Here is a 288,358-nt window from a genome sequence, read left to right on the forward strand (position 1 = left end):
AAGATGTGGGTTCGAATCCCACGTAGGCTCATTTGTGTAATGTGGATGCAAGAGTTTGTATGAGTACGTAGAATTAAATTGTAACAAAGTTTCCATAGTCATTAATCATTTCAAGCTAATTTTTCTCTTGTATAACTTAGTGCTAATTTGTTTCCCTTTTTTTTCTTACTATTAAGTAGATCATATGTAAAGAAAATTTTAGAACATAGGTAGAAAAAATTTAGAGTATAAGAATCTGTCATTAAAAAAAAAAAAAAAAAAGGTATAAAAAAAATTTAGAGCTTAGAAAGAAAATTTAGAACATAGAAAATTTTTTAGAACATAAGTAGAAAAAATTTAGAACATAAACAGAAAAAAAAATTAGAACATTTCATAGCAAAATTTAGAACATAAGCTAACAAAAATTTAGAAAATAAGAAAAATAATTTAGAACATAAGTTGAAAAAATAATTCATAACTTAGGAAAAAATTTAGAATATAAGCTGAAAATATAATTTTACATTAGTTTGTAAAAAAACATAAGCCAATTTTTAGTTTGTAAAATATAGCAATAGTTAAATTTATATTTTACCTATCGAGTTATTATAGTTTATTTTTAAGATAATTTTGTTTCCTCTTATTTTTTGTTAGATAGATATTTTTAGAGATAACCTATGTAGGAATCGAACCTACATCTTCTATGCATTTTGCATAGTGCTCTACCTTTGAGCTAATAGGTTTTAACATACGGACTCAAGTAAACATATGCTCTAAAATCTTCTACTTATGTTCTAAATTTTGCCTTATGTTCTAAACCTATATGTTCTAAAATTTTCCCCTATTTTCTAAATTTTTTTTGCCTATGTTCTAAACCTATATGTTCTAAAATTTTCCCTTATGTTCTAAATTTTTTCTACCCATGTTCTAAACCTATACGTTCTAAATTTTTTCTACCTATGTTCTAAATTTTTTCTACCCATGTTCTAAACCTATACGTTCTAAATTTTTTCTACCTATGTTCTAAATTTTTTCTACCCATGTTCTATACCTACATGTTCTAAAAATTTTCTACCTATGTTCTAAACCTATATGTTCTAAATTTTATTCTATGTTCTAATTTTTTTTTTCTTAACTTTTACTTGTTCTTTTCCTTGTGGTTGATATAAATCAATGTATCATATCTTATTATTCAGTCAATTGTTTTATGTATGCAGCACAACTCCACAAATTAGGCAACTCAAATAGCCCCAACAACTAGCTACTTGTTTTGCACTTAACACACCCATTTAACACTCTACAACCCTCCTATATAGCATCTGCACTCGCTGCTCAAAGTGCAGCCACATCAGAGCAAACTTCTTACAGCCTCATACACATTCCAAAATAACCCAATTCGATCAATAGCCACAACATCTACACTATACGTATAGCTCATGAATACACTCGACCCTTACTTAACCAAACTCCCTTGCAAGCCCCTACATATACACAACACAACTATGACTCCTCAATCACACAACAATCCTTGCACAATCCAAATAGAACAACCTGAACCACCCACATGTACAACACATTTCCACCCTCATTATACCGACTGTGCTACAACAAAAACTTCACAAACAAATTTAGAACATAAGCATAATACACCTAAATTTAGAACATAAGTGTAAATGAATCTTTAAAACATAATACATATAAAGATAGAACATAAGCATAATACATACTACTCAAAGTAATGATTTAAAAGCCAATGGTCAAGATTATGTCATTACTAATAATTTAAATTCGTCAAAATTCTTAGCTTCCACATTAGCAGATTCTAATATGTACTCCACTTATACAAAATTATAGTAGTAGGTTTATTAGTTCTAGAAACTTCATCATTTTCTTCTTCACACCTTGAATTCGAAATACAAAAAAAAAAAAAAAAATTGTAAATAAATGCCCTAAAATAAGCAGAAATATATATGAAATTTGTCGAAATTAATAGATTATTACTTACCTTTGCATATGGGAACTTATTTTTGTAGGATTGTGTTGTTCTTCGCCAATTATCATTCGTAATTCACTTTGAATCATTTATTTCAAAATCTAGGGTTTTATTTTTGCGAAAAATCAACTAAAATTGTTCGATGCAGATTTGTTTATCCATTATCATGAATAATATTCATGAAATTGTGCGAAAAAGTGAATAAAGTCGCAGAAATCAAATGGCAAAAATCGCATAAATCAAATCACATACAAAAATTGCAAAAATACAATCGAAAAATCGCAAATTCTACTTGAACATCATGCGAATGTCATCAAATTTGAACAAAATTGAAAAAAAAAAATACCTGATTTGAAAATTCTTCAAAAATTCTATGGAGATTTTTGAGAGTTTGAGGAGAGAGAAATTCATGAACATGAAGAGAGAGAAAGTAAGGGTTGCTTTTTATTTTTTTATTTTTACTGTAGGAAGATAAATTTTGATTTTTAATTTGTTTTAATAGTGACCGCTAATCTCAATCTAATCCTACGATTGACATTGGTTCTTATATAAGGTTGGGTTCTTATATAGAGGTTGGTTCTTACCACATATATATATATATATATATATATATATATATATATATATATATATATATATATATATATATATATATATATATATATATATATATATATATATATATATATATATATATATGTGGTTGTTGATTGCTGTATTTTTCGTTATGGTAAAGTATGTAGAATTGATATTTTTTTTGACAAATTTGGTTTGTAGTATCCAACATTTATGCTGTCTAAATAAACCTATGAAACAAAATTCGAAAGAAGAGGAATGAGTTATTTTTTATAATTAAAACATTATTAGTTGTCGATTATTACAAGGCTGATGGTGCCCTACCATAATACCATTGCTAAAGTCCTAGCTCTGGCGCTGCTAGTTGTCTTGACTCGTGAATAGTAGATTGAGAAAATGAATATGAGGGACCGTATTTAAGAATAAGATCATTTATAGGGAGAAGATAAGAGATTTTCACCCCTAAGTATCACAATTGGGAGCATTTGACTTTGTGACCTTAAAGCTATAAGGTATGTTGTTATGATTGTACTTATAAAGTATTTTCTTCACCCATTGCACAAGTCTTGTTTGGTAATTAGTTTATCTATGTGACTTTGTCTAAAATTATACTATTTGTTGGACTTTATTTAACCTAATTTTGTGTAGATAACCTAAAATTGGTTGAAATAAACGTCTTATGTGTAAAATACGCATTAAATCTATACAAATATACAAAAGTAATCCCAAAATAATTCTTAGATTACACGTGTCAACACCATATTAAAAATTTTCCCCCCAAAACTTTTTTTTTGTCATTTTTTTCATAAGAAAATAAATAATAATTTTATCAAGATTAAAGATAAGATAGAAAATTTAAATTTTAACATACGTAATCCAGTTTTTAATTTGATTGAATAATAAAAAGAAAAAAGTCTATTACGCATTGATAATTCCAGTTACTGACGACTAAATAAATCATTTCATGTTATGCATAAATATTGTATAATCCAACCATGTATTAATTGAAAAACCTGAGCTGGGCATTAACTAGTTAGATCTATTTCTAACAAAAATTTTGCCATAAAAGGTTTTTCATTAAAAAAAGGAAAAATTGCCCGAAAAATTCCACCTTTGGAGCATCCACCCAAAATAATCCCACCTCTGAGTTATTTTTAAATAATCCGACCTTTATACCCAATTCGCTCAAAATGGTCTCAAGTGACTTGCAATCGGTTGAGTAGGTAATTTTTTTTTATTAAGTTTAATTTACACGTGTCACCACGTGATTGTTTAAAAAAATAAGTTTTAATTTTGTTTTTAGAAATGATAATTAGTAATTAACTATTTTTCATTTTTTTCTAAAAAAAAAAAAAAAAAAAACCTAAAATTCAAACCAAACCCTAGCCCCACCGCAACCCAACCATCTCCCCACCCCTACCACCGCTCAGACGAGGTCCAGAGTAGCCATCCCCACCGTGACCCCAACTCCTCGACGCCGTTCGCAGTCGATCTCTCCGGCGACTACCTCTCCTCGGAAAAGGTCCAAGATATTGGTGAGATTGTAAAATCCTCAATCCCTTGGTTAAAAAATCCATTTCCCCTGTAAAAAATGGAAGTGTCGGTCTCCACCCTAATGCGAGCCATCGCCGCCTAATCCCGCACCAAGGTTACGGGTATTACCATTAACGAATACCAGATTACACGAGCAGATGGAGCCGAAATTGAGGCGTGGGGAAGGGGAGGTAGCCGGAAAAAGGACCGCGGAAGGGGAGGGGGCTGGGATCGGGACGAAAAAGGGTGCGTGGGATGGTTTTGTGGCTCGACGGAGCTTCACCTGGTTTTCTAAAAGCTGCCTAGGTTTTCGTGAGGGAGGGGGTTGTTGGTTATGGGGAGGGGGAAGGATGTCCGACGTTGTTGCCGACGCTGTGATTGGGGCAGGGGGTTGTCCTCAGGCGGCAGCTGTTGGGTGGTTTTTTAATTTTTGTTTAAAAAAATCTAACTTTTGTAAAAAAAAATTATTTTATTTTATTTTTATTTTTGTTCCAATCACAGGCCGCCACTTGTCATGTAACTTGTTATAATAGGTTTCATGATCGGTTGGAACCATTTTAAACGGATTGGGTATAAAGGTCGGATTATTTAAAAATAACTCAAAGGTGAGATTATTTTGGGCAAATGCCCCAAAGATAAGATTATTCTGAGCAATTTTTCTAAAAGAAATTTCTTTTACTATAAATCGACATAGAAATTCCCACAGTAACCACATTAAAAATCAAAATTTTCTTCGTATTTATCAAATGACAAAAGAGTAAATAAAATAATAAACCTACAAATATGCCTAATGACATTTTCTTAAAACCGATTTTTGAGACATTCCTCACTCTTGAATATCCCGCATTCTACAATAACAATCTTCTCTCTACAATTCCATAAACTCATCATCTATCAGTACCAATTCCCCTTCGATTTTTGCGCCAATTTTCTCTCACTTAGGGTTTATCCCCAAATTCCCTCCCCAAATCATGGAAACCAGAGACGAAGTAGTGGAAATCGAGAGCTTGGAGAAGGGATTACTATCTTCAGAAGCTACTAAAAATGGCGATTTTACAGTAGAAGAAGACGATTCAACGGTGATTTACACGGCGTCGTTTGATGAAATGGAGGAGAATTTCGTTAAGTATCAAACAGCTCAATGGGTGTTGTATTCTCTGGTGTTGATATTAGCTTGGGGAATTGGGTTATTGATGTTGTTGTATGTTCCTGTTCGAAGATTTATTTTGCGCAAAGATATTCGGTCTCGGAAACTTTATGTCACCCCTGATGCTATTGTTTATAAAGTAAGTCGCTTAATTTGTTATCTTACTTGTGTTTTTCGGGAAATTGAGAGTCGCAAAGGTGTTGATGAAATTCGATTAATTTTACGAGTTAATTAAGATTTTATCCATGATGCTATTGTAACATTTTGTTGTAAGTAAGTCACTTCATTTGCCTTATTTCTTATTTTTTCGGGATGTTGAGAGTCCTCAAGGGTAGATTAGGTTTTACGAGTTAAGCTAGGTGGCATTGTCTTCTATTCAGGGGCGGATCTAGGGGGGGTTCAAGGGGGTTCATTGAACCCACAGATTTTTCGGAAAAAAATTATAAGTTTTAATTTTTTTTTTAAAAAAAAAAAAAGAAAAAAAGGGTTAAAACTAATTTATGTGAGATAAATAATCAAATGTTAAAGCCTGGCACATTGGTAAGGGAGTGATTGTTAGAGCATTGAATCTCCTCCTTAGGTCTTGGGTTCGATTCCTACTGCCCTCATTTTATGTTTTTATTTTTTTTTTGATATTTTTTTCCGAGTTCTTCTGTTCTTTATGAGTTTGTGAGACCTCTTATTCCTCTACTCCTCTTAATTCTTAAATCTTTATTTAATGGTTAATCTCATTTTATGTTTTTTATCTTTCTTTTTTGTAATTTTTTCCGAGTTTTTCCGTTCTTCGTGAGTTTGTGAGACCTCTTATTCCTCTACTCCTCTTAATTCTTAAATCTTTATTTAATGGTTGATTTTATTAAAATTAGTGATAATTAGTTAATTACATACTGATTTTTTTAATTGGTTTTGATATATTGTTGAATACTTGAATTGTTGACAAATTGAATTGTAGAAACTTAGAATTTAAAATTTTTACTTGGTCTTTTAATTGATAATTAGAAGAAGTTTACATTGTTAAATTTGTGTTTATTGGGGGCTTGAGATTTTTTATTTTAATTTTTATGTGTAATATTGATTTTTTGCAATAGAAATATAGATTTATAGAAGTAGTAATGTATTAGCACGCTTTAATTTCAAACTATGAAAACTCGAAAAATGCTTTTGTAGGTGTTTTTTTTTTTTTTTTTGTAAAATCCATCCATTTGTAATTAAAAAAAAATGAACTTATGTATTGAATATTTAGTTAATATATGATCATCATTTTTTAAAAAATTCCGAACCCACAGTTCGGAATTCCTGGATACGCCACTGCTTCTATTAACGCTAGTTTTGGTCCCGTGCAATGCGCGGATTTATAAAGTATAATTTATTATTAATAACAATCTAATATATATATATATATATATATATATATATATATATATATATATATATATATATATATATATATATATATATATATATATATATATATATATATATATATATATATATATATATATATATATATATATATATATATATATATATATATATATATATATAAATATAAAGGAGAGTTTTTCCCAGAGATTTTAGAGAGCCATATAGGATTTTGTTATTTAAAAAAAAAATGGAGCGCCACATATTTATGTGTGCCACGTAGGATGAAATAAAAACAATAAAATGAAAAATTAAAATTATCATACTAATCTAATGATTTATCTAAGTATTTCAAATAAAATATGTTAATCCTTTAAAAATTTATTACTTCTATCCTACCATTATCTTTTTACGGTTCAAAGAACTATACAAAAAAAAAAAATATAATTACAAAAAATCATAATATATGATTATTGTTATCCCAAATATCCAAAATCACGTAAAAAATGTAATATGTATAAAAACAAAAAATAAATAAAAAAAATTATTCATATAGATAATAACTAAAAAAAATGATAAAATTTTAAATTAACAAGATAAATTACCATGGCATATTCATGTGATTGGTGTCGTTAATAAAAACAACATTGATATGGATAACAATTAAAAAGGATTTTATAAAGAATGATAAGATTTATGTAGAGAAGATATGATGTATTGTATTTCCTTATAAATAGACCTTAATTTAATTCACAATACATAGAAAAATATTAATTGTTTCTTTTCATAGTCGGAGATCCCAAGATTCATGGCTACACAAAGTGAAATTTATAATACCTTCGAGGATACAATATTTATAATACCTTCAAGGATGCAATGGTAAATAAAGATACAACTAAGGTTGGAGATGGAAAAAAATTAATCTTGTCACCGTCATTGATCGGAGGCACAAGAAATATGTACCAGAATTACAAAGAAACGATATACTCTACACAGAGAATTCTATTTGAAGCACACATTGGTGTTTTTTTTTTTTTTGTTAATATAATAATAATAATAATAAAATAAATGTCAAAACAAATCTAAAATAATATTAAAAATAAAGCCGTGCAACGCATGGGCTTCACACCTAGTAGTCAATTGAAATAGAGTTAATTAACTTAAATAACTTATATAACATTTTTTTTAAATTTAAATTTATTAATGTCTATCCTTTAAATTCTTATCTGTTACAAAATATATATAAGTAAAATTTATTAAAAGAATGTTAATTTTTTTAATAGAATTTTTTTAAAAAATAAGCATTTTGGAGGGAAAATTTTCATAAAATTATGCCAAGTGTCCCCTTTGATGATTACTTTAGTATATAGTATAGATTTTACCCTGATGCTATTGTTTTTAAAGTATTTTACTTTATCGGGGCGTTTGGCAACCAGGAAAGGAATAACGAGGATAAGAAAGTAGGATAAGGATAGAGAATTAATAGGTGGGATAAAGATAAAAATTATGTTATCCATTGTTTTTTTAAAATTTGGGAATTAAATTGGGATAAGTAGTAAAATTACATAACTATCCTTACTAACATTTCTCCTCTCCCCTCTTCCTTTCCTTTCATTAAGGGTAAAACTGTCTTTTATATTTCAAAATTAATCCCTACACCTTATATCTGTCCCTAGGGCTATTCAATTTCAGATATCCGATCCGATCCGATCGGAGAAATTGCGATCCGAAATTTTCCGATATTCGAATTTTCGGATCGGATAGTCGGGTTTTCGGATCGGGTAGTTAAAATTGTCGGACAAAATCCGATCCGTATGCGATTCGAAAATCCGAAATTTTTTTCGGATATCCGATCCGAAATATCTAAAACCTTAAAAATCGGATCGGATATCTGAAATTTCGGATCGGATTATCGGATCGGATATTTTTGAACACCCCTACGTGCCCCCCTTGTTACAAAAATTGAGGGATAACTCTATTTTTTATCCCTATCCTTTTCATATGGGATAGAACAATTCCCATTAAACAAATAAGGGATTATAGGATACAAGAGATTATTAATCCCTACCCCACCTACAATCCTTACAAACAAACACCCTCTATTTGTTTTATAGCTTATGTTTTTCCGGATATTGGGAGTCGCATAGGGTAGTGATGTTACTGATGTAGATGAAATTCGATTAGATGTACGAGTTAAGCTAGTTGACACTACTTTTGATTTAGACTTCAAATAATTGTTTGAGAAACATTGTTAATGTGTAACAATGCTGTTTAATCACTTCATTTGTAGGATAGTGCATTGAGGTAAGAACTTGTACGCAATTTTGTTTGTTGGGAGAATTAGAGATTATTGCAAGTTCATGGATTCAATTATGTGATACTTAGATGCGGAACTGTACTTATCACTCATGCTATTTTGAAGAATTTGTTGCTTGGTGAGAGTTAAAACTTAAGCGGAGCCGCTAGAGTAGCTTAAGGGTTGGTTTGGTTTACTAGTTTTGGGGACTTAGAATGATTGTTGTGTGGGTGTAGGTGTGTTTCTTCCTCCAGTTTATATGTAAAATTGGTTAATCATAGAATGACAATTAAGACCGAGAAACTAGTATATTTGAGTTTTATAATTAGGATTTTTAGATTATTTTCTTTCTCGATATTATTTAGGCTATCAAAAATTCCTCTCTATATGATGTTGGAGTGAAGTTTATGGGTTCACATCAAGCACGTAGTATGTCTTTTTTAGAAGGCTTTTGGAAAGCCAAGTGGCTACTTATTGAGTTCATATACAGCCTTCCTTGGTCGAAAGGAATGAATTCAACGGAAGCTCGTTGTTCAATACAAGTACATCAAAATGATGTTGCTGAAAAAAAAAAAAACAGATTTTTTTTTTTTATTGAGATGGCAATTAAGATAGGCAGGGGTAAGGGCCTTCCAGGTATCTTGTGGTTGTAGGCTGATATCACCCTGCTATAAGATTAGTTTGCTAGAAGGCACTAATAGAGCATGTAGTAAGAAGAATTTGGTAATCTTCTTGAAGTATTTGGCAGTGTTGTAGATGTGTATTTGAACTAGAAGCAAGGAGAGATTTGATGAGATAGTAGAGAAATCTTAATTGCTGGTTACAATTAGGGCTGACAAAAGCTAACACAACCCGAACCCGACCCGAAAATAGCTGGTTTGGGTTGACCCTAAAACTTAAATGGGTCGACACGAACCCGACCTGAAAATTAAATGGGTTAGGTTAAGGTTGAAAATCTCAACCCGAAAATGACCCATATAACTCGAAAATATTTTCGTAAAAAAAAAAAAAAAAAAAAAATTAAAACGGATTGCATATTTACATTTACCGATTCACTCTTCACTCTTTAGCCCAAGCCCAAACCAAGCCACCTTCTGTTTTTCTCTCTCATATTTCTCATCTTTCTTTCTCATCATTCTGATTTCTGAAAAATTCAAACAATCAATAAATTTTTTTTTTTTTCCTTTTCTCCTTCAAGAGTCCACGTGGTCCTATCCTAAATTACTACTAAATTGTCCGGTCACATCAAATACTAAATTGTCTATACGAACCCAAAAAAGTCAGGTCACAACAAATACTAAATTGACTAATTTTGTTGTGACTTGACAATTTAGTAATAATTTAGGAGAGGACCATGTGGATTCTTGAAGGAGAAAAGGAAAAAAAAAAAAAAACCGTATTGATTGTTTGAATTTTTCAGAAATCAGAATGATGAGAAAGAAAGATGAGAAATATGAGAGAGAAGAACAGCGGCTTAGGGAAAAAGAAGAAATGAGGATTTTAGAGTTTTAGGCTTTAAAAGGTGGCTTGTTTTGTGCTTGGGCCGAAGAGTGAATCAGTAAATGTATATATGCAATCCGTCTTTAATTTTTATTTTTAACGAGAATATTTTCGAGTTACATGGGTCATTTTTGGGTTGAGATTTTCAACCTTAACTAACCTATTTAATTTTCAGGTCGGGTTCGTGTCCTCTTATTTAAGTTTTCGCGATAAAAATCTTAACCCAAACCCGCTATTTTCAAGTCGGGTTCGAGTCAGGTTTTCGGGTTGTGTCCTGCTGACTGTTGTGTGTTTGTAATGTGCTGTTTGGAAAAAATCAGGTTTTTCAAGTCTATTTCAGGTTAAAGAAACTTGATTTAAAAAAACCTGAAAATATCATATTTAGTTTAGGATTTTTAACTCGAAAAAGTTTAATGGATCACGTCGGGTTAGGACACGAATTTAGGTTACCTGAAAAAGATATTGCAATCAGAATTGCTGACCCGAATTTAGATGACCCGAACACGAAACCGACCTGTCCTGATGTGTTTGCCAGCCCTAGTTACAATTAGGACTTTTGGAGTCTTATATCATGCTCAAATTGCTAAATTTGTTGATGAAAAGAATATTGTGTCTTGGGCCGTCATTTGAATCACTATTGTGTGCGCGTGTGTATTTTTTCCTTCTATTTATACAAGTATAACACTCTCTTTGTCCTCAATTATTGTTCACTTAGGCTTTTGCATGCATATATATATATATATATATATATATAGATAGATAGATAGATAGATAGAGAGAGAGAGAGAGAGAGAGAGAGAGAGAGAGAGAGATTAAACGGATTGGTAAGGTAAAGATTCCATTTAAGGTAACGGGATTATTGGAAGGAGGGAGTATTTAACACTTATTGTATTTGTTGATGTCTATGAAATACCAATAATCTTGAAACCTGTATCTTCCTAAAAATTTATTTTTCAATTATTTACACTTAGTTTGGCACTACCTTCATGATTTTCTGGTTTCGGTGGGGTCTTGTATTCATGTTTATTATAGGTAGCTTTGTATTTTTTGTCTAATTGCAATATAATAATCTCTTATTGCTCCAACTTCTTTTTTTTTTTTTTTTTTTTTTTTTGTCATTCTATGTTTTGGCATGGCTTAAAGTAAACCGGGCATCTAGGCTTAAAGTTTGTGAGAAGTATGTTAGCAGTAGAGTGCTGAATTCAAAAATAAATGGAAAATTCTCTTTGGTGAACTCCAACTTTTTAATTTTCTAAGTGATAAATTTTTTAAAATTTTATTATCAATGGTAAACCTACATTTTTTATACTAAGTCAACTATAACATTAATGATAAAATTTAACTAGATATTTAACCATAGTTAGTTAGTTTTTTTTTTTTTTTTTTCTTTTTAAGGAAATTTTGACTTTTACCACAAAAAAAAAAAAAATCAAAATTTTTTTTTTGCACCAAAATTTCTAAAATTTTTATTTTACCACAAAAAAATTCAAAAAATTGTTTTTTACCACCTAACGTCGTGCGCAAAACATGTTCTTCATAGGTTTCGGGGGGCATTTTGGGCTTCGGGTCCAATTTGAGGTCAGAATTGACAAAAAAAATGATCGGGAATGCCTCATTTTGTGTGTTTCACGCAAATCGAGGTATTTTTTTGTCAATTTTGACTTCAAATTGGTTCCAAAGGCCCAAAATGCCCCTCAAAAACCCTGAAAGACCATGTGTTTGACATGAAAATCGAAGAATTTAAAAAATTCTGTTAGGTTATTGACGACTGGTGATAAAAAACAATTTTTAATTTTTTATTTGGTGGTAAAATAAAAGTTTTAGAAGTTTTGGTGGTAAAAAACAATTTTTTGATTTTTTTCTTGGTGGTAAAAGTCAAAAAATCCTTTATTTTAGAAATATTTTTTATAAAACCCAAAAAAAAAAAAAAAAAAAACCTAGCTACCAGCACCACTGCCGGCGGCCAACCCCCAGCCGGCAACATCTGCCTCTCCACTTCCAGCCGGTGATGCCTAACCTCCCTCACATGAGGTCGACGATGCCCCGCACCTCCTCTCTTTCCCATTTCCCCCACCTCCTCCCCGCCAAGCCGTAATCACACCCCAAACCATCACGAAAACCAGCACCCGTCCCCACGAACCCCCTCCTCTGTGAGCCAACCACGGAAACCCTAAAACCCGCCCAAAACCACTAGAAAACCAAAACCCGTTTGGGTTTGATTTCGAAACCTTAAACGGGTTTGGGTATTTCCTGGTGTTTTGCGGTGGTTTTAAGGGATTCCGGGTCGGCGAATTAGGGAAGAGGGTTGACGGGGAGGTTTGCTGGTTTTCGGGGTGGTTTGGAGTGGGGGTGTGGTCGGTAGTAGGCAGTGAGGGAAATGGGAGGTGGTGGGGGTTCGAAATTGGGAGAAAGAGAGGAAGTGGGGGATCGAAGGCCGGCGCACCGGCAAAGGTGGAGTTGGGTGCCGGCATTGGTGGGGGAGGGGTGGCTGGTGGCCGCCGGCAAGGGAGGGGCTGCTAGTGGCTAAGTTGGGTGGGGGAGGGTTTTTTTTTTTGAAAAATATTTTTATAATAATTTAATTATTAAAAAAATAAAAAACTAACTATAGTTAAGGATTTTTATTAAAATAACACTTATCAATGGTAATTAATAATTTAGGTTCACCATTGATAATAAAATTTTAAACATTTTACCACTTAGACAATTAAAAAGTTGGAGTTCATCAGAGAGAATTTTCCAAAACAAATCTCTCCTATTGTATTTGCAGTGAAGAGTCGGATTAGAAATTTATAATCAGTTTAACCATAGCTATCAGTTGGATATATTTCATTTTTAGTGCAGGTCACATTTCACTTTCTAAAGACCATGTTGATATATTTCATTCTTAGTGCAGGTCACAAGGCCAGTAGCGTTCCCTTGTTTTGGTGTTTTACAAAAGGAAAAATATGTGTTGTTGCCCTCAGTAGCAGATATTGTAATTGAGCAAGGTACAAGTAGTTCTAATATAGTTTGATCTTTGATTATATTGATGGCAGTCATGGCACTACTCACCCTCTCTATTAGATATGCAGTTGTCGTTTTTTCTTCTTTATGTGAAGATGAGGTGTTCTTAATTTGTGTTTTATATGACACATTTTAATTTCAGGCCGTTTCAAAATATTAGATTAAGAAAAGGGAGGTGTCTAAACTCTGAAGTGTATGCTGAATTTTTACTTGCAAGGATGACTCATTCTACTAAGCTTGAGAGATTGGACGAGAGGGGCAAGGGGCATTTATTGATTCAAGGCATACCTGCTCTGTATTATATGTATTGGGAAAAGGTTATTGAGATCATTTTGATGTACCAGTTTTTGGGTGAATTAGTGCCACTGTGCCAGTAAAATCCTACTCAAGTTGAATGAAGTATGAACAAGCTTTTTAATTAATTTGTGGTTGGCAGCATGATCCAAGATTTATTTCCTGTTGTCAACCAAGTTCCTCTTCTTCCATGGCCCCTGCATGTGCTATATGCTCCTGTAAGCCAATTTTGTTTATCCCTCTATCCGAGCCCTCTTTGGTCTCCCTTTTCTTATTCTAAGATTTCTATGAATCAATTTCTCTGCTTTCCTTATTGGCGCATCTTCTGGTTTTCACCTCATATGTCCAAATCAACGTTGTCAGTTCTCCCTTATTTTATCATCAATGTATGCAATTTCAACTTTCCCCATACCATCTTCTTTCCTAATTCTGTCCCTTAAGGTTTTCCCATACATCCGTCCATCCCAACATACACTGATACACGTCTCTGCTAATAATCCAATTCATATGATCCTTCATAGATGCCCACCATTCTAACCATTTAGCGTCGCTGGTCTAATAGTCATCCCATAGAAAGAAATTTCCCTTTATCCTCTAAGGTATACTATAGTCATACAGTAGCCATCCTTTAAAATAAGCTTGTATGACTAATATTTGGGTTAATTATTGTTAACCGTGGGTCAGCTTAAAAAAATCATATTGGTTTGCTCGATTAGTGTGACAGGCCCCTTTTCTTCTTCTTCTTCTTCCCTTTTTTGTTTTTTGTTTCTTTTTCTTTTTGTCTGTAATTCTGCATTTATAAAGTCTTGTCTCATCTAAAATTTTTCTTGTTGCTATCAGGGTATTTGCAGTCCTTTTTTGGTGTTCACTCTGTTCGAATTGAAAATGCTGGTGTGAGAAGACCGCCTAGCGATGATCTTCAGATTCAAGGTATAACAAATCCAAGTGCCTTCCGTAAGGTAAATATTTTTCCAATTAAGATTGCACTTGGTAACAAGAAGCTCGATGATTTGATTTCCCTGTAGTCTAATTAATATCTCTTTTCCAGGCTGTTCTTACGCACCTCTCAATTGTGAGGACTGAGGCTTCCTCTACACAAGTACCTGTAATTGAAGGTCCTCAAACTTGTATAGGTGGCCATCCACAAGTTGTTGGGGTATGCCAAATTATGTCTGAATTATGCTTGCTGGCTAAATGTCCGGTGTTCCATTGTTGTACCCAAAGATAGCATAATTATTATAATGAACTTTTAGGCCTGCTTTAGATGAAGTTATAATCTTTGAGTAAACTTGCCTCCTAAAATTTCCTAATGTAGGAGTGTCTTGTCAAGAAAATTAGTTATTAAGCTAATAGAATTACCATATTCAATTACTAAGTGCTGTTGTTTAGGTTGCTCTCACCATGGCCTGATTTAGCTTTGGCAAGGGTTGGCATGACCTCAAAGCTTTACATGTGGGAAAAGAGAGTTGAAGGGGAATGGTTGGGGGGTGAAGACTGAGGGAGAAGGCCAATTTCATACACTGCCCTATGCTATCCTCTTCCCAACTCAAAAAGTTTTCACGTTCTACCTCTTATTGAATTTGGTTTGAACAATTTAAGCCACCATTTCCAAAATTTAATTTCAAATCAATGAATTTATCCTAAGAAATACTTTACTAATTTGGCCTGTAATGCTTGCACTAAACATTTTGGCATGTTGTATTGACTGTATCCACACAACATCAGTTGATTACAAGACGGATCTATTCTAAACCACCTTTTGGCCACCTATTAACTAGCTGAAGGAAATACTTTCCAAGACGTAGTGTACCGTGACAAAATTCTATCTGACATTTGGATTGCCCATTCACGAGAAATTAGTCTGAGAATTTTGGATTTCTGGTCTTGCAGTTGTAAAAGGGGGCAGGTGTTGCTATCATGATAACCTCAAGACAAGCTTGCTACATAAAATGATAGAAACTTCTTCCGTATTTATTTTTAGTACTATTAATATTTGTGTTTTTATTTAAACTAGGGGAAGGTCAAATTAAGTGAAGCTTTTGTCTCTTATTGCTTAAGTTGGTACTTCAAGTGCTAGATTGTTCCAAACCCTAGCTTAATAATTGTCCATCTATCCAAAGTCTGTGGTGTAATGTTTCACTTTTCTAGTTTCTTTTGATTAGCTATGCCTATCCCTTGGGGATGAAGGGGTTCACCACTTCAGATTGAGGTTTGAAATAATATGTTCTTTTTTGTTTATTAGTTTTAGTGTTATGTGTCAATGTCTCTCTTCTAAACTCATTCATGAATGTGTCCTTGTATATTTAAGTTAATAATTTTCCTCACCAAATTTTTTGATCCATAATCGAGCTTGGTACCAAATCCAAGTTTAAGTATCACATAAGCACATAATCAAGCCCAACCATGGGATAACTGGCTCCACCAAAGGGGTTCTTTGTTTGTTTGCTAGAAAAGTTTTTGGTCTAGACTTCACCTTTGTTTACACAATTAGGTTATACAGCAATAGATAGATAAATAGGAGGTGGTTGATCTTCTAGCTATTTCTGTTTTCTTTCTTCCTTCAGGGGATTTTTTTTATCTTTTTTTTCTTTCTTATGCAAAGATCAGTATTTTTATCCCGTGGGAAAACAAATGAGTGGGAAATTAGAGAAGCTCTTCCCTTCATAATGTTCCCTGCCTAGCTACTTAATCTTCAAACCTTATCAACTCAGATAATTGTTAATTTTTATTTTAAATTTAGCTGCAAATGTTACCATCAAAATGGTTTTGAGCTGTTCAAGTGTTGAGCTGCTTCCCTCTTTTTATAGTCCCCCTAGTGTTCAAAATAAAAATTTCTGTATCTGGAACCTGGTTGCAGATGTCTCCTTCACAATCTAAACATGATGCCATTCCTCCTAATGAGCTGGGACTTCTACAAAAACTAGAGGAGGTTGGGACTTCTATCAAGGTAGGATATGCGAGGTCATTTTATGTTTCTGAGTTCTACCTGTTGGCATGGTTTTAATTGGGTTTTTCTGTTTGTTGTTTGGTCAAGAGAGTTCAAAATTTTATCGAGCTGCAGTATTCTCAAGCAGAAACTTCAGATTGAGGTAAGACGACTTAAATCGGAAACTAGATCTGAGTACTACTATGTTCTTGAACTGAAGTAAGTTTTTTCGTTTTCAGAGATCCTTGGCATGCTTGTCTTCCATATTAAATTTCAAGTTATCATTACTGGAAATTTACTACCTACTTGCTGAGGAATGGTTTCTGATTTCTTCTTCATAACTTGGGAGCAACTTGCGTACAGAATAGGGTGTAAATACAACCTTTCTCTCGATTCTACATTGATTCCTTTTCCACCTTTTTTTTTTTTTTTTTTTTTTTTTTTTTTTTTTTTATAATTTGGAAGGGGGGGTGTGAAGGGTAAAGGTGAAGAAAGGCAACAGTGTGATCACCCTGCTGATTATTTTATCTGTTTATTCTACTAATTGACTATACCTAATTCTCTAGAATATTCTAAAATGATATGAACATTCTTCTTGCAAGAAACAAAGAGAGATATTTTCAAGGTTCCTTTTTTGCTAACTTGGTAATACAGATTCTTCTTCACAAAAAAAAAAAAAAAAAAAAAAAAAAAAAAAAAAAAAAAACTATTGGTAAATATATTTAGTTTTAATTCTAGTGCTTATTTTTTCCAGTTATAGGAAGTTCGAAGATTATATGCTTTTGTAATAGCGTTTCTGAATATATATAGTTTTGATTTTAGTGCTTAATATAACCAGTTATAGGAAAGCTTGAAGATTATCTATACTTTTGTAAGGGCATTTCTGTAAACTAGGAAAAAAATACTTTGAAGAGAACCTGTGATGCTCGGACTCACCAGGTAACCTTATGGCTTATGATGACATAACAGGACCCATCTATGGACGTTGTATATGGTTCTGAATCGGGGGATAGAACTCATTGTCCGTCCCCTATTGAAGAATGAAATTATACTTCTTTCTTTGCAATAACAAAGCAGCCTCATCAGTCATCCATCTCTTTGCCACAGGCATCAGTACTGGCACAGTGCCCCAACCTTTTCAAATTTAATTAGAGTTTACATTTGAAAGTCCTAGTTTAATAAGTAAGAACAAATAAAAGCTTTACGGATTTTGATCCTTGCTAGTGGCTAAAGGAGGAAATCTATATTTCTTGCTGACAAATTAAAAGGACCTTGACAGATGAGAAGCAGATTGAAGATGTTAACACGAAAGAAATAGAACAGGGGCTATGTTGTGTATGTTGTAATTCGCCAAAGAAGCCAAGAGAGGAGAGGTTAAATAATCAAAGTATTACAGAGTGGTTCATCATTAGGATTTCGACCCTTGTTGCTATAATGTATTTGCTACTTCATTCTCTCCCAATCCGTGGTCTATCTTTACCTGCTCCAATCTGGTTCTTGATTCCCTGAAACTGGATTTAATTGTTAGCCGTGTCATTGTTTTTGGTAGAATTGCTTCCAAGAAAATTAGCCACTTTCAAACAATCAGTACAGCTCTGCTCTTTAGGCTGAGTTGGTAGTCTTGGTATTGATCTTCCTTTGAAAACTAAATGTTTAATTGTCAGAACTCTATCTCTGAAGCCACCTGAATACCTGTGATATAAGTAATGTGTGAAAGGCCTGATGCTCGGAGTCATCTGCAATACCTGAGTATGCTGAAGCCTCTAGGAAGCATGGTTGGTGCAGATCACGAGCAGAAGCCATCAGTGGAACATTATTACATTGTGTTGGCAACATACATCGTATGATTATTCCAGATCATTGGAGCAAACTAATTGTCAAGGGTGATAGGTTACGAAGCAAGGTAACAGGCCACTTCTCATATGAAGTACAGAGTGTGTTATATAATATGCATCAGAATTGCGTTGGATGCTTGTATAACATCACCTTTGTTTTGAATAACAAGTACCACTATGGCTACGTCTCTTACATTTTTCTAATGTGTAATGTTTACATGTTTATTTCTTTGTTTGGACATAGTTTGAAAGGAGTTGCATTGGAATCTTGCTTAAGCACTGTACATTAACATATGGAGCCTGTAACATGGGTATTCGAACATATAAAGGCATAAAGCTGCAAGGGGTCAGCCTAGGCCTTTGATCACATATGCTAGAAGGAAGCCCAAGAAGAATTCCCCAGCAACTTGATGCTGAGTTGGAAGAATTCTGTTATGAGTTTGTTATGGGGTTTAAGGTAATGTGGTAATTTTGGGAAATAAGTTTGTTATTCCTCAAGAAAACCTACCCTTAAAAACTTTTTTTCCCTCTAGGGTTCTCTCTTGGGAGGGTTTCTTCTAGCTTTTGCTAGTCTTTTTCTTCTTCTCGAAGTTTTTTTTGCTTTAGTTCCTCTCTCCTGTTTCTGTAGCCTTGATTCTGGTGGTGACAATGAGTTCGATCGATGATTTGAACATGCTTCGTGACCTAAACAAGGAGAAAGAAGAGATCGATTGGACGGAGGATGGGGGAGGAGACGAGGAAGCGCAAATCGAATTGGCTATCGTGGGAAAAATCCATACACCCCGCAATGTCAATGCGAATGCGCTTATAAACACAATGAAGAGAGTATGGAACCCTAAGCATGGTTTCGAGGCGAACATTATCGGGGAAAAAACTTTCTTCTTCCAATTTCATCATTGGAAGGATAAACAATTTGTTATGGAGTCTCAACCATGGCATTTCGACCATCATGTATTAATTTTTGATGATGTGAAAGGTAATTCGAAACCCTCAGAAATCCCTCTGCATCTTGTGCCTTTTTGGATTCGTGTGTATGATCTTCCTTTTAAAGGACGAAATAATGAGGACAATGCTAGAAGAATAGGTGATAAAATTGGATCATTCTTGAGTATGGACAAAACTGATGCGATAGGAATTAACAAATCGCTGCATATTCGTGTTAATGTGGATGTTAATAAACCTCTTATGAAGATGGTTGAACTAAGAACTGGTAGCGGTGTGATTGAGGTTCCTATAAAATATGAGAAACTTCCTGTTTTCTGTTATGTATGTGGTCTTCTAGGCCAGGGTGAGAAAGACTGTGATGATAACGTAATTGCAAGGAGGTTTAATGAAAAACTTAAGAGTTTCTACTCCTTGGAAAGCTGCTAAGAGTGATGTTGAAAATGATGATGGTGACCTCAGCAATGCAGTGAGGAGACTTTTCATAACAAAAAAGACTTTTCAAGAAGGGGCAGAATGTGAGAAGCAGAAGTCAACTAATAATGCGTTCTTGAACATTGAGAATGTTCCAAGGGTGGAGAGTGGTGTGACAGACAAGGATGATAATGTGATCTATTTGACTGCCTTAGAGGATGACAGAGTAGTGAAGAAGGGGTTAGGGGATGAATTTGCAGTGAGTAAGACAAGCAGCCTGGGTTTAATGAAGATGGGAGTGATATTTTTAATGGAAAGGGGTGTCATGAGGATCAAATATCATGCGCACCTGATAATGCAAGAGGTAAAGGTGGTAAGAGACAATGGAAGAGAAAGTATAGGGAAGGAGGGGGAGAGAATTCAGGGGGAAAAGCCCTGAGTGAGAGTGGAAAGAGGGGAAGGGAGGAAGAGGGGGAGGAAGAGCAGGAGCAGCACATAAGTAAGAAAATAATTTATACAACTTTTGTGAGTGGTGTGGGGCCAATGGCGGAGGTTGGTACTGACCAACCCCGCCGTACCCAATGAATATATTAGCTTGGAACTGCCGGGGAATGGGCAATCCTCGGTCAGTTCGTGAACTCCGGAAGCGGAGTCGTAAGCATTGCCCGGGTTTAGTTTTTTTATCTGAGACAATGATGGCAGCTGGAGAGATGGAGAATCTGAAGGGTACTCTTGGATTCCACGGTGCGTTTGGTGTGTCTAGCAGGGGGAATTCTGGTGGTCTTTGTATTTATTGGCGGGAAGAGGTTGACTTTAGATTAATTTCTTTCTCTAACCACCATATCTGTGGTGATGTTTGGAGTGAGGGGAGAGCAAGCTGGCGCTTTGCAGGGGTCTATGGCTGGCCAAAAACCGAAGAAAAGCACCATACTTGGAGGCTAATCAAGCAGCTTTGTGACACGTCTTTACCGATTCTTTTTGGAGGAGACTTTAATGAGATTTTGTCTTATGATGAGAGGGAGGGAAGGGCGGAGGGAGTGAGAAGAGAAATAGAAAATTTTAGAGAAGTGATGGACGATTGTAGGCTGCGGGATTTAGGCTTCTCTGGTGACTGGTATACTTGGGAAAGAGGAAGAACTCCAGCAACCCGTGTGAGAGAACGCCTTGATAGGTTTCTTGGGTCTGCATTATGGTGCACTATCTTTCGAGAAGCGAGGGTGGAACATCAACTGAGGTTCAAGTCAGATCACTCTCCGATTCTCCTGTATTGCCACCCCGGCAAAAAAGAAAATTAAAAAGAAAAAGAAGGAGTATAAATTCGAAACTTGCTGGCTTCTTGAGCAGGGGTGTGAAGAGGAGGTGAGGGCTGCTTGGGATGGTGCGGAAAGGGGGAATTTGCTGGCAAAAATTGCTCTTGTTAGCAGGCATCTTGAGAAGTAGGGAGGTGATCGGTGTAATGATGTGAGAAAGCAGGTGGCGAATGCAGAGTTTGCTTTAAAAGAAGTTCAGAGCCGCCCAAGCACCATTGAGAATTGTGAAGAAAGTGCGAGACTTGAGAAGCTTCTTGATGAGTTGAATGATAAAAGTGAGGCTTACTGGCACTTAAGATCGAGGGTCGCTGAAGTTAGAGATGGTGACAGAAATACTTCGTACTTCCATCACAAAGCGTCGCAGCGGTAGAGGAAAAATACAATCAAGGGGATGCGTGATGATTATGGAGTTTGGCATGATGATGATGATGATTTCTTGGGCATTATAAGTGGGTATTTTAGTGGAATTTTCTCATCTAAAAACCCCACGCCTCATGACATTGATCCAGTGCTCAATGGTGTACACAAGGCTGTGACTGCCGACATGAATACTGCTTTGACACGCCCCTACACAAAGGATGAAGTCCATGTAGCTCTAAAGCATATGCATCCGAGCAAAGCTCCTGGGCCAGATGGAATGCATGCCGTCTTTTATCAACGATTCTGGCATATTGTTGGGGATGAGGTAGCTAGCTTTGTTTGTGGTGTTTTGAATGGTAATGCTCTCCCTTCCCATATTAACAGAACTAATATTGCCTTAATCCCAAAGATTAGAGATCTCCAAGTTCCGGCTGATTTTCGTCCCATTAGTTTGTGCAATGTGATCTATAAACTCATCTCTAAGTGCTTGGTGTTGAGATTGAAAGATGTTCTTTGTGATATCATTTCGGAAAATCAAAGTGCTTTCGTGCCGGGGAGACTTATTACTGATAATGCTTTGGTTGCTATGGAATTGTTTCACTCTATGAAGACCCGGAGTAAGGGGCGTAAGGGTTTCATGGCCATGAAACTTGATATGAGCAAAGCCTATGACAGAGTGGAGTGGGCTTCCTAAGGCAACTCTTGTTAAAAATGGGGTTCGATGGTCGTTGGGTGAATATGGTGATGTCTTTGGTGACCTCGGTGAACTATTCTTTTATTATTAATGGTGAGGTAGGGGGCTTCGTTGTCCCTTCCCGGGGCCTACGACAGGGTGATCCCCTTTCCCCGTACCTCTTCATTATTGTTGCTGACGCTTTCTCCCACATGATTCAGAATAAAGTGAGGGAGGGTAAGTTACATGGTGCGAAGGCTAGTAGGAACGGGCCGGGGGTGTCTCATCTTCTTTTTGCAGATGATAGTCTCCTTTTTACAAGGGAAAATCGAATGGAGTGCTCAATCATCGTTGATATACTCAACCAGTATGAAGCGGCTTCGGGGCAAAAAAATCAATTATGATAAATCGGAGGTGTCCTTTAGTGGAGGAGTTCGGGAAGAGCAAAGAGTAGAGATTTTGAGTATCCTTAATATGAGACATGTGGACCATCATGAAAAATATCTAGGGATTCCTAATATTTTGGGGAGATCGAAGAAAGTAGTGTTTGAAGCCCTTCTTGACAGGATTTGGAAGAAGCTGCAAGGTTGGAAAGAAAAGCTACTCTCTCAGGCCGGGAAGGAAATTTTGTTGAAAGCGGTTATTCAAGCCATACCAACATACTTGATGGGGGTTTACAAATTTCCGGCTGAAATTATTCATAAAATCCATTCGGCAATGGCTAAGTTTTGGTGGGGTAATAGTGAAGCGAAGAGAAGAATTCATTGGAAGAGTTGGGATTCTCTATGCACTCTTAAATGCCTTGGCGGGATGGGTTTTCGTGATTTATCGATTTTCAATGATGCACTTATTGGGAGACAAGCTTGGAGATTAGCTACGAACACAAATTGCTTGTTGAGCCGGGTAATGAAGGCAAAGTACTATTCTAATTGTGATTTCCTAGAGTCATATTTGGGGAGTGGGGGCAGTTTCTCATGGCGTAGTATATGGGGATCCAAAGCCCTTGTGAAGGAGGGGTTGTTGTGGAGGGTGGGGAATGGTGAGAGTATCAACATTTGGACAGATTCGTGGCTAGCTGATGATGACAGCAGATTTGCTACAAGCGTTCAATCTGATACTATTTCCAAGGTCAGTCATTTGATTAATTTTGAGACCATGGAATGGGATTTGGAAGTGGTGAGAGCTAACTTCAACGAACGAGATTTCAGATGCATTTTATCCATACCGTTGAAGGAGACAGAGTTAACAGACAAAATGTCCTGGGCTTTCTCGAAGAACGGGGATTATTCTGTAAAATCTGCTTATTTGATTGGCAAAGGCTGCAATTTTGATCAATTCCACAGTGCTTGGGTGGACATTTGGAAAATGAATGTGAGGCCAAAAGCTAGGAACTTCTTGTGGCGTTTTTGCATAGAAACACTTCCTGTAAGGAGCTTGCTGCACTATAGACATTTGACAGAAATTGTTACATGCCCCTGGTGTGAAAAGGAGACAGAAACCTGGAAGCATGCCTTCTTCGAGTGTGACAAAGTGCAAAGCCTATGGACTGATCTGAGCTGCGAAGAATTGAGGAATATGAACAGCATGGATTCAGCTTGCAATCTAATTGAGAGCTGGAGAGATGTTCAGACATAAAAGAAGATTTGTGGGGTTTACTTGATGTGGGGTATTTGGCAGGACCGTAATCTGAAGATTTTTCAATGAAAATCTACCCCCAATTCAGTTCTTATTGCTCGGGTTCAGAGGTGGGTGGAGGAGAATGAGAATTACAAAAATGCAATTTACACCTCCCCTGCTGCTGCTTCTTCGAATTTGAGCCCTAAGACATGGGTGCCCCCGCCAAAAGGATGGACTAAGATCAATGCTGATGCTTCCTTGTCCGAAGAAGGATGGGTGGGGATTGGAGTGGTGGCTCGTGATTTCAGAGGTAAAGTGTTATTCTCTGCGTGTAGAAGATGGAAAGCTTGGTGGCAGATTGAAGTGGCTGAAGCTAAGGCAATTGTGTGGGCATTGAAACTGGGGAAGCAATTTCATTGTGAGAAGATCATTGTGGAGTCTGACTGTCAAGTGGTCACTAATCGTCTGAGCAAAGGAGTTTCCCACCTAACTGATTTGGATGCTGTACTCTGTGATGCGATGAAGTTCAGCACTGCTTTCGAGAGGGTCTGCTGGTCTCATGTGCTGCGAGGAGGGAACGAGGTGGCGCACAATCTAGCTAGATTTATCCCTTACAATGTAGAGCAGATTTGGGAGTATAATGTTCCTTAAGTCTCCCCTTTTGTACTCATGGACTCTCTCATTAATGAATAATAGTTCTTTGCTCTTCAAAAAAAAAAAAAAAAGTTTGTTATTCCTCTTAGCTGTAGAAGATGCTAGCAACTGATTATATATAGGAGTTTTGTAATAGAAGAAAGGAGGCGGAATATTGATTAAGATTGAGTTTGTTGGAGAGATTCCTTCCTCTCAAAAGAAGGAGAGTTGTATTGCATAATTTCACTGATTATCAATACATCATATCAATTAGCTACTTACATTTTCTGTGCTTGTGTGTGTGTGTGCCCTGTTTTCTGATCTGAGTCCCAGCAACTTGGTATCAGAGCAACCTCGATCCTCATCGGAGTGTAGGATGGCTCGCCTTACCCATGCTCAGCGCCTGGACTTGCTGGAACAGGAGATTGCTGGTGTTCCGGGTCGAGTTGCTGAAGAGATCGCATCAGCTTTGGCTTCATTTAAGGCTGATCTCACGAGTCAGTTTGCTGCTAGTTCGGAGAAGAATCGATCGGAGATTCGTTCGGAGAATCGAGGACCTGGTGTGAATGGACCTCCTTATCAGTGGGATAATCCATTCGCCGGAGCGCCACCGCAGCTGGGGGTTGGAGCTGGTGGTGTTCAAGGTTGTCAGTCGAACTGGAAGTTGAGGAAGCTGGATCTACCGATTTTTGATGGAACTAACCCCGATAGCTGGATTCTCAGGGCTGAGCGATTCTTCCACTTTTATCGGCTCAGCGAGGAAGATCGCCTAGAGGCGGCGGTGGTGGCTTTGGACGGCGATGCCCTGCTTTGGTATCAATGGGAGCATCGTCGCCACCCGCTACTGACTTGGGATTCTCTGAAGAAATTGCTCCTCCGCCAATTTCGCACCACCGCAACGGGAACGCTGCATGAGCAGTGGTTGGCTCACCAGCAAACCGGCACGGTGGCGGACTATCGGAGACGATTCATCAAATTATTAGCTCCACTCGAAGGTGTTCCAGAAGATATTGCTAAGGGGAAATATATAAACGGGTTGGAGGAAAGGATCCGCGTGGAGGTCCGGATCCTGGATCCGGTTACTTTGGATCAAGCCATGGATCTGTCAATGCGGGTTGAAGAGAAGATCCGGGTCAACCCGAAACCCAGATATGGTGGGAATCTTCCCACGTGGAAAACACCCTCCCCTATCCAACGTTCTTATCCTAACTCCTCTACCCAAAACACGAACCCACACCTAAACACGAACCCGAGCCCAAACACAAGCCCTAACCTAAGTTCGTCCACCCAGACCCACTCTAACCGCCTCACCTACCACCACAATAACACCGGAGGAATAAGGAGGTTGTCGGAGAAGGAGGTGCAGCACAAACGCGAACAAGGACTTTGTTTCCGATGTGATGAGAAGTGGAATTTGAATCATCGGTGCCGTCGCCGGGAACTTAGCGTTCTCCTGACTGTTGAGGAAGACGAGGATGATGGTGGCGCGTCAGGTGAACTTGCTATGGTGGAATTCACAGCTCCCTCATTCCCTATTTCCCCTGTTTCCCCTACTAGTCCTGTTCTTCCCGCAACTCCGATCTACCCCGCAACCCCTGCTTCTTCTCTCTCTCTTGACCCGCAACCAGGGGTCTCTCTCTGTTCCGTTATGGGCATAACTAGCCCTAAGACGATGCGATTAGTGGGCACCATCAACGAGGGCAAGGTGGTTGTGATGGTTGACCCAGGAGCTACGCACAACTTCATATCAACCACGGCAGCAACTCACTTGAAAATACCCATCTCCGATTCAAAGCAATTTGGGGTGACTTTGGGAACCGGAGAAACAGTTCAGGGAGAAGGAATAAGTAGAGGGGTATTATTGCAGTTACAGGGAATTTCCATTGTTGAGGATTTTCTCATCCTACCTCTTAGCAACTCGGATGTGATTTTAGGCATCCAATGGCTTGAGAAATTGGGCACAATTGCCTCAAATTGGAAGCACCAGACTCTTAAATTTCAAGTTGGGGGAGAAATGGTGACCCTCAAGGGAGAACCACATTTGTCTAGGACTTGCATTTCCCTAAAGGCCATGGTTAAGACCTTGCAAAGGGAAGGACATGGCATTTTGGTAGAGTTCAATCAGATGGATGGGCAGCAGGAGAGTGACACTTATGTTCCTGCCCCTCTCCGACCTCTCACTGACCAATTCCAGCAGGTGTTTCACATGCCTGAAGGGCTGCCTCCCACCAGAGACATTGAGCATGCCATAATCTTAAAGAATGGGACTGACCCCATTAGTGTTCGGCCGTATAGATATCCTCAGTACCAGAAGGATGAGATTGAGAAGTTGGTACAGGACATGCTCAAAGCTGGAATTATTCAACCTTCCTCTAGTGCCTACTCTAGCCCGGTTCTTCTCGTTAAAAAGAAAGACGGCTCGTGGAGGTTCTGTGTCGATTATAGAGCCTTAAATAAAGAGACAGTTCCCGATAAATTTCCCATCCCGGTGATCGATGAATTACTTGATGAACTCAATGGTGCTCGTGTGTTCACGAAGTTGGATCTCAAATCGGGATATCACCAAATTCGAGTTAAAACGGAGGATGTGCCCAAGACTGCCTTTCGCACTCATGAGGGACATTACGAATTTCTCGTAATGCCCTTTGGCCTCACCAATGCCCCTGCCACCTTTCAGTCTCTTATGAACGAGGTGTTAGACCTTTTCTCCGGAAGTTCGTGTTGGTTTTCTTTGACGATATACTCGTCTATAGTCAGTCCATGGATGAGCATTATCATCATTTGCAGCAGGTTCTGCAAACTTTGGCCTCACATCATCTCTATGCAAGTATGAAGAAATGTGAGATTGGGAAAGAAAAGGTGGTGTATCTTGGCCATGTCATTTCAGCAGGGGGTGTGGAGGTTGATGCCTCGAAAATTCATGCTATGGTGAATTGGCCTGTACCCTTGAATCTTAAAGACTTGCGTGGGTTCTTAGGCCTTACAGGCTATTACAGAAAGTTTATCCAGGGGTATGCTGAAATTGCCAGGCCCTTAACTGACCAGTTGCGCAAAGATTGTTGGGGGTGGACTGCTGAAGCTTCTCATGCATTTGAAGCTCTGAAATTAGCTATGACCAGAGCTCCTATTCTGGCCATGCCTAATTTTTCTTTGCTCTTTGTTATTGAAACTGATGCCTCAGGCTTCGGGTTGGGGGCAGTTTTGTTGCAAGGAATTCATCCAATAGCATATTACAGCAAGGTCTTGGGAGTTCATGCTAGAGCAAAGCCTATTTATGAAAAAGAGCTCATGGCAATTGTGTTTGCTATAGAGAAGTGGAGACATTAGTTGTTAGGAAGGCAATTCATAGTGCGCACTGACCAAAAGAGTTTGAGGTTCTTATTGGAACAAAGAGAAGTGGGGCATGCTTATCAAAAGTGGGTGAGCAAGCTTCTTGGTTATACTTTTGATATTCACTACAAGCCGGGCCCTACCAATCGGGTAGCCGATGCTCTATCAAGGCAACACCAACCAGAGGTGGAGTGTACCAACCTGGTGGCAGCTTGTGGGGTGAGTTGGGAGTATGTTAAGTCCTTCATTGACAAGGATTTGAGGCTGCTAAAACTGACTACTCAGTTACAAAAGGGAGGTTCTGCTCCAAAATGGTTTTCTGTTGAAAATGGGGTGCTTAGATACAAGGGAAGGATAGTAATTCCTGCCAATTCTGAGCTTTCAGCAAGGTTACTCAGAGAGTACCATGATTCACCAGTTGGAGGGCATGCTGGTGACTTGAAAACTTATCAGCGTTTGGCAGCCGAGTGGTATTGGTCAGGCATGAGGAGAGATGTTGCAAGTTATGTCAAACAATGCCATGTTTGTCAGCAAAGCAAGACCACGACTCTCTCTCCCTTAGGATTGCTTCAACCCTTGCCTATTCCGGACAAGGTGTGGGAAGACATATCCATGGACTTTGTGGAAGGTTTACCTAAGTCGGGAGGTTGGGATTCAATCTTAGTGGTGGTTGATCGCCTCACAAAATACGGCCACTTCATTCCATTAAAGCACCCTTTCACAGCTCAAGGAGTGGCTCATTGCTTCGTGAAGGAGGTTGTTAGACTCCATAGTGTCCCTTCTTCCATTGTCTCAGATCAAGACAAGGTGTTCTTGAGTGTTTTCTGGTCGGAGCTGTTCAAACTTCAGGGTACTCAGTTGCGTAGAAGCACTTCCTACCACCCCGAGACAGATGGGCAGACTGAGGTTCTTAACAAGGGAGTTGAGTCTTACCTACGTTGCTTTGTTAATGGTAAGCCTAAGTGCTGGGCATCTTGGCTGCCTTGGGCAAAATATTGGTATAATACAGCTTATCATACAGCCACACATTGCACTCCATTCAAGGCACTATATGGGAGGGACCCACCTCAGCTAGTGCGCTTCACCCCAGGGAGTACTTCTGTTTCTTCTGTTGAAGACCAGCTGCTGGAGAGAGATGCAATACTGGATGAACTGCAGTTTCACTTGGTTCAAGCTCAGTGCTACATGAAGCAGTATGAAGACAAGAGTAGAAGAGAGGGAGAATTTCAGGTGGGAGATATGGTGTATTTGAAATTACAGCCATATAGACAGCAATCTTTGGCAAAGAGGAGGAATGAGAAGCTATCTCCTAGGTTCTATGGGCCATTTACAGTGCTACAAAGGGTAGGGAAGGTGGCTTACAGGTTGCAGCTGCCTGACTCTGCCAGAATTCACCCCGTTTTTCACATTTCCCAGCTGAAAAGAGCTATTGGAACTGGATACTTCCCTTCACAGCTCCCATCTCAGCTTACTTCAGATTTGGTTCTTGATGTAGAACCTGAGGCAGTGCTGGGTGTGAGGACTTCTCAGCAAGCTACAGAAGTTTTAATCAAGTAGAAGGGATTGCAGGAGTTTGAGTCCACTTGGAAGCACTTTTCTGAGATTGATGCAAGGTTCCCCTCTTTCCACCTTGAGGACAAGGTGCAAGTTTGGGAAGGGGGTATTGCAAGGGGTCAGCCTAGGCCTTTGATCACATATGCTAGAAGGAAGCCCAAGAAGAATTCCCCAGCAACTTGATGCTGAGTTGGAAGAATTCTGTTATGAGTTTGTTATGAGGTTTAGGGTAATGTGGTAATTTTGGGAAATAAGTTTGTTATTCCTCTTAGCTGTAGAAGATGCTAGCAACTGATTATATATAGAAGTTTTGTAAGAGAAGAAAGGAGGCGGAATATTGATTAAGATTGAGTTTGTTGGAGAGATTCCTTCCTCTCAAAAGAAGGAGAGTTGTATTGCATAATTTCACTGATTATCAATACATCATATCAATTAGCTACTTACATTTTCTGTGCTTGTGTGTGTGTGTGCCCTGTTTTCTGATCTGAGTCCCAGCAAAAGCCAATATGGATGTTTAGCGAGCTTGCCTTGTTCTAGTGGTTAGAAATTGCCCCTTGTGATCTTGAGGTCATGACCCGTAAAATTAAGCTGCTGGGTGGGATACTCTTACCCTCCCCCAATCCTAACAGGCTGAAGACACATTTGATGATAGGGTCTGTCCCTGGCCTAGGCCTGATTTCACTACCAAGCAAAAAGTTAGTCACCTCTCTGCTTTGCAAGATTCCAATGCAAAATTCCCCCTCAGCTCCCTCTGTTGTTGTTGTAGGAGTTTATAGGTACTACGCAGCGGAAATAACATATATGAATCATATTCAATAGAGTACCTAATCCAAGGATCGCATGCATAACACACAAGACACATAATCATACCTTTGAAGCGTGAATTCCACGAAGCTATTCGACAGGCAAATCAGGGAGAGAATAGAGCCCCAAGTGTTGCTCCTCTACTTAGTCCACGAGATTCGAACGAGCCGTCCACCAATACTAGATTGGTCGAGTGATTGAGGAAAACCGCGATCACCACCTTTTCGGACAACCGACCACCGCACGAACCACCACCACCACGAGACACCACCGCGCCTAGGAGGAGGAGAAAGCCGTGAGAGAGGGAGTATGAGAGGGGGTTGGTTTCGTGTTTGCTAATTAGGGTTTGATCTAAATGATCAGTTAATTCCTTACTTGCAAACCTAGGCACCTAGTCTATTTATAATCTCATTATAATCAGACTAGGGCACGAAGCCCAATAGCCTCTCAAAGCCCCATATGGCCGGCCACCTAGAGTGATGAGGCCCATGATGGGCCTCGTCCTCTAATGCTCGATCTAGCCCCTTTGTGTGACCTTATAGGATCCGTCCAATTGGGCTTTGGCCTATTTTACTAGTTCAAAGATCGTTAGTACCTCTAGCTATGGCAAAACGACGACCCAAATGTCCGGACTTAATTATCTCCATAATTTGATCCAATTATATATCTAGTAATTGCACACGACGAAGACATAACTCCTTCAATCTCCCACTTGTCTAAGACAAGGGTGCAATATTCAAATTCCTTAAGTCAATGTATATGTCGATTTGATAATATGATTGCATCACATGTCGAGATCATATTAATCTACAAATCGTTTCTTGAAATCTGAGTTAGAATTACAAAACCAAATGATTACTGAGTAATGCATTTGAACGCGGCCACGTATTTTCTGAATTCTCCCTCTTCAAGCGGCCATGACACATTTCCTAATTTAATAGGTAGACTCTATCCAATCTTGTGGCAACCAAAGCTCCCACTCAACTCATGAAGTAACCGGGAAACATCCTTTATAATCTCCAGTTACGGCCAGACGTTTGAATGCACAATTAAAACATTCATTGAATGAGATCAATGTTCCACTCATGTCAAAGGAATCCACTAATATATACGGAAGCTCTATACTTGAACTTCAAAGTAGGTCAATAGTTCGATCATGCATCATTCATGCATATCCAAGTGATTAACCGAGCATCACTATGCCCCTATAGCCCATGAAACTGCGTTATCCAATCAATCTTACATGCTAGTCCATTTATTGAAATCATTTATGTCCATTTTAATGATTTCGAACTAGGAACTTAAATAATATATAAATTTTGTTCACCTGTGGGGTTTCATTCAAAAGGTCATCAACCTAGTGAGCCCATCAATTCATAATTATTTTGGACATTTTATTTAATTTCAAACCATAACTAAATAAGAGAAATAACAATTTCTATTTTAAACATAATTCTGCAAATTGATGTATTTTCTTATGTAATATGTTTTCACAAACATACACAACTTAAATTTACATAATTTGCTTCAATCCAAGACTTTAATATGACTTTCATACCTTTGTCTATGGAAGGGGTTTGGTGATTTCTCACTCATGATAAAACTTTGCAGAACGTGACCTTCCGCTGGTCAATGATCTCATAACTGAGGCGATATCTCATATCCATTTGTTTGGATTTGTGATGTGACACTGGCTCCTTTGTTCTTGCGCAAAGGTGACCCTTTAGTCATATGACTATCCGACTATAGCTTAATACACATATTCTGACATTGAGCATGCAATAGTGCTCTGCTTTGAACTCTTCAAGCTCACTGTACTTCTCCATATTGACAAAATTGTGCGTCTAGATCAAAATCTAGAGTCATCTTGCCTGTTTGGAAAGAACTTGCATTCGTAAAACTTTTGACAACTTGTTTATTTTTAACACCATAAACTAGAAAAATTCCTTTAGTGCTTCTCAAGTACTCAAGGATTTGTTCTTGGTAACTCTCCGTATGCTTATTCTGTATTTGCTTGAAACTTGCTACACATGCACAAGTCATATGTAACAACTTGTTTTGTACATTTCATGGCACATGTAATGGACCTTTTGCAAAAGCATAAGGTATATTACCTTTACAACTCAACTCTACTAGCCTTTAAAGGCATAGAGTTTCACTGAGTGTAAAACCATGAAGCATGGAGAAAATCCTCTCTTAGAGTCTTGCATCTTGAACTTGTCAAGAGTCTTATCAACATAAGTCTCTTGATTAGGTCCAGTCATCCTTCAAGATTCACTTGGTGGATTTTGATTCCAATATGTACTCAACATCTCCTAAGTCTCCCATATAGAAACAATCTTTCTAACCATTGCTTGACTTATTCAAGCATTGATATATCATTTCATATGAACTGTATGTCAACTACATACTAGACTAAGAAGACCAATTGCTCCCACTAAACTTCTTGTCTCTACAAGATTCCTTTTCATTCTTCCAAGGTAATCAAACTGTTTGATTTCCTAATGAATATTCCAACTCCTTAATGCTTACTTCAATCCATAAATGAATTTCTGAAGTTTGCAAAACTTTCTAGGAATTTCTGGAATTCAAAATCTTAAGTTGTATCATATACATCCCATCCATCAAGAACATTTCATGAAGGTGATTTTGATTTCCATAACTAGAAATAATCCGAATAGGCTTACATGACTAATAGGTTTGACCCTATTTGTAAGACTATCATGGACTAGCACATCTTTTCAGACATGAAGTCCATTCTGGATTTCTTGGCTTTAAGCCATTTCCTGAGTTGGCACTTGTCCAAAGCTTGCTTATAGGTATGGATTCCAACCATTCCAATAGAAAAATTTTAGAATCCACCTTATAATAGAATTGCAACAAACTGTTTGTTTCGATCCTAAGTAACCTACAATAGGTATGAGCGACAATAGAATTATTCTCTTCAACTCTTTGAAGCCTTTCATTCTAGTAGGACGATAGAAGTCTCGCTACTTGAATTAGCTTGCTTCGACACATGTTTTATCAAATTAGCTGATTTCATGCGCATTCGTCTCTAATGTAGTGTTATCTACATCCCTTTGTTGCTCGTCTCGAATCTCATCGAGATCTAACTTTACTCCCACTTGGCTTTGTAGGAAGACATTTCTTTCTATATAAAGACACTATCGCGAGCAACAAACATTTTGTTTTTACGCGATTGTAGGAATAATACCTCTGATTTAGGGTTTATTATGTCATCTTTGTAAACATTTTACATAAATTTCATATTCCCTCAATCCTGTTTAGAAAAGATTACTTTGGAACATTTCCATCCTTTCTACTGCTTTGGTGAAGTTTTTGTTTAGTATATTTGCAATGCATACCCTCAATCCTCAAGTTGTTGTTCCAATGCATATCCTCAAACGATATTTGTAAATCATCAAATCTTGGATCGAACCATGGCAAGCAAAGTTTGATTCCTGCTTTATACATACATGTTAATTTAATGTTCCTGGATTGTGAACTAATTCAACAATTCCTTTAGATGATCATTTGTTTCGAGTTAAATATTTGTTACAACAATCATATTGTGGTGCTAAATTGTTTATCTCAAACTTGATTTTACATTTCATTTTGGAATTTTGAACATTTCAATGATTCCAACTTTTATTTCATTAAGTAATTATCGACATATTTACTTAAATCGTTAATAAAAGCAATGAAATAGTTAAATCTCTTGCTAATTTTGAATTTATGGTACACTCACATCATATGTTTGTGTTCCAAAAGGTCATTTTAGCTCTTTTACCCTTGGTCATTTTATCAAGCATGACTTCTAATTCTCAAGTGATTCATAATCATATAAGAGTAAGAGTCCATCCATAACTTTGGATGTGCAAATGGTTTATGTGACCTAACCTTACTTATTATAAGTAAGTTTACTTTGAATCATCTAATTTTACTTTTGTGATCTACTTATATCAATGTCATAAAACCAAAATTAACTCATATCTAGCAAAATGAAAACAATTTATTACCTTGGTCATGGATCAACATTTGTCCAAGCCAAGTAAAAACAAATCAGTATTCAAAACAAGAAACTGAAATATTGTCTCATCAAAACTGGAAATAGTTCTAAATGTCATGATAAACTAATCAGAAAATAAAACTATGAAGCTATCTCTGGCCACTTAAATACTCCTAGTGCACCTTCAAGCTCCATCTCCATGCTAGATTCACTTGTTTGCAGTTCCTGCGCAACATCATAATGTTAAGCTCTGCAACTTGGTATCACATACCTTAGTGAAAGTTAAAATGTTTATAACATGATACCTGAGGTTGATGCTCCATTCTTCTTCTTGAGGAAATCAAGGTATTTCTGGCAATTGCGTTTCCAATGCCCCTTCTTCTTGCAGTAAAAGCATTCACTCTCACTTGCAACTTTGGGTTTTGGATTCGCCTTAGGCTTTTCAGGAGCCTTGGCAACTTGCTTGCCTTTGCTCTTGGCACTAGCCTTTTGCCCCTTCTTCTTGAACCCCTTTCCCTTTTGAATCATAAGAACTTCTTTCTTAGGTTCCTTAGGGATTTGTTTCTCAGCACTAACCAGCATTGCATGCAATTGATTCATAATCTTTGCATTCGCAGTCATGTTAAAGTTCATGATAAACTGGTTGAAACTTTCTGGAAGTGAGTGGAGAATGATGTCTGTTGCCAAATCATCACTAATTGGGTACCCCAGTTTCTCCATACTTTGAATTAGGCCGATCATTTTGAAAACATGATCATGAACTGTGGCACCCTTCTCCATCCTACAATCCAGAATCTCACGATGAAGCTCATACCTTTCAACTCTAGCTTGTTTCTTAAACAAAGCTTTGAGCTCTTCCATGATTGAGTAGGCATCCTGGTCCTCAAAACGCTTTTGAAGACTAGGTTCCATGGTAGCAATCATTAAGCAAGTGATAGGCATAGCTTTGTCATGAGCTTCCTTGTGCCTCTTAACATCTGCCGCAGTTGGATTTTCTGGCAGAGGTCCTGGTAATGGGGTATCAATGACATCCTCCTTACCTTCAGATTTCAGAACAAGCCTTAGCATTCTTTCCCAGTTGGAAAAGTTTTCCCCTGTCAACCTATCCTTCTCAAGGAATGGTCGTAAATTGTAAACGTTGTTGTCATTGTTATTACGGCTACCCATCAAGGCAAAGTTTAAAATTATGTTTAATAAAATTAAAGTACCATAAAACATTCATTTGGTAACTTTAAAACACTTTATTCAATAATTAAATGATCCCAATTGAATTTTAAGTGATTCCAAGATCCTTTATTTGTGCAATAATTGACCGGACTGAGGCCCTGCCATCAACCATTACATTTTCAAGGTGAGTAAACTCTTTACTGATTACAACTCTTGTAATTCTTGGTTGAATAATTAACCATCACATGTTTAATTATTACCCTTAGCTTCAAGGTTCTAAACTGATCTTTAGGTAACCTTGTTGAATATAACCAATTAAAAGTGTAGAACGTGATCTACCCCCACTTCCCCAAGATATATTATGACGCTCTGCTGAGGCCGACCCATCACAAACGATCAAGGTTTTCGTCGGGTTTTTAATTGAAAAAGCTGCATCAATATTACTGGGATCTAGATTTATTATGTTGTGATTATTTAGTGAACTCTAGCGCATCATCAATCAACATAAATAAACCTAAACATGCATAATCTACTAATGCAATAAAATATGACATAGTATGGCCCCTTAGTCCTAAGAAAACTAGAAATGAACAATACTCCCACTTGAATCATCATGGATCTTCATCCACCTTGCTCCTTTGGGCCTTCACTTCATGGGCTTCTTTTGGGCTAACACCATTTAAATAACTATTCTATTTACATTAAATAAAAGTTATGAAAATACTCAACGGTACGCAGACCGTATTTAGACTACAAAAATACATCACGATACGCAGATCGTATTTAAGAATCTATGGGCCATACTAGTCTATATATATAGCAATATAATATCATATATTAGAAAAGTGCCATATAATAATTCACTCAACATGCTTGTCTAAACTACAACATCGAATGTTCATAATAAAGTCAACGCATTTCCTAAAATATCTTATATTTTAATCATAATTAGATAATATCATATATTATTCATGACGGTTCATAAAATATCATATATTTAATTTAGTCATGAGATAGAATCAAATCATATTTTAATCTAGAAAGATAAATCATATTTAATCTTCCATGATTATCCTAACTAATTTAGGAGATTCTATCCTAATTACTAGCCAATCAAATAATTTTAAAATCAATTACATCCTAATCTAATTATGGGATAATCACATTATTTAAATCAATTATTATCCTTTTGGAATATGCTCAGAATATCCTAGTCAATTTTATCCTTAATTAACCACTTTAATTTAGGATAATTATCAAAATAACAAACTAAATATGGATAATATCAAATATAACAACTTTTGAATATTTGATTTTATCCTAAAATAAAAGATTTTATCAAATAAAACCAACTTTATCTTTTAAAATAAAAGATCATATTTTGAAAATATTTGAACTTATCCAAAATAAAACCAATTTTATCCCAAAATAATTCGTAATTATCCTGAAATAAATTTTTAAAACAGAATTATTTTTTTTTTTTGAAAAACCGCAACCACCAACGCCGGCCACCGTGGTTGGCTAGCCGAAGCTAGCCACGGTGGCTGGCTGCCGTGACAGCAGCCACTGCCGCAAGGGCAGCAGCGTGGCAGCTGCTACTGCTGGGGTGCAGGCCACCGTGCGTGGCCAGCCAAGGCTAGCCACGGTGGCTGGCTGCCTTGCAGCAGCCACTGCCGCGCAAGGCAGCAGCACCCCAAGCTGGCAGCCGTGCAACGGTTGCACGCTGCTGCCCACAGCCACCCTAGACCGCCGCCCTCCCTTCCCCTCCCTCTTGGACGCCACCTGGTCGGCAGCCGCCGTGGCTGCGCCACCCAGCCGCGGTTGGCGGCCAAAATAAAATAATTTTTTTTTATTTTCAATTTAATTAAAATAACATTTATCCTAATTGAATTAAATTAGTCCATAAGATTTAAAATTAAATCATATTCAATTTTAAAATTAGGGTTCATCATAAAATTAATCCCAATTTAATTCTAACTTTTAAAATTAAATCTATGATCATACATAAAACATTTTTATGCATGAATCAAACCAATTAAAATTATGAAACATAAAACAATTCGAATTAAAACAAAATCAAGCACAAAAATCATATTTTAGAGCTATAAATTTCGAAATTATTCGAAAATTAGGGTTAGGGTGTTCGAAAAATTCGAACATGTTAGGGCATAAATCGGTCCTCTTCATGGCTATTTGAGCATAATTAAATCGCATTTAATCTATTCCAAAAGTTTAATCACATTAATTATAATAATCGAACCATAATTAAATTAATTTCTCCCTCTTAATTGATTATAAAATTAACGTGGACATCAAATAATCGTATTATTATGATCTAGCGCGTTAATGCAAGAGGCTAACTGATACCACTGTAGGAGTTTATAGGTACTACGCAGCGGAAATAACATATATGAATCATATTCAATAGAGTACCTAATCCAAGGATCGCATGCATAACACACAAGACACATAATCATACCTTTGAAGCGTGAATTCCACGAAGCTATTCGACAGGCAAATCAGGGAGAGAATAGAGCCCCAAGTGTTGCTCCTCTACTTAGTCCACGAGATTCGAACGAGCCGTCCACCAATACTAGATTGGTCGAGTGATTGAGGAAAACCGCGATCACCACCTTTTCGGACAACCGACCACCGCACGAACCACCATCACCACGAGACACCACCGCGCCTAGGAGGAGGAGAGAGCCGTGAGAGAGGGAGTATGAGAGGGGGTTGGTTTCGTGTTTGCTAATTAGGGTTTGATCTAAATGATCAGTTAATTCCTTACTTGCAAACCTAGGCACCTAGTCTATTTATAATCTCATTATAATCAGACTAGGGCACGAAGCCCAATAGCCTCTCAAAGCCCCATATGGCCGGCCACCTAGAGTGATGAGGCCCATGATGGGGGCCTCGTCCTCTAATGCTCGATCTAGCCCCTTTGTGTGACCTTATAGGATCCGTCCAATTGGGCTTTGGCCTATTTTACTAGTCCAAAGATCGTTAGTACCTCTAGCTATGGCAAAACGATGACCCAAATGTCCGGACTTAATTATCTCCATAATTTGATCCAACTATATATCTAGTAATTGCACACGACGAAGACATAACTCCTTCAGTTGTTGCTATGGTGCTGCCACTTTCTCCTGCCGCCACTGCTCATGGCTCATCATTGCCACCACCCTTCCTCCATTTCATCTACCTTCCGAACCCTCCCTATCACCACCCCTTTTGCAGTGTCGCTGTCTTAGATATGAAATAATTGTTAAATAACATGTTCAAAGTATTAAACCTTTGCTAAGTAAGAGGAAGCATGCATTAAATATTTCTGTTTTGCGTCATTTTTTTATTTTAGTGTACGTAACTTTGAGGATTGCTACATCCATAAAGTTAACATTGATGGACATACACATGTACAGTGCATGTCTTAGATCACCTCTTATACAAATATACACTAGTACGGAGTATTCATTTTTAACGGCCAAACTTTTTCATGATAAATGATTACTGTCACAATGTGGCTTGTGAGAGCTTTTAGAAAAAGTTTGTGCAAATCTAGCCTTGAATATCCTAGGATGTAATAATAAAAATTTGTACATATTAATGAGGGTATATATGTAAATACAATTTTTAAAGGGTAAATTTGACATCACATTATTCATAAGAGTAATCTTATACAGTACTTTTTATAAAGTAGGGATACCAACTTCTTCCATTTCTAAATACATGTAATAATTTGTTTCGCAAATGAAATACTCATTCTATCCTTAAAATAAAAGTGTTATTTATCTTTTGCACACGCTTTTAGGATGGTGAATAAAAAAAAGATTACGGAGTTTCTTAGACTTTTCTTTGAGTTTTTTTTCAAGTATATTTTAATTTACCAGCAGTTGTGGATTAATTGACTTAAGTCCAAACAAACCCTCAAATCATTTTGGGACCAAGTCTTTGTTGTTGTTGTTTACTAGGGGTGAAATTAGTAAATTTTAAAATCGAACAGAACCACAAATCAAACCAATTATGGGTTCGTTTGGCATCGCTGTGGTTTTCAGTTTTTTGGTTTTTTGTTTTTCAAAATAATGTCATATATGTCATATAATGAATAAAAAATTAGTTAAACTTGTTAAAGTCGTGATAATTTTGAAAACTGACAACAAAAAAGTGAAAACTCCTTTTTTTTGTTTCCTGTTTTTGGTTTTTGTTTTCAAAAAAACAAAAAATAATGTCAAACACGCTCTTAATAATGCGGTTTGGTTTTTTAGTTGATATGATCTGGTGTGGTTGAGAAATAAAAAAAATTGGTTTCGGTTTTAGGATTTGAAAACTAAAAGCTTAACCAAAATATAGGCCCATATCTAAACTATAACCCTATCTAATTTTCAACTCTACTATATAAGGCCAAAAACAAGTTATGTTGAGTCATGCTCCAAAAAAGTTACAAATTAAAGCTAAAAAAAAAAAAAATTTACGGTATTGTTTGGTTTTTGTTTTGAAAACTGAATAAAAAACGGTGTGGTTTGGTTTGGACAGAATAATAATATAGTTCGGCGTGGTTTGAAAAATTTCAAACCGAATTAATATGATTTGGTTTGAATTTGGACTATAAACTATACCGCAAACCAAACTTATAAGTGAAGCCCAAAATCAGGGTGTATTGAACATTTTTTAACATTGATGGACCATTCACACCTTAACTAAATTAATTACTTTCTTCAAACAAACAAACAAAACAAAAAAAAAATTAATTGAGCCTGTCAATGTGATTATGATAAATTTACAAGTCACCTTAATTGATAACAGCAACAGTATGGTATGGATTCTGTTAGGCTAGACAGGTGCGTGAGATGTTACATAAATCAAACGACTCAAGAGGAGAATGGCTATATGATTGTTTTGCGTGATATTGGAGAAAATAATACAAGTATGGATTTTGTGAAAGTAGTCTTTTGACAAAAATCCACATCTAAATGGACATAAATTCATAATCAATATGTGACTATGACCTTATAATAAAATCAACACAAGTGACTTTTAATTAATTAAGTTCTCCTTCATTTAAAAACATCACACATCCTCTTAATTAATACAAGTACTTTTTGACAATAACATATCATTAGTGCGTTCATGACTCGATGAATCTTAATATGCCTCTTATTCATCCTTACCTTTTTGTTTATATGCACTTTGAAGCTCAAATTAGTAACCTATCTTTATCAAAAACTCCGTACTTCATTTAAATGACTACTAGTAACTTAATTCACACAATATTAAAGACATTCATAATTATCAACTAAGTTATGATCGCTATATGTATATTTTAACTGTGTTCTTTATATACGAGTACATATTAGATGATCTACATAATAAATTTAGTCAAAATTAGTGAAAAAAAAAACTAAATTCCTGATGTCAACCACATTTATGAGCAGCCCTAAATAACAATCTTGTATACAAAAAAGGTGGAGAGACTCAACTACAATCAGCTTCATGCATGCTAACTCAGCAACAAAACAACAAACTTACAACCACCTTCCATTTACCAAGGCTTCATTCACAACCACATGTTTTTATGTAAGTGTACGAATATTACAATTAAACACATAGCTAATCAAACTCTAAGACTAAGGGCATGTTCTCATTGATTGAAATGGACTGAACTGAACTGAACTGAACTTATTAGAGCTGAACTGAACTGAACTGAAGTGAACTGAATATTTTATGAGAAAAGGAAATTATGAGCTGAACTGAATTTATTAAAGCTGAACTGAACTGAATATAATCTAATGAGAACAGGACCTAAAATGATGCAAATACATAACGAAAAGAATTATACTCTGTCTCAAATTATTTGCATCATTCTTATAATATACTGTCTCAAATCACATAGCTTGTAATCTTTCCTTTATATAAAGGTCATAAATCCTCAATTTTTCATTATCTTCTTGCTCAATGTGAGATCAATTTACTACTTTCACTAAACTATGAGCGTGTTTCCTGGTACCTTTTAATGGCTTGATTTATTTAAACCAGTACTTAGTAAAAAAAATAAAAAATAAAAAAAAATAAAAAAAAGTGGGGTTACTTCATTAATTTAAAAAAAAAAAAACAATTAAAGTGTCTAAAATCATTTGCTAGTTAAAATGTTGCGGTAAAGTTGAGATCAAAGGGAGTTGACTTTAGTAAACTAGATCAATTAATAATAAGAGAATTAAAGTTATACTGCAATTGTTTTTACTCTGTAATTCACAAAATACTCTTTATTACTTCTTTGTTTTAGGTGCTAAACAGGTGCTAAACTTTCCCTAATACATAATTTTAGAAAGTTAGTTTGAAATAGTAGAGTTATCTATTACTATAGCAATTCACAATTTTAATAAGTTACGTTATCATAACCAAGCAAAGTTTAAGTTATTTGGTAAGATTCTTAACTTAAATCGGCTTAAAGGTGTAGGAGTTTCAAATTTTACCAAGTCAAGATACTTGAAGTTGGGGATCCCCTTATATCCCCCCCTACTTTCAAATATCTGGCCCCAAATACTTGATCAAATGGATTACGAGGTATGATCAAAATCATTCTCTTTTTAGTTAAAAAAAATGTTACTAGAATTATTGCTACTCCTAAGTCAATTTTTTCTTTTAATCAACTTTTCCTCCATACACCCTAGTTCAAGAACCACCTTAATTGAAAAATATGTTCCAAACAAAGGAAAACCTTATCCAATAGCTGTTACAGTAAGAATTAGGTCAAAAAGGTTAAGGAATCAATGATTCAATGACATAACACATACTAACAACGTAGAAAATTTGAGACCTTAACATATAATTAACCTAGCATGTCCTGTTTCGGCAACAGATCGTCACTCCAGATGATGTTTTGCTTCTTGCTTCTCAGTGGGATGTGCGGGGACGGCAAGCTCAGGATTTTCGCATTCGCTCTTTTGCTTTGGGTCTTGATCCTAACCCGGCTGGTTCGGGTTTCGTTGCCACTCTTTGTGGGGGTCCTACTTCTACTTTTGATGTTTGTATGATTTGTGATGGGTCTTGGCCTTCTTCGGATAACTCAGCCGGCGCAGGTTGGATTTTTCGCGATTGTGATTCTCCTTCAGTCCGTGGGGGCGGAGCCCGTGCTTCTCTCTCATCTTCAGCTTTACATTCTGAGTTACAGACTTGTTTCTAGGGATTGCGCAATGCCTATTCTAGAGGTTTTCGGCGGATCCTTATTTACTCTGACTGTGAGTTTCTGTGTCTTATTTTGGCCCAAAAACAATGGGACGAGATTTCTTTATGCTGGTTACTTCAAGAAATCTGGGCTCTTCTGCCTACTATCGAGGCTTGCAAAATTTGAAAGGTTCCAAGGAAATGGGTGTCCCTTGCGCATTGGTTGGCTAGAAAGGCTCGTGCTCAAGAGTGTCTTTTTTGGTCTTTTTAAGTTGTTTTTTTTTTTTCTTTCTTTTTTTGTTCTCACTGTCAAAAAAAAAAAAAAAAAATAGCATGTCCTCAATTTTATGGCTGTGCATAATCTTGATAAAATTACAACACCACCCTTCCTGTGCAAACCTTCAATTAAATGTTATGCTTCAAGAAATAAGAGGCCTTTAAATACTACGGAGTAATAACCAATTATATATATTTAACTTATTGTCATTTATTTTAAGATTTTTTGACAATTATCACCTACAATTGTTATTGTTTTAGGAATTACCACCTACAATTTTTATTTTTTTTTAAAAAAAACTTACCACCAACATTTTTCCAAAAAAAACTAAAATTTCCCACCATTTTGACCTACCACTCAAAGATGACGTCATCCTTGTTATTTCCTTCCGTTTTCTTTCTTCTTCACTCAATTCTCACTTCCCTCTTCTCCCACTTCCATCTAAATTGAGGCATAGCTTGGAATCGAAATGCTAGGAACCCTAATTTTTGAAATTCAAAGCAAAAACAATGAATTTTAAAACCCTATATTTTTATTTTAGCAACTTGATTTTAGTATTTGTGCAAAATTAAAAAGGAGATGAAGAAAAAAGACTGAGTATCGAAAGAGGAAGGAAGGAAAATGAGGGGAAGATCGTTTGTGGGCCCCACCATGACTTCATCTTTCAAAATGGTGGAAAGTTTTATCATTTTCATAAAATGTAGGTGGTAAGTTCAATTTTTTTTTTTTTTTAAAAAAAAAAAAATTGTAGATGGTAATTCCTAAAATAGCAACAATCGTAGGTGGTAATTGTCAAAAAATCCTTTATTTTATGAAAAATAAATTCAATTAAGTTCATACTACTGATGGGCGTTAGAACGGTCGTACACTCCACACTCAATCAAACACATTTATAAACAAACATCCTACAAACCAAGCACAATGATAAGTAAGAGTTCAGTCCACAAGGAACGGGATATGGTTGCTAAGGATCTTAACACTTAAGTTAATTCGAAGTCTTTAGTAATATGGAATTCGTCAAGTAGACAAACAAACTATATTTCTAATTCAATTGATTAAAGACACTAAGGAGTGGGATTCACTCAACCATGGCAATTAGGCAAATAGGGAGTAAAATAGACAAGAGATAGCAAAGACTATATGTAAGATCAACCTCATGCAATTAGGAAACAACTCACACTACTAAACTTAGATTCCTCTTAGTTTAGCAAAAGAAGATACATAATCAAATTGCAATGAGTAATGACATACTCAATTCACATTCTCATGTCAAACTAGGCATGTCATGCTATCAAGCTCCTAAATCAAGGGTAGCTAATCCTATCAAGAAAAACTAACAAGCAATCTCATACAATCAATTTAATTGCAATTCAAACATCAATACTCCTTCGAAATTTACATAACTAACCAAAAGGTTGAGCTTCACCCAACCCCTAGCAAAGAAGACTACTCACAACTCATCTTAGGTGACATGCAAACAAGGGTTAGGGTTCTAACTACTTCAATAATTGGGAAGAAGTAATTTACTAATGAATAAACTATCATCCAACAACAAATTATCAAGAACTAAAGAGATTCAAGTGACATGCAAATACAAAATAAAATCAAAAATTAAATAGATGAAGGTGGAAGAAATTACTAATTGAAGCTTCAAATGTTTATCTTGAGAATAATCCTTGAAACTCACTACTACAATGATTGAATTGATGAAAACTAAACTAGATTACCAAAGTTAAATGTTTCAAACTAAGAGGAACTACTAAAACCTATGCTACTGTTGTCTCTCTCTCAAATGAACTAAAGGGGAAGTATTTATACTCCCCGAATTACATAGGTTAATCCGTCAAAATAAGACGGATTTCCAACGAGGAGCGCCCGCTCCTGAGCCAGGAGCGCTCGCTTCGAAAAGCTGCGCGCCTGCTCCGGCTTGCCTTAGAAAAAGTCAAAATTCAAATAATCGGGGAGGAGCGCCCGCTCCAAAGGCTCGGCACACCCTCTCCAAAGGCTCGGCACGCCCGCTCCCCTATTCTTCAGCATATGGCAGATTCTTCTTGCTAGAAGAGGAGCGCCCGCTCCTCCCTGCTGCAGAGTTGTGGCTGAAAGTACTGGAGTAGCTAGGAGCACCTGCTCTAGCTAGGGAGCACGCCCGCTCCTCACAGGATGGGTTGTTGGGCAGAATGTCATGATTTTGGTGGAGCGCACGCTCCAAGAGAGGTGCACGCCCGCGGGCTCTCCTTTCTTTGATTTCAAGCCTTGAACATCATTCCACGCTTTGAATGCTTATCAAATTGAGTCATAACACCTGCAAAACATGGACAAACATAAACAAAGAGGGGGCAAGGCCGAGACACAACTTTTATATACAAAACGGGTTAGAAAGAGGGAAAAGGATAGCAAACCGAGTTAAAATCACCACAATAAGTGGTCAAATAAACCACTTATCAACTACATACTTCATATATAATAAGCTTAGATTACTCAATTTCATTTAACAACTAAATAGGTTCACATCTCTTCTCCTCCCTCTTCTTTTCTCTCTCAGAGTCTAGTCTCCATCAGTGAATTTTAGTCTTCTAGATATTTTGTCAAAAGAATAAATATACTTTGTATGCGATAATTGCATACAACTAAATTAGAGATAATTGCACCTAAAATTGATCTAAACCAAAACAAAGTAGTGCATCTTTCATAAAGGCTAATACGTTCAGATGAAACAAGTTTAGGGCTAATTAGGTAAGATAAGTGAAATACAAGTGTAAAGAACACAATATTGTATGTTTACTACTCCGTATTGTTTAGAGGGAACTAAATGGAAATCTATCCCATTTATAGAATTATTATACTTGTCAAATAAATATAAACGGCCTTATAAGAGAAATATTTTGATAAAAGAGAGATGTACACAAGTACACATCACTCATCAAAAAAAAAAAAAAAAAAAAAAAATTAGAAACGATTTCCACTTGTGTGATCTTCAATTTGAATAAATGAATGTTCCAACAATCTCCTAAATGCATTGAAGAATTTCTCACTCACAAAAAAAACCCCAAAGTGTTGCACTCAATGATTGTTAAGCAAGATCATACATTATATACATAGCTAGTACAAGTAGGCAAATACTAAACAAGATTTAAGTCGAAATTATTGTTGGAAAAAGTTGACGACCAACATAAGAACACAACAAATCTATGAAAAGATGACTCATATGAGTAAATGGTCAAGATTAGGTTAATTCTAACCTATTGATTTAATGTATAGTGGATCAAAAAGGAATAATCGAATTTATCATATGCTTCCTAGTTCCTACTAAAGTGCCTTTGAGTTAGTTCTCCGCACGTTTAATGTTTGCACACATTAGGGTGTGTTTATTTCATATTATTTTATTTAAATTTTAATTTATATTGGAAAAAATAAGTTTGAATAAAATAAAATAAATTCTAAAAAAAATAAAAATAAAATAAGTATAGAAATTTTATAAATAAAGTATAATTAATTTGAATCAAATAAAATAATTTCTAATAAATAAAACAAGTTTTGATAAGTTCAAAAAAAAAAAAAGTTTAAAAAATTAAAATTTGAAACAAAATCAGATGAATCAAATAAAGTCTAAGTAAAACGTACTCCCTCCGTGTTTTAATAAGTGTTATAGTTTGACCAAACATGCATGTCGAGACACGACTTTGACCATTAATTTATCTAATTATATGTTAGTAAAATCATAGGAAATTAAAATTGATATTATGAAAGTATACGTTATAACAAAACCAATACAATAACATTTGTTTTTTTTATATATATTAGTAAATTAATCAAGTCAAAACCATTATGTGAATAGTGAAAAAACTCGAATTGTACCACTTATTAAAACACGGAGGGAGTAGAGAGGATATAATTGGGATATATGTGGACCTATAAAGGAAAGTGACAGTAAATAAATAGAGTATTTCCAATTTATAGCAATTGAAAGATAGACATAGACAAATAGAGTATTTACAATTTACTATGTATATATGCATGTTTGTAGTTGTTGGGTTTGGGGGATGGGTTTTTACTTCAATCCTTTTCATTTTGAAGATGATGTGATGCTTTGGCTTGCTTCATTTTCATTGTCGTTTTGAAACCCTTTGTCTTCATCGAGTTATCGATGTTGTTCTTGTAACTTCGTTTCCTTGGTGGTCTCGGTTGATTCCGCTAGTGGAGGTGTACTCTTATTGTTTCTAAGGGGGTGTTTGGTATACTATTTTTATAGGGCTAGAAACGGAATCGTGTTACCGTTTCCATTAGAACATGTTTGGTTAATGAGTTAAGTAACAGAAACCGTTTCTTTCCTCTAACCCATTCCACCACTTTATTTCCAGTATAAAACATGGGGAAACAAATCCCGTTTCTCTCCTCTAACTCAAATAGACAACTTTACCTCTTCTCTCTCCTCTCTCCTCTCAGGCTCTCATACGACAGATCTACAAAAAAAAAATCCCAACTTTGATCGATCGAAGCTACAGATTTCGCTCAAGTTGAGTTTTTGATCTATTTGTTGATTGCTATTTTCCATCGATGGTGTTAATTTCTAGGGTTTTCTGTCCTGATTTTTCTGTTTTATTTGAGTTTTACTTTTCTCAATTGAATCTCCTATTTTTTGCTCCATGACATTATTGCTAATATGATGCTTGAATCTTGATGCTTCCAACGTTTATCCAATGTCCGGGTATTCTCTTTTAATAATGAACAAAATTCTGTAATCAGTCTTGTAACATTATAGTATATAGTTTAATGATATTGTTTTATATGATTGTAACTGAAAAGCAAATCGCTTACAGTATACTAATCTCTACATGTTTGATCTTTCCTAGATTTAGAATTCATTTTTGGGTGCTCATAACCTGTTTGATAAAAAAACCTAGCTGAAATGTTAACTACATGATCAGAACCAGAAATGCTTGATTCTATCCACTTATCGAATTCGACTAATTTTTTTTACTCCCTTATACTCTCTAATTAATGAAGGGATAGCATAAGACGAAGGGAAGATACAGAACCTAGCAAGAAGAAACAATTTTATATCCTATCTTTAAGTTGATCAAGAAGATTTGGCTAAAATGATCCAGAAGATCAATAAGTAGAAAACTGTTGTTGCTCATATACTACGCTCATTGTTGCTTTTTTTTTCCAAGTTATCTATGTCAAATAAGAGGAAACGGATTGGTTGTAATTGTTTACGTTTCCTTAAGAATACCAAACAATTAGTAAAGGTAACACAATATATTACCCTTTCCTCCCCTAATTTGTTTCCAATCCGTTGCCTTCACTAATTTGATACCAAACGCCCCCTAAGAGTGTCAAAGCTTTCTTAAAAGGAGAAATTGACCACAGTAACACCACTTATAGATGGAGTGCATAGAATGACACCACCTTTTCGTTAGATACCCTATATCACCACCTATTGTCTTAGGTGCGTACAATGACATTATTGACACTGGAGGCCGTAGATTATTCCACCGGAAAGTAAAATTTTGCTTATTTTATTATTATTTTTTATATTTCTCTCTTTTTATTATTTAAATTCATTTTTAAAAAAATTTATACCCACGTAACTTTGGTCATTCCTAATCAATCAATATATATATTAAAACTCATGGCAAGGATTGTAATCTTGCCATGTGTTGCCAATCTTGCCACGTGTAGCCATGTCACCTATATTAATTACTAATATTTTTCACAAAAATTTATTATTTGTTAGCATCAATATTTGAACTTACAAGCCATAACCTTTATATTCATTAAAATTGAACTTTGATCACCACTCTAATGACACATCTTATATGATAATAAAGTTGTATTAAAAAGAGTTATTTATGTTCATAAATTCTAGAATTATAATTGTGAACTTATATGTGGATATTTTAACAATAATATGATTACAAATTTATTTTCGTTTCTTTTAGTTACTCAACCATAACTTATATAGGAGTTAATTAAAATATGTAATCCAAAAATGCAAAACAATTTTACAGGTTTTTTCTTTTTACCACAAAATATATTTACTCAAATGAATTTATTATGAAACCTGATTAATAAAAAAAAAACCCTTTAACAAATGATATTAAATAATGAATTTTGATGTTCAATAAAACAAACTGATACAATTTAACATTTAGGGCCTGTTCATATTTACTTAATTTTAGTTCAGTTCAGTTCAGTTCAGTTCAGCTCCAATCAGTTCAGTTCAGTTCAGCTTCAATCAGTTCAGTTCAGTTCAGTTAAGCTCTTAATTTCCCTCTCTCATAAAATATTCATTTCAGCTCAATTCAGTTCAGTTCAGCTCCAATCAGTTCAGTTCAGTTCAGCTTAGTTCAGTAAATGTGAACAGACCCTTAGACTACTACGTATTAAATAATGAATTTTGATGTTCAATTATAATTACAAAATTAAACAAATGATATTATTTTTATAAAAGCACCAATATATTTCACTTTATTTTGTTATAACTTTTAATATACAAACAATGACCCGGGGCATCGCCCGGGCCAAAAACTAGTTTATTTCATTATACCCCACCTAACCTCAAACTCCCGATTTAACTTTTTCACCTCCACTATTTGGGGTGAAGTCTGTATATTTTGTGTATTTGACTAGTGAAGTTATTATTTTGTCTTAAATTTTTATATTTTGAGTGCTAAGCTCACTATTAGAGTTTTAGCTACTTTTGGTATCAAGTTTATGTGTTTATATTAACTTGGATATTTTTGACAATAGTGGATTATTGAGTGATTGTACTTGCTTTTGAAGTTGGTTCTAAGTCTAACTCTTCCCGTTGCAACAACTGCAAGTGTAGAAAAGAGTGTTTACTGGAATGGTACAAGTGAAATATAAATTGCGTAATAGTATGAGAGATCAAATGTTGAATGATTGCTTGGTTACTTTTTATAAATGTTGACATGAATAATATAATAGATCGATATCAAAACATGAAAACTCGTAGGGAGCAATTGTAATTTGTTTTATTTGGTTGTAATATGGATATTTAATACTTTTGGAATGTATTTTTTTTAAAAAAAAATTATTAGCTTTTTGAATATTCATGCATTAATTATTAATTGGTATACGATCAATGGTTGACGGTGACCCAACAATCCTAAAATCCTGGATCCGCAACTGCCGTTGTTAACGTAGATCAAAGCAAGAACTTCGCCCAAATTTCCATGCTATAAAGGTGGGGTATGAATATAAAGTATATTGACATAAAGTATAATTTTCATTTTAACATCCTTTGTTGCATTTTTATACTTTATTGTCATTTTGGCCAATTTTTCCTTCTTAAAAAGCTTTGTTTCTATTAATGGCTTCCTCGAGAAGCCTTGTATTCTCTTATGCATTTTCTTTTTTATTTTTTGTACTTTTCTTTTTATTTAATACATAATTCCGGTTATTAGTCTTTTTGTCTTTTTGTCTTTTTTTTATGTCACTTGTCATATTCTTATTTGTCCATAATTTTTAGAAACCTTTATGTTTCAAAATTTCTTTCTTTTTTATGAGGGGGTATGATAATTTTCTATCATCTATCTATAATCTATCTATCTATAACTAATACTAAAGTAGCAACCGCTTACATCATCCTTTCCTAAAATTAGACACATGTCAGATTGTCATTAAAAAATTTTCCTCCAAAACAATAAATGATGTCATCATGATTTTTTTATTTGATTTAATTAAAATTCTGATAAGCTATTTTATTATTAGTATAAGTTTTCGAAAATAATCTATCCATCTAATAATAATAATTTAATTTTTCTTCCCCGCGTAGCCCTTTTATTATTCTATTTTTATATGAACTCTAAATTTTATTTTTAATATCTGATGCATTATTTATTTCGGGAATTTTTTTTTTGTTTTTAATTTTGGTATGAAAACTTAAACAAATTTTTTAAAAATTTATTTGTTCTAATCGCGCATCGCACGAGACTAATCTAGTTTTTATTATTTGTTCGTTCTATCATTTAATTTATAAATTATTTGTTTTGTTTTCTCATTTAATTTTTTCATGAAGGGTTGCATTAGTTTTTTATTTTATCAAACTCCCATTTTCATTAACTATTCAAATCATAACACATTTTTACTTTAATTTATAATATTAAATCAATTTTCTTTGAAACAATAAATATATAATTTATTAGTTTAACTTATTAATAAAATAAAAAAGAATATCTTAAATTTCAATATGTATTTTAGCAAATCTAATATATCATATAACTAATATCTATAATCTATAAATAATATTAAAGTAATTACCACTGATATCACCATTGTACATGTGTCACCTTCTTATAAAATTTTTTCCCTCCTAAACTATTTGTGACATCATTCTCTTTTTTTTTTCTTTTTTTTTTCCTTTTCAAAATAAAGCTAATATTTGAAAATTATTGATTAATTATACATTTTTCTAAAAGCTTTTATGACCAAAATAACTAATTACACAATTAATTAGTGATAGTATAGTTTGGATTATTTTCCCCTCTTTGTTAATTCTTCAAATTTTCTATAATGAATCAAAAACGAATGCTAACATTTTAAAATTTTTATTATAACTATGAAGTTAATTTGAAAATATTTTTTAGCTTAATTAATCTAACTAAAGGGATCGATCACAATTTATTTTATTTTGCTTAAAATATTTATATTACACTCATACAAGTAAGTTTTTAATCATTTAAACCATGCATCGCACGGAATTAACCTAGTATAAAGCTAAATTTAATGGAAAATAGAATAATCAACTAATTTTTTTATGCTTCAAAGTCTATCTAAATATATCCAACATGACACGACACTTGGCGAAAAGTTGGAACGCCAAGTGTCACTGTCTCGTAGCCTGGCTAAATGTTTAGCTTTATACTAGGTTAATCCCATGCGATGCATGGTTTAAATAATTAAAAGCTTACTTGTATGTGTATAATATAAATATTATAAGCAAAATAAAATAAATCATGATCGATCCCTTTAGTTAGACTAATTAAGCTAAAAAATATTCTAATTAACTTCATAGTTATAATAAAAATTTTAAAATGTTGGCATTCATTTTTGATTCATTATAGAAAATTTGAAGAATTAATAAAGAGGGAAAAATAATCCAAACTATACTATCACTAATTAATTGTGTAATTAGCTATTTTAGTCATAAAAGCTTTTAGAAAAATGTATAATTAATCAATAATTTTCAAATATTAGCTTTATTTTGAAAAGGAAAAAAAAAATAAAAAAAAAAAAAAGAGAATGATGTCACAAATAGTTTAGGAGGGAAAAAATTTTATAAGAAGGTGACACATGTACAATGGTGATATCAGCGATAAAAACTTTAGTTCAATCAAATTTGGATAAAATTGTTAGTTTAAAGTTTTATTTTCGATAAAATAAAAATATTTCACAAGTACAAATTGAATTATGATTTTATTCAAAAAAATATTAGATTATAACTCTCAAAAATTATTATATATATTTATTTTTTTATATCATAATATTGTTTGGAGATTTTTTATATCACAATATTATTTGGAGCAAAGGAAGTAATTCAAAACGTACAACATCTATTTATAATATTTCTTATGGATTAATATAATATACTTCACAATATATTACTTTGTATGATTTTATAACTGTATGTAGACCGGTCAATCGATTACGGGTCAAGAAGTGTTCAACCCCAGCCCAAAGTTTTGGGTTCGAGTCAACACAACGGACTTGATAAAATTTTTTTACTTAATTTATTTTTTTGCTTATTTTTTATAAATTTCTAATATTTCATGCTTACTTTGCTTTTTTTTATTTTTTATTTTTTTTTATTTTATGTATTTCATCAACCATTTTCACCAATATTATTATTAGTCATTTACATATGCTTACTACATAGTTTAAATCGTCACAAAAATACATCAATTCCTAACTAACTTTGTATAAGTGATATATTTTAAAATTTGACATATATTTTAAAATTTATCTTAAAATTCAATAAACAACACGAATATCGCACACGGCACAAAACTAGTATATATATAATGGGGAATTTTTTCTCAAGTTCTTAAAGAGCCACGTAGGATTTAATTTTTTTAGCGCGCCAAGTAGGATTATAAATTTTAGTGGTAGCCAATTAAATACGAGATTATTAATTTCTTTTATAATTAAATAATTCAAATTCCACGTAAGCAAAATTGACGAATGGGGTTTTAAAGTTTAAATTAATTAAATATAAAATATTATCTTTAAAAATTAGAGATTTTATCTAAATATATAACAAATTTTAGCACATAAATTAAAAAAAATTGTTTTTAAATATAAAATCAAACAAACAGTGTATCGCACGGGCTTTCATCTGGTATTATATATATAAATATTACTCATATGATTTGATATAAAGTTCAAAATGTACATTGAATGGGATTGGGTAAATACTAGTTCCTTATGATAAGAAAACCATTGTACCTTTCTTCTTGTAATAAAAAAAATAATAATAATGTAAACAAGCAATTTCGTGTAGGTAGGAAAAGGGTAAAAATGTAAAAGCTCATTACTACGGTAAAGAGAAGCTACCCCAGCATAGAAGAATAGTTGAAAATTGAAGCATAACCAACTCAAGGAATGAGTGGGTACTGTAAAGGAATTTTAAAGATTGATAAACACTATTAGACCCTGTTCACTTTCACTTATTTTTACTGAACTGCAATTAAGTTTGCTAAATTGAAATAGTTTGTGCTGAATTTAAATTATTTTAACTAAATTGAAATTAATTAAACTGAACTGAAATTATTTCTGCTGAATATAAATTATTTTTACTGATCATTTATTATATTTCTTCTTTTAAGTTATTGTTTTTTAATAAATAGAAATTATTTTTACTAAAATGAACTTATTTTTACTGAATAGAAATTATTCTTACTGAATACTATTTTTATATGAGGAAGTGAAGTGGGCCTTACACCGATTTACGTGTGATTTTGTTATTTTCTAAAATTATTTCATTTTAGAAAGTTTATTAATACTTATGTATGTAGCTCTTCATCATTGCTTTTTTTTTTAAAAAAAAACAAAACAAAATAAGTGCAATATATAGCCTATTACGCTTGTCAATGGATAACTTTGAATAGTAGTATTTTACAATTCACATTAGTATGGAGTGAAAAGTATAACTATAATATTTTGAAAGTATATACCAAGACAATTTTAACAAGTCTCCACATGACTATATTTTCCTTACTTAAAACCCACAAATGATGGTCAAAGGGTGTTAAAGTATATAGGGAATCCTGAGTTTACTCTAATCATTTGTCCTTATAGCTCTATATAAAAAAAAAGGTTTAAGTTTTTTTTTTTTTTTGCTTTTTTTTTTTTTTTGAAACAAGGTTTAAGTTTAAATTGCACTTTAAAAAAAATATCGAGGAAGACTTTTATTGTACAAATTAAAAAAAAAAAGGGCTTTAAATAATCTTAACTATTGTCCATGTGTGCAAAATAATACTTCGTACGACATAAGGAATATGCTTATGGCATCACCATTTATTCAATTATTTGTGTAAAATAGCAAGTTGGGGCCAAAATATGAATCTTAGGGTATATTCCGTTCAAATTTTTTATTTTAATAATTTACATTAAAAAAATGATGCGGTAGTTTGTGTGCGTCATTATATTTTTTTTAGCGGCAAAAATTGTTCGATTACGGTTTTTGAGGTTGAAATTGGGAAGAAAAAAACCAAAAACCCTCTGGTTTGCGTGCAAGGAATTGTCTTAGCTTGAATGTTTCGTGTTGGAATCGCAAAAATCGCTCGTTTAAGGTTTTGGGGCTTGTCTCATACGTTACAAACTTGCGGTTGAAATTGGCAAAAAAAATTGAAGCGCCTTGGTTTGTGTGCATACAAACACAGGCGTTTTTGGTCGTTTTAACTACTTTCGACCGCAAATTAAATTTATTTTTTTAGGGCTTCAATGACCCCCAAAACCATAATCGAGCAATTTTTGCAGTTCGAAAATGAAGCACGACCAAAGCATTTCTTTGCATGCAAACTGAGAGGTGTACATTTTTTTTTTGGGTGTTAATTTCGACTTTAAACTTAATCCTTAAATGCTAAAATGACTCCTAAAACCTAAACTGAACAATTTTCAAGGTTTTAAAATGAAGCACGCAAACCAAAGTGTTTCTTTGTGCGCAAATTGAGGCGTTTTATTTGGCCATTTTCTTGCCAGTTCTGACCTTATATTTTACTCTTAAGCATCAAAATAACAACCAAAACTTTAACCGATCAATTTTAGATGCTTGGAAACGAAGCACGTAAATCGAAGCATTTTCTAGCATGCAAAAAGAAACTTTTTTAATGTAATTTGTACAGAAAAAATAGATTTAAATTGAAATTTACTTTACGATTTCCTTTCCAATACCAACGTACTATTTTGGACAAATACTTGAATATGTGGTGAGGCTGAGAGCAAATACCTTAGGTCGTATTATTTTGCACAAATACTTGGATATGTGGTGAGACTCAAAGCAAATACCTTAGGTTGTGAAATTGATATTAATATGTAATGCGTATATTGTAATATCATTTTTTTTTTACTTCTTACTATTGTATATTTTCATACATCAATGGTCAAACTCGTGTATTGATACATATGTGCGCTTGATCAAAATTTGTCAATTATTCTGCAACGAATGGAACATATGATAATTTGAAGTGGCTGAATAAGTTTATTCAGATAAGCTCATTAAATCAAACAAGTCATGATAAGAGTTTTTTTTTTATCTAACTCTTCATTTTTTAATATAGGGTTACAATTAGACTTTTGATCTAATATAACCTTACACATTTCTTCTTGACATGAACCTAAATCAATACAGCCTCTTGTTTTACAATTTGTTGTACTAGAAATTAGAGGTGTCAAAACTTGACTTGACTAACCTGATTCGAAACCGACACAAAAAAAATTCTATTTTCGATTCACAGGACATTGTAAATTTGTAACTTAACATGACTCAAGTTTGAAGTTAGACCCGACTTGATAACCCAACCTCACTTAACCTGACCCGGACATTTGAATTGACACATCTACTAGAATTATCATGCAAGGTAAATTACGATTAGTGCTTTTTTTTACGAAATATCTTTGAGTTATCACTTAATTCACTACATACCATCAAAAATTTAAAATTCATCATATATACATTAGTTTCACGAATATGTCACCTAATGTCCTTAATGACTAAGGGCCTGTTCAGTTCAGTTTAATTTCAGTTCAGTTCAGTTTATTTCATTTCCTAATTTCCTTCTCTCATAAAATATTTAATTCATTTCAACTCTAGTCAGTTCAGTTCAGTAAAAGTGAACATGCCCTAACTTCGTTAATTTTGTTTGTCATTAAGGCATAGCATGTCAACCTCTAATTGGTTCTTATTCAAATTGATTTTAGCTAATCTATCTATAACTAATACTAAAGAAGCAACCGCTGACATCATTCATTTATCCATATTGTACACGTGTCAGCTTCTCCTTTAATTTTTTCCCACCAAAACTTTTTTTTTTCTCTTTTACATTTTTTTATGGAAAAAACTAAATATTGACTACAAAATAATTTAATACATTATACTATACAAATAACTCTTCACAATTTTTTGTTTGAACAGTTTCACAATTTTTTTTAATAAACCTTTTGACAACCATTTATCCAATGGAATATTAATTTATGTTTTATTTAATAGAATATTGTTTTATATAGCTCTTTTTTTCACTATATCTGTACATCGCACGGGAGCTAATCTAATTTAAATATATTTTACTCCAAATTTCCTTGGAAAATAGTCAATTATGAGTACATACACTTAAGTAAAACTATTAATCCGTAAAAAATTTCATTGGTCAATTTATCGAAATAATAATTAAAAAAATGAAAAAAAAACCGAGGATTGCCATTTGGCATTTGCCAAGAATCAGAAACTAAGTGAGAGAGCATTGTTAATATCGTAATATAAAATCATCATATCATAATCTATCAAAATTTCTGGTACACAGATCCTTTTGCTATATTATAATTTTATTTTTATATTATAAAGTTTGTAATAATATAACAACAAAAATAATATAAACAATAAAATTGTCAGATATTTAGGGTTCTCACAAATCACAGGACACTTGGCTCCTCTTGTTCTTTTCTGGGTTTCTTCATTTTCTTCTCTCTCCAATTGCTCTCTCCAGAAAAACATAACCATTTTAATTCCACCCAAAAAAAAAAAAACATTTATTTTAATATCGATCAAATTCAAATACCCTCAAAAATTAAAATAAAAGGGTAAAAAAATAAATAAATTTTTTAGAGTGTGATTTTTTCAACTTCCATTATCTTCCGCAGATTGAATCTAGTCACAACCACCCTTTTTCTCTCTCTTCAATGCTCTCATTTATTTCTCAAAAACCCCACAATTTTTAGCTTTCTGGGTATTTCTTTAATTTCGATAATCACAATTTTTATTTCTCAAAAAAAATTAATTTCCACTACTAAGTAAGAGAGAGAAAAAAAAAGAAAAAAAAGTTTCATTTTTAGTTTTTATGGCGGCGTACACGGTGGGGACACCACTGTGCACGTGGCTGGTGGCGGCGTGCATGTCCGTTGGTTGCGGCGGTGGTGGTGGAAGAGATGTTGGCGCATCTTCTCTCTCCTCAAGAAGTCGCAAGAAAAGAGCAATGGAGTTTAAATGCAATGCTAAGATGTTAAAGGCATTTGAACCTTGTGATGAATATTATAATAATGGTAGTTTTTATAATCTTGGTAATAATAATGGTGATTTTCGTGGGTTTTCTTCGATTTTTGGATCCAATTTTGGGTGTATGAATAGAAGGCAAAGGCGGAGTAATCGAGCTCTACATTCAGGTATATCAATGGAGTTTATTGGGAATTTTTTTGATTATTTTTTGAAGTAATTTTAATGGGTTTTATTGGATTTGAGTTTATATTGATATTTCCAATGTGGGTATTTTTATTTTTGATTTTTTTATTTGAATGATTTTGATCATATTTGATAATTTATGATTTTGTTGATGATCTTATTTGTTGTGACTTGTTTATGCAATCATAGGGTTTTTCATTAGATTCTTGAATAATTGAAGATCAAGTATCTGTGTTTGTTGAGTGTGTAGGGGCGTGTTATACGAGGCAATATTATAATTGACATCAAGGATGACATGTTTTTGTCCCTTGTAAAAATTAGTGAAGTGTGACTATGTCAAACCTGTTCATGCAATTTGTGTGAGGGAGTTTTGTACTTTTGGATGATGTTGCTGTTATCTGTTAGTATGGAGTGAGAATCTTATTGTGCATGAGATGGGATAAATGTATCTACTCTGCTTCCTTTTTGCCTGGCATTTTGCCGTCTTTTGACGAATTTGAGGATGGTTGGTAGGAGCAACTGATGTTTGCTAGGTTTCGGAGAGACGATTTCGATTAATTTACAGTATCTGTTTAGCAAGTGTGAAGGCTCATTCAAGTCATTCATCTTTGGTTTTAGTTTCTCAGACGTGACAACTACCTAGGGAGGATTGTTGCTTCTATGAAAGTTGCATAGTTTTTGACGTACGTTTCTAGAATTGGTAAGCTGGCCTAGTTGCTTGGCCTTGGATTTAATTTATTCTTCTTTTATGAGTGTTTATCCTTAGAGGATGTCATTTGATGTGGGTGTATTTAATTGATTTTATGAGGATTTTTTTCTTGAATTCTTTAGCAAGAATTGGCTTTGGATCATGATATTGATGAGCATTTATCTATTATGGGATATTTTAATTTCAGAATAGAACTATAGAAGTATTTATCTGTCTAAATGCACAGCCTCTATAGTGAATTGCATCTAGCTGATCCTCACTACATCTCAGCATCCTCCCTACCCCTCAAATATCTACCCGTCCACCCACACCCAATAGTAAGAGCCTTGTCGAGTGAGTTCATTTATAATTTAAATATATGACTTTCACTTGAGCTTGGTTGTTTTATACCATTGAAAATCAAGCTGAATTGAGTAGCTTCTTTGAAGCTTGAGAAGAGGGGTAAAACTGAAATGTGAGTGATTGAAAGTATGACCAATAAATTGCCCCTTGCAATACTCCTGATTAACAGAATGATATTGTATAAGTCTGTTGCATGTGTTTGACTTATAGGGTTTTACTTCCCACATTTCTAAATATATGATGTGTTCACTCTTTGATGTCCAGCTTTGAACGTGAATATCTTGAAAAATGACGGAAACATATAAATAAATAATGTATGTATGCTTTCACATGTGGAAATAGATGCATTGCATATAATGATTACCATATAATTTTAGAGTATTTTTTAGTCGAAGTTCAATTTTAAAATGCAAGAAGATTTTATTTTTTAGAAATAGAAAGAACAGCTGTCATCCTAAGTCTCAGTACCCTGAGTAGTCAGAGCTGATTGCAAATGAACTTGAGCTGAGTGCAAGTGAACTTGAGCTGTGGCTTAGAGAGGCCTGCAATTCAAATAAATGCTAGCTCAAGCCCTTGGTGGGTCTTGGAGATACTTATAGTACTACCTTTGTCCCAAAATGGTGTGCTTGTTTTCTTAATCTGGCGTCCCAAAATGAGTGTCTGTTTGATCATTACTTACTTTTTACCTTTCCTATACAAATACACGTATATCTAAAAAATCATTACTTTTTTATCTTTGCCATACAATATTCTTTATTTTTTTTTAAAAAAAAAAATTTAATTTAATTTATCAATCATTCCTATACTGTATTCTTTACATTTTATCTTTTCCATTTCTATTCTGGGCTTTTAACCCAACCCAAGCCGAAGAAACTTATTCCATACTCCTTTCATTCTCCTTAATTACCGTGAAATTTTAGAAATGGGCACATCATTTAGGGATGGAGTTGGTATTATTTAGTCACAATAGTATCTATGCTATGATGAAGGAGCACGCAGAAATAAATTTAAAATACTAAAAAGACCTTTCTTTACCAGGAGATGCATTTCTATATTGAGCGGTGTGATTGGGCTCATGGGCCTTGTTTTTTGAAATCTACTGTATAGGATGTGAATTGGTTGTTTATCATTTTTAGGTTTTAAAGGCTTCCCAATATACAATATAACAGTAGTTATATATTCTGTGATGTTATCTGATTGAATAATCGTGTAACTTTGCTAAGTTTCTCTAGCTGTTTGATCTTCCTGGTACTTGGCTCAATATTATGAAAAAGGAGCAAAATTCTTATTACTTGTCTATTAATAGTCTTTTTTCTGTGTTTCAGGAAGAGCCATGGCTGTGGCAGTTGAGCCTTCAATGGAAGTTACAACTAATAAGAAGCCTGTTACAAAACAGAGGCGAGTAGTTGTGACAGGGATGGGAGTGGTTTCCCCGTTAGGACATGAAATAGATATCTTCTACAATAACTTGCTCGAGGGTGTCAGCGGCATAAGTGAGATAGAGACTTTTGATTGTGCCAGTTTTCCTACAGTATGTCTACCACCTTCCTTCACATTGCATGTTTGAATTCTTCCACTAAAAACTTGTACCGACAATTTATTTTATATTATTATATTTATTTATTTATTTTATTTTGTAGAGAATTGCTGGAGAAATCAAGTCTTTTTCTACTGAAGGTTGGGTTGCACCTAAGCTTTCGAAGAGAATGGACAAGTTCATGCTCTATATGCTTACTGCTGGAAAGAAAGCCTTGGTGGATGCTGGACTTACAGAGGAAATCATGAATGATATAAACAAAACAAAATGTGGTGTTCTGATTGGTTCTGCAATGGGTGGCATGAAGGTACAATATTTTTTTAAGCATGTAATCATTCACCATGAGAGTGATTAATATTGGGCTCAGGGCCCCCCAGAAACTTACTTGTTCTAAACCTACAATGTCTTGAGCCTCTGTTGAGGGCTTGAGGCGAGTGGTTAACCTCTAAGCCTGTCACTGCTCCTTAACGAGGTTAATGCTGCTGTCTAAAGCTGGAAGCTAGTTTTCCTTGAATGTTCATTAGGGAATGGAAGAAAACATTCAGTTGAGCTTGTGTCACCATGTTATTTACACGAGGGCTATATTCACATTACCTACCTAATGTTCTAATGCGATAGAGATTGTTTCTAATGCTGTCATGCCACTGTTGCTTAATACTTCCTTGACATTGTGCTGTGTTTGAACTTGAGCAGGTTTTTAATGATGCAATAGAAGCTCTCCGTATTTCATACAAGAAGATGAATCCGTTTTGTGTGCCATTTGCAACAACAAATATGGGATCTGCCATGTTGGCAATGGACTTGGTCAGTTGCTCTTTACAGCTATTGAAAAAAACATGTTCTGACTCTGTAATGTTCTCTTGATAATTGTTGATTGTTATCTTAAACCACAGGGGTGGATGGGCCCAAATTATTCAATCTCTACTGCTTGTGCAACTAGCAACTTTTGTATACTTAGTGCAGCAAACCATATTATTAGAGGGGAAGCTGTAAGTATTCCTGTATACTGACTTTTTGGAATCTAGTTTCTGTTTATTTTCATACATTCATATTGAACTTTTCCTGATAATTAATTGAGAGAATGTAGGATTTGATGCTCTGTGGTGGCTCAGATGCAGCAATAATACCAATTGGTATGTGTGTGTTGACTTTTATGATCTTTCATTAGTTTTGTCTGATTCATTTTGTATACTTCCCTATCTATATAATTTTAAATTTTCCAATAGGCTTGGGAGGATTTGTAGCTTGCAAAGCACTTTCACAGAGGAACAGTGATCCTACCAAAGCATCGCGCCCTTGGGATATGGTATGTTCTTTTTCTTTTGTCCTTGGCTGATCGTGTGTAATTGGATCAGATTGTTCTTGCTGAATAAACTTGCAACCTTGGAATTTGTGGCCTACACTGTAATTTTTTTTTTTTTTTCTTTCTTTCTTCATGTGTGCAAGACCCAGTCTAAAAGATAAATGCTGGTATATTAGTGCATACAGAAGGATGTTTAACTTTACCTTAATTGGATTTTGTGTCTTCAGAATCGTGATGGGTTTGTTATGGGGGAAGGCGCTGGTGTTTTGCTTCTGGAAGAATTAGAACATGCTCTGGTATAGTAGCTCTTGACAATTGCTTGATGAATTTTAATCACTCGGGATAAATTGTTTTTGCATGCTGACAGGATTGCATTCTTATTTTGCAGGCAAGAGGTGCTGAAATCTATGCAGAATTTTTGGGTGGTAGTTTCACTTGTGATGCCTATCATGTGACTGAGCCTCACCCAGAAGGTAACTTATGCAAGGGTTTAGGTTGTGGTTTTCTTTGATTTACAATGGACAGAAACTACCAATCAAGCACACTATGTTCTGTTTTCATCTGTAATTGTCTGCTTTTATCATCACTCTTCAGTACTTGGATTTCTTGGGTGCTTGACTATTCCACCTCATCCACTTTTGCCTGTGGCTGATTTCATTTGGAAAGTGGAAAGCAGAGGCTTCTTTTAAGAGGAGAGGTTTCATGTGAATGCTAACTTTTTGTAGTAAGACTACATTATAAATTGCATCAGTATTTGGTTGCTTTTTCACGCCAATGATTATCACGATCATACACCTTCCTTCATTGTTAGGCGGGTTAACATTTTAAGATGACAATTTCCAGGTTTTTTGGGTTTGCCCCTTTCCACTGCAGAGTTTTTGCTTGTGTGATTTATGGGGGTTTGTGTGAGCCAATTAGCCATTTTGGTATAAATAAATATTCTTCTTGCCAGTTTGACGACAAAAAAGGTGTCATTTTGGTATTAAAAAATAATGAAAAAATTGCTGATGTTTTGGCCTTTTTCTCGCTGGGCTGTATTTTATTGAGAGAGGTCAATTTATTTTAATCTTGTTTTTGCGACTATTTTTATTTTATCTCACAACTACAGTTGAGTAATTTATTTATTACTCCCCCCGTTCCCAAATGATGGTTACGTGTGGTGATTTTACGTGGTTATTAAAAAAAAGAAGATAATGTAAAGCAATAATTAGATGTCACATATATCAAGTATTAAGGCATTAAATTAACGTTGGATAAAGGGTATATTTGCTTTGGGAGTAGGTAAGTAAGAATAGTTACTTTGGGAGTAGGTAAATATTTTGGTGAATTGGAATAGTTGCTTTGGAAGTATGTATATATATGAGGGAAAATGTGTAAAAGAATCTATATTGGAAATAGAAAGAGTTGGAATGTATCTAACAAAGGGGAACACCAGATGGCAAATGTATTTAGAAGTGGAAGGAGTAGTTAGCTATTGGTTGGTGGTTAAGTTTTGTCTCATCTTCCACTCTGGTATACTGAGGTATAGATAGTCTTAGAATCTAAGTCCAAATTGGAGGAAACATACCTTGTTTTATTTTTTTTCAGTGGGTTGATTTCCTGTTGAAGCTTTTAAAGAAGTAACATAAAAGTTAATTGCTTGAAATGGGTTATTTTAAACATAAAAGCTTTCAAAGATCTTTAATAGGAAATCAACCCCCCCGCTAAACACACACACACACACACACTGACACACACACACACACACACACTGACACACACACACACACAAAAGTTAATGTAAAATTGTTTGAAATGGAGGTAAGAGGTAAGAATGTTTAATAGAAATTAAGAAAAGTTGCAGAAATAATGTAAAAAAATAAGTGTACATCACTTGACCGAAAAAAGTGGTAATAATTTTTTTTTTTTTTTTTTTTTTTTTTTTTATAATAAAAAAAGGCAAAAAAAATCTTATCTAGCTTTTTATGGGCTACAGTGCTTGGAGGTTTTACAGTTTTAGGTGCTACTTTATTTTGGAGATTCAAAGGGACTGGGTTTCTTTGTAAATTTTGTTACTTTGACCTTCAAGGACATCAAGTCCTTTTTTTACTCCTCTTAAACTTCATGTCCTGTTTATACTCTCTTTCCTATCAAACCAAAAATAAATAAATAAATAACTATAAATAAGTGTAATTGGAGGCTCCACAATTTGTATGAGGGACTTGATATCCTTAATGATGTTGCATTATGGTTTCCGCAAACATCCTCATTTGAAAAAGTAGTTATTTAAAAAGCTGATATTTCTTACCTTCTCACTTGCTCTATTAGTTATGACACAAACTTTGTATGACTTCTGCCTGTTCATGGTGCTTTATGTTGCTTTTGATGGCCCCCTACTTTCTCCTGCATTTTCAATGTATTTTTTTAGCTGGAGATTGAGAGTTGATGTGCTTATTTTACCCTTTTTTTTTATTATATATATATTTTTTATTTCTGTACAAAGGGGTTGGAGTTACGCTTTGCATTGAGAAAGCCTTAGCTGAAGCTGGTCTTGCCAAGGAAGATATCAATTATATAAATGCACATGCTACATCAACTCCAAATGGTGATCTTAAGGAATACCAAGCCTTGGTTCGCTGTTTTGGTGATAATCCTGAGGTACATTAATTTTTTATTTCCTCTTTTGCAGTGATTAATTATTTATTAAGCTTTAATAAGCTTTTTTTCCCATACACAGGTGAGAATAAACTCTTCAAAGTCCATGACTGGCCACCTACTTGGAGCAGCTGGTGGTATTGAAGCTGTTGCAACTGTACAGGTATTGTTGGACTTATCCTAGGAAGTCCCACTTCCCACAAAATGGAGGAAGTTGCTTTCCTAAATCCTCCTAGATAAGTGGAACTGAGAAGTTCTACTTCTCTTGTGGCGGCCATGTTTATGCAAACAACATTTTTCACTTCCTAGGAAAACCTTCTTCCTTGGAAATTTTACCTCTTACATTCAACCAGACGGCCATTTGATAGAAAGGAATAATGTTGTTTGGTTGAATATGGGAAATAGATTTTCCCATAGAAAGTTTGACTTCAATTTTTGTGGGAAGTGGAACTACATAAGTTTGACTTCCCATGTTTATCAACCAAACAAGCACCCTTCCTAAGATGTTTTATCTCTTATGATTTTTATATCAACCAAACAAGCACCCCTTTTTCTTTTTTATATTTTTTTTTTATGGGGTATTAGCATCATCTGTATTTTGCCTGGTCTTCTAACAGAAAATAGTTTACCAGTATCCACGTTATAGTTTCTCAAAGTAGAAAAATATATTTTAGATTTGGTTTCCTTGGTTGTATTGATGAAGAGTGTCACTGTTTTTCTAGAGGTGCTTTGTAGTGATTACAAACAAATGATTTTCGAAACTCAATTGCTTGGTCATATTAACTCATACCTTCATGTTCCTCTTTTACAATCATTTAACACATATCTCCTTATCTTTTGGTCACCCAACCAAGTGATTGGAAAAAAGTCTTCCATTTGAACCTATCTGGCTAAGTGCTTTTTAACTAATGCATATGTGTGCTGTAACAGGCAATACGGACAGGATGGCTACATCCAAATGTCAACCTTGAAAATCCAGATGAAGGCGTGGTATTTTTTTATTATTTTTTTAATCGCTGCTATATCTTTGAAATTCAGTGACTTGTATTTTGTCTTATAAGCTGTTGCCTGCATTTTTCTTTAAATTCTGCATTTTTTTAATCACCAAGCTAAAAAACGAGTTGTGCTAGAATGTGATGGCTGTGATGTATGAATAATGATTTGTCTGTAATAAATACTTATTTATCTTCATTGTTGCTTTAATGATCTCTTGTGCCAATTCAACTGCACTTGACTACTTGAGCATACCCAGACTGAATTTATCTGTTCTGCCATTAATGTTGTTTTTTAGACTTGATGAGTATTGGTTGGTATGAGGTGTAAATTTGTTACTATGCTTTGTACCATTGTATCATTTAACTTGAAGGTGCTCGAACCAGGACCCTAAGTTGCTCGTTGGCCCAGAGAAAGAAAGAATGGACGTCAAAGCAGCTTTGTCCAATTCGTTTGGGTTTGGTGGACAGAATTCTTCAATCGTATTTGCTCCTTACAAGTAGATCATTTTTGCTACCGTAGCCACACTTAATAATGGTGCTGATTATATCAGGTTTGCTGCTTCTCTAAGTGCATTATAACTGTATATAGAACCGTAGGTTTTTTTGGGTTAGAAACTTCTGTCTAAAAATGTGGAGAGATAGACATGTGAATCTAGTTTGGTTTGCAACTGAAAGCTTTGGAAACATGTGAATTGGATGGCATTAGTTCTTCTAAATTAATCGCTGTTTATAGGATGTACATGAAAACTTTATGTTATTCCACATACTGTCATAAAATCGATGTGCAATCTTAATTAACTTAATGCAGTTAAAGAAATCATGTTGATATATTCCCAAGTGTATTTGATGAGTGATGTGTGCATTTTTACGAATATTGCATTCATGCTGGAAAATATTTATTTCATTCTATCGGAAATGCACTTAGTTTACAATCCTGAAGAGATTCAAGAGGTTTCCAATTTGTACGTGAAGACGTTTAATATCTGAAAAATATGTTCATGCTTCTCTACAGGGGTGCGAATTGATGGTTTGCTACACCTTGATAAAAAAAATGCAGATTGCTAATATCTAACCTTGCATTCCTAGAAGGCATATAGATGGCAGAAGTGCGTAATGTGATGCTTTTACATAAAGGCATGCTCAATATGAGGGAAAGTTAATGCAGCCTGCTGGCGACAAGAGAACTTGCTTCTGGAGCAGATTTGTTGTCACTCTTACTATATTTGGCACTTCATACCGCTCCACAAGATATGAATATCCGCTACTTAAAACTGCTGTTGGTTTGTTGGTGTACAAGTGTAATAGAATGGGTTTTGATATTCATAGCGAGTTTTAGAATAGAATTTACATTCCAGTTAGTTACTGATGAATGTTGAGACTTTTCTGTCATTGATGCTCAACACTCATGTGCGCTCTCTCAATCTTTACTTGACGGGAAGGTGTTGGAGAGGTGCTGCACTTATTTGATGCATCTGCTGTTGGGTAGATTTAGATTCAATAGTGGTGTCAAATAGTGTATTTTTTTTTTTTTTTTTTATCTTCTGAATTGATAACTGAAACAAAGGTGTAGGCCATTTATTGATGCTATATCTACAACTTCTACAAGCAAGTTAAACATTGATACACTATTTGTTGATACTTGTAATTTGAGTTGTTAAGCCACATTGAACACTCCTGCTACCATGAACTACAAAGTGAGGTTTTAATCATTCCTTTCACCTGATTTTCTGTATCAAAAGTTTTAAAAGCGAATTCTAGCTGTTCGTATGTATAATAGCAGTGATCAGGAACATCTAATCTTCGTTTGCAAATAATAAAATAGAAAAAATATTTTTTAAAAAATAATAATAACACCTTAACCTACAAAAAAATAAAGTTCAAATTTTTTTTGCTCATCTGATTTCTAAATCCAGATCAAAGGTGATAACTTCAATGTTAATATACTTTAAATGGAGTTGTTTTGATGGGTTCAAGGGTAGAACCGATGGCTGGTTAACTATAGGATCATTATTTCTTATTGGTAGCTTAGTCTTTCGGGTTGGGAGTTTAGGCTGCATTTAAAGTTTGAAGTTTATTGTACGATTTGAATCCGTCTATATCTAAAGTTAGGATTTTATTGTGCTCTTTTGTCTTATTAATTCCTGATTAGGCATGATTGAGATGGTATGCACCTTGCCTTTTCTAATTTGTCTGAAAAAACAAAAAGTCAAATTGCTTAGCATGTACGTTTGAAGTATATAGCAGTGCAGAAATTTAACTTAATGAAGAAATCGAAAGTTTCATACTCCCTCCGTCCTTTTATTATATGCCTACATTCCTTTATTGGGTTATCAAAATTAAGTATTTTTTTTTTTTTGTACTTTGACATCAATTCCCAATACTTTCTCTCTCCTAATTCTCAACCACTTTTTTCTTTCTCTCTATCTCTCTCTAACCCCACATGCATATTTGTCCTCTCAATTATTAATTTTAAGGAATCTTTAACTTTCTTAATTCCCATATAATATGGGAAATAGGCATATAATAAAAGGATGGAGGGAGTATTGTATTTTTACAAGGCATTTTAAAAAGGTAATGACGTAATGTCACTTAACGGATTGCATGCTTTACAGCTGAATTAGTAGTAACTTGGATCACAAAATACAGTAGCACAATCAGTGCAGTGCATTTGTGCTCCCATGAAAACATTAAACTTTGCCCACGATTTCAATAATTAATTAATTATACTGCAAAAACTATAAAAATAAACTAAAATTAAGGAATAAATTCATTCATTAATCAATTTATGATGCATCATTACAAAAACAAATTATGAATTTACATGACGTCAAAATTAGACGCACTTCATTGAAGACTCGTAACATATGTGTAAAGGGAGAAAAATAAAATAAAATTAGTTCTTTTCAATATTCCTATTTTTTCTATATATAACACGAAAAATTATCAAAATTCACTTACAGAACATTGAGCATTCTACGCTATCTTTCATTTCTTATGAGCCTTTTTTACCTTGCTCTTCATGGAAAGTGCACTTGCAACACTCCTCCCTTCGAGCTTTTTCGTCAACTTAACAACACTACGCATACCCCTTCTAGCAGCAGCCCGGTGCTCAGGTCTACGGCTGAGCATCTTAAGGTCCAGTGGCCAGTATGCATACGGCTCAAATTTGCCCTTCTTTTTCACATCTCCACGAGCCTTCTTACTAGCATACTCATTTCCAGTATAGGCCCATCCTGACTCAGATGTTTTTCTGCGCTTCTGGTCAGCCTTCTTTGATTTAGAAGAAACATAACTTCGAACATCAGTTTTATCTTCATAATTATCATCATAAGATTTCTCACTCTTGGGTTTTCCTTCCTCATGAATTATTAGTCGTCCATCCTCATCAAACTCGGGCTCATCTTCTGAATCGAGCTTCCTTTTCAGATTTCTACCAGAACGAAGAGCTAGCCTTGTTTTACGCTGGTCCAAAAGATCAAGTGGTTCATCTTCTAGGTCATGCGAGTCTTCTAATAAGCTCCTTCCAGACCTCGTTTTCCTTGACCTAAGGAGAAATTTATTAAACTAAGGTACAATAGTTCATAAAAAGAATCTCTCTTAAGTTACAAATTATTTAAATACTTTACAGATCCTTCCATTTTATTGGACCTGAAAAAATCAAGAGAAACCCCAGTCCTCCATCCTCAGAGGTGGCAAACAGGTTGCAGTCATGTGCTCATGTCTGGCTATATTCGAGTCTATTGAATATTAGGTATTATAGAATAAATCAATTTTGGCTGGGTCTTTCCAAGTCTGGTATATTCGAGTCTATTGAATACTTCTATTAGGTATTATAGAACAAATCAATTATTTGGCTGGGTTTTTCTAAGTCAGGTAATTAGAGTATTGTTGTTTGTCAGGTCAGTGGACCCAAATGAAAGAGAAACCAATTCAGTGCAGGCCAATAGAAAAAGTAATAAACAGTGCATACTTCAGTACCTCAAACATAAAAGATGAATAGACTAATAAAATGCAAAATACCTTGATGAAGGCGCTTTTGATTTTAACTTGGAAGATAATCTGCTCCGTCGACCAACAGATGTCCCAGCATCCATATCATCCCCATCACTGAATTCTTCATCAAAGTCAGAAAATATCTTTGTGTGACCCCATCCACTTTGCCTGCAAAGTGCAGTCACACTCGTTAATCACAAGACAAGTTGGTATAGACCAACAGCGTCTAATAAAAAGTTGAGCAATCATTACAATTCATATTAAAGGAAAGAATGGTTAAGTTGTCAACTATAACCATCATGCAATAACATCTACTCTATATACTCGTATCACTCTAGCTAGTATCATGTTAGACATGGATATGTCTCAGTATCAAATTCAGCCATATATAATTTCCATACTTTTGGCCCAAAATGAAGTGTGAATTACTGAATTGTCCATACACAATAACATCTGCTATTATTTGTTATTCAAGTAAGATCTCGTGTTACAGTGTTAGACATGAGTATCTGTCAAAGTAAAATATTCAGCCATTTTCAAATTTCCATGTTTTTGGTGAAAGTGTTTGGGATGTGACATAGGTGCCTATGTTGCACAGAAATGGATACGGGGACAAAAACGGGTACGGGGATAGGATACGGCAAAATCAAAATCTCAAAAAACGGGTATGGCATAGATACGGCAATTTTTTTTAGCAAAATGTAGATAAATCCATAAAATGTTTCAAAAAAAAAAAAAAAAATCTATACAACACAAAGTAAAAGAAAAACAAAACAAAACACAAAGTCACCAACAACCTACAGCCTGCTACAGGTGTAAATTTAAAACTAAAAAAAAGAGGAAAAAAAAAAAAAAAAACAAAACAAAACTGATTAACAAAATTAATCACATAACCACTAAAAGAAAAAATTAAACTAAAAACAAAAAGAAAAGGGTTTTACAGCTCAAGAATCGGAAAGTGAGAAGTAAAAAATAAAAACGCAAGAACAGTAGAAGTACAAGTAGTAGGTAGAACTTATAGCTAAATGGGAAGCTTCGCCGGTCTCCGGTGTCAGAGTGGGTCGCAGGTGGTCTCTGGTCACTGGTGTCGGCTGAATCTGCTTCCTTCTACCCTCCTCCAATTTTAGGGTTCAGTTTAATCGTGAATCAGGTAAGTTTAAAGGGTTTTTTTTTTAATGGGCTGGGCTTGATTTGGGTTGGGGACGTCAAAATCTTGACCAAACGTCCCCAAAACTACCATCAGCCGTATCCAAAAAGCCATGCCATGCCCAAAACTAAGGGGACACCTTTGGGGACGTATTTGAGCTGTACCCCTACTGTACCCGTCCCCGATACGTCCCCGGTACAGGAAACAGCCAAAGACTGCCCGTGCATCCTTGAATACTTGAGGTGAAATGAAGCATTTTCCACATAACTTCTAATAATTTGCTTCGTGCTAGAGTTATGTTTACACGTGCATTTTCCAGAGAAGGATAAAAATATAGCAATTGAAAATTCCCAAATGTTGACAAGACATGTCAGAGTAAATTTCAACCCGTAAGCATGCAAACAATATGAAGAAAACAAAGGTGGAAATACTTAAACCTGGAAGTAGTTGCTTTTGACAGGTAGGAACTTGTCTCAGAATTGGCTGTCAACTTCCTTTCTTTCCGCTCTTTTATCTGGAGAGAACCAACAAGTAAGCAATCACAAACAAAAGAACTAACGTCAGATAATACAAAGCAACTAAAAGAAAAGATTAAAAATTATATTCAACTTCGCACCTTGCGGATATTAGTAAGAAGTTTCATATGATCTTCTGGCATTACAGCCTTAATAGCATCAAGGCCACATTTCTTGACAAGCATCTCCAACAAGTGTTTAACCTAGCAATAGACGTGAAACCAAACTTATGAAGAGATGTTGATATAAGCTACTACAGTAATTCCTTTGATTTTGCAAGATCAATGTCAATACAATTCTCATCTGAAATATAAATGCTTTAGAAATAAGAAATTCCATTGAAACAGAAAAAAATGAAGAAATACAGTACATAGACTGAAAGCCCAGCTAGATCTTCACTCCTCAAGGGACCCAAGGGTACAGTTCTTAGATACACAATTTCAGCGAGGGTGAAGGGGAGGGCAGGTGGCATATTTTGGTAGCTTACGTGTACATATGAAGATGAAACTAGAGGAAAAGAGCTGGAAAGGATACTAACAGCCCTATCTATCATAAATTCGAATGTACAGATCCAATATTTGACCCAATTACACTACCAATTTAACACAGCCAGGGTTAAGAGAAAGAAGGATAAGTTCAGTGTCTTTTCTGGTCAAACCCAAGGACATATACCAAAAATGAATGCAAAAGGAAAAAGAAAACAGAGTAATAGTGCCAAGAACACGAGTACATGACCCACATGCGCTAAAAAAGGGTAAAAGGAAATAAAAATCTCATAACAACAGTAGGCCACAAACCTTAGCTTTGAAATGCTTCATGGAGTCATCCTGACGTACTAAAATACCATCAACCATGCCTTTCAAGAAAATTTGCAGGATCTCAGATGGTGATTTTGCAACCAAAACCTTAAGTAGACCCAAATTAGCCTGAAGCAACACAATCATTCAACATAAATATCCCTACGAATAATTTTTATTTTATTTTATTTTGTTATTTTTTTAAAAAAAAATATAAAAAAAATAAATAAAAAAACACCAATGGTCAAACAGTTTAAATGGTCAATTAAGCAGGACATACTTTAATGATCTCTTTGTCCTCCCTCTCAAGAAGTATAAGTGAGGAGGAAAACAGATTGCATGCACTAGAAAGACAATCGGAAAATTCATAAGCCAAGCGAGCCAACCCTTTCACAGTCGCACTGATCATATGCGAACAGTCGCTGGCAAGGCCTACAGCTACCTGTTCAAATGAAAGAGCCCTAAAATCATTTCCAAGTTAAATAGGAAAACAAGTCTATTTTTTAGTCAGATATATGTCAAAGCCTAACCTCTTTTTTTATGAAAAAATGTAACTTTCCTTTACCACAACTCTCCCTTTTTCACGATATAGGGAGTATGAGATACTAACTACTTGACTTTCCCTAGAAACTTCTGCCCCACATGTTTTTTAAAAAAATTATTTTGATATACCTTCCAAAAATATCAAAATATTACCCACGAAAATTACACACACAGTATTCACACATTAAACCCTTCTCTATTTGATAGTACAATATTATACTCTTATTGATAATTTCATCAAAGATAAGCGAAGAGAAGTCAGGCTGAAATCCATGGTGTTTTCTTTGTTGTTGTCATTGAGATCTATGCAAAAGCACTGCAGGTGGAGAGCGTGTTTAGGGTTGAAGGATTTGAAGAAAGTAGAATATTTTGAAGAGGATAAATAAAATGGCAGTGGTAGATATTGAAGGGGGAAAGGGGGGTTTTACTGAGAGTTAAGGATTGATTAGATCAATTGAGACTTTTTTTCTACTTTTGCTGCATTGTTATTATCTTGATTTCATTTATTTATTTATTTTTGTTATTTGTTTTAAAGTTAAATCACGATTTTTTTTGTTTTAAAAAATAAAAATAATAATTAAAAAAAAAAGAATCAAGCCAAGCCCCATCGGTTCCGCGACCGGTTCAATATATTTAACCAGATTAGACCGTTTCCGAGACTGGTTCAAAATTTTTGGACCCGATCCTGACCGGTTACCCCAAGTAAATACTTCCATAGAGGGGATCATAAGATGAAACTAGCCATATTATGAGTATAAAACAAAACAAACAGAATGAGGTACTCCAAAAAATGATAAAAGTAGCAATGAAACTACATACGCTCTCAAAGACTTGGAGTAAGTTCTTCTTTTTCCCTCCCTTCTCCTCATCACAAGCATGACCAATTTGGACTAGAATATCATAAGCCCGATTTCTGGTTTTCTTATTAACCTGCAAATAATTTAAAATTGGCATTCAACCTATGAATTCTACTGAAGAAAATTACTGAACAAAAGTGAAAAGATACTAGGAAGAAATGCCATCAGGAAAAAGTAAAAATTATACTCCCTCTGTATTTTTTTAAGTGGAGTGTTTCTCATGTGCACGCATGCCAATGAAAAAATTTAATCAAAAATATCTATAATGATCAATAACTAAATAATAATAATAAGGAAAATTTGTCTAGAAGGGACATATATGTTCATTATTTTGTCTGGAAGGACCTTATATATTTAAAGTGGTCTAAAAGGACCTCATAAGTTGATTTTGTTGTTTGGGGGGACCTTCAGGTCGGAATCCGGGAATAATTTACTTTTTTCTCCGATGTTGACCTCTTATGTGACCTTAAAAAATGACCCCTTTTCTTAGTTTCCATGATTTCCCTCGGATTCCCTTATTTTGATTTGTGCTATTTGGGGATTAGAAGAGAGAGAAAAGGAATTGGAGGGAAATCGTGGAAAAAAAGAAACGGAGTCATTTTTTAAGGTCACGTGAGAGGTCAACGTCGAAGAAAAAAGTCAATTATTGCTGGATTCCGACCTCAAAGTCCCCCTAAACAACAAAATAAATTTATAAGATCCTTTTAAACCACTTTAAACATATAAGGTTCTTCTAGACAAAATAGTGAACAAATATGTCCCTTCCAAACAAACTTTCCTATTAATAATCTATTCATTGAGATGATTCCAACCACAAGACTATTTTTTCTTATGTATAAATGACTAACATTAGTCAAAGTAGATTAGGTGAACCATGCAAAAAGTCAAAATGTTTCACTTAAAAAATACGTTGGAAGTATATATGCAGTCCACCAAAGCCAATAATCAATGCAATTAAAATTGGCATTCAACCTATGAATTCTATTCAGAAATTGACAGAACAAGTGCAAAGATACTAGGAAGATATGCCATCAGGAAAAAGAAAAAAACAACTAATCCGTATATTAAAAAAAAAAAATGAGAAAGGTTTTGTGGGACGGATGGAAATTATTATAGTACATATAAAAAAATAAAAAATCAGAAAGGAGTAAAGACCATGAAAAAAAAAATTGTAATTCCAAAAATGCAATTTCAAAAAAAAATACCTCTTTCAGCGCTAGTACAATTTCAACAATGAAAGGACTGATTTTATCCCATCCTGCTTCATCCTATTGAATAAAAAAATAAAAAAAGATAAATTATTTGATTAATATAATTACCCCATCCATCTCCAAAGTTTCTTCACATGTGGGTTCAGCATGGAAAATAACTGGTAAAATTTAAGTACCAGAAGTGATTAGAAAGGGGAAAAATATGTAAAGTGAAAGTAGTGATAAGGAAAGAGAAAAAGGATTTATGTGATGGGGAGAATACATATTAAGTATTATGGGATTGTCATCTTCAACCCAAATTATAGTATTATAGAATTTGGACAGCTGATCAAGGAAAATGTGAAGTAAATCGAGGATGGAGGGAATACATATAGCTAGCATGTAGAGTTTAAGGAAAACAAATCAAACCTTGATCACATGGACAATAACAGAATACAAACAGTCAAGCCTATGATGTTTGGCTGAGAAATGGCATTTAGACCGCACTTCACTCATCAACTTGAGAATTTCTTCAATCTTCCTTGAAATAAACCCATCCGAATTCTACCAGCAAACCTAAGTCAAATGAACAGTTAAAAAACTGACAAGAAAAAGATCTTTATATCGCGCAAAAGAATTTAACTTTCATTCTAAACCATTACAAACTCTGCTTACTTCAACCGTAACAATAGTAAATAGAAGTAGAAATAAATTATATCCCTATTAATCAAAAACAAATGCTAAAAAGCATCATCTACCTCCTAGCCAATGATAAACCCACTTCAAAACGCTTATTATTGGGCATTTCTCATTTTTTAAAGCATAAATCCTCAATGTTGCTGTGGCGCATTAAATAAATTAAAATCTGTAAAGAGGTTAAATTCACCTTGAAAATCACTGAAAGAACCTTGTACGCCTTCTTTTGGATCAAGCCATCAACATCCTGCAGCTCATTATATCAAAGATGCATCAGACATACCTCACAACCAAAGCTCAAAGAAAACTACAGTGAATATAATGAGATAATCATATATATTGGTGAATCACAAACCTCCAGTGATGGAATTATGGCAGAATACATGATATCAGTATCCTGAGGACCCAAACCAGGCAAAAGTGAAACAGCCAGATCAAAATGCTGAGCTCTGCCAATATAAAAAGAAGAAATGAGGAATTATCCTTATAAACATAGAACAAACCGTGAAGATAACACATTGGTAGGAGCAAACATGGGAATTCACCTTTTGGCTTCAACACAAAAGACATATGACTAACAGAAAAGACAAGTAACACACCTCTTGCAAGAAAATGAATTATCACCAGATGAAAAGTCAATCTCCATTGAATCTCTTTTATTATCATCATCAGTGACCTTCAAAAGTTGTTTCATTACTTTCCTAAGTAATTTTGACACAGTATCTTCACCCGCTATTGATGCAAATTCACCTATTGTAGACTAGAATCAAACCAGAGCTGATGTAAGTTTTGAGAAGCATAAAAAAAATTATAAGCAAACAAATTAAAGAGCAACGCATCTTGCATAAATCATTTGGTATACCAAGACTGGACTATAGTTTGTACCACAAATTAACTATTACTGGTCTAAGAAAGAAATTCTAACTTCAAGAAGAGGATTCTAGGTTCCAATTACTTCAAAAGAAGGCATCACTATCCTTAGAAAACATATGAACCCATGAGGAGAATAACAGCAGTATAAACCAGATTAATATGTTTTTCTTTACAAGTTAAAAATATAATAAGTGAACTATCACTCATCAGTTTAGCCAACGGACGAGTCAAGTGAAGCAGCCAGCAACCCATAGGGTCATAGCAGACAGTTAATTTGACAAGGAAAGTCAGAAAAAATTAATCCAATACCCCATAATTTCCCACAATCCAACATTTATACCAACTTTTATTAGATTTATCCCCATACTGATGCAAACATCTAGAATCTGTATTCTAAGTTTGCTTACAACATTAAAGTTATCACTGTTTTAACAAAACACTGAAATGCAAGTCAGTATACCTCAATATTAAAAATGTGTTCGCCCTGTTCGGGACACAATTTAATGGGAAAATAGAAAAGTAAACCTATGGAAATCTGTGCAATTACAACCAGAAGGAATACATGGAAATCCTCAATGTTAACTTGTTTGGTTTGTTATTATGGAAAACTGTGGAAAATAAAGTATCCTTCAGCTATGGTATTGATTTGCTTAGTTTTCTATAGTTATTCCAACACTTTTGAACGAAAAACCATTCAAATGGGCAACTAAAAGATTTTCCCACATTGGCTTAGATTTACACCTCCATACCTTCCCACAACCAAACAATGTGTAACTAAGAAATTCTCAGAAACATACACATTCACTCAGATTTCCTCCTTAAAGCTTGATCCCCTAAAACACTGGCATGGAGTCAGTCATTGAGGCATAATGAATTTTTCAAGCAGGGAAGGGGAATGGAGAGGAGAGAGACAAATAAACCCTAAGGGAGACAGAAAATGTCTTCAAGTATCTCAAATCCACAAAAAAAAGGGATCAAATGAAATTCTAGTAGATGCTTTACATACATAAAGGTTCAACAACTCTTTTACTGAACATCACAGAAGCACATTCACTAGTAAGTGAGGCAGGACACCCTCTTAATACAGTTCCAAAGCATAACAATTTTCGCTACATTATTTAGCAGACAATATATAAAAAGGCATGCCTACGCGCTAGGGGTCAAACACCTTTTTTCTCTAGGCGAAGTCAATGAAGCTCACCTAGGCACACCACCTTTTTTTTGCCACCGAATATTTTATTTCTATCAAGTGCGCTTCAACTCAATGGGATACAAAAAGGCACAACATGATCCCTATCGTCTCAGTGCACATTTGAGTTATTTTTATAGATTGTTAAGGTAATCCAGGGCATTGACTAGGGGTAGTGGAATCTGAAATAAGAGGTGGTGATTGTAGGTGGAGGAAGTGATGGGAAATTACACTCATTTTGGGAAAGATACAAAGGTATTAAGCCTGGGGCTCACTGTGCTCACAAAGCCCATCATACCTAATCATGGCTGAGCATTGAATTATAATTGAAACAAAAACAGTCAATCTATTGAAACAAAATCAATCAATCTATGTAGACCAACAACTTGACAGTACAGAACTTTTTTTGTCTAGATATCCTGACAATGCAAAAATAAAAAAATAAATAAACTGGAGCAACAAAAAATAAATCATAAACATATACCTGCAACATTCAACAGGGTTGATATTGAATAAAAAAAATAACAATCGACATGAGTAATGACAAACAAAAATGAAGTCACTCTACCTGAATATGCAAGCAGACACGGCTAACACTATATAACAGATAGAAACTTAAAACTGTAGCATAAAAAAGAACATAGAAATGTACCAGCAAGCTTCCACCAGGATCATTTGTGGAGTTTAGGAAAGCATTGAATAAAACTAACAAGAAATTACGAGCAGAAGATCTTAGCACTCCCAAATTAGCAGAAGCCACCTCTTGATTGTAAAAACCAATAGCTCTCTCAGTGGGAGCATTTAGTTTATCGCTGGGCACATAATTGTTTCCTTCTAGAATACACTTATTCTGTTGAATGAGGATTTGCAAACTGGAGCAAATAATTCCTTGAAGATCAGGCTCTTTATACAAAGCATTGCATAAAACTTCCTCGAGAAGTTTGAAGCTTTCAGCAATGTCCAAAGGGTAATTACAAAATGAGGGCAATAAGGTCCACACTTGGTATACAATCCTGTCTGCATATCTTGATGCCTGGACTTGCCCCTCTAACTTAAGCTGGTAAAGTACTTTCGTTTATCAATGATACTAGAAAAAACGTATACAATATTATGAAAATTATGTAGAGTATTTATGAAGGCCAAGTAGCAAGACTAAAAGTACCTTTTTGGATTTATGCTTGAGGTTTTCAACCGTACCCAGCAATGACTCGACATAGAACCTCAAACGTGCACCAACTGTATACTGTTTTAGAATTGGAAAAAGCCAACCATTGATATCAGACAGAGTGTCAGCTTCCAAATTCAGAGGCAAAATGCGTAAAAAGACTTCAGGTCCCACTGCCCCAAGTGCTGATCCAATGCAATCTTGCAGCTGTACATGAGAACAAGCATCACAAGTCAAAGAGGTAGATTGAAGGTAAGAAAACATTAAATAGAAGGGGAATGGGAAAGGAAAGAGGAAAGTATTTCTATGACACAGTTTCCATAAAGCATTAGTTGCATGTGTCATATATCAATCATTAGAATCTGAAAAAGGATATATAGTTTGAGTAATTGTGCACACTACAGCACAAACTATCAAACCGTATACTACAATTTGTTGGGAAAACCAGGCATTCTTGGGAGAGATGGCAGAGGTAAACCCAGGCATTTTTGGGGTCAAAGAATTTCTTACCCAGTTGAATTTCAGTTCGAACCACATCCAAGACAAGACTGGTAACAATCAAATCATGAAAGTTCAAAAAAGCTCTTCTTTGCATGAGGAACTTTTCTTGATAAGAGGGGAACCGCTCACATAGAAAGAAAAAAAAAAAAAGCAATCACTTTCTAAGTATGTGGTGAAGTCAGCAGGCCTTACTAGGACACTTAGCAGATAAAACTGGATTTTAATAATAAGAATATAAGATATGATAGCAAATGCTTTGGGTGAGAACCATTGATAGCTTGCAAACTAGTGAAGTATGTAACAACATTTGCCTGAGATTTCATGACGATACAAAAATTTTCTCAGCTTTCTATTCTGATCAATGAGGATATTGTGAACAACGATGATCCTGACTGTAAATATATGACATCCCTCTTTATACCTTGTTTAAAGGAAAGCTTCAGCAGAACAGAATACAATATGAAAGTGACTAAAATGGAATCACCAACTTTCATGGCGATTGAGCTATAAGTGAAAAGGCAACCTGTTTCCTCTCCGGGAAATCCTCCTCGCTTTCCTTTTCAATGCTTGCCAAGCTCTCCAGGCTGCCTCTTAAGAGGACAGAAGAGAAAGTACCTAAAAACAGTAACCCAAAAATAAATACACCCTACATGAGATAGAATGTAGGTAAAGAAAGCAGCTTCTGAAAGTCTGAAATAAGCACATCTTTATGATTACCTAGTTTGTCAAACATCAAAGAGACAATCTGGAAGGCCATGTCCCACTCGCTACGATATCTGTTGTCGAGCAAACTTCCAATAGTAGCACAAATTTTCTCATAGTAGACGGTGAAGACTTTCTGTTGTTGAAGTCTAAATTACTGTTTGCTCGGTCAACACCTTTCTTTATTAGGTCTTCATCAACACAAGCTTGTATCAGATTCTTTAATGACTCAGTCGCAGCAAATTTAGCTTCCTCGAACCCAGATCCAAAAATATCTGCCAAGTAGGCCAGTAGAATGCCAAGAAACAGAATGGTAAAATATCACTGAAATAATTTTGCTTGTCATTCAGAAATATGGAAAAGGGAGAAAAAACAACCTTGCAAAGCATTTAGTACAAGTGGAAGCTTATCAACGCAGATCTGCCTGTTGAGATTGTAAACTTTCCTCATTCCGACATCCAACAGACGAGCAGTAAAATTCATGCCATCAGCTGACGTTTCATCCACTGGAACTGAAGTAGCCAAAGTGCTTAGAAGGTCCACCAAATCTTCGGGTTTAACCTCCACACTAGGGTCAAGGCAAAGGACATTCAAACTATCTGTTATACGCCTTGTGACAAGGGGCTTACGCACTCCCAATAGGGTTTTGTAGTACTTCAGGATGGATGTTTTGTATTTCATTGAAATATAAGGCAGACTATCTTTAAGAGCCTCAAGGACATGCAAAATCTCCTGGGCTATCTCAGCAGGGGCACCTTTTGACGCTCCAGCAAGAAGCACCAATTTCTGAAACATGCTAGTGACTCCTTCACTTGCAGGTGCCAACAGTGGACATCTGTGGAAGCTTTGTAATACATCTCGAATACAAATATGCGATTGCTTCCTCACCTTTACAGTACAAAGAAATAATTTTATCAAAAAGAAAAGAAAAAAAAGAGCGTGCATCTACATATTCTACGGACTGACATGAATACACCAATAGTAGCCGAGCATGGTCATGACATAGGATGATTCTCTCTACCTGACACTAAAGAGAAAAATTATGCTGATCTAAACCCCAGGCCATGTGCCACTAGGCCAAGGCCAAAGTAAGAGTGTAAGATTATGTGTCACGTGTAAGAAAATTTACTGATTGTACAAGATATTTGGCCGTTAAAAAGAAAGTCATATACTCATATTATGATTTATGACACACACTGACACACATACTACCTTTAAGATTTAATTTTCAAGCTTCCTAAAAGAAAAAGGCTATTTGGTTACACTATACTAAATCCTATGCAAATTTTAAGCTCCTCAACATCAAGACATTGGCAGCGATTGCAGCAATCCAGTTATTAAAACCTTCACCTCACCCCCAAACTAATTTTCGGATACGACAAAGACACTGCTGCACTGCACAGAGATTGCAGCAATCCAGTCTAACTTTCTCCTCCATACAATGGTAATTTATTTACATATTTTTTTTGTTCCGAGACAGTAAACAGTAATGAGCAATCAAACGAACGACCAGCTCAATAAATTTAGCAATGCCGGAAATTTAACATCAGTACAAGCACATGATTAATAAGCTCATCAAGCAAACCACACGCACTAACTAAACATAATTGAGAGCTTAAACATTATAAAAGCGGTATCTTTCAACACCATTTGATGTCAAAATTCCTCATTCAACAGAACATATAAAAACTAATTAATTGATCAAAATTAACAACACATAAATTCGCAAATTTGGTACCTTACTATCCGAATGAGTGACGAAACCAAGAAGAAATCCATAATACTGACTAACATCAGACCAATTTAAGAAATCCCTAATAACCAGCAACCCAGAAACACAGCTCAACCCAGCCACAACACCATCAGTCGACAAACAAGTACCGCCTCGTAAAACCCTAATCAACAAATCCAACAACACCACCTTCCTCTTCCTAAGACTCCCAACAGGAATCCTCGGCATAATCAAACTCATCAAAGTAACAAGTGCCTCAACATTGTGGTCGGGTGACGTGGAGGAAGAATGAGAGGAGACACAAAGTCGATCAAGGGAAGAAACAATGGAGCCAAAGTAAGCAGCAGGTAAGAGAGGAACGTTGGTGTCTTTGAGACCTTGCGACATTGTTCCGATAACATTGCAGAGATTGAGGTGTTGTTCGTTGGTGGATTTACCGAATTGAGAGATGATTGAGGTGCAGAAATCTTCATTTTGTTCTTCAATTGGGTCGAATTCTTCAAGGTCTAAACCTTCAATTTCCATATCCATGGCGGATGAACTTGGGGAAGAAGACGGTGTTAAACCCTGGAATTGATGGGAGATTATGAAATGCTAAGGTTTTGGTAGAGGCGATCATTTGTGGGCTTCGCCGGGGAGTGGCCCAGGTTTACGCTTATTTTTTGTCCAACGGCCTATATGTAGCATTTTTGAACCCTTTCATGCGGGCTTGATACTTTGTTCACGCAAATTTTTGGCTGAAGTTGCGCTCATAGCGATGGCTGAGGCGCGCCCAGGAATAAACATTTAGATAAAAATGAATATTTACTAGAAAAAAATGAACATTTATTTCTGAACATTGCATTATATAAAATGAACATTTATAATATAAGAGTAAAAAAATGAGAAATTGTACATTTAATATTATATAAGTAAACATTTCTTTTTAACCAAAGAACCTAAACATTATATTACATCATGGAAGAAACCATAGGAGTTTAAGTAGTGACCCGAAAAAGTCTGTCATGTTGCTAGTGAATTAAAATTAGCAAACATGAAGACCACCTGAAGGAACTAAACTAGAGCAAACAAGCTACAGAGGAATTAAGCTAATAGTAAACAAAGGAAAGTATTGGAAATAAATAAATTAGTGCTTAAAGGTGGGCCTAGGTGAGACCCATGAAGAGTAGCATCATCATCATCAGTTTGCAGCAGCGTTGCAGCAAGGGTGTGAGTTAATTCTTGAGTGTAAACATGAGTTAGATCTGGAGGAGAGAAGAAGTAAAGTAAAAGGCAGATTCAACATCTTCTTGCATTCAACCAATTTTGGCAAGGGCGTGAGCGAACTGAATATTTCAATTGTAGATAAAAATGAACAAAATGCTAATGTCTAACACTATTAATGCTAATGATCATTGAACATCCTTTTATTATAAAAATGAACATTTTATACAATTGGACAAACATAAAAATTTGTATTAATTAATACAATTGATCAAACATAAAAATTTGTATTAGTTAAAACATAAAATAAACATTTATTTTTTATAAGAATGAATATCATAAGGCATGAAAATGAACATTTATTTTATACAAATGAACATCATACTGCATGAAAATGAACATTTGATTATTCAGAAATACAAAATCATTGTAAAATATGTTCAGTATGAAAATGTTCATTTTTATTACACTAAATGTTAAATTTTGGCGTCGACCTCATCTAGTGCTGGCTGAGGTCGACCTTAGCCATTAACTACTACTTTGTCCATGTCCACTAATTAAACAGGTGAGGCTTGTCCGTGGGCTAACGGGTCTTAAATTTTTGTTTTATTTTTTATAACACTAATTAATCTTTTAATTATTTACCGGTGCTAAATTTATTTTGGTAGAGTTGTCTTAAAAAATTTTGTTCACAAATGATAATAGAAATTAAAAAAAAAGAAGGTTGAAATTATGACATATGTTATAAATATATGAAAGAAAAAACTTATTTAATAAGTGTTAATGATAAAATATAAAATTAAAATAAATAAGTGTAACTAATAAAAGCTTATAGTTCAATATAATCTCTTTGTATTTATTTTTTTAAAATACACAAAGTATGTCATAATTAACTAACTAAATAAATTATTATTATAATTATTATTTTAATAAACGGGTCTGGCGGGGCTAGCCCATGATACATATTTTCTTGTCCATACCCGTCCACTTATATTAACGGGTCGGGCCTAGCCCACTTAATATCCAATATTTTTCAAAAAGGTTGTCCAAGCCCGCCCTTTTTGCGGGTTAGGTTGGGCGGGCTTAACGGGCCATCCCGCCCATGAACAACTCTAGGTTTTAGGTGGCTGTGGTAGGGGCGTATCTAGGGGTAGTGGGGTACACATATACAGTTGTCCCCATTTCCAAAAAAAAATTAAATAAATAAACTGTTAAAAAAAGAGACCGGTTGTCATAGATTATCGACTCTTAGAGCTCTCCAATGGTTCAATTGTAAGGAGTTGCTTGCAATATAAATAAAGTTTCTAGCTACATGCTTACCATTGGAGAACAAAAAATTGAGCAACATTCAAGCTATTGTAGCACAAACAAGCTACATGCTTGATTAAAAAAGAGATAAATAAACTCCACTCATATTATAACATGTGTACAATTATTTATTTATTTATTTAAATTTTTTTTTTTTCAAACTACAACATGTTGTAGCTTATCATTGGAAAACTTTGTTGCTAAAAAGTGTTGTAGCTTAAAAATTGATGTGGAAAAGCAAGTTACAATGGCATTGTAGCTTGCCATTGGAGATGCTCTTAGGTTATTCCTTAATACTCCTCCTTGTGTTATTTGGTACTCCCTCTGTCTCTATTTTTTTGCCTATTTGACTATGCACAGCCTTTAATACGTGTTTTAAAATGTTTATATCTTTATTTTCATACACGTAAAAATTTTAAAAACGTAATATTAATAAAGTATACAGTACAATGAGACGATTCTAACAAGACCACTCAACACTATATAATCTTTTATAAATTAATGGTAATTTATGGTCAAAGTTTTCAAAGTTTGACCTAAGAAATGGCAATAGGGCTAAAATAAAGGGACGAAGAGAGTAACAAAGGAGCATGATGTACATAAACCTGTTGCTATAATGAAAGTGTCTCTTAGGTGCTTCCATGGTAACTGACCTAGCTGAGTTGGATGCTTATACAATTGAATTTAAAGAGACCAGTTTCTATAGATAATCGGTATCTTAGAGTTTTTTTTATTTTATTTTATTTTTAAAATAAGTTTCTTTTTCTTGGATTTTTTCATTGGAAACTAGTAAGTAACCCGGGCATTACCCTGAGTTGCTACTGTTGTACACGTGTAATCGATAAATTTTTGTGAAATCTTTTCAAAATTGTAGTTGTCATGGTCAAACCAAAATTGAGTTATTTTTTGAATATTTTTTTTAATTGAACCTTGTGGTTTGCACTTATATAGATTTTTTTTTTTTTTTATTTTAATTCTCTCTTTATGTTTTAATAAGTGTTACACTTTGACCAGCACATAGTTTTAGACAACTTAATTGACTTAAATAAAATAAGAGGTAAGTGGGGAAGTTGGAGTATTAAAAAACTGTAAAAGAAAGATAATGGGTTTAATAATTTATTGAAAAGTAATGAATTTAAAGGGAGAGAAATAATTAAAAAAAAAAAAAGTAGTAGTGGATTTAGGTGGGAACCATGAGATGAAAGAGATATAATATTTAAATTTAATTTTTTGCTATAAAAGGAAATTTAACACTTATTAAAACACGATGTAACACTTATTAAAACACAAAAGGAGTAACAAAGTTGATGATTGGGTTAAATAGTCATCTTTCTTATAAGAGTTTGAGGGTTCGAACCTCATTATCCTTATGGCGTCATAAAATGTTGAAAAGATCGTGGCGCAACAAAAAAAAGGGATTACGTGACAATCAACGTTCTTAGGAACGCGTTTTAATATATTAAAAATATAGATGCCAAACTTCTTAGTGTTTCATCCTCATAATTCGTCTCCAATACTCTCTCTAATTCGTCTTGGTCTAACTCCCACCACGGCACCACTTAATGAATGCCTCATTTGTGCTTTTCGAGTGAATTTAAAAATATGGTAATTCACTAAAATTGCAAGTCAATTCCCCCTAATGTAAGACTTTTTTGATTCCTCTCACCGTTGAGGAAATCCTTTTTTTTCTCAAAATCATTTAATGTACACTTGACAATCAACCATGCATCCTTTCTAACTACCGTTGGTAGAAAACAATACATAGGTAATCAGAAAGAGTATACTCATCATATATATGATGCTTTTACAACCAATCAAAGCATACATTATATTGATACACAAACTCCTGTATTGATACACAAACTCTTTTTACTCTTACTTTAATGCCTCTTTTCGCCCGTTTTTAAATATTTGACACTCTACTAAAATAAAACCAGACCATCAATATATGGAGTATTTTTTTTTCTTCAACTTATATGACCCACTTATTTACCTTTTTAAATATACAAAGTAAAATTTAACTTACCCCACTTCTCATCCTTACTATGCCCCTCTATTTAATTTACAACTTACACAGTCCACTTCCTTTTAACATCATTCAATATAATCAGCTCATTATACATTCATACCTTTTCTTAAACTTTATAACATGACATCGAAAGCTTCTCAGGTGTTGCAATACATAAAGAGGGAGTAACTAATTTTAACCATGGAGTACGAGTACATGCAAAAGAACATTAAGGTTAATTCTTTCTAGAGATTTAGGAGTTAAAGTGGAGCAATTAGAAAAGTAATGAAGTTAATAATCTAAAAATGTAAAATAAAATAGAGAGGAGGTAAATAACCAATAATAGTTAGAAGCAATTGAATGAAGAGTACATAACTGAAAGAATGGGAAAAAAAATGGAACAAATTTAGGAGTAATACAACTCCATTGTCATTAGGAATTCTTACAACTCAACAAGACAACATTCAAGTGAAATTAAACCAAAACAAAATGTGTAAATTAAATCATTGATTAATATATATGTACAATTACAAATGCTAGAGTAATAATTAAAAAAAGTACTAATAGCATTACTCCCTCCGTCCCTAAATTACATTCCTCTTTCTCTCTATTATGTGAGGAATAAATGCTAGAAACAAGAATGTAATTTAGGGACGGAGGGAGTACTTTAGTAGGAAGAATTATTTGAATTGGTTAAAAGTTAATCAATGATTAACCTACCAACATTATAATCCTTCAACTTCACGTTAGCACCAATGTCGTAACTCGAACCATAGGACGACTCTACGAGAGATCGATAGCCTAAACTACCCACCTCTAATACACGTTAAAAAAATATTTAACAGTTTCGGGCTAGTAAAAGCCCGGCAGCTTATTAAAAACTATTAGAGGTGGATAATTTACACGATGATGAATAGACTCGTTTTCGACAACTCCTAGGAGAAGCACAACCAATTTCCCCCTCCTCACCCCACAATCTTACCACACTACCATCAATTACTTTCCTATTTTGGTAACTATACCACCCTAAATCACCTCCTCTCATCTCGACCGTCAATTCGGATGACGAACCCCATCGTTTAATCATCACCCATTTATTCTTCCCCTCATCAACTTCATCATCATCGTCGTTATAATCTCCACCGTCGTCATTTTTACCCTCATCATTTTCTCTCTCCTCGTAAAAAACAGTAAAAAACTTTTTACTGTTTCCCCTCGTCAACACCTCCTCTTCTTCTTCTTCTTCTTCTTCTTCAGTTTCTCTCTCCTTTTCCTCGACACCGCCTTTTCTTACAAACGGCGTCGTTTTGGGAACCGTAGGAGCTGGTTCTAAAATGTGGGACGACGTCGTTTTGATGGATGAGTTGCGAAGGCGCCAGAAGCTAACAGCGGCGGTGACAACGGCGAGCCATGCCCAGATATTGTTAACTATGGCGGATAATAGAGGGCCAAGATTTACTGGGATGAAGGCTAATGACTCTAACGGTGAATCAAGGCCGTTCATTTTTTGTTTTAATTTAATTTGTTGTCGTGAAAAAATAAATTGATTAGATGGACAATGTGGTGGTTATGGTAGGAAGGAAGAGTGTGTTGAGGGAGGAGAGAGAGAGAGAAAGGGTGTATTTAAAGGGAGGGGAAAAATTGGAGAGAGAAAATAATATGCTGAGAATCGAAGGATCAAAGATGCCAAAATGCCGTTTATTTTTTATTTTTTTTGGATGAAATTATTGAAATATTCATTTTTGTACCAAGGGAAAGGGATATTATTTCACCACTCGTGCGAAAGTAGTGGCCTATAACACAACGGCTTATATGCGGGATAGATTCTGTTATAAATTCGGGTGTATCTCATTTTAATGCTAGTAATATTTGTAATTTGTATTTTTACAATCTTGATTAAAAAATATAGTAGGTAGATATACTCTGTACTCCTTCTATCCTAAAATTAAGTGTTTATTACGGAGTATTATTTTATTTTTTTTACACGTTAACAGAATTTATAAATAAGTTGATACTATAAAACTAAACAATGGGTTGTGCTACGATATTTTGGATTATTATGGATTATTTTATTGATATAATAATGAGAATTTATGGTCAAAGTTTTTAAAATTTGACCATAAAATATAAGTACATGTAATTTTGGGACTAATGTAATTGTTTTTAGCTATCAATAAGTGAATATTACTAGTGAAGATAGGTAATTAAATTATGCAAGTTTTACAATAGCAGTTAATTGATGGTTATATGTGAATATATATTTGGTTTAAACTAAAGATGTAAAGAATAATGTATCAACTACTACGTTTATCTATCACAACTTAACAAGAATAATAGTACTATTTTAACTTTTACTAACAAAAACTACTTGCACCATTAATCACTATCAACCACTACCTTGTTAAACACTATTTTTTTTACAATTAAGTTGTGTCTTGATCTGGTTAAACCACTAAAAATTAATTAAAAGTTATTGCCAAACACGATCTTCATATACTTGAATTTTCAACTATCGATGCATTTCAATTGAAAAATTTTAATTGGTAGTCTCAGAATGGCACTCGGATGCACAATAGAAATCACAGTAGGGTCCGATTATTTAATCTATTGGCTGATTTTTTAAGGATATCTAGCATTAGTTGGATCACTTGGATGTATGATGTTTGTATTTTTGTCTGAATAGGGCTAAAATTGGCTGGCCAATAGAATTAAGAGTCAAAGAAATTTTGGGATTATGTTATTTGTTGAGACTGATACTTGTAACTGACCAATCAGAAAGGAAGGATGGGCGGAATTTGTGGCTCATGAGATCACCTGGAAATGAGGCTGCTACTCTTTTTAGTGAGAATTAGGAGAGGATATTCCCCTTTGCTACTTATATTTGTACCTTTTTCTACTGTCTTCAATTAACAACTTGCATACAACTGGCCCAAAATAATTAAATATATATATATGTATATGTATCAAATGGTTTAAATTATAGCGATCTCTATATGTATAGAATCGTAAAGATAATGATGTAAGCGGGAATAAATTAGATTTTTTTTTCAATTTTCATTTTTAGTAGAAGAATCGCAATATAAGAGGTTATAAATAAATAAAGAATGAGTTAGACTTTTGTATGGTATATATAAAGAGCCTCAAATGTATATAATGATGTGGGCAAAATGAGTTAGATATTTGACATATATGCTTGGAGTTTTGTGTGTTATAGTTCAAACTAAAGAATATCACAAACTTAGTATATTTTTAAGGTTAGCCTTTTACCTTATTAAGAAGTAGGTATGCAAACAATAACTATCTTTTTTTTTTGGACGGGCAACAATAGCTATCTAACAAGACGTATACGGATAAACTTATAACTTTCTCTTCAATTTATGTGAAAAATGAATTGTATTGATTAAAAAGAATAGAGTATACCAATTTTTGTAAAATAGGAATAATCGGTTCAATCACACTAATTATGATTTGTTGCAATAAGTGTCGCATACAATTTTAAATTGGTGCATTCCACATCACAAATTACAATGTTAGGTGCAAAACAAGACATAAATGATGTTGAAGTAGGGCCTGTTCTCTTCCGTTGAAATTCAGTTCAGTTCAGTTCAGTTCAGCTCAGCTCAGTTCAGTTCAGTTCAGTTCAACTCTTATGTCTAATGATATTGCTAATGCTCTTATGTCTAATGATATTGCTAATGATATAAAGCCAAATTTCATTCTTTTAAGCTCTTATTACAACGACGCAACAAATAATAATAATAATAATAATTATTATTATTATTATTATTATTATTATCAATAAATAATAATAATAATCATGAATAAATAATAATAATAATAATAATAATAATAATAATAACAATAATACTAATAATAATAATCAATAATTAATAATAATAATAATAATAATAACAATAATTAATATTAATAATAATAATAATAATATCGATACAATTCATTGTTCAAATGGTTCTATTTTTTTGATACACATTTCTATTGTTAATCTTATTGAGAAAATTAGAGTACTACACAACTTAAACTAATTTTCATAGTCAGTTAGTTCTTCGTCTTCTTCTTGTCCACCAAGCTCCTCCATTACCTCGGCATTCCTCTGAACTGACTCCCATATCTGATCAGTTATTTCTTGTCGGACAATATCCATAGCTGCTTTTCTGCTACATGTAAGTGTTTTGTGTTCTTTTGTCATAATACTATTTTATTTTAAAATTAAATAGTATATGTGTTTAAAATATTTAGAGGTTTCAAGTTTTTAATATATTTTCCATAAATTTATAACTATATTATAAATTTTATAATTATGTCATATGAAATAGTACATTTGTATATACACATAGGTATAGTAATATATAATCAAAGACCACTAATCCGTAGTTAAAAATCACTAATTAATAAGTTCAGTTCAGTTCAGTTCAGTTCAGTTCAGCTCAGTTCAGTTCAGTTCAGTTCAGTTCAGTTGATTTCAGTCAATCAGAACAGGCCCGTACTCTAATTACTCCATATTAATTTGTGTTGTCAAGTGTACCCACTGAAAATTATGCTACAGTTTGTACCAAACCCATAATTAGTGTCATTAAGGCCAATAACAACAATTCTCATGGATTTATGTCCTATTATACGGAGTATGAACCTTTTCTTCTATACTTTCTCCATTATTTTTATAATTGCAACAGTTTGACTTTTACACTATTTAAATACTCTACTTTGACACGTTTATAATCTTTATATATTCACAATTATAAATATTAATGATTGAAATAATATATTAGTAAGCATGAAAAAAGAAGTGTTGCAAGTATAAAAAAACAGAGTATATAACATAGCGACCTTATCAAAAAACACTATTTTGAAATTAGTTTACTACTACTCCGTGTTATATTGTACGAGTATTATTAATATGTGTTTAGGTTTATTGACTATGATGGAGGTGTTTAATGAATGAAGGCAATTCCTTTAGTTTGCGCCTCTAAATTAGTTGTCAATCAAAGGCTTCAATAGTTCAATTCATTGTCACATACACTAATATAATGTCCACTTATTATTCTGATCGTATATAGAATAAAGTTATATGTTCGGATATTGTACGTTTGTATTTCCACCTTTTTAGTACAGTAGTAAGTTTGCGACAATTCCAACCAACACACCAACACTATTACAGTACTAGCTTGATTTCGTGCCAATTGCTAACCTGTTTTAGTAGCTAGTAGAGTAGTAGGTGTTAAATGGCAGGCTAGGTCGATCGCGAGCATTACCAGATCAATAATCATCTGACATAATGGAGTTTCTAAGCTCGTGTGATCAATTATTTATATAATCTTTTATCAATGTAAGACACTCACATGATATGTGTTGTTTAAGGAGAAACTCACATATTTCCTTTTATATGTCAGGATATTTTTTTTATTTTTTATTTTAGTTTTTTAATGACTGACATTAGTTACATGAATTGTAAATGGTTTCGAAACTTCTCCTCACATTTGTTGTTTGGAGTTGTATCACAATTATTGTGGCTTGTATGTGATATTTCACAGGGAGTAGTTCTTAAGGATTTTATCTAAGTAAGGTTATCTTCTCAAGTATGAAAATACTTTGAATTAAAAAATAAATAAATAAATAAAAATAAAAATGGTGTAAACATACTAATGTTGCCCAGCTCTTAGCAAGTTGACAATTGCGAAACTCACTCCTATTGTTCTATAAGGTGTCCATGAGGCCGATGAGGGAGTGGCCAAGAATCATCCTCCATTCCTTACCGCTAAAGATGGGCACGGGCCGTGCCGGTACGATTTCGACATGGCACGGCGGCCCACCTGTGGGCCGTGCCATGAACAAAAATTTAGGAATCGGCACGGGCACAGCATGAGGCACGGTGGCCGGCCCGGCACGTGGCATGTGGCACGTGGAAAGGCCGAGCACGGCCCGGCACGACACTTGTAATTTTTTTTTTATTATATGTATTGTTGTTTTTTTTGCTAAATTAATAGAATTATTTATATAAACTTAAACATAATTAGATAAATAATTTATATAACTTTAATTAAAATAAAGTTGTTCAAAATAAAATATATTAACATTAACATAAATTAATAACATTATTTATATAAAATTAAGTTGTACTAATATATATATATCGTTTTTTATTTACATTTATTAAATATTAAAAAAAAAAAAGTGGCACAGTCTGCCCTGCGGCCCGGCACGGCACGGCCCGCCAGGCACGTGGGTCGTGCCGTGCCATGGGCTGGGGTGTGCCAAATTTAGGCACGGCACGGCACAGCCCGCCGCGGAGCCGGCACGGCATGCCCACCACCGCGGCACGACACGACCCGTTGCCCATCTTTACTACCGCGGTTCATATCTCGATCTTGACTCAATTAAAATGTAACTTTAGATAAATAAGCCACATATTCAACTACGCAATCCAAAGAGTATTTTTCTTCTGGTTTCAGGAGATCTTAGGATCGATTCTCATCCCGCCCTTATGGCTCTTTAAACAAAAAAAAAAAAAAAAAAAAAAAAAAAAAAAAAAAAATTCAGTAACATACTTCATCCGTTTTTTTAATTGATATCATTTGACCTTTACATTATTCACACACTTTACTTTGACTATTCTATTACATTATATTTTATGTGGCAACCTTGTATCAACATTATGAAAATAAAGGATTGCGACATCCCATAACTATATGGTCGAAGAAGGCAAACCCAAACATCAATCAAAATTAAACTTTATGACCCATGCCCTTAATCCAAATGGACTCTATTACGTGCATCCCTTGGACACCCTTATATCAGTTATATGTGGTATGTTAAAACTCTTAAATCGTATTCACCAATTATTCAATTAAGTACCTAAAATATACGGACATCCACGTAATATTTCATCGAAAAGCCGCCCACCCCCTTTGAAAAACCAAATTAACGCACTCCATACATGACAATATGCGGACAAATAATCGGATCAAAATCAAATAATAGGTTGGTATTGAATATTGATTGATCTTGAGAGATGGTGACTTCAACAGAAATAGTGAAAAAGCTCAATTTACAAGCTCATGTTGAAGGTGGATTCTTCCATGAAAATTTCAGAGATCATTCTGTTTCTCTCTCCAAATCCCAACTACCCCCACAGTGTAATTTCTTTCTCTATTTTTTCCCTTCAATAATCTGTTATTTGATGATCTTGTTCTATTATATTGAAGATTATCTTCTGGGTATTTGATTATTACTTTTGTATTTGATTTATATATTGTTTGATTGATAAAATAGTGGAGCAACAATTAATCAATTCATAAAACAATCAAATGATCATTTTTGAATCTTTTTACAGCTCAAAGATCTATTGGGAGTTAGTTTTGATTTTGGGCAGATAAGGAAATTAACCTCTAGTATGATCAAAGAGTGAGAGTTGGGATTGATTTTCCCTTGATTAACGCTGAAAAAGCATAAGTTAAAACCCGATATGATTAATCGCACACACATGAATTGTATGTACAAACAAGGCTACATGTTTTTGAAACTATAGGGAGATTTTAAAAAACTAATAAAAAAACACCCTGCATCAGCTTACTTAATTTGGTGATCTTAGAATTTTTCGCCAAATCGATTTTAGGCTGTAATTTTACTAGACAAATGATGGGTTTGATGTTATAAGTGGAACCAGTGTTTTATGAAATATGCACTGATACTTTTGAAATGCTGGTTTACTGCAGACAAGGTTGATCGCCCTGTAAGTACAGCAATCTATTTCTTGCTTCCTTCCGGTAGTGTGTCGAAACTCCACCGGATTCCATGTGCAGAAACCTGGCACTTCTATTTGGGAGAGCCTTTAACGGTAAAAGCTCATTATCTGTAGATTATGTGATTATTAATTAATTCACTGTGTGCTTTCTGTAATCTCTACTGATTTCATGACTTCTTTCTTCCAGTTGTTTGGTTTTGAATAATACTTCGGAAAAGTAGGGTGGGGGTTAAGTTGCAAGAATTATATGTTCGACATTGAATGTCATAGCTCATAAGGCTGTGGCAAATCTAACATTTCTTCACCCTGTGGGCTCGTAGTCGTACATGCTAACTGTAAACCCATTTTAACCTGAACATTTGACATTGCAGATACTGGAGCTTAATGAGAACGATGGAAGTATCAAGTTAACTTGTCTTGGTCCAGATTTGATGGATAATCAGCAACCCCAGTACACTGTGCCCCCTAATGTCTGGTTTGGTTCCTTCCCAACAAAGGATATCAGTGTTTCTCCAGATGGTGTGGCAACCAAAGCTGCCCCCAGGGACAATGAGAACCACTACTCCCTTGTCGGATGTACTTGTGCACCTGCTTTCCAGTTCCAGGACTTCGAGTTGGCAAAGCGAAGTGAGCTCATTTCATATTTTCCGAAATATGAGTCGCTTATTTCTCTCCTTACTTCTGCTGACTGAATTTTCTCATTACTTGTTAGTGATCGGTTTTATAAGCTACTCCTAAGAAGTTGTCCCCCGCCCTATATACTATCTTTAGGTTTTGTATGCTGTCTTGTGTTGGAATTGGTTAATAAACCCTCTATCAGACATTTAGAGCTTGGTAGATTCATCAAGAATTCTCTTTGTGAGGAAAGTTTCCTAATGTTTTCTTTTTTCTGACCTTTATTAATAAAGCTTGGTTAACTTTTGCAAAAACTTGTATCTTCAGCATTCAAAGCATTAAAATTCATAAAAGGCTTTGCTTAATTGAGTCACTGAAAATATGATTGAAACAGGAACATAAACTGATGAAAAGACAACTGCAAATTAAAAGCACAATCTACAGTATCTTTGTTGTTACAATAAACAGGTTAGTAGCGGAGCCATAACAAAAAACATGGCTATACATCAATAACCAAAAATTGTAACAGCATTGAGTTGTAATTGAGGTACAGGAAATAAAGCCGCACAATCACAATTCAGACAGTAATCAGTTATGGATCGAGCGACAAATCATTGTACTAACCATGTCCAGGTGCAACTGAGCACATAGTATCTGTAAACTGATCAATGTGATCATTCTTTTCTGATGAGTCCAAAATAACCTCAACGAAAAGAAAAAAAGAAGGGGTACAGGTCTAGAGGCCAAAGAAAGCTAAGAAGAAAAGAGAAAGGAGAGACAGGTTATGGGGTCGAAGTGAGCATCCCATTTAATTAATCTACCTTTAAAGGATGTCCGCTTTAATATTTGCGGAGGAAGGGGAACTTGAGTTAAGAATGGTAGATAACGAAGTCTATAGGAGGCATGGAGCTCAGCGTTCAATCAAAATCTAAAAACTCCATCTGCTTTCTTATCATTCCTTTCAGATCACTAGCTTCTTTTTCTGCCTTTCGAGCCTACAAAACCAAACATAGATCAGCATCCACATTACACTACCAGTATTTTGAAAAAGGAAAGCATTTTGGAGTACTAGACAACTTCTCAACCAAAGGAGGGAAAAAGTGTAACAATTTTTTTTTTTTCCCTACCTGTTTAATTTCTGCTTCTGAGACACATGTCATATGTGGCGGAAGCTCTTCCTCACCTACAGCCTAACCATCAACAGAAAAATATTAAGCCAACTCCATAATCTCCTTAATATGTCTATGACAGGATTAAAATCTTGGGCAGTGAGACAACCCCATTCCTAAATGGCCTTGTCCACAACTTGTTATCCTACTGGCCTGGTCTTGAACACTGATCAAATTCTATATAGCCGCAAAAGAATTTATTTGAAGATGGATATAAAAATTACCAGTTCTCCAATCAATACTACATTCTCTCCCCTGACAATATACAAACCCAACGGGATGTCACAGTAAAGATCACCAACAATCACTCTATCACAGGCACTTTCAAGAACTACATTTGCTGCAGGAAGAAAGGGGGATGGTTAAGCAGAGAGGAGCAATGAAGTAAGGACAACAAATAAACAATACTATAGAAGTAGTACCAAACTGATCAAAGGACCTTAATATCCCTAGGAGCTTTCTACCATCCCTCAACAAGACAAGAAGTTTTCCTGCACAAGATATACATGTTTAGCAAGTTGAAAAATTAAAACAAGGAATAATCTTAGTTAAATTCAGGTCAGGTTGTGTTTCAAAACCAGAAGAGAAGTAAACTTATCAGATATACAGATTACAAAGTACTTAAAACATTATGGTCAGCCCAGGGAAGTGGGGAGAGGGGGGGGGGGGGGGGGGGGCGAATGTTTGAATAGGTAAAAAAAAAAAAAAAGAAAAAAAGCAGCAAAGGCCTTTTGGAGAGAGTTCAATAATAAGATATCTACTTCACATAACATTGCATTACGTGCATATAGGCAAATGCCGTACACTGGATAAAATACTCACTACTCTAGCCTCAAGAGTCAAGACAGAGGCCTATATATGCAGAAAGACAAGAAATTCAAACAAGAACAAAAAGTTCATACTAGTACAGCAACAATGGGATGAAAGAATCCAGTATAGTTGCAAAATTGAATCACAGACTGCTATATTAACTAAAAGGAAGTATCATATATATTACATGCATACAGACAAATGCCGTACACTGGATAGAAAACTCTTCACTACCTCTAGCCTCAAAGAGGCAAGACAGAGGCTTATTCATGCAGAAAAACAAGTAGTTCAAACAAGAACAAAAGTTCAACTAGTACAACAGCAATGGGATGGATGATAGGTATACATTGCTAAAAATCCAAGATAGCTGCAAGATTCATTCACAGAATGCTATATTTACAATGTGTTTGGATAGAGAAAGGAGAAGAAAAAAGAGGGGGGTCGAGGGGAAAGGGTGGGAAGGGAAGAATGATGAGTTTTCCTTCCAAATCTCTCCATTGTCAAAGAGATCAATTTCTTACAATTTATTCCCTTCATTTCTTTCCCCTCAAATTCCCTTCCTCCCTCATTTGTTATCCAAATGAAAGATTAACCATTCCTCCATTTGCTTTCCCTTCCATTTTCTTAAATCCAAACAAAGTATTAGAGTACAATCACATGCTCGCTTTCATATACATATTAACATGCTTGAGATCTAACATGCAAACAAAGCCAAAAACAGCAACTCAGTTAGTTGACAGTCTTGACACAAAGTACCAGCGAAATGCTAAGAATCACACTTGACATAAATTCTAGGATCACAAGTCCACAGCAATATAGGTAGAGTATTTAGTACTGTATCAGACACTACAACAGTCTTTTGTTCAAATTGAATGCAGCATACAAGAATAGTGATCTTCACAATTACAGCGAATTCATGATCGCAAAATCAAAAATTTCCATTTTCAATGAAAAATCCATAAAAATATAGAATTCAATAGTAATCTAAATCAACACTACATCATAAATTCAAAAAAACCCCAGAAATTCCCTTAAACTTGTTATCAATAAAACAGTAAAATTAGCACAATTGAGCCTCAAATTAATCACAATTAACGCATCCCATCAAGCGAAACGATGTCAAAAGAGTATAAATCAGGAAAGAAATTAAAAAAACACAGAATTCATAGTACAAGAAACAGAATCAAACAGAGAGAAAGAAAGAGGATCATTACTATCAAGATAAGTAGCAAGTGAAGTAGAAAGAAAAAGATCTTCAGGACCAGCCCAAGACATTGAATTGAATTTCAATTCTTCAATCTCTTGAAAATTCTAATAGAATTTCACAAATTTACACCAAGAAATTCTTAATTCAACCCAATTTTTCAATTGCACTGGGAAAAGGAATCCCCTTTTACTATCTCCAGTCAATTGAATTAATCTCCCAAACACCCAAAATTAAAAAACTAGGGTTAGGGTTTATCTGATGATTTTGGAAATTGGGTATTTTACAAATTGGGGTCTAACAACAATCGACTAAAATCTAGATTGGTTGTTAATGCAGAACCCCTTTCGTGATGAGGAGTGTTTGACCCTTTAAGTATTATTGACTCTTTGTAAAGAGCATTCACTAATGTTTGACCTTGAGTGTAGAAGTCAACAATTCAACATTAATCCTATTTTCGTTTTAGAAAATTTGACACGGTAAAATTTGACATTTTTTTCGTTGTACTAGTTTGACCATTAATATTTAAGGAGAATGAATTAATTTCTTTTGATTTTTTTACTTGACTTATGATTTTTACGTTTATTATGCATTAGTGATTAATTTGTGCACCCGGGGTGTACCATGCGCATGGTGCACCCGGTAAAAATAAAAAAGGTAGAAAGAACATACAAGTGTTTGAAAAATAACATACCTGTATTTGACAAAAGAATATGTTTGTATTTGACAAAGAACATGTCATTACAATGAACCTAAAGCCTTTACAAAAGAACACGATAAAATTTCATCAAATTAGCCATTGAAAAAGAAACCCTTTTGTAGTTTTGTTCATTCATTCTCGCCATATTTACTTAGGTGGTTGAGGCCAATTCTTCAACCCCACCTCCTCCTCCTCCTCCTCCTCCTCCTTCTTCTTCTTCTTAATCTTCTCTTGATCATGTTCAGAAAGCTCAGACTTTGATTTGTGCTTTTAATCTTCTTTCGATCTTCCTTCCGACCTTCACCTCAGCTACGATGGTAATGTTGATGAGGTTGTTTCGCCTTCCGGTGATGCTTAATTGGGTGATTCTTCCCCTAAATCGAATTAAGTGAGGATTTTTTTATTTATTGTTTTGGATTTTTAATGGGTTTTGTTTGAATTTTAATTTGTGGTGAATTTGGGTGTTTGTTGGGATTTTTTTTTTCTTGCTAATTTGATTGTTTAAGTGATTGTTCTTTTGATTCTTTTGTTTTTCTTTGATGGGTTTTGTTCAATTTGTGATTTTGAGTTGAATTTAACATTTTTTTATGTACATACATTAAAGAACATACGGTATAATGTAAAGAACATTTTGATCAAACTCAAAGAATATATTATGCTCGTGTTCTTTATAAAAGTCTATACTGTTCTTTTTCTGCCCATGTTCTTTAAAATATGCATAATGTTCTTTTCGGGTGCACCATAAAAATTTCAATCATGCATAACACTATTAATCGATAATATCTTTAATTATGCATTTATTAAAATTATGTTTTTCTCTAAGTATGGGCGTGTCCGATAAAATGTAGCTATATGTGTAGTTCTTAACTGTCAATTAGTTGTTAAATGAGAAAATAAATAATTAAGTATGAGTATTTGTTAAAGTAGTTGTTAACTGTCAACTAGCCGAACATGGCCCATATAAATAGTGTAAATTGTCAAAATGTGACAATTATTCGCAAACAAATTGAATTAAAGGAAGCAATATGTAGTACAATTTTCCTAATATATATATATATATATATATATATATATATATATATATAACAACAAAATTGCACATATATATATAGGCTTATAATAAAACTAACAAAATTGAAATTTAGCCACTAAGGCCTTGTTTTTTTCACCTTAAAAAAAAAATAATATTCAGTAAAAGTATTTTTTTTTTAAATAAAAATCATTTCAATTCATTAAAAATAATTTTTTTTATTAGAAAAAATCAGTAATTGTAAGAAGAAATATAATAGAGAATCAGTAAAAAAAATAATTTTAGTTATGTAAAATAAATTTGAGAAGCTATTGCGTGTGGATGCCCGCATGCAAATTTCCATGCGTCTGGCTTGGCTAATATGTTTTACTTGTTGGCTTATATATTTCATGTGTTGGCTTATATGTTTTATTTGTTGGCTGATATAATTTTTGTTCTGGCTAATATATTCTTTTCGTTGGCTGATATATTTTTTAAAAATTTTTTATAGGTTCCTTTTGTTGGTTGATATCAGACATCATTTGACTTAGTGTTTTTTTAGTTGGCTGATATATTTATTTTGTTGGCTAATATGTATATTTTAATTGTTGGCTTATATGTTTATTTTGTTGGCTTACTTATTGCTTTTGTTTGCTGATTTCATCCTTTTGCTTGCTGATACTCTTCATTTGTTGGCTGATATGTCCTTTCTGTTGGTTGATAAGTACCTTTTATTGGCTTATATACTCCTCTTATTAGCTTATACATATCTCTTGTTGGCTGATAAATACATTTTGTTGGATGATACATTTTATTAGTATCTGAAATTTCCTAATGTTGACCTGATATTATACATCAATTGATTGATACGTTTCTTGTATTAGCTGATGTACAAAGTATATACAAGGACAAGTATATACAATTGGCTGATATGTGTTTCTTTCACTCTCTCCTCTTTCCCTTCTTCATCTTCCTCTCATCCTCTGTTTCTTTCTCACTCTTGTTAGCAGCTTCTCAAACAAGATTCACGCCATCCCTCACTTTCTCTCCTTCTCCTTGGTTCCTTATTTCCCTTTTCTCCTCAAATCATTCAAGCCACTGACCCTTGCCACCGATTTTGCCGCCGTTGTTCACCGAAACCACGCCACCGCACCCACGAACCACCAAACCCACCAGCCACAATTCACCACCGAACCCACCAACCACCACATCACCAGCCGCAAATCATCAAAGCCTCCATTTGTAATTTGCTTCAAATCTAGGGTTTTAATCGTCATCGTCATCCCCTGCCGTCATCGTCGTCGTCATCCCCTCCCATCATCGTCATCGTCATATTCGTCTTCATTGTCGTCTTCAGGGTCTTCGGACGCACAGATACTTGGCTGTGGGTGCCCGCACCCAATAGTTTGTGAATAAATTTTAATTTAGCAAAATTAATTTAAGTTCAGTAAATATAATTTTTGTTAAGCAAATTTTTTTAATTTATGTGGTGTTTGGGTGTAGAAATTAAAGGAGGGAGAAGTTATGATTTGGTGGGGTTGTGTAGGTATTATGGCGTGGGTGGTGTGGTGATGGATAGAACGAAGGTGTTGGTCTTGGTGGTTATGGTAGGATGCATACTGAAGTGGTGGTGGGTGAATGGTTGCTAGGTATGAAAATATTATATAAAAATATCCATTAAATTGATCCATTCGCTTTAAAACCCCTACTAAAACTAAGAAATAATGGCCTGCCTGCTAAAGGGGCGGAAACTTGATTTAAATGGTTGAGAACAATCGACAGAACAAATTGAACATGGACCGGATGGAATGGTGCATGGGTGGATAGATGTGAGTGAAGCTTCACCCAATCCGAACCTAATCCATTAATGACATCAATTGCTACTGGTGACGACTATGGTGGGGTTTCTGACCGTGGTAGCCTAGCTGGTACGATGTTGCATTGTCAATGGCAGGGTTTCTAACCATGGTGGTATGGTGGTTTCAATGGCAGGGAATCTGACCATAGTGGTACATGCAGTGGTGGTGGGGTGAGGTGAGAAAAATAAAAAAGGAGATGGAAGGGAAGGTACAAATGATATTATCATTAGCAATCTTACATAAAATGACGGTTTGTGTTACTATGTAGAGAATTAATCATAGCTCTCCACAATTTATTTTTAACATTAAATTTTAATTCCATACGTATTATACTCAAGTCTATACGAGTAATATGAGACATTTTTATTGACAAAAATATGATATCCTTTTCAACTTGCATGATCCATAAGCCAATGAATGGAGAAGGTTAGCTTACTCATAACTTTAAAGTGAATTTAGTCTTCATCAACGTAGCTGAATAAGTTCAACCTCAATTAATGTGAAAAAATTAAGATCAATTGATATAACCTCAGTTAGTGTGAATGATTGAATGTTGTGCCAGTCTTTAGGACTTTTTGTTCAAATTTGACTATGGTCAATTTTGTGTTACACAGTAATTATTATTTTTTAATCAAAATGATTCAACCTAACTATTTAGAATTAGTCACTACTCAATCATTACACTACGTACTAGTTATTATTACCTTGAGAGGTTCAACTCATTCAAGTTTAGAAATACAATTGTTTGCATTATTTTGCAATACTCAATTTCTCATGTAATATTTGATAAGAATAGATCGAGTTTAATAATAATTCATATACACGAATACTCCTTATTTGCTCTTGAACAACCCCGTCCTCCAAAAAAACGAAAAGAAAAAGAACCTTCTTGTACATATATATATATCAATCCCATGGTCAAAATAGTGATGCTTCATAATCCAAGATAAAATGACCAAATTTCATCTCTGCATATGAATGAAAGAACCAAAAGATGTTGCATTTTCTTTTGGTATAAGGTCTCTTCGAATAGAATCAATTGATTAGAGTGATTCGTTGAAAACGTAAGAATGCCTTTCATAATATGAATCGGTTAAATTTCTAGAACAATAACTGCAACAAAGAGAAAAATCCAGTCATGGTCACATACTGTAATCATTTGCTTTTGTTCATCATAAATATAAGGTAAATTAAAGCAAGGAAGTATAAAGTAAAATACCTATTTTGTCCATATATATTCAAATAAACAGAAAATTTATAAATTGAATTTCAATTTGTGCATTTAAAATTATTGTGACTATATATGAGTGGTGTATCATTCATCTTTTGCAAAAAGTTTGAAGCATTTAAAGTTGTAATGTACTGGTCAAGTAACCCTTTAATCGATATAAAGGTGATATTAATTGGCTAAAACACCCCTGTTAACTTGTGATAAGGATTTTAAAAAGCCAAAAATATACAGAGTAATAAAATATAGGAAAATTTGATTCTAATAATCCAACCTTTTACCGGTCTTATTCTATTAATCCAACCTTTCAATTATAGCTGATTAATCCCACCTTTACACCCCATTCTATTTTATCAGGCCCAACAAGTCATCCACCTTCTATAATAGGTTGCCAGTCCACATGTCGTGCTATGATTGGTCTAAAATAATTTTAAAATTTTTTTTTTTTATCACATTCATTTCCTCTTTCCTGTTTTCTCTCTCATTCCTTTCCCTCAACCTTACCCTCTTCCCTGCCCCTCAACTCCATGAAAGCCAACATACTCTCAACCACCCAAACCACCACTACAGCCCGTCCAAACCACAGCAGCCACTTTGCTACCTTTCGGATTTTAAGGGTTTCGGTGGGTGGGGTTTCGGGTTTCAAGGGAAGGAGCTATGGAATTTTATTTCTAGTGCTGCTAGACAGAGCAACACTCCTAGCGCTCTTGTCCAGAGCGAAGAGAAGGCGAAAAAGCGTTTCCATCGAGAATTGAATGGAGTTTTCCCGTATTTCCACCAGAGAATCTAAGATTTCAATCGGTGGGATTTCGGGTTTCAGTGGGTCTTGAGTGTTGGCCGGAAAGAAAAGGGAAGGGGGACTAGTAGGCCGGAAAAGGGAGGTTAGGGGGAAGGGGAGAGAGTGGCCGGAATATTTGTTGGGTTTTCGAAGGAAGGGTTGGCCGGAACAGCAGATCAAGAGGGGAATTTGGCCAGAAAAGGAAGTTAAGGGGGCGGGAAAGGAACTGGCCGGAATTGGTTGGGTTGCTGGGTAATTTAGGCTGCCGGAATCCATGGGCGACTTGAGGGAAGGTGGGTCATTGGTGGTTGCTGAATTTTATTTTTAATTTTTTAAAATTCTTTTTGTTTTGTTAAAAATTGAAAAAAAAAAAAAATATTACCTAAAGAACAGGTAACTGGTCAGGTTGGCCTAATAGAATAAGATGACCCCTAAAGGTGGGATTAATCAAGAATAATCAAAAGGTGGGATTAATAGAATAAGACCGGTGAAAGGTTGGATTATTAGAATCAAATTTTCCTAAAATATATTTCAGAGCTTTATATATTTAATGCATTTTCTAAATTAGCATTAATTTGAAAATATGACAAAGTTCCTCATAAATTAATGTAGCTAATATTCAATTTAACTTAATTATATTTCAATTTTTAGGATTCTTACGGCCTGCATATGTCGTTTTTCTAATTTCTGTATTAGGACTTAGGCCTTATTCACTTCATCTTATTTTTGGTGAACTGAAATTCTTTTTACTGAACTGAAATTATTTTTGCTGGATTATAATTATTTTATGGCAAAAGCTAATGAGCGCCCCCGGGGCGTTAGATAAGAGAATTAAAGTGCAAATATTAGAGTAAAATTAACATTAATTACACCGAACGATGCGTGATTTTGTCATGCATTCCTAACTTAATACCATTTCAACCAATATAATTACTCCTTATCTAACGCCCCGGGGTGCCCGTTAGCAAGTTACTGATTTTTACTGAACTGAAATTATTTTTGTTGAAAGAAACTTATTTTTACTGAACTAAAATTATTTTTTATTGAAATAAAATTATTTTTACGAAACATTATTTATTTAAGGTGAAGTGAACAAGGCCTTACATCATTGAGAGAAAAAAAGATAGTAGAAGCCTTTTTTATTATCTTAATCATATGTAAAATCTTACTAGATACATAAATGTAATTATACGGAGTATTTAGCAACACTTACATTCTGTATCACTTTTGTCCCACTTGATTCTGTTCTCTCTTTCGATGTCAAGTTCATCTTCTTCATCGTCATCATAGTTGCTACTTTCTGTTTGTAAATTCCCCAAATACCTCTTTTTTGACATATTTGGACAAGAGCTTTGAGGATATATCTTCTTTCGAAGCATTGCTCTCAAGATCTACAAGATTCAACGAACAATCATTATTCATAAATCCCTAGTCACATAAATGTATTTTACTTTTATAAAATAGTTTAAACTGACAAGTAATAATACATTGATATTTTTTAACTGACAGATTATAGAACAAATAATAAAAGTGTTGGTACGTTAGTTAAGTAGCCAAATAACATAGAAAGAAGGGATCAGAATACGTTGAATGTATGATTACCTTACTAATTCTCGACTTAGGGACCGTAAGAGTTGGATCCTTTAGACTACGTGTTGGACCCATCCCTCCAACACCACAAATGAACGCCTTCTTAAGGAGGAATGTCAATGACTTTTTACCAATAAGTTTACTACCATTGTTATCCAAGTACACATCTTTGGCTTTATTGTTGTTAGACACGACCATTGTATCATCATGTTCATAGTCCGGTTTGTCTTCGTCCTCATCATCATCCTCTTCTCCGTCGTCCTCTTTTCTATTAGCATCTAAACTCGATAAACAATTGAGATCATTTGAGGACATTAACGCGTTCAACTCCTTTTGAAGCTCTTTAACCTCTTCCAATGTGAAGTCAAGTATAGGGTTTTGAGATGGAGGAGAATTCTCTTTAACATTATCATCTTTTGATGATTTATTAAAAAGTGTACCAATTGATAGAAATCCTTGAGGCCAATCACTAAACTCCTCTTTTTGAGCTCCTAATTGTGGAGTTTGATCTATAGGAAATGGAACAATATAATTGGTTAGTGAAGTATTTTTTTTCCCAAAAACATGGCAAAAGATCTAACTATATACTACTGAAAAGTACATGTAATTAAACAAGGATTAGGACATGTAATTAAATCTAGGACCACCTTAACTATCTACATTGTCCAACACTACTGTACCCTGGGAAAAAAATAGGAAAAAAAAAAAAATAAAATAATAAAGTGGATATGTTTGTACAAAAATCTTGTAAATTTCTTATATCAAATATACATGTCAGCGATACAACTCTCTCAGAATCCCTGAAATATGATGGGGTTTAATAGATTAAATTATAAGACAAGCTTTGATCAAAAGCTAAAAATTGATTACTCGTAACTTGATCCACATAAGATACATATATATATATATATATATATATATATATATATATATATATATAACAGTTACACTAGATATATCCAGGGGTGGAGGAACTCACTTTTGTTAGATGCATGAACCTTTGTATTACTAGTATTGTTGCTTTGTGATCTTCCATTGAACTTGCCATGCATCCAGCCGAAAAGCTACATAAACAAGTAAAACAACACAAACAAAAATACTGATTTATAAGAATAAAATCTAAACACAAAGTAGAAAATTAATCTAAGATTCCAAAATTTGGTACATGCATTTAAATTTATAAATATTTTAACAACATACCTTCATTATTATTAGGACAAATGAGATTCTTGAATTGAAGCAAAAAGAAATAGAGTTGAAAGTGGACTTACAAAAAAAAGTGTTTGAAAATAAATATAGAGTTTTGTTAAGCCAATGTGAGCTAAATAAGTAGGACAACATTATATAGAAGTGAGCTTTCATGGGAAAATTCCATAGCCAAATCACTAGTTGCTAATTTGGTTCAAGTTCCCATGTCATGCATTTTGTCGCTTTCCAGCTTTCTCTAAACTCTTTCTTCAATTAATTATCTTAATATCATAATATTTTTATTTTTTTTAAAGAAATATCTTAAATTAATTTAGAGTAATGTTATATGTAGCACTAAGGGTTATATATAAGCATTAAATATTCTCTTGGAAATTGTATAAAATTATGAATTCATGACAAAAACACGATAAATCAGTGTAATTAGTGTGTAAATTTTTTTGATTTCTTAACTTTTTACGATAATAAAGTGTAAATTTAATACTTATGTAGCCCTAAAGGTTATATATAACATTTTCCATTAATTTAACTATTTCCATCTCAATTGTCTAAAAATACAAGAAAATTACAAGTATTTGATCACCTCAATCAGTCAATCGTCTACATGATCATTATGGTATTTCATTTGCCAATTATTATAAGTTTTTAATTACCACCATTTTTACAACATTGGATTGGTTGTATTGTGATAAGTCCGGCCCCTTGTATTCTATAACCACTTATAAACTTGTCAACATATAACATAATATATTATTCTATCTGTATCTAAAAGTTCATCTTAATTTTTAATTGTCAATCAAATCACCACTAAACTAATATACGTAACTTGAGATATAATTAAGGAGTAAAAGTTAGTAAAGTTTGGGATATGATCCCTTAGCTTAACATTTACCATCTTCTTTGATTTTATTTCTAGCTCTATTCTCCTATACCCAAAAACCCTAATTCCTATTATTACTAATATTCTCAGTCATAATTAATTGATAATCATAATTTTGGATCTTGAAATAGGATGCTAGCATCTTAAAATGAACGAGTGGCAAAATTATTAAATATATGTCATATCCTTAATTAGTTAATTATGAGGGATTGAGTCAATGTTCATTAGCAAGTTTATTTCAAACCCTTTGTCACATGTATACATTTAAGCATTAATAGTTTAATCTCTCCCATTTTACATTATATTTTGGCTATATATTAAGGGTATGTTTAATTTACCTAATTTTCACTTATCTTATCTTGTCTAATTTGAACTTACCTAAACTTATATGAACTTATTAAAACTTAATTTAGTTGTAATTTGAACTTGATAGCCCTTATCAAAACTTATTTTATTTTTCCTCAACTAGACTTATATGAACTTAGTTGAGCTTATTAGACCCGAAATACTGAAACAAGCTAAGTGAAAATAATATAAGGTGAACAAAACATGCCCTTCATATTCTATTAACTAGTCCTTGCTCTATAACTGCCAAAGCTAATGCATGCAATCCTTACCATGAGGAAAAATCAATCTTACATTTCCAATAAAGAAAAATCTTTGACAATAAATTAAATATAGAACTAAATTATTAAATTACCTTACTATTTGAACCCATGCATTCACAATCCACTTTGCATAGACAATAAACATAAACTAGCTACTAAGCATTTACTTCCACAGAGTTTCTTGCTTTTTCCGATCCAAAACTTCAACTTTTTGTTCAAAAAACAATATCTTGCTCATAGTATGAAGACAAACAGAAAGAGTTTGCAAGCTAAGGAGAATATTTTTGAGGGAATTTGATTTATTTTGATGAACAAGATGAGGTAACCCTAATGTTTATGGTATGGACAGAAATAAAGGAAGTGGGGGTGTGTACTATTTCACAGCTCATGGGACTTCTAATTTGGGGGGTGCATGCCCCATGCTCAATTATCATGAAAACAACCCTAAGTTGTCCACCAAAAATGTCCCACATTACCAAACAATAATTGTGTGCTACGCCTTGCTTTCTATGCATTTTCCTACTCCATCATTTATATGATCTTGTCTATGATGAAGACAAGAATATAATGTTCATACATATAATAATATACTACTGTGATCAATTATATCCAAGGGTCCAGGAAACTTTAATTATATAAATTTGTGAATAGCTAGTAGAGTGAGATGTCAATTCATCTTACGTGTGTTATTATCGACTTTATTTTACTGATGATAGCCTTGTTTGATAAATGATTTTTAAAAGTGTAATTGGATGAGGACACTTTAATGTGATCAAATAACGAAAATTTATGTTTGATTACGATTCTCAACTGGGTGGTGATTTGTGTGTGATAGTTATGGATTAGAAGGTCGTTTGTTTTTTTTTTTTATTTGTGTAGAACATAGACAACAAACTACATAGATGATAACTAAAATTATTTTTTTTGGGCTGCCCATAACCTTGGAAAAGAAGTCGAGTTGAGCGTGGAATATAGTCCCAAAAAAGCTATCTAAACCGTCCTTTTACGGGCCGGACCGGACTAGATTTGATCAGGTCTAGTTTTAATTAGATGATAAAAAATGAATAAAGGTGAACATGACTTAAAAAATAAGATGAAAACGAACCATGAGTAAAATTCACAAAAAAACGAAGGAATTATTTGTTACTCCGTACATTAATTATAACTAGGTTAGATCCCGTGCCATGCACGCTAATCTACAATTATATGTAGTTATATATTATTGATTGATAAGTATTATAATCATATATTAGTCGAGCAATAATAAAAGTATGTGATAGGTTGATTTGTATTTGCATGAGCTTCTAATACACAACTAAAACAAAAGTAGGCAAAAAAATCCAAGCAATCCTTTTTCTTGTTGAAAAACAGGTTATAAATTATTTTAAGAATATATTTTTGGGTTTGTAGTTGCCAAAACTTTTTTAAAAAGATTTGTGAAATCTTTTTTATATTAGTTATAATAGATACTACATTAATATGGAATATGTATACAAAAATAAATTATTTTTATAAATGATTTGTTTCCTTAATAAGTATTTTTTTAATATAAAAAAAAAAGAAAAATAACTAAGAACACACCGGAAGATGACACGTGTCATTGCTGGTGTGTATTTTAGTATATTGTACTAGCTTAAAGCTTGTGCCATGCACGGTAAGTCTAATTTTTGTAAGAAAATTAATTATATCCAACAAATAAAATTTGATAAAATATACAAATCAAATACATATAAATTATAATGTCATAATCTATATTAATAGGCAAAGTGAAAAATTATTTAAAAATGGATTTTTTAGGCTGCCCAAACCCGAGAATTTTTCAGGCGAGAAATTGGTTTGATCATATCTAGTGGTCATATTAGTAAATACTTAGTAATAAATGCATTTTTAATAAACATCAATCAAACAACAAACTAAAATCTTCTTTTTCAAAAAAAGAAAAAAAAAATCTTCACTAAAACTATTAGCAAAAGTGCAAATATTCACAAAATTACAAATAATATATCCCCTTTTTATATCTAAAAAATCATTTGTCAAACACAACTTTTATAGCTATGCACCTATACTATACTTTATAAATCCTTAATTTGTGATAATATGTACGTATAGTAGTAAAATTTCAAAAACAAAATAGTAATTAACTTAAATATGTAGTTATATTAAATTGAAGTTGAAATTGAAATAAAATATTAGGTAGCTAAAGTATTTTAAAAAAAAATAAGTGATGTTTTAAAGTAATTTCTATAACATATTATATGAATCAATTTATTATTACTTTTTTGACAAAATCTAATAATACTCCATTTAAAAGATAATTAAAAAGGAGTTGAAATAATTATTTAGGTAAATGTATATAGAATAATTATGAACCCCAAATAAAAAATAATATATATTTGTCATAAAGATAATATAAAAGATTTGAAATGATATTATCATAGAAACAAATATTAATTAACAAAAAAAAAAAAAGGTTAAAAAAGGAAGGGGAGTTTTGGAGGGAAAAAACAGCACCAGGATGTGACATGTGTCACTCCTGGTGTCTGTTTTAGTATTAAGTTATTGATTATTGATAAATATAGATTATTGATTGAGAAGTATTATAATCATAAATTAGTCGAGGAATAATAAAATAAAGTATGTGATACGTTGATTTTTGCAATTATTAATTGTAGCTTCTAATACACAACTAAAACAAAATTAGGCAAAATTAATATTTTTTCTTATTGTAAAACTGGTCACAAATTATTTTGAGAATATGAATTTTAATTTATAGCTGTCTAATTTTTTTTTTTTTCATAAAGAACTGTGAACTCTTTTTATTTTAAATATAATAATTAATACGTGTCAATATGTAATAAAAAATAATATTATTTTTGTAAATGATTTGTTTCCTTAATTAATAGTTTTTTTTTCTTGTCAGAAAAAGAAAATATAACTGATGACACACCAGGAATGACACGTGTCATTACTGGTGTGTCTTTTAGTATATACTATTATTACTATTATGGATGATTATTGATTATTGATTTTCTCTTTATCCCTATTTCTCTTTGACAACTTCATGGATCGGATTTTCCCATCAATTGATCTAGCTTGTGATTGCTACATTAGAAGTACTTTATTTCTTCTCTATTATTTAATTAACTTTTAATTAAATTCTTACACAAAAATCTCCTAAGAGGGCATATGGTTCACGTAATGGTATGAGTTTGGAATCACAAATGACACTAAGTTGGTATAGCGCGTGGAACTTGGTTTTTAATACCTACCCAGTGTTTGGTTATTGTTCGAGAATGAATTTTTTTTCTTTTATTTGGAACCTAGAGGTTTGGTATGAGTAGGGATGTCAATGGATCGGAGATGGATCGGCAATGCTTTATCCGCCTCCATCCACCAAAGATCCATCCATCACCCAATCCATCTATCACCTAATTTACCTTTATCCACATGCGATCCATCCATCATGGATAAATCGGGTGATACTTAGGGTGAAATAATATATATTATACAATTTTGCACTTTCATGATAAAAATAAAGATTTTTTATTTTTTTAAAAAAGTGATTTTTTATATTAAATACCCTTAAGTACCTTTCAAAGTTGGTTCCCACCAAAAAAACTAAAATTTAAAGCTAAGGGCTTGTTTGACATGTTTTCTATTTTCAGTTTTCTACTATTTTAAAAAAATAAAAAAAGAAAAAGGTGTTTTTACTTTTTTATTGTCAATTTTTATAATTATCATAATTTTTTTAAAATAAGTTTGACTATTTTTTTTATTCATTTTATGACATATATCATATGAATATATGATTTTGAAAACAGAAAACCACAATTATGTCATATAGGTCTATGTATTGTACACCTGATTTTACATTCCATCTACTTCTCTTAATTTCAATGCAAAATACTGTAAGAAACAGACACATGATTTTGAGACGAATATAATAGTATTCCATCCGTCTCTAAATTACATTCTTACTTCTACTATTTATTACTCACATAATAGAGAGAAGTAGGAATGTAACTTAGGGACAGAAGGAGTAAATTTTTAATATTTTTGTAATATAAAATTAAAATTTAAATTTAAAATGGAAATAATAATTTCCTTAATAAGTGAAAATAATTAGAGGAATTGGTGTAAAATCACATGGTGTTCAACTGTTCATACTGTAGTCTAGACAAAGAAGGCCAAGAAACAGTCTAACCATACGATTGGAGGATTAAAAAATTAATAAATGACATCATCAAATCCAGGTGTCAAACGACAGTACTGTTGATGGATTCTTAATATGATATCAAATCAACACGTGTGTCCAAGATTTATCTTGCCGTACAATATGTTAGGTTGTCCGTCTATTCAATACAAATTTAGAAACAACTAGCCTACTTTCTTCCCTAATTTTCTTCATTTTATTTTCTATTTTTAACATTTTTCATTTTTTAAATTTTTTTTACTGTACAGTATACAGTGTTATTCAGGTTTTTTACCACATTGATTCATGGGATTAGGGTGTGTCTTTACGCAAATGTTTCACTTTATGCTGATACAATTGGTCAATTGACTAATAACATTAGTTTCACAATTCCAAAATCCAAAAGAATTTTTAAAAAAAATTAAATGATTAATAGCATTGATCCACTTAAAAATATGTTTCAATTGTACTTTTGAAATTATACTTAACAATTTTTTTTACTGTTGCTAATGATTCCACTAAGATTTGACTAATGTTTAAACTATGATATGCACATGATTTTAAGGATCTTTTTAACAAAATATGCATGACTATGAATAATAAGTTGTTAGGTAATTGTGACCCAAATTCTATAACTCTAAGGACCTGTTTATATTTACTGAACTGATCTAAACTGAACTGAATTGAACTGAACTGATTGGAGTTGAACTGAACTGAACCGAACTAAACTGGACTGAATAGAGTTGAAATGAATATTTTATGAGAGAAGAAAATTAGGAGTTGAACTGAACTGAGCTGAGCTGAACTAAACTGAATTGAAATTAAGATGAAGTGAATAGGCCCTAACTAATTACATCTCAAGCTTGCTAGAAAACGCTACCATGTTGAGAACTGGCAGAAATTTGTGGAAGAATCTAGACTGTTAATGAGATTCTAGATTTATGTGACAATTTAAAGAGCAAATATGTAGAAGTTTCGATACACTGCATTCACCTATGTACATCATCTATAAATATAAATGTTGGACATTTAAAGAAACTATCTCTAATATTTATTTATATAGGGTAACTTTTATTTATTATGGGGTAACTTTTAATTATATTTAAGAACAACTTTATAATGGATGTACAATTTTTATTGTCTCCCTAATTTTTTAAATGTTTGTACTGTACGTGATAGTTGAGTGATTTGATCTTGTAAGTATGTTGTCATTTGAACGGCTACTCTGTCTATAGAATACAATTCCATATTAAAACTAAGTTAAACCCTAGGGTTATGATGCTTGGTGCCATTGATAAGCTTAGACTTGGACTTGGGAGTCACAAATTTACAATCCAATTAATCCCATTATATTACCATTATATTCTTTTATTATTATTATTTTAAAAAGGATCTATTAATTTTATTTGACAAACAAATAATTGCAAAGTTAATATTTTCAATTTTGATTAAACATTATCCAAGGAGGCTCATGATCAAATGTTACATATATTGACCAACTTAACCAAAAATTTAAACTAATGGTTGAAGCCCAAAGTTTTGTTTTATATAATTTGTTACGATATCTCATTATCGATCGAGATCCATTGACATTGAATATTAGTGCTGTCTCAAACATTTTTGGAGTCCGGAGCAAAAATTTAAATAGGGGCCCCGACCCTAAATTACAAAGTGTAATTTATACTTAATTCAGCAACAAAATATTTTGCCCCTTATTATTATATTGGATTAATAATTTGAATTATTTTTTTCACCACCGTGTATTAACTAAAACTTTGACGGGCATCACAAAATTTGAAACGAGAGAGAAGAGGGTAATAATATACTTCTTCTATTTCATAATAATCGCAACAATAACACATATGTCAATGCACAAATTTGACTATTAATATTATTAAGAGAGTTAAGCATAAGAGAAACACTTCACTTTTTGATTTTTTCATCTTTAAGGACCTCCCACTTTTTATTTCACCTTTGAGGACTTGTGGTTAACTTTCCGATAATTTAACTCAACTTTAACTCACCGGAGTAAATAAAATAAATAAAAAAAAACTTAGGTCCTTACTTAATTTATGTCAACATTATTTTATCAATTCTTTTTTTTTGTTTTTTTTTTAATGGATTTTATCAATTCTTTATACATCATGAAGTGCAAACATATATCATAATTAATTCATTATCATGCATAAATGTTAGTTCATCAATCAGAAGTATTTCTTTCTCATTCTCTTGGGCAGTTGCTCCACCGACGGATAATTGAATTTTTTTTTCCCTAATTTTTTGGTTGATCGGTTTTTTATGGTGTATTATTTGATAAGGTTGATGATAGTTTTGTTTTTTATGGGTTGGATTTGATTGTTTTTGGGCTTATGTGGTTTCGGATTTAATGAAAGTTTTATTTTACTAGTTCTGTTTCTTATTATTTGTAATAAAGGGTTATTATGTTTGAGATATGTATAATAATTCATTTTTTGTAAATAATAAGAAAGTGAAGTAATATTTTTTTTCATTTTTTTTTTCTCATTTTATTTTTGGACAAAGAGACTTGATGGAAGTTTGGTAATTTGTGACATCTAATTCGGGTTAGTACTGGATTTTGATTTGATGAATCTAGTTCAAAGTTGATTAATTAAATGATATGTTGTATTATTAAATTAGTAAATTAATAGAAATGGTTTCAATGGAGGAAGAGGAATTGTTCACACTTAAACTACTTAATTAAAAGTGAAAAAAAAAATATAAAAAAAATGAGAGGTCCTTAAAGGTGAAAAAAAATGGAATGTTAGGTCCTAGAGTTTTGTTAACTTATTAGTGATGTCAGAACTTTATGCTTAACTCACCTTGAGTTAACTTAACTCCATTTTGGCCGAAAATCAAAACTTAGGTCCTCAAAGGTGAAAACAAAAGTGGGAGGTCCTTAAAGGTGAAAAAATCGAAAAGCAAAGTCCTTCCATTATATTTAACTCATTATTAAGAAGTATAAAATGTTAATATATATATATACTTCCTCCGTTTCTTTTTAGTTGACACGTTTAATTAGTCATGTTTAATTGCCAATGATCAAATTCAACCGTTAATATCTTTAATTACTAATTTCCAAAAATTATAAAAGTTTATATTTTGAAAATACATATCGTAACGTATCTAACAAGACTCCACATGACTATATTTTTCATTACGTATAAATCACGAAATATGGTCTAAGGGAAGTGTGTGAATAGTGCTAAAGTCAAAACATGTCAACTAAAAAAACAGAGGTAGTATAAGTTGATCCAAAAATATTTTACATGGCAACATATGTTTTTTATATATTGGTAAAAAGCATTAGCATGGTTATAAGCATATATATTAGTATTTAAAAAATTCATTTTATTTTGTAAAAAAAAAATAAAATTACGATGACGGGCCGACGAATAAGGTGGTTCTTGAGCTGTCGCTCAAGGTGCTCCCCTAATAGACGGCCCTGTTGAATATAATGAAGTGTGGATAAAGCATGAGCATGTCATACCATATGACCAAGTTAACCTAAAGTTAAAGTTATTGGTTGGAGCTCAGGATTAATTTATATACTCTATCAAAAGATATGATGGGATCACCATATAAGTTTGTTGGGACTAATTTGATAGGTCAATAGCTCTCTCTTAATGAAGAATTGAAGAAAGAAAAATGAGGATAATTATATATTGATATTGTACAGATTTGGACTAATCTCTTGTGTATTATAGATTTTAGTGTGGGATTAAGGAGTATTTATTAATCAAGGTCATGTTGCATTGCCCTGACCTTTGGTTAATTTGGGCTAAAAGCCAAAACAATATCCTACTATTAGAAACCAATATGGAGTAGTTAAATAAGCAAAATGAAATACTTTTTTTTTTTTGATTGAAAAATGAAATACTTTTTGACTTACAAGTAACCAATATAAAATTTGAGATCTTATTAGACATCCAAATAATGATAGCCTGTTTAACCTCGTGTACATAAAAAAAGCAAAAATTAAAATTCTCCTATATATCATCATAGTTATCAATACTAGTATTTGTTTTCCTTTTTCTCACTAATTTTAGCAATCTCAAGATCAACCAAAACTTTGGTAAATCTTGATCAATTTTCTATAAAAATAACACCTCTTTAGTTTGCCCATCAAGAAAGCAATGAAAGACTCAAAATATCTCGATAGGTACGTTAAATTAGCTTAGCTTGCATCATTCATGCCTTATTTAGAATCATAGGAAGAATAGAAAACTAAACAATTTGATACTTTCCAAAGTTAGAAGGTTTATCCCTCGGAAATTACCAAGTATAGAAAGTTGGTAACGTCAAAACAACTCACGCCAAATTTAGATTAATAATTTGAAAATCCTACCGCCCATTTCATTATATTATGGGCATGCATCTCAAAAAAGGAAAGACTTTTCCAATACTATATGCTCCGTACACATAATACGTAAACCTCTTTCTTAGAAAGCGTGAACCCATTATTTTGCTTGGAAATTCAACTAATGCAAATGATAGGTTGAACTTAAAAGTATAATGTTATGGCTCGACTTTCTTTGAAAGAAAAAAAATTAATTGAATTTGCAAACATTCTGATAGAGGTATATGCTGAATTTTTAGATTTAGGATATACATATGTCACAAAAAATGTGACTAAGACATTCTTTTGCAAAATTATATCATAAACCTATGATTACTTAGAAAATATAATCAATTATCATTATCAACACTTGCACTAATGTTGACAAATAGCTTTAAGTGTGCGGTATGTTCCAGTAATTAAATTACTTAATTCGTGACACTTAACTTACAAGAGTTGTTTTAAAATTAAAAAAAAAAAAAAAAAAGCCCACGACGGTCACGTGACCACGTGTCATGCCAACAAGCCCTCATAATTTTCATTTCATGTAATTAGCAAATTGGTCAAAAATAAGCCGATTAGCTTATATTATTAGAGTCGTCAACTGTTGAAAATGTTGCTCATGCACAGCCTATGGCCCACTGAAAACTGAGCCGGGCTTGTGGAAGGCCCGTGCCCATCCAGTCATTGGACCCATGTCCAGCTCTACCTTTTTTTTAAATGAAAAGGTAAACAAGAAGTTTATAATTACGTTTTTTTCTCAAGACTATACCCTAACTTATCAAGAATAAAAATATATATTTAGTATAACGGATCGATATCTTAGTGAGGTTGCATATAGTAACTTAAATAAGCAACATAATCAGCTGCTCTATTACCCTCTCTGTACCTAGCTTTACTTGTGTTGTTCATGGATAGAACATAGAAGATGTGAAATGTAATATATGGGGCTTAATTAATTACATAATACTAAAAGCGAATAAAAAAAGACACTTGTCAATATTGCATTAAAAATTTTCCCTTCAAAAGTACCTTCTTAAAATAAAAAAAATAAATCAAAAATCAATCAATCAATTACATAATACTAAAAGCGAATAAAAAAAAACACTTGTCAATATTGCATTAAAAATTTTCCCTCCAAAAGTACCTTCTTAAAATAAAAAAATAAATCAAAAATTGTATCTAAATTATGATATTTGTTTTATATAAAATATAATTCCTTTCCAAAAATATTAAACTATCCATTATAAATGTTACATGTAATTTAAATATTTTCTCTTGCAGATTTTTATTAATAATATACACCTTTTAATATATGAGTCATTCTATTTATATAATTTTTATAATATTATTTTTAAAAGTGTTTAACAACCGTGCATTGCACGGGATTTAAGCTAATTTGTCATATATTGGTAAATTGGTGCAAACTGCAAAGTAACGTGTGAGAACATAAAGGGAACCTTAAAGGGGTATATTGAAACGTGTCATGCAAAGGCAGTAACATATATATTTACGCTTCATAGTTTCTAAACTAAACAAATTCTGCCTGTTTTTCATGCTTTTGATTCTAAATTATCAGTCAGTGATCGATTACGGTTTCAGAGTTGTTTCTCAGAAGGTTATCCCAGGTTAGGAATCCTCTCTCATCATGTATTTTAGTTAATTCTTCGATTCTTTAACTCACGTACGTGTCTATTATACATCTGGGTGTATCTTGTGAAGTTTAGAGGCTATGGGAATGAGGATGTAAAATTGTGTCATGTTACATTCAAACACGGGCGGAGGATAATTTGTAGAGCACGTGGGAATAAGAATATGAAAGGATGTAAAATTATGTTGGTGTATATATGTGCAATGGAAAATTGTATTAGAGTAGATTTTTGTAATGTGGATAGATTTGGGATAAAACCAGTTTTATCTTTGATTGATTCAATGATTTTTAAATTAATTTGCTGGTAAACTTTTCTTGGAAAGATTTTCCATGGGAATTTGGTCAAAAATTGGGTGCTGCTTCTTACCAATTTTCGAGGAAAGTTTAACATGATAATTTTTTTTTTTTTATTCGACTGGTAATTTGTTGATTGCTTGTTAATTTGTTATGGTTTTAGTGATAATTTTATTTTCCATGAGAATATGTGAAAGAAATGCGTTCAATGAGGAAATATTGAAGTATTGAAGAACTAGTTATGCCCCTTATTACCTTGTAGATCTAAGTACCCTTGGTTAAACCTAATTTGTTATTTTTTATTATACAACAGGTTGTACCTGTTTTTTTTTTATCTTGTGTAATTTGCTCATTTTGGGAGCTCTAAATAAGCTAGCGCACACTCAGTTGTATCATGTGCATGGTACACGTCTTGGTGATACTATAGTATACGAAAGTACAAAATGAAAACTTGCTAAGGGAGATTGTCTTGGTGTTTAATTTGTTGAATTGGGTTATTAAGAAGCATCCCAATAGGCAATGGCAATACTTGTTCGATTTATCTCTTCCAATTTGGATACCATAAGACGGGCTTGAATTTTTTTTTTTAGTAATGCAGTTAGAACGAACTCAAATACGCTACATAACATATATATTGATAATTACTTCCTTTATCAATGAGCTTTATGTTCATTAGTTAGATACTATGCTAGATTTTCAGCTTTTGTTTAGACAAGTTAATTACTTTTAAGGTTTTGTAGTGGTGAAAAGTTGGATGTGGGAGATGTTCAGCCAAGATATCCACCATTTTCTTGGTGTGCCTGTCAGTCTTGCCAGCGTAATCGAACATGAAATGACAGAATACAAGGAAATCCGCAGACCAGCCATTATCACTGCAGGATTCTTTGCGTTGCTGGCTTCAATTCTCTCCATCGTTCTGATATTTCAACATCTAAGAGCTTATAATAATCCTGCGGTACACTCTTTACCTGTGACATTATGTTTTGATGCAATCATTTGTGTCATATTTGGATTGCTGGTATGATTGTTGATTTTATCTTAAATGCCTTAGAATAGATAAGTGATACTCAAAATTTGATTGATATGATTTATCATAGCAGCATAACTACAAATATGCGAAAAGATTACAACTAATGATGTAAGCAATCAAAATTTCTAGTTTTCAATCTTCTAGGCTAGTTTATTTCATTTCATTCACATCTAACCGATGAAGGGTTAAGTGTATAAATATGATGTACATTAAATCATGGAACAAGTAGGATAGGCTGAACATTGTGAGGAATCTAATACAAATATGTAGGCTGGTAAGTGATAACATATGGTGTGCAATAAAGAAGCTTCAGCGCAGGCAATTTCACTTATTATAGGAATTTACGTGTTTACTAGAAGTTCGTATCATTGCAGTGTGTTTACTTCAGCTTGATATGCTTCACAGCCTTCATTGATGGCTGCTTTCATGTCTCCTTTTCTTTGTCAAATGAAAATGTTATGTAATGACTACTTTGATATGAAAAATTCTATCCAGGAGCAAAAATGGATCGTAGCTGTGCTTCTCATAGTTCCTATCTATGCCACTGAGTCAGTAAGTATCCTTCTTAGGTTCTGATTTCTGTTTGCTGAAAAATTATAGACGTATAGAGGCAGTAACGGAGGAGGGCAGCAGCCTAGAAGGAGGCTCTGAGACTCTGGTCTTATGGTCTATTTTATTTCCTCTTTCTGTTGTTTTTTATTTCTTTGTTAAATTTCAATTATTCTTCAATTCTCCTATTCCACCAAATAAGGTGAAAGGTGACTCTTGAAATAAAATTTGTAAGTGTATTATAAGAGACTGTTACAGATAATCTGATTAATTTTCTCTCTCGTAGATTATATCCTTGTCCAATCCTAAGACCTCTCTAGCTTGTGATATTTTGAGAAATTGCTATGAAGCGTATGCATTGTACGCTTTTGGGAGCTATCTAATTTCCTGCCTCGGTAAGTTTCAAGTTTCATCAGATTGGTAGACTGTGAAAGAACCAGTTCTTTATATTTCTGTTAGTTGTTATGTTGAGCCTTAGAGTTTCTCAGGTGAAGGTTCAATTGCAGAAATTGCTTCTTTCTCTGTATTATTAAGTCCTTTACCATCTTGTGCAATTCACTTGTAATTGTATTTGTAGAGGTAATCTGCCGCTGGAATTTTGTTTTCATATTTTGAAATACTTGTTGTGGTTCCTTTATGAGTATTCTGGCTTTAGCATACAATAAACCTTTGGTTTCTCTAGCTGATTGCAAGAACTTTCGATATATATATTTTTTTCTAATGACATTTGTGCTGCATTGAAGTATTAAATTTCATCTCATGGCAGGTGGAGAAGAAAGAGTACTAGAACTATTGAGGGATGAATCAAGAAATGTACTTAACAAGCCACTGCTTGAAGAAGGAGACACAGAACCAGAATTGTCACATCCATCCTCATTTCGTAACTTCTTTCTAAGGCCAACCGAACTTGGAGAACAATTGTTTTCTATAATCAAATTTGGTCTGGTACAATATGTAAGCATCTCTGCAGTTTCTGAAAATTGTGCTAAAGTTATTGTCAAACTAACATCTGCATAGTAACCAGATGATTTTGAAGACAGTTTGTGCGTTCCTAACTTTTGTTCTGGAGGTATGCGGTGTATATGGTGACGGTCAGTTCAAGTTGTATTATGGGTAAGCTAACTATATACAGAAATGTTGACAGTATGCTTATGATACTACTCTAGTTCAGTTTTTTTTGAAAGGCTACTCTAGTTCAGTTTGATCCAACTTTAAGTACAATTGTTGTCAATGGAATAGGTATAGTTGTATACCATATTAGTGGGCAGCATTTATGGTTTGTGATAAATTGCTATTGTGTTCGACTCTGATATTAGTCATCAGTGCCTTTTCAGGTATCCATATATTACAATTGTACTGAACTTTAGCCAAATGTGGGCATTATATTGTTTGGTCCAGTTTTATAATGTGACTCATGTGAAACTCAAACCAATAAAACCGCTTGCAAAGTTCATTAGCTTCAAGGCTATTGTGTTTGCTACCTGGTGGCAAGGCGTTGGAATTGTACTCCTGTGTACACTTGGAGTTCTGCCTAAAGACGGGATAGTTCAAACTGGTTTGCAAGATTTTTTGATCTGCATAGAGGTAAGCATCCAGTATCCTGCTGTTTTTTTTGTTTTTTTTTCTCCAATTTAAGGATTTTAAGCGAAACGAACCTACATCTTTCATCTTTTTTTAAGAGAACCGGCAGCAAGTTTTGGTTACATGTCTTATAAAGATGCTAGTCTTGTTTCATATATCATTATTATAGAAGTTGACTTGTTCACAGGCTACATGCACATAGTTATGGTTTGTTATCTGCACAGATGGCAATAGCTGCTATAGCCCATGTCTATGTCTTTTCTGCAAAGGCCTATCATTTCATCCCAATTTCTGAGTATGGAAAAATTAGCACCCGAACTGAGAAAACAGTCGTTGACATAGAGACAGGAAAGGACAAAGGACCAACTATGATTGAAAAGACAGAAACTGAGGTCAAAGCTCCTGGAACAAGCATCAGTGAGAGTGTGCAAGACATTGTCCGTGAGGGTGGTCAGCAGGTATAAACATATACTGGACTACTAGTTATTGAACGGTTTTCGACACCCAGAAATGGGCATTTTATAGTTAAAATGTACTGCTTCAATATTTTCACTACTGAATGAGTACATGGCAGGTGGTTGAGGATGTAAAGCTGACAATAAACCAGGCAATAGAGCCTGTCGAGAAGGGTGTAACGAAAATCCAGGAAAGCTTTCACCAGATAACAGTTGGTTCTGAGGACAAGAAAGAGTCTGATGTGGAGATCGAGGAACGTGTTGAGGATGATCAACAAGGAGTTCACAAGTCTCAAGTAACATCCGAAAAGATGAAGGTCACCAAAACTGTAAATGGAACTTCTTGATACACACTTATTTCTATTTTTTCGTCCTCCTTTTTAGGTATGGTTCACTAGGGAGCTGTAGCAGATTTTTTTTTTTTAATGTTACAGATTTTATTTGGTGCGTAAATGTAATACTTAGTACATTATGTAGGTGATTTTGTGCTAGAAATTTTTTTTTATGAACATGAGCCAATGTGCCAATATATTAGTGATTTTAATCAAATCATGATGCAAACTTGCACACATCAGAGAGTGTATTTAATATTACAATCAATGGAGTAATGGTTTTTGTTGTAAAGGACAGTGACACAATTTGAAATGATTTGATCTTACGTATGGAGTATAAAACACCCAAGAATTTACGAAGTTATCTCATCCAATTAGCTAGTGCACAATTGAGAAAAGCATCACAAGTTATATTACAGTTCATTCAAGGACAAATTACAATTGATATAGGTCTCATCCAATTTAGTGCATAATCGAGAAAACCATCACAAGTTTAATTACAGTTCATTCAAGATAAATCACAAATTGATATAAGATGGTTACGTACGTTTAGCAAGGTTTATTTTAAAAATTGAGAGGGGGAAAAACAAAAACAAAATAAAATACAGTTCTGCTGTAAACAAGGATTAAATACGGAATCAGAGGAAAATTATCAAAATTTGAATTTGGAACATTTCTATTGATCATCAACAATAGATAGCACTTCTGCTGTATACAATGTTTTTGCTGATGAAAGTTGCATAAATTGAATAAGTCAGCTATTCTCATATAAGTGATACTTATTTACTCACAAAATCTCAAGTAACTAAAAATAAAAAGGTAATTTACAGTAAGAATCTAACATATAACACAAGTCCCTAAAAAGTATAGACATAATTGAAGTGAGAATACCATGTACTGTACGGTCTGTAATATTTAGTTATTGTATCCTGAGCAGCATATTTCTGTACAGCATGCAATGCAGCCGAAACAAGCGAGGGATGTGAAAAGCTGAGTGAAAACAATAGCACATTGGTTATTGACCTTCGAACATGCCTGTACACAGCACATACAACAGCAGTATCCACACATTGTTGTGCAGCAATCTGAGGCTGCCCTTGCGAACACTTCAGCTGGTTCTGGCATTTTTGGTTCTTTAAAACCTGGAGGGATATTTTCAGCGGTTGCCTTCTTATTTCCGAACCCAATGCCAATATTTCTCAACACTTTTAGTCTCTTGGGCTCAGGGTCTGTCTTTTCTGCTTCACCTTTGCTCGGTGTTTTCTTCTGCTCACAAACAAACACACTACTATAAGTATAAGCTACAAACCTACAACATAAATGCTAGCCCACACCCTCAACATTTAAACATTGAAAAACACCTGAAATATGCTCATGAATATATTAAGATCCCAATCTATTTCAAAATCCCTGAACTGATATGTAATTTCAAGTATTATGAGGAATGCCTGAGTCCCTGAGATGTGAGATCAAAAGTCATTGGACAAACAATATGTAGATCTCGCAATTTTCCTTCTTGGTCACGGGGTTTTAACCAAAAAAAAAGGTTGTGCCACATACCCCAACTCTCTGATGTTACAAGAGGTAAGGGTATTGGGTCTACAGACTAATGCAGCATTCAAAATGGTTTTCTCCTTCCTGCTAACTGCCTCAGCACTACCAGGTGCTCAGTTAAGATTCCAACAATACTTTGGAGGGTGGACATGGAGCAGGAATTCAAGGTTCTTGAGAGTTGAGACAATGCCATAATACCCAACAAGTGTATAAGTGATTCATAATATAGTAAGTGACTAAGTGATGTCTCAACAATACCTGCTTTGCAATTACTTCTGCCTCTTTATTCAGGGTCTCAGTCATGAATATGGCCATGGATGTATATTCTGAGACAATGCCATTTTGAATGCTCAGTTTTACAACCTGCCAATCAAAGAATAATTGCAGACAATAATTAGTGTAAATTACAAACTGCTATAAAGTATGAGTAATTGAAGCATTGTAGTACTGAACTGCTGTACAGATGCTACCAAAGAACTAATATGATCTTCCAAGGCCTTATATATAAAAGATCCAGTTCATACAGCAGCAAAGAGTTCACACTCTTCACAGCATCATTGTTTGAATATCTCATCACCATGGTTTATGCAAAACTCTCTTTGCATGTGTGTTTAATTACTTATTTTAGATCAGATTTTTTTAAAAAAATAATTGATCAGACCTTATCATATAATTTTCAATTTTTTATTGTCAAATATCTTTAAATTTGTAATTAATAAAATTATGAAAAATACGTACTTGGAAAATACAAATTTATACAGATCTAATAAAACCTCATTTAATATTTTTTTTCCTTAAGGATTAGCGTACATAAAAAGGTCAAAGTTAGTGAAATTAAGCAATCATATCAAAGCAGGAAAAAATAAGTCTCAGATGAGATAAGCAACAATAAAGTGAACTAAACATAGCAATGTAATACTAACAGTACACGGCCAAATTAAAAGTTCATGTTTACAACATATTAGGTCTACTCTTTTGCATTAAGATATCACGTGAAGTTAATTTTTTTTTGAATTCAAACCCAAATCAAGTTCTTTTATCCTCCCCAAAACTTCTTTGCATTTATCTCTCTAGAGTAGCAAACCATATTTTCCCTCTGCTTTCTTGAATTCCATCAATTACTTTCCCAGATATCTTATTACCCTCTTTGCAACTTTGCAACTCTTTCCTAGCCTTCCTCTCAAAGCTTCACCCTTTACTTCTGCAAACTCACCATTTAGTCAACCTTGAGCAGTTTACATAGGATTAGCTGGTTTAAATATCTCCAGTGAATGTTTATAGAATTGTAACGACTCTGGTTTTTGATGATAGATCTGTTCTGATGGATAATTAAGAATTTCAACTTTTATTGTTCATAAATTACATGTAAAATTTTCATATTTGTCTTTTTTGAGTTTGAAATTTATGTTAACGGAGCAATATTTGTTACAATAATTACAAAGCATTATTTTCCTGTTTTTGAAATTATAATCTACATACTTCTCTCTCTAAAAATACAAGTCTATGCATAGCCAATATTTGTAAAAAAAATAAAGATCCAAAGTGATAAAACCCAGAGCAGACCGAAAATTAATCATACAAAACCAGCCTGGAAGAACTGCCATTTTTCAGTGGACAACGAACCAGAATAATTTCAGACCGGTTCCAAACCAGAATTTCAGGGCCCGTTCCATGATTTTACATTTCTAAAATAAATAATATTCGCAATTTCTTTTCCACAAGATTGTTAGTAGCATTTCATATGTCCTAATCACAATACACAAGTACATTATTTTCACTAATAAAAAGAATAAGTCATACGAATAAGATTTCAACATAGACCTTCACTCAAAAAATATTTTTAAGGGATACCAAGTCCCTGTTCTAGACTGGATTTTTCCAGGTATAGAAAACCGGAATCAAGGATTTTCAAGTACCAGAGACTGGGCCATTGTGTCAGGCCGTTGAACCATGCTCATACACACACTAGTACAATATTGTCCGCTTTGGGCCAAGCCCGCACGGTTTTGTTTTTGGGCTCCTTCCCAAAAGGCCTTTTTCTAGTGTATTGAGCATCACTTTATAAATAGCCCCTTCCATTGCTATTTCTTCCATGTGGGATTTGGGATGAAATTCCGAACAATCCTTCCTTCAGACCAAGGACCACATCACCACTCATGGCCTTCCCTTGAACAATAAACCCGATTTGTTACTCGCCCCCATTTTTTCGGTACCGCCGATACACCATCGGCTACCATGGTTCGCAAACCACCGGACCATGCCCACTCGCTCCAACCACGAGTTACAGGGCAACCCCACCGGTTACAGGCTCACCGCAAACCATCAGACCATGTCCACTCGCTCCAACCACGAGTTACAGGGAAACCCCACCGGTTACAGGACATCCCCTGGTCCTACCAGCTTGAACACCATCAAGAGGACTTTCGACACAAAGGGCACAAATCACCAAACTTCGAGGACACACGAGGAACACCCCCACATACTCCATGGCAGCCACCTGCCCCGGACTGAACCAACCCGGCTCTGATACCATTTGTCAGGCCGCCGAGGGCTTTTCATACATACTTGATAAAGTTTTGATCAAACCCGTCGTTGTCTTCTCATCCTTTACATTGTAGGCAACATTCTTAGACAATGACAATCTCACTACTCCAAGTGCCTTGCGATCCAAGACCTTCCAATCCTCCTCCAACATACCGGAGGGTTTCGTTTCCTCAAGAGGTTGATAAAGATCTCTTTGGTGCAAATAAACCTCTATTTGCATTTTCCAAAACCCAAAATCTTTTCCATCAAACTTCTCAATCCTTACTTTCTCGTCTTCCATTGTTAATCAATCCCAGAATTCAAGATTTCAAATTCCAAAAACAAACAATTGAAATTCCAACAAACAACTCAAATTTTGAACACCCACAACACCAAAAATTGAAACTTTAACACCAAAGAATCAAATTTTGGATTTTCAATCACAAACAACAAGCAAATTCCATACAAACTAATCCAAAATACCACCAAATTAACCTTGGCTCTGATAACAATTGAAAGGATTACGTATGTCTTAGCAAGTTTATGATTAACGACAATTAACAATAATCGAAGAACGAAACCAAGTAAAACAAAGAACAAGAACGAATTTACCGTGGGAACCCGAGTGCCGCGAGAAAACCCACCAATCCACTATGGAGTAACTTGATTATGATGATTACAAGCTCTCAATACACCATGAAAGCTCACATCTCTCTTAATTCACTCTCTTAAACCCTAAGAAGATGAACTAATCTCAAGAGGCCTTTCCTCTCTCTTAAATCTAACATCATAACCTAATTAATGACACACTTGAGTATATATAGTCCAAATACAAGGCAAATAATCCAAGGGTTAAGAATACAAGTTACTAACAAAGAAGAAATCAAGACCGTAAAACCGAGGCTCAAGATAAAACAGAGCCCCGAGAAACCCAGTGGAGCAGCCGCTCCGAATTCCTACACTGGACAGCTTCTCGTAAAACAGCCATATATTCCTCGTTTCTTGGCCAAATGAGCTTATGACCAGTCGTTGGAAAGCTCTTGAGATAAGCTATCACCTCCAACTTGAATCATCTTAAAATCCTTCCTAGATTGAGAGATATGCTCATTTGAAGTCAGCCCTTGCCTTTCATTGTTGCTTTGTACCAAGAAATCAACCCATAGCTTAACTACCAAAGCTATGTTCTCCCTTGCCTTCTTGAACCCATAACTTTACTTGATGCGCCGATTGTTTGATTTGAAGATGAGTGATGGTAGCTTGACAGCGGAACACATGAATGAGTTCAATTCGATATTGAGCCAATTGTCTTCGGTGGAGATTAAGTTCGATGACGAGGTGAAGGCATTGATTTTGTTGTCCTCTTTACCTACGTCGTGGAAAACGGTGGTGGCCGCTATTAGCAACTCTTCGGGGAAGACGAAGCTAAAGACTGATGATGTGAGGGATTTGATTTTGAGTGAGAGCACTCGAAGAAGAGAATCCGAGGAGGCATCTGGTGAGGCATATGCGTTTGAGAGTAGGGGAAGGGGAAGACAATAAGGTGGGAGTGCTAGTCATCATGGGAGGTCGAAGAGTAAAGGGCCGAGAAGATCGAATGCCAATGTGTGTGTTGGGGATGTGGCGGTGAGGGGCATGTGAAGAGAAGTTGCCCCAAGATTAAGAAGAAGGGGAAAGGCAAGAACCAAGGGAGTGATGAGGATGAGGATGCATCCACAAACTGGTGACGGAGTATGATTCAAATGCTTATGTGTAAGCACGGAGTGCTCCGTGGATGCTTGGGTTTTTGATTCCGGATCTTCGGTTCATTCCACTCCATGTAAGGAGTTGTTTCGGAGGTTCAAGTTCGAAAAGCTTGAGGATATTCACCTTGCAATGGTGAATGTGTCGAAGTTATGGGGAGTGGAGATGTGAGTGTGAAGCTCATGAATGGTGGCTTGTTGGAGTTGAAGGATGTCATGTACATCCCAAATTTGAAGAAAAGTTTGATTTCCGTAAGCAAACTGCCAAACTCGACAAAGCCAGCTACAAGAGTGTGTTTGAGGGGGGATCATGGAGGATTGTCAAGGGAGCTCTTGTTGAAGCTCAAGGGACATTGACCGGCTCCTTGTACACCTCGGAGAACACATGTGTAGGTGTTGAAGGGGGATGTGATTCTTTGAAGATGGTGTCGTTCATTAAAACGAGCCAAGAGTTGCGAAATCACATGGAAGTTGTGAGTGATGTGAAGAAGTCACACAAGGATGTTGTGTGAGTGAAGAATGAGCACAAGGGTGTTGTGCGTGAAAAGCGGGCTAAGGGTGTTGTGTTTGGGTGGGAGCATGGTCGGAATGTTCCACAAACAAAGGGAAAGGCCAAAAGCTCGTGTGTTGTCATGGATGGTGTCAAGTTCGGGTGGGAGCATGGTAGGAGTGCTCGGATAACAAAGAAATTTTCCATTGTTTGTGATGTTGATTCGGGGTTGGAGGAGACCTCAGTTTTGCTTCCTTGGTAGAAAGGAAGTGTGGGTTGTTGCTTCCTCGATTGAGAGGAAGTGATGGTGCTCTCTTGGTTGGAAGAGAGTGTGTTTGATTGCTTTCTTGGTGAGGAGAAAGTGCTTATATTAAGGTTGGTGTAGACCTTGGTGTTTTGTCCTTGGTGTAAGGATGTGCCTAGCTTCCTTAGTGTTTAGGAGGTGGATGGTGTGCTTTGGAGATTGATGATTATGTTGTGTTCAGTTGGTTGTGTGTGATCTCTTGGAGGTAACCGTATTTCCGGGTTGGGAAATTGAAGGGTTATGGAGAGATTTTGCTCATCAATGAATGTGTTTTGAGTATAAATGAGGTGCTCACTTGAACCGACCTCTAGGTGGGGATTGTTAGGTTTTGTAGTGTGTGGAGAGTGGTTCAAGAAGGCAAGGGAGAACATAGCTTTGGTAGTTAAGCTATGGGTTGATTGCTTGGTACAAAGCAACAATGAAAGGCAAGGGCTGAATTCAAATGAGCATATCTCTCAATATAGGAAGGATTTTGAGATGATTCAAGTTGGAGGTGATAGCTTATCTCAAGAGCTTTCCAACGACTGATCATAAGCTCAATTTGGCCAAGAAACAAGGAATATATGGCTGTTTTACGAGAAGCTGTCCAGCGCAGGAATTCGGAGCGACCGCTCCTCGCCCACTCTTCTCTGTAGGAGCGGACGCTCCTTCGAGGCTCGTTTTGGCTATTTTCTTCCAGTTTGTTAGAGCGCCCACTCCTGTCCTTTGGAGCGGCAGCTCCACTGGGTTTCTCGGGGCTCTGTTTTATCGCGCTTGAGCCTCAGTTTTACGGTCTTGATTTCTTCTTTTGTTAGTAACTTGTATTCTTAGCCCTTGGATTATTTGCCTTGTATTTGGACTATATATACTCAAGTGTGTCATTAATTAGGTTATGATGTTAGATTTAAGAGAGAGAAAAGGCCTCTTGAGATTAGTTCATCTTCTTAGGGTTTAAGAGAGTGAATTAAGAGAGGTGTGAGCTTTCATGGTGTATAGAGAGCTTGTAATCATCATCATCAAGTTACTCCATAGTGGATTGGCGGGTTTTCTCCCAGCACTCGGGTTCCCACAATAAATTCGTTCTTATTCTTTGTTTTACTTGGTTTCGTTCTTCGATTATTGTTAATTGTCGTTAATCATAAACTTGCTAGCACATACGTAATCCTTTCAATTGGTATCAGAGCCAAGGTTAATTTGGTGGAATTTTAGATTATTTTGTGTGGAATTACTTATTGTTTGAGATTGAAAATCCAAAATTTGATTCTTTGGCGTTAAAAGTTTCAATTTTTGGTGTTGTGGGTGTTCAAAATTTGAGTTGTTTGTTGGAATTTCAATTGTTTGTTTTTGGAATTTGAAATCTTGAATTCTGGGATTGATTAACAATGGAAGACTGGAAAGTAAGGATTGAGAAGTTTGATGAAAAGGATTTTGGGTTTTGGAAAATGCAAATAGAGGATTATTTGCACCAAAGCGATCTTTATCAACCTTTTGAGGAAACGAAACCCTTCGGTATTGGAGGAGGATTGGAAGGTCTTGGATCGCAAGGCACTTGGAGTAGTGAGATTGTTATTGTCTAGGAATGTTGCCTACAATGTCAAGGATGAGAAGACAACGGCGGGTTTGATTAAAACTTTATCAAGTATGTATGAAAAGCCCTCGGCGGCCTGACACCTTGGTCTTGTCCGTGTCAAGGGTCCAATCCATTCCAGTCCTGACCAAACGATGCATACCCCTACTGGCAGTGCACGCTTTGTATATGCTCTATACAAGTCCTTTTTCATTATAACCAATAGCTTCGTTGTTCTTTAGCTCTGAATGTTATTGGACCCAGTTTAAAGAGCACGTTAATTTTCTGTCTTTTTATATTACAAATTACTCCCTCTGTTTGCGTTCTTGCATTTTCACAACACATGCACATTACATGACAGAGGAGGAAGTATGCATATTTATACATACATGTATTTAGATATAAAAGTATTTATATATACGAGTGTGCGAGATAGACAAAAATGCACTTGCAAAAACATAATATATACTTCGTAGAATATACAAAGTGTCCAGGAGACATACTTCAAAAAGCACCAAAGATAAAGTAAGGTACCTTTGTCTCAAGTTGCTTATCCTCCAAAAACCATGCTTCAGATGTGCACATGGTAATTTGCTGCAAGGCCAATATCTGTTTCATAGAACAATCAGCCAAAAAAAAAAAAAAAACATTAAAAATGTATGCAATGCTAGTTCATTTTGTCAGAAGTATAAACTATAGAGACACAAAACGTGCGTGCACTTATTCTACATATTGACAATGGCTACTATACTAGTATACTGTTTTTTTCATGAAATGGTTTGGTGCCTCAGAACAAAGGTGTCTTATAGTATAACTTAAATGCTTCTTACTTATCATCTGAGGAATGTCATTTAATACCAAACTAGATAAGTTGTTCTTTAAGTAATTATTCTAAATTAAACATAATAGATTAATGATAAAATTGTGTTGCTTTATTTTCAAATTTAGAATAGAAATGCTATCAGCATGGAGATGAGCAGATCTCACAATGGTGGACTAACAATGATGTCAAGACTCAAGATGAAAAGGTGGAGCAATATTTGTTTTAAGTTTTAAAGGCAGTATTTGATGAAACATCAAAGTACCAAACAGATATAGGTGCATTAATGGTTAGCAGTATTCAATGAAATATTTAATATCAAACAGATATATCATTTAAGGTGCATTAATGGTTAGCCAGGTTCCAACAATCCCACGATGCTAATTGACACATATGACATGTACAAAAAATGGCAACGCAAAACCTCCAACAGACTCAAAAGCCAGAGAAATAAAAACAGGGATGACATCTTACTTTATCAAGAGGGATTGCCTTTGACTTATAAACCTTCAGATCCAACTCATAGCATGTCATGTCAGCAATAATGCCTCTTGCTTTGAAAACTTCAGGAAACTTCCCACTATATCTTCCTGATATTGTCAATGGGCTTTGTGATGAAAGATCTGGAACATTGATTGGGTGCACCTGATATTTTGATTGCAAACAAATGCAATGGCATTCAGTAGACTAATAAGCATGTTATCAACTAGGACATAAAAAAAAATCTTTACAGCTAGTCCAACAAACTCATTTAGTGTAAATGTTAGCAGAAGAGATTAAATAAAAGAGCTTTTACCCTGATATTACAGCACCTGACCTATCAAATACAATAGTTTCAAAGACATGCATAACTGGACCTTTGGGAGATATAAACAAGTCTAACACCAAATTAGTCAAACTCAGGTACATAAAGCAATGTTACAGCTATAATGCTTATAATTTTAGAAATGAGTGTCAAACTCGGACTGGACTCGAGACTGTGACACAAAGTTTAATTTCATTGATCCACCAAATGCATACTTTCCTTTGCTATACTACTCCATAGTTGAGCATGAATGAATCTGTTTATTGCCAAACTTATCAGTTTAATTATCCCTTTTATCTCTATATATCAATTAAAGGAACAGAACTCCATGTTCTAGTATACTGAATGTCTGAGATATAAAGTGATAGAGACGTTATTTGAGACCAAATATAACCCTTTGGCCTTTCCACAACTTGATATCAAAGCTATGCATATATAGATGTTATAAGCAGGAATAAGGTAGCACATAACTAAAGAATAGAAAAAGATATGAACTCATTTTTTTAAGTCTCGAAGCATACCATAAAAAACAGTCTATAGTGGGGAGCCTATATAATTAGATATGAGCAATATGATGCAAACAGGTTCTGAAGTCCACAAATAAGAAGATGAGACTAACCTCGGCATTATCAAGTTCATCTAATGTGTCGAAAGTTATGTTTGTGAGCACGGTAGATGAGGCTGTAGTAATTAATTTCTGCAAACGAGACTCTATCGAATCTGAATAAACCAAAAACAATAAAATAAGAATCAGAGTTAGAGTTGAAAGGCTCTTACTGCATGAACAACAATAATAAAATATTAATAAATAAAACATATTTCCTTTTCTCTTTCCTGCAAGATATATTTTCACATTAACATGAGCCTGGCCACTACATAAGTAACATGTTATATATACTTGTGACTTTGCTTTATGTGCCCAATCTCTAACTACAAATGTTACCCCAGAAAAGAAAACAGAATGATTAACATGAAAATAAAAATATATCTATTAAATGATATTCCACGAAATTATAAATTGAAAAATATTAATGGCCAAAGTTCATCCTCAAAAAGCAAGATCAATGCTATAATATGGAGAGAGTAAAAGCTCAAGAAACAAAAAAAGGTATCTTAATTCAAAAAAAGATGTGATTTGGGAGAAATAAAATGGAAATTTATTTTTTAATCAATTCCTTATCTAACAATTGTGAAACGAATCTGCTTCATTCAGTTCCAAACCAATACACTAAGGAATGCTATTATTCATTCTGATTTTTCTCCAAGTTAACCAGTAACCACAGGGACTCCAATATGTTCCAATATCCAGATGTTTAAATGTAACTCTTAGTTAGGCCCTTTATTTTTTTGAAATCAATATATGATAATATCTCACATTATACTCTAGATGATTACAGAACCCAAAGGACACTTATCATAGAATAGTCAATTGGAAATTTATTTCAGTTATTTTTAGATATGGTTTAGGTATGGTTTGGGATTACCAAATTCTATTGAATATTATTGTACATTAATTCACTTGTCAATTTCTATTGTCTTCAAATACACACCCCAAAAATTAACAGAAGAGAGGATTTCAAGGGGAGATAATAAAAAAAGGGTTACACAACATAAATTTGATGATTTGGACCAGCAAAAGATGGACACATAGGCTATTTTTTTGTATCATCTGACTGCAAGCAGACTCCATAACTTGGAGAAGTTTCAAATCAAAAACTATGAGAGTATGAGACTAACCTGCGTTATAGGCAGCTTCATAATGACCTTGCCCAATCATTGCCAACATTCTTAAAAAGTAATGATTACAATATATACCTGCATTCAGTACCATATATGAGTTTCAGATTCACCCATTTAAGATAAAGGGCTCTTACACCAATAGGCAACAACCTTTCCCAGAATTTGTTCACTACCCACTAAAGTTATTTATAATTTTGTGTTTCAATCAACAACAGCGAGTTGATGCTGATGCAGAGTAAAAAGAGGGGGCCAAGATTTCTTTGCAGTTTGCACCAACAAAAAACAACACTAACACGTAGCATAACTGTGCAAGTCACATAAAATGCAACAAAGTGATGGAACATTTTCAATTACATCATGTATAGCACCATAGTCTAGCATTGGAAATCCCAATCATAATAAAGATGGGTTCCCTTGTGAAAATCACAGAAATAATCAAAGAGACCCAAGATATTGTAGTGAAATGCAACTTCACACAATGGGTATTACTAAGCAAGATATCATCATATGCATCAATGCAAGGAGTAAACAAGATGGTACAGCCAATCAAGTTTTCCCACCCCCTGCCATAGTTGATCCAATTGGAGAATTTAATATCTAATCTTTGATATATTCTTGAATCTAAAAGCAAGGAATATCAAATAGAAATGACATAGAGAATGCAATATACATTTACAACATTTATGGAACGATGCAGTTTATTTTGTACGTAAAATGTTTTATCAACACACAATATCATTACCAAGAGCACCATCAATGCCACAAGGCAAGAAAGAACAGTATTTAGACTATTTACCAATTCCAAAGGTGTGTATGCGTGGAGATATGGCTTTTGTACTAGAGAGACGACTCTTTACAACCTTGCATATACGTCTCTCATCTTCAACAGCCCCATCAGTAATCAGAAAAATCAAAGGTAAGGATTTGTGCGTATCTGATAACATCTCCATCGCCTGAAAACAAAAGGGGGGATATTAATCTAAGTTCCTCAGCGAAAAGTATAAAAGGAACATGATGGATCTGGCAGCATATCTGGCAGCATATCAATCTCTTTTTAGTATATATGAAAATTATTTAATTAAAGCAGCAAGAGATGCCCTCACAAAGAAATGCAAAACAATTAAACAAATTTACAAATTAGTCCAGTGTCTATTGATCTCCCCGATTGAAATTTTATTCAAAGCACCAGATGCCTTATTCCGTAAAGATGCTAGTAATGTTAATGCATCCCACAATAAATCACGCAGAATAGAAACTACAAAGTCCATTTCAATCAAATGCCCCACAAGATGCCACCGTAACATTTTTTCTGTAGCAAATTAGTCTCCTTCCCGTCTCCAACCCTACAAAGTGACCCTGTGAGGCTGTGACCACTTCTATATTTAAGAACAAACCCAAGCCTCTTTGACTAACACCAAGAGTCTTTTCCAAAGATACCATGCCATTTCACAGTAAAGAATAACATGTGAGCAAAGATTCACTAATGGTTAGGCATAGCAAGCATATGTCGGGTGTGATAGCCATTCCCAGCTGGTGTGCCTTCTCAAAGCTAAACATGTGTGCCTTCTCAAAGGTAAACATGTAAGATAAAGGGGTGAACTCAACCGGAGTATTGGTAATTTTAATGCCAATGTCCACAATCACAAGTTCACAACAATCTTGGCAATCTTAACGTCATCTATCCACAATCACATTTATGATCTGGTTTCCACTACTGCCTCAATTGACACATAGTTAAAAACACAACTAAACCTTGACAAGCAGGAATATGAAACTGAATGAGAGTCAAGTATACAACACCAGAGTCCAAATTTAATGACAAGATGCATAAGCAAACCCAGAGGTTTCAGTCTGTCGACAATAAATCCCTTCCAGAATTTTGCATTAATATAGTCATCTGAGAGAGAAACTCATTCATGAAAGAGAAAAGAACAACCTTGTCAAGAGCAAGAGAAATCTCGGTGCCATCCCCGACCAGTAGAGTGTCATCCATCCACTGTATGGCTCTTTCAATGGTCTCCTGGTTAGCATGCTTCATAGATGATGAAAACGGAAAGGTCGTCGCATTAAAAGCTATTATGTTGAACATATCTTCAGGAGTAAGCTCAGAGAGTGCTGCACCCAATGATTTTTTGGTAGCCTCAAGTGGCCTCCCTTGCATGCTACTACTTATATCAACAACATAAATGATATTTCTGGCAAAAACCTGGCAAAAAGGAAACATCATATTAGACTATATACATCCTAGAGAAAAGGTGCAAATTTCAGTGCATATTTTCTCAAGATTAATTTAGACAGATGGAAGCCAACATGATGCAAAGAAATTAACTGATCTTTTTTCTCTCCTCATTAGGCTTAAATGTTGTAAATTACATATACATAGCAAATCAAACCTTTTTTCCTTGCAGGGTTCCTGGAAGAAGATGCACACAAAACATCTCTCTTTGATCTGTATCTTCAATTGATGGTGACTGCAAAAGCACACTTCCAGATATACGGCTTGTAGGAACCTAGAAAGAGAGAAAGTAGAAAGGATATTAGAATATACATCTTATACTAATCACAAGTTTGCATCAAAAGATGTTTGTGCTAAGTACATCCATTTCTCGTAACTTCAATATATACTTCTGCTATCTATGGAAGCACCCAGGCAGTACTATTATATAGGATAATAGGCACAAATTGACAATGATATATAACTCACGCTGTATGAGAAGCTAAAATCTGTATTTGACCATGAGAGAACATCTGACTCATACTTGAATGACAGAGAGTCCACTTGTCGTTTTCGTTCCTGAATGATACTAAAAATATTTCAGAAATACAATCTCATATATCATCAAACTCTATATAATATATAAAAAGATTACCTTTAAAGGGTGACTAATAGTCTTACACAAGACTTCACTTCCATCACCTGGATGGACATTTAGTTGCATCTTCTCTTTTCTGGGTATCTTTTTGCTTGCAGGATTCACATACTCGGGAAAGCAGAATGGTATGCTCAGAGAGAATTCACCATCATGATACAACAACTTTTGCGACCAGCTTATTGTGATATTAAGGTTGGATCCACCATCAACCTAAAGGTTAGAACGCACATGAGATCCAATTCTTCATAAACAAAAATAACTGATTACAAACATACTAGGAGATGACAACTCACCTCGGGAATTGTTAAGAAAAATATGTCAGGCCTCAAAAATCCTCCATCATCCACACCTGATGCCTTTTCATCCTTTGCGTCTTCCCTGGAAACTAGTTGAGTATGATAAGACTTTTTAGGAGCATTAATCTCAACACCTAGAATTGAACCCTGTTAGAATGACAGATTGTTTGAGAACACATGGATGGAGAAATCACAGCAATAATAAGCAATAGAGATCACAGCTATTATATGATGTTAACTTGTTAAGGGGAAAGAGGGGGAGATTATTCACAATTTAATAGACTATGCAAGTGTATGAAAGGAGACGCAAACCACAAGGCATGAGGCAGACGCACAATCACAGGCTGTCACAAGAAGACAAGCAAGAGAATTTCCCACTGAATGATGAGGCAAAAGGGCTGCAATCACCTTGTGCAGAACAGGACGAAACTCTTAATCACCTCAGCAGACTATGCAAGTGTATGAAAGGAGACGCAAACCACAAGGCATGAGGCAGACGCACAATCACAGGCTGTCACAAGAAGACAAACAAGAGAATTTCCCACTGAATGACGAGGCAAAAGGGCTGCAATCACCTTGTGCAGAACAGGACAAAACTCTTAATGATTAGGTTTCTTGGGTAGGGTAGAGCTTGGTATAAAAGAAAGAGGAATGTAAGAGTGAGGGTTATGTTGAGGGAATTAATAGAAAGTAGCAGTAGAATAGTAGAGTAGCCTCCAAGGTAGAACCTTTCTCCATTGTAGCCGTTAGTTTTGAATATTAATCAAAGATCCAAGCTTTACCTCTATTTTCTCTGTTTTCTGTTTCTTATCTATCTGTTGAATACCGTAGTCCATAGCATAGACCAACTACATTAACTTGTTAAGGACCAGGTTGGGACAGTGATGAGATATTTAAGGTTCAAAAACAACCTATGGCTAAAATGATAAATGATAAAAAATTATTTTAAAATGTTAAAAAGTAATATTGTTGAATCTCAGAGGTAAGGCTATACATAAGAGTTAGTCTTCTTCGATGCTCAAAGTGAGCACCGAATACAGATTCGAAATGGAAATTGACAAATAATCCAACTAAATTAAGTCTAAGATCAACTACATGAATAATAGTCAATGAGAAAAGTCTAGCTATTGAGCGTGTAGCCGCGTAGTACCCCCACTATTCATTTATGCATAAAAAGATTGATCACACTGATCAGAAAGGATTAACAAAATCAAAAGAGAGGGGGGGGGGGGTAAAAACCTTGTACATAGAGAAAAGAAAATTATTACTATTAACATAGGGATACTAGTGAAGAGATCTCATGATCCTAAAACAAGGAAGAAAATGCTCACTTGGTTTATGACAGACATGCATCAAACACATTCACACCTTCACATACTAAAATCGTACAAAACCATTGTAAGCAATTGAGATTTAATCAGTTCAGCATTGACAAACTAGCATATACTCCTGTGTATTTTTCCTAAAGAACATTAAAACTAAATTAGTTTGAGAGGAGATGCAGATGACATTTTAATTTTTAGCATTTGATGAAAATCAGAAAAATAGTGAAGTATATTCTAGCTGTCTGCACAGTCATCTTATGTCAGAGATTTACACCAATCATCTTAGAAAGAAAACTCACTAATGGTTTATACAAGTATAACTTAGTAATAACAGTCATTTAACTAATTCAGGAGTCAGTAGTTAGTCACAATAAGAGACCATGAATACAACTGGAAAAAAAAAATCATAAACTCATAAGTGCTCTATCTCAGCAGTGATGGATCTAGATAATAAATACTTGTATTCATTGTCAGTTATTTGTCACCCTCAATTATAAACACAAACTTTTGGAAGAAAATTGGCTAATAGGTGGCCTAGAACACCAATCAGTATAATTTCTCCCTGCCAAAAAATAATTCTCCACTGGTTAACTATGGAGATTATAGGAAGTGGGCCCCTTTCTCGACTCTTTGGATAGGAAAGAAAAAATTGTTTAGACATTTATATCATTATCCCTACCTTATTAAAAAGTGGAAGAATACTCTTATGAATAGTGTTCTTCCAATTACATCCTTCAAAATGTATATTTACATGTTCACCCTCTTTTATAGTTCATACTTAAATCTAATCTTTTCCAATTTCTTTCTCTTAAACTAACACCCTTTTCTCTGTCATCCTCTACCTTTCTCCTCAATTAAAGCGGCCTATGAGTTCTCCATTGAATTGCAAACTGAGCTTTCTTTCCTCTATTGATTCAGGTTAAAAGGTTAGGTGACTTTTATAAAAAAAAAAAAAAAAAAAATTGAATAGCAATTTCTCAATCTAGGTAGACTGTTAAATTTATGAAGGATCTCAAAATTAAATTCGTCAAGGGTTGTTTGCCATTTAAGTACAAGCAATGGGTTCTGGTAAAAACAAGAAATCGGCAAAATTATCAGTTAATGTTAATCCAAATTCACAAAAAACATGTCTCAAATGTTGGTTTTTTTCTATATAATTAAAAAGTTGGGGTTTTCATTTTTTGGGGGGTTTTTAATTATTTTTGGTTGATGGGTTGATTAATGCTTGTTGTGAACTTGTGCGGCAAAATGTTGTTGTTGGAAGCAAATTAGCTGAAATTTTGAGCATAAATATATGCTCAAGGAAGCTGGAGAATGCGACAGTTTAGGAACTTAGAACTGCATTAAGGTGATTTCTTGTTGAGTATACAACATGTTTTTGTGAATCCTAGCTTAAACGAAAATTTGGTAACTTTATGTTTGAGGTTGGTTGTACTCCCTCCACCTTGAATTAATAGTTGTGTTGGGACAGATACCCTTCTTACTGCTTGCCATATAATTGAAGAATGTATGTTAGTTACAATGAGATAAATGTTAGTTTTCATCTTTTAGTCCAAACTTGCAATTGGGCTGAAGGAGTATATGAGTCATAGTATGAGGAAGAATATAATCAATTTTGTTGGCTTTGGATAACATGTGCGAAGTTATATTATTTGTGCATAGACTTCATTTGCTACCGAAGTTTCTTATAGAATGATAGTTCAAGTGAATATATGTGCTAGAACAATCTAATTGACCTGATCACATTTAAAGTAAGCTCTACTTCTCTAAACCTATCATGATATTTCCCTAAATCAATTCAATTAGCACAATATTGCATTTACAAGAACTTTAGGTTTTTTCAAGATATCAAGTTTGTTATTTCTCTGCTTTCAAGGTGTAAAGATGAGTATACTAAAAATTGAATATTGTCTGGTTCATATTGTGTTGGCTTTATTTGGATTGTTGCTGAATGTTTTTGAATGAAGTTAGTTTCTTGAATTGCAGAAATTAATAAATATTTTTAAAATTAAACACATTTTCTAAGTTTTATAAGGCCTCTAATTTGGTCATCAAGCGTTTGCTTATAGAATTATGGGTTGTTCTAAATATGCCCTTGGCTTGTACTTAGACCATCTCCAATAGTGAGACTCGACTTTTAGTATTGAAATACAAAATGAGTTGTTTTTTTACCTCCAATGGTGATACCATACCCACTTCTCAATTTAGCAACTCATGTGAAGTCTAATTTCTTAATGGTGAGACTCTCTTAAAATATACAAATGTCACTTTCAATTTATGGCCCACCAAATCCATTTCTTTTTTACTACCAAATATTATAAGATTAAAAAAAAACAACAAAAAAAGGTAAAACTTAAATAAATTGCAAAATATATTAGAATATTGACAAGGGCCCACACTTTTTGTCAAATGAGACTCAAAGTTGAGTATCTAAACTTAGCAACTTTCTTTTGGAGTTGCTAAGTTTAGATACCAACTTATTGGTATACATTACAAAAAATACTCTATCTCTCCTAAAAATACTCACTTGAGTCTCACCATTGGATAGGGTCTTATATTGGCAATACAATTTTTTTAAAAAAAGTGAACGAAATGTATAGTTTTTGTAATCTAATTGTTTATGTTGTAAAAACATAAGAATAGGTGAATATACTATATGCAATGCTATTTGGAGACACCCAAATACAGTTATAGTTTGAAAGAGAGCATGAGATTAGTGGAGTTGTCAGATGAATATAATATTGGAAATATGCTTGAGTGATTCGAGTGGTGTTTGAAGATGACCAACAAGACTGAGATGGAGCTTGCAGTGACTATTATTGTGTGGTTGATATAAAAGAGCAGGAATAATGTGTGTGGGGCCTCCTCTTCATCCAGCTGAAGTTGAACTTGTAGAATGCAGCGTTTTGGGAAGTGAAGGAAGCAAAAAAGGGCACTTATTCGGCACCATCACTTTCGTCTATATATCTCTTGTTCTCCTTGTTAATATATGCACAATCTACCCTTAATTTGTAGTCAAACTAGGATCAAATGAATCATGTTCTGGTTTACTAGGAACAAAAACAGAGGTCTATTTTATCTCACGTGTATTTAACTTGTGTTAGTGGCTTATGTACTATGCTGCTTACAGTCTCTCATCTTAAGCTTATACTTCCATTTTTTTTTTCTTCTTAAAACCAGCTTATGCTTCCTTAATAGAAATATTTCGAGAGAAACCTTATGTGAACAAGATAAGATCCTTGTTCATAACAATTTTAGTATGACTATAATTGAATTGAGCTTCTTCCTAATGCAATAGCAACTAAAAGTTTGTAAACTTAGAGGTTCAAATAAATAACTTCCAACGATGTATGGCTCACTATATCGCGTGCATCGCGCGCGTGGGCTCCCCTAGTATAGTATAATATGGACGATGTGGTAGAGTAAGGAATAAGAAGGGATAAAAGTAATACAGCAAAAGTAGGAAATAAAAAAGGAAAGTAGGAAGAAAAAAACAGAGGGAGGGAGTAACACCCTTTAATAGATACTTGAATTTTCTCCTTCTAATTTTCAAACAAATTTGGCAAATGGCCAGTGTAACATTATGCTCTGGATTTCGAGCGTACGAGTAACAGCTTCTCATACGTAGTATTAGATTTGTATAATACATCTAGAACACTCCTATAGTTTTCCTCTTATGCACTTGCCTCAACTCCATGCATCATATGAGCTCTATAAATGTCTTATTTGATAGGCATGTTCCCTAGTGTACATTATTGTTTCAATCATTCCAAAATAAAGCAATCCATTTCTCTTGATTGTCAATACCTATAAAAAATTACATCATTATCCCCAAAATAAATTCACTGTTACTGTTCCAAAAAAACAAAAAAAAAATAAAAAAGCTTACTTTCTTCCTACTTATAGCAGTTTTTGATATAGTAACAACTTAGTTGCAGCTACTTTTTCTTCATAAGACTCTAACAAAATTCATGTCTAAGAAATTTCGCCTTCAAACATAACATAACATTTTTCTTGGTACGAAAACTCTTAAACGTGAACGGAGTAGAGTTGTCAAAAACTGACCCGACCTAAGATTATTCAACACAACCGGATATCATTGTATACGTCTAAAATAACTCATACTAACACGACCTGACTTAATATAACCCGAATACTCGAATTGACAGCTCTAAATTTATATTCTCTGACAGGCAGACAAATTCATACCACTCCAAATTTTTTGTTTTTTTTCAGAATCAAATAACATCAATCAATCAAAATACAATCAATCTAAAAAATCCGAAGAGAGAATAAAATAAAATCGAAGATCACCTGCTCACCCATAGGAACAGCAAGACGGCAATCACAGACCTTACTTCCCATAACACAATGAACTCGCCATTGACCAGAAACCCTAACAAAAACGGTATCCAAATAACAATCAACCTCCAATGAAACACTATTCATCTGAAGCGGAATCAACGCCGGAGGATCACATCTACCATAGACATACGGCTGATAGCTCGGAATATCAGGATTATCGACGATTCCAGGGTCGGTGATTACAGCGTACACCATTGGAGCTGTCGGAAGGTAAAAGCTCGGATTCTTCGACATCGATGGCGGAGGTTTTGGCGGTGCTACTGACCTATCTTTGCCGAAGTACAATCTCTTTGAGAGCTTCAATCCTTCTTCTACCGCCTCCATGAAAGCTTCTTCGGCTGCTGCCATTGATGAGAGTAGTGGATTTCTAGGGTTTGGTGTCGAAGAGAGAGGAGAGAGAAAATGAGAGGAGAGAGAAAGAGAGTTGTTATGGAGCTGAGAATAAGTTCTGGAAAGAGAGAGGAATGGAAGGTGTGTTAGATTGGAGAAAAAGGTAACAGAGAAATACAGTTAGGCATTCATGATTAAATGAATGGACTGTTTTTTTTTTTTTTTTTTTTTTTTGACAAATGAATGGACTGTTGTAGTATAAGATAAAGTAATTTTTTTTCTAATAATGTGATAATTAATACCTTATACTATGTATTTAAAGAGGTAGTACTTAATTAATTTGATAAATAAAATTTGTTTATCAAATGGTAAAATGGTAAATAAAACAACATTTATGTCTAGTCATGTCATTTTTGTAAATATATCAACAGTGGGATCCATATTTAATCAAAATTGTTGATTTATTTACAAATTTGTTTATCAAATTGATTAACTGATACGGAGTATTTTTAAAACGGATAGATCTTTTTGAAACATCCAAAATAGTAGTATTTAAAGTAAGATCGAGTTAGATTCATCTCTCGTCCAAAAAAAAAAAAAAAAAAAAAAAGTTAGATTCATCTCTCTACTTTTCAAATATCAATATATATCAATTTTTTTTATCATTTTATAATAATTCATAATTAAAGATATTAGTCCTTTTTTTATGGGGATATTAGTCCTTAATATAATACAGTACTTTTTTTTTTTGAATGGAAAGTTAATATAATACATTGATAAACATGAATCACGGTATAATTTTAAAAATGGAGAAAGTAATTAAAATCATAATCATTTATTTGGGGGTTATTTTACATTTATTTATTGATTCTGAGGGTTACTTTGTTGAGTTGGTCTACCATATTGGGCTAATAAGCTTCAGTTTTTAGGTTAGATACAATAATATTGTACTTGATGTTAGTTAGAATGTGTGTTAATGGTTTTGATGATGATTATAATAATTAATGATGTGTTAATCTGGGTAAAAAGGAGAGAGAGAATAGGTGTGATAAAGATAATGATAATGACAATATACACTATTTAAGAATAATAATATTCTAACCTTTTCTTCTATCTTTATTTGTGATTGAATTGATTGCTATTAAAAAAACTCTTAATTGGAATTAAGCTAATTGAATTATTAGAGATTATGTATGGAGTACTTGCTATTAATCGTTCGTCCATGACAATAATTAAATAGATTGATTGATATTATTAGTATTAATATATGAGTAAATATATGACACTTAATTTATATTAATATGTCAGTTATTTATTTTTATTTTTTAAAAGGACATTCAGTTTAATGTTGTTTTTTATGACTGATATAATAATAAATTTTTAGTTTTTCCTTCTTTATGGCATGAAATTTTTACTAAGCAAAATAAGGTTTTGTTCATTTTACTTTATTTTTGTTGAACTAAAATTATTTTTAGTGAACCGAAATTATTTTTACTGATTTTCTATTATAATTTTGTCAAAATAAAAAAAATTACATGAAATTAATTAATAAAAATATTATTGGTCAAAGTTAGGAATAATAACAAATCTAAAAATCAAAATAGTTTGACGGTAGAGTAGAAGTATTGTGTAATCATTTACCCCAAAGCAAAATCAAGTATCTTCCAATCTTAGAAAGGCCACTAATCTTAATTTAATTGCAGGTCCAATTTCCAAAATGAACACATATACTTTGTCAAATGAAGATAGAAAAGCAAAGAATTAGCAAAACAAAGAGGTGACCGTTGGAATAGAGTAACGTTATGGTCACGTGAGAGGAGGTGAGGTATCTTTTTCAAAATGACGTTAACGCATAACGGTAACTTGATCAATGGAACAGTCATGTGAAAACGCGGGGATTGTGAATACCGGTAAATTTATTAAACTAATGGCGCGCTGCCACATGTGGATGTTATCATTGATTAACACGTCGCCAAATTATATTTGTATATATACTCATGTCCAATGCCCATTTAGGTTGGAATTTACTCCATATTATATACACCCGGTGTACCATAAATCCGAAGCTATTTGCTCATTTAATCAACAAATAAGCAAATATGGAGTAATATTTTTACTTATTTATTGATTGACTGAGCAAATGACCCCAATGTATATAATAAGCTCTCCATTTAGGTAGCTTAACCAAACTTTATCAGTTTCTAATAATACTCATGTCCAATAATAGTACTCTCTCCGTCCCCTTTTGATAGTCACTTACGCCATTTTTGATGACCCAAAATGTTAGTCATATTTGCTTTTTTCAAATACCATTAATATTATTTTTTTAACCAAAATTCTCTCCCATTTGCAAAAATTTTTGTACAAATTTAACTTTTCCATGTACTTTAATTACTTTCTCTCTCTACTTTTTTGCAAACCCAATGTAAAATTACTTTTTCAATGTATTTTTGCTACTTCTTATTTATGTTTATTAATTCCCGTGATTTTCTACCAAAAGTGACTATCAAAATGGGACGGAGGGGAGTACAACATTATATTACGGAGTACTTCCACTTCATATTATTTGCCGCTTTTGTCAAATAATAAATGTTACACATTATTAGCAACAAATATTTTTTTTTCTTTTAAGTTTTTCATTTCTTTCTATATCTCTCGTCACATGCATCAATATTTTTCTCTCTATTTATACTCACAAACAAATTTTGTCAAAGAGTATGTGTGCCTTTTGAAGTTGTAAATAATATGTAACGAAGTAGTCTTTGTTCCGATTATATATGTTTACAATACGTACCTTTTATCATCAATATTTTTAATTTCACAATAATTAAAAGGGTAACCATATTTTATTCAATTGATTTTTCACTTATTTGAAATTATCTTATCATAACTTACTTGAACTTTTTAGACCCTATTAAAACTTATTTTAGTTATAATTTGTATTTGGTTAACTTATCATAACCTTTTTTTTTTCTTTTAATTAAACTTAATTGAACTTATTATATTTGAAATGAAAATAAAGTGTATAGAACAGAAATAAGCGTTGATGTCTTTTCTTATTTGATATTAATATAGGTTTTAATGATAAAATCACGCTTCATCAATATACTTAATGTTATATTTTATTTGTTTTTCCAATTTTAACTTCTAATTCGGAATATTGTTATCATTTTTCTAATTAAAATTATGGAAAATCGGTATAGTGAAACAAATACATTGAGATGACTCTAACAATATATCTCACTTAATTTTTGCACTTACATTAATGAAAAATTTTGGGTTAAACTTTATAAAATTTGACCATAAAATAAAAATGAACATGTATTATATTACTACCTCCAATTGTATTTAGTTAACACCTTTCTATTGTCACGCTTGCTAACACACTATTTTAACGATTAATATCTCTAATTCTCGACATTGTAAAATTATAAAAAGTATATATTAATAAAATATACATTAAGACAATTCAAAAAAGATCTCACTTGAATATGTTTCATCGTAACTATTGATCACAAAAGCTAGTCAAGGTGTAATTTGTAAATAACGTAAAACTCAAATAATGTCGACTAAAAAAACGGAGGAAGTACATACTAGAGAGTATTTTACTATACTTTCGTTGGATCAGTAATGAATTAAAGACTTAAAGTTGATGCATAATGTAATATGATTAAGTTTTTATTTATTTATATATGACTACTCACCATTTTGTTTGAGGCAATGCTGTTTTTGTCGTTAATTGAAATTTTAGTGGGCATTAACTTTTTTGTTTTAGAATAAGATATTTTTTCATTAATTTGGATGTTGATTGAACTTAATTGGCCTACTATAGGATGATTTGGTTGTCCTCACTCCAATTGTATAGTGGAAGTTGGTGGTGTTTGAACATCATGGGCCAATGACACAGATCATACAGTCCATTGTCAATTTGTCTCTACTCACTCTGTATATTAATAATTGTCTCATGTTGTTCATATGTTACTTTGTATATCAAAAAATTTTATTTTATTTAATTGATAAGGAGGACTTTTTTTTTTTTTTTTTTTTTTTTTTTTTAACAAGGTAAGGAGGACTTTAACCATACCTTAATCCTCACGATTTTTTTTTTTTTTTTTTTTTTTTTTTTTTTTTTTTTTTTTTTTTTTTTTACAGTATTTACAGGTCAGGCACTTGAGAGTAGAGGAAAGGGTGTATATTAAAGAATTGTATTGAATGGATATGTAACTTTTTTTTCTTTTATGCTCCGTATATACTTGGATGTAGAGGGGAGGGAGTATATTAAAGAATTGTATTGAATGGATATGTAACTTTTTTTCTTTTATGCTCTGTGTATACGTAAGGTTAGAAATGAAATTGAAAGAGTAAAATATCCAGTATTTTTATGTATTTTCTAATTAATTAATTAGGAATTATTTTATAAAAAGGGTATTTTAGTAAATTTATTATTTGGAGCCAAAATGATATTTGAATTTTGGCGCCAAAAGTATTTTGAAATCTAATTATTATTTTGGATAAGATTTATCATCCATTTATCTTATTTTAAAAACCGGTTATTTATATATTTTGGATATTTTAATCAAAGCAAAATTATATTTTATTAATTATATTAGATGGCCGAAAATTCCCCTTTATTTAGCTAGGGATTTTGGATTTTCTAGGTTAAGAAAATCTGATTTTCTTAGTTAATTATTGGTGAATAATTGGTATTTAATTAATTAATTATTTAATTAATTATTCTATATTATTTTTATTCCTTAAACCGAGCAAAAATCTTCCTAAATACTACTAAAGGAATCCGAAAATCTGAGCTATGGAAAGCTCAAGATTTTCGGTCCTCTTGTATTATTTTGGGGGAAATTATTTTGGTAAATTGTATTTTTAATTATCTCCCAAAAATCTATTATTTTCCTTAATTCTATATTTCCATCTTCTTAATATTTGATCATCATATTTTCCTACCTTTTATTCCTCTTAATTATTCCCCAAGTAATCTTCCTTGCTATATTATTTTTCACGACAAACATACCTTCCATATTTAATTATACACAATCACCTTAATATCAAAACTTTCCATATTTCTTTCATTCACTTCTCCAAGTAATTTCATAAACCCTACTTATCATAATTCTTCCTACATTTTCCTACCATAATTCATGTTCATTCTATCCTATAAATACCCTTTCAATTCATGATCAAACACTCACCCTAATTCTCATAATTCTCTCCCAAATTCTTTTCTTGTTTCTTTTTCTTTTCTTGTGCACCACCTCCACCGTACACCACCTCTCCATCGCCACCTGCCGCCGCCAACCACCTCCGCCACCACCTGTTGCCGCCAGCTGCCGCCGGCAGCCACCCCCTTGCCGCCACCTCCTCTTTCCCTTCTTCTTGGTTTCTTATCTTTTCTTCTTCTTTTCTCTTATTCAATTAATTATTATTATTATGGGGGATTTATAAAAATTATTATGAGTAGTTTTAATTATATAAAATCAGATTTTTAATGATGTTTATGAGAAATTAATTTAAAAGGTTCATGTACATATAGTTGGGGGGTTTTTAATTTAATTATTGTAATTATTTGTTAACCTTATATTGAGTAAGGTTATATTTATTTGTAGGGTGTGTTCGATCAAGATTCTTGAGGTTCCTTTTGTGTGATTTTGCTAAGCAAGGATCAAGGTACGTTATGTGGCTAGATACCTTGAAAGTGATTGGTTTGAATAAGCATGTTTGAATGATTTTATGATGATTGAATTAAATTGAATTGAATTATGATTTATGAAATAAAAGTATGTTTAAATAATTGGTTTTAATAATTAAATTTGAGTATTGATTTTATATCATGTTTTGAATGATTAAAATTATTATTCATGTTTAAAGGTTTGATTTTGAAAGCATGTGAAATTAAATAAAAAGGAGTTTTGAATTATTATTAAAAGTTGGAATTATTGGATTTAAAGAGGATTTATTGAATTATTATTATTATTAAAGCTTTATAAGCATGTTAGTAATCCCACTATGCGGATTTGGTTTATTTGATAAGACTTTGGACTTTGTATGACCGAGTCTTTCCTCAAGAATAGTCTTGTAACATAAGGAAACTAGCTTGGGGGGTGTGCACACTTGTGTGAGGAATTGGTTTTAAAGGAATTGAATTTTAAAGAGAAATTGGTTTATTGAATTGAATATTGATATTGATTATTAAAATTAGTTATGAAATTTTGAGTTGGGATTATTGGTTAAATTATTGGAGAGGATGGAATTGATTTCAAAAGTATGTTTGCTAATAAATTGAGTTTAATTATCTTGCACTTATCGTACTTAGCATATTTTGCTAATCCGTATTTCTTATTTTGTTTTGGTTCAACCTGTTTACCTTAATGGTAAACAGTGTTACTAATTTCAGGTGGAGTCAATAATTGAGCACATGGAGTTCCGGGAATGGTTTCACCTAGATTAGGAAATGTTGGTCTTGTGTTTATTTTTGAGTACTCATGACAATGGTTACTATTTATAGTCTATTATTAATAAAAGAAGAGTATTGAAGTTTTCCGCTGCAAAGTATTGGTTTTGTTTGGTAAGTTGGAGTAGCCTTTCGTAATCACGCGGCGGTAATACGCCTAAGTCTATCTCTACGGTATAATTATACGTATTATACTAGTATTTCCGTAGAGGAAGATTTGGGGGTGTTACAAAGAGTTGGTAGGAATCAATTATTGGGAAAGTTGTTTTTATTGTTCCAATTCCTTTTAGCAGATTTCATTTAATTCATTTTAATTGCAATAATTGCCTTTTAAGAGTCAAGTTTCACAATTTTTGCAAAATATTTTACATACACCGGGCGTGTGGTGCACCCAACTAATCTAAAGTTAGTTTTTGCTATTCATTTGAACATGGGTGTACCGTGCAGGCGTTCACCTTAGTGTATATAATAATCTCTCCAACTTTTGACCTTAAATTTGAATCAATAAAATATTATCATCATGATATCTTGTTATATTATTCCATATAATATTTCTTATGAATCTGGCAATTACATTTTTACGCTATCTAATTTGATCCTGGCTTAAATGTTTAATCCGTGTATATCTACAAAACTATTCTATCAGAGAGTGAAGGATAATTCAAATGGTTAAAACTTCGCTTTCGGTTTCAAGTGATTCCGAAATCAATTCTCTGCCCTTGTGGCTCTTTAAAAAAAAATAATAATAAAAAAAAAATTCTATCATGGTCTAAATTTGAAAATAATCATAATGTCCTTATTTTCTTTAAAAAAAAAAAAAAAAAAAAAAAAAAAAAAAAAAAAAAAAAAAATTCCGCACCCTTAAGACCCTCTCCAATGGTGAGACTCAAGTGAGTATTTTTAGGAGAGAGAGAGAGAGTATTTTTTACAATGTATACCAATAAGTTGGTATCTAAATTTAGCAACTCTAAAAGAAAGTTGCTAAGTTTAGATACTCAGCTTTGAGTCTCATTTGACAAAAAGTGTGGGCCCTTTTTCAATATTCTAATATATTTTGTAATTTATTTAAGTTTTACTTTTTTTTTTAATTTTTTAATCTTATAATATTTTATATTAAAAAAAAAATGGATTTGTTAAAAAAAAAAAAAAAGATTTATTGAGCCATAAATTGAAAGTGACATTTGTATATTTTAGAGAGTCTCACCATTGGGAAATTAGATTTCACATGAGTTGCTAAATTGAAAAGTGGGTATGGTATCACCATTGAAGGTAAAAAACAACTCATTTTGTATTTCAATACTCAAAGTTAAATCTCACTATTGAAGATGGTTTAATAGATTATTCAAAAAGCCAAGTGTAGAGTTAAAATTCCACGTGATTACTTTCTTTCCTAAAAGTGGGATCAACCCCCTCCAAAAAACACTCCCTTCTCTAGTTCTCTATAAATAAAACAGTGGTTGCGTGAACTGATCAGCTAGAAAAACTTCACTACTCCGTGCTAATAAATAAATTTAAAATATACGAAGAATGTAAGATAAAGGCGGGATAAATGTTATCACCGCGAATTTTTACAATTAACAAATCAAGATCAATGTGTTAGTATACAAGTCAAAACAGAAATGAGGGGAAGAGCTGAAGCAAAAGATGCCACTTAAAAAGAATCTGGAAAATCACATTTATCCAGTACACTAGCAATATCAAGTTACCGCAGCATCTTCCACCATATTGCCGTAACTTCGTTCCCAGTCACCCAGATACTGCCTTATCCGAACATTTAAAGTGCAAACAGGAGCTGCTCTTCTCCACATAATGCTTCATCCTCGGGCACCCACAGACCCACCAAACGATCAATTGAAGATGAGAGTGACCCAGAAGTACAAAGAGCCACAGAGGAAACCACTTTGGCTGTGTGGACTGTGGACGTATACTCATGCATGCCTTATGTTAAACCCAGAAGCTGTCATAAAGCTGAATGACGTATTTTCCAGTACTGACCTCTGTTAGGGTAGTAATGTCGGATAGAATTATGTGTCAGAATGTCACTCAACTATCTTGTAAAAAAGTTCCATGTATTTGGTTCAAAATGAAGTGTGAATTGCTCGTACCCATATTGGCCATATTAGAGTGTTGAGGGTTCAACACGAGTATTTGAGGTGAATTGAAGGATCTGTGTAACCCATCATACTCTAAAATCTGCCTAATGCTGAAAGCTGGCCAAAAAGGATTTCATTCCATGCATCAGGAATCCCAGGCAAACACCAATGCAAGCAATCTTGACCAGATGCCTGCCTAGGTTTGATAGTATACCTAGATATATGACCTTCGTCTCTCAGCTCGGAAAGAGCTGTAATGTCTAAATATTTCACATTTGTCCCCTTCACTGCTGAAGCAGCTACTGGATCACCACTCTCCTCTTTTAGAACCTCTTTACCCTTAGAAAGCGGATTAATATTATCACAAGTCCCACCCGAATTCCAATCTCCATTGAAGAAATGTCGTGGAGACAGAGAACGATAAAAAACCCTCAATTTTGGATGCTGCGGGAGCTGAGAGTCCACCCACTTGACTATACTGTGGACTGTGAAATTTTTCGCCTCTGCCACATTCTTGTTTGGGTTGGGTACACCTCCCACATGCATGACCCAGTGATTTCCATCAAACTTGCCCTTATTCCAGTGGTGTCCAGTATTAAGAACTATAACATTGAATTTATCAAGGTAGCGGCTAAGAAAAGATGGAGGGCGATCAAGGTGCATGGCAACTTCAGAATTTTTGTCAGATGGGTTCACAGGCTGCAAGTCACAAAGACATGCTGACCAGTAAAAAAGGATGGTTGTATTCGTGCGTGTGAAACGATGAGCCCATCCATCAGGCCGTATGGCACCCCGGGCTTTCACTAGACCATATTCCTTACCCACGTCAATGACATCATGCCTTAACCTCCCACCTGATACCATGCACATTAAAGACTGATATTGCTGTCGGCCAAGCGAATCCCCAATAAAAGCCAAGGTTTTATTCCGCATCCTGGAGTACAGAATGAAACAGGTTCAAGATAAGATGGTAAAACCATAGTATTCTAGTAATATCAATTGGGCATTTAGTCCACAGTCAAAGGAACAGACCATGAGAAAGAACAAACAAGGAACGCACTGAGATGACTTTAAAATATGGACATGATGCTATTTAAAGAAATGACTAAAACCAATTCCTGGGATTGGGAATGATGCTATTGGGGGTATTCAGGAAAAGGAAATGGAATCAACAAGGACGATTACCTTAGTTGATGTTTGTTAGGTCAATATGATCATTCCCATTCCCCACTCAATCACCCCAAAGTCATCTACTCTCATTCCCCTGCCCCATGGTATTTGAATTCCCTTTCCCTAAGTCACCAACACCTAACGCCCCACCAGCCCGAAACCACCATCACCTATCCCAAAACCACAAAATCCGCACCCCGCCCTGCCGAAACCACCCTACCAACACCTAAACCACCATCTCTCACCCCAAAACCACCATCATCTAGCCCAAAACTACCCCCACCCACCCAAAAATAGCCTTACCACCTTGAAAACCAACCCTCACCTACTCAACAACCACCACTGACCATCCAAAAGCACAACCCTAAATATTTGGGGGAAAGACCAAGAGAAAAAAGACCTCATTTTATCATCAATTTTATGGCTTTATTATCAAATTCGACCATGAAAGCTTCAGACCGGGAGCTATTATATTCGAATTTGACCTTTAATACCTTAAAAATTACCATCAGTGGTGGTTAATATATAAAAGGAGAGAATGTGATGACAAAGACATGAAAGAGGGTGCTGGTGGTGGAGGTATAGCAAGAAACATCAAGGGCGGGGAACTGATGATGAAGTGGTGGAGCATGGATGAGAAGAGGAAGAAAATGATAATGTCATCCAAACAACATGTTATATTAAAGGGCGTTGCTTTCTTTTCCCACTCTATCCCTTTCTTGATTCCATTCCCTTTACCTTATGTGAACCAAACGCTAAATGTCTAAATGCTGGATTACATTTTGTCATTTTAAACTTCATCAAAACACTTGTTGAGAAAGAATATCCATATTTTTTATGTACTTCCTCCGTTACGTATTACTTGCAACAAAGGGGTATTATTTGTGAGACATAAAATATTCCTTTGTTGCGAGTAATATGTAACGGAGGGAGTATTATTATAAACTTACGAGAAGACATTGAGGAGAAAAATCCTACCCCATAATTTACAAGTATTATCACACATCATCAAAAAACTTCGGTTACCTATTTTTTCACAATACAACAATAAATATTAAGTAACTTTCACGTTCAGAGGGCAAAGTCATTCTATGGTGATTGAAACCGCATTAAATACCACCTTTTACCCAAAATTAAACGAAAAATTACACAAGTACCTTAGTATTTACATACTAGTCGTTCAAAAAGTAGTAAAAGTAACATAAAATAATTTGGTCTCAAAACGTTTCATACTAGAGAGAAGAGACATGTGAATGGAGAAAGCTTCCAATTGATGACAAATAAAGAATTACAAATCAGACTATTTAACTTTTTATTTAGGGAGTATTGCATTACAGGAAAAATATGAAGAGGATGATACCTTCTCAAAAACTTTTTTCCATTAAATTCTTCCATTTCACAATCTTTTGGTTGCCAGCGGAACTTTTCAAATGAAAAATCTGTTCGATCTGTCAGCCTACATGCCCACATCTCTGACAGCCATTGCAGACAACGACCTCCAGAATAGAAAGGGCGATTATCATCTGCAATCCAATTCCCTTTGGAAAAATCGCAGGCTGAAATTTGAACACAGAAACATTCAAGAAATAATTGATTTGGAGATACTACTGGAAGCAAATGATAATATCAGAGGACACAAAAGCAAATTTTCCTAATCATTTTCTTCCTGAAAGCTTCTTTTATTTAATGTATAGTTCTCTTACAGTTGTTCGCAAGAGAAGGAAAATCAGAAAGCCGAAGGGTAACCTATCTGGACATTCCAGATCAGAACACTTTTTCTTATAAAAAAACAAAATAATTAATTTAAAAAATAAAAATGAAAATTTGAAACTTCTTCTTGCCCAAAAGAGTATAGCAGCTAGCCTTGTGGGTCAAATCATAAACAAGTCCAACAAGCAAATGAGCATTTCACGAAGTCAATTTCAAAATTGACCGGTTAAACTTAATAGACTGGACTGTTGAAATTACAAACATTGTAGCTTTAAACTAGGTGACATCCCAATAAGCTTTACATACACATGGTATGAATGAAATATCTCAAAAATCAAATATCAAATGCTATCTTTAGCAGTCTAAAATCTAAACTGGGTATACAACACCAAGTCACCAACTAAGAAAAAAATTTGGATACCTTTTTGCTTTTTCCAATGTTAATTAGATAAACTATTCAAGTCTAGTGAGAACTTGCACAAATATAAAAGGAAATAAATGATATGACTAAAAGATTTGCAACAAAAAAAAAAAAAAAGATTACTTTGGTTTTTAACTTTATATGATACGTTGCCTTTCTTCTTGCCGGTAACCACAGAGCTGGTATTCACAGAGTCCACTGGCACTGATGCGTCCCTGAGTTTTTCTTTAAAATTTTCTCCATCCTCTGTACAAGTGTATACAATTATAAAGATTAATTCCTTTGAAATATTAGCTAAATAAAGAGAAACATCCAATGAGTCAGTCCAAAAAACAAATACGAAGTATAAAACACCAACAAAAAGAGCTCATGTACATCCAAAAGAAAAATATACTACCATTTTTTTTTATTTGTTCTAATTACCTCCTATTTTTTTCTACTCACTGTAATTCATTCCGTGTTGGCGTAACCCCTTTACCATCTTACCCCTCTCACCCCGCAATATTTAAACCTTTACCCACAACCTTTCTTTATTCACCTTTGCCTTACACTCACTGATCTTTTTATTTACACTCTCAGATCTTTTTACACTCTCAGATCTTTTTACATTCTCTATATTACTTTACAGTCTTCATCCTTTAATATGGAAGGTGCACATCAATGTAAACATATAAGATAAAAGTAGAAAAATAATCAATTTTAAGCTTTACTAACAAAACCAAAAGAAGATGTATTCTTACCACATTAATTTCTCAACAGAAATCCTAAACAAAGTGTTCTACCAACTATAAATATGTGATATCTAAGCAACTCCTTGATTACATTACCTCTTCTGCTTCTTTTGTCATATTCTTCATGCTTATCTAATGTCTCATTTTTTGCAGGAAAGGGCAAATTATCGACATCCTTCTTCTTTGGCTCTGAAGAAATGTTTTTCATAGGGGAACCAATTAATATATCTGCGACAAGGGCCAAAAAGAAATAATAAGTCAACCAAAGACAATAAAAAGAAGATGAACCAGTCTAAATCAAGCGATAGGTCTAAACTAAGGAAGTAGAAATGTATTGTAACATTAATATAAATAAGATTAGCAGACAGGAGTTAATCATACCAAAATTAGTAAGTGGACATATTTTAAAACTAATATTGAGGAGTTGTAGTAGAGAATTAAAAATATCATTATGAGAATTACATAAAATATTGCAATATGACTTATAAAATAAATAAAAACATAAGCAATTACGCAGAAAAAAAAAAAGAAAAGAAAAGAAAGTATTAACAATAACATATAAATGATATGCAAGAGTTAAAGTATGAAAAAAGATTATTGCAAGTTTATAGGTAGAATGGCGCAGGAAGGAAAAGGCCAATAACCAAGCTAATGGTTAAGCTTTGAAATAAGAAAGATAGAAAAAAAATTGAGGAAAGAAAGAAAAAAATGTAACACTCATGACTCATTCCACAAAGTTCCATTAATCACTAACATATACTTGTATCAATCTCACTTGTGTAAAATTTCAATCAAATAATATGTAAAATATGACCTTATAGGACATCTAATGTTAGAAAAGTTCACTACCTTTTGGGAAGCAAGGAGTATATGGAACCTTTTTCATAAGAACGGTATCACAGTAAACTAGAAAAGAAATGACTAATCCCATTTTTCATAGTCCTTCCAATTTTTACAAATGTAACAACCTCTTCTAATCCCATTTTTAGTTGATTTAAATTCAGCAAATTACGGAATAATCAAATTTGGTTCATGTTAGCCGACCCCACTTTTGGGATTAAGGCTTTGATTGATTGATTGACTTGTTTCATTCCATACTCTCTGCAATTACATTTATCTTAACTATAAATGACGAAAAAATATCACGTTTGGCTCATTAACAGTAATGCAGTGTTGCCGCCTAAACAATCAATCTCATACACCGTACAGATCCACCAATCCCAGTGGAGTTACCCCTGTTTTAAAAGGAAGACTGTTGGAAGGTGGCTTACGAACAAGAGAGAGAAAAGGACGAGGCAATCAGCTGATTCAGCTCCATGCTGCAGCTGGGTGTTGCTGCAGCAGTGCAACATACAAGCCAACAGCTGATGCCTCATCTGGGAAGTCACAGTTAATATGTTACATATGATAGATAAACATATTTTGAGGGGGATAAGGAGACAGGTACTGCTCCTATACAAGAAGCACCTAGTGGCTAAAGCAATCTGTATACTGAATATGTATTTGTCATTGAAGCATTTGAATAGTAGCTCTAAATGGCTCGCATACCCTGAGATTGCTAAGCACATAGCCACATACTAACCAAATAAGGTGTTCATACAGCAAGACAATTAGGTCCCAGATTTTATAGGCCTACAGATATAGCCCTACAATTTCTCCTTAATCTTATAGTTGCAACTACATGTTAACACCAGCATGACATGCTGATGAGATATATAATATCAATGTTTGCAGATGTTCAACAAAATACAGAGTAATTTTGTAATTTTCATGTAGTTTTGAACCTATATGCCATGTAAGTTGAGCTTTATTGTCCTTATCCCATGAAACCGACAAGCTAGTGCACATGAAGTCGATAATAATATTGCTATATGAGATTTTGCAAGAGAAACCCAAATACATAGCATAAAAATAGCAATAAACAAATGAAGTTAAGTAATTTTAAAATGCATTAAGAGAATCTTAACAGTCCATTCAAGCAGTCAAAGATAGCTTGCATTCCACAACTTTCATAGTGATATACTGATATAAACAGAGTGAGAACATAAAAAAGAAAGAATGTGTCACAAAGAAACGCCAGTTAATATAAAAGTAGCAGAATCAAACCTGGAGAGAGTTTGAGGCTTTGGCTCTTGGGAAGTAATGAAACAAGGAAAGGGGTTTTGTCCCATCCCCATAAAAGAAACGTTGTGCAAACTACAGTAATGAGGATGAGAGAGAGTTTTGTAGCCCTCAGCCTCAAAATACTCCCCTTCATCCTCGTGTCACTTAACCTTTTTTGCCAAGATCAAAATCGACCCATCAACTAGCTAGGATCACCCAGATGAGTACTGAAACAACAAATGTATCCCTAATCATTATTATTGTTATCATACACAATGACACCATTACTATTCAACCTGACCATTTTGACACATTCAATTGGAAAAGAAATTTGAAAACACACAACACATCTAAGTGAATAAACCTTACAAAATTAAAATCCCAAGCCATTAGTTAGGAAATTTTCATTATCGTTGTGAGAGTTCAGTACTTATCTTGAAAACAAATTCATGGTTTCTAGTTTCTGTCGCCGTATTCAAGAATAAGATTAACATAATTGGTATGAATAGTATGACAAATTTTAACTTCATAATACACCTTACATCATAATATAATCTAAGCAAGTAAGCAACTTCTAAAATCTCAAAACTTGAAAACTCGCAGAAATACCGAACAAACCCTAAACATCGAATTCTTGTTACAACATTTTACTGATTCTGTAATTCAAGTAATGTATGCTTGCATGAATTGCATCATATAGCATATAATACTTTCAAGTGTACAACAACAAATTTAAAAGTATATGAACAACTAATTATAATGATAAACCAACATTTGCATAGTAAACACCAAATTAATCTTCACTCAATTTTTTCTAACTTAGCACCTTGATTAGTGAACTAATCAAAAACCACCTTAACTTCCATGATTCAAAAAACGAAAAAAAAAAAAAAACAAGGGTCTATTAAAAAAACCCCAAATCACCAGAAATTTAACAAAGAAGTTAAAAAAAAAAACATACTAATCAAAGAAAAATTAAAACTAATGAAGTAAATCAATTTAGGATCTACTGATTCAAAAAGAAATCAAATTAAACTGAAAAAATCAAATACAAATCGTTACAATTAGCATATAATACTACATTCATCATCTAGATATAATCGGCAAAATCAAAGTAAAAGCAACGAATTAACCAAAAATAAAAGAGTGAAATACCTAAAAGCGAGGAATTCTTGGATATCGAGGATGAAGAAGTAAGGAGCAAAGAGAATTGAAGGAGGAGAGAGAAAATGCGGGATGTCAGAAATTGAAAGTTTCCTTTGAGTTTCGACCAAAGAAGGTGAGGTAACTAGGTAAGCAACAGAAAGATTCAAATAAAGATCATTTTTCTTCTCATTTTTATTGTTCTTTATTTATCTTTGTCATCGTACTACTTAATTAGGATTAAAATCTATTTAATTATTCAGATTGTGGTTGGTAATCTTGGTGTATTAGGTAATTAGGTACAGTACTAATGTACAATTTTGGATTTTGTGATTGTGAAATACTTGGGAGTTTGGAACCACACTTTGTACTCCTATTTTTTTTTTATGAAGATAGCCTAAGAGCAATGGCGGTTCCAGAAATTGCTCGTTATGGGTTCGAACTAGGGATGTCAGTCAGGCAGGGATGGGTCTTAGTTTGGCGAGTGGTGGGGCGGGGATGGAGATAAAAATTATACCCGCCATGGGTGATGGGGACAGGGGTGGATTTTATGTTATACTCGCCCCATCCCCGCCCACCCTACCCGCTCCACTTTGTACCCGCCTCATCCCCACCTCTCACCACATTTTTATATTTTTAAAAACAAAGTTATATACTTTTATACTATTAAAAAAAATTATGTAAAATAAAATAGTAGATATAATAATTTGTAATACACTATTATTATAACTAAAAAAGTGTGTAATATTAACAGTATTTTTTTTTTTAATTTGTAATCTATATTAATTATGTTGGATTTTGTATTAGGAGGTGGGGATTAGGCGGGTCTTAGGTGGGGATTAAATGGGGATGGATATCCAAGTGGGGGATGGAGCGGGGATGGTTTTGGAATTGTACCCGCTGAGGCGGGAATGGGGATAAATTTTGGACCCGTCGCGCAGATGGGGATGGGGATGAAAATTTTAGATGGGGACGGGAATGGGAAGACCAACATCCGCCCCGACCTGCCCCATTGACATCCCTAGTTCGAACTCTCCAAACAATACATGGATATCAAATATCATAATTCAAAATAAAATTTGCATTTGCTAATCCGGGTGTGCACAGTATATGTCAATTATAACAATAAATAAATAAATAATTATAAGCTTTTCATCTCCAAATTGTAAAATACAATGCAAAAATATATACTATGTACATATTAACATTCTACAATCTACATTACATTCACTTAATCAATGAGATGAGGAGAGAGGAGAGAGGAAGAAGTTAAGGTTTGAGTGTAATTGGAAATTTCGATTTTTGTTTCTCTATAATTGGGAGTTGGGGGGATAAGTTAAGAAAATAATAATAATAATAAAATAAAAAGAGGTTAAGTTTCGAACCCCTAAACTTTGTTCTAAAATTTAAGGCTTTCACCACTACAACGAGTGTTGTATAGTCAAATAATGTGTTGAATTTAATATTTATCCCCATCTGTTTTCTTTAAAAAAAAACATATTTGTTTTTTCTCGAATCCAGTATGGGTTCAATTGAACTCATGGAACCCATACTGGAATTGTCACTGCCTAAGAGGATCAACTTAATTTTGTTTTATAAATGGTGTTGGAAAATTTCAGATTGCTAAACACTTAGTCTTGAATCATGTGAGAAGGATAGCCGGTTTTCTTCATGATTAGCTCTAACTAGTGGCCAAATTACGTTCACTAAAAGATAAGTAAGAAAAACAAAGATTCATTTATCTAGTCTTAAAAATAACTGTTAATATTATTTTGAACTATCCAAGGGTTTTTCCATTCATTCTGATAGATTGTCACTAATGAGTTAGCTTAGGTAATACAAGCATTAAAATTTCTTATATATAAGGCCCTGTTTTTTACAGCTGTTTTGCTGAGTCCTACCCTGCTGATTCCTGCCTTGCTCTGCTCTGCTTCAATTTACTATGCTCTGCTTAAAAATAATACTTAATATTGAATTATTATAATAATACTTAATAATAATAATTAATATTGAATTATTATAATAATAATTAATATTTAATAATAATAATAAATAAATAATATTTAATAATTATAATAATAATTAATATTGAATCAAAATAATAATAATAAAAATTTAATAATAATAATAATAAATAATTAATATTTAATAATTATAATAATAATAATTAATATTGAATCAAAATAATAATAATAATAATAATAAAAATAATTTAATAATAATAATAATTTAATAATAATAATAATAAATAATTAATATTTAATAATTATAATAATAATTAATATTTAATAACAATAATAATCATAGTAATAATAATAATGATAATAATAGTAATAACAATTATTATTATTATTAATAATTGATTTTTTATAATAAAAATTAATATTTACAGATAATAAATAATATTTAAAGATAATAATATTGAATGATTATAATAATACTAGTGATAATAGTAGTAGTAGTAATAATATAATAATAAAAAGAATAATAATAATAGTAAATATAATAATAATAATAATGAAATCTGCTCAACTCGGCTAGGCTCTGTTCTGCTCTGCCCAGAAGCTCAAAAGAACAGGGCCTTAGAACTATCCTACTGAATCATGTGATAAGTTTTTAGTTTAAAGTTTTTTTGAATTTTATTTTTTTGAAATCAAGTGATAAGTTTTCCTTTTTTTATTTTAGTTTTTTATTTGCCTTATTCAGGTTAAGCACATTATTAACGTTTAATATAAAAAAAATTATGAGAATTTGAATTGGTGGCACATAATGTATTTACACCGAGAGTATAATTGTGGTCCTTATGACACAGATGATATGGGACAAACTTAAAAGAGTTAAATTAAAGGAAATTGGGGCAAATAACATTTGATGGATGGAGTGTTGGACTAACGAAGTATGTTAGGATGCTTAATCTAAGCTAAGTGGTAGTATATAAGGGAATTTGGCGATTTTGCTTAAAAAAAACTATGATATTATGGTGCATCTACTATGTTGAGAATATAAATTGACAATAATTTCTATCACTTTTTTTAAGTGCATCACTTACCTAAATTGATCGGTTTTTAAAGTACATCACTTAATTTTTTGATAATCTTGTTTTTTTATTATTATTGTACTCGTATCTCTCTCTCCTCACAGGGTTCACACTTTTATTTATGTTTAGATTCCCTCATGTTACATCTCTTCTTAAAACTATATGTCAGTCAAAGTGACACACTTTAAAATTGTTTTACTACTCCATAATTCGGATTTGGACTGGGTCAAGTTCCAATTGAGGGGAAAGCACGTCTAACATGTGTTAACAACCTTCTAATGTCTCAAATTTGAGATCATGGTTAAAGTGAAACAACTCCCTTACCATTAATAATCTCGAAATCCCCTCTTGATTATTGCAAGTCGATTGCGTATTTGTACGGACGGCTGGGCACACTAAAACAATATTACTCCGTATTATTTCCTCCGTTTCTTTTTTGTTGATACGTTTCCTTAGTCACATTTGCCAATGCACAAATTCAACTATTAATACTTTTAATTACTGATAAGTAAAAATTATAAAAAGTTAATATTTTGAAAATATATGTTGCGACAAATTTAATAAAATCCCACATGCCTATGATTTTCATTACGTATAAAGTACATAATACCGTCAAATGAGAATATATGAATAGTGCTAAAATCAAAACATGTCAAGCAGAAAAAACGGAGGTAGTATTTTTTTTTTTTGGAATCAGATGCTAAAAGTGCTTAAGCCTAGGAGCTGGACAAAATTAGCCCATCACTAACATTTGAGAGTTGAGACGACGAATAGATTGAATTATTGTCTGCTTTTTCGGCAAAGTTTAATACAGTATAAATCAACTCAAAACCCCTTACAATAGGAAAACACTTCAATTTTCTGGGTTTCTTACATTCTACAGAACAATAATTCCGTTCAAAAATGGCGAATAATTCCAATCACAGTGAAATTCATGCTCTTCAATCAATCTGCTTCAAGCGTGGTTCACTTCAGCTTCTCGATCAGGTTCGCTTTCTCTCTCCTGCAAATTCATCAACTTTATCAATTTCTTCAAATTATTATATCATTTTAATTTGTATGAATCATAAAATTATATGCTAATTATGCTGTAAATTGTTGTTGATGTTTAACAGAGGAAGCTTCCCTTAGAAACTGTCTACTTGGATATTTAAAATGCTTCTGATGGATGGTATTTCTATTAAATTTTTCTTTTTATTTGATTGTAAATATTATTTGTTGATTTTGATTTTGGAACTTTGTTACCATGTTTGTAAGATGCACAAATGGTAGAAATTAGCATGTATAATGGGGTTGCATAAATTTATGTTTAACTATCTATTTACTGTATATGAGATTAGATGTACTGTATCTGAAGATGAGCAACACCTTATGGCCTGCTTGTAGAGACATTACCCCCAACCCCGAATCGTAGACTTATTGAGTTTAGCCTCATCGTGGTGTACTGTACTATATGTCTATCTGGTTGGTCATTTGGTTGAATGTGAGAAATTATAATTTCTAGGAAAGGTTTTGATTGCACTATATAGTGTTTATTCCACTTGAGAGCAAAAGATGTGAATCAATTATATACATAGCTTCAGCTGCTTGACTATTAACTTGTTAAGTAATATAGCTCGAGTAAATAAATCGCCAAAATTATAGTGGAGAACCTATCTCAAGTAGCATTGTGCAATAGATAGCTTCTTTTCATGAAATTAGATTATTCCTGGGATTTGTGGGGTTTCAAGTTTCAACACTAGGTGCCTAAAGGACCTGAATTTATTGGATGGAGTCAGTACTATTGCCAATCATCATTACTACTCGCTGTTTAGATGTCACTTAGCTTTAGAAAAAACAGATTGTCATTCTTTCTCCAATATTTGGAGGGTATACTTGCCCTTCTTAAGCAATTTCTTCTTCTAATTCAGGTTTGCAATTAAAGAAATGGTGGTTCGTGGAGCACCAGCAATTGCAATTGCAGCTGCCCTCTCTCTGGCCGTGGAAGCTGTTAACTTAGAAAAATTCCAAGGGACTGCTGATGATGCTGCTTCATTTCTTGCACAGAAATTGGAATATCTAGTCTCTAGGTTTGTTGCAAGTACCATTAACTAGTTGATCGTATAAAACCAAATCTTTGTTTGAATCAAAATTTTCTGTGTTTGACTTCTCAAATTGGTGTGTATGCTGATTTTGCATTCATCATCTATGTATGTATAGCCGTCCAACTGCTGTGAACCATTCGGACGCTGCCACAAAACTTAAAGAAATCATTGTCAAAGCTGCTTCCACGTGCTCAGAAGCAAATGCTGTGTTTCAGGTAGGATAGCTTTTTCCTCTTGTACTTTAGATTTGCTTATTATATCTTAAATTCATTAGATTCTTCATAATAGTGTCCTAGGCTTACATAGAAGCTGCTGAAATAATTCTTGAGGATGATGTTGCCTCAAACAAAGCAATTGGTTCTTATGGAGCTAGTTGCTTTGAAAGTCAGTTGAAAGATGCTAAGAAAATATCCATCTTGACTCATTGCAACACTGGGAGGTATGTTGTTTCTCAGACATCATGATCCCTGATAATATTTGTATCGAGCTATCTGAGCATGTTCCATCAGTTAGTTATCCACAAATGTTCTTGCAATATTGCAAGATAGATATTCTTTCCTATAATTTCTATTGGATGTCATTTCTATTTGATTTTGTTGAGATTGCTGTGGCTTTTTCTCAACAGTCTTGCAACCGCTGGATGGATATGGTACTGCATTGGGGGTAATTCATTCCGTCCATGCCCAAGGAATCCTTGAGAAGGCCTATTGCACAGAGACTCGGCCATTCAACCAAGTGCAACGGAATAGCGTAATAACAACAATGTAATAGGCGTAAGGTTGGATGATTGATTGATAAAGCTTAAAGCTTGCAAAAGGGTTCCATGGCTTTAGGCCATGACTCTCCAAGGTTCACTTCCAATTTTCTGAATGCCTTCTACTTTCTATCCTTCTACTACTTATACTACTACAGCCCTATGTTACTCGGACTTGGGTACCCATGTCCGACACGGGTACGTGTCCAAGTGTCCGACTCGGCTATTTTGTGAAAAAATTCTATGATTTTCAACTAAAATGAAGTGTCCATGTGTCATACCCATGTCCGAGGGTCGAGGGTCCGACACGGGTACTTGAGGTAAAATGAAGAGTCCGAGTAACATAGCTACAGCCTTCATCAAAATGGCAATTTAGCCTTAATTAATACAAGTACTATTGTTTGTCATATTACTACTTTAGTCTAGTACAACAAAAGGTTAAAGCTGCATGTCCCCTTGCTGCTCCTTAGCGGTTCTCTTCCCTCTCTTGCGCTGCTTGTGTCTTGCTGTTGCTGTTGTTAAGTTGCAGCCCCTGTTTTTGTCTTCTCTGGTACACCAATGTCACGGGAGGCTGAGACTGTATTGCAATACCGCCCCCCAAAAGTGCCACCTTGTCCTCAAGGTGGAAGCTTGGGAATCGGTCTTGGATTGTCGCTGCATCCTCCCATGTAGACTCAAAATCCGGAACCCCTAGCCACTTGATTAGAACCTCGAGCTTGCCCTGCTGCTGTCCCCCCTTTCTCCGCACCTCAAGCACACTCTCCGGTTCCACCACTAATTCCAACTCTGAGGTGAGTTGAGAAGGAATCGTAGGAGAGCTAGGCACAGCACCAATCGCGCACTTCAGCTAAGAAACATGAAACACGGGATGGAAGTAGCTTGTAAGCAACTTGTCCCACTCGCTGCACTATTTCATACGGACCATAGAACCTAGCCGCGAGCTTTTCATAAGGCCTCCTCGCAAGTGAGCGTTGTCTATACGGCTGAAGCTTGAGAAATATGAAATCCCCAACCTGGAATTCCTCGTCTCTACGCTTCCCATCGGCATTCTTCTTCATAATTTGCTGCGCTCTTATGAGATTAAATTTCAATTCATCAAGCATCATATCTCGCTCCTGCAGTAACTCCTCGGCTGACCCCACGACTGACTGCCCTGCTCCCACCCTAATCAATTTGGGCGGTTCCCTTCCATATACTGCCGGAAAAGGTGTAGTTTGGGTGGATGATTGGGGTGTGGTGTTGTATGAATATTCGGCCCACGGAAGCCACTTAGCCCAAGTCTTCGGTTGACCACTAGCAAAACAACGGAGATACATCTCCAATCTCTTGTTCACCACCTCGGATTGGCCGTCCGTTTGGGGGTGATAAGAGGTACTCCGCTTCAAATCCGTACCTTGCAAGCGAAATAGCTCCCTCCAAAAAATGCTAAGGAACACACGATCCCTATCCGATACAATGCTAGCCGGAATGCCATGTAACCTTACAATCTCTCGAACAAAAATTTCAGCCACGGTGAAAGCAGTAAAAGGGTGTTTCAAACCAATGAAATGGGCAAATTTTGATAGTCTATCAACAACCACTAAAATTGTATCGAACCCCCTTGATTTCGGCAAGCCCTCCACAAAATCCATGCTTATATCTTCCCAAATTCTCTCCGGAATTGGTAATGGTTGCAACAACCCCGCCGGAGATTGTTGTGAAAATTTGTTCCGTTGGCAAACCGTACACCCACGAATGTAATTAGCTACATCCTTCCTTAATCCGCCCCAAAACCAATTCGCACCAATCTTCAAATATGTCTTAGTTTCTCCGGTGTGCCCTCCTTCCGGAGAGTCGTGATAAGCCTTGAACAAGGCTGCCTTGTGTATGGAATTCCTAGGAAGGACCACCCTGCCTTTGTACAATATTTGTCCATTATCCACAACATAACCATGAGGACCCTGTCCTTTTTCGATCTCACCTTTCAATTTTTGCAGCCCTTCATCCTTCATTATTTCCTCCTTCAAACTACTCCAATCTATTACTTGTGTAGCCATGAGCGCCCCACACTCCAATTCACCTTCTTCTCCTTCATCTCGGCCCCTCCTTGATAGAGCATCCGCCACCTGGTTAGCCACCCCGGGTTCATATTGCAAATCAAAGTCGAAATCGATAAGTTTGCGCACCCATTTTTGGTACTCCATACCAATCTCACGTTGTTGTGTGATATATTTGAGACTTTGTTGATCGCTCCGGATAACAAATTTCCTTCCCAAAAGATAATGCTTCCATTTCTCAACCGCTAAGCATACCGCCATCAACTCCTTCTCATAGATGGATTTACTCCGACCTCTAGGGCCGAGTACTTTGCTAAAGAAAGCCACCGGTCTACCTTCTTGCATTAACACGGCTCCGAGCCCTCCCCCGGAAGCATCCGACTCTACAATGAAACTCTTGGAGAAGTCCGGCATAGTGAGTACCGGAGCCGACACCATTGCCTCTTTCAAGGCTTGAAACGCTTCCTTGGCCTCCATTGACCAACCGAAACAATCTTTCTTAAGCTGCTCTGTCAAGGGTCTAGCAATATGGGCATAATGATGGATGAATTTTCTATAATAACCCGTTAATCCTAAAAATCCCCTTAATTCCCTTAGAGTTTTTGGAGTGGGTCATTTAATCATTGACCCCACCTTCTCAAAGTCCACTGCCACACCCTCACTCGAAATTATATGGCCCAAATAAGCCACCTTAGCTTTCCCAAATTCACATTTTTTATAATTTGCAAACAGTGAGTGTCTTTCTAGCGTGGCTAAGACTAATTGCAAGTGAGTTACATGTTCCTCCTTACTAGCACTATACACCAAGATATCATCAAAAAATACAAGAACGAATTTGCGTAAAAATGAACGGAATACCTCATTCATCAAAATTTGGAAGGTTGCCGGAGCATTGGTTAAGCCGAAAGGCATCACCAAAACTCGTAGTGCCCTTCGTGGGTGCGGAAAGCCGTCTTATGAGTGTCCTCCGGCCGAACCAAGATTTGATGATACCCCGCCTTAAGATCGAGTTTGGTGAACACGCGAGCTCCATGTAATTCATCCAAGAGTTCATCAATCACGGGAATGGGATATTTATCGGGGACCGTCTCCTTATTAAGAGCCCGATAGTCCACGCAAAAGCGCCATGAACCATCCTTCTTCTTGACAAGTAACACGGGGCTAGAGAAGGGGCTTGTAGAGGGGTGAATAATTCCGGCTGCCAACATTTCCCGAATCAACTTTTCAATCTCGTCTTTTTGGAATTGCGGGTATCTATAAGGTCGAACACTCACGGGGTTGCTGCCCTCCTTGAGTATTATCGAGTGCTCGTGGCCCCTAGCTGGTGGTAACCCTTTGGGCTCTTCAAAAACACCTTCGAATTTCCTCAACAACTCACGAAGAAAACAGGGCACGGCTTCCCCTGTTTCTGTCTTCCCTTGTTCTTCCAGTAAGTTCAATTCGACTAATACCCCACTTCCCTGCTTCCGAATGGTTTTAATCATTGCCTTGAGAGTAATGCCGGTCTTTGCGAGCGTGGGATCCCCTTTAATTGTTACCATTCTCTCTCCCAAGGTGAAACTCATCTCTTGTAATCGCCAATTAGTGAGGACGGAACCCAATTTCTCTAACCATTGGACTCCTAGAATCACGTCGGAGTTGCCTAATTTCAGTGGCAGGAAGTCCTCCACTATTTCAACATCGGCGGTGAGCTTCACTCGCACTCCCACGCACTGCCCTCTCCCCTTAACCGTTTCACCATTACCCAATGACACTCCGAAAACTCCATCACCCGAAATTATCAACCCGAGTTTATCCACCGCTTGAAGCGCTATGAAGTTGTGCGTCGCCCCGGGGTCGATCATGACCACCACACTCTGCCCATTAATCTCACCCATAAATCGCATGGTTTTCGGGTTGGATAATCCGACAATAGAACACATGGAAACGGAGGTATTTGTGACTTCGTCCTCAGTTCCCTGATTACTCATGGCTGTCAACTCCCCTTGCTCTTCGTCTTCCTCTTCGTCTACAAGAAGCAAGCTCAGCCCCTTAGCAGAGCACACGTGCGTCGGTCCAGTCCAGCGACCATCGCATTTAAAACACAAGCCCTTTGCTCTCTTTTCTTGGATTTCTCGCTCCGTCAACCGCCGGACAGTGCCGCTGAATTGGGTGGAGCTTTGGCTGTTGCGGTGTTGGAGGGGTGTCGTGGGTTGAGTGGATTTAAAAGTTGGGTTGGATGGGGGTGTTTGTGAAAGAGGTGGGTTGAAAGTTTGGGTTACTAGTTTGGGCTGGGCTCACTCCTAACAATGTTGAAGCTGGGCTTTTGTTAAAGTACGAATACGGGCCGGGTTTGGTATATGCTCCATCGGGTCTTTTAGTTGAGCTGACCCGATTCCTTTCCTCGACCCGGATTGCCAGATCCATGGCATCCTCTAGGGTCATCGGGTTCAACATCCGAATTTCAGCACGGATCTCCTCTTTAAGTCCATTCACGAATTGCCCCTTCATAATACTCTCCGGGACGTCAGTTAGCGGCGCCGCCTTCTCGATAAACAACCTCCTATACTCCACCACCGTGCTCGTGTGGGTCACTGCCAGCCACTGTTCGTGTAGGGTCCCCGAGTTCACCGGTCGGAACTGGTTTAGAACACGGCTCTTCATATCGTCCCACCCCACCATGGGTCTCCTCCTACTCTCCCATTGGTACCAAAGAAGCGCGTCGCCGTCCATCGCCACGACTGCGGCTTGTAATTTCTCCGTTTCAGACAGACCGTAGAATTGAAAAAATTGCTCACCCCGGAGGATCCACCCGTCGGGGTCGGAGCCATTAAAGGATGGCATTTCCAGCTTCCGGTATCGCCAATTTCCACCCCCCTCACGGTTCTCTTGGTTGGGCTTTCGAATTCCTCCCCCCGCGCCGGTGTCCCAGTTGCCAAACCTGAGACCTCCACCTACTAGTGGTGTTTCTCCGAAATTCCCCTCCCTAAACGGCTGATTTATCTCCTTGTTCTGCAAAGCCGCCATCATCGCCCTCATTTCTTCGATAAACTGGTCTTGCTTGCGAGTTAGAGTGTTTTGGATTGAGTTTTCCCCGTCTCCGATCTTCTCGAGAATTTCTTCCATTCGCTCTTCTAGCGCGGCCACCCTCTCCGGTGTCACCGTCAGCGGCGTCGGCGGCATTCTGCTCTGATACCAAATGCAACGGAATAGCGTAATAACAACAATGTAATAGGCGTAAGGTTGGATGATTGATTGATAAAGCTTAAAGCTTGCAAAAGGGTTCCATGGCTTTAGGCCATGACTCTCCAAGGTTCACTTCCAATTTTCTGAATGCCTTCTACTTTCTATCCTTCTACTACTTATACTACTACAGCCTACATCAAAATGGCAATTTAGCCTTAATTAATACAAGTACTATTGTTTGTCATATTACTACTTTAGTCTAGGACAACAAAAGGCTAAAGCTGCATGTCCCCTTGCTGCTCCTTAGCGGTTCTCTTCCCTCTCTTGCGCTGCTTGTGTCTTGCTGTTGCTGTTGTTAAGTTGCAGCCCCTGTTTTTGTCTTCTCTGGTACACCAATGTCACGGGAGGCTGAGAGTGTATTGCACCAAGTAAGTTCATGTGATGTACCACACTCAAAATTTTGGTGGCTATCAACTATCATACACATTACAAAAGCACAGGCCAAAAGAAAAAATTGTACAATTGATGCTTTTGGTAACCTAGATCACCCTAATAATTTTGGACAGGAGATATCTTATGCTTCCGAACACCTTTTAGCTTTTGGAAATCATAAGTGTGTGATAATATCATAACAGTCTGCTCATGTTTTGAGCTTGTTTGCATCATTATCTAATTTCCAGATAGAATTTATTTTGTATTAGAAAGATGTGAGCATCCAGCAAATTATGTCAAGCCTAATAACACAGTACGAAGTAGTGAGGAAAACTCAGTTTCTCCGTGAAGGTTGCTCCTATGTTGTAGAGGGAGTGTCGATTGGTGAATAGGTCTAAGTGAATAAGTAAAATAACTGAACATGCCATTAAAAAGCCAGTTTAAATTTCTGATTAATTGTTTCTTAAAATATGGGCAAAAATTAAGTTATTCAGCATATTATGTGAAATAACAATTGTAACATTCTAAGTCTAACAGAATTGTATAGCAAAGTCGTCCGTCCCCCCCCCCCCAACAGTTTATATGATCCCACCCATTTTCTCTGAGGCTTTGCTATACTCATGCTTTATACTCTTTTTTATAGGGATCTAGGTTAACTGCTTTTGAGCTGGTGCATGACAATATCCCAGCTACGCTGATAGCAGATTCTGCAGCATCAGCCTTGATGAAGGCTGGACGTGTTCAAGGAGTCATTGTAGGAGCAGATCATGTGACTGCAAATGGTACTCAGGATTGTTGAAATTTATTGTGGCATGGAGGGCAGGGGATAATGTCATTTATTGATTTTATATGCTATTTGCAGGTGATACTGCTAATAAAATTGGAACTTACAGCCTTGCTGTGTGTGCAAAGCATCATAGTATTCCATTTTATGTTGCTGCACCTCTTACCTCAGTCGATTTGTCCTTGCCTTCTGGAGAATCCATTATCATTGAGGAAAGATCCCCAAAGGAATTATTGAATTCTCATGGAGGACTTGGAGAGCAAGTTGCTGCATCTGGAATCTCTGTTTGGAATCCGGCCTTTGATGTTACTCCAGCAAATTTAATATCTGGTATCATCACAGAAAAGGTTGATGCTTAACCCCTACACTTTAGAGGCATGGTAGTTTGGATGTTTGGTGATGTTGATTTTGCATCATTTCATCAGGGTGTAATTACAAAAAGCCAGAATGAGGATTTTGACATCAAAGGTTTTGTGCAAAAAATGGTAGCCCAATGAGATTTTTTGGAGACCAGAGCCAGCTGCTAGTTACAAGGAGCTGCGAGAAACGATTTATTGAATAGGTTAGTGACCCTGTATTATTTCTCAACAATTAATGGTTGCAAGGTTGGGGAAAAAGAGAGGGGGGGGGGGGGGTTGGGGGTGCAGGCCTGTTTATCCTTTTTTCAGTTGAGCTTCATATGGAGTAATATCCATTTTCCCAAAAAGAAAAAATTGCATCATAAGATGAGTTTATTCTTGTGATTGTACGACAGCTATAAACAATTTAACTAGTTCTTATAATATAGGAAATTTTGACATTTGGTACCAGGGAAAACACCTCGCTTTACATTTGCTATCGGTTTAATTTTTTTTTTTTTTTTTTACTTTGCTACCACTTAAATCAAAGTTTGTTAAAAATCACTACCTGATGTCTTACACCGTTACTATTTCCGTTAGTGGCGCCCAACCACCGTCCAGCCACTTGTCCTTCCCCACCCACCAGCTGCCCAAGCCACCTCCACCGTCGCCTAAGCCCAATCCCCTGCCCGCGACTCCAGCCACCCAGCCCCCAACGACAGTAGTGTCGGCGCCGGCGTCGCGACCCTCCCCTGAAAACCCCTTTCCAGCCCTGATCCCAGCCCCCTCCCCTCGAAAACCCGATCCAAGCCCCTGTCCCAGCCCCCCCTCCCCTTGAAAACCCGATCCCAGCCCCTTCCCTTATAAAACCCGATCCAGCCCCATTCTGACCAATCCCATGCCGCGCGAAGAAGTTGTCAGAGTTCCCCAGCCACTTAAACCACCATAAGCGAAACCCTAAAACCCGTTTAGGATGGTTTGGGGCTGGTGGTTTAGGTTTAGGGTTGTTGGTTTTGGGTGGGGAAGGGGAGGGGTTCGATTCCGACACAAATCACCGGCGCCGGCCGCTTGCAGGGGGAGGGTGGCTGACGGGGAGGGGCTAGGCTTTTTTGGGTGGCTGGTTTTTTTTTTTTTTTAAATTTTTTAATTTTTTTTTTTTCGAATAAACTGTTCCGTTAACGGATTCCGTAAAGTGGTGGTGATTTTTAACAAACTTTGATTTAGGTGGTAGCAAAATAAAAAAAAAAATTAAAGCGATAGTAAATGTGAAGCAAGGTCTTTTTGTTGGTACCAAATGTCAAAATTTCCTATTATATATATACATTGTGATGGAATATATATATTTCAAAAAATATTTTTAATGATGTTTATATTCTTGAATCTATGTATATGTGCTCATGTGCTGCATTATATTTTGATTAGCAAGCTAAATAAAAATTATGCTCATTGGAGGTGGTGGTAAGACTGGTAACTCAAGCCACTAAGAAGGATTTCTTTTTTATTACTTGTGCTCTTAATTTGGCTTTTTACTTTCTGAAGACTTTATTTCTGTTGGAATTTGGCTTTTGGAAAACACATCCAACGCGAACACCTCGCAACCACTCTATAGAACTTTTCCTTAATGTTAGGCTTGCATTCTAGTCCTGTGTTATTCAATTTCTTGTACACCCTGTAATGGGTACTCTGTATGGTCAGTATTGGATGAAAGTTTTGTTGTTGAATGAATGCAGAGTACTCTGTATACAAAACAAAAATTGTCGTAAACAGAAAATATGTGTAAATGTTGTACACTGATTCTAGGAAAACTAATGCGTGTTAACCTTGAAGTGAATGATTATTGGAAGTGCTGCATAATTTAATTTTGATTTTTTTTTAAAAAAAAAAAACTAAGCACGAAAGTATTATGGTCATTATGGATGAAAATTATGATATATGGAGTCATGGATGTAAGTCATGAGGGATAAAACTCTCTTTCTCACTAGAACAAAAGGTCTCTTTGTAGTTGCAATGAGTGATGATTTTGGTTAACAACCAAGCTAAGAAACGCTCAAATCAAATAAAATTTAAAATAAAAATAATTTTTTTAATTAATTAATGGACCTCCATGGTATTTATAGGCCATATCCCAACCTGTTTAAAGTTCTAATACACTTTAGAAAGCAAGAATAAAGATCAACAAAAGAAAATAAAACATACACCTATATAATAGAACTCCTAAGTCAACTAGGATTCGACGGAAGCAAGACTTGATCAAATCTGAAAATTAACACTACTTTAAACCAACATGCAAGTCTCATGGCTAAAATAAAATACTAAAGACTATAGTAAATTAAAATCCTAAGTTCTTTAAACAAGAAAAATCCTTTCAAGTGAAAGACAATAAGCAAAAAATCTAGATACTTAAACTTTAAGAAACTTCCAAGAACCGTCCATTTCCTTATCGAAGATCCATGGATTACAAATATAATAGATTCACCTTGCTTGGAATGTATCATGAAGTAAGGAGGTGTTTGGTATGGGGTCTTTAGGAAAGGATTGATTCCCTTGTTATTTGTTTGGTCTTTTTAGACTGTGTTATGATGGTGGTTGAAGCTCTCTTTGTGGTGTTGTTGGTAGTGATGGAGGTTGTAGAATGACAGATGGTGGATTGGTGTTAGTAGTTTTGTTTCCCTTTCCCTTCTTATGTCTGTACAAACATTTTCATTTTTCGGACCTTTTTTCTTTCTCTCCTCGTAACCTTTTCTTTATTCCTTTCTCTTTCCCTCTTGAAATGACCTCTAAAATATTTCATTTTTTTGTTGTTGTTGTTTTAATAGAATTGTACTAAAGATGGCGCCCAAAGACAAAGGATACTATATATCTTAATCAGAACTGCCGTGTACTTTTATATGCTGATAAAGGCATACTATATAGTCTTACAATTCCCTCAAAAAAAAAAAAAAAAAAATAGTCTTACAAACTACAATATTAAGTAGAAATGAAATTAAAAAAAAAAAAAAGTGTCTATCTTAGACTAATAACGCAGGGTCTTCATCTTCATCTTGATGTGGCTCTGATGAGGGTGGGATAATAGGCAAACCAATGGAGAGAAAAGCAGAGAAAGCAGCATAAAGGCGGGTGAAAAGATGGCTGAGAAAGCTGCGAGAAACAGAGGGCCAAAGAGAGAGGAGTAGGATCCATGGGTGGAGATACAAAAAAATAGGGGTTGGACATAGGACAGAGAAAACGAATGCAATAGTAATGAGTAAGGACCATCCATCCCGAAATCCAATTCGTAAGAGGGTGAGAAGGTGACCATTGTCATCTTCAGTAAAACAAATCTTCAAGGAAGTGGAGAGATAGGCAAGTGTCATAACAAAATTCAGTAAGATAGCTTTGAGTAGAATTTGTGGGCTGGGATTGATGTGATCATAGAAAAGGTATGCTAAATAAGGTCTTAAATATTGGTTGATAAGAAGTAAAAGAACCCACCTTAGATCATAGTAGTATAAGGGTTCTATAGTATGTTCAAGCTGGGTTGCTTGGTTTTGCCTATTGTTGGTCCTGTTGCAGCAAAAAACCCGACACATGAAGGTCTTGAAGGAGGGCCAGATACAAAGGAGTAGGATGGAAGGATGAAAGTAGTAAAAAATAGGAGCTGGACAGGTGAAAGAGAATACGAGGGCAGCAATGAGGAGGAAGTGCCTCCTTTGCCAATACTGCAGTACCAATTCGATCCATAGAATAACGAGGTAGCAATTATCAAGCTTATATAAGTACATCTTGAAGGATACTACAAGGAAAAAGATCAATGCTGCAATAAGTAAGGTAAGTTTGAAGAGGCTTTGTAAGGAGGGATAAGAGGAAAAGAAGAGGAAAACATCTGGCCTCGACTTATTGATGATAATTAAGAGGATCCATTTGAGTTCAAAGTAGTTAACTTCTTGATTTTGACTGTTTTCAGGCATATTTTAGTGGTATCTTTCCTCAATATAGAAGAATGATGGAAATTTTTTTGCCTGTTGTTAGCGAGGCTGTTAATCCCCCGGTTTCCCTATCCACCTTTATATGCACAAGTGCTGAAGGGTTGGGATTAACATCCTAATCTATGAATCATTGAATCCTACTCACCTACTGTAAGAATTATGATGTTTCTATGAACCTGCTGATGCCCATGTGGGTCCTTTTATCCACTAGAGGGTCCTTTTATAGTTTTGTCAGGCACCAGAGGGTCCTACATTTTACCAAAAAAAAAAAAAAGGAAAAAAAGGGGGTCCTACATATTTTCCAAAAACAAAAAAAAGAAAAAAAAGAGGGTCCTACATGCTGTTCTTAGGCACGTACAAAGTTCTACATAGTGTTCTTAGGTACTTACAGAAGTGATCAGTGGCCGGGCCGGGCCGGGCCAAGGTAAAAAACTTGTCCATTTCTCGGGTCGGGTTGGGTCGGGCCAAGCTTCGGGCCGCAAAACGTGTGCCCAAACTAGTCGGGCCATACGGGCTTTTCGGGCCGGGCAAAAAAAATCAACTAAAAATGCAAAAAATCCATTTCCCAAACCCGTCCAAACTTTTTAAAAAACAGGCCGGCAGAGCCCGACCCGATTTCGGGCCGAAAACTTCTGTCCAAAACCCGCCCAAAATCGGGTTGGGTCGGGCCGGGCTCAGTGTGATCAGCTCTACTACATAGTTTTCTGAGGCACTTAGTGGAATAGTGGGTCCTATATACTTTCTCCGTGTTTTTTTAAGTGTTACAGTTTGACCGGCACACAGTTTTAGGTAATTTAATTGACTTAAATAAAATAAGAGGTAAGTAGGGTAGTTAGAGTATTAAAAAATTATAAAAGAAAGATAGTGGGGTTAATAGTTTATTAAAAAGTTATGAATGTGAGAGGAAAGATATACTACCTCTGTTAACTATTATTTGCAATAAAGGGGTATTATTTATGAGATATAAAATATTCCTTTGTTGCAAATAATAGTTAACGGAGGTAGTAATAAAAAAGTAGTAGTGGGTTTGAGTGGGGACCATGAGAGGAGAGAGATATAATATTTTAATGTAGCTTTTTGCCAAAAAAGAAAGTGTAACACTTGTTAAAACATGGCCGGATTTAGAAAGTGTAACACTTATTAAAACACGGAGGGAGTATGAAGAAATGCCACTAAAATACTAAATGCATATTTTTCAATAGTATTGTAACCATGTAGACTAGAATATAGTATATTGTGAATCAAACTAAACATCGAGAAAACAAATTAGCATCTTTATTAAACATAATACAAAAACACTCTTGACCTTTTCTTTCTCTAACTCCATCCTTATCCCCCACCGCCTCCACCGCTTCCTCTTTATCACCCCCTGCTCGCAGGCGACTGGCGTGCTTCGCCTAGCCGTCGTCGGCGAGCTCAGTCCTTCTGCTGGTCTTCTTTTTTCTGTTTAGTTTTTGGTTTTGCTGGTCGTTAAGTGAAGAGAGCAGGGTAATTTTCAAAGCCAACTTTCTTCATCCTCTTCGGTGGTTTCAATTTTTGGTGTATCGTCAGGTGTTTGCGGCTCAACGACTCAAGAAACAAAGGCTACTCTTAACGTCGCCGTTGAAAGGAATTTCGTTAATTAACTTCTCGATGGTAAAGGTGAAGTTACGGGTAGGGTTTCCTCTTGTATTCAAAGTTAGGTTCGATGAGGGGTTCTTTTTGCGTTGCCCTTGACGTTTGTTCTTGGTGGTGGTTTGGATTCCGCCGGTGAGGTGTTCTTTCGGGTTGACGCTGCCTACTGTTGTCTCTCGTATGTGTGTGTTTGTTTGCTTTTTAGTTGCTCTTGGTTTTTCTTAGTTTAGTCATGTTCTTCTTATTTAAGTTTATTGTTTTGTTAAGTTTGTTTGTTATTAATTCTCTTCCTCTACTTGCTCATGAGTTAGAGATGCATAGAGTAGTACTAGTTATGGAGGGTTATGAAGTGTTGTCGGTGTTCTTGGAGCCTCGTTGGGTCGGTTTTAGGGGTTGTAAGGTTAAGTAATCCCTTGCTAGTTTGGTTGGTGGTCCTTTTAGTTGCTTGTTTGGGGTGGGATCGTGATAAGGGGGTTGTCATGTTGCATGTGTGGATTCCCTCTTTGATAGTTTGGGCAATGTCCTCTGTGTTTGTGCTGGGACTAGCGGGTTTTAAGCAAGCAAAAAGTATTCCCTGCATTTGGAGTTTGCAGGGAGAAGGTAAGTTTGAGGGGAGAGGTTTGTTTGCTTGTCATGTTGCTTCTTGGTTGCGGGATGATTTGGGTCTTCATTCACTGACTATCATCCCAATGTCGGTGACAGTCATCATTAAAAATTTCAATCTTGAAGGAGGCTCCCCATCTTTAATGTTTGGGGTAAGCAAAGTCCTCCATTTTCTTTCATTCTATATAGGTAGAATAGCAGGAAAGAAACCTGCATTTTGGTGTAAGGTTTCTCTTGGCAGAGTTGTGGAAAAATTCGACTCTCGTGGTTTGGCTCCCGGACTCTTAAGAGGTGGCTATGCTTTTCAATCCCTAGGAGTGGAGTCGTGTGATGGGTCTTTTTTTCGGCAACAGGATGCTTTCGAGTTTCGGGTGTATTGTCACTACACTGCTTCCACCGGGATTTTGCATAGGAATTATGGCAAGTTTCAGTTCCCTTCTTTGGTGTTTGTTTGCATTATCTGTCCTTCTCCAAGGTTTTGGTTCATTTGGCAACTTTTGGTCCAAGAAAAGGTTTTGGTAAGAACCATTTGGTTTTCCGGGCTCCGAGATATTTGGTATGATGCACAAGGGTGTAATCATTCACTTCGATTTCCCTCTACTTGTTTAGGTAAGTGGGTTTTGTTGTTTTTAGTGCCTTTGTCTTGTTTTAGATCTTTTAGGTTGTAATCTGTCCTTTATTTACGAAGTTCTCACTGTCAAAAAAAAAAAAAAAAAAAAAAAAAGAAAACTAAACAAAACATCAATCAGTATTCAATCTACCTATTGGATTAATCTCACTTGTTTTCAAACCATCAACCTTTTGCATTTTTTTTTTATTTATTTTTTTTTATTTATTTTTTTATTTTTTGTTTTGCACGTGATTAATATTTTTTTCCGTTTATTTTTGTTTGTCCATTTAAAATTTTCATTTTGAAGAGAGAGAAATATTGACTATGAACATTAAAAATATACCAAAACAATACATATTCATATGGGACTTTATTAGAATTTGTCTCAATATATAGTTTCAACATATACTTTGTATATTTTTATTTTCTATATTGCAATAACTAGGTTAGGTCCCATGTCATGCACGGAAATTTCAATAATTATTTTTAAATTTAACACTGTATTATAATTTTTGACTTTCATATGTTATATTCATATTAATTAAATGTTGAAAATCAACAAAAAAAAAATGGCAGGAAAAATTACACTAAGAATAATTAACATGTGTCATTATTGACAAGTATTATTGAAGTATCCATAAGATACTAATTGATTGAAGTTCTAATAATAAATTATTCAAGAAAATAATAATAAAAAAAAAAGCATCATTTGATGATTTGATATTTGCATTTCATTATTTAATCATGTAACTTCTATTACATGATTAAAAAAATCGTGAAAAAATTATAAAATCTTGTTGTAATAAACGCATATAATACATAATATGTCTTAGGGCATGTTCACTTCAGCTTAATTTCAGTTCAGTTCAGCTCCAATCAATTCAGTTCAGTTCAGCTCCAATCAGTTCAGTTCAGTTCAAATCAGCTCCTAATTTCCTTCTCTCATAAATATTCATTTCAGCTCTATTCAGTTCAGCTCAACTCAGCCCCAATTAGTTCAGTTCAGTTTAATAAATGTGAACAGGTCCTTACCTAGAAAAAGAGTCCATAACAAATTATTAAGAATATTATTTTTAAACTTTTTTTTTTATTTAAGTTTGTAGTTGTCAATATGTTTTATTTTGGAAAGATTCATCAAAATCTTTCATTATACTTTGTAGGAAATTAATACCTTATATATTTAAAAACATTTGTTTCTAAAATAGGTTTTTTTTTCAAAAAAATAAAAAAAAATGAAAAAAAAATAAAGCTAAGGACACACCAGGAGATGACATGTGTCATTACTGGTGTGTTTTTTAGTATATAGTTACTAGATTAGGGCCCATGTCATGCACGGTAATTTCACTACTTTTAATTAGAAAAGTAATTAATGATATTTTTTAAATAAAAATATCATGAAAAAAAATATAATTGATAATATATTTATTAACACGACCCAACTTGATTAAGAAAAACCTAATAAATTGTGGAAATTTTGAACTTTATTGAATGAGTCTAATATTTTTTCATATAGCACGACAACATGACATAAAACAGACACGAAAAAAGCGGGTTTGTGTCGAGAGTTTCCGACTTGTTAATTAAACAGGTCAACATGACACATCATGTTCATTATATAGGTTTGGTTACTGTTAAAGCTTCCCAACCCGTTTAATTTCAAACCGGAACACAAAACGACATGACACGATACAATTGTCAGCTCTTATTTAAAAATTAAAATATACAAAGTAAAAGATATGAAAAATATTGTAATATAAATATGGAAAATATATAAAAATAAATTATTACAGTTATATGATATGGTGAATATTTTGTGTAAATTTTATAGTAAGTAGTTGGTGGTATATATTGACAAAAAAATAAAATAAAATAAAAAGGGAAAGGGGAATTTGGAGGGAAAAACATCACCAAGAATTGACATGTGTCATTCTTAGTGTCTGTTTTAGTACTATATATAATAGATTGATTGATATGTTAATAATATTATTTTTAATTTTTTTTTACTTAACTTTGTAGTCGTCAATATGTTTTATTTTTTAAAGAGTCATCAAAATCTTCTAATATACTTTGTAGGAAATTAATACCTTACATATTTAAAAAGATTTGTTTCTAAAATAGGTTTTTTTCAACAAAAAAAAAAAAAAAAAAAAATAAATTTCTACATGTGGCACATGTTATTGTTGGTGTGTCTTTTATTATATAGTTATTGATAAGCCTCCAACATTTGACAAATTCTACATTTTAGATTAAAGGACATCAAATCTGGCTTTGTTACATTCTAACTTATTTTGTACGAGTATGACTTCTTTTAACTTATTCACTAAAGTAATTTTTTTTTTAGCAAAACTTGTTTTCACCGATGAGAATTTATTTGTTAGTGTATCATGACTTATTTTTTTTTAGCGTGTCACTACTCACTAGTATTAATTTTTTTTTTTTTAATTTTTTTTCTTTGAAGACAACTATAATTTATTTGTTAGTGTATCATTGTTGGAATAATGCAAAGGAAGTTTTTTATTTTTGGAGGAAAACTCTTTGTCCCACATTGGTGTAATAAGGAAGGTTTTACTTGGTTTAAATATGGGTGTTTGTACTTTGATGTTTGAAGTGCTTTTCCTATTGTTGTGGGCTAGAAGGGGGCATCCCCACGCTCGCGCCGCCGTCCGGCCGGTTCGTGTTTGTGGCACGTGCGCGATGTGGCTACCTTTTTGGGCCAAGTCATAACTGACGTTCCAGTTTTTATGAGATCGTTCAGTTACGAAGCCCGCAACAATGTTCGACTCGGTTTTTTTAACGTTTGTAACTGTCCCTGATTTTTCTCCCATGATTTATTTTGTGGCTTGATTTTCTCCATCAGTTACGGTTTTCTTCATCTATAAAACTGAGTTTTTCGTGGCTTTTGAAAACACACAGAAACAATTTCCTTTCTCTTTCTCTATTCTTCCAGTTTTCCTTTAAATTAGTTCTGAGCATATTATGAGTTCCTAATATCTCTTTTTGAGTGCACATTAAGAGAGATAGCTGTGTACAATCTTGGGGGGCAACGCCATCTCCGATTGCACCATAGTCGGGGCGAATTGTGCTTCTAAGACAGTGTTCTAAACACGTCACAGCTTAATTCATACATTAAACAAATTCGGCCCACATATCAATTTATATATTTTCTGATTTTATGGTCTCTTTACCTACAATTTAGAAGCAAACTTTCTACTGTAATTTCAGATCATGGATTTTTCGATCGCAAAAACCCTTCTCGGTCTCTAACCCCTCGATGGGACCAATTACAAACGATGGTCTCAAAAATTACTGATCTTTTTTGAACAATTGGAGGTCGATTATGTCCTCCAAGACTGTCCAGTCCGCCCAACTGCAACAACATCAGAAGCTGGTTCTGCTCAAGCTTCCTCTGCCCTTGAAGATTAGATTGCGAAGTATGAGAAGCACAACAAGTTCGTTTGAGGTCACCTTCTCAGCCATATGTCCAACCCTGCTGTTTGATCTCTTCATCACCAACAAATCTGCTAAATCTGTTTGGGAGACTCTTGAGAAGAAATATGGGAATGATGATGCGAGAAAGAAGAAGTATGCAACAGGAAAGTGGCTGAAATTCCAGATTGTTGATGACAAGCTGATCATGGAGCAAGTTCATGAGTACGAGAACCTGGTTGCTGACATTCTGGCGAAGGGTATGAAAATGTGCGAGGTGCTGCAAGCCAATGTTCTGATCGAGAAGCTACCTGATTCGTGGTCCAACTACCGCAACCATCTCAAACACCAGAAGAAGGATATGTCACTTGAGGAGCTCGTTGGTCATATGAAGATTGAAGAAGCCTTTCTATGAAAGACATGGGCAGTCTTTCTAAAGCACTCATGAGCATCCCAAGTACAATGGCCAATATTGGTGGTTAATTTTTATTGCGGAATTCACAATGTTCAAGGTAAGATATGTGTTATTAGGATCTAACTTCTGAGTTGAGTGAGTTTCAGATTCGTTCACTCGCTTAACAAAGAGTTGCCTAATTTTCACTATGTATTGGTTGAATCGAAAGATACCAGTACTTAAGTGTCAAACCTATTGAAATGCTCAGAACAGGTGTTTTGGTTTTATAAACTTTTTCCTTCGCATTTGTGGGGGATTGTTGGAAATAATGCAAAGGAAGTTTTTTGTTTTTGGAGGAAAACTCTTTGTCCCACATTCGTGGGATAAGGAAGGTTTTACTTGGTTTAAATATGTGTATTTGTACTTTGATGTTTAAAGTGCTTTTCCTATTGTTGTGGGCTAGAAGGGGGCATCCCCATGCGCGCGTCGCCGCCGTCGTCCAACCGATTTGTGTTCGTGGCACGTGCGCCGTGTGGCTACATTTTTGGGCCAAGTCGTAACTGACGTTCCAGTTTTTATGAGATCGTTCAGTTACGAAGCCCGCAACAACGTTTGACTCGGTTTTTTAAACGCTTGTAACTATCCCTGATTTTTCTCCCACGATTTATTTTGTGGCTTGATTTTCTCCATCAGTTACGGTTTTATTCATCTGTAAAACTGAGTTTTTCGTGGCTTTTGAAAACACACAGAAACAATTTCTTTTCTCTTTCTCTATTCTTCCAGTTTTCCTCTAAATTAGTTCTGAGCATATTGTGAGTTCTTAATATCTCTTTTTGAGTGCACATTAAGAGAGATAGCTGCGTACAATCTTGGGGGGCAACCCCATCTCCGATTGCACCATAGTCGGGGCGAATTTTGCTTCTAAGACAGTGTTCTAAACACGTCACAGCTCTATTTATACATTAAACAAATTCGGCCCACATATCAATTTATATATTTTCTGATTTTACAGTCTCTTTACCTACAATCATAACTTATTTTTTTAGCCTGTCACTAGTACAATTTATTTGTTAGTGTATCATAACTTATTTTTTAGTGTGTCATCTAGTATAATTTATTTGTTACTGTATCATAATTTATTCCCTCTGCCCTTTATTTTTTGCCTCATTGCATATTTTTGGGTCAAACTTTAAAAACTTTGACCCTAAATTCTAATTAATCCTTAAGTGATAATATAAGGTTCTTGTCTTTGATCTCAACAGGTTGTGAATCTTTTCGAATCGGTTGAGGGTGAGGATCTTAGCTTAATAAATCTATTTTTACCAAGCAAATTTGACCTAATGGAAATTTACGCATCTCTAAACCATAAAATTGCGGGTTTAATTTTCACTTTGAGGCTCTTTAGGGTAGGAATGCTCTTTCCCTCTCCCTTAACTTCTAGAGAAACTTACCTCTAATTTAGACTATATTGATTTGTGAGAGATTTTGGATTGATAGAAACTCTCATTACCATTTAATTTTTTTTTTTCAATTCTTCCTTGTGCACGAAGGAGTATTAGTGGAATATCAAAGTTTTTATACCAGTTTACACGAGTTATATATATATATATATATATATATATATATATATATATATATATATATATATATATATATATATATATATATAACCAAGTTATAATGAGAATCAAGGCTATAATAAGAACTAGGAACTAATCTGGACCCTTAGGTCATGTTAATCGGACTGTCAACATGCTTCCCGTGTCATTAATGGCATGTTCGTAATATTTCAACTTTACAAAGTGATTTCCAGTTTCATTTTTAAAAAGTAAATGAAAAGTTAGTAAAAGTGAATGAAATTGCTTTAAAAGTTAAAAAACTAGAAAAATGTTTTAAAATTCGCGAAATTGCGAAAATGCCATTAATGAATGAGGGTGAGATTTGAACCGTCGGATGTAGCGTGATTAAAGGCTGAGATTGGTTCCTAGTTCCTATTAATCACCTTGGTTCTCACATGATCTCAATTTATATATAGCAACCCCAGTTTATAAAAACAAATTTGTACTATTTGTGGGCCACTATGACAAGGTGAACAGAATTTTGGGGTTAACGATGTTAACTCACCGTTTGTTACTATTCATCTTTTTCCTCCCACCTTTTCTCAAATCTTCCACCGGCAGCACTACCATAGCCACCATCTAGTCCACCACCATCACATTGACCACCATCTGAAACCCATCACAGCCACCACCATTTGTCCGCCTTCCGCCGATCAAACCCACAAAAGCCTTCCTCTTCGTCTTGTCGTCTTCCTCTTCTTCCCGTAGTCCTTCTCTTCTTCATCAACAATGGCCGCTTCGGGGCGAAACAAAAAGACACTCTACTAGAAAAGAGTGTAAATTAGGGTCATATCAACGCCTTAGGGAAAGCCTTTCATTCGCGATGACATTTTAAACTGTCATAGGTGGTGGTGCCATGGAGGAAGAAGTGGTTTCTGGGTTTGGGACTTTGGGTTTCAGATTTCTACAATTGAAATTGAAGGTTGAAGAAGGAGAGAAAAAACAACAAAAGGTTGAAGGAGGAGAGAGAAAATAACAGTTAACCAAAAATTAGATGTAATTTACATATACTTGTATTTTCGAATATATATATATATATATATATATATATATATATATATATATATATATATATATATATATATATATATATATATATATATATATATATATATATTCAAAAAATCGTTCAATAACTACCTTTTATCAGCTCATGATAATCAAAATGAGCCCTAAAAAATGAAGAAAAAAAAAAAAAAAAATTCTCAATATTTAGAGGCTGAAAAGAATATAATAAAACAAAATTTCGCCAATACTGTCCCAATCCCCCCTACTTCATGATTGGCCTGTGCATGCATTCAGCTTCTTTATCTTATTGTTTTGAGAATTAGCCACTACTTATTCATTCCTCTATGTTGTAGGAGATATGCTGGACGGGAAAATAAAAAGAAAGAGGTTACTCCGATAGGATTTTGAGTGTTTCAGTCAGTCACACAGTGTAGCCAGCTAGACAGAAAACATGCTATTTTTGTAAAGAAATTTCGACTATGAACATTCTTTGATATATATACCATAAATTGTGAGATTAATTTTCACTCAAAGGCTCTTTGGGATAGAGATTCTCTTACCCTCTCCCTTTACTTCTAGAGAAACTTACATCTAACTTAGACTTTTTTTTTTTTTTTTTTCAATTCTTCCTTGAGCACAAAGGTGTATTAGTGGAATATCAAAGTTTTTATACCAGTTTACACTAATTACACATGAGTTAAGTTGGTACTGTATTCATTTGTCTTCAAAAAAAGTTGGTATTCATTTTGGTTAAAGAGTTGATGAATACTCCGTAGTTGATTACTTGATCACATTAGTAATTTTTTTTTTTTTTTTTTTTTTTTTTTTTTTTTTTGAGGATAACTTGATTACATAAGTTCAAATAGAAGGTAATTACATAAAGCCATAAAGTCGTTTCATATCTTTCTTTTGAATAAAAAGGAGTAAAAGGTAGATCCCATAGAGGGTTGAATTTTGATCAAAGATTGCATAAAATATTTGGAAAACTTTTGTATACATCCGGTTTACACAAATATTACTGTACATCGAGCAGTATAAGGGTAACTTTTATCTAATTTTAGGGTAACTTTTTACCTTTTTTTGAGTAACTTTAAACATAATACAATATTTATATAAATAGACATCAAGAAAAGTTTTATAATGATAGTTTAATTACATTCAATCACTAATAATTGATTTTTAGTCATTTAAAATGTGATTCTTCACTAATAAAGCGTAGATAATTTTTATTTGTATTCGATTACTTTTATGCATATTGGGGTAACTTTTATTCATTTCAGGGGTGACTTTTGATCACTTTTGCCTATCTTTATAATGGATGTACAATAATTATTGTACACCCGATTTTTTTAAAAGTTTGTGAAAATATTTCCAGTGTTTGAAAGTGTGGGTCAATCAGTGGGGTCATTAGTCATTGACTCATTGGTGAATGTTGTAATATAGTGTTGTCCAAATAATGAGGTGAATGTTGTAATGTAGTGCTGTCCAAATAATGAGACCCTACTAGGGCTACTACATTACATATTTGTTTGAGGGAACCCCACTACATTACATAGAAAACTCTCAAAAAGACAAAAATGCATTTTCATTTTTTTTTTTTTAATAAAGAAGCGATTAAATTAATTAATGATAATCAAAGTACACAAAGGGCCTATTCTGATTTAGGTCATGTTCACTTCACCTTAAAAATATAATACTCTTTCCATCTCATAATATAGTTACTGTTTGTGTTTTTTCACGGTATTTAAAAAATAGGAATAAAAACTAGATGAACTACATTAATAAAAGTGAAAAGTACAATCATAGACAAAAGATAGAGAGAGAAAGTGGAAAAAAGTACAAAGCATGTGCAAAATTCAAGTGTAAATTAGAAAGTACAATGAATAAAGTTAAAAAAGTGAGGGTACAATGAACTTTACATACTATCCAAAAATAGAAACATGAACAACATTTTGGATCTCCAAATTAGGAAATCAAGAACTATATTATGGGATGGAGGGAGTATTAAGTAAAAATAATTTTAGTTCAGTAAAAATAATTTTAGTTCAGTAAAAATAAGTTCAATTCAGTAAAAATAATTTCAGTGCAATAAAAATAAGTTCAGTTCACTAAAATTCAGTAACTATACAGAAGAAATATAATAGAAAATCAGTAAAAATAATTACAGTTCAGTAAAAATAATTTCATTTCAGCAAAACTAATTCCAGTTCAGTAAAAATAATTTCAGTCCAGTAAAAATAATTTAAGTTCGGCAAAAATAATTTCAGTTCAGTAAAAATAATTTTAGTTCAGCAAAAACAAGGTGAAGTGAACGGGGCCTTACTGAACTGAACTAAACTGAATTGTTTATGAGAGAAGGAAATTAGAAATTGAACTGAACTGCAATTAAGCTGAAGAGAACAAGTCCATAGTTAGGTTCATGAGGTAAAACAATGCATAACACATAAGCCTACAATGGATGCCGATCAACATCATCAAAAACCAACAACTAGTAAGCGAAACTACACCATATTGACGGAAGGGATATTTGGTCGTTACGCAAACACCCTAGAGTCAAACTACCTAACTAACAACTAACCTAAGCATAATGGTAGTTTCCAACTATTAAATCTCTATCCCAAAACTATGTGTCACTCAAACAAATGCACTTTAAAATTATTTAACTACTCCGCGATTCGAAATTGAGCCAGGTCAAACTCCAATTAGGGGAAAATACTTCTAAATTCTAACATGTGTTAACACGCTCTAAAATCTTGAACTTGAGATCATGGTTAAAGTGAAACAACTCCCTTAGAAATAAACTCGAAAATCCCCCTTATGGACGGCTAGGCAAACGAAAACAATGCTATTTTTTTGGGGTCAGATGCTAAAGACTTTAAAGTGCTTAGCCTAGGAGCTGGGCACTTGAGAGTTGAGACAACGAATATATTGAATTATTTAAAGTTTTTAGCCCATCACTAACACGAATATATTGTTCTTCCAAAAAAAAAAAAAAAAAAAAACACGAATATATTGAATTATTTAAACTAAGATCATTTTTGTATGATTTTAGTTAGGGATGGCAATGGATCGGAGGTGGGTCGGGTGATGCTTCATTCGCCTCCATCCGCCAAAAATCCATCCATCACCCGACCCATCCATCACCTAATTTTCCTTCATCCACATCCGATCCATCCGTCATCCATGGATGAATCGGGTGGATCGGGTGATAATTCGGGTGAAATATATATATAAATACAACTTTGCACTTTAATAATTAAAATTAAGATTTGAAAAAAAAAATGATCAATTAATTAAAACTTTTATACATCCTTCTAATACTCGTTCCTTTTTACTAAATTAAAAACAAATGTCAATTCCTAACACTACAATAGGCATTAATTTATTAAAAAAAATATTTATTTTTATTTTTTTATATATAAATTTAACGGGTGGATGGATGGGTCGGGTGATGGATCGGGTTATGGGTTGGATGTATCATCATCCGTATCCGACCCGATCCGTCACCCAACCCATCCATCATCCATCCGTCATCCGCTTAAGTTTGGGTTTTCATCCATATATTTGGATCGGGTGGATGGTTATCCATCGGGTTTGGATGATATTGCCACCCCTAATTTTAGTTTAATAAACGTGTTTTTGTCACCCATAAAAAAAATGTTTTTGTCTGATGAAAAAAGCAATTTTTTTTAAAAAAAAAAAAAAAAAAGTGTCTAAATTATCCATAGTAATTTAGAGAATCGGATTAATTTGGAAAAAAGGTTTGGGTATTCGACATTGTATCAGCTTTTATTATCAATTGGTTAATTTGGAATTTTCGTATAAAATTTATTAGCTATTTCTATTATTAAATTTATTAGATAAGGGGTCTAACTTTTTTACAAGGGTCTAACTTTTTTTATCTAAGGTTAACTCATCAGAATTTCTAACCTAAACCCCAAAAACAAAGTAAAAAAAGTTGGACCCCAAATACAATATTTATCAAAAAGTTGGACCCTATTTGTTATCTTAACTCAATTAAAATTGGTGGCACTTAATGAATTTAGAGCAAGAGTATAATTATGGTCTTTAAAACACAAATAATACGGGACATACTTAAAAGAACAAACTAAAGGAAATTGCATAAAATATTAAAAGACCGATGGAGTATTGGACTTACAAAGTATGGTATGATGCTTAATCTAGGCTTAGTGATGGAGTAGTAAATAGGGGTATTTGCCAATTTGGTGATTTTGCTCAAAAAGAGACTTTGAAATTATAGTGCATCTATTATGTGGAGGATATCTTTATTCAAAATAAAAATTATGTTGAGAATATAAATTAACAATTATGAAGAATATTCTATTTAAGTACACGTTTTAAAAAGTACATCACTTTATTTTTGGAAATCTTCTATTTCTTATTCAACTCGTATCTTTCCCCTCACATAATTCACACTTTTATTTTTTTAGTTTCTAACTGTTAAGGATGTGTTCTCTTCAATTTGTTTCAAGTACTTATTACTTATTCCTTAATAAATTCAGATCAGATCAGACCAGATCAGAAACATTTAGATCAAAACTTTTTAATTATCATTTACTTATTGTTAAATAACGTTAGTTGCTTATTACAAAAAATTATGAAAAATACATGTTTGAAAAGTTCATAACGAGGCGAATTTAAGAAGATCCATTTTGATATGGATTAGTATTGAAATGCGATCAAAGTTTAGTCAAATTATTAAAGCAGATCAGACCAGATCAGATAATAAAAATTCAGATTAGACCAGATCATACCTTATTAAAATCAGACTAGATCTCCTTGTTTCAGGTGAGGAGAACAAGTCCTAAATCTCTATCCCAAAACTATGTGTCAGTCAAACAAATGCACTTCAAAATTGTTTAAGTACTCCGTGATTCGAAATTGAGTCAGGTCAAACTCCAATTAGGGGAAAACACTTCTAAGTTCTAACATGTGTTAACACGTTCTAAAATCTCGAAATTGAGATCATGGTTAAAGTGAAACAACTCCCTTAGAAATAAACTCAAAATCCCCCTCTTAGTATGGACGACTAGGCACATGAAAACAATGCTATTTTTTTGGGGTTAGATAACAATGCTATTTTTTTGGGGTTAGATAACAATGCTATTTTTTTGGGGTCAGATGCTAAAGACTTTAAAGTGCTTAGCCTAGGAGCTGGACACTTGAGAGTTGAGACAATGAATATATTGAATTACTGGATTAGCTCCCATGCGATGTACGGATATAATGAAAAAAAAAGTTATATAAAACAGTACTCCGTAAAAAGCATAAAACAATGTTTTAAAATAATACATTATACTGTATTAATTTATTAAAGTATTTTGTAGTCAATATTTAATATTTTAAAAAAAGTGAGAAAGAGAAAAAAAAGTTTAGGCGGAAAAATTTTAAATGAGAAATTGACATGGGTACAATTTGAATAAATGAATGATGTTGGCGGTTCTTCTTTTATTATTAGGCCCTGTTCACTTCACCTTAAAAAAATAATTTCAGTTCAGTAAAAATAAGTTAAGTTTAGTAAAATTAATATCAGTTCAGTAAAAATAATTTCAGTTCAGTGAAAATAAGTTCAGTTTAGTAAAATTCGGTTTTCTTAAAGAAGAATTATAATAGAAAATCGGTAAAAATAATTTCAGTTCAGTAAAATTAATTTAAGTTTAGTAAAAATAATTTAAGTTCAACAAATATAATTTTGTTTCAGTAAAAATTATTTTAGTTCAGCAAAAATAAGATGAAGTGAACGGGCCTTAGTTATAAATAGATTGATAGATTTAAATTTTAAAGTGCTTAGGAAATTTTGTGAAAAACTACCTATTATAATCCAGAATTTACGAGAAACTACCTATTAAAAAAAATGTTGTAATTGACTACCTAATTTTTGAAAAATGTTGTAATTTACTACCTTTACGCCGGATTATGAAGGAGTTTGACCAAAATTCTCCGACGACTTGGTCACGTGACACTTGGTGAAAGAAAAGGGTCATTAAGTGTCACGTGACCAAGTCAACACCGGAGAACTTTGGTCAAACTCCTTCATAATCCGGCGTAAGGTAATAACTTACAACATTTTTTGAAAATTAGATAGTCAATTACAACATTTTTTTTAATAGGTATAGGTAGTTTCTCGCAAATTCTGGACTATAATAGGTAGTTTTTCACAAAATTTCCAAGTGCTTAACCCATCAGTAACACGAATATATTGTTCTTCCAAATAAAAAAGAAACACGAATATATTGAATTATTGTTTGCTTTTTCAGCAATAAAGCAACTCAAAACCCCTTACTATAGGAAAAACACTTCAATTTTCTGGGTTTTTTACATTTTACAGAACAATAACTCCATTAAAAAATGGCGAATAATTCCAATCACAGAGAAATTCATGCTCTTCAATCAATCTGCTTCAAGCGTGGTTCACTTCAGCTTCTCGATCAGGTTCACTTTCTCTCTCCTGCAAATTCACATACTTTATCATTTTCTTCTAATTATTATTATCATATAATTTGTAAAAGTCATAAAATTATGCGCTAATTATGCTGTAAATTGTTGTTGATGTTTACCAGAGGAAGCTTCCCTTGGAAACTGTCTACTTGGATATTAAAAATGCTTCTGATGGATGGTATTTTTTATTAATTTTTTCATTTTATTTGATTATAAAAATTTTTATTGATTTTGGTTGATTTTGAAATTGGAACTTTGTTACCATGTTTGTAAGATGCACAAATGGTAGAAATTAGCATATATAATGGGGTTGCATAAATTTATGTTTAACTATCTATTTACTGTATATGAGATTAGATGTACTGTATCTGAAGATGAGCAACACCTTATGGCCTGGTTGTAGAGACAGTACCCCAATTCCAAATCGTAGACTTATCGAGTTCGAGTCTCATTGTGGTGTACTATATGTCTATCTGGTTGGTCATTTGGTTGAATGTGAGAAATAATAATATCTAGGAAAGGTTTTGATTGCACTTTATACTGTTATTCCACTTGAGAGCAAAAGATGTGAATCAATTATATACATAGCTTGAGCTGCTTGACTATTAACTTATAAAGTAATATAGCTCGAGTAAAGAAATCGTCAAAATTATAGTGGAGAACCTATCTCAAGTAGCATTGTGCAATAGATAGCGTCTTTTCATGAAATTAGATTATTCCTGGGATTTGTGGGGTTTCAAGTTTCAACACTAGGTGCCTAAAGGACCTGAATTTATTGGATGGAGTCAGTGCTATTGCCAATCACCATTACTACTCGTTGTTTAGATGTCACTAAGCTTTAGAAAAAACTGATTGTCATTCTTTCTTCAATCTTTAGAGAATGTACTTGCCCTTCTTAAGCAACGTCTTCTTCTAATTCAGGTTTGCAATTAAAGAAATGGTGGTTCGTGGAGCACCAGCAATTGCAATCGCAGCTGCCCTCTCTCTGGCCGTGGAAGCTGCTAACTTAGAAACATTCCAAGGGACTGCTGATGATGCTGCTTCATTTCTTGCGCAGAAATTGGAATATCTAGTCTCCAGGTTTGTTCAAAGTATCATTAACAAGTTGATAGTATAAAACCAAGTCTTTTTTTGAATCAAAATTTTCTGTGTTTGGCTTCTCAAATTGGTGTGTAACTGTGTATGCTGATTTTGCATTCATCGTTTATGTATGTATAGCCGTCCAACTGCTGTGAACCTTTCGGATGCTGCCACAAAACTTAAAGAAATCATTGTCAAAGCTGCTTCCACGTGTTCAGAAGCAAATGCTGTGTTTCAGGTAGAATAGCTTTTTCCTCTTGTACTTTATCACTTATTATATCTTAAATTCATTAAATTCTCCATAATGGTGTCCTAGGCTTACATAGAAGCTGCTGAAATAATGCTTGAAGATGATGTTGCCTCAAACAAAGCAATTGGTTCTTATGGAGCTAGTTGCTTTGAAAGTCATTTGAAAGATGCTAAGAAAATATCCATCTTGACTCATTGCAACACTGGGAGGTATGTTGTTTCTCAGACATCATGATTTCTGATAATATTTGTATCGAGCTATCTTAGCTTGTTCCATCAGTTATTTATCCACGCACATTCTTGCAATTTTTAAAATTTTGCTGAGATTGCTATGGCCTTTTCTTAACAGTCTTGCGACCGCTGGATATGGTACTGCATTGGGGGTAATTCGTGCTGTCCATGCCCAAGGAATTCTTGAGAAGGCCTATTGCACGGAGACTCGGCCATTCAACCAAGTAAGTACATGTGATGCACCACACACAAAATGTTGGTGGCTATCAAATATCAACTATTTTACCCAAACACTGATCAAAAGAGGAAAAATAAAAGGGTGATGCATGGCTTTACTGGCAGGGGTTTTCTATTGTATTTGTAGATCAGTTTACCCCATTGTCTACGAGTATATGCTATTTTTATATAAAATGATGCCAATGCATTAGCATTCATGCATGATGTCTGAGATCTAGCAAAAAGGTAACAAAACTGGCTTTGTTGTTGTTGGAAATAATGTGTTGTAAGCCGTTCACCCCGTATGCTCATTACTATATTTGATTTATCTTTCTAGTTTTAGGTTTGGTGGTAAGGGAAAAGTATTGGTGGATACCCGGTTATTTATAAGTAAATTAATTGAAGAGTGATATCAATGCATTTTTTCTCTCCTTTTGTATGTTCCAATCCATAGATGTTCTTCCTCTCTTGCCTTCCCTTCACTTATTATTCTAAGATATTCCATATCTAGAGACATTTAGTGATGGACCTGATGGTGATGGTGATTTCCCAAATTGGGTTTTGGAACTCACAAATGAGAAAGCCATGGGGTATTGCAACCCTGACACCCTTTTTGAGGCACTTGGGCTTCAGTAATGCATTTTAATGGGATAGTACCCTATCTAAGTATTTATTGTCACTTGTAATTGTCAAAGAATCATGATAATCAGATATATAAGTTAGAGAAGTTGACCCTGGAACAATTGATGCTTTTGGTAACCTAGATCACCCTGATCATATTGGACAGGAGATATCTTATGCTTCTAAACACCTTTAGGCTTTTGGAAATCATAAATGTGTGATAACATCGTAACAGTTTGCTCATGTTTTGAGCTTGTTTGCATCATTATCTAATTTCCAGATTAAATCCATTTTGTTCTTGAAAGATGTGAGCATCCAGCAAATTATGTCAAGCCTAATTTCACAGTACAATTTCACAGTGTTTCTGTGGAGGTTGCTCCTATGCATTTCCTTGGGCATGGTTGATATATTAGAAAAAGAGCACATGTATCCTACCATCCGTGTAAAACTGTGTCACATTGCTTGACATGAGGCACAATGATTGGGAGTAGTACTAGGATGGGTGACCTCTTGGTAAGTCCTCATGTTGGTTCATGTAGCCGACCCCACTTATGGGATTAAGGCGTTCAAAAAAAAAATGTTTATAATGTTGGGTATATGGAGCATGGACATCCACCCGTCTCCTGCAAGCTAGGCTTGGGGGGAGGGGGCTATGAAGGTTATGGCCTTTGTAAAAACGTTATGCTCTGTCTTAAATAATCCTCTGTGCAGAGCTTCATAGGCAGCATAAATGTGGAGGCATGTAATCACAAATTTTTAGACCAGACTGAGAAATTCTATCATGAGCATATGGCAAAGGAATATGTTAGTGATTCACAGTCTAAACTTTATATAGGAATGTGTGCTGTAGAGGACTAGAGGGAGTGTTGATGAGTGAATGAACCATGGGTCCAAGTGGATAAGTAAAATCACTGAACAGGCCATTAAACAGCCAGTTTAAATTTCTGATTAACTGTGTGTTTATGTCTTTAAAATGTGGACAAATTTCTAGTTATTAAGCATATTATGTGAAATATCCAATGTAACATTTTAAGTCTTTCAGGATTATAGCAAAGTCAGAGAAGATTCAAAACGAGCAGTTTGATTTACTATCATTTCATAATTATTATGTTCTTGTGTTTATTGCTTTTCTTTTTCGTTGTATGGTCCTGCCTTTTTTCTCTAAGGCTTTTCTATACTCATGCTTCATACTCTCTTTTACAGGGATCTAGGTTAACTGCTTTTGAGTTGGTGCATGACAATATCCCAGCTACGCTGATAGCAGATTCTGCAGCAGCAGCCTTGATGAAGGCTGGACGTGTTCAGGGAGTCATTGTAGGTGCAGATCGTGTGGCTGCGAATGGTACTGAGAATTGTTGAGTTTTACTTTTTGCATGGAGGGCAGGGGGATAAAGTGGCATTCATTGATTTAATATGCTATTTGCAGGTGATACTGCTAATAAAATTGGAACTTACAGCCTTGCTGTGTGCGCAAAGCATCATGGTATTCCCTTTTATGTTGCCGCACCTCTTACCTCCGTCGATTTGTCCTTGCCTTCCGGAGAATCCATTGTCATTGAGGAAAGGTCCCCAAAGGAATTGTTGAATTCTCGTGGAGGACTTGGAGAGCAAGTTGCTGCATCTGGGATCTCTGTTTGGAATCCGGCCTTTGACGTTACTCCAGCAAACTTAATATCTGGTATCATTACAGAAAAGGTTGATGCTTCACCCCTACTGACTATGGCATGGTATTTTGGACATTTGGTGATGTTACTTATATTAATGTGGATTTGTATAATTTTATTAGGGTGTAATTTCTAAAAACAAGGATGAGGATTTTGACATCAAAGGTTTTGTGCAAAAAGTGGTAGCCCAATGACTTTGTGGAGGCCCGAACCAGCTACTTAGAAGGAGCCGCGAGAAGCCAATATAATAAATAGGTTTGTAACCCTGATACTTTACTTGCTTATCAAGAATGAATGTTTGCGAAAGGGAAGAGGGGAGGGGGGGGGGGGGTGTCCTGGCCTATTTACTCTTTTTTTTCTATGGACTTTATACGGATTAAAATCCAGTTTCCAAAGTGGAAATAATTGCATTATAATTGCAGCGATGTATGAGCTCTAAGGGAGTTTATTCTCGTGATTGTATAGCAACTTAGAGTTCATAATTTATATACATTTTGATGATATATGATATTAAAAGATATTTCAATGATGTCTGAAATTTCGTGTCTTTGTAAATGTGCTGCATTATATTTTGATTATCTAGCGCCAAATTATAAAATTATGCTTCGCTATGGTGGTAAGTAACTCAAACCACTGAGAAGTGAGAAGATTTTGTCACTTGATAACTTGTTATTGATGCTCTTAATATGGCTTTTCACACTTTGTGTAAGAGGGTGGGGTTGGTTGACCTCTGCTCCTCTTTTTTCTGATGAACATTTTTTCTGTTAGAATTTGACTCTTTGAAAATGCATCCGACAGCTAATAACTCGCACAACTTAAACTAGACTTTTCCCTAATGTTGGGGTTGCATTCTAATTTTATGTTTTTTTAATCTTTTTTACTATCTTGAACACCCTGAAATGAGTACAGGCAAACATTTGTTGTTGAATGAATACAGAGTGCTACGTAATTCAATACAAAAGTTGTCATAAAATGAAAGAAATGCATAATTGTGAAGAGAAAAGGGGCTTATTCCTTCCTATACAATAAAAATAAAGAATCAAGGGGACTTTTGGTATGGGACACCAGACATTTTAAAAAAGGTAAACGGAATAAACAAGCTCCATTGTTGTTTATAATGTCATTTAAATCATTCCCTTTACTCTCTCCTTACCCCAAATTCTTGTACTTTGGTTTCTATCCCCATGGTATATACATTTCCTTTCTGCCAACAATGCACTGCCCCACCCGCACCAGCACCAACACCAACACCAAAACCAACACCATTGGCATACCCCACCACTGCCACCTTCAATAACACCTGGAACTACCACTGCTCAGTGCACTCAAAAACCACCCTAGCCCACCCCTCCAGCCACCCTAAACCACCTTGAAACCACTCCCAAGAGTCTCAACCCCTGAAACCACACCCCACCCACTTAATAACCCACCTGAAACAATCCCCACCTACCTGGAAAAAACCCTACCACCTTGAAAACCCACCCCTTACCCCTACACACTCATAAGTCATAACCACCATCCACCCAAAAATTCATGACCATAATTGAAAAAATAATATAACGAGTAAAATTGAAGATGTGCCTTTTCCTATCTTCAATTATGACTTTAGATGGTCAAATTCAAGCATAAAAACTGTAGGAGTTTTCCAGATTGAATTTAACCTTTAGAACTTCAAATATAACCACAGTGGTGGTGAAATACTTAAGGTTAAAGCAGGGGTGGCAGTGCGGCAGCAGGAGGGGATGGGGGCGGTAGCATGGCGGCATGGGTAGTGGTGGACTGGTGGTGACGACACCATGAGATGAAGTGTAAATGTGATGTAGCACGGGTGAGAGAAGGAATAGATGTTTAATTACTATCTAAAGGAGTTACTGCTCATTCTCCTTTCCCTTTCTTAAACAATTTTCTTTTCCCGTTGAGATGTTTCTTTCCTTTCTTTGTATCCCTTTCTCTTTCTCTCTTGAAAACTAAACAGCCTCTAATTGTACTTTTTACGTTGCTTTAATAAAAAGTACAAAATCCAACGTCCAAGAAAAACAATACTATATTAGAATAACCCTGCACTTCAAAAGGATGAGAAATACATTGCAATCTAAATTAACATACTTAGAATATTTACATAGAAAATGAAAATCCTAGACCAAGAAAGCAGGATCGGGAACTTCTTCTTCATCTTGTGGCTTCGGCGGGGATGGGATGATAGGCAAACCAATAGCTAGAAACACAGAGAGAGCAGTGTAAAGGCGGAGGTAAAGATGGCTGAGAAAGCTGAGAGAGGAGGGCCAAAGAGAAAGGAGGAGGATCCATGGGTAGAGGTACAAGAAAACAGGGGTTGGACAAAGGAGAGAAAAAGCGAATGCAATAGTAATGAGCAAGGACCATCCATCTAGGAATCGAATTTGTAAGAGGGTGAGGAGGTTCCTGTTATCATCTTCGGTAAAACAAATCTTCAAGGAAGTGGAGAGGCAGGCAAGCGATGCTCCAGAAATCAGCAGGAAAGCTTTGAGCAGTTTTTGTGGGCAAGCATCGATGTGATCAAAGAAAAAGTATGCTAGATAAGGTCTCAGAAACCAGTTGATAAGAAGTAAAAGAACCCATCTTAGATCATAGTAGTATAAGGATTCCAAAGTAAGTTCAAGCTGGGGTGTTTGGCGTTGCCTGTTGTTGGTTTGGTGGCAGCAAAAAACCCGACATATCAAGGTTTTCAATGAGGGCCAGATGCAGAGGAGTGGGATGAAAGGACGAAAGTAGTAAAATAAAGGAGCTGGACAGACGAGGGAGAAAACAAGAGCTGTAATGAGGGGGATAGAACACCTTTGCCCATGCTGCACTACCAAATCGATCCATAGGATAATGACATAGCAATCATCAAGCTTATATAAGTATGTCCTGAAGGATAATGCAAGGAAAAGGATCAGCACCGCGATAAGCAAGGTAACTTTGAAGAAGCTTTGTATTGATGGATGATAGGAAAAGAAGAGGAAAACTTCTGGCCTCAACATATTGATGACAAACAAGAGGATCCATTTGACTTCGAAGTAGTAAACTTCTTGATTCTGATCATTTTCAGCCATATGTTTAAGAGGTATTTGTTTCCTTAATATAGAAGAATGTCTGGATTTTTTTTTTATAGATGAGGTTCTTTGAACTGATTAATATGTTCTTATATGAAATCTCCCCATCATCCATATATATACTAGTGCTGTTGCTGTTGGTCGGCTAACTCAGCATGGATTTAACAACTGTATGTCATATTTGTAAAAGTGAATATATATATAAACATGTGATGTCACTTATGCGGTCTACTCAAAAGGTTTTCGGTTTTCCCCTTAGAATAAGAGTACAAGTATATATATACACCGTTATGCATGCTATGGTTTCTTTGAAAAGCCTCATTACCGTATATATCTAGTTAAGGTTTTGTAAGTGCTACACTTTCATGTTGACAATTATCACATTTTAATCTTCGTTTCTAAATTTTTTTTAGTGCTACACTCCATTATTTTGTGTAATTTAATAATTTTATTAAGTTAAATTGATGCAGTTGCTTAGGAATGGATGGAGACTATGTAGAATCTGTATTCATTCTTAAATAAAGAGTGTCAAAGTAGAACGCGTAAATAATGCAACAATCAAACCGTTGCATCCAAATAAAAACGAATGAAGTGCTTCGTATAATTTTGGAAAGACCGACAAGAAGATTCAGAACCCTTGTAAAAAGAGCTAAAACTCCCCATAAGAAAACATTAGTGGTCTACCTTCAGCAATATCTACAGGCGGCTGCATTGCTAATCTGGCAAAACCTACTAATTTTAGCGAGAAAGTAATCCTTATCCACATTTTTTTAGCGTAATTAAAATTTAAAAGTTAATTAAAACACTAATTATACATCAAATAAAGTCAGAATGAGGATCTTATATGTCGATTTCCCACTTTGTATTTGTAATATGTATCTTTACGTCCAACTTTTTTATATCATATGCTGATTGAAAGTTGCATACTTATATAATATTATATTGGTGTTGAATATTTGGTCACTTAGGCCGCCATTTATGTCTACCATCCATCCTAGCATGAAGAAAACTTTTTTTTATAAATATTTTTATTCTTGTTATGGAGACCTTACTAGATTTATTAATGTATATCATGAAAAGAAACTGGTTTTATCATACGAATTCTGTTTTTAAAAGTTGATTATTCATATACAAATTACAGAAAGTAGACTACCTCCTAATGGAACGAATTCAACGCCTACTCAAACTACGTAGACTACCTCCTAGAACTAAGTATTTTGAAGATCAAATCTTACACTACGTCCTAGAACTAAGAATTGAACGTTCTAATTAGAATTGAACTAAGAATTGAACGTTCTAATTAGAACTAAGTATTTTGAAGATCAAATTACTGTTGTATATTTTGATAGTTACAATTACCTCAAAAAAAGTGTGGAGCTCTCAATTACCTCAAAATAGTTACAATTTTCTGTTTGAACTGATTGTTTGACTACCCTACAGCCTTCTCTATGCATATCTTTTTACCCTGGAAAAATGTAGACAATCAAATCACTATCACACATATTGCTAATTTGTTATCTATGGTGTTCATCAAATTTTTGTAGTATCAAAATATAAAGTTGACATCTGATTCATGGTATTATGGGTGTCATAGAAGCATTCTAGTAACGAAATCATGGTGGGTTGATGGATTCAGATTAGAATACTTATCTAAAGTATTTGCACTTGTAAATTAAACATAGCTGCAGAATTAGACTGATTGAAGAATGAGATTTTATTTTTCTCGTGTTAAGGTTTCCTTCTAGGCTATCCTTTGTTTATAATGTTTCTCTTTCTTCTTTCGACTGCAGGTTTCAGACTGATGTCATTCAATCATTGTGCTTGCAAAATCCTTTAGCCTAAATTCATCCTTCAATCACCCTGATATACATTATGAAGGTGAATTCCCTATTTTTTTATTATTTAGTTTCTCATTCATTTGCTTGTTTTATCATCTTTCTATCAGCAAAAGGAACTAATATGAATTAATATTATTTCATTCATAGAATTAGACAGTTGAAAGATGATAAAACAGGGAAATAAATTTGTGACAAGACCTCACCTTGAGGGGAGAATATAAGAATATACTTCGTATGTCATATGTTAGAAAATTTCAAATGCAAACGGTGGTGGGGGGTACAATGGTTGTATGTATTTAGATGTCAGGAGAGACCATAACCTCTTTGTTGGTCCTTAGATGAAATACTTTCAACGCTTTCTTCAGTCATACCTTTTGTAATTATAATTTTTAAAGCATGTAGATTGATTCAGCCTTAATTTTGAAATGATGCGCATGATCATGCATTCAAATGCTTACTAGATTGTTGCTGAGAATGCTGACGGTGGTCAATTTTATTCCAAATTTGTCACTTGTTGTGGTACTACTTCTTGCTTTGGGATCGTGTCATCATCATGTTTCTTTTTCTATTGATATAGAACTTCTTCGAGTATTTAGGAGTTTATCATTTCAGTGCTTGTTAAGCTTCTGTTGGATATAGTACTTGGAGAAATGTTGTAATTACTCATGTAACAATCTGAGAAGAGAGTAATAAATCAATGTTCTCTTCGAGTTGATGGCTGGGCTTACTGAAACATATGTTTATGCGATGGTTTAAAAGTCCCAAGTTAATGCAGTGATGTATATCAGTATATGTGCTTGTAACATAAATCTTCTTACTTTTTTTTTTTTTTTTTTTTGGGACCTTGTTCCCCGTACATTCTGTGTTTACTCCCTTGTATTTTTTCATTTAGTATTATCCGGATATTCTGATTGCAGCATCCGCCTATTGTTTTTATTATATACTCCCTCCGTCCCTTTTTGCTCGTCTCGTATTTGGGGTGCCCCTTAATATTTTGATTGATATCCTCATTTGGTCGCTTTTTTCTTTCTATATTTTTCTTTCTAATGTTCGAGTCCACACACAATCACTATCCTTTTCTATACCTTATACCCCGTTCTTTTCACCTTAAATTATTTTTGTTGAATATAAATTAATATACTGATATGAATTATTTTTACTAATTAAAACTTATTTTTATTGATTCCTTACAGAGTATTATATTTGTTGTTTAAAGTTACTGATTTTACTAATTAAAACTTATTTTTATAAAACTAAAGTTATTTTTATTGAATGTGAATTTCTTTTTATTAAATTGAAATTATTTTTATTGTATAATTTTATTTTAAGGTAAATAGAACAGTGCCTTATGCTGATTTATGTGGGGTTATGAAATCTCATGGAAATGTTTGTGGAACTGTTTACTGCCGTGAAAAAAACAACATGCTTGGAACGTATCATGAATTAAGAAGGTTTTTGGTATGGTATCGTTGAGTCAGCGAAAGTGTTGTCCCATATTAGTCAATGAAAGTGTTGTCCCATGTGTAAAAGTAAGAGCAAGTATTGAATGAGTATCTCACATTGAAAAAAAGAGAAAATTATGTCCATTTTATAAGTCTAAGGGGCTACTCCCCTCATTGCCATATGGTTTTGAGGTGGAACCTCCTTTGACTTATTATAAAGTGGACATTCGTGGTGGGTGTGGCCAACCCATTTATCATATTTATTTGATTGTTTGATCATTTGTTGGTGATGGAGGTTGTATAATGTCATAGTGTGGATTGGTGAAGATAGTTTGGTTCCCATACCTCTTCCTATGCCTATACAAAAGAATTGCCACTTTTTTTATTCTTTTCTCCTTGTATCCTTTTGAAAACCAAACTACCTCTAAATGCTTTTCCATGGTACTCCAATACTTTAGTACTAAATTTGGCTTCCAGAGATATATGAAACTGTCTAAATCAGAACTACACTGAGATAAAGGATACTGTCTTAATCAGGACTAGTGAACTATCCTGCACTTTTAATAGGCTGAGAAAGGCATATACTAGATAGTCTTATACAATACAAGTAATATACAAGCGGAAATGAAAATTATTTATTTATTTTTCTATCCTAGACTAATAAAGCAGGATCTTCTTCTTCATCTTGATGTGGCTCTGGTGGGGATGGGATGATTGGCAAACCAAAGGAGAGAAAGGCGGAGAGTGCGGCGTAAAGGCGGAAGAAAAGATGACTGAGAAAGCTGAGTGAAAAGGAGGGCCAAAGAGAGAGTAGTAGGATCCATGGGTGGAGATACAGGAAAACTGGGGTTGGACATAAGATAGAGAAAACAAATGCAATAGTAACAAGTATGGACCATCCTCCTCGAAAACCAAGTCGTAAGAGGGTGAGAAGGTGACCATTGTCATCTTCAGTAAAACAAATCTTCAAGAAAGTGCAGAGATATGCAAGCGACGTTCCAAAAATCAGAAAGAAAGCTTTGAGGAGAATTCGTGGGCAAATATTGATGTGATCAAAGAAAAGGTAAGCTAAATAAGGTCTCAAAAATTGGTTGACAACAAGTAGAAGAACCCATCTTAAATCATAGTAGTATAGGGATTCCAAAGTAAGTTCAAGTCGCGGAGCTTGGTTTTGCCAGTTGCTGGTTCCCTGGCAGCGAAAAACCCAAGAGATGAAAGTTTTGAACAAAGGCCAAATACAGAGGAGTAGGATGGATGGACTGAAGTAGTGAAAAATAGGAGCTGGACATATGAAAGAGAAGACGCTGGCTATAATGAGGGGGAAGGACGACCTTCTTTGCTCATGTTGTACCAATTCAATCCTTAGAATAACAAGGTAGGAATTATCGAGCTTATATAAGTACATCCTGAAGGATACTATAAGGAAAAGGATCAAAGCTACAACTAGAGAGGTAAGTTCGAAAAGGCTTTGTAAGGATGGATAAGAGGAAAAGAAGAGGAAAACTTCTGGCCTCGACATATTGATGATAATTAAGAGGATCCATTTTAGTTCCAAGTAGTTAACTTCTTGATTTTGACTGTTTGTAGGCATATTTTAGTGGTATTTTTCCTCAATATAGAAGAATGATGGAATTTTTTTTTTTTTTTTTTTTTTTCAGAATGTAAGGCTCTTGAGTTTCCCGGTTTACCTATCCGCCTTTATATGCAAGTGCTGAAGGGCTGGGAATGTTTTTACCTATGAACCTGCTGGGTGGCCATCCTTTTTTCAAAGTTAAAACATAATTTTTTTATTTTTTATTTGACAACAGCAGTTAAAACATTATTAATACTCCAAGAAAATTCCAATGCACTCCCTACGTTTTTAAATACTTGCTCTACTTTTCTTTTCTATCTATTTTAAATACTTTCTACATTTCTTTATTTGGAAAACTTTTGCAATATTTAATTAATTTCTCTCACCTAGTGGAACCATCATTAATCATATTTTATTAATTTTATGTTATCTCTCCTCCAATTCTCTTCACTACTCTTGCTTTTTACAACTATTTATTCTTCCACCAACCCCACTACCTCCATATTTTATTACTTTTTTCAATTTCTCCTAAAACTCCGCACATGGAAAAATTGAGCAAGTATTTAAAAACGGAGAGAGTAAATCCTAATATTGAATTGCCACTTGGTGCATATTTCAATAGTGATAGTATAATTGATCTGATCCTGGAAACGTATAGTTGAAGCACATAATTGGTTTATGTAGGTTATCACGGCCCCTCACATGAGAGCCTAGAATTGGTTTATATACACTAACATGGTATCAAAGCCAACGTGACATAAAAGGCGCGGGTTCTGATTACATTTTTTTTTTAACTTCTAAATAACCTTACCTCTAACTTGATTGTGTGAGAGGTTTCAATTGATAGAACCTCCCCTTACCAATAAATAAGTAGGTTTTTAAAATAAATAAATAAATTGTTTAATTCTTCCTTGTGCACAAAGGAGTATTAGTGGAACATACACACGAGTCAAGTTGGTAAACATTTTGATAAAAGTACTTGATTACATTTTTTTTAACTTAATTACATAATAACTAAGGGCTTGTTTGGTATCATTTTTGGTTTTCAGTTTTCTATTTTTTTGAAAACCAAAAACCAAAAACAGGAAACAAGAAAAAAGTGTTTCCACTTTTCAGTTGTCATTTTTCAAAATTATCATGATTTTAATAAGTTTAAATAATTTTTGATTCATTATGATAAATATATGACATACTTTTAAAAAACAAAAAACCAAAAAAACAGAAAACCACAGCAATGTCAAACGAACCCTAAATAAGTACTTTCTTCGTTTTTTTTTATTTTTTTTATTATTGCACCATATAGATTGTGCACAATAATTTTGGTAGTGGGAAAAAAGGAGAGAAACATAAAAATACAAATTTATCCGTGTGATGTAAACATAAATTAAAGAATAAGTGTGAAAAAGTAAGGATATGTTGATTATTTATCTTGTAAACAAGAATATTTTTTATCTTAAAAATAAAATGGTGCAATATTTGTGAAATTGTTTTTAAAAAACAAGTTATGCAATATTTAAAAAAATGGAGGAAGAATAAAAGTTGCATAAAGTCATTGATATTCTTTTTTATAAAGGATTTAAGGGGTAGATGCCGTAATGGTATTTCCATAAAGGATTTAAAGGGTAGGTTCTGTAATGGTTTTTGATAAAAACTTTCCATAAAAGATTTCACCACTTAACCGGCAAGTAGTTTGGGAGTGGGTCAATCACTCAATCAGTGGGGTCTCATGAGTTAAATGACCCGACAATCACTTTGACCCCGTTGATGCGCTTTTATCATCATTATTAGTCCGACTTCACTACTTTACATTTTACAACATTCATCTACAGTATGATTAATGACTACGTAAATTTAAGATTTTGCTCTCTTCCAATTATTTGGAGGCTAATAGTGTTTTTTTTTTTTAACAAGAAGAAAGAGGGATTTCATTAATAAAATATAGCCAAACGACATTTACATATAATTTCTAAGAACTTAAGAATTCCTACAAAAATACACACCTTAAAACTAAATGGGAATTTCGTAAATCTCATGAAAGAGAAGACGATTGGTCCACACTCCCACTCTGTCTTCTTCGAAATGGAAATTCCGCTGGATTTGGAATTTAAACATCCCGCTTAATTTTTTTTTTTTTTTTTTTGGCAAATCCTTCTAAACACTCTCCTTACTAGACAAACCTTAGCTTCTCGTAATATTGCAGTCCTTACTTGTTGCGTTTTTCGTAATGCCCATTCAAAAATCCCAACAGCATTGATTACTTTTAAGCCTTTTTTGTAATAGGTTCCCTCCCTTTTCTTTATTATGAACCCAGATTTATTTCGTTCTCTTAGGATTCCTCTACCTGCACAGCCATTCTTTTGTGGGGTATCTGGAAATGTCGTAATGTTATTATTTTTAAAAATACTGTAATCACTAATATCAACATCTATATTTGTACTTTTTCTTTGTTTTAGGGTATGGCATACTTGTTCTGTCTTGGATGAGATCTATATTTCCAGCAACAACTCTCTTCTGATTGACACTCAATCTACCCCTTCTATTATTTTTTGGTCTCCTCTCCTTTTGGGCTATTGCAAACTTAATTTTAACGGCTCCACCCTTCATAATTCAGCCTCAGCCGGTGTTGTCCTTAGAGACCCTTTAAGAAATCATATTGCTAGTCGTACTTATAATCTAGGCTTTTGTCCAGCTTTTCTTGATGAAACTATTACCCTTCATGAATCATAATGGCCTTCTTTTAGCTATGGATCATAATATCTCCAATAATTTTTTTTATTGAATGTGATAATTTAATTGTTATTAATTTTTTGCATGTGAATTATAATTGTCTGTGAAAGCTCCAGTTGTTGATGGATGATATCAAGACTATTTTGGATTCTTTCTCGGCCTTTAAGTCTTAGCATATTTATTGCGAAGGAAATTAGAAAGCAGATTATGTCAGTTCTATTGGCTATTACTTCAACCCACTAGATATTCACCCGTAGGAAATTACTTCAACCCACTAGATATTCACCCGTAGCAAATTTTCTTCTTTTCTACAAAGTAGTCAGATGAGGGAATGATCTTGCGAGAAGACGTTCTTAATCTACATCAAGTATCTTATCTTTTAAAAAAATGATATTTCTTTTTCGATCCAATTTTTTTATTTTTTTAAAAATAAATAAATTGTAATGTTGGGTTTGATGCTTGTATATTCATTTTATAACATGAATATAATTAATTACTTCGTATAATTTAGTACTTTCTCCATTTTTTTAGCTGCAATATTTTTATTTAATTTTTTTATTCCTACGGTCCTACCTTATCTGAAATGAATTTCCATGTTGATTCAAATTGCAATATGATTGCTTTTCTTTGGATTGAATTCAGATTACGATCTCTATTTTTTACCTTAAAATAAAGACCCTTTTAGCAATTAGTATAAGTTGGTCCCATGACCAACAACTTTGACTGGTCCTTTGTTTTGAAAAATGAACCTTTAATATAATAAAAATGAACATTTTTCTGCTATAAGATGTTAATTCTTATAAAATCAAATGTTCTTTTTCATGTTACATGATATTCATTTTTATAAAATTAATGTTCATTTTTTTTATTAATACATATTTTTTGGTATTCTCAGTTGTATAAAAATGTTCATTTTTATGCTAAAAGATGTTTAGTTCACATTTGTATCAAAAAAAGGTTATACATTAGCATTTTGTTCATTATTGAAAAACATATTGTTGATTCATTTAATCGGTGTTAAATCATAGTTTTACAGCATGCAAGACATTCTTTCAAGAGAATTGAACAAATTAAGGTATTTTCCTTGTAACATATGTTCTTTTCACTTTAAAACATACATAGTTACATAAACTATATTTTGTAAACTAAAAAAAAAAAGTTGGATGTTCATATTCAATAAGTCTACTAATGTTATCAATTTTAACAAATAAAGTTCATAATTCTAACACTATTTTTTTATATACTTAGGGCCTGTTTTCTTCAGCTTAATTTTAGTTTAGTTTAGTTTAGTTCAGTTCCTAATTTCCTTCTCTCATAAATAATTTATTTCAATCCACTTCAGTTTAGTGCAGCTCGCTCAGTTCAGTTCAGTGAACCAAAACATGCCCTTACTACTTATACATATTTAATATATATGCAATAAAAGTACAAATGTTATCTTGTTCAAACGCATGAAAAGTGAATTTTTCATTTGTTTATGGAAATTTTGACTTTTGATGCCTCAAAAATGACCTCTGCTATCTTTTGGTACCCATTTAAAATTTTATTTTGTTTTGGTACCTATTAAATTCTAAAAGTATCTTTTGGTACCACTTACAAATTCCATAAGGGTTCCGTTAGTAGTGGTTAAATAATTTTTTTCTCTATTTTCATGCCAAAAATGTTCCGTTAAGGTTTTGGGGGGCATTTTAGCTCTTAAGGGCCAAATTGAGCTCGAAATCGACAAAAAAACGTTAGTACTTCGTTTTGCGTGTCATAAAATATACCGATTTGCAAGTCATTAATTTTTTAGCCGTGAAAATTGTAGGTTTTGAGAGTCGATTTAGGTCTTAAGGAACCAAATTGAACTCGTAATTTGCAAAAAAAAAAAAAAAAAAAAAAAAAAAAAAAAAAAAAACTTAAATGTCTCATTTTGTGTGTCCAAATCGTTATTATGGACACGCAAAATGAGACAGTTTGCGTTCCTAAAAAAAATATGAGACACTTAAGCCCTGTTCTTTTGAGCTTCTGGACAGAGTAAAGCAGGGGTCAACAGAGTAGATTAAATTTCAACAGAGCAGAGCAAAGCAGAGCAGAGGCGAGCCGAGCCGAGCCGAGCAGAGCAGATTTCAACATTATTATTAATACTATTATTAATGTTATTATTATTAATGTTGTTATTATTATTATTACTATTATTATTACTATTATTATTACTATTATTATTATTAATACTATTATTAATGTTATTATTATTAATGTTGTTATTATTATTATTACTATTATTATTAATACTATTATTAATGTTGTTGTTATTACTATTACTATTACTATTACTAAGTGCATATACCATTGATTTAGGTGAGTGAAAACATAAATATATGTATACCATATTTAACATATGTTAATAGTAGAAAGATAAAAGACAACGGTTTACTTATATTTATTTCACAAAAATTTTAAAATAAAATGATTTAATGAGTAATAATGATTTTACTTATAAATTTGTCTTAATCATATATTTTATACCCTAAATATGATAATGATATACAAAGTACTACTTGAAAACAACCTCTTTTTTTTAATTCTTAAATTGTATGGAAAGATTTGAAAAATAATTCAACTCGATGAACTAACAATCAATACCCACATACATATAATGTTTCTACACATTGTGATTCTAATATCAAATGTTTATAAAAGAAATTGTTATTAATTGTTATTATTATTTATTTATTTGAAAGAATTGTTATAATTATTAGAAATTATTAATTAATAATATTATTAAATATTAATTCTTAATAGTTTGAATTATTAAATATTAATAATGATAACTATTATTATTAATTATTATTATGATTAATAAATATTAATTATCATTAATATTAATAATTATTATAATTATTTTATTAATAATTATTATAATTATTCAAAATAATAAATTATTATCATCAATAAAATATTAATTATTATTATTATTGAATATTAATTATTATTATTGTTATTATTAATTATTATTTGAAAAAAGAGTAGAGCAGAGCAGTGCAGAGCAGAGCAGATTTCTTTTGAGCAGAGTAGAGCAGATTTGATTTGAGCAGAGCATGGCTCAGCAGAGCAGAGTAGAGCAAAGCAGAGCAGAGCAGCTCTAAAGAACGGGGCCTTAGCATCACTATATGTTTATAAACTGGATCATGATTTTGCATGGTCCATCTAAAAATTAAATTTGCATCAGTGCCTAATTGAACAAGTATTAAACTAGTACAGTAACATATTTGTCTGGGGTCATTCAACTGATTCGGTTTAAGTACAAATACACCCATGGAGCATTCGGTAGGAGGGACGCGATTAAGTGAAATAAGAAGGTGGAATTAATAGATGGGATAAGGATAAAAATAATGTATTCCATTGTTTAGTATGGATTGGGATTAAACTGGAAAAACTAATAAAAATACCCTTATTATCCCCTTTTTCACTCTCTTCTTTTTATCTTTCATTAAGGGTAGTGTAGGGAATATTTCAAGCATCCCATACTTGAGCCCCACTGTGATCATACACTTAAGCATGGTGGCGTCCAAAGGGAAGGAAGCTAGAGTAAAAGAGTCGCCAACAAGTTTTAGGAACTTGTAAATCGTTCACAGGGTGAAGGTTACACCCCTTCATGATCCATGAGATCGCTAACTCCATAATGGTCTGGAACCATGACTGGATATTCGGGGATGAAGGTACAAATTCAACCTAAAAGAGATTGAACCTGCCCTAAAAATAGGCCTCTCCTTTATTCTTCTCATATTCATGTGCGCTTTCTAACTAACATACAATCAATAGATTAACCCTAAACCTGTTTAATCTATGTTGGTTGAATATTAATGCACAAACAAAACTATTATTGGCGATCACTTGAATTATAATCATATTAGCCTAAACAAGATTATTAATTATCTTATTAAGCGTGATTACAAGTACAAATTCCCTTTAATCTTGCAAGAGAGAGCGTGATCAAGCATTAACAATAATATATATCAAGCAACATAATAACAACAATCATCATTATCATAATATTCTCAATCTCATCAAAGCACAATAATATTAGCAAGATCTTAGGCATGATACTAACAAGATTAATAACAAATCCTAGCATGTCACTAAGCATTAAAGATCAAAGTTTTATCCCTAACATGATACTAACATGATATAAAGAAAGAATAGGAAGCATCATAGAAACATGCACGATATTTAGAAATCTTAGTTATTACCCTAAACATGATACTAGGAAGCATTAAAACATCCTAACATGATACTAGGAATCAAAATAATCAAAGCATGATTTCTATATCAACATAATAACAATTAAATTACTTACTTGGATGCCTCGTATCTTTTTCTAATAACAAAATACACGCGTTAGTAACTTCAAGGAAAATAATAAATCAAACAATTAAATCAAATAATTGAAATAGAGACTTGGGACCAAACCCTCAGAAATTATCAACCTTTCACGTCTAGGATGAAGGCAACTTCGAACTTGGCTAGGTGTGTCTAGAACTCGTGAATGTGGAATTTTGTATGAGGGAAGGTTTAGAAAAAGAAGAGAGAGAGAAAGCTTTTAGTTTTTAAAGAGAGAAATAATAGAATTAGATGATTGTCGATTTGAAAACGGAGGTCTAGGACCCCATTTATAGAAAAATAGTCCGGAAACAATAGAAAATACTTTAAGTTCTATATGGAATAAAACTGGCATATGTCGCCAGGCGACAGGCACCAGCGCTAGGCGACATATATTAGCGTCAGGCGACAGACTCTGTCGTTTGGCGACAAAATCTGTCGTTTGGCGCTAATTAAAAGATAAAACGCGCTTGTACGGAATCCTTTTCTTAATATGATTAAGCAGCAAATTCCGTGTTTATCAAATTAAAATCGGGTTTATCATTAAACACTTATTTTATTCCAAATAAAACTCTTTAAAATATAATTATCAATCCTAATTCCATTAGAATTTAAAAGAACCTTCTAGATTATTCTAGAAGATTAAAATCAATCCTAATAACTTTAGGAATAATAATTAATAGGCCTTCCTCTAGATCATTAGGCCACATACAAAACTCATTTCGAGCCCAATTTAGTATTTAGGCCATAACTTCCTCATTATTCATCGGAATTGGGCTTATAATATATCGTTGGAAAGCTCTTTTCGAGTCCAATCCAACTACACTATTATTGGACCATTATCATGGACCAAACTAAATTAGACTGACTACTTTCATAAATAGAGTAAGAAAAAAAATATTTTCGAAAACAGAAAGAAAGATATTTTAATAAAAACATCCACATTACTAGACTTTTCACACTTTCACTTCGTTCGATAATCAAATGACATGAAAGGTATTCATCACTGGGTTTAGTTTTGGGGAGACACATTTGGGTGTCTACAGGTAGTGATGTTTTTTACCCATTAAATTTAATCCTTATCTCTTCTACCATTCCCTTAGTTATTAATTTGGAGGAATAACTCCCTTTTTTATCCCCCTCCTAATCTCCATTCACTTAAACAAACAAAAGATTTCTTAAACCCTAATCTTTTATCCTATCCCCCATCTTCTATCTAGGGATGTCGGTGGGGCGAGTCAAGTAGGATACCCGCTCCATCTCCGCCCTAGTGAGACGGGGATGGGTCTCGGCTTGGCGGGTGGTGTGGCGGGGATGAGGATAAAAATCATACCCACCATGGGTGATGGGGCGGGGGAGAATTTTAAGTTGTACCCGCCCCATCCCCACGTCATACCCATATCTATATATCTTTAAAAACAAAGTTTTATACTATTTTATAAAATAATTACATGAAATAAAATATTAATTATAATACTTTTTACTACACTTATATCAATACTATATACTAAAGTAGTCACCAGGAATATTCTAGAAGTACACGTATCACGTCTACATTAAAAAATTTCCCGCTAAAAACTTTTTATTTTATTTTTATATTTTTTCCTTAAAAAATAATAAGATAATTGATGAAAAAAAGAGAATATACAGCCTACAAAATAGAACAATAACTTTAAATAAATAAAATATTAAATATATACACGATCTATAAACAAATACAAACTTTTAATAATATATAAATATAAACTTTTTCCCGTGAATATCCGAGCTTTGATCGGGCAAAGAACTAGTACATATACTAAAATAACAACCGCCAATGTCATCATTGCCTACGTGTCACTTTTTTATTTAATTTTTTCCCTCCAAAATACAAGGATGATGTCATTTTTTTTTTCCTTTTTAAGCTACCCTATTTAACATAGCTTTGAAAATATATTTCATTTGAATTTTTAAATTTTAAATTTTGGGTTTTCTACAGATATTATGCTATTTAGTTATTTACGAGTTGTTAACAATAATTAATAATATATTTGAATTGAAATTTTTTAATTAAATATGAAAATTATAGACTTTCGGGAATTGTATATTCATATTTAATTAAAAATTAGTTAGGAAAAATGAGGAAGTTATTTTCTTTCAGGACGTGTTAAAAGTCTATAATTCAATTCTTATTTTAAAACCGTGTATCGCACGAGGTTAACCTAGTTATAAACAAAAACATGTGTAACGTTAAAAATGTTTTTTTTTTAATTGTAATCCGTATTAATTATGTACATAGTTGTGTATTCGTGAGGCAGAGATTAGGTAGGTCTTGGGTGGGGATTTAGCAGGTCTTTAGCGGGGAGGATATCCTAGTGGGGTGGGGCGGAATGATTTTGGAGTTGTATATGGGATCAATTTTAGACATGCCGCAGGGATGGAGATGGGAATGGGAATGGGAATGGGAATGGGATAAAAATGTTAGGTGGAAATGAAAATGGAAAGACCAAAATCCAAAATCCGTCCGACCTGCCCATTGACATCCCTATTTCTATCCTTTCTAAACAAACACTCTCCCAATATTCTTCCCGGCAAAAATCCGCCATTGTTGATTTCTCTCCCTCACATTCTTCGTCACTCTTCTGCAATTTCAGGTTTGTAACTCTCTCTCTTTCTCTCTCCTCCATGATCTAAATTTGTTGTAATAGTGTCTTTCGCAACGACGAAGACCTCATTTTATTGCTTAATTACTTCTAAAATTGCCGATTTTATTCGAGAATCGTTTTTCAATTCCCTAATTCTAGTTTTTATAGGGTTTTGATTTCAATTTATGAATTTTTGATGGTTAATTTGTGTGCTTAGTTATTTCTGGATTAATTTTTCGTATAATATGCTTGTATTGTTTTAATTTAGCTAATTGGAGTTATAATGTTTGTTTTGTATCCATTGATAATTTGATACCTCTAACTGCGTCTAGGTAACTTTTAATCTACTGGCATTTAAGCAGTTTGTGTCGAAATTTCGGAACTTATTGCATTTTCTGTGTCAGTTTACATTGTAATGGCCTTGTTAATTCTCTTATATAATATATATCTATTCTAATGTTCACATAATCTGTGCAAAAATGTTGTTGCTAATTTGACATCGTTGCTTTCTTGATACAATTTCTTCTGGTTTTTATGTCTAGTTAGTGACACAAATGCTGTTTTATCTCCATGTTGTTCCTTTCTTGTCGGATTCATGATATTCGTGTCTTCTAAAGTTGAATTGTCATCTGTATTGCATAATGTCTTATAGGAATTGGTATCAAGTGATCTACTTTGTAGTATTTTTTATGGCCGGATTGCAATTCTAGATTTCTAGGACTTGAATTGACCGTTTCCATTATCGTGGCCAGCGTTGATGGTAAGGCTCATAAGGGCATTGAATTCTTTTCTTTTTAGTTGCAACAAAGGGCAATATTTGTGAGACATAAAAAACTCCTTTTGTTGCAACTAAAAAGTAAGGGAAGCATTATTTCTCTTTTGTTTTGATTGTTTTTGTCCACATTTACCAGGCTCTAGTGTAACATACACATGAAAATTATCTTATTATAGGAAAATCAAGTGAAGGTCTTGAAGGAGAAGATCATTGGAGCTGAGTTTTTCTCCTCAACTCAGATATCTGTGGTCAAAGAGAGGGTTTGTTTGTGTTTGAGTATCTGTTATTTCATGTTAGACTCTTCTTGCTAGATATTTTCAATTTCATTGTTTAAGGGGCGGTGGCTGCCCAAATGGTAATAAGGTGTGCAAAGGTTTCTAGGGGAAGACTCACCTGTCAACGAGGGTTGAAAGTCAGCCGTATACCATGTGACTGTCCACTTTGCAAAAATCCTAGCCATTTCAGAGGCTTATTTTCATGTGGATCACTAAATCCTATGTATAGTGAACACAAAATAAGTTTTAGATGATGGTGGTAGTGGCTTGTATATGCTATGAAATGGTGTCTCTTTGTCAGATATAAATATCATTGTTTCAATTTGATGACTAGATCAAAATATCATTTTCCGTCAAGATATTATCATCAGTTCACTTGTGGGATCATTCAATCTCCATTATGCACTATTTGGGTTCCAAACTGAAGTACTCTTCATATGTTTGTGCTTTATTTTGTCTGCCTTTGCTTTGTTGAGCCAGTTTATGATGAATTTTACCATTTCTGTCTATCCGCTATGTTGATATCAAGATCTATATGAGAAATGTGAGTCTATCATTGATCTGTCTCTTTTTCCCTGCTTCCCATTTGCATTGACCTTGCTGTCTTTCCTCTAGATTTATGATGACCTGAGTTCTGAAAAACCTTCCCTGAAGTTTCTGTATGTGACTCCTGAGCTGATAGCAACATCAGGTTTCAGCGCAAAGTTGAGAAAAATTCATGGCAGGGAGCTGTTGCATTTGATTGCCATAGATGAGGTGTGCTGTAATATCTGTGTTAATGTATGGCATTCAAGACTGGTTACCTTGAAGAATTAATTGTGTATTTTTGCCATGGGTTCACCTCAAGCAAATGACTGTCATTATTTGTCACATTATTGCATGCTGTAATATCTGTGTTAATGACTGGAATTAATTGCATGAAATGACTATCATTTATTGCATTCTTTTATTGCATGGAATTCCAGTCATTTGCATGCTGTAATAGCTTTTTATGTTAATATATCGACATTATTGCATGCTTTTTTTTTGTGGGAGCTATAGTTTATCTGTTTAATTTCTTCATGATTGTGAGTATCAAGTATGTGATAGAGCACTTTGCTAGATAATCAATCAAGTCAGCCCTGACTATATAAGAAAATAAAAAGTTACCTGTTTTGTTGAAACTTGCTGATCGCTAATGGCATGGGGTTGAAGGGAGTATACTGTTTTAACATCATTCAACATGATAACATTTATGCGTTAACTAATATGGTCAAAGTTAATATTGAATAGTGCAGAAAGAGATGGTGTATATTGATTATTGACATTCTCTTTGTGGAAGACTTATGTGTTGGTGCTGATCTGTGGAAATGTTGTTTATGAGAAGTAGTATCATGTTACTTTGACACTCCAACGATTTTTCCATATCCTTGTTGACACACAGCATTCAAATCCCCAAAATATTGGTGCTTGGAGTGGTCATTGAAAATAGGTAAACACAAAAAAGCCTTTTGCATCCATGTCACTATGTCATTTTTCTCAAGAATCCAATACTTTCGAAGACTTTGAGGCATGAGATACCTAAAAAAGAAAATTATCAATGTTGCAGATATCCAAAGCTAAACTTCCAATACCATAGAGAGGAAAACATATACTACCTATGTTAATTGTTATCTGCAACTTTGGGGTAATATTTGTGAGATATAAAAATTTTCATAGTTGTTGATAAGAAGATAGCAATTGACGGAGGTAGTAGAATATTTTTTGACTTAAATGCATGGTCTATTAATGATTACTCCGTAATATTTTTGGGTCAGGTTTTGAATATTCTTCTTACCCCATGAGCCTATTTCTATGTTCCTTGCGCTTGCATTCTGTGGTCTCTCACTGAAACTACAAGATGCTGCTGCAAAGTACATTTTTCATTCCTATCTGTTTTATGTTTCTTCTTTTTTCTACTGGAAAGTAGGCTCACATAAGTAATAGTGGTGGGTGTATGATATGTGGACATGATATGTGATTTTATTTGTTGGATTAATGATCAGTGGCATATATTCTAGGCATTATTAGGAAGATTGGTTACACAAACTGTGCGAGACTTGCACACTCACTCTCAGTATGTCACTTAATCTTTTATGTTCCACTTGTTAAGCATTCTTTTGCTTTCATTGGGTTCAGGGTCAGTTTTTGAGACTTTTAAGCTATATCAGTCATGCACCTGCATATTTTGAAAAGTTCCATTAATATTAGCAGAGTGTACAAGGTTATGTGGAATTTCTGCTACCACACGATTAATATAGGTTTGATTAACTGTTATTTTTTATCCGAAATGAAAATAAACCTTTGTTTCATATTATTTGCAACGGTTAGACACTTTTCACTCACACTTTGTGTCAAATCGTTGCAAATAATATGAAACGGAAGTAGTATATTTATTTTCTATCCTAGACTAATAAAGGAGGATCATCTTCTTCTTCTTCATCTTGATGTTGCTCCGGTGGGGATGGGATGATAGGCAAATCAAAGGAGAGAAAGGCGGAGAGTGCGGCGTAAAGGCGGAAGAAAAGATGACTGAGAAAGCTGAGTGAAAAGGAGGGCCAAAGAGAGGAGTAGTAGGATCCATGGGTGGAGATACAGGAAAACTGAGGTTGGACATAAGACAGAGAACACGAATGCAATTGTAATGAGTAAGGACCATCCATCCCGAAAGCCAATTCGTAAGAGAGTGAGAAGGTGACCATTGTCATCTTCAGTAAAACAAATTTTCAAGGAAGTGCAGAGATATGCAAGCGACGTTCCAAAAATCAGAAAGAAAGCTTTGAGGAGAATTCGTGGGCAAATATTGATGTGATCAAAGAAAAGGTAAGCTAAATAAGGTCTCAAAAACTGGTTGACAACAAGTAAAAGAACCCATCTTAAATCATAGTAGTATAAGGATTCCAAAGTAAGTTCAAGTCGTGGAGCTTGGTTTTGCCAGTCGGTTCTCTGGCAGCAAAATACACGAGAGATCAAGGTTTTGAACGAGGGCCATATACAGAGTAGTAGGATGGATGGACTGAAGTAGTAAAAAATAGGAGCTGGACAGATGAAAGAGAAGACGACGACAATAATGAGGGGGAAGGGCCACCTCCTTTGCTCATGATGTACCAATTCAATCCATAGAATAACAAGGTAGGAACTATCAAGCTTATATAAGTACGCTCCGAAGGATACTACAAGGAAAAAGATCAACATTGCGACAAGCAAGGTAAGTTTGAAGATGCTTAGTAATGATGGTTGATAGGTAAAGAAGAGGAAAACTTCTGGCCTCAACATATTGATGATGATTAAGAGAATCCATTTAAGTTGAAAGTAATAGTAATAAACTTCTTGATTAAGACTATCAGGCATATTTTAGTACTCCGTAGGGTTTTTGTTTTTTTTTTTTTTCTTTAATCTTAAAAGAGAATAAAAATGTTGGAATTGTTTTTAGGTCAGGTTTCCAAAATTGTTTGAAATGAGTTTCTTGTTCCTTATCTGCTTTTTTTATACTACGTACAAGAGTGTCATCGTTTTTAAAAGTTAAAACAGCATTATTACATGAAGAAAAAGTCGAATGTGGGGTCTTAATTCGGTAAAATTTTCTATGTTCCATCCACATAATTTTCATCCTTGCATGAAAGCAACATCCAATATGAAGGAGCTTTTACAATATAAAGGAACTTTTACAATTTATTATGATCGTATAGTATTATTCATCATCTAGAAAAAGTGGCAGCATGAATTCATGACTCATGAGCTCCTACACCTCTTGGATCCATTTTTTGTTTTTCGGAATAGTAAAATTAATTCACTAATAAAATGTCTTTTACAAAAGAAATTTGATTTTAACAAAATAACAAACATATAAGATATTGAAGCAAATAAAAAATTCCTTTATAAAAAAAAAAAGATATTGAAGCAAATAAAAAATTCCTTTATAAAAACAATGATCGTCGAGTAGATGTTGCACTGTGAATCATCTCTTGCTTATATTGGTAGAAGATACTGTCTTGTTGGAGAGATAATCTAACATTCTTTGTAATCATGAGCATGTTTTCCTTTGGAATCATCTGATTGTACTCGAAAATCTAATAATCGGTGTGTTCTCGTATAATTTTTCACGGCAATCCATTACATCTAGTACTACCTCTGTTTCATATAATGTGCTACATGTAAAAAAAAAAAAAAAAAAAAAAATAGTTGCTACATATTATGTGCAACAAATGTTTTCTTTGTTTATTTTTAGTTGTCATTTCTCTCTTTATTTCTCTTCTTATTTTACATGCATCATTATCTTTTTCTTTCCATTCAACACTCACAAATAAGTTTCAAGTCAGGTAAAACCGATGAAAACCCTCTTAAAAATCAATAATAGAGGCTAGAGTTTAGGAGAAAGGAAAAGGAGAGATGAGAGACCCAAAGAGTTTTATTTCCTCTTTGTTGGATCCATCTTTTTAAGTGCAACTCTTTTGAATATACTTGTTCCCATTTTATTAAAATGAAATATTTTATTATAATCATGTTTTTCAATATATTGTAAATAATTTTTATTATCATTTATCAACAAGTATGAAATTTTTTTTGTTACAGTATTCCTAAAAAAAAAAAAAAACTAATTTGATACAGTAGTGTAGTTGCACAACATAGCTATAGAAGGATTAAAACCAAGCCAAATTCTAATCTAAAAAGCGAATAACAAGATTATAATATTTGGTGTAAATGTTATTAGTAGGCAGGGAAGTTAGGATCAACTTCTTTTTGCCAAGATGTCAATCCCCCAACTTAAAGTCCTTTGAGGTGAAGCCATGATTGTGCAGTAATGATGAGCAGGTCGAACATCGACCAAAATATGTGCTTCTCCATTGACAATCTTCTCATTGTACTTCTTGCAGCTAATTCTTGAATCTGCAGGTACGAGGTACAAGTATGAAAATTTGATATTTAAGAAGTATAAATTAAAATAAGACCCTTTTTCTTATGAAAAAAAATAATCAAACGTAAAGATTGTATGGTGGATGACTTTAAAAAAATGATAATAATAACCGAGCAAGGTGGTTCTTGTCTCTTACATAGTATCTCATATTTTCATCCTTTCTTTTCAGTTAATACATTTTGACTTTAGACCCTTTTAGGCATTTCACATAAATTGCTTTAAATTTTAAAATGAAAATGATTTAGAATCTGTTCTGATTGACTGAACTAAATTGAATTGAATATTTTATGAGAGAAGGAAATTAAGAACTGAACTGAACTGAACTGAAAATAATCTGAAGAGAACAAGCCCTTATTCTTGTACAAAAAAACAAGTAGCTGTGTGATTGATTTGTTTAAATAACTTTTGCTTATAGATAATCGATGATATTTTATTTGAAATTATCTGTTGGTGATGATCAAAAGAAATGTGTCATTTAATACGAAACAAATGAGGTATCAAAACAAATTTCAAATCTTCCAAATTAGTGTGGTTGGGAGTGGGGATCTCTTTTCTTTTTCACCTCTACTTCCAAGTGTTTAGTGTGGAAGGGTTCAAAATACTTCCTCCGTTTTTTTATTGTTGCACCACTTGTCCGTTTAGGAATTTTCACAAATATTGCACTATTTGTTCTTTAGGAAAAAAATTATTTGTGTTCACACTACAAATACCGAACATACCCTTGCTTTTTCACACTTACTTTTTAGTTTATCAATATGTCACATGGGCAATTTTGTATTTTTACCTTTCTTTCTCTTACTTTTTTCCACTATCAAAATATTTGTACCCAATCCGTATGGTGCAATAATAAAAAAAATGGAGAAAGTAATATTTTTACAATTGCACTTGATGGATGTCATCCTTATTAAAAGATGCATCTTGAAAAAGTCCAATATGGATCCTATATGGCCACTTTTTACATGCTTCTTTGAAATTTAGTATTCCAATTTGGAGTTGTTTTGTTGACTACAAATTGGATAAATGATGCTGAATAAAGAATAATCGTTCACTTCGGCCAGCCTTTCACTGTTTCGTTCCTAGTGAAGTGAGCTATCTATTCTTATTGTTCTCTTTAACTTATTTCATATACTTATTATTTATTTTCTAATAAATTTATATCAGACCAAATCAGAACTTTTGATTATTATTTACTTATCATTAAATATTGTTAATTGCGTATTAAAAATTTTTATAAAAAATTACATATTTAAAAAGTTCATGATGAGACGAATCTAACAAGATCCATTTTGATAATGTTTTTCTTTATAAATTAGTATTAAAATGTTGTCAAAGTTTAGTCAAATTGTTCAATCAGATCAAACCAGACCAGATCATACCTTAAAAAATTCAGACCAAATCTACTTAATTCAGATGGAGAACAATTCCTTAATTCTAGCACAAAGCAACGTTCAATTTTCCAAGGAATGTTACTAATGTTCCTTTTTCAAAAATCAATCATATTTCTTGTTATTCAATACAATATATGTATTAATTTTTTTGCAAAATTGACTGAAACACCCTAAAGTACGACTTAGGGCCTGAACTGAATTGTTTATGAGAGAAGGAAATTAGAAACTGAACTAAACTGATCTGAAATTAAGCTGAAGAGAACAAGCCCTTAGATGCACTGAGCACCATGAACTTTGCGTACTAGTCAAACACCACCAACTATGGTGCTCGGAATTTTTCATTTAAGACACACGTTGCACCTAACAGTTGACCATAGTTGGTGGTGTTTTGGTTACTATGCAAAGTTCACGGTGCTTAGTGCACCTAAGCCATAGTTCAGGGTGTTGCATCCAATTTTGTCTAATTTTTTGTTTATCATGTATTTTTTTAAAAAAATGTAATGTTATATGTTACCTTAGGATTAAGAATAAACATTTAATATCTTTTCTAATAATATCAAATTAGGATAAATGATAAAATCACGTGCATATTAGTGTATTAATGTTATGCTTTCATTTTTTTTTTCATTTTAAACTCCTTATATGTAGCCCCGAGTATATATTCCCTTTGTCCCGAAATAGCTAACAAAGTCAAATTTTACAAACATATGGAGTTATGGACGCACACTAGTTTGACTTATTTTTCCATGATTATATACTAATGAAAATTATTTTAAAAATTACATTATGAAACTTTAAATTAATACCTATCTAACATATAACTTATGATAAAATACATTTTTATTATGTTACTAAACGTTATAGTCAAAGCTTATATACGAATAGTGAAAAAAAGTCCAACGGCCAAGTTATTATGGGACGGAAGGAGTATAACAATTTCTGTACAAAAAATGATGTTTGAATACACTAGGGTGGCTAACACACGCAATGCGTGCGCCGTCATGATCGGAGTGTTTTTTCACGTTTTAGTTACATTAATAAGGAAAAATATATAAACAAATATTTTATGGGTATAAATGTCTGCACACTATTTTAAATATTCAACAAAAAAAAAAAAAAATCAGTATCAATGAAAGCAAAAAAAATTCAATTAATATTAATGAAGGAAAAATTAAAAACTTTTACATATTAATGAGGGTAACTATATAAATGCACATTTTAAAGGGTACAGTTGACAACACACTATTCATAAGAGTATTTTTATGGAGTAGGAAAGTATTGAAAATTGTGTTAAAAAAACAAATGAGACAAATAGAAACAATTGTGGGAGTAAGTATTTAAGTAGCTAACAATAATCCTTGAATATTTAAAGTCTACTCTACTTTTCAAGATTGAAGAACATTGAATACAAAAAAAAACAAAAAAAAAAAAAATCGATTAGGCTTTAACTATTCATGTAAATCATTTTGACTAATGTTTTTGCTTAATATTGTACATAATATCAAATATAGTTATATGAGTATTTGCTAGAATTGTTTCAATTTATAATCTTCGAAAATCAATTAAAATATTATCAATCAGCGTTACAAGTTATCATTTGTGTTGGTCAAAATGAAACGGTGCACTTAAAAAAAATAGAGGAAGCATAAAATAGCTAGCAATAATATAAGCTAGCACAAACTAGTGGGTCAGTCAAGCCTGACCAAATAGTTCGTGTAGCGGAGGAGATGACGATGACGATGACGATGACGATGAAGACGACGATGATGACAACAATGGTGTATCTCCTTCTCTCCCTGTAGGTGACGATGATGACGACATCAATAGCGAAGGAGAGAAGCGAGGCCATTCATGGCGGAAGAGAGAGAAAGTTTAATTCTCGGATTTTTCGAAAGATGTCCAAAAAATCAAATTGGGGCTTTCTTATGTGATGTATAATTGTTGAAATTGTTTGTCCCATATGAATATATGTTGAATTGTGAGCATTTTGATGACAAATGCATGTATTTTGTTTGAGAAATGAGCAAGTTATGTTATACTCATGACCTTTAGTACGAGCTCTTCAATAGGGGTTTTGCCATTGTTGTACATATCATTAAAAAATTATATATATCCTTAAACAAGTTATACATATCCTCCATTAAATGATTTATATCCTCCAATCATTTATACATATCATCTACTGGCCGGATGATATCCTCTATTGGTTGGATGATATCTTCTATCTGAATGATATCATATATCCTCTATTGGCTGGATAATATCCTCTATTGGCGGGATGATATCCTCTATCTGGATGATATCATATAACCAATAAAGGACATCATCTAACTAATAAAGGATATCATCCACCCAACAAAGGATATCATCTAGCCAATATAAAATATCAGGAATGATGCAATACCTTCTCATAAGCTAAACAAATTATGGCCTTAGATTATATAAAATATCAAGTATGAAAGAGAATCATCTTCAATCGCACTCATCATCCATCAACGTTTTTTTTTTTTAATAATTTATTTTTATCGTACAAGGTGTGACTTAACTAATAAAACTCTTGTCTTTGATCTCATATGGGTTTTAATCTTTTCAAATTAGTGTAGTTGTGCCGATGAGGATGAGCATTTCTTCTTTACCCTTCTCCTCTGCTCTTAAATGCCAATATTAGATAAAAAAAAAATAAAATCTATTTTTACCAAGTAAAGTTGAGTTAGTGAAAATGTTTACATCTCAAAACTATAAGATATCAAACTTTGTTATGAATTTATGAGTTTCTTAAGAGTAGATTCTCTTAACCTGCCCCCACTGCTAAAGGACCATTGATCTTGATGGGTTCTCAAATTGATAAAATCTTGGACTTACTGGTAAATAATTAAAAATAGTGTTGAATAACTATAACGTATTCCCTTGTTCACTAAGGAGTGTTAGTGAAACCCTAAGACTTATTGGTAAATATGTACACATTGTGTGATAGTGACGATTTTACTGAGTCAAGTTGAAATTCATTTTTAAGGGGCTGACTAATGACTACGTAAGTATTGCAAAAAGTCGTTTTAATCCTTGATTACGACTTGCGTACATGGTAATACTACTTCGTACGTAGTATTGGAAAAAAAGTCTTTCTTATGGGCCTCATGACTCATGACCGTAAGTGTTATATGCTCTTTTTGACCTCATCAATAATCATCAATCAATAATAAACCTATACTAAAGGCGAAACCAAAAATGACACTTGTCATTTCCTTGTTAAAAATTTTTCCGCCTTTGTTTTCCTTTCCTTTTTAGTATTTTGACAATATATTTTATCCAATTATATTCAATTAAATATACTAGGAAATTTTTAGTTACAAAAATACTAACATTAATTAAAAATAATGTATTAAAATATATTCTTTTTCAAAATTATTATAATATTATCAATATTAATTTTTTTTCTCCAACTTTTATCATTTGATAATAAAATTTATTTTAATTAAAAGAGAAAAATCATTTTGGTAGCATACTTTGTATTAATTTTAAAATTAACGTAACATTTACAAGAACAAAGTAAGTTTGTTATAGTATACTTCGTACAAAACATATATTGGAAAATTATTTAGTCATTTTAAACATTTATGTGATTATTTAAAAAATAAAAACTCCTACTACTCAATAAAGATATATTTAAAAAGTTGATTATTGAATACTAATTATCCTAAAGTAAAATAAACTTAACTAAATTTTCATATTATGTCTGTAATCCCCCGTATTTTTAAATATTTTATAAATGAAAATTTATTTTATTTATAATATTTATTTGTTATTTTTCATAATTTAATTTCAAAAGTTTCAAATTATTAATCTGGGTCGAAAATTATTTGAACAAATTATTTTATGCACCTTTATTCTACAATTTATGTCCAATCATACAAGCCTAACCCATTTGTTTACTTAATCGACCCATTATTTTTATGAGGCCCAATCTTTCTTTTTACCCTACAATAATTCTCTCCTATAAATATCCCATGAATCTCCAAAAATTTCCCACACAAAAAGGTTAGTCTTATTTTCATCCTCCTTTGTTTCATTATTTTGCTTAATGTTAATTTAATTGTTTTGGGTTTTGATTTTAGTATAAAGATTATATTTTTAGTATCAAATTATATTTTAATGGTATAAAGATTATAAATTTCAGATTATATTTATGTTATAAATTTCATATTTTATGAATTATAAACCTAGGGTTTCAATTTATTGAAAATCATGATTTTAGGGTTTTTATGAACAATTGATTTAGGGCTTTTATAGTAATGATGTTTTGAAATTTTGGTGATTATAACTACTGATTAGTTTAACTTAATTCCAGATTATTTTGAACACATAGATTCGTGTTTTAATTTTTAGATTTCCGTTCGTTAATATTAATCCCGTTTTAATCCGACCAGGTTCTAAACTCATCCGATTTTGACAAAAAAGTAGTGTTTTCCATGTGGAAACCACGTTTTAAGAAAGACTCACTACCTTTGGTAGTGAGCACCACCCTCTCGAGGCCAAATTCAGCCTTTAAATATGATTTTCGGGCAGTTTTTGGTTTTAACGAAGTTTTTACATACTTAAAATATTATCCTTGAGTTTGATTAATAAAATTAATTATGTTTAAAGTTAATTAAGCATAAATATATGTTTTTATTGAAGTTTCAAGTGTTGGAAATAGTTTCTAAGTACTACTTTTGATGTTTTATAAAGAGGGTTTAATCACCCATTAAAAAGAGAGATTTTAGGGGTTTTTATATAATTTTCAGATTTTTATTAGACTTTGAACTTGCTGTAATTTCATGTATAAGAGTGTATTTTAAGGTTTTTATGAAGAAAAATTTAAAGAACTATATATAAGCCTTTAATTTTAACAAAAGGGAAGGTTTTAAAGTGTTATTTGATTTGGATTTTGAAGGTTTTAAAGTAAGTTAGTATTGCTGTAAATTTAATTGATTGGGTATTGATTGAGATGTTATTATTTGGCTTAGGAGAGGAGTTTATTGAAGGTGATTTCTAGTTAGTAAAGTGGCATACCAATTCGTTTGCTCAAGGTACGTACAAGTTACAAAACCTTGCTTTTAGGTGCATGTTTAAGGACGGATCGAGAACTTAGTATCATGTCTAGGGATGACTGGGTTAAATTGTTTGGTTATACATTGTGAATTTCCTTTGACGTGCACTATTCCTTATTGTAATTATTGGTTATGTTCTAATTATGCAAGGTGCGCTTAGAGGCAAAGGTATGTGATTGGTGAAATGACTTAATTATTACTCATTCATGATTTAATGAAATAGGATGAGTAAAGGAATGGTTCATGTCTTATAAGACAAGGTTAAGAGTTTGGGGTGCCTTATGCACTCAAGGTGTTTATACACCGAGGTAGTAAAGGAATAAATAATAAATGTTGCTTGCCACTAATAAATCAAGAATTGAAATTGAAAAGTTGCTTTACTTGATTGAATTGATATTGGATTGATTGTATTGTTATGCATATGAGTCATCACCAAGTCTAAACCTGTAAATCACGTAAAGTGCAAGATGGATGAGCAATAAAACTCTGGATTGGTGCACTTCTGGAGTAATGACAATCAGGGGTTGGGGTACATGGGGTATTAGCCGTGTACTTTTCTCGAGGCCGTCTGATCTACGAGTCTCTTATTTCAAATATTTTTCAAAACTAGGAGTTAGGTGAGATCTCATACTAACTACGGTCACGGAGTCGCGCCCGTGGTCGTTGGATGTTTATTGATGTTTCCGAAAGGAGGCATGGGGTTTTTTTTTATTGATGTTCCAAATGGAGCATGGGTTGGACAACCTTGTCTATTGCGTAATCCAATGAATAAAAATAATGATTTACCTATTATTAATTAATGGAGTCTTAGTAATATAAATAGTTGAGTCGTGTGTTGAGTCTATAATTTAATGATGCATGATGATTGATTATTAGTAGCATGTTATGGAATTCTTAATTTATTTTGCAGCTTGTATGTACTCAGCTTTGCTGATTGCGTGCTTTGTGTGTCTTTCTTTGGTCATGGCCTTCGCCTTTCAATGACCCTGTGACGATCCAATTTTTACACTTGTAATATTGGGGAGCAGAATTACCACAGGTTCTTACACATGCAGCATTCATCAGGGTTGTGGGATCTTGAGTAGAGAGTTGGTTGTTTCATTTTATTTCTTTTGCAAGTTTGAATTTATTTTAATTCGATTTTATTCGACACTATTTCTTTTGGGTTTGAATTTATTTGAACACTGAATTTAATCACTTACTACTTTTATTGGGTTTTGAATAAGGGCCTTAATGGTTCCAAGTTGTATGACTTAATTTGGTTTCATTCGTTGGTTTTGAAACTTATTTATAACTGATTTAGTTTTTTCGCTGCTATTTTCTGATAAAGCCTTAACGTTTGAACACGTGGCGGTAGCACGCCAGTAATTCTCTTGAATATTGTTCAGGGTCCTCAGAGGTTTAAAGAGAGAATTATTGGGGTGTTACAATGTCGATCAAAGTGTGTCAACAATTTAAGGACAAATGTATATGAGTTCTTGTATGGGTACTAACCTAAGCTAATACTTTAATTTTCTCATATAAAACTTTTTAGCTTCTAAGTTTCTATTACTATCTTTATTTATTTATTTATTTATTTATTTATACAATCCAAATCAATAACCTTTACGTATTTAGTGTTGGAATAAACTAATTAAAATTCAAGTTATTTTGTTACAAATAATTATTTTGGATAAATTATCGTTGAATTAACACCATTATTTATTATTTACTTGTTGTAAAATTTAATTATGACCGTGCATGGCACGGGACTTAACCTAGTGATGCTATATTTCTTTCCAGCTCCCCCCCCCCCCTTTTCTTTTTTTTTTTTAATAATTTGGAGAAAACGCATTAAGCTAATTATACTAATTAAGGGACAACATGTCTGAGAATACATGAGAGTGAGGGATAGCTCAAGTGGTTAGAGCTTTTCTCCCAGTTTCAAGAGATCATGCGATTAATTCTCACCCTCATCCTTTGTGGCTTTCTAAACACCAAAAAAAAAAAAAAAAAAAAAAAAAAAAAAAAAAAAAAACAGGTATTTATATCCAAAGGACAAAGGAATTAAAATTACAACTCAAAAACAAGATGTCCTGATTTACACCATCTAAGAAATAAATCATTGCCTTCTAAAGTCGACTAGTAGGACTTTACAATTTGATTCTAGCACCACCTCCTCAAAGCTATATTTGTTTGCAAGCTTCGATGAGAGAAGAAAATTAGGAGCTAAACTGAAGTGAATTGATTGGAGCTGAATTGAACTGAATTGATTGGAGCCAAACTGAATTGATTGGAGCTGAACTGAATTGAAATAAACTGAAGTGAAATTAAGCTGAAGTGAACAGGCCCGTATAACTAAGGTTTTTTTCCATTAGGGGGCCCATGTGGAGCATTTAAGCTAGGACTGGCCATATTGGATATCTAATCTGATCCGATATCCAATCCAATCCGATCCGAAATTTCGGATATCCGAAAATTTCGAATCGACAAAATACAGATCCGAATCCGATCCGAAAAAAATCGGGAAATAAAAGCTACAGAGCATTATATGAGTACAAAACTTTATTTTAGGGGATGAATTTTACAAAGTAGTTAAACAATTTCTAATGTTCAACCATTACACTTGAACCTACTAACAAGGTAACAAATTTACTGTTTGTGCTTTTTATAATTAGCATAATATCAAAACTAAGATGCTATTTATAATTAGTAAACATCAAAACTGAAATGCAGAAGATCTTAAGTAAATTGCAAGGAATACAAGCGGTGGATTGCTCAATTCAAGATTTATGTGAAAGAGATCTATTATGGAACGAAAACGAAGGACCGAGTGATGATTTGTAGGTTTGTGGCTCCGCTGCGACTGCTCCAATGAGGTGGTGAGGGCTGTGAGGAAGTAGTGGGTGATTGGCTGGAACTGTGCGTGGTAATTTGTGGCTCCGGTGCGGCACTGTAGGTGGACGAATAAGTGAAAGTGGTGGGTGGAAATATGTGTGGCTGTGGGAGGGAATTTGGGACATTGGTCTTTTGGGCTTTGGGTGAATGGCTTAATCAGGGGAATGTTTGGGGTTTGTTTGTTTTTGTTAAAGAATTTTTTTTTAATATAGAAAATCGGATCAAATTGGATATTAGAAATTTCTGGATTCGTGATAAGAATCCGATTCGAAAATTTTCGGATATCCAATCCGAAATATCTGAAAGTTAAAAAATCGGATCGGATATCCAATTTTTGGATCGGATCAGCCGGATCACGGATTGGATCAATCGGATCGGATCGGATCGGATTTTTTGACCAGCCCTAATTTAAGCACTAATGCTATGCTAAATTTCCATTACCTTTTTAAAAAGTTTGACATAACTCTTATGAATAGTTTTTGGACGATTACACCCTCTAAAATATTTCTTTACTTATTTGCCTTCGTTAATGTTAATTGTCTCTTTGTTAAACTTTTAAGAATAGTGTGTGAACATCTATACCCCTAAAAATTTTATTTGCATAATGTGTAAACAAATATTTTAGGGGAATAAATGTTTGCACACTATTCTTATTAAGAGTCCAAAAAATATAATCTTATAGGTTCTTGTTGGAATTGACTAAATGAATAGAGTATTAATATCCAATTATTATAATTTTAACTTATTAGAAATTTAATATATTATTTGTTAAGGTATTATATTAATATACGTGTATCGGATTAACGTTTCATTTAATAAAATACGGGGGAAGTAGTACCTTTTATTTATTACATAATGAATAGATTTTTAAAATGGAAAAAATACAACAATGGATTAGATTGAACATTTCACACATATTGAAGAGTTTGTTGAGATAAAATACTCCCATCGTTTTTAAATACTTGCTCCACTTTTTATTTTCGGCCGTTTTTGAATACTTTCTCTAAAATCTTTTAAAACCCCATGTATGAAGAAATGGAACAAGTATTAAAAAACAAGGGATTATATTCTTTAATCCAAATACCCCTTGTTTTAACTCCATGATTTTTTTAACCAAATTTATCGCTTTATTATTATTATTATTATTATTATTATTATTATTATTCATGGGATCGCGGTCGCGATGTCTGTGTTGACTTGACAGGGTCTTCTCCATTGACACAGTCTAGGCTTTCTGACTTTGTTCCTAGACGGGTAGTGATTGATGCGGCCAATCGGAAGCGGGTCAAGGACGAATCCAGTTGTCGAGCAATTGGATATGGCTTCCTTCCTTTCTCTTTCTTTTCTCTTGGGGAGTTAGAAAAGGAGACTGTTGCATTGCTAAAGCGGATCCAGAAGTTCTCGAAAACTCAAGACATTGGGGCGCGTGCTGCAGCTCATATATTTACTAGGATCGGCTTTTCTATAGCTAGAGGAGTGGGGGCCCAGATTGTATCTCGACTTCCCACTAATTTTCTATAAATTGTATAACTTTGTACGTTTTTGAGATATTATTATTATTACTATTATTATTATTATTATTATTATTATTATTATTATTATTATTACTACTACTATTATTTTATTAAAAACAAAACCTACAAAGTCAAACAAATTAAAAGAAATTAGTGGGGAGCCGAGATACAATATGGGCTCCCACTCCTCTAGCTATAGCGAATCCAATCCTGTTGAAGATGTGAGCAGCTGCACGAGCACCAATATCCTGAGTCTTTGTAAACGCCTGAATCCTCTTCAGCAACGCAACAACATCCTTCTCTAATTCCCCCAAAGAAGAAAAGGAGAAAGGAAGAAACCCATAGCCAATAGCCCTGCAACGCGCGCCATACTTGTCCCGCTTCCGCAGAGCCGCAACCGACACAACACGACCAGGAACGAAGTCAGACAATCCTGATTGTGTCAGACAATCCCACTATTATTATTATTATTATTATTATTATTATTATTATATCTCAAAAACAGACAAATTCATACAACCTATAAATATAGATGAGAAGCCAAGATGCAATCTAGACCTCACTCCTCTAGCTATAGCAAAGACTATCCTAGTGAAAATATGAGCAACACCATATCCAATTGCCCCGACAACTAGATTCATACTTGACCTGCTTTCAATAAGCCGCATCAGCCACAACCCGTTCAAGAACAAATTCAAATTATTATTATTATTATTATTATTATAAAATTAGTCGTTGAATTATTTATTACTTCTTTTGTTGTTGTTAAAATTTTCGATACAGTTGACCCAATTCGCAATCCGACCAATTTGATCCGACATTTAAGATATTCAGTATGATTTTTTGTGTTTTGGATATTTTTGATCTGATTCGAATCTAATTTTTGAATTTCGAAAATCCAAAATATCCAAGTTTTGTATTTTTTTGAGAAAAAGTATTTATTAAAAATAAAATATATAAAAAATACTTATTAAAATTTACGAATATTTGAAAAAACCTAGATTTTTGATCCGAAAAATGATTGGATATCCAATCTAAGTTTTTTAGGTTTGGATATCCATATCCAAATTATTTTCGGATCGGATTTTTCTCGATCTGAAAATTTCAGAATGGATATCCGATTTTGCCACTCCGTTTATTAGGCTATGATTTGGGCATGACTTGAATCAAAAACTCGTCTATAACAATTAACAAGGCTGGTGACTTGGTGAGGGTCGTTGGCTCGTTGCCCAAAGATTTGTATGGACCATTCAAGTTCAAGTTCAAGTTCAAATTCAAATTCAAGTTTTAGTGTTGAGGTTCAAGTTGACGTATTCTTCCCGGCAAAACTCCGCCATTGTTATTTCGCTAGTACCGTCGTTTCTCTCTCTCACTGTCTCACATTGTTGGAATTTCTCCTGCAATTTTAGGTTTGCAACTCTTTCCCCCCCATCCCCCCCCCCCCCCCCCCCCCCCCCCCCCCTTTTTTTTCTCTCCTTCATGATCGAAATTTGTTGTTTTCGAACGACGAAGAGCTCATTTTATAGCTCAAATCATCGTTCAATTAATTCTAAAATTGTTGGTTATTATTATTATCTAAAATCTATCTTTGAATCCCTAATTCAAGTTTTTGTTTCAATGCATTCTGAAATTTGATGGTTAATTCTTTGTATCTTTGTTATTGCTGGACTAATTGTTTGTATAATCTGCTTATATTGCTTTAATTTAGGTAACTGGCGTTATAATGTTTGATTATTTTGGATATTGATACTCTAAATGCGTCTAGGTCACTTTTACTCTACATGCCTTTTAGCAGTTTGTATCGAAATTTCGGAACTTTTTGCAGTTTCAATGCCATTGTATGGTGTGATGGCCTTGTTGATTATGTTGTATATTTATCTTTTAATGTTTATTTACGTAATATGTGCCAAAAATGCTGTTGTTATGTACAACCTCCGTTTCTTATTACGTGCAACAAAGGGGTATTATTTGTGAGACATAAAATATTCCTTTGTTGCACATATAAGAAATAGGCGTCATCCCTTTCACTCTTTCTTGTGATTTTTATGTCTGATTTGTGAGACAAATGCTGATTTTATTTCGATGCTACCCTCTTAACGTTCTTTTGGTTTGTAAATTTGAAATTGAAGTTGGTAGTTGATTACTGGAGTTATGACATTCGTATAATCTTATGTCTTAAAGAGTCGGATTGTCATCCATAGTGCATAATAATTGTTGGACTTGTTATCAATCAATCTAGTTTAAAAGCTGGGGAATAAAAAGTTTGATAAGTAAATATGTGGTAGAATTGGACAAGTTGGTTTGTAGTTTCTGTTTGGGGGAGTTTGTTTTTGCTGGTGATGCATTCCTTTCAATTCAATTTGCTCCTTTATTGTTTTCTATACTTCTTCTGAAAACCTTTTTCTGATTAGTTCAACATGTGTAACTTTTTTTTACACTTACTGGCCTACTGGGTCTTGTAGGTAGTTTTTGTTAATAGCAAATAGTGCTCAATGCTGTGAAATCTTTGAACCTCTGAATACCAACAAATAACTGGTTACCCAAGTAAACTCCCGGAGTAGGTTATTCTGGTAAAATTATAGTACCATTAAGTTTCCCTATTTAAAAATAATTCTCCATGATGTTTTGTATTGAAGGGTTCGAATCCCAGGATTAAAATGAAGAAATCACCATTACCTGTGCAAAATATATGTGGGACACCAAAGAATAAATATGGGAAGGAAGCTTTGGTCAAAATATTGAGATGGCATTTTGGGCATTCTGAATTTCGAGGCAAGCAGCTAGAGGCCATCGAAGCTGTTTTATCAGGTTTTAATCTTCCAGTTCAGTGTTGCTAATTGTGTTATGCTACTGACGTACTGTATGCAATTTGACGATATATGATGCTCTAAGCATCAATTTGATGTACTGGTTACGACTTTTGATCCTTTTATACAGGAAGGGATTGTTTTTGTCTTATGCCCACTGGAGGGGGGAAGTCAATGTGTTATCAGATTCCTGCCCTTGCAAATAATGGCATTGTCCTTGTTGTTTGCCCTTTAATAGGTGAATGTCATTTGTCTTGTTTAATTGTTTTATCTTGAGGAGTATTGTATACCATATTTGATTTATGGCTGAATTGCAATTCTAGGACTAAAATTGATCACTTCCATTTTCGTGGTCAGCTTTGATGGTAAGGGCATTGTATTCGTTATAGAATTATCTTTTTCTCTTTTGTTTTGATCGTCTTTGTTCCCATTTACCAGGCTCTGGTGTAACATACACATGAAAATTTCTTATTTAGGAAAACCAAGTGAAGGCCTTGAAGGAGAAGGGCATTGGAGCTGAGTTTCTCTCCTCAACTCAGACATCTGCTGTCAGAGAGAGGGTATGTTTTTGAGTTCTGTCATTCCATGTTGCCATTTGTGAAAGGTTGATTACAACAGAAACCAAACATTTCATCAGTGTAGGCACAATTGAATTTTGGCATTGTCTCTTTTTTTTTTTACTGGACATTTGATTGTATATCTGATTATCTGACACAAATTTTATGGATGCTTGAGGGTCAACTTCATAAGGGACTTTGTTGTTTCCAATATAAGCTCTATTCTTAATGTGCTTAAACTGTGATGGTGCTGTTCACTCCCGTACGATTCTGTTGGACTAAGCTTAATGTATTATTTGGTATAAATAGATAGAAGTAACTCTAGGCATCCATTGGCGATTTATTTGAATACTGATGAATTAAAAAAAAAAAAACTTATGGCAAGTATTACTTTTAGACATTGCATTTGATCCAATTTCTGATCTCAATGCATTGAGTTCCTAGTGTTGTTTTAAGAAGTAAATATTTGTGGATTTTTTATGCGGTTCCCTTCTACTTGCAAAAGTTGTATTTGGTAGACCATTTGTATTTTTAGAAATATACATGGTACCCTTGTAATTTTTACCAGATGTTATGTCATGACCGTTTATCATGCTCACCTCCCCTTTCCGTTATGAAAATGCTAGTCAGATTTTGTTAAAAAATTGTCATTTGAAACAACTTGTTGGATGTAGCCTTCTTCATTAATGAGATGTTATGTTTGATTATAAATTCTTGGATTATTTGTCTTTAATATCCAGTTTATCTTTAATTTCAACCATTAGAATTTTACATCTTCATTGTGGTCCTTGTGGGTTGGTTGTTCATAGGCATTGTTTTACCTTGTGATGTGCTTGGAATGCCTTGTCTTAAGTGTTTAGCATTGAGTTGTGATTGAGAAGGAATTTCATTAATAATTGATCAATTTTGTCTTCAGACTCTGAACAACTTAGTAAATTTTTAAGAGATACATTAGAGAGAAAGGACCATATATTAAACTTATCCAACTCTTATAGTGCAAGATGTGGGGTGGATCTAATATATGACAAGGTTATCTACCATGCTATTTGTCGATTAACATGAAGACTATACGTCTTTTTTCATGTATTAATTCAGAATTCTAAGGATGCATTTAATTGATACAAATTGATTTTGATCTTAAATGTCATTTTTCGATAAATATGACGCATTCCCTTCGTCCTACATTATTTTTCACACATTGACTTTCACATTATTATCATTTTGGGACTAATGCTTTGTCGTTGTTGTGTTGAACTATAGCTCGAGTGCACACAACACCCCGAACTTTGACTAATAGCGTGAGCACCACCACTATTGATTGAGGTGCAAAGTGTGCCATTAACTACCCTTTAATTATCAGAAATGTCTTATTTTGAATGCTAAATAATACCCATTAATGGTACGTGATGCACCCCAATTAATAGTTGGTGGTGTTCCAGCTACTAGTCAAAGTTGGGTGCACCTAAGCTATGGTTTAGGGTGTTAAGGCCAATTTTGCCTATAAATAATGCTTGAAAATACATAATGAAACAGATCTTATATATATATATATATATATATATTCCTTATATACTAATACTATTTCTGTTTCATATTATGTGCAACAAAGGCCTTGACACGGATGCATAGAAAGATAGAGTGCATGTGATAAGAAGAGAGGTTGTGGGAAACGACAACTTAAAAAGGGAAGAAGACATTGGTTGCACATAATGTTTAGCAATTGTTTTTAGTGAATGTTACACATAATATGAAACGGAGGTAGTAATAAATTAAAATTATCAACATGTATTATGTTCCCAAAATAATCATTAGGAAAAGTAATATTGGATGTGATAGGTGTGTCGCGTACCTAACAAAAATAACCGAACTTACTCTACTATGTAGTTGAGCAAGTAGGGGTCGAATCCCAAGAGACTAAGGACTTACTAATTAAACAGACTCAAATTAATACTAAGCAAGTAACCAATCACTATCGAGAAATCTATACTAGAATAATTACGAACTATTAAGCAACAAAATTATAATAATGAATTAATCAAGAACTAAAGACATCTATGATTAAGTATTCCCACTAATATGAATCAATGCAATAGAACAATCCCTTATCCCTTAATTAAACCAATAAACATTCTACAGGACGGATGCTCCCTGTAACAATACTAAGAGTTTCTTTCGATCAACTAATAGCTTCCCTAACATACAATCATACCTATTTTCATGGAATCATACATATTAAAGATATTGAGAACGACATCTTATAAGCCCTAGCAAGAACAATTAGCTATTTTCATGCATAAAAGCTCTTAATTTTAATTAGGATTCTAGAATCAATTAAGAATCAACTTTCGTTGTAAACCTAATCACATTCAATAATACTATTTCTAGTTAATCATTGATAATAAAACCAACCCTAACAAAGAAGAACTATAAATTAATTAATTGGGAATTGGGAATTAAACAACGCATTAATCCATATTAGGGTTCAACTTAACCCTAGATTATGAAACTGCTCACACAAAATGATAGAAATAACAAGACAAATAATTAAAGAAAACATAATTACAATAGAAAATTAAAGAGATCAAAGATGAAAGAGAAATACTTGAAATTGAATTAAGATGAATGCTTCAATGGAGTTCTATATGTTCTCTCACAAATCAACGTAGAATAGAAAAAACTATATTAAAAATTAAAATGTTTAAAAATAGGGTTAAAACCCCTATTTATACTATCCTAAAAATAAACGTTAAATATTAAAAATAAAAATGTCTTCTGCGCACACGTACACGGCCGTGTGCAGATGGGTACACGACTGTGTAGCTAGCCTATACTTGATCTCAGATTCATCATGTACGTGCACGGTCGTGTAGCTAAGGGGTACATGACCGTGTAGGCAGAGTTCATATGGAGATGGCATTACACGATCGTGTAGCCCATGGTACACGGTCATGTAGCATGAAAGCGTGGATGGAAGAGTCACACGACCATGTAGTATATGGTACACGGCCATGTAGCGTTATCATCATCTAGCACTCCAATACATAACTTCTCATGACTTGCAAATCTTCTTATGAAGTTCACCAATCTATCTCAAAATGTCGTAGCATGTTTATTATCACTTCAAATGTTCTACTTCATCCTGAAATCACAACAAAACAACCAAACAACCAGAATAGAAGAAATCGAGTCCAACTTGGATAAAACATACAGAAACACGAACGTTGAAATTCTATAGTAAACGCATTCCAAATAGCCCAAAAATAATGGTATAATATCGACTTATTAGGATGAATAGGTTACAAAAGTAGTATTTTCCACGTGTGAAGGCTCTTATTGTTGGATAGTATCAGTTTGACAGTTTTTGGGGTGGTGGCCTTCCAAATGGTAACTAAGGAGTGCAAAGATTTTTTTGGGGAAACATGGATATTGGCAAAAGTTTTGACTGCAAAACTCACCAGTTGACCAGGGTTGAAAGTCAGCTGTATATACCCAGATTACAAAAAGCCTAGCCACTTCAGAGGCTTTCTTCATGTGGATCACCAATCAAATGTGTAGTGAAGACAGAATAAATTTTAGATGGTGATGGACTGTTGGTAGTGGCTTGTATATGCTCTGAAATGGTCACTTGTTGGATATAATTATTATTCTGTCAATTTGATGATTAGACCAAAGCAACCTTTTCCGTCAGGATACAATCAGGAGCTCACATGTGTGTGGGATCATTCAATCACCATTATGCACTTTGTGGATTCCAAACTGAATTACTCTTCTTATGTTTTTGCCTTACTATGTTTTCCTTAGCTTTGCTGTGCCAAATTATGATCAATCTTACCAGTTTTGTCTCTTTTATTCTGTTCTTTCCTTTTCCCTATAGCTTCCCATTTGCATTGATCTTGTTGTCTTTTCTCTAGATTTACGAGGACCTGAGCTCTGGAAAACCTTCCCTGAAGCTGCTGTATGTGACTCCGGAGTTGATTGCTACATCAGGTTTCAGCGTTAAGCTGTCAAAAATTCATGGCAGGGGGCTGTTGCATCTGATTGCCATAGATGAGGTGTGCTGTAATCTCTCTGTAGTGATTGGAATTCAAGAATTAATTACCTTGAAGTATTAACTGTGTGTGTGTGTGTGTTTTTGTTTGTTTGTTTGTTTGTTTTCTGTTCAAATGTTTCAGGCGCATTGCATATCATCATGGGGTCATGACTTCAGGTTTGTGCTATAAGATGGGTTCACCTCAAGCAAATGACTTCACAAATGCGTTAGTTTAATTGTTTTTTCATTAACAGTTAATTTATCTTATAGGCCAAGCTACCGGAAATTGTCTTCTTTGAGAGACATCCTTCCAGATGTCCCAATTTTGGCATTGACAGCAACGGCTGCACCAAAGTAAGCTGCACATTTTACTCTTATTCATCACTTCTTTCAAAGTCCTCCAGTGGTGGCTAGGCTTGCTACAATAAATAACTCATAGTATTTCTGTATAATAATGCTCACACATGATGCTTTTTTACAATAATACATGAATAAATAAATCAATACTGAAGTTTATAAATAAATAAATTCCCAAACGTGGCTTGGTTTTAAAATCAATAGCAATTGAAATATATAAGTCTCTAGAGAAATGTAACTTTGTAGTCAATTACATTAATACATAAATAAATAGATAGTGAAGTTCCTAGGCCAACTAATGATTCAGCCGAAAAAAAAAACCCTCCCAAAACTCCACTTTAGTATAGGTATATAGATACTTGAGTACTTTAACTGTTTGCTACATTGTAATCTATGATATTCGTCAAATGTATGCTGTATCAATTAATATATGTGGCCATCAGATCATGTTATTATGGGTTCAGAGAAGCATTCTAGTAACAAAATCATGGTGGATAGATGCATTCAGATTAGAATAATTACTGATTAATGATAAAGTAAGGCATTTGTACCTGTAAATCAAACATAGCTGCAAAATTAGACTGCTTGTAGAATTAATGGGATTGAATTTTCGTCGTGTTAAGAATTGTGTTGAACTTCTATCTATTCCTTACTACTACCTTTGTTTTATCCTTTATTTATATTGTTTCTCTTTCTTCTTTCGAGTGCAGGGTTCAGACTGATGTCATTCAATCATTGTGCTTGCAAAATCCTTTAGTCCTAAAATCATCCTTCAATCGCCCTAATATACATTATGAAGGTGAATTCCTTAAAATTTTGTTATTTAGTTTCTCATTCATTTGCTGGTTTTATCATCTGTCTATCAGCAAAAGTAAGTATTATGAATTTATATTATTTCATTCAGAGAATAAGATTTTGAAAAGAAGATAGAAAAGGGGAAATAACTTTTTATGACAAGACCTTGCCTTGAGAGGAGAAGATAGGAATCTGTTCCATGTGTGCTATCAGCCTTTTTAGAAAATTTAAAAATTATGGTTTTATGTATTTGGATTCCAGGAGAGACCATAGACTCTTAGTCCAGAGATGAAATACTTTCGGCAAAATTGGCCGCAACACCCTGGAGTATGGCTAAGGTGCGGCTAAGGTGCACTAAGCACCTTGAACTTTTCGTAGTAGTCAAAACACCACCAACTATGGTGTTAGGTGCAACGCATACCATAAATGAAAACTTTCGACAACTTATTTCACCAGGATGAGGTGAATCTTCACTCTCTAGAACAGTTATGTAGTCATTCATCCACTTAGCACACATGGATTCACCTTCTCCGATGAAATAAGTAGTCGAAAATTTCATTTAAAGCATGTGTTACACCTAAAGGTGAGCATCGTGTCGTGTCGGGCTGTCGCGGGCCGTGCCTAGGTGGGACTCGTGCCGGGCCGTGCCGTGCCAAATTTTGGCACACCCCAGCCCACGTGCTTGGCGGGCCGTGCCGGGCTGCGGGCCAACCCGTAATTTTTTTTTAATATATAAATATATATTTATATAAAAAAAATCAATTTATTGTGTTATAAATAATTAAATAAGTTTATATAAATAAACTTAATTAATTAAGTTTTATTTGGGCATGGGCCGTGCCACGGGCCGTGCAGGCGTGCCGATGACCGTGCCGCCCGCCGTGCCCGTGCCGGATTTCAATTTTTTGTTCACGGCACGACCCACGGCCTACAAGTGGGCCGCCGTGCCGGAGTCGTGCTAGGTCCGTGCCGCCCGCGTGCTGGCACGACCTGTGCCCATCTTTAGTTGCACCTAACATCATAGTTAGTGGTGTTTTGGCTACTACGCATAGTTCAGGGCGCTCAGTGTACCTAAGCCATACTTTAGGGTGTTGCGGCCAATTTTTCCTTTTTTATTAGTCATAGTTTTTGTGTATTTGTAAAGCATGTAGTTTAATTTAGTCTTAACTCTGAAGTGATGCACATGATCATATATTCAAATACTTATTGGATTGTTGCTGATGGTTGTCAAATTTTTTTTAACACCTGTCACTTGTTGTGGTACTACTTCTCGCTTTAGGCTCGTGTATATCATTATTATGTTTCTTCGTTTGTCGATATAAAACTTCTTCGAGTGTTAGAAGTTTTCCATACATTTTGAAATTTTTGAATATAAACACCAAGTCACTATCACAATTTTATTTAAGTGCTTATTAACCTTGAACCTTCTAGCGGATAATTGTGAATATTCATGTAATGATCTGAGAAGATAGTAATAAATTGAGGTTCTCTTGAGTTGATGGCTATGCAGCCTATGCTTATTGAAATAATTAGTGTTTATGAGATGCTTCACAACAATCACAAGTTCAAAGTTTACGTGGTAATGTATCTGTCCTTGTAACAGAAAATTTCTTCCGTTTCTTATTTTTTTCTTCCCTCCCTACATTCTTTGTTTTTCCCTTATTTACTTTATTTTAATTTTATCGAGATATTCTGATTGCGGCATCTGTCAGTTATTTTGTATGAGATACTCCCTCCATCCCTTTTTGCTCGTCCCATATTTCTTTTTTGGATGTCCCAATGTTGGCTTTATTTCCTAATATGGTTACTTTTTTTCTCTAATGTTGGAGCCCGCACACAACCATTATCCTTTTCTCTCTACCTTATACTTTCATTAAAAAGCGTGTCAAAACCCAATGGGGCAAACAAACAAAGATAGAGGGATTAGGTTATTGTTACTGTTGTATTTGGTATGTCATTGATTTGGTCATAATGTTGAGTAAGCTTTTATTGATGCAGTTCGATATAAAGATCTTCTAGATGATAGCTATGCTGATTTATGTGGGGTAATGAAATCCTGTGGAGATGTCTGTGGAATTATCTACTGCCTTGAGAGATCAGCTTGTGATGCTCTGGCTGTTCACTTGTCAAGTAATGGCATATCATGCGCTGGTAACTAATATGGTCTTTCTTGTGATGTTTTTCAATATATATCTTCTTATGATGTTTTCTATACACTTAAATTGTGATGTTTCTTTTGCCCTTTCCTTAGCTTACCATGCTGGTTTGAACAATAAATTACGAAGCTCTGTCTTAGATGATTGGATTTCTTCGAAGATACAAGTTGTTGTGGCCACAGTTGCCTTTGGGTATGATTTTCTTAGATACAAATATAGCATTGCACTTCAGTGATTTCTGGGTTGGTGCTTATAAAAAAATCAAATACGAATGTATGCTGATATCAAGTGGGATTGAACCAATATAGTGTAACTATAGCAGCAATAGAGAAAGACGATTGGCTGAATATGCATTTGTTAACTAGAACAATAAAATTGGACTATAAAAAAAAAGAAAGAATCTACGCCACTTTCTTCTTTATAGTAGTATTTCAAATGTTGTCTGACTACTTCTACATTTATATTATTTTTATCTTTACATGTATATTTATCTTTGGGCCTTATGAACGGCTTATTAGGTATTGTATGAACTGCTGCGGGGGTTTAGCACAACCTAGCTATCTTGGCACTTTTGTTCTTATCATCTCTACACGTACGTATTTGACAAACTGATTTGATCTATGTTGGTGAACTTCATATAATTAAGAAGTGATGGCTTAAGTTAAAATCATTTTACACTTGCATTATTGGACTATTCTGATTAATTTATGTCAATGTCCTTGCATGACTTAAGTTGTGCTGTGTTTTCTTTTCTCATTTTGGCACAGCGTAGCTGTTAATATTTTAATACTTCAACGCTGAAACTTATGGATAATTTTTTATGCATTCACTGTATTACTTGCTGCAATTTGGGATGGAGCTCTGTAAGGGACTTTAAAGTGATAGAAGATGACATGTTTCATGCAGAATGGTACGTGTTTCTGTAAATATTAAGCAGGGGAATCACAACTATTGACACTTTACTATATTGTTAAAATAAAATCTAGCAGTACGTAATTTGTGACTCTTTTGGCTGAACTTTAGGGAATAGATAGAAAGGATGTTCGAATTGTATGTCACTTCAATATCCCAAAGTCAATGGAAGCATTTTATCAAGAGTCTGGTAGAGCTGGACGTGATCAGTTGCCATGTCGAAGTGTTTTATATTATAGCATTGATGATCGCAAGAGGATGGTTGGATTTTTATGTCCTGATTTGTTTTTCAGGCTACAATAAGGCTACATAATTGCCGAAATCTTAACTGCAATAATTTCAATATTGCAGGAATTTATTCTGAAGAATCCTCAAAACAAGAAATCGAAGTCCTCAAGTTTGGAAGATGCATCGTCAAAGAAGTCATTCGATGATTTTAGACAGGTGGTATTTTTCACAAAGGCAAGACAAGGTGAGGGGAAATAATGAAATAGTGAACTGATTTTGCCTGGTCGTGATTACAGATGGTTGAGTACTGTGAAGGTTCTGATTGCCGTAGGAAGAAAATTCTTCAGAGCTTTGGGGAACAGGTGGGCTGGGCATTTTTTTTTAAATATTTTTTTTTATTAATTTATGCAGTTTATACTTTATGTAGATCATCCTTTTTACAACAAAGAAAAATTATTAAATTCTATATAGTACTTCATAGTTTTTTTTGCTCCATTTAAACTGAACTCTTATCTCCTTTTGTTCTTCTTTTCTACTCAAACTGTAGGCCCCTGCATCTCTCTGTAGAAAAACATGTGATGCCTGCAAACAGCCAAATTTAGTGGCCAAGAACCTGGAGCAGTTAAGTTCCTCAGCAGCTCGACAGAAAAATGTGCTTGCCAGAGTTGTTATAAACAGGTAGTCTGGCTTGTATTATTTGATAAATTTATCATGATATTGACATTGACTATATATTGTGGAGTCAGAGAGTTACTGAGTTTATACGGAAATTCCCTTGAAGACACTACTGCTTTATCTGTGGTACTTAACCTGGGTTAATTCATTTATATTTTATCCATTAACAATTCTTTAAACTCCTAAACATCTTGCACATCTTTCTCTCATCTCTTTGCTGGTGTTTTGTGAGGCTTATGAGTTATGATAACGTGCTAACTGTGTCAGTAGGAATCAATCATCCAGTCATGTTGGAATATTTTTATTTTTCATTATGTGTTGTCCTCTTTTTGCAGTGTTCTTATTTGCTTCTTTTTGTGCTGATATTAATATGTTCCTATTTTTCTGTGAAGTTCCTCAAACAATGTTGATGGAGAAAGGTATAGTGAATTCTGGAATCGTAGTGATGATAAATCTTGTGATTCTGAAGAAGAAATATCAGATTCTGATGGTAATAACCTATCTGGCTTATTGGTTGAAGTTCACTATAGAGCCTTATGAGCTGGCAGTTTTTTGTGATTGAATTTTGATTGAGCTTGGTACAAATATACAATAGCTTTTTTTTAGTTGTATCACCATCTCATTTTATCACTGAATACTTTCTTAATTCAGAGGAAGGGGAAGCATTAAAAAGCCTGAGCTACTCAGGCTTGCCATCAAGATCTCGGTTAAGTGAAAAACTTGATATATTGCAGCGAGCAGAAGAAAAGTATTATCAGAACCAAGGCTCTCAGAAAGAGGTCTGTTTCTCTTTTATATATTATATTCTTATGTCTTTGCCAATGCATGTAGTCATATGCATTTAGTGGGCCTTCTGTCTCCCTTTCTTTTCTTTATTGTACATTCTTATATCCTATGTAATTTTATCACACTAATTACAGACTAGTAGAAAAGACAAAAATTTGATATCCAACACATTAAGAGAATCATGCAAGCAACGACTGGCAAATGCTTTAAAGGAAAATCAACGACTTGGCAGGTTTCATTTGTAGCTTACCCTCGATTTCAAACCATATGCTTAATTCTTAGTCTCTTTCTTTTAATCTTTTTTTGCCGGTTCCTTTCTCCTATAATTATTTTTAACTAATTTTGTGTCTCAAAATAATTTTCATGTGAACATTCCTGCTATATTCACATTATACCTATGAAGCGACAGGGTTTTGTTTGGTTCTTTGTCTTTTTAATTGAAGGATTGAGTCAGGAATGGGTGATACTCATGTGGCATAGTGTGAGTCTAGGCAACTGAAGCCTTTATACTAAAATATTTCTTTCATGTCCCTTCAAAAAAAAGATCTTCCTTTCAACTGATACAGATGTTTTTCAATATATCTGCCCCAAATCCTCTGCTCTTTAACTTGAGGGCAGTGGCCACATTACTGTATTTATTTTTCTCCCTCGAGAGAAGCTACCTATTGCTTGTTTATTTCCATACCTTTGAAAGAATGAGCAGGAGGGGATAATATTAGCTACTTCTGTATGGTTTTTTTAATACTCGGGTATTATATCTTACTGATGAGGCCGATTCCTTCTTTTTCTTTAATACTATGAAATAGTTATTTTCTAGTGGAATCTTGGCTAACTCTTTTCCTTGATTACCATTTTACAGTGTTGACATTGAATCAGCGGTCACAATCCTTGAAAAGGAATGCTACAAGAAATGTGAAAAAGGCGGGAAAACGTTTTATCTATCACAGATGGCTAGTACAGCAAGGTGGCTTTCAACTGCAAGTGTAAATGATTTAACTAACAAGCTGCAGTCCAGCACCCCAAATACGGACAACTTGAAGAAAAAGGACGTTTCCATTCTGGAGCCAACTTCCTCCTCAAATAATTCCAGTAAACCTGTGAAGGAAATCATCTATGAAAAAACTAGAATTGATCCATCTGCAACTGCTCAAACATTGGAAAGCATAGCACAAAGAATAGTGCTACCGCCCGTTCCTTCCTTCTCTGACTTTGTAAGAAGCAACAAAGCGAAAGATGGTCAAGCCACTCATCATTCTAACTCAAAAAGGAATTCAGCAGATATTTCTGGTACTGCTGATAAGAGGATGAGGTCGCAGTAGTCTTACATTAGTAGTTCATTTTTCTCTTCATTTGCCTTCTTACATACTGTACTTTATTTCTTCAATACCTCCGGTTATTGAGAATAAGCATTTATCTCATCTTCAGGCTGCCCTTCTTCTAGAGAGCAGTGGCTACAGCATATAGGCCGGTCTGAACCCATAACATGAATGTTTGTCAATTTTGAAGAATAACCACACTTTATAATCTATAATGCTGTGAAAATAAAACACATTTCTTTCACTTGATTGTAATTTTGGTTTTGAGGGCTAAATAAGTAAATAAGCATCTTCCACCTGATAAAATTTTTAGAATTGATTTTTCAATTGAAAAATGATAAATAAGTATCGTATCCTCTTCCCTTAACCTTGTAGAATGCAAGCTCTAATAACCATAATAGCTAAGTTATTAACAAATACAAAGTACTAGTTAATATCCCAGCTCGAGTGACTAGAACTGTTTTTATAACCATTAACTTTGCCTAGACCTAACAAAACTATCTCAACTCAAATTACTTAGACAACATGTAGAAGTATAGAATGAGGTGACAAAGAAATTGCCCTAATTCACAATCAATCCAATTGATCCGACCCTAATACTTGAATTAACACGACTAATATAAGCAAAAATCAAATATTGATTGGTTTTATTAAACCACGACTTCAATTAAATCCAATGTTTTTATTTTTTTTTGACGCACAATTAAATACAATATAAGCAATTACACAATAATCATTACTCACTAAAAACACTCAACCAAACAACTCATTTACCACCTCTATTGTCGTCAATGTACTAAAATCACGAGGGTGGTATCGGTAATTAGCAACGGCATAAAAGCAAAGACGAGGCTGGCTTGCGCAAAAAGGCACCAAAAGCGCTACTACTTCCCCACTTTAAACCCCAAAATTATTTTGCCCATTTCCCAAACTCACTCTCCCTATTTTCTCTCTCCTAAATTCACACTTGATTCAGCAGAGCAACAACAAACAAGCATGAGTAGAGGCAGCGGAGCAGGCTATGATCGACACATTACGATCTTCTCTCCTGAAGGTCGTCTCTTCCAAGTTGGTATGCTCAATTTCATCCTCAAGATCTATCATTTTGATTCATTTTTTTTTTTTTTTTTTTTCATATTTCGATCATTATCTAGGGTTTTTCGCAATTTTTATTTTCCCCCTTTTTCACATTTTTGTGGGGTTTAATTTTTGTGTCAGAATATGCATTTAAGGCAGTGAAATCTGGTGGAATTACATCGATTGCTGTTCGTGGGAAAGATTCAGTTTGTGTCGTCACCCAGAAGAAAGTTCCTGTTAGTAATTTAACTTTTTTTTTTTTCATCCCATTAAATTTTGATGTTTTGGGGGTTTTTTCTGATTGTTTTTGGTTGATGTTTGGATTACAGGACAAGCTTTTGGATCAAACTAGTGTTTCACACCTTTTCAAAATCACCAAGTTTATAGGGTTGCTTGCCACTGGAATGACAGGTGGGTGATTTGATGTTTTTGATGATTTTGAGGTGTGTTATTTTGATTATGAGAATTTGTTCCAAAGGAAGTTGTAAATTAGTATTAATCATGAAAGTAAGTCGATGAAATCATGATGACAATATGTAAGTAGAATTTGAAGGCTTGAGTCATGTTAACTTGAACTCGTAGTGTTACTAATGGATTGAAGATAGTTTATAAGTGATGAGTTTTTAATTGAAATGTTTTAAAAGTCTGGAATTGTTCTCGGTTTGAGTTCTTGGATGATGTTGTTGTGATGGGTTAGTCATGGTCATTGTTATACGAGCTTTGTTTTCGATGAGTGAGTAGAGAAGCTATTGTGGATTATGTGTGTAATATTGTTTGTACTATAGAGTATTTATAATTTAAGTTGATTGCTCAATGGAATTGGTTGAGGGAATTATTGATCTGACAATATTAGATTTCATGAATCGATTGTTTCAAAAGCTTCATACCATTAATGAGGTGGCTTCTTTGATCAGCTGATTCTAGGAATTTGGTTCAACAAGCAAGGAATGAAGCAGCTGAGTTTCGTCATAAATATGGATACGAAATGCCAGTGGATTCATTGGCTAGATGGTATGTATTTTTTATTTCCTAATTTCTCTTGGATATGGATGATCGATTTTTCATTAGGTGAGAAATTCTTGTTGAAATTTATAGGTTGCCTTTGTATTGTGTTTGCTGTTAAGACTTGTAATTAATATGAAAGTAGTCTACAAGACTGAACATACTTATAAAAGAGGCTTTGAATAGAAAGTTGGAGGTTTCTGGTTTCATTGGTTACTTGGGTAAACTATATTTTCAAGATTATAGCACTGTACTTTGTTAGCTGAGGTGCATTATCTTTTTTTAGACCCTGGTTCTGTTCACTTGTCCCCCAGTTGTTCTACATGTTGCACAGAATCACTGAAATGAGAAATTATTCAACCTTATATTGAACATAATTAAAAATGTGGTTACATGATGCATTTGTTCTGCTTCATGTCCAATGACTAATGGTGGGTGCTGGATATGTTTTCCTTGTCTATTAGCATCTTTATTTGAAATTTGTGTATTATAATCAAAATATTGTTGCTACATCCTCAAGAATTACCTAATAGTCTAATTTTTTTTTATTTATTGAAACTCTGTTTTCAATCTTCAATAAACATCATGCTCTCTTTCTATCTTTCAATAAAAGAGGTTTTTTTTTTCCCTTCCGGTGGGGGGGAGGGGGTGGGTCGCCGGGTCGTTGCTTTTGGTTAATGACTTTCTGAATTTGTTAAAATTTTTGAAAAAGCCCAATGATGGAAAATTTATATGCTTTTTTTGATTTCATATAAGCCTCCTTTTCATGAGCTGCAGCTTTGGTTCTTGGCAATTTGGCAATGTAAACTACCACCACCTCCACCACAATTACCGCCTTCTTCATTGTCGTCTTCGTCTTCTTCTCATTACAATTATTATTACGGAGTATTATTATTGTTATTGTTGTTGTTGTTGTTATTATTATTATTATTATTATTATTATTGGCATTGTCATCTTGTCAGTATTGCTGCTGCTCTGGAAGGGACTGGCTTTAGTGAAATGTGTAAACATAAGACCAGTTTGAACAAGTTCAATAAGATCTGAGGGCTTGATTTTTGATAAACTTTACATATTTTTAGGATTTTTATTGTTGATATTTTTTTCCTTTTTTTGATTTTTAACTTTGCTAGAAATGTGATTTTTAAAAATAAATAAAAAATAATTATTTATCTATTTTTCAAAGAAATAGGAAAAATTTATTTACCCCCTTGTGCTCGCGCGCCTGCGTTCAAGCAAGATGCTTTACTTTCCTTGATTTATTGAGCCATGCAACTAAGTACAGTAATGAATTAATATACGTGTTCTGTTGATGTTAAATCCCCCCACCTCCTCCTGTTTTGGTTAATTGTTATTTTCAGGGGACACAATAATTTTTTTTGACTATTCAACTTTTGGCATGTGATTTTGATGTTATAACCTGCGAAGCTCGGACTCGGCCAAACACCCAGCCGTACCCGTGTCGACACGACGCGACCCGGGTGCGGACACGAAATCTGGGTCGGACCCTTGCGTGAAAAAGTGGACTCGCCAATTGTGAACCCTAGATCTAAAATAGGAGGACAGATTCACCAAACCAAGAGCCTAACCTTAGGGTTTTTGATCGAAAGTGAAAAACGAGCAGTTTGACACCCAGAAGTTGCTGGATTTCTTTGCCGGCGACTGAAAACTGGTTCTTTGAGTCTCGAGTTCTCGACCATTCAACTTCAACTGCAATTTCTGTTTTCTTTTATATTTTTTTTTAACGTGGGTGGGGTAGGCAGTCTTGAAAATTGAAATAGTGAATGTGGAGGTGGGTGGAAAACTCACGTGATTTATAATCTTATTTACTGTTTCTTTCTTTTCTTTTTTACAGTACTACTTTTATATTTTTTTTAAAAGCTGAACAATAAGTACTACTCTAAACTTCTACTTTGACCTATTTTTACTTACCTTCAACTCTAATATTTTTTAAATTGCCGTGTCCCTGAGTCCAAATTTAAAATATGGACTCTTTTAAAACGTGTCCGCGGATCCTTAATTTTATAATATTCCGAGTCTGACACTTGGACCCATACCCGAGTCCGACACCCGTACCCAAGTCCGAGCTTCCTAGGTTATAACTCATTTGTTGTTTGTGTATAGGATTGCAGATAAGTCTCAAGTATATACCCAGCATGCCTACATGAGACCTCTTGGAGTAGGTGTGTGCCAAGTTTGCTTCTGCTTCTCATAATAAATCTTTTTCCTCTGAGCTTTATTTTGTGATTTTACATTTGGCCTTTCCTAAATGCCTTTTTATTTTCCTATACATGTAGTGGCTATTGTTATTGGAATTGATGAAGAGAATGGGCCTCAACTATTTAAATGTGATCCCGCTGGACACTTTTATGGTCACAAGGTATTCTTTTTGAGTTTTTGGATAAATTAATCTACGATATGCTCCTCTCATATAGAGATTTTTAATATCTACAGGTGAGTCATGACAACTTAGAATAGAGCTCATATGTAGTGGTCATTGCTTGGTGTTAGTGTTAACTCGAGCTGCTTAGCTTAAGTTAAAATAAACTTATAAGTAAGGTTGAAAAAAGGCTAGAATCTTTATGTTGCATTCAATTGAAGGCCCCTTAAACCTGTTGTGATTTTCATACATCAAAATGTCTACTTTCAAGTTTCTACTTCATGCAGGATTCTTACAATAACTACCTTTTGTTGTTGGGATTATTCTCATTACCACCCTTAAGGCCTTAAGTCCTCATTTGATTTCTCAAAGCCACCTTTCACCATCAATCACCAAGTCTTTAATTAAAATCCCTTCTTCAACCGTAAATCCCTTTATTGAAGTCTGGTACTTGTATGATTTTGCAGTTTTGACTTGATTCAGAATCATGATTTCAAAAAAAGAGAAATATATACACCATTTAGTAACAATCTAAGTTTTTCTATCCTCCCCTTTCTCTTAATTTCTTTCATTCAATTGATCAACATTTTGTGAATTACTCTTAAACAATTGTTCTCGATTTACAATTTATCTCTCTTTAAGCCTACTTTCTCTGTTTCAAATTAATTCTGACAATTTCCTTTTTCATCTGCTTCTGAACTTGCAACATTACCTTATTTGATAATGAACCATTACTATTTTATTATTTTTCTTTCCCACCAACTCCACTTACACATTTTTTAGAAAAAAATTCTCACTATTAATTAAATATACCCCCACTATGGTGCTAACTATACTTCATATTTCCTTAAAGAAAACCTAATTTTATGTTATAAAATTCACACTTTGGTCCAAACCCTTTAATTTTCCTAAAACTTTGTGCAATGCTTACTGTTACAATTAATATGAAACGGAAGGAGTAAATACTAATTGTTCTCATAGAAAGGAAAGTAGTGACTGGTTTGAGTGATCAATAGCTGTCCTTCTTGGTGGTCATAGGTGCACACCATCATTTCTATCTGCTATATGATAGAGAGAGAGACTGAGATCAGGTTGTGTTATGTATTGTTCTTCAGATTTTGTGTTCACTTGGGTGGTCATTGTGTTTGATTTGGACTTTTGGTGGTTGAAGATGGTGATTGCAGCCTAAATTAAAGAGTAATGTTTCTAGTTTGATCAACATGATTACTTGATAGATAAAATGAGGCTCTTTAGGATTTTAATCAAGGTAAATTAGATTAGATTCCAATATAGGGTTTGTAGCCATTTTGTGGTTATTTAGTAGCTAATTATTTGATTAGTGGTAATTGGTGGGTATGAGAATACAATTAAAGACTTGAGGGTAGCGAATCTATGTTGGTTGGTTTTTTATTCCAAGTTAGGGATGATTTTGTGAATTGTGTCTAAACTTGCACGTTGTTTTTTTTTGTAGAAATTAGCCAGGTATAACTTATGTCAGTTTTATTGTAGCAATACTGCAAAAGTTTGGAAACAATTTTGATTATATGCTTGTTTATTATAGGCCACAAGTGCTGGAGCTAAAGATCAAGAAGCCATTAATTTTTTGGAGAAAAAAATGAAAAATGATCCTGCTTTCTCCTATGAGGAAACTGTGCAGGTATGCAATCTAGCTTGCTTTTCTTTTGTATCATCAATTGCTGCAACAATATGCGTCTTCTCTTTCTTACATTCTAGTGAAGGGAAATATGGAAGGGGGGAAGTGATTGTCAAATGTGAAATTAGCAGTGCTATACTGATGAATTGTTTGGAGGATCCACTTCTTTTACTTGCAGATTTTGTGTAAAATATGTCTTTGCATTGGGGCTAAGAAAATATTTATTTCAACTAACAGTTGTTAGTGTTATGTTATTGCTTTGTTTTGTAAATTCTTATTTATAAGAGGGTGTTGTGCCATTGCAATCTTACTGCTTCATGCCATGTGCTGGGAAATTCCCGAGTTAAATTGTGAAGTTGGTGAAAAGCTTTAATCTGTCCTGTATACATATGTACTTGTAAAAATGGTAATTTATGTTTATGAAAATTTACCTACAAAAGGTATTTGTCACCAATCACCATTTGGCGCTGTTAACGTCTGTGATCAGCCATTACTCATTACTAAATTTTTATTTGTAGATATGCCTTAGTGTGACTGAAAGTTGTGTGTTTTTCTTGCTTGCAGACGGCAATCTCTGCTCTTCAGTCTGTTCTGCAAGAGGATTTTAAGGCCACTGAGATCGAGGTACATCTTATGAAGTTTGCTTTGTATTTATTGAGTTTGTTATCTTGGAATCAATGTTGGACTTGGTTAACTAGTAGACTTGTAAACTGTCTTCATGGGTGCCCTTTGGGAAACAAAAATTCGAAATTTCATTGCAGAAACTTATTGCATTGGGAACTTCTGATGCGAAATCAGCTCATGAAATATGCTAATCTGTTTTATTTAAAAAAAAAAAATATGATTTTACTAGGGTTATAATCATAACAGCATGAGTTGCCAATTGTTTCCAGGTGGGAGTTGTTCAAGTTGGGAATCCAGTTTTCAGGTCGCTTGCAACCGAGGAGATTGATGAGCACTTGACGGCCATTAGTGAGCGTGATTGATTTGGATTTGTTTAACTAGGTGGGCTGGCATAGTTTGCCAAGTGTGCTAGTACTGCTGATGCGAAAGATGTCCTCAACCTCCTAACCTGAAATTGCAGTAGCCGTTGGTAGAACTCTTAGCCTTTTATATTTACTGTAGCATCAGATAATTGTTGATGTTTCAAACTTAAAGGGGTTATTATTGCAAAGAGCTTCTGTGCAAGTTGATGAAAATGGTTTAGATGCTTGGTAGCTTTGCACTAGTTTGCTTCCTTCTCTGCTGTCTCTATTTGGCAGTCAAGGTAATGCGAGCCTTGGGTTTTTCCTCGACAATCTTATTGTGCAATCTTTTGTATGAAACTTGAAGCTGCATCTTAGAGGTGGATTTTTAAACGTGTGAGATTCATTGCCTCACTGTCCAAAATGCATATTTTTCTAGCACTGTATTACAAGTAATTTCTTAACTGTTTTCCTTACCTCTGTCTAGGGGCATTGATCAAGTTAACCCATGTTATTTTTAGGAATTAATACAGCCTAGGAGTTAAAAAATACTATACTCAAACATTTCAATTACAAATTAAATTGCTCCCTAATGTGTTACGTAATTATTAAAGAAACCCATCCAGGGGCAACTGAATAGAGTTTTGTTCTTTTGGACTGAATAGAGTAATAATATAATTATAATAGTAAATATATTAAGATAGAATTAAAACTGATTTAAGTTGAATTGAACTGATTATGAAAAATAAGCCTAAAAGCTTATATGTTGGGTGTACTTTGGAGTCGTACGACTATTTCTCAGAGGCATGTGAATCTTGTGCAGTTTAATGCCTAACGTAAACTACCATCTCCATGCGTCGTTGGAATCTAGAATGCGAGCCTTTAGTGTTAAACACCACCATTTCCGAAAAATGTTGGACAACCCCAACCAAAATCTGCTTCATAGAAAGGTATCCTACCCCAATAATTTATCTAAAGGTTTGGACTGGTAGCATCATCTGCCCCAAGAAGAACAACCATTGGATTCGAATGCAATGCTAAGTAATCAACCAAAATTTTGGACATCTTGCATTCTTTCTAGTGTCTCATGTATCTTATTTGTAGTGTACCACAGCGACTTACTTACAATGTCTCCTACTATGGCAATACAAGCTGTGAAGAAGACTGACCTTGTTTAGTTTAACTAATTTTTACTTATTTCAGAAAAATAAATTCAGATCAGATCAGATAAGAATAAATAAGTTCAGATCAGAAAAATAAGTTCAGATCAGATCATCATTTTATGTATAGTTTTTTATCGCTAAATATCTTTAATTTCGTAATGAAAAAAAATTATAAAATACACATATTAATAAAATACACATTATTACGAATCTAATAAGACCCCACTTGATATATTTTTTTCCGAATATATTATCGTATATTTAAGGTCAAAGTTTGGTCAAATTTAACATTCAGATCAGACCAGATCAGATAAGCAAAAATAAGGTGAACCAAACAAGCCCTAAGTTGCCGTAATACCCTTTTGGTAGGGTTAGTCGGTTGGATACTTCAATCTTGATCTTGCATCAATGGATATGTAAAGATTTACATATTTCTAACTTGCTAATCCACGCACCATACGTCCATACATGCACTCCGACACACATGTCTTGCTACCACGTCGAATGTACTTAGGGTCTGTTCTCTTCAGCTTAATTTCAGTTCAGTTTAGTTCCTAATTTCCTTCTCTCATAAATAATTCAGTTCAACTTAGTTCGGTTCAGTTTAGCTTAGCTCAGCTCAGTTCAATTCAATTCAGCTAGTTCAATTCATCTCAGTTCACTTTAGTTCAATTCAGCTAGTTCAGTTCATCTCAGTTCAGTAAATCAAAACAGGCCCTTAGTGTGTAACCTTGATCTACTAATTTGTGTGATGTCGTTTCTAGTTTCAAATACTTTCTATGCATTAATATGAGGTTTCGAAAGATCGAAGAGACCCTTAATAGTGATTACCGCATCACCTGATACATGTAATGCTAAAAGTCCTTCACTAAAAGTCCAAAACTATGAGTATGTGTGGCATTCTATGTACACTTTTTATTGTGTAGAAATAGCTATAATGGATAAATGACGTAGATGAGAATTAATTTTGACTTTAAGTATAACCATGTAGGAAGACGGGAGTGAACTATATTTCAAGTGGTTTTATCTACTTCTATGCAAGAGAGTATGACGAAGTATAAAGAATGTGTGATAATGTCAAAATATATGTTGATATTTTTTTTGGATAATTCTTCGTAAACTATATTTTAAAACACTTTTTTTTTTTTTTTTTTTTTTTTTTTTTTTTTTTTTAATGTGAGGAACCACCTTATGATTTTTTTTTTGTTAGAGCGCATCTTAATTTAAAATTATTTTGCAAGATCACACCTTAGGCCGGATCTCGAGCATTGACCCTGTTTTCTGGCGTTGACCACCTCACGTAAGAAGTCACGTGCTACGCTATCACAAAGTAGGTTTCCTTTAATTTTGTTTACCTCCAATTAGCCTTTTTCTCTTCTTTGTTCTCCTAAATAACCTTCAAATTATCTCAATTAAAGAGACAAACTTCATTATTTCGGGTCCAAACCCACAATCTCATTGAAAGGATGTTGAAAATTAAAGGAAGGCTACAAAAATTAAATATTTTTTTTTCTAGGCAGATTTAAGTTTAAGATAATAGATTCAATTAACTCCACTAATATTTTGAAAAATTTCTTATTGCAAATATTAAAAAGATGAAAAAATAATAATACATTTAATATTGAATTTTCAAAATATGAATAAGATAATATAAAAACTAGAATATTTCGTATTTTACCACCCATTCATAACCACTTTTTTAAATTTTCACCCAAAAGAAAATTTATTTTAAAATACCACCAAAAAAAAAGAAAATTTAGTTTGGGGTCATTTTTGCCAAAGGATCCGATTTGATGTCAAAATTAACAAGTTATTAAAAAAAAATTCCTCATTTTGTGTGTCACATAAATTGAGATATTATTTATTATGCAAAACGAGGATTTTCCAAACTCTTTTTTTTTTTTGTAAATTTTGACTTAAAATTTGATCTAAATGACAAAAATGACCCCAAAACATCTAAATAACATGCATTATTTTTAGAACGAAAATCGTGTTTTTTTAAACGTTAGATTTAACGATTTTTGTAACGGAAAGTGATAAATGGTGATGAAATCTATTTTTTTGTATTATTTGGTGGTATTTTAAAATAATTTATATGGAGGTAATTTTTAAAAATGAGTTATTTATGGGTGGTAAAATACAAAATAACCTAAAAATTATGAGTAGCTTCATGTAATTTGTTAATTTATAAATTACTAATTATAATTTGTTTATGTTAATTGAACTCAACTATAAAAAAAGGTAGATTTGCCTTTTTATTTATTTATTTATTTTTTATATGCAGGTAAGACTATGTGTTCCTGTATTGATTCGTCCCAGATCAGAGTATCTGTTAGAGATATTTCGATCTTTCGGGTATAGCTCTTGGAAAATCATTAGTTTTTTGAATGATTCTCACTGATTGTAGTTCTTGAATGATTTTCTCTAGTTGTAGTTTTCTGATTGCTGGTTATACAATTGGTGTATTAAAATCCAACCCAGAGTTATATTGTAAATTTAAGTTTTTGTATTACTTATAGCTAATTGTAAATTTATTTGACTTACAAGAGGCTCAGTTGGCTATGAAAGCCAACGAGTTTTATTTGATCGTTGATGATGCTTCCATCATCAAAGTTGAAGTAAAAAAAAAAAAAAAAAAATCAAATATAAGTTAAGATTAGCAAAATTTGGAGCACCAAGACATATGATGATTTATGCTTGTGAATACATTTTTGTCGTTCCTCTTCCCTAATTATATTAAGTTTTATTCATACTAATTAATATATAAAAAGGTTTAAGGCGCACCAAGACATCTCAAAATTCCTTATGCTTGCGCCTTAGTGCGACTCAGTGAAGTGAGGTGTATATCAATCAATCAATTAAAGTCTCCTTAAACCCATAAATGAAGTCGGCTACCTAAACCAAAATTTATTATTTCGTACAGTCCATAATTAAAAATCTTCATCCTTTATCCCTTACGATAAAAAACCTCATCCTCATGCGAATCCATATGTTTCATTTCTTTATAACACCTTCCATCCAAGTCATTTTTATCCCTCTACCTCTTCTTGCGAATAATTTCCCGCACATCCATCTTAACATGTGTATTTCTGTAACCTCTATCGTCTTAATGTGGTCCTTAGAAATTCAACATTTTATATCATAAAGCAACACCGGTCTGATCTTATGGAAATCTTATAGAATCTCCCCTTCAACTGTAAAGGAATGCTTCAATCACATAACACTCGCATAGCCGCTCTCCATTTAAGCCACCCGACTTAATCTTGTGGGCCATGTCTAGATTAGTGTCTCCATTCTTCTGGAAGATTAACCCAAGATATTTAAAACACTGATCACTCATGCTCAAATCCTTTCCGTATGAACTCACTACATCATTGCTTGTTCCTCTCTTTGTACCAAAGTGACATAATAAATATTTAGTTTTACTCCGACTTAGCTTAAATCTTCTTGATTCCAACCTTTGCCTCTATTGCTTCAATAATTTGGCATTAACCTCATCTTTAGTTTCACCCACCAAAACGATATCATCCGCAAATGACATACACCATGGGACCTCATCTTGAATTGGCTTGGTTATTTCGTCTACAACCGTTGCAAATTAAAAGAAAAGGGCTTAACACAAACTCTTGATGCAATTCAATTGTAATAGAAAATCTTTTGTTAACCCACTACATGTCCCCAGTCTCCTCACATTTGTTGTTACACACCCTAATACATAACTTAACTAGATCCACATACCTTCTTGGCAGACCTTTCTTCAACATTTCCCACAAGGGTACCTCTCTAGGCGCTTTGTCATATGCCTTTTCTCAATCAATAACAACAATATGGAGATCATTTCTCTTTACCATGTAAAACTCCATCATTTGTCTTATCAAATGGATTGCTATCTCTTAGGCCTAAAACCAAACTGGTTATTTGAAATGCTTGTGCGTGATCTCAACCTATGTTCAATCACCATTTCCTACAACTTTATAGTGTGGCTCATAAACTTGATCCCTCGATAGTTAGAACAATCTTGAGTGTTTCCTTTTTTTTTTGTAGTCCAGGTGTCACGGTCCGAATATTTGACTTCGTTGAGAAACACAATTAAGAAGGCATCTTTGGAATCACTCTTGGATACTGGGGAAGCAAGAGTTAGAGCAAGGGTCGGTCGCAGCTTGTGAAGGCCGATCAAGTTCAAGCGTCCACTAGCAGTTTCGACGACAAGTGTATCTTTTGGAGGGTCTCTAGAGGGGGCGTATTGAGATCCTCAAGCACTAACATTAAGAGGTAAACAACAAGATTCAAAGATAGTAGGAGCCTTTTGAGTTCATTGATCACTCGCTCCCTATAGAGCTTTAAATAGCATTTACAATGGAAATCTATTGAACACTATATTGACAATAACACAATAATACTACTTAAAACCTAGAAAAACTTACAGAAACACCTAGAAAACAATACATAAGCAAAAATACAAGTAAAAGGAAGGAAAATACATAAGAAGAGAGGTGGATTCTAACATCCTCCCCACTTAAGCCGTCGACATACAAAACATACTACAAAATGAAAAGATCGAGGTAGTAGATTCAATCCTCCACTGAAGTCGTGGCTCTTGTCCTGGTTTTGATGTTGGCACGGGTGCTAGTGTTGCGTTGTAGTCTTCTTGATCAGAGCGATAAGGTTTGAGTCGACTAATGTGGAATACAGGGTGTATATTCATCTACGTTGGCGGTTCAACCTTATAAGCATTCTTTCCAATCCGTTTAGTGTTCCAAATGGAGCCTTCATATTTTTGTATCAATCGACGATCTTTCCTCTGAAGAATTTTAGTTGTTCTGGTAGCACCCAACACTAAAAAGGCTGCTTTTTGCGACTGTCTCGAATGGTCGCTGAAAATAGCAAAAACGGTCATTGAAAATAATTGCGACCGTCAACGGTCGTAATAGGGTGGTCGTTATTCACTTGGTCGCAAAAAGGAAAAATTACGACGGGTTGACGGTCGCAATAAATTTGCAACCGTTTTATTTATTTTCAACGACTAGTACTGAAATGGTCGCAAAAATTATTGATTGCGACCGTTATCATACCGGTCCCAAATATGGACATTTGCGACGGCCATTGGCGGTCGCTAATTGTTTTAAAATAATAAAAACAAAAATCAAAATCAAACACGACCAGCAGCTACTTTCCACTATCCTGCATACTTTTACACTTTAAACCACCTAACCCACCACCACCGTCATCCCTAAACAATCTCTACCCACCACCACCGCCAACCCTAACTACCTTAGTTATCTCTGCTTCGCTCTGGGTCAGCATCTCCGAAAGAAACTAACCCACAAAAATTAAACCCATCAAAATTAAACCCACATCCTAAAAACACCACCAAACACATGAATTTATCAAAAAAAAAAACCCACAAAACTAAATCAACAAAACTGCCACTATATCAACCCCAAAATTGAAATTAATTAAATCAAACATTCAAACCCAAATTCAAAACGAAACCAAACCTAAAATTAACATAAATCAAAACAAAAATTAAACCCAAAATTAACAAAAAAAAAAAATCAAAACGGATTTCAAAGCCATACAAAACAAGTATCAAGTATAAAAATCAACATTCAAACATGAAAATTCGAATAAAAATCAACCAAAATTCAAACCAAATTTGAACAAAAAAAAACATGAAAACATACCTCAAACCATGAATTGACTTCGAATTTTGTTAATAAGGCCAAATTCGACCATAAAAAGTCTAGATCTAGAATTTTCATGGTCGAATTTGACCTTAAAACCATTAACTTGCTTAAATTTACCACCTAAGCATCGAACCAAGAGAACTAGGACCGTGTGGGAGATTTCCTGGACTCACCAACACCACCGAAGTTGTCGAAAATTTTCCAAAAAGTAGGTCAAAAGAGGACAGAGAACTGGAGGGAGGAGAGGAAAAAGAACGAGAGGGAGAAGAGGAAAGAGAACGAGAGGGAGAAGAGGAAAGAGGAAGAGAAAAGGAGAGGCAGAAATGTAGGAAAAGAGGAAAGAAAGAAAAGAAAAATAAGAGAGCAGATCAGGGCGGGAGGAGGAGTAGACAGGGAGGAGAGGAAAGAGAACGGGAGGGAGAAAGGAAAAAGAAGAGAGAGAAAGGAAAGAGGAGATATGGAGCGGCGTTCAACAAAATTAGGTCTAGGGTTAGTTTGTACTCCTTTGATACCTTTTTTTTAAAAAATAAATATTAACCCTATTGCGACCGCTTTAAACGGTCGCAAATTGTGAATGTTTCTGTAACGGTCGTAATGGTTGCAATTTGCGAGCATTTTTGGCGGCCACAATATTATTTTTATTTAGAATTATTTTTCACATGTGTTTTATTTTAAATAAATGTTTAAATTAAATACCTTTGCGACCGTTAAATAGCCCAAAAACGGTCTCAAATCTGCGACCGCTTTAAAAACGGTTGCAAAATTACAACTGCATTAAATTCGGTCGCAGATTTTATATTTTGCAACCGTTTTAATGACGGTCGTAAAAAAAAAAAGTTCATAATTTGACCGAATTTTAGTAGTGACCTTCACCATCACCATATCCCCAACTGAGAAGTTTCACTACAAGAAAAATAATACCTTTTCGTAGCGTTTATTTTAACATTTCGTATTGATTGTAATTGCTACAAAAAAAATTCCCAACGAATGGTCATTGGATACAATATCCGCCTTGCATGCCATAGCCTTTAGTAGTGTTTTTCGCTTTCGCTGGAGCTCTCCTCATTAATCGATACGCAAAACTACGTTCAATCTTGATGATTATTGTAGTGATTATAATCGCTACAAATGTTGAACTCATTCTCAACAAAAAAAAAAGAAAAAAAAAAGATTCGAACATGCAACCTCAAGCTATAATATTAAATGTTTTTCTAATAAGCTATGACATATTTTATGTTCTATTTGTCAAACAAAATTTTAAAATCTAGTGTTAAAAAGGCTTTTCGTATAGATTTTTGGATTTTAGTGACGATTATAAACGATACGCTTTTCCATAATTTTATAAATGTGTAGAATAAAGGTGAATAAATATTCATATGTATTTTGTATCGATTTCATATGGGTTTACTATGTTGATTGTAAAATGATACAAATTCCTAACCTATTTCACAAACATATGTGCACATTGTAGCGAATGTACAATTGCTACGAAATAATCGCTATGAAAAGACAATTTTCTTGTAGTGTTTACTGGTCTTTTATTCTTTTCTGCACATTTTTTGGTAGGTTCTAGCAATTTTAGGATTATGCTTCCACTCTCTAGTAAAATTTCGAGCTTGGGTGCTTCTTCCACCCTCCAAGTCCGCCATAGCGTGAAAAAGAAGAGGTTGTTAACCAATCACCAGCTCAAAGGGGCTCTTGTTGGAAGTCGAAATTCTTTGAGCATTGAAACAAAGTTGGGCTACATCCAGGAGTTTCACCCAATCTTTCTGGTTAGTACTCACGAAATGATGCAAGTATTCTTCAAGAAATCCATTGAATCTCTCTGTCTGCCCATCTGATTGTGTATGGTGACTGGACGACGTATTGAAGTCAGAACCCATGATGTGAAATAGCTCGAACGAAAATATGCTTGTGAACTTGGTCTCTATTGCTCACTATGCTCTTTGGCAGCCCCCGATACCTCACAATGTGTTTGAAAAACAATGATGCCATTTCTTCCTCTCCGTAGACCTTTTGCATAGGCACAAACGTAGTATATTTGAAAAGTGAGCACATAAAAGTGTTTAGTGCTTAACGAGAACCCATGAATTGAAGCATTCTATACGATCTTGCCATGGCAAAGCTTCTTCACATATATATTTTCTAGGGAAACAATGGAGAAGAAGATGGAAAGAAGTAAATCAGGGTTTTATTTTTATTTTTATTTATTTTTATGGAAGACAGAGGAGAGAGAGGCTTATTGGGGGGAAAATCATAAGGAGGTTGTTTTGTGGCAGCATGTGACCCTCACGTGAGTCGTGAGGTGGTCAATATCGTAATACAGGGTCAATAATGCTTGGAATCCAGCCTATGGTGTGATCTCGTAAATATAATTTTAAATTAAGGTGGTTTCTTATAAAAAAGAAAAAAAAATATAAGGTGGTTTACCAATTATTTTATTTTATTTTTTTTAAAAGGTGGTTTCTGACAAAATTTTCTAATTTTTTTTTAGTGCTAGTGTGTAACGCTTGCTTTAATCACAGTCCATTTTTATAAAGTATTTTATTTACATAGATTAGTTAACCATAGTTTCATTAAATGACTTTTTGTCAAAAACTACCTAATAAAGCCCAGATTTTGTAAGAAACTACCTAATAAAAAAAATGTTGTAAATAACTACCTTATAAAAGGTAAAATGTTGTAAGGAACTACCTAACAAAATGTTAATTGTTGTAAAATACTACCTCTGCCGGAAATCCACCATTGACCCACCTCAAAACACCCCCAAAACCACCGTTTCACCCTATAACCAACACAATCTACTTGAAATTGCCTTCACCAAGCCGAAACCACCCTCCAATCCCAAAACCACCACCTCTAACCCCAAAAATCAAAATCCCGAATCACGAAATTAAACCACCCTCACCAACTCGGAATATCTTCTAACCACCCCAAAAATAACCTTACCACCTTAAAAAGCAACCTCTGTGATGGTTTCGGGGGTGTTTTAAGGTAGGTTAACGCCTTAAAATTAGATTAACAGTGGAAATTTGGCCAAAGGTAATACCTTACAACATTCTACCTTTTATAAGGTAGTTTCTTACAACATGTTTTTTATTAGCTAGTTTCTCACAAATTTTAGGTTGTATTAGGTACGTTCTGACAAAAAACCCTTCATTAAATGGTTACAATTTTGAAACCCTTTGAACTCGTCTTCCTTGACTAAACCACCAAACTCAACCACCAACACGTATTGCATACTAAGCACCTAAACACCCAACCACCACAAACCGTCACTACCACCCAATGACCCAAGTCTCCTCCTCTCTCTTCTAAAGCTCGCTCTTGTGGTGGAAGACATTGACAAAGGTGCAGTGACTCAGTGAATAGCAATTCACTCAACCAAACACGTAAGAAGTGGATTAAGATTTATAGCATATTTCAACCAAAATTAGATCAATCCATATTGTAACCTTATTATACTCCATCCTATGAATTTTTTTTCATTTGTCTTTTGTACGGTCTTTAGAATACATAATCATTTATACTTCTATTTTTATATACTACTAGCAATACATAAAAAGAAGAAAAAAATACAAAAAGTTAATATTATATACTCCTACCAGATCATATAAGATACGGATTATATAATAGGGTACCAATGGTCATATACTCATATTAACAATATTTCGTAACTTTGACTACATAAATACGGATCGGAGTAATGAATATGGAATGAATAGAGTATATAATATCATTATAGAGGAAATATAAGTTAATCTACTAGATCAACTTAAAATGTCCATCATAAGGGCATTTTAGGTTTTTCCTTCATTTAGTATAGGACCATTTGGTAAAAACATGAGCATGATTAGGCAATATTGCCAAATCACCATTGCCATATCACCATCGTCATCTTCCTGTTGAAGTTTTGAATAGAAATCTTACCACCATAAACACCAAGCCTCATGCCCTAACGCAACTACCACAATCACCACCACTATGACACCCCTGTTGTCGACAACCACCAGCAAGAAGGCATCCGTGGTGAGCATGGTACGACATCCTTTTTTTTTTAATTTTTTATTTTATTTTATAAATGGATGGCGATTTTCGAAATTTTTCAATAGAAATTGAAGCTCCAAGGGTAGCATTAATGGAGGAGGATAGCACCCCTTCCCTTTAGGGTTAACCATGCCCTTAATTTCACCTTTTTAACGTTGGGATTTCATTTAATTTAGTGGTGAAGCCGCCGTGATGTCATCGGTAGAAGATGATGGTTTCGGTGAAAGGCGAAGATGATGCAGGTGGTGTCGGTGGAATGAGGAGGTGATGCAGATGGTGTGGGCATGGTGGAATTGGTGGTGTCGGTGGAAGGAAGTGGGAGGTGTCGGTGGAAGGAAGGTTGAAGCTTCAATGGAATATTAATGTCTACTTTGATGACTAAGCAAGTGACCAAGCAAGTGACTAAGTAATGACTAAGCATGAGTAAATAGTGACTAAGCATAGATTGACAAAATTTGTTGATCTAATAGATCAACTGGGGCTCCCTCATCATTATATCAATGGTAACTCAGATTAAGAATATTAAATATCATGATCTACATACACAATACATGTAAAATTTGAAATATTGATCATGGCTTCATACAAGTCTTTCTTCGTAACCAGTTGATAGAATTGGCTGATTAACTTGATTAACAAGAATAATATATAACTTCTTAAATAAAATTCCTTTTTCATTGAATTTAAGAGCCAAAAGTATTAAGATACAAAAGCTCAATACACTTAAAACGATGAAACATTATGAATATTTAAAGGAAATGCTTTAATTCAAATGCCAAATTTATCCTCAAGAGTTAACAAAACTTAAACAAACCCAATTATTTCAAAGTGACTCATACCAATATTCGACCCACATGAAATAATAATTAGGATAATACAAATTTGGGGTGACCAAAATTGATTGCACCCAATTTAATCCACCTCCACACATTCCAACATCGTCTTGACATTAAAAATAATTAGCACAATCATAACCTAGCCATACTCTCCACATATGTTCATATTTTGGGAATAAATTTGAGCTCATTCAAACATTTCTCAAAGTGAAGCTTGTGAACTTTAAAAATATTAATGCTCAATAAAAAGCTACCATCCCTATTCGGGTTTGGACCCAAGAACCCTAGACCCTCGTATTTGATCCCACCATTTCCCAAAAATTTGGGCTGACCCCAACCAAAATCTGCTTTAGAAAAAGGAATATGAACCCAAGAGTTTATTAAAAAATTTGGACTTGTAACACTCTAGGGCCCACGAAGGACTACCACTGGTTTTGGTTGCGATTCCAGGTAATCAACAGCTAATTTCAAATATTCGATGTCTTTTGTTTTTTCTAATGCCTCGTGAATCTTACTCGCAATATACCATAACGGCTTGTATATGACATCTGTTAGATTTCGGGAAAACTCCTCAATCGAGTGTGTACCATTGATCATAATATATAGGGTTACAATCCTAGTCCTAATCTCGTTAGGAATCTAGTAAGATAAGTATACAAAATATATCAAAAATATATACAAAATATCCTAGCTCTGCGACAAATATTATCGTAAACTATAATATCTATCACACCCCCGCAGTCATAGCGGGAGGAGGTCGTACGCTAAGACTGGACCTAAATTCCAGAAATAATTCTCGTGGTAGGCCTTTAGTGAAAATGTCCGCAAACTGATATCTAGTAGGAACATGTAGAACCCGTACTTCCCCCAATGCAACCTTTTCTCGAACAAAATGAATATCCATCTCCACATGTTTTGTGCGTTGGTGTTGTACCGGGTTGCCAGAAAGGTAGATAGCACTGACATTATCACAATAAACTATAGTAGCCTGCCGTAGAGGACAATGTAACTCAAGTAATAAATTACGGAGCCAACACGCCTCAGAGACAACATTTGCGACGCCTCGATATTCTGCTTCTGCACTCGATTTAGACAAAGTATGTTGACGCTTTGATGACCAGGACACGAGGTTGTCCCCAAGGAAACAACAATAGCCCGAAGTAGAACGCCGGGTATCGGGACAACCTCCCCAGTCAGCGTCAGTGTAAGTAATCAATCGATGAGAAACAGTAGGATATAAATGTAAGCCGTGATCAATGGTACCCTGAACATAACGCAGAATGCGTTTCAATGCCTCATAATGAGGTTCCCGGGGATCATGCATAAATAGACACACCTGTTGTACCGCATAAGAAATATCTGGCCTGGTAAATGTGAGATACTGAAGAGCACCTGCTAAACTGCGATACAAAGTAGGATCCCGAAAAGGCGGTCCTGCATCTGCACTAAGTTTGGACTTAGTGTCAACTGGAGTAGCTGCAGGCTTACAAGAGGCCATACCTGCACGCTCTAAAATCTCCTGTGCATACTTTGCCTGTGAAAGTAGCATATAAGAGGGTTTGCGGGTCACCGCAATCCCCAAAAAATAACTCAAAGGACCCAAGTCAGTCATAGGGAACTCAGTTTGCAACTGAGAAATAATTCCAGTACGCAACCTGTCAGATGAGGTAGCTAAAATAATATCATCAACATATAAGAGCAAATATGCCATATCATCACCCTGCCGGAAAGTAAAAAGAGAGTTGTCACTCTTGGAAATGACAAAACCCAATTTGACTAGAAAATTTGCAAAGCGTTGGTACCAAGCTCTGGGAGCTTGTTTCAAACCATAGAGAGCCCTGCGGAGCCGACAAACATGAGTAGGAGCCCTCTGATCAACAAAGCCCGGAGGTTGATGCATATAAACAGTTTCCTGCAAATCACCATGTAAAAAGGCATTTTTGACATCTAGTTGATGTATCGACCACTTTTTAGCCAAAGCTAAACTGAGGACAGTACGAATAGTGGCCGGTTTAACTACCGGACTGAAAGTCTCATCACAATCCACACCTATCTCCTGCGACCTGCCATCACATACAAGACGAGCTTTGTGCCTTTCAAGGTCACCATTAGACTTATATTTATGTTTAAATAGCCACATACAATTAACAACATTCACCCCCGCAGGCCTAGGCACCAACTCCCATGTCCCTGTTTTAATTAAAGCACTATACTCATCATTCATCGCCGCATTCCAATTTTGGTCATTTAAAGCTTGCTTATAAGACTTTGGAAGGGGTGATTTGTGAGGATGTGGGCCCGAAAGAGGAACGGTAAGGTTACAATATTTCGGGTTAGGCTTAAATATTCCCCGTTGACTACGGGTTATAGGAGGCGATGGGGGTGGTGGTCGTGTAGGCTGTATGGGTGGGATGCCACGCATAGGCGGCGGTGTGTAAGTAGGTGGTGAGGGTGGGGCCGTAGGTGAGTCAGTGTGTCCACTGTTTGGTTGAGGAGTACGCTGCAAAGGTGAGTTGGGAGGGGTATGGGTTAATTGCTGGGCCGTATGTCTAAGGGGGTTATTTGGGCTTGTAGTGGAGCTAGATGGGCCTTTAGTTTGTGGGGTTGGGCTGACTGCATTGTGGGTTGGGGTGGCAGTAGGTGTAAGATGGCGAAAAATGGCATGAGTGAGTAAAGGAGACGACTCACTTTCACCCAAAAAATCATAAGATTTTAGACTAAATTTTTCCAAGTTTTGATATGGAAAGGTTGACTCAAAAGTAACATGTCTAGAAAAAATGATTTTATGAGTGTGAAGGTCTAAACACCTATAACCACGGTGATTTGGTGGATAACCCAAGAAAATGCAAGGAGCGGACCTAGGAGCTAATTTATTAGGAATAGTGGAGGAAAGGTTCGGAAAACAAAGACAACCAAAAACACGAATGTGAGTGTAGGAAGGTATGACTCCAAACAAGGCTTGAGCCGGAGTTATGTTTTTGAGAACCTTAGTGGGTAATATATTAAGAATATAAGTAGCCGTCTCAAGAGCATAATTCCAGTATGAAGGTGGTAAGGAGGCATGAAATAGCATAGTGCGCTTGATATTATTTAGAGTGCGGATCATTCTCTCGGCTTTCCCGTTTTGGGATGAAGTGTGAGGACAAGAGAAGCGGAAGACAATACCATGATCAATACAAAATTGTTTAAAGGGGTCGTTGTCAAATTCGCGACCATGGTCACTTTGAAAGGATTTTACGGGTCTTTCAAACTGTGTGTGCACATATTGTTTAAAGGCTAAGAATTTTTTAAAAGCTTGAGATTTATAAACAAGAGGAATGGTCCACACATAATGAGTGAAATCATCTAGGAGAACTAAGTAATATTTGTGACCACAAGTACTACGAATTGGAGATGTCCACAAATCAGCATGAATAATATCAAAAGCACAAGTAGTTTTGCTATTAGAGGAATAAAAAGGAAGTCTAGTATGTTTTCCAAGTTGACAAGAATTGCAAAAGGTGGAGACTTGCTCCTTATTACAATCAATAAAATTACTATTCCTAAGAAAATTTAAAGAAGGGGCTCCAAGGTGTCCTAGTCGATCATGCCATGTGGATGAAGAAACGGCTGTGAGGGAGGTGGCAAGGCAAGATGTTGGTGTAGTGGTAGTGACTGGATAGAGGTCGTCGTGGCTATTGCATCTCGTGATTATTTTCCCCGTGCGAAGGTCCTTCACAGAAAAACCATAAGGGTCAAATTCTATAGAAACCGAATTGTCAGAGGTAAATTTTCTAACTGAAATAAGGTTCTTAATAATTTGTGGGGCAAAGAGAACATCACGAAGGGCTAATTTGTTATCGGGAAAGGTTGTGTGACCATAACCAAAAATTGGAATACGATGACCATTACCAACTAAAATATGATTATTAGTGCTTAAATTAAACAAGGGTAAGAGAATACCAGAGTTGTTTGTCATGTGAGACGATGCACCGGAGTCCATATACCAACCGTCATTTGGATTTGCCAAAGTCATAGTTGAAAAAGCATTCCCGAGCTCTGTGGGAGTCATGAGTTGTCCGTGGGGCTGTTGGGTTGCCATGAAACTTTGCTGTTGGGCCGGTGCTTGTGAATATTGATGTCCTCTGATCTGGGCTTGAGGATATGGGTAAGGAGGCCTGACCCAGTTAGGTTGTGGAGACCACATAGGAGCCCAAGTATAACCATAAGGTAATTGGGCAGGTGGGCCGGCCCACTGATTTTGTGAAGGGGGGCCTTGAGATTGTGGTTGCTGTTGTTGAGCAGCGTTGGATTTGCTTGGAGCTTGGCCACGCCCCCTACCACGACCCTTGCCGCCCTTACCTCCTCTGCCGGAGCTCGTGCCGCGGCCAGACTGCCGACCATCACCGCCGCCGCCACCACGTGGTTGGCCTGACTGGGTGGCTTGGCTTGGAGCCGAAGAACACTCTCCTTGGTGTGCAAGGAAAGATTGTGCAGCTGGAGCGGATTCATTGGATCGCCGGGATTCTTCGAGAAGCAATCGAGACCTAGCTGTCTCGAACGAAGGAAGGGGTTCAGTCTGCTGAATCATTGTAGCCACGGTGTCAAAGTCCGTGTTAACAAGGCCCGAGACAAGCCGAATAACCAATTTTTGTTCCGACACGGGTTGATCGACGTTAGCTAATTGATCTTTGAGAGTCTTTAACTGACGACAATAAGAAGAGATGTCAGGGAAATTGGAAAGGTGCAAAGCGTTAAATTGATTTTCAAGATATACGGCTCTAGTGTTCTTGTTATCCTGAAAAATCGCTTTGAGTTTATCCCAAATTTGTTGAGCCGTTGCTCCCTTGGTTAGGATTGTATCAAGTAAATCTGCAGAAATTGTGCCATAAATCCAATTTTTCACTACCGAATCAAGTCGGTTCCACATAGCTTCAGAGATGTCCGTTGGTTTGGGAGTTTTGGGATCAATGTGGTCTAGAACATTGAAGGCATGAGCATGACACTCAAAGAGTTCTACCCAATTAGAGTATTGGACCTTTTCTCGATCAAGAATTAGCGGGATCGCATTCTTGATGTTGTTTACACCTAGTGCAGGATGAAACTCGGAGGTAGGAGGCTGTGGGGGCTGGGCACCATCACCATCCTTACTCATGGCGTGAGTTAATTAAGTAAACAGGGGAAGAAGAAACTATGGGATGCGTGAGAAAGTAGTAGGCAGAGAGCAATGAAAACAAAGAAAAAATTAAGAATAATGAAAAAGAAAAAATTGCGGAAGCTAGATCGATAACGTAGGCTGTGATACCATGTTAGATTTCGGGAAAACTCCTCAATCGAGTGTGTACCATTGATCATAATATATAGGGTTACAATCCTAGTCCTAATCTCGTTAGGAATCTAGTAAGATAAGTATACAAAATATATCAAAAATATATACAAAATATCCTAGCTCTGCGACAAATATTATCGTAAACTATAATATCTATCAACATCTTCTGCTTTCGCGATACAAGCCGTAAAAAAAACTAAGCTCCCAAAATACCATTTAGGCATGGTTGGATCGTCCTTTAATCTCGACCTTGCATCAATTGGTATGTAGAGCTTCACCGGCTGATCATTTGCTAGTCCGCGCACCTTGCATGAACTTCGCCACACATGCGCAGCTACCACCTCGAACGTACTTAGCATGTAGCCTTTTGATTCTGCCACCGGCATTGTCGCCTCGAGTTTTAAGGCTTCGACTAGAGATTTTGTAAGATTGAAGTGACCTTCGGTAGTTGCTGCCATATCACCTGGTTCAGAGTAATGATTTAATAATACATCTTATGTTAGTATGTTACACTGTTGTCAATATACCAATATTTAACTACATTGCTACACATTCCATGTAGGTTCGTTTCACTAAATCGGTTGTATGACACATTTGACTATTAAAATCTTTAGTCATATATTTGACAAAAAAATTGTATTAAAATATTTATTGAGACAAATCAAACAAAATCATAAATTGCTACATGGTGATAATAGTATTATAATACCATACTTCTTCTACTTCTTTTATTTTTTAATTTAAAAATATTCACGTATGACCGAGGCACATGTTACTTTGGTAGTTTAACTATTACAATACTTCCTATATTATTTAAGTGTTAAATTTTGACTAAAAACACAAATGCTGAGACAAAACTAGGGGTGTTCATAATTCGTATTAAAATCGAAATTTAATCCAATTCAAACTAATTCGGATTAGATCCGAACTTTAAATCGGATTGGATTGGATTGGGATTCTTTGAAAATTCGGATTTTCGGATCGGATTAATTCTAATTGAATCCGAAATAAATTAAAAACTAAATTGTAAAATTAAGCTTGTATGGATATGGACTTACTTTGTTATATGATTGGGCTTTTGAAGTTTAGCCCAAATACTTGCTATAAATAAATTAATGACTTTATGTTAACTATTTTGAAGACTTGTTGAACTACTTAATTTAATCATGATTTGAAGACTTGTATTAATATTAAGTCCCGGACAAATCCTATTTTTAAAATTGAATATTTATTTTTATAATCGTGATAGGCGCTAAAAATTAATGTATTTTTATTAGGATTTTTGGATCGGATCCAAATGACCGACTTTTTTAAATTTGGATTGGATCTGATAGGAAAATTTAAAACCGAATCATATTTCGGATCGGATCAAATTTTGCCTTAATTTAAACCAAATACCGAATAGACATATTTAGACACAATTTTGACCATTAAGATCTATAATTATTTATTACGACTATTAATAATATAGTCATTTGATATTATGAAAGTATTTACTGTGGTCTGTGGCACACTCCATCAAGGATTTTATTAACGCAACAATTTGACTTTTATACTATTCATATATATACTTCCTTCGTTTTTAACACTTGCAACACTTCATTAAAATGAAAATATTGTAATACTTGCAACACACTATATTTGGAATTTGTTTCATTTGGTAAAAGTTGATTATCCTTATTTAAAGCTCATGATCCACTTAATTATACTCTTAATGCCCTGTTCACTTCATCTTAAAAATATAATATTAAAAAAAAAATTCATTTCAGTAAAAATAATAATTTTAGTTCAGCAAAAATCAGTAACTTCAAAGAAAAAAACATAATAGAAAATCAGTAAAAATAATTTCAGTTTAGCAAAATAATTTCAATTCAGTAAAAATAATTTAATTTCAGCAAAAATAAGGTGAAGTGAAGAAGACATAATAGAAAACGAGCAACTATGTACGAAGTAAAACACATATTAAAAATTAAAATACTTATAAATTTATAATGAACTAACCTTTGAAGCCGTTTGGTCGCAAGGGTGGTAAACTTGGCTCATACTCCAAATGTTGGAACTTGACCTGTGATGGGTTACGCGGAGCAAGCTGACGGATAGTCGTCCGGTCGAAGACGGGTGCAACGGGGATGTCAAGTCCCCGTATAAACCTTGAAAAATAGTTGATAATGTAGGCATGTGCAGTACCATCAGCAACATGGTGATGTGAAGCAACACCCATGGCTACACCCCCGCACTCGAAGCGAGTGGATTGAACCATAAACAAAGGAAATGAGGACAACCCCTTGGGAGTAATCACACGTAGGAATCACCATCTTCCGGATCTCACCGTAGTTAGGCTCACCATCATCAAGATCAGTAATCTCATGGGCTGTTTCGGCATTAATGAACAAGGCCCCCTTCTCATTGCAATCGATTTCAATCTCAACACCATTCTCTTCGTTCATCTTTAGTCTACCCGCCAAAGGGTAGAATGGGACTAAAACTTTACTTAGACACCATATTAAAAATTGTGTATCAAGAAATTGTGAGGTATGATTCTTTTTTATGTCTTGTGCATGGTAAACGTACAAAACAGAAGTATGTGAATAAGGCATACGTACAACCATATCTAGGCGTGAGAGCCTAATACTTTCACTAGGCGTCTCGCTTTCGGGACACACCATGGTGCGCTCATTCACCTTCAAGCTCATCTTTCTTCTATTCTATTTTAAGTTTTTTGGTTTATGAGTATTAGGGTGTATGGTGGCTAAGAAAGAAGTTTGGGGTGTTTGAAAAGGTTGGCTATTTGCCTTTTATAATAATCCCTTTGTCTCCAAACAACTTTAACTTTACTAGTGAGTTCTCATTAATCTATACACGCAGTTGCCTGAAAGAAAGTATTAATCTATAAGGGTGTGTTCTGTTCACCTTACTGGATCTGCACTTATTAGATTTTATTGAACTTATTGAAATTTATTAGACTTAATTGAATTTATTAGAACTTATTAAATCTTATTGAAACTTATTGGACTTGATTGGACCTTATTATTATTACTATTATTATTGAAACCCCACAGCTAGCACGTTTTATAGCTAACTTTTTACCACGCGGTGTCGTGTGCTAGTATTTTGGGTATTAAACATCGGCATAATGTTATTCGGGATACCCTTGTTGATATTTGTTACATATCTGGGATTTCAGTAAGAAAAGAGGTTGACATAGGATTGTCTGGAGAGAATGATGGGGCCCTCAGACCTGCCGATGTGTTACTTTACTCTTGGGATCGTGGTCGTGATGTATGTGTCGACTTCATAAGATCTTCTCCTTAGTCACAGACAGGGCTAGTTGACTTTGTTCCTGGACGGGTTGTGGCTGATGCAGCTAATCGGAAGCGGGTTAAGTATGAAGCCCGTTGTCAAGCGAATGGATATGGTTTCATTCCCTTGTCCTTTTCTTCTCTTGGGGAATTAGAAAAGGAGACTGTTACGTTGGTGAAGCGGGTTTAGAGGTTCTCGACGACACAAGACATTGGGGCTCGTACGGCAGCTCATATCTTCACTAGGGTAGGCTTTGCAATAGCTAGAGGAGTGGGAGCCCATATTGTATCTCAGTTTCCCACTAATTTATTGTAGGTTGTATGAATTTTGTTTTTGACATATAATAATAATAATAATAATAATAATAATAATAATAATAATAATAATAATAATAATAATAATAATATACATACCCTAAAATTATATATACAAATTAAAGTACATGGAAAATAATACTGTAATAATAAAATAATTACGAAATTAAATGGTATTATTAGTACTACCTTCGTTTCATATTATTTGCAACAATGTGACATAAAGTAGAGAGGAAAAATGTCTAATCGTTGCAAATAATATGAAACGGATATATATGATAAATCAAGTTGGGTAGCTAGTAAATGCAAAGTATAAAACTTACTCAAAAAGGAAACGTGTCAACTAAAAAATTTTCTCAAAAGGAATACTTGTCAACTAAAAAAACGGAGGTAAGTATAATATATATGATACATAAAATATAATACTTTTTATTAAAAAAAAAGTACTTATTTAATATAACCTTATTATAATTTTTTGGAACTTATTATCAGGATTTATTTAACATATTAGAACTTATTGAAGTTATTGGACCTTATTGTAAATTATTTGAATTTATTTGAATTTATCTGAATTTATTAGGCTTAAATTTTATTTTATAAGGTAAAGAGGACATGCCTTTAATACTACATATAATATTTGAGTGTAACCCTAATTTTTCCATAATTACTACTATGAATGCTTTTTGTTTGTTTGTTTGTTTTGGAGACTATCATTAATGCCGAGCTATGATTTGGTTTAATTATATTAGGCTCACATATATTTATTTTATGAAATGAAAAACATTGACATGTGATTTGATAAGATAGGCGGATATTTTCTTAAAAAAGAAAGATAGGAGGATATGTGATTGACATTAATTAATAAGAGTACTCATTTACAAAATTATTACTTTCCCGCCCTCTAAAAAATGAGGTTTTGTATGCTTATTATATTAATTAATGAAAGTCTAATATGTTGATGTGAGCATAGGAAGTGGAATTTCAGTATAGATATATAGCAAGATATAATTCTCCCAAAATGAGTTGCTTGCCAAGTTCAAGTCCCCTTATGTTGATGAAATTTTCATGAGTTTTTATAACTTCTTGTGCTCAATCAAATCAATCATGTTACTCAATTTGTGCTCAATCAAATCATGCTACTCAATTTTTAGGATGTGCTGTGAGACCGTGACAATATTTCGATCCTATTTGAATATCTAGTGTTTAGCGATTTGTATTAAGCTTATTTTACTTTGTTTGTGTACAAATTGTAGAATAGTTATTTGATTATAGCTTTAATTTTTCATTGAGCAAAATGACCATAAGAATATGGGTGTCGGGAATAATTAATTAAATTCAATGATATGAATCTGATCTGTTTGGCACATTTAGGTTGTTGGGAATTAAATAGATTCAATTATATGAATTATATTAAACTTGCGACTTATAATTTACAAATAAATGAAGCAACCAAAAAAATCCTAATATGCTATACAAAAATACGGATTACAGTGGTGACAGATCCACATGTTCACTATTTAGTTGAACCCATACTGATTCAAAAAAAAAAAAAAAAAAACAACTAATTAAACTATCTCCAATGGTGAGACTCAAATGAGTATTTTTAAGAGGGAAAGAGTATTTTTTGCAGTGTATACCAATAAGTTGGTATCTAAACTTAGCAATTCCAAAAGAAAGTTGCTAAGTTTAGATACTCAACTTTGAGTCTCATTTGACAAAAAGTATGAGGCTCTTGTCAATATTTTAATATATTTTGTAATTTATTTAAGTTTTACCTTTTTTTTAAATTTTTTTTTAATCTTTTAATATTTGATATTAAAAAAGAAATGGATTTGGTGGGCCATAAATTGAGAGTGACATTTGTATATTTTTAGGGAGTCTCACAATTGGGAAATTAGACTTCACATGAGTTGCTAAATTGAGAAGTGGATATGATATCACCATTGGAGGTAAAAAACAACTCATTTTGTATTTCAAAACTCAAATTTAAATCTCACCATTAGAGATGGTCTTATTGGACTGTTGAAGAGGTTTGGGATTCGAATTCTACCTAGACTACAAAAATCGTAAGGATTGATGTTTGATCAGGGTTTACCTTACCATAAAAAAAAATAATGGGTCCAAAAAAGAATTGTTTAACTTTTTTTTAGAGTAAAAAGTACTCAGTCTTCGTAGATTACAACGCATATGCATGCTAGCAATAACTACATTACAGTTTACTTCCTTTGTTTTTTTTTTTTAATTGTACTATTTGGACTTTAACATTATTTACACATGCAACCTGCTTTGGCTATATTTTGTACTTAATCCGTAAGGAAAAAACATAGTCATATGAATTCTAGTTAAATTCGTCTCAATATCTACTATTTAAATATTAAATTTTTGAAAAATAATAAACATAACCCTTAAGGCTATGTATAAGAAACTAAAAAAGGAAATATTAAGGTTAAATTTACATTAATCTCACCGATTTGCGTGTGTTTTTGTCATGAATTTCCAACTTAATTCCATTTTAAAAAGTATATTTAATGTTATACATAACCCTAAGGGCTATATATATCATTACCCTAAATTTTTTATAATTTTTACTTATATGTATATAAAGATATCAATGGCTAATTTTTTTGTATTGATAAGCGTAAAATGACAAATAGTGTAATTTTTTTTTTTGAAACAAATCAATTTATTAATAAAAAGCCATCTGGCATCCACAAATGAAAACTAAATTAACAAATACATAAAATTGAATCAAATTAGGGTTTCTTTCATCAAAGCTTCGATCGTTGAAAAGATCTTGCACTGTGGTACATCTCTCGCACACATTGCTGGAATATACAGTCTTTTCAGAGAGACAGTCTAACGATTCATGGTAGCCGTAAGGATGATTTTCATCTAATTCGCCTGAATGCATTTGAAAATTTGACAATCGTTGCGATCCTGAACAAATCTTTACCAAAGAACTGACAATAGGGCAAAAGATGATTATTTTATTGATGAACCCTAACACACAAACAAACCCTAAACATAAACAAACAACTAAACTAACAAAAACTAACGACTCCATCATAGGGAGACACTCCATCATAGGGAGACGGACGAGACTACATTTTTGTAGAAACCCTAGAAGAGAGGAGGAGAGAAGTGGAGAGGATAGGAGAGTTATACGTGACAAATAGTGTAATTAAAAAACATTAAGAAAGTAATTTTATCGAAGGTCGTGGATTTGACTCTCCTAGCTTTCATTTTTCAACTCGTTATTTTGATCGCATTACCCAAATGGTATCAAATCCTAATAACCACAAAAATTTGATCACATTGAGCAAGATTTTTTTGTTAATTCTTGTTAAGGTGAGACTGATGATGTAATAGCTTTTTTCTAAACTTAAAGGCTTGTCAGATTAAAGTTTGAGTTATTTTTTTTTTTATTTTTCTTCTTCTTTTTTGGCAATATATTTTACATGTGCATAGACACCAAAAAAAATCTCTTCAAATAAATCTATAGCACCATATAAAGAGAAAGGGTTTCTTGGATGATAAATTTGCTTTTTCTCAAAATGCTCTTCTCAATCTGCAAAATTACCACTTTTATCTACAATTAAAAATTAAAAATTATTTTTTTTAAAAAAAAAATTACCTATCTTAACTATCCTATGATAATTGCTTCATTTCTTCCACATAAACTCCTTCTAAATTTGCTCATTTATGGTGTTTTTGTTCTTCTTCTTTCTTTCTTACTCTTATAGTTAATATTATATCTGTATTATTAGTTTCACAACTCCTGATACACATGGCTGTTTTTTTTTTTTTAATTTTATTTTGAGATGCTTTTAGGTTGATGGTAGGCGTTAGTTATTTTTTTAATTTTTTTTAATGTCCTTCTAATTTCTTATATGGTACACGTATAGCGTGTATCTCTTAGCTTGTTCCAATAAAGAAACAACCATCATTGCCTAATTTGGTCCGGTTCGCATAATGGATTAAAGAATTACTTGAATATATTTTTTTTACCTAGTCCATTATCATTTCCAAAGTCATTTTATCCATTTGAATAGCCCAAACACTTTTTCTATAGCGTAAATATACAAACTTTACCCCATTTTTTTTTTCAATAATTGCAGCTCAAAACCAAGCAAATCTAATTTCCAAGTCTCAATAAATTTATTTAAATATTACATGGTTGGATATCTCTTGAAATAAGCTTTCCAATGACATATCATAATCCCAATTCCGATTGAAAACGAATGAGATATGAACAATATATTAAATTCGGTCCAAAACTGACAATCTTACACTATTTTGTCCATATCTTTTAATACTATCTCATTTATTATTTTAATTAGCCTTTTAGGCAACTTTTGCCAAAACGTAACAAGTTATGTGCAACAAAAATAAACTTTTCTTTTATAGTAATTTTTTTGTGTATAATTACTACAACACCCCTATAAAAATTTCTCAAACTCAATTAACATACTACCTCCGGAACATATTATATGCAACTTTTTCCAAAAACAGAAATTTCACATTAGATGCAACCTTCCCATTCTTTCCTTTTTTAGTAAATATTTTTTTAATGAAATTACTCAAATACCCTTACTCAAGATATCATAAACACAATTAAACAACTAAATCAGAGTTTATTAGAATAATAGTTTAACTTAATTAACATAAATTTTCTTACCCAATCCAATTCACCCAAAACAAAATCCAATTAACAATCAATCTAAACTCAAAAATTTCATTCAACTTCCATCCATGTTCATCTTTCATAACTCCTCCGACCACCACCGTCAACTTCACCGGCCACCACCACCTTCAAGATTCTCGCTTTTACCTCCGCACCACCTCCTCCAACCACTGTCCACAATAGCAGCAACAACAAAATATCAGCCGCATCCACCACCACAATCGACACCAACAATAACCACAACCACTTCCCAACGCAATCCCCTACTCCACCGCACATACCTTCGCCCACCATTCACACCTCACCTAGCACCGATCCAACACCAAACCGCCGCACACCGTCGTCAATCGCCCCTGCTCTCTCTCTCTCTCTCTCTCTCTCTTTTTCTCTCTCCTTCTCTTAATTAAATCTTTAAATCTAATGGTTTAGGGGTGCTAGGCTTGTATGGGGTGTTTTAGGAGGTTTTTGGGGGTGGGTTTAGGGGATTTTCAAGTGGTGGAAGGTTTTGACTAGTTTAGGGGGTTTTTAGGGTGGGTTCGACGATGGTTAGTCAGGGTGAGTGGTGGTGTGGGTTCAGGGTGTTTTAGGGTGATTAAGGGTGGGTTTAAGGTGGATTTGGGTGAGTGGAAGATGATTTTTGGTGTTTTGGGGTGCGTGGAGGTGGTTTCAGGTTGGTTTAGGGGTGGTTTCGGGTGAGTCGGGTGGTTTTGCAGTGGTTCAGGGTGAGTGGAGGTGGTTTCGGTTTGGTTTTGTGGTGGTTCAGGGTGAGTGGTGGTGCCGATGAGGTTGCGGTTAGGGTACGACGGTAGCTTAATGGGGTGACTATTGTTGGTGGTGGTGGTGGATAATTATCTCCATTCTCTCTCCTACCCTTAATTACATACTCTTTAATCCATTAAATAACTATTATGAAATTTTGTCTTGGGTCCCGTAAAAGCTACAAAGTTGCATATAATATGATCCAAAGGTAGTATTTATTAACTCGGTAATATTAAGTGTCAAACTACTTTAATTTAACTAATGATTCCCATCCCACCTTAACATAAATACATTAACCCAACATCATTCATCATTTTAACTCTTTAAAAATATCATCTCCTTCACTTCATCTCCTTTGACCACCACCAACACCACTATCACCGCTCACATATAACCACCCCCATCCCACCACTGTTTAGCTTACCCGACTGCCACAACCACACTCGTACATCCCTGACCATCCACCACCAAATTCCCTTTAACCTCCACCAGTGTCTCCCGACCACCACCTTAACACCTCTGGCCACCACCACGACCCCACATGGAATGATAACCCAGGACGACTTCGACCATCATGAAGCCTCACGTCGCGTGTTGTCATTGGCTTCTTCTTTTTCTTATTTTTTTTTTATCTAGCATCATTATTAAAATTTTAATTAAGGTTGAAGGTTTTATGATCTAGAGGTTTTATGGTCAAATTTAAACCAAATAAAGCAAAAATTATTGGTGTGAAGGTAATAATTTGCCTTTCTAATCTTTTTGTTCATAATTTTAGGGTGGTTGTGGTAGCTAGGGGTACAGGGAAGGAGGGTGCTAGTGGTTTCGGTTAGGGAGGGTGGGCGGGTGGTGGTGGTTTTAGTGAGTGAAGATGGGTGCGGTGGTGGTGATTAACTATGCTGATGTTGGTGGTGGTGGGGTGGTAGGTGGTGGCGGCTGACAGGTTGTGTTGGTGAGAAAGTGGGTGGTGGTGGTTGTACTAAATTTATTAATTATCTGATTTTCTCTCTTTTACCCTTTAATCACATACCCTTTGTTGTTTTGTTGAACAACTATTAGTAAATTTTGTCTTGGGAAACGTGTAACTAATTTTGTTGCACAAAATAAGAAACGGAGGTAGTAAGAAAATGATATTGATCTGAATCTAAATGTGTTGAAAATTATAATAGACTTTTAGAGCTTTAATTTCCAACAATATATTACTTACCTAAATTTGAGTTCGAGATCACAATAGTAGTGATTACATGTGTTGGAATAAAGAAAGGAAATTCAAAAAAGTCAAATATGGGCTCCCGATTGGCAAGCACTGCCCAACCGGGCGCGAGAAGACGTCTGGAAAAAGGGAGTGTCCGCCCGACCGGACGCGAGAGCAACCCAGGTTTAGTTGGGTGCTCGCCCGACCGAGCGAGCTCCACCCGATCGAGCGCGAGTTTGTCCGTTGGACTCCAACGGCTCCCTTGAATTCCTCTTCTTATTTAATTCCTTGTAACCCCCCCTCTCCCAAATTTATGAGGATATTTAAGGTACCCTTATCACCCTTATTAATGTTGGAGATTTTTCTATGTTCTTTCATATTCTTTCATCCATCATTATAAATAGAAGAATCATTTTTGTGATTTTGACACACTTGAACATAACCTTCAAACACAAGCTTAAACACATATTCTATATTGCGCATAAGTTATTTAGCTCCAACCTTCCACTCAAAAACCTATAAGTGCCTTTGAGTGGAAGTGGTGTGTTAACCTTAGGGAACGTGCTGGCGAATACAATTGTGCACCCCGGTTGCGCTGTAATTTCGTTTTTAAGTCCGTGAATTTGTTTCACGACACACCATACTCTTTCCATTGTCATAAGATCAACTTTTCGATCTTATTGTTTAATTCTTATTGTAGCCTTGAAATACCTCTTTATTTTACAACAATTTGAAAACGAAATTATTATTTTAATGGCTACTTATTGGGTATTGAACACAAGATTAAATGTGTAAAGAAAAATGGTTTTTGAAAGAAAAATTCTGTTCACGTTTTTTTGGGAGCAGTCCTGAAGATGGCCCCCGACCGAAGGTCATTTGTTGTCGGTTTTGGTTGAAATTTTGGGGGCTTGTTCGGGATATATGAGGATTTATTTTCAATGGTTGGATCGTTGATAGTAGCTCACTGCATGTTTGGGAGTTATGGCTTCAAAGTTGAGCTGCATTTTTTTTGGAGAAGATATTTTGGAGTTATGGCTTTAAAGTTATGCTTATTTTCAACACTTGAATTAATTTAAGTGAGAACCTTTCTAAACTAATTTTAATTTGATTATGCTTAGCTTTTCATTTTAATTCTAATAATTATCTTGACAAATATATGAGTTGTGATTTTTTGGCATTATAATGTTGGATGATTATTTTGTCCATAATATATTATTTGTTACATGATTATTAGTTTATAGACTAAAGTATAATCCATGCTATATATATATTACATGGTATGATTATTTCTATGTCTTTGTTCTATGCTTGTGGTTTGAACTTTGTACTTAGAAATATGTTAATTGGTTTTATTTACCAATTTGTTGGTTTTTTTTTTTTTTTTTTTTTTTTTTGAACATATGTATTGTTTTGTTCATTGAGAAAGTATATGTTAGGGCTACTGTTTTAGATCAATTTCTATTAGCAATATGGTGAGTACGTAATTTTTACATGTATTTGTTGATAGATAACTCATGGTTAATATTTAAGACTTGTTAATTTGTAGGTTTTATAACCTTTACCATGAATCTGATGTTACATTTAGTATGTTATCAAAGACTATTATTTTTAGCAAATTTATATGTTGATATATATGTCTTGCTTTGTGAAACTTTCATGCTCATAATGCTTACTTTGCATACTTCTTTTCAAGAACTTGTGTAAATTCTACCAATTTATAAAATATGAGAAGTTTTTGAATGAGAATTATATGATTATTTTGTGAAGAGTCATATGTGTATTTTTCTTTATAGGAGAACATCAGTATGGTTGTTGTTTTGTAACTCCTAGTTGTGCAATAAACCTATAGTTCTTGTTGGAAAATACATGACTATTTCTATTGATTTTATTCTTGAAATTATTTTGGTGATTATTTTTGATATTTTAGTGTGTTAACTAAGCAATGTTAACCTTGTGATGAATTTTTGAATTATGATAATGTTTGAATTATTTTTAATTCAATGGTTAGATTATTTTATTTCACTAGTGTCATCTTAAGAGAGAGTTTTCAAGACTTATTAATTCTTATTGCATGTGTTTGTTCATTTTTTGCTCTTATTACTTGGTTCATCAATTTGGTTTTGTATTGGCATTTGTTTAAAGAATCATTATCGATTTCTTTATATTTCTAAAGTAATTCTTTAGAATTTTATTTCTTTTGATGCTATGTGTAGTAAATCTCCACATGATGCCAATATGATTTAAGTAAAGAACATGAATCCAAGTATACTTCAATAGCTCAAAATACTTAGTGGATGCACAATCACTACAAGTGGTGGTCATTGGGTTTTTCATCTATTATCGCAAAGGTATATTATTAGAGGTACCATGGAGGTATGTTCATATATTCTTTTCTCCATAATCAATTATGTTTTGTTTTTAGACTTAACTTTGGCATGTGGGGGTTATGATTCTATGAGTGTATATAATTTTATAGTAGGAATTTAGTCCTTATATGCCCATGTGAAAGGAGTAGAGTTTACCATGTCTAATTTCAATACTTAGTTAAAGCTTTCTATCGTCCAAGGTGGGGGAAAAGTATAATATAAGAATAAGTGTTGGACTCAAAGTCTTGGTTTGTTTGTTATCTTAGTTTTGCTTTTTAAGCAATTGATTGTATGCTCCATGACTTTGTATATGATTGTTGGATTATCTCCATATACCACAATATTTGACATCCTTTACTATAATAATTCGTTTTTAGCAACTTTATGCATCATGTCATGCTTAAGTGACAAGTGATTGGCTATGCATATTGGAATTCTCATGTCTCTTGATTGCTATATTTCCATCTATATATTTATTTTGTTTATTGCGTAAACAAGTTGACTATAAGAGGAATAAGAAGCATTAATATTAGATCTCTCTATTATTTGATGCAAAGCATGAAAGTGACTACTTATGCTAGAGACAATTATTTGTTTGCCTTTATTTGTTGTTTTGATATCTTTATGTTTGGAGAGTGTTTCCTTAATTTAATGAATTAATGACGTGAGTGATTGTTTACCTTGGAAGAAACTGTTGAGGATGCGTTAGATCATTTCTAACATGCTTAGAGTTCTCCTATCTTTTTTATGGAGTGTGTTTCCTAATATTTCTTCTAAAGTTGTTTCAATGTCAATTCACTAAGTGTTGTTGGAAGTGTTCAAGGCTAAACTTGTGAGTAAAGGTTACTTTATTTTTTTTTGTCTTAATGGAACAATGTAGGTCTTACTTTGATGGTTTATTTATATTGGATATTTGTCCTTGATGATAAGTTTTCCTCTAGTGGTTGAAGTTTGTTAAGATTTCTAAGTGGTGACTTAAGTGAGTTGGTTGGGGTTTCATGTTGAAGATAAGAAATGTGAGTTGAAAGTTCAAGTGAGAGTTGACTTGAGACTATTACCTAGGAGGTGGTATAAGAGTTTTGTTAGTACCGTACCTTGTGAGAATCTAATACTTGTTCTAATACTTGTGATTAAGTTTGCTTCTCACTACTTGCTTCAAGGTAATATATTTTTGTGTTATTTCTACAATGTGAGTGTGGTGATGTTGAGAATCACATGTGTAATTGTATTTAATAACTTTCTTGAACTTCCTAATCTTTCCAATTTATTAAGCAATTTTTCATGAATTTGAATATGACATGTGTTTTATTATTTTGAGAATAATAATTATTATTATTAGTTTTTGGTTTTTCCAAAGTGTCATACATGTTTCGTGATTGGAAAGTTTTATGCAATGATATGATATTTGTTGTTCATGTCATCTTTTGAGTGGAACATGTTTTGTATTAACATGAATTATGTATACTTTAAAAAGGTCTTAAAGTATGTTTTGAGTAGAGTATGCTAATACATTTAACAATGTGATAAATAGTGACATGCATTGCATTTGATTTTAACATAGCATATATTTGTGAAATGATTGTAGTGCAATATTTACAAATTTTATTAGTGGATGACTTATCATTGTTTAATTTTGCTTCATATTTTACTAAGTATCTTTTTTGGTACAAATATTGTGAAATACACTAGTTTTCGGGAAAAGTTGTTCAAAAATTTTCGAAAGGCAAGCGTTGGAGACTGGTGGTTGATGAAATATGTTCACTAATGCGCGAGCTATGTTATTTTCAAGGATTGGACTTGATTGAATAAGTGTTTGAAATTTTCAAGTTTTGGGTTGCCTTGTTACTTTATTCATCTAATGGCGAATGTGACAAATTTTTCTAAACCATTTGTGCAAATTAAGTTGATGTTAGTAACATGCTAGTTTTTCTTATTGGAAAAATATTCTAGCAAAAATAATTGTGCACTATGGTAAGGAAATTTAGGACATGTAACAATCCTTGATAAATTGTGGAAATGTCGAGGGGAATAGGCTTTAAGCTCAAGTAGAAAGATTAAAAGCATTACTTTTCTATCCCTATCACTACTACAAAAATAAGCAAAGAGACCCGTTGAAATATCCTTTACAAACCGCCTATCAACGGGTCTCTATCTAAGGGGTCTGTCAGATAAACAGACCGCCTTTATGGATGGGGTCTGTTTTTAAAAGAAAAAAGACCCATTATGCAAAACGCCAGGTTTGTTAGATTACTTCTTTTAGAATAAATTATTAAGGATAAGAGACCCGTTGTAAAATAAATAGGGTATGTTTGCTAGATAAAACAAACCCGTTAAAAGAGAAATAAGGTCCTTTTTGAAAATTAAATTCAAACCCTATATCAAAAATATGGGGTCTCTTTGATTTTTTTTAAATATTTAATTCATTAATCTGAAAGATTCGTTCTTCACCTAACAGGTCCGTTAGCATACCTTTAATTTTTTTTTAAATTAATAAAATATCTAAATGGCTTTTTTTTTTCCCAGCAATTATTTCTTCAATAATTACCTGTTAATTTTCTTTTAAAACTAACCTGCATAATATGTAATTCAATAAAATTTCTTGACAAATAAATTTGTAAACCTACTTCATATATAATTCAATCAATCCCATTATAAAAAACGCACCCATATAATTTTGTGCCACCCACAACTACACCATTACCCAAAAAAAAAAAACAAAAAAAAAAAAAAAAAAAAAAAAACTAACCTCTAACTTTCTCCCATTCTACCATGTACACCATTAATATAAAAATTAAAAAAAAAAAATATCGCACTATATATCAACCATTGTTTCCAAAAACATTAGCACAACATATGTTCCAAAGTGTATGTTCTGAATAAAAATTTGAACCAAAACGCAAGCAATTACCATACAATAAAAAAAAAAAAAAAAAAAAAAAAAAAAAAAAAAAAAAAAAAAAAAAAAAAAAACCATGGCAGTATATTAATCTTACTTGCTTGTTATTCATCAAAATTGCTAAAATTTTCCTATTCATAAAGAGTCTTTATATAACATGAAAATTGACCCAAGTAGCTAGAACCTATCAGAATCATTCAATTTTAAAATATACAAGTAGTTTACATATAATTATCAGAATCATTCAATTTTAAAATATACAAGTAGTTAACATATAATTTAAATCAAACTTATTTAAAAAAAAAAAAAAAAAAAAAACAAACCCAGAACATTAAACATTATAAAACCCAGAACATTAAACATCATAAAACCCAGAAACTAAAACCATCATAAAACCCAGAAAATCAAACGACCAACCTAACACTTCATCTGAAATTTCAAGCAGCAGAAATATGAATAGAGTTACAACTTTTAATAAGCAACCCAACATTATTCTCATTTAACAAAGCATAGATGCATCAATCAAGCCAAAATTATAACCTTTAACTTTGCGGTGAATGAAAGTTGCGGTACAGTGGAGCCGTGGAGGTGGGAAATTTGACTATACGTGGAGGAGCTGCTCGTTCTTTGCAGTGGATAAAAGTTACGGCAAATCCGACCTTACTGGTGACGATGATGGCTGTCCACTATATTGGAATATCACTTACTGGCCGCAGCTAACAAAACAAGTTCGGGACTTTGGAATTTGGGAGATGAAATCCAACAATTGAAAATCCAACAGATATGGAATTGAAATTGCGGCAATAAAAAATTCAAGAGGGTTAATTGAAGAAAGGGTTTATTTTGGGAAGGAATTTGGGAGGTGTAGACACCCAAATGTGTCTCCCCAAAACCAAACCCAGTGATGAATACCTTTTGCGTCGAATGATTATTGAACAAGGTGAAAGTGTGAAAGGTCAAGTGTTGCGGTTGGTTTTTATTAAATTCTTTCTTTCTGTTTTTGAAAACAACTCTATTTTATGAAAACAGCCAATCCAGTTTATTTTGGTCCACTACAAGGGTCCAATAATAGTGTAGTTGGATGGGGCTTGCAAAGAGCTTTCCAACGATATATTATAAGCCCAATTCTGATGAATAATGAGGAAGTTATGGCCAAAATACTAAACTGGGCCCGGTTTGATCTTTACATGCGGCCCAATGATCTAGGGAAGGGCCCAATGTTAATTATTATTCCTAAAGTTATTAGAATTAATTATAGTCTTCTAGAATTCTCTAGAAAGTTTCTCTTTAATCCTAATAGAATTAGAATTAATAATTATATTTTGATAAAGTTTATTTGGAATAAAATATTATTTTATGAAAAATACGATTTCAGTTTTCATACGGACTTTACAAATCGATTTTGATTGATAAGTGGACTCCGTGTTTGAAAGCGCGTAGAAATCCAGGCTGTCACCAAACGACAAGCCTGTCGCCACGCGACAAGGTTGGTTTTGCAGCGACAGAGTGGAGTTTTATTCCTTATCAAATTCTACCTATTTCCGGACTGTTTTTTATAAATAGGGTCCTGAACCTCCGTTTTGATTCAGGAACAATCATCAATCAATTCTAATCAACAATCATCATCCCTCTCTCTAAAGCTAGAAGCTTTCTCTCTCTCTTTTTCTAACCTTCCCTCAAACAAAATTCCGCATTCACGAGATCTAGAAACACCTAGCCAAGTTCGAAGTTGCCTTCGCCCTAGACGTGAAAGGTTATAATTTCTGAGGGTTTGGTCCCTAATCTCTATTTCAATTATTTGATTTGATTGTTTGATTTATATTTTCCTTGAAGTTACTAACGCGTGTATTTTGTTATTAGAAAGAGATACGAGGCATCAAAATATGTAATCTTATTGCTCTATTCTTGTGGAAAGCATGTTTAAATTTGTTTAATTCCTAGTATCATGTTAGGATGTCTTTATTGCTTTCTAGTATCATGTTTAGGGTGTCTTTTACTCTTTTCTAATATCATGTTAGTATCATGCTAGGTTTAAAGCTTTGATTTTTATTGCTTAGTGACATGCTAGGGTTTGTTATTAATCTTGTTAGTATCATGCCTAGGATCTTGCTATTATTATGCTTTAACACTAACATGAACATGATTATAATTGTTATGGTTATTGTTATGATGATTGTTATTATGTTGCTTGATGTTTATTGTTATTGCTTGATCACGCCTTTTATGCATGTTTAAAGGGAATTCGTACTTGTAATCACGCTTAATAAGATAATTAATAATATTGTTTAGGGCTAATATGATTATAATTCAAGTGATCACCAATAATAGTTTTCTTGTGCATTAAATTCAACCAACATAGATAAACAGGTTTAGGGTTAATCTGTTGATTGCATGTTAGTCAGAAAGCGCACATGAATACGAGAAGAATGAAGTAGAGGCCTATTTAGGGCAGGTTCAATCTCTTTTAGATTGGATTTGTACCTTCATCCCCGAACCCTATTTGGTTCAAGACCTTTTGGAGTTGCCGATCTCCTGGATCGTTAAGGGGTGTAATCTTCACCTTGTGAACGGTTTACAAGTTCCTAAAATTTGTTGGCGACTCTTTTGCTCTAGCTTCCTTCCCTTTGGACGCCACCATGCTTAAGTGTATGATCACAGTGGGGTTCAAGTTTGGGGTAATGCTTGAAATATTCCCTACAGTTTTTGGCGAATCCACTGGGGAGGATTTCTATTTTAATTCCTGAAATTTATTTCGGCAATGATTTAGAATGAGTGGATGAGACTCGAAAAGTTCTAAGTATTTCATGTGCGTAATTTTGATTAGCATTATTGTCATATGCATAAAAAAGGTCCTCATTGGATAGACCATCCTAAATGAGTAAAAAACATAGGATTTTTACACGTAGGAAATTTGAGAAATATCTTTCACAACTAGAATTGAAATAATACTGCGAAATCTGGAAAATTCTAAGAACGTAGATACCTGCTAAGGCATGTAGGAACTAGCGCCTAGAAAACAGGGCTTGTCGCCTGGCGACAGAGGTGCTTTTGCGGCGACAGTCCCTGTAATCTGGCGCCAAGTTCTTCCAATACCGAGCCAGAACTCTGCCTTCTTGTTTTGACCATTTCTAGCACTGTTGGCTCGATTCTACTTCCTGATTGAGTTTTTCTCACTTTTCTGAAACCCATATGTGTTCTACATATGGACATAACCCTCTGGGGGTTCACGCTCCATCTTCCCAATCGAACGCTCCTGACAACGACGGGTACATCTGAGTTTGTGAATCCATCAAACCGTGGAAGCAAGTTTTTAACTTGCGGGGTCCCATCCACTCGCGCCAACCCTTCCAAAGGTAAGGCTTCCGCGCGGTGCATCCGGACTCATAACCATGGACCCTCTTTGACTAACCCATATCCCGAACTTTAGAGAACTAAAGCCATGGTTAGGTTGCAAACTCATTGCATCATGTTGTGACTACTTGACTATTTGTGCATTCTTTGCTTGTGCATACTTTATATGTGCTAACCGTTTGTTTGACTTGTATTTAAGTCTAAATAAACCAATTAATGACTAAAAAGGACTTTGTCTAATTAATGAATTAATTAATTAATTTGACTAGTTAAAGACTAATAAAGTAATTAATCTGACTTAGTACGACTTTAGGCATGTCCCCTTAAAGTAAGCTTACTGGAAACAGTCCCAGATTAATGTTCTAGCAATGGCGCAGGAGTTTGGGCTGTGGCGCCAAAGTTTACTGCCTGTCGCCTGGCGACAGATTTGTCGTCTGGCAACAAGCTTTAATCTTTGACGACAGTTCTGTTGTTCCGGCGACAGTCCAGTTTCTGACTCGAGTCATCACGACGAGTCTAATTAAACAGTCTGCTAATTAGTTTAACCAATTTGTTAATGGCTTTATCCATGTCTAAGTCCTTAATTGAGTCTAGGCACTTAGTCCCATGGTCATACACAAGAGTCAAAGTATGTCACATACACTCACTAGCGTTAGCACACACTTTATATAGTCACCATGACCATGTCTTAGGTTCATGCATGAGTCGGTTTTTTCCGTCATTTGAGTTGGGGGTACATTCTATTCCTAATTTTTTCATATCTCTCCATCTACATCATCTTTCCATTCTCTACATGCTTTCCCCATATCACAATATTCATTCTTCCTACCTTCTTCCATCTATTGCATATTGAATAGAGTTGAGTCAAATAATTAACAATGAATATCCCTTAATTTCCCTGTCCACAGTACTTGGTCAAGGAGAGAAGGACGATTAATCAAGGACAACATTCTCGTTCAAGTCTCACTTTTTGATAAGCCATTCGGTCGAAAAAGGAAAGCTAAGAAGATAATGGCAAGTCAGGAAGAAGTCAACGAACTCAAGGGACAAGTGGCTAACATTGCTGAAATGTTGAAGAATCTGACTCTCCAAATCAATGACCCTGTGAGACAACAACAAATGGAGCTCATTCAGGAAAATTTGAGCAAATTGTCCAATGACTATAGATTGCAGGGCATTAGCTCACAAGGGGTCTCGGTGGACAAGGATCTTCTTCCGCAGAAGTTCAATGCCAACGACATCCCGAAATTCAAGGCAATGGATAACCCTTATTTTCATTTAAGAGCCTTTGAAACTGTAATGAATATTAAGGGAATAGATAAGAAAGCTTTTCATTCTGTGTTTTCTCTATCTTTAGAAACCGTTTGTCAGCAATGGTATTTTTCTCTTGATAAAGAGCAAAACCTCTACTTGGGATGCTATTGTAAATGCTTTCATTGATAGATATAAATGTAACATTCAAGTCGAAACCGATTATAGACAACTTGAGATGCTAAGACAACAAGAGAATGAAGGCTTTACTTCTTTCTTTAATAAGTGGAGGGAAACTTCCGCTAAGATGATTGAGGTGCCCTCCGGAAAAGAATCTGTGAGGATGTTTATCAAGAACCTCCAAGAGAAGTATTCAAAACATTTAAAATATCAACATAATTTGAATACTTTCAAGGCCGTCTATGATATCGGTATTGAAATTGAATATGACCTCGCAAAGCAAAAAACTACTAACGATAGTAACCACAGTGGCTGGAAAGGAAAGAAGAACGACAATCCTTCTTCTTCTGGAAACGCCCACTCTAGTAACAATGTTAGCACCTTTGACAATAATGGTGTCTTAGCTATGGATAATCAAGGATATAAAAAGAAACCCAGGAGAGAGTTCACACCCATTGGAATGACCTACGATGCTGCTTTCGATCGTCTCTACGATCGAGGATTAATCA

General features: G+C 34.2%; 13 protein-coding genes, 1 long non-coding RNA gene and 4 pseudogenes across 21 annotated transcripts; 11 read left to right on the plus strand and 7 right to left on the minus strand.

The window, feature by feature from the left end:
* The first annotated feature begins 4,886 nt into the window (after nt 1–4,886).
* Nucleotides 4,887–17,235, plus strand: LOC145578806 (uncharacterized). Of its 4 annotated transcripts, XM_081636109.1 has the most exons (7): nt 4,887–5,364; nt 13,277–13,370; nt 14,521–14,639; nt 14,729–14,836; nt 16,538–16,627; nt 16,715–16,769; nt 16,846–17,233. In XM_081636109.1, exons 1-6 carry the CDS (start codon nt 5,050–5,052, stop codon nt 16,766–16,768), a joined length of 780 nt encoding a protein of 259 aa, XP_081492235.1. In that variant the 5' UTR covers nt 4,887–5,049; the 3' UTR covers nt 16,769; nt 16,846–17,233. The 4 variants fall into 4 exon arrangements, 3 of the variants coding, with proteins under 3 accessions (XP_081492235.1, XP_081492234.1, XP_081492233.1); XR_014098924.1 differs by having other exon boundaries at nt 16,538–16,769; nt 16,846–17,234; XM_081636108.1 differs by having other exon boundaries at nt 16,715–17,233.
* Nucleotides 17,236–20,408: 3,173 nt separating this feature from the next.
* LOC145577709 (uncharacterized) lies at nt 20,409–21,477 on the plus strand. The gene is made up of 3 exons (XM_081635175.1): nt 20,409–20,968; nt 21,010–21,061; nt 21,238–21,477. Exons 1-3 carry the CDS (start codon nt 20,409–20,411, stop codon nt 21,475–21,477), a joined length of 852 nt encoding a protein of 283 aa, XP_081491301.1.
* A 3,289-nt stretch (nt 21,478–24,766) lies between these two features.
* On the plus strand, nt 24,767–27,223 carry LOC145577711 (uncharacterized). The gene has a single exon (XM_081635176.1). The coding sequence runs from the start codon at nt 24,767–24,769 to the stop codon at nt 27,221–27,223; it is 2,457 nt and encodes an 818-aa protein (XP_081491302.1).
* Nucleotides 27,224–56,779: 29,556 nt separating this feature from the next.
* LOC145580014 (3-oxoacyl-[acyl-carrier-protein] synthase II, chloroplastic-like) lies at nt 56,780–66,746 on the plus strand. The gene is made up of 14 exons (XM_081637331.1): nt 56,780–57,587; nt 59,980–60,185; nt 60,295–60,498; nt 60,885–60,995; nt 61,085–61,180; nt 61,279–61,324; nt 61,418–61,497; nt 61,722–61,790; nt 61,883–61,967; nt 63,977–64,131; nt 64,211–64,291; nt 65,059–65,118; nt 65,508–65,674; nt 66,136–66,746. Exons 1-13 carry the CDS (start codon nt 57,266–57,268, stop codon nt 65,622–65,624), a joined length of 1,632 nt encoding a protein of 543 aa, XP_081493457.1. The 5' UTR covers nt 56,780–57,265; the 3' UTR covers nt 65,625–65,674; nt 66,136–66,746.
* A 1,146-nt stretch (nt 66,747–67,892) lies between these two features.
* Nucleotides 67,893–81,654, minus strand: LOC145580015 (uncharacterized; annotated as a pseudogene). Its single transcript, XR_014099255.1, has 18 exons — nt 81,030–81,654; nt 79,669–80,179; nt 79,307–79,566; nt 79,113–79,204; nt 78,086–78,295; nt 77,576–77,980; nt 75,461–75,621; nt 75,217–75,310; nt 75,052–75,108; nt 74,595–74,729; nt 74,181–74,243; nt 72,938–73,048; nt 71,856–72,017; nt 71,576–71,704; nt 70,880–70,981; nt 70,701–70,777; nt 69,144–69,284; nt 67,893–68,667 (listed from the first exon to the last, which is right to left on the minus strand). The product of XR_014099255.1 is annotated as an uncharacterized LOC145580015 (transcript).
* A 4,504-nt stretch (nt 81,655–86,158) lies between these two features.
* LOC145578807 (uncharacterized) lies at nt 86,159–87,235 on the minus strand. The gene has a single exon (XM_081636110.1). The coding sequence runs from the start codon at nt 87,044–87,046 to the stop codon at nt 86,417–86,419; it is 630 nt and encodes a 209-aa protein (XP_081492236.1). The 5' UTR covers nt 87,047–87,235; the 3' UTR covers nt 86,159–86,416.
* A 5,207-nt stretch (nt 87,236–92,442) lies between these two features.
* On the plus strand, nt 92,443–94,236 carry LOC145580016 (uncharacterized). The gene is made up of 3 exons (XM_081637332.1): nt 92,443–92,693; nt 93,273–93,394; nt 93,673–94,236. Exons 1-3 carry the CDS (start codon nt 92,570–92,572, stop codon nt 93,991–93,993), a joined length of 567 nt encoding a protein of 188 aa, XP_081493458.1. The 5' UTR covers nt 92,443–92,569; the 3' UTR covers nt 93,994–94,236.
* A 79-nt stretch (nt 94,237–94,315) lies between these two features.
* Nucleotides 94,316–97,492, minus strand: LOC145580017 (sm-like protein LSM1B). Its single transcript, XM_081637333.1, has 5 exons — nt 97,110–97,492; nt 95,508–95,576; nt 95,310–95,425; nt 95,044–95,106; nt 94,316–94,911 (listed from the first exon to the last, which is right to left on the minus strand). Exons 1-5 carry the CDS (start codon nt 97,168–97,170, stop codon nt 94,834–94,836), a joined length of 387 nt encoding a protein of 128 aa, XP_081493459.1. The 5' UTR covers nt 97,171–97,492; the 3' UTR covers nt 94,316–94,833.
* Nucleotides 97,493–101,435: 3,943 nt separating this feature from the next.
* On the minus strand, nt 101,436–107,430 carry LOC145578808 (protein DEEPER ROOTING 1-like). Of its 2 annotated transcripts, none has more exons than XM_081636111.1 (5): nt 107,050–107,430; nt 105,243–105,327; nt 104,276–104,772; nt 103,887–104,064; nt 101,436–101,780 (listed from the first exon to the last, which is right to left on the minus strand). In XM_081636111.1, the coding sequence occupies exons 1-5, from the start codon at nt 107,065–107,067 to the stop codon at nt 101,761–101,763; spliced, it is 798 nt and encodes a 265-aa protein (XP_081492237.1). In that variant the 5' UTR covers nt 107,068–107,430; the 3' UTR covers nt 101,436–101,760. The 2 variants fall into 2 exon arrangements, with proteins under 2 accessions (XP_081492237.1, XP_081492238.1); XM_081636112.1 differs by lacking the exon at nt 107,050–107,430 and adding an exon at nt 105,464–105,563.
* A 10,613-nt stretch (nt 107,431–118,043) lies between these two features.
* On the plus strand, nt 118,044–121,764 carry LOC145577712 (protein LAZ1 homolog 2-like; annotated as a pseudogene). The gene is made up of 9 exons (XR_014098833.1): nt 118,044–118,048; nt 118,192–118,406; nt 118,977–119,033; nt 119,317–119,425; nt 119,797–119,984; nt 120,055–120,143; nt 120,365–120,614; nt 120,836–121,069; nt 121,186–121,764. The product of XR_014098833.1 is annotated as a protein LAZ1 homolog 2-like (transcript).
* A 283-nt stretch (nt 121,765–122,047) lies between these two features.
* Nucleotides 122,048–142,293, minus strand: LOC145580018 (uncharacterized). Its single transcript, XM_081637334.1, has 13 exons — nt 141,728–142,293; nt 136,086–136,235; nt 135,790–136,002; nt 135,624–135,713; nt 135,313–135,429; nt 134,856–135,125; nt 133,716–133,872; nt 132,917–132,994; nt 131,799–131,899; nt 130,849–131,019; nt 130,089–130,163; nt 123,211–123,315; nt 122,048–122,664 (listed from the first exon to the last, which is right to left on the minus strand). Exons 1-13 carry the CDS (start codon nt 142,124–142,126, stop codon nt 122,314–122,316), a joined length of 2,277 nt encoding a protein of 758 aa, XP_081493460.1. The 5' UTR covers nt 142,127–142,293; the 3' UTR covers nt 122,048–122,313.
* Nucleotides 142,294–147,325: 5,032 nt separating this feature from the next.
* On the plus strand, nt 147,326–148,655 carry LOC145578809 (uncharacterized). The gene is made up of 3 exons (XR_014098925.1): nt 147,326–147,499; nt 147,727–147,787; nt 148,500–148,655. It is a non-coding gene; the product is annotated as an uncharacterized LOC145578809 (long non-coding RNA).
* A 1,396-nt stretch (nt 148,656–150,051) lies between these two features.
* LOC145578810 (protein trichome birefringence-like 14) lies at nt 150,052–158,112 on the minus strand. The gene is made up of 6 exons (XM_081636113.1): nt 157,955–158,112; nt 156,803–157,026; nt 154,793–154,924; nt 154,089–154,211; nt 153,195–153,390; nt 150,052–151,598 (listed from the first exon to the last, which is right to left on the minus strand). Exons 2-6 carry the CDS (start codon nt 156,951–156,953, stop codon nt 150,758–150,760), a joined length of 1,443 nt encoding a protein of 480 aa, XP_081492239.1. The 5' UTR covers nt 156,954–157,026; nt 157,955–158,112; the 3' UTR covers nt 150,052–150,757.
* A 3,625-nt stretch (nt 158,113–161,737) lies between these two features.
* On the plus strand, nt 161,738–171,958 carry LOC145580020 (methylthioribose-1-phosphate isomerase-like; annotated as a pseudogene). The gene is made up of 9 exons (XR_014099256.1): nt 161,738–161,966; nt 162,095–162,150; nt 162,890–163,048; nt 163,179–163,278; nt 163,360–163,502; nt 163,689–163,798; nt 170,094–170,232; nt 170,313–170,581; nt 170,660–171,958. The product of XR_014099256.1 is annotated as a methylthioribose-1-phosphate isomerase-like (transcript).
* Nucleotides 171,959–190,103: 18,145 nt separating this feature from the next.
* On the plus strand, nt 190,104–194,913 carry LOC145580019 (methylthioribose-1-phosphate isomerase-like). The gene is made up of 9 exons (XM_081637336.1): nt 190,104–190,264; nt 190,393–190,448; nt 191,192–191,350; nt 191,489–191,588; nt 191,667–191,809; nt 191,949–192,054; nt 193,871–194,009; nt 194,094–194,362; nt 194,454–194,913. The coding sequence occupies exons 1-9, from the start codon at nt 190,181–190,183 to the stop codon at nt 194,523–194,525; spliced, it is 1,128 nt and encodes a 375-aa protein (XP_081493462.1). The 5' UTR covers nt 190,104–190,180; the 3' UTR covers nt 194,526–194,913.
* Nucleotides 194,914–231,422: 36,509 nt separating this feature from the next.
* Nucleotides 231,423–243,642, plus strand: LOC145578812 (ATP-dependent DNA helicase Q-like 3). The gene is made up of 18 exons (XM_081636114.1): nt 231,423–231,628; nt 231,758–231,865; nt 231,951–231,992; nt 232,104–232,187; nt 236,096–236,236; nt 236,357–236,391; nt 236,485–236,568; nt 237,282–237,370; nt 239,365–239,517; nt 239,618–239,714; nt 240,557–240,695; nt 240,786–240,878; nt 240,959–241,024; nt 241,210–241,340; nt 241,730–241,827; nt 241,989–242,116; nt 242,258–242,355; nt 242,983–243,642. The coding sequence occupies exons 3-18, from the start codon at nt 231,990–231,992 to the stop codon at nt 243,440–243,442; spliced, it is 1,899 nt and encodes a 632-aa protein (XP_081492240.1). The 5' UTR covers nt 231,423–231,628; nt 231,758–231,865; nt 231,951–231,989; the 3' UTR covers nt 243,443–243,642.
* Nucleotides 243,643–244,332: 690 nt separating this feature from the next.
* LOC145580021 (proteasome subunit alpha type-6) lies at nt 244,333–250,991 on the plus strand. The gene is made up of 9 exons (XM_081637337.1): nt 244,333–244,511; nt 244,658–244,752; nt 244,846–244,927; nt 245,431–245,527; nt 247,641–247,699; nt 247,814–247,896; nt 249,458–249,553; nt 250,115–250,174; nt 250,444–250,991. Exons 1-9 carry the CDS (start codon nt 244,436–244,438, stop codon nt 250,534–250,536), a joined length of 741 nt encoding a protein of 246 aa, XP_081493463.1. The 5' UTR covers nt 244,333–244,435; the 3' UTR covers nt 250,537–250,991.
* An 11,419-nt stretch (nt 250,992–262,410) lies between these two features.
* Nucleotides 262,411–270,249, minus strand: LOC145577713 (anthranilate N-benzoyltransferase protein 1 pseudogene; annotated as a pseudogene).
* Between the last annotated feature and the right edge of the window lie 18,109 nt (nt 270,250–288,358).

This window comes from Chenopodium album, chromosome 14, assembly GCF_948465745.1.
Source record: "Chenopodium album chromosome 14, dcCheAlbu1.1, whole genome shotgun sequence".
NCBI lineage: Eukaryota > Viridiplantae > Streptophyta > Magnoliopsida > Caryophyllales > Amaranthaceae > Chenopodium > Chenopodium album.

What these genes read in the sequence shown, in the direction of transcription:
- LOC145580017 (XM_081637333.1), bottom strand. Translation starts at nt 97,170, where the DNA reads ATGTCTTGGGCTGGTCCTGAAGATCTTTTTCTTTCTACTTCACTTGCT. An exon ending in ACTTGCTACTTATCTTGATA is followed by an intron (nt 95,577 to 97,109) that starts GTAATGATCCTC and finishes TATCTTGTGCAG; the next exon opens with GAAAACTTCTTGTCTTGTTG. An exon ending in AAGGTCCTTTGATCAGTTTG is followed by an intron (nt 95,426 to 95,507) that starts GTACTACTTCTA and finishes TTCTTCCTGCAG; the next exon opens with CAAATGTAGTTCTTGAAAGT.
- LOC145580018 (XM_081637334.1), bottom strand. Translation starts at nt 142,126, where the DNA reads ATGGCAGCAGCCGAAGAAGCTTTCATGGAGGCGGTAGAAGAAGGATTG. An exon ending in ATAAGCAACTTGAGACAAAG is followed by an intron (nt 123,316 to 130,088) that starts GTACCTTACTTT and finishes TTTGATTGGCAG; the next exon opens with GTTGTAAAACTGAGCATTCA. An exon ending in CAGAAGTAATTGCAAAGCAG is followed by an intron (nt 122,665 to 123,210) that starts GTATTGTTGAGA and finishes GTTTGTGAGCAG; the next exon opens with AAGAAAACACCGAGCAAAGG.
- LOC145578812 (XM_081636114.1), top strand. An exon ending in ACAGCAACGGCTGCACCAAA is followed by an intron (nt 236,569 to 237,281) that starts GTAAGCTGCACA and finishes TTTCGAGTGCAG; the next exon opens with GGTTCAGACTGATGTCATTC. An exon ending in GCCAGAGTTGTTATAAACAG is followed by an intron (nt 241,341 to 241,729) that starts GTAGTCTGGCTT and finishes TTTTCTGTGAAG; the next exon opens with TTCCTCAAACAATGTTGATG.
- LOC145578806 (XM_081636107.1), top strand. Translation starts at nt 5,050, where the DNA reads ATGGAAACCAGAGACGAAGTAGTGGAAATCGAGAGCTTGGAGAAGGGA. An exon ending in CTGATGCTATTGTTTATAAA is followed by an intron (nt 5,365 to 13,276) that starts GTAAGTCGCTTA and finishes TTCTTAGTGCAG; the next exon opens with GTCACAAGGCCAGTAGCGTT. An exon ending in AGATATTGTAATTGAGCAAG is followed by an intron (nt 13,371 to 14,520) that starts GTACAAGTAGTT and finishes TGTTGCTATCAG; the next exon opens with GGTATTTGCAGTCCTTTTTT.
- LOC145577709 (XM_081635175.1), top strand. Translation starts at nt 20,409, where the DNA reads ATGGGCAATCCTCGGTCAGTTCGTGAACTCCGGAAGCGGAGTCGTAAG. An exon ending in GTGAGAGAACGCCTTGATAG is followed by an intron (nt 20,969 to 21,009) that starts GTTTCTTGGGTC and finishes TCTTTCGAGAAG; the next exon opens with CGAGGGTGGAACATCAACTG. An exon ending in GATCACTCTCCGATTCTCCT is followed by an intron (nt 21,062 to 21,237) that starts GTATTGCCACCC and finishes CTTGAGAAGTAG; the next exon opens with GGAGGTGATCGGTGTAATGA.
- LOC145577711 (XM_081635176.1), top strand. Translation starts at nt 24,767, where the DNA reads ATGGCTCGCCTTACCCATGCTCAGCGCCTGGACTTGCTGGAACAGGAG.
- LOC145578807 (XM_081636110.1), bottom strand. Translation starts at nt 87,046, where the DNA reads ATGAACGGCCTTGATTCACCGTTAGAGTCATTAGCCTTCATCCCAGTA.
- LOC145580021 (XM_081637337.1), top strand. Translation starts at nt 244,436, where the DNA reads ATGAGTAGAGGCAGCGGAGCAGGCTATGATCGACACATTACGATCTTC. An exon ending in GTGGATTCATTGGCTAGATG is followed by an intron (nt 245,528 to 247,640) that starts GTATGTATTTTT and finishes GTTTGTGTATAG; the next exon opens with GATTGCAGATAAGTCTCAAG. An exon ending in TTAAGGCCACTGAGATCGAG is followed by an intron (nt 250,175 to 250,443) that starts GTACATCTTATG and finishes AATTGTTTCCAG; the next exon opens with GTGGGAGTTGTTCAAGTTGG.
- LOC145580016 (XM_081637332.1), top strand. Translation starts at nt 92,570, where the DNA reads ATGGTGACTTCAACAGAAATAGTGAAAAAGCTCAATTTACAAGCTCAT. An exon ending in ATCCCAACTACCCCCACAGT is followed by an intron (nt 92,694 to 93,272) that starts GTAATTTCTTTC and finishes GGTTTACTGCAG; the next exon opens with ACAAGGTTGATCGCCCTGTA. An exon ending in ATTTGGGAGAGCCTTTAACG is followed by an intron (nt 93,395 to 93,672) that starts GTAAAAGCTCAT and finishes TTGACATTGCAG; the next exon opens with ATACTGGAGCTTAATGAGAA.
- LOC145578808 (XM_081636111.1), bottom strand. An exon ending in GGTTCATGCATCTAACAAAA is followed by an intron (nt 104,773 to 105,242) that starts GTGAGTTCCTCC and finishes CATTTCCTATAG; the next exon opens with ATCAAACTCCACAATTAGGA. An exon ending in CTAAGTCGAGAATTAGTAAG is followed by an intron (nt 104,065 to 104,275) that starts GTAATCATACAT and finishes TGAATCTTGTAG; the next exon opens with ATCTTGAGAGCAATGCTTCG.
- LOC145580014 (XM_081637331.1), top strand. Translation starts at nt 57,266, where the DNA reads ATGGCGGCGTACACGGTGGGGACACCACTGTGCACGTGGCTGGTGGCG. An exon ending in ATATTATTAGAGGGGAAGCT is followed by an intron (nt 61,181 to 61,278) that starts GTAAGTATTCCT and finishes GAGAGAATGTAG; the next exon opens with GATTTGATGCTCTGTGGTGG. An exon ending in GACTGAGCCTCACCCAGAAG is followed by an intron (nt 61,968 to 63,976) that starts GTAACTTATGCA and finishes TTCTGTACAAAG; the next exon opens with GGGTTGGAGTTACGCTTTGC.
- LOC145580019 (XM_081637336.1), top strand. Translation starts at nt 190,181, where the DNA reads ATGGCGAATAATTCCAATCACAGAGAAATTCATGCTCTTCAATCAATC. An exon ending in AAAAATGCTTCTGATGGATG is followed by an intron (nt 190,449 to 191,191) that starts GTATTTTTTATT and finishes CTTCTAATTCAG; the next exon opens with GTTTGCAATTAAAGAAATGG. An exon ending in ACTCATTGCAACACTGGGAG is followed by an intron (nt 191,810 to 191,948) that starts GTATGTTGTTTC and finishes TTTTCTTAACAG; the next exon opens with TCTTGCGACCGCTGGATATG.
- LOC145578810 (XM_081636113.1), bottom strand. Translation starts at nt 156,953, where the DNA reads ATGAAGGGGAGTATTTTGAGGCTGAGGGCTACAAAACTCTCTCTCATC. An exon ending in TGACAAAAGAAGCAGAAGAG is followed by an intron (nt 154,212 to 154,792) that starts GTAATGTAATCA and finishes ACACTTGTACAG; the next exon opens with AGGATGGAGAAAATTTTAAA. An exon ending in ATATAAAGTTAAAAACCAAA is followed by an intron (nt 153,391 to 154,088) that starts GTAATCTTTTTT and finishes TTCAAATTTCAG; the next exon opens with CCTGCGATTTTTCCAAAGGG.